General features: G+C 43.0%; 3 protein-coding genes and 1 long non-coding RNA gene across 5 annotated transcripts; 1 reads left to right on the forward strand and 3 right to left on the reverse strand.

Moving 5' to 3' along the window:
- Positions 1-9960: 9960 nt before the first annotated feature.
- On the reverse strand, positions 9961-10996 carry LOC139434617 (uncharacterized). Its single transcript, XR_011643949.1, has 3 exons — positions 10898-10996; positions 10693-10790; positions 9961-10159 (listed from the first exon to the last, which is right to left on the reverse strand). It is a non-coding gene; the product is annotated as an uncharacterized lncRNA (long non-coding RNA).
- An 8806-nt stretch (positions 10997-19802) lies between these two features.
- Positions 19803-197709, forward strand: tenm2a (teneurin transmembrane protein 2a). Its single transcript, XM_071204656.1, is given in 36 exon segments — positions 19803-20044; positions 47337-47630; positions 136072-136303; positions 146878-147116; positions 159836-159958; positions 161770-161870; positions 161872-161997; positions 162621-162816; positions 164690-164791; positions 165244-165438; positions 166851-167051; positions 168846-169031; positions 169916-169942; positions 175683-175829; positions 176758-176968; positions 177698-177817; positions 179160-179421; positions 179694-179961; positions 182279-182422; positions 183690-183939; positions 184249-184269; positions 184372-184601; positions 185770-185924; positions 186220-186321; positions 186616-186789; positions 187070-187707; positions 188304-188479; positions 190590-190825; positions 190914-191210; positions 191618-192175; positions 192315-192584; positions 193303-193713; positions 193848-193958; positions 194057-194324; positions 195122-195252; positions 195361-197709. Coding segments are annotated over 36 exon segments (8166 nt in total). The 5' UTR covers positions 19803-19818; the 3' UTR covers positions 196099-197709.
- Positions 197710-200698: 2989 nt separating this feature from the next.
- On the reverse strand, positions 200699-209919 carry LOC117454448 (cysteine-rich and transmembrane domain-containing protein 1). Of its 2 annotated transcripts, none has more exons than XM_034093685.2 (3): positions 209736-209919; positions 204194-204522; positions 200699-201156 (listed from the first exon to the last, which is right to left on the reverse strand). In XM_034093685.2, the coding sequence occupies exons 2-3, from the start codon at positions 204501-204503 to the stop codon at positions 201050-201052; spliced, it is 417 nt and encodes a 138-aa protein (XP_033949576.1). In that variant the 5' UTR covers positions 204504-204522; positions 209736-209919; the 3' UTR covers positions 200699-201049. The 2 variants fall into 2 exon arrangements, with proteins under 2 accessions (XP_033949576.1, XP_033949575.1); XM_034093684.2 differs by having other exon boundaries at positions 200700-201156; positions 204194-204510; positions 209736-209913.
- Positions 209920-219356: 9437 nt separating this feature from the next.
- Positions 219357-228868, reverse strand: eif4ebp3l (eukaryotic translation initiation factor 4E binding protein 3, like). The gene is made up of 3 exons (XM_034092123.2): positions 228459-228868; positions 226583-226756; positions 219357-220790 (listed from the first exon to the last, which is right to left on the reverse strand). Exons 1-3 carry the CDS (start codon positions 228589-228591, stop codon positions 220762-220764), a joined length of 336 nt encoding a protein of 111 aa, XP_033948014.1. The 5' UTR covers positions 228592-228868; the 3' UTR covers positions 219357-220761.
- Between the last annotated feature and the right edge of the window lie 10006 nt (positions 228869-238874).

Raw genomic sequence — 238874 nt, forward strand, 5'->3', positions numbered from 1 at the left:
GTTAAAGGGAAATATGTGCCTTTCCTGATGGTTGACCTCTGGTTAGCCTGTAGCATCTGTTTCTCTTGGTGCGGCTTAGGTTGGCAAATATTAAAGGTCCCTTATTGTAAAAGGTAAGATTTCCATTTTTGTATTATAAAGAAGGTCTAAATGCTACATAACATTGTAAAAGTATCAAAGCGCTTAAAGAGAAATGCACCCTGCACCTTTTAACGGGCTGTCAGTACTTCTGAAAATGTTAATGTCACAACTATACAAAATATATATAGATATGAATAACTGCATCTACAGTACATTACAATCATTCCCCGGCTGCAATTATGGTGTACAGACGCTGAGATGGACCAATCAGTTTTGTTCAGGACGTTTCTTAAAGAGACATGCGCTTAAACGGGATTTATACAGGTATATTTGGAGGGACTGTATGAAAAAATTAAAGCATGTAAACATGTTCTTCTAGGAACTCAAAATAAAAGTATCAAGCTGAAAATGAAGATGATATGTCTAGTTTAACACAGTTACAGTCCTAATCTCTTAGATAACTTATGAAATAACTCATCACTGCATGTAGAACCCATTTCACCACCTAGGTCTTATTTTCAATTTTACAATTTCTATCAGAAAACAAATCTGCCCATTGGATGCAAGATCAGCGGCCAGAAGACGTATTGCAACAGAGATCACGTAATATGTCTAAATATATAGTACCCCATTGGGTAGATTTGTAGTTCCCTCATTTGTAATGAATTTTGATTTATTTTGTTGTATTGTTTGAAGGACTGACTAATGAAAGCCAATTATCTTTGGATGAATAGTTTTTTAAGTCTTTCTAATTGCTTTTCATAAAATGCATGTTATTTTTGCAAAACCTAATGAGTCACTGTACTCTAAGGCACAGCCCAGAAACGTGTATAAAGCACCTCGCTGTGTTTTAATGTAACCCTGTGTGGTGAGCATTTCATTTAACTCCAACTGCTAAATTAATCAATGTTCTCTATTGGGTACCCATTATGGATATGGCTGGTTTTTTTATGAGACGTCTTTGGCTTTCTGTCCAGCTTTACTGCAAAGTGGCCCCCCAAAAAGCCTAGCTGTCATTCTCTCGTCTCCCCCTCTTACCCCTCATTTATTTCCTTCTGTGTGCATCCTCCCTAATGAAGGTAAATCTAGCATGCTAAATGAGACCAGTCAGCTATGTCATTGGTGGTCATATCGGCCCCCGAAGGGCGGAAACACCACTCCGAGACGATGCGTAAATGGCATTAGATTAATTCACAGTACAGCAGGCACAGACAGATGCAGACCAAACGGCTATCTTTTGTACCTCTGAAATATGGAAAACAACTAAAGACAGTAGCCCCCACATGTGGGCTGCAGAGAACAGATAGAGTAATAGAGTCAAAATGCATGTGTGAAAGTGCAACTGTAGCCACAGTGGAGATTGGGTACGGTACCACGGATCAAGAGTGGAGAGACGTGCTCTACAGCATACCAGCCTGTCAATTGCAGCGCTCTCAGCCTCAAAGTTCTCAGCTTCAGGATTCCGTATAGAATCTAATGGCTTTGGAGTGTGAGTGCACACAGTAACACAAGTGGAAAAGCGCCGTAATACAGGGCTCTACAGGACAATCCAAAAAGCACACGCACTTATCGAAACGCACACACACATGTGAGCACAGCACAGTGTGTCAAATCTCCTACTGAAGTCTAATATATCCCTCACAAACCCATTAAAGGTGCTTCATACAACAGCCTCTTACAGAGTACAGAGAGGGGAGTGAGATCAGCACAGACTCAGAGAGAATATGTGAGCCATGTATGTGTCGGGTGTTTAGAGTTAAAGCACATTCTGGCAGGTACATTCATATTTATTACGATATATTAGATGTTAAAACATATACACGTTTTTGCTTATTAAGCTGCAATGTACAATTTGAGCAGAGATGAAATATGATGAAGAGGTCCTTTGTGCCATTTGTAGAGGAGTATAAGTATTAACATGTTTTATCACCGCTAGGCTCATCTTATCTAACTGAAACCGAACTGGTGCCAATATCTGGCAGAGGAGCAGCCAGCTCCGCACATTTTTAGCTCAGACCTACCGGACACACATGAATCGATGTAATTGTGACTGTTGTGAATCTAAATATAACACCGGTACACTGAAAAAACTCAAACGTTGACTTGAATTAAGTGTATTATGTCAACACATTTCACACAACTGTATTCGGTTAGTTGAAAGCTACAATATTAAGTTTAAATAGGTTCAACTTAATATTATTGCTTTCAATTAGCTACTACTTACTGTTGTGTGAAATGTGTTGACATACAGTAATGCACTTAATTCAAGTCAATGTTTCAGGTTTCTTCGGTGTGACTGTGGGTCCTTGAAAAGGTTATATAATAAAACGTCTGAAATGTGAACCTAAGGGGGCTAAGTTTATCTAAAAAAAGATTGTGTTGATCTTATTATTAACCTGGGGCTATGGGGATTTGTTCATGAAACTGTGTCTCAGGACTTCTTAACATTTAACAACCTATTAATGTGTCATACCCACTTAACGGGAAGAAACTCAGCTAACTGACGATATGAACCACTAACGCACTTAGCACATAACTCACGGTAGAAATATTTGATACTTCATCGGATCTGCACAAACAAAATATCATATGAAAGATTCCAATGGTACAGGTATCATCACTGTGCAACCAGAACTCAGGGCAGCAAAGGCTGGCAAACACAACACACAACTTCACTTTACGTGGCCAAAATGCAAATACGTCTTACCTTTGCTGTTTTCTGATCAAAAGTTGTGTTCAATGGCATTAAAACGCATATAAACGCTGCTGAAGGTTAATCCAATGTCTCTGTCCCTTTGAAATGATTACTCATAATCCATCATAACGTTGATGTCAATAAGACTAGTTTTCAAATATAGCTGCTATGAGAGCTACGAGAGTGTATGAGAGCTTCCGGTTTTGGGCATGCTGGCTGCGCATCACTCTCATTCACCAATGGTAATGTGTAGATGGATTTAGGAACTTCCCCTCGATTCCATTGGCTCTAACGGTTCAAAAGTGGTGTCAATCATCAAAATCGACCGATGGGCTCCAGAGATATGGCAAATCCACCCAAATGATGTACAAGTCTTAACATTAACTCAAAATCCTGCAGAAATGTTAACCTATTAAGTGGAACACTGCTATGAAATCCACCACTGCAGATGGATTCATGTTGTGCCCACAATCTTTGCTTTTGCTTTGTTGAAAAGAAAAAAAACAGTACATTTTGTAGTTGTTCACTGCTAGTATTTTATTTACTTGTATTGTCAAAATCTTGTCAATAACTTTTATTGAAATTGTCTGATAATAGTTTATTTCCATCTCAACATTGGCATGACAACATTATCTTTTAATTGTGAGCATGTTAGCTTGCTATCGTTAGCATTAATCTCAAGCACTGCAGCCTCACAGGTTTTCTAGAGTGGCTGTGAACTATTTCTTTTAGCCATTAATGTGTGTTTCTGTCATGTCCTGTCCTTGCCTAACCTAGCCTAAAATAACTAAGACAAAACAGCACTACATCCTGGAGACATCCATTTTCTACCCGTTGCTACCCATGTTTATCCTTTTACTGCACAAATGTTAAGTGCTCAAGGCCTGCTATGTTGACTCTACACACTTAACTACTTCCACTTAGACCCATGTAGGCTTCAGGTTAAATGTCATGTTTAAGGTTGGTTTTCTTAATTTGCAAGACGTTTTTCAGTCAGCTACTTTGTCTCGGTTATGCTTACTTAAATTGCATTTTCAATCAGCTTAACGTTTTATAACGATCAATTTTAGGATTTGTTCTCGGACATAAAGGGGATAAAAACAAACCTGCACTAGTTTGACTTTGCCTCTTTTTTTGTATCTACTTGGGTTGACGTCAGACACCTGTACATGTCTGGCAATCTTTTCTCTTCCCCTAATTTGACATTTGAGAATGACTTTTCCCTGCCATTTATTCTCTGCTCCAGGGTTGCATAGCCCCATAGCAACTGTCATTTACACGTTTGAATGTGTGTGTTAGTGCTACACTTTTCTGTTAAGTTAAATAATAGCTGCCTTTCCTCTAAAGAGACAGCATATCTGTAATAATGGTCACAGTGTCCCTCAGCACTTTACCTCTGCATGAAAGTTATGGCACATGCACACACACACCCAGGCGATGCATGTTGTACAGTAAAAGCCAGCCAAAGCCCTCAGTGTGTCACCTCTGTCATAGTGTTAATTAGACAGTGTCACCGTCTGTCCCCAGTGACATTTATTGCACATTTGAATATTTTACCCAGACAGATGGTAAGAATGTCAAGGCGTGACACTGAGTTATTAAGCCCTAGCCCTCTCCCTCGGCGACAGAATGCAGGGCTTGTCAGCACTCGATTGTTTTAATAACTCGCTGGGAGTACCGCAGCAAAGTTTGCCCTGACTCTTTGAGCTACAGCTAGTTCCTAGGGCATAGGTGAAAGAGCCCACACATTCACACATGCCCATGTTAGCGCACGCACATACCAGCAGGCGCCCGATTCCTCTGAATGAGGATGAGCAGGAATTCCCTCGCTGAATAAAAGAAAAGACAGCATCGCTCCGTGACCCCTCTCCTGACATTATCCATCTGTAGAATGTCATGCTGTTCTTTATTGCACATGACCTTCACCTGCACTAACGCTCCTGTCAGATGCACAGCCCAGCATGGGTGTGCTCCACACCTTTACAATATGATGCCACGGTGGCACACTATGGTCAGATGCTGACTCTCACACACAATGACTTATTTCATTGCATTGCCAACATGCGGCCTTTTCAAACAAATAGAGGAGGTGAAATGGAACACACACGTATCCCCAGTAGCAGTGTAGCCACACGCTAGCTATCAAAGCTCAACCTGAAAGTGGGGTGCTTTCAACCTGCACTCTTTCATCCGGTGAAACAATTGTCTAGAAGTCTATGAGAAAATGACTCTACTTGCTACTTATGTAAGCCCCTGTCACACTGTCCCGAAGTTGACACCCGATGGACACACGAATATGGAATTGTGAATTTCGCACGAAGATGGCCCCGAACCACACACGAAGGCAACATTTACATTACATTTAAGACATACAACTGCAATGAAAGTACAAAAAACAATTATGTTACAGTACTATGATACTGTACTGATATCTTCAGACTTTGTTCTTTACTTTATCCGTCTTTATATGTAGAAAATATTACGTTTTCTCCGTAATGTTGTTTCCATAGCAACAACAACTTCCTGTCAACTGTCCTTCAAAATAATATATTATATCCTTTTTAGTTTCACAGAACACAAATTGGGTTATTTACATAATATATTTACATGATTTTGTTGTGCAATAAAACAACCAGATGGACACACGATAAAGGAAATGTTCAAATTCGGCTGTGATCGTAGCAACATCGGGCCATTCGTGAGGGCATCTTAAGCCATCGTATGACGCTGGCGGAGTTTCTCAGGCTCCGGCAGCAACTTCGTGAGCGGAGGCAAAATCTTTGGCATGCCAAAAAATTGCCGAAGGACCTTGCGAAGGTTCATTTTCGTGTTGAATTTGTGTGTTAATGTTGCCCTTCGTAAGGCCATCGTGAGGGCATCTTGTTATCATCGGTGCCATCGGGCATTCGCCCCGATCAGAGTGAGTGTGAATTGATAACACGAAGATGACACGATTTGACAAGATGCCCTCACGAGTGCCTTACGAAGTTGCCGCTCACGAAGTTGCTGCCGGAGCCTGAGAAACTCCACCGGCGGTCATACGATGGCTTAGATGCCCTCACGAATGGCCCGATGTTACTGCGATCACAGCCGAAGTTGAACATTTCCTTTATCGTGTGTCCATCGGGTGTCAATTTCGGGACAGTGTGACAGGGCCTTAAACAACCTCGCCAAACTATATTTTAATATGCTTATGGTCTCCGCCTGTCTCCATCAGTCTTCTTCATTATAGTTTGAGTGTTGTTCGTGCTTTTTTATTAACTTAATTAACATTAGTTGATAAAAGGTTATTTCTAATGTAGGTGCCCTCAATAAGATGTGTGTTTAGGTCGTACTTTGCTCCACCTTCTGGTCCTTTCTGGTTGCAAAAATATGGTGACAGCCAAAATATCAAGCTTGAGCTTTAAAGAACACAAAGTAACAAACCAAATTGAAATATGTGGACTCTTTAAACACTTTTTATATCCATCTATCTTCTAAACCCAAGTGTTTGGATAGCATTTTACAGTGATGCAGCGTACTACAAAGGCAATACATTTGTATTTTCATTAAAGCATATTAATTAAAGTTGACCTAAGCTATTCTACAAAATAGTTGACAACTTCAAACTGCATAAACGTAACTAAAATCTCAAAGAAAATGTAAGCTGGTTATCCCTCACAGGTACAATAACACTAACACTGGCACATCATTAAGACATCATAGGATTCATTTGGCCTAGCTGGCATTCTGCATACATAGGTTTTGCTGGCAGGTGCTGGGTTGGATTATCATCAGCTGATGATCAAACAATGGCAGACTGTGTGACAGAAGCTGTGGCACAATCCCTGTCGCTGAAGACTTCTCCTACAGCAAGAGCGTGTACTGTATACTAGTGCACTAAAAGTTTGAGGAGAACATATTAGACTACATGTCAGGCTATATGTAGATCTCATTCAGGCCACACTTTGGAAGAGCCAGTGCTTAATGTTTCCAATAATGTTATCAAACACAGACGGGAACTAAAAGGAGAATGTAAGGCTTTGCCATTAAATGACAGCCTAGTAAACCTGAAAGATATGTAAAAGTGAACGGATCCCTACTTTCTTAGTGACTTAATTTGCTAAACGAACGAGATGTTACTTACTTGTTAGCATTAACATTGAGTATATGCTCAGCGGTTAATGTGTCATTGTCCACATTAGGGAGAAACTAATGAAAATGTGATTCTAATTGTGTGACGGAGAATAACAAGGAGAGAATTAAATAAGTTCCTAGTTGGAATTTATTTGGAAAATATTCTCCTGGTGTCATAGAGTGGATATGAATACTTGACAAATATTGATTTGTTTGTGCTTTATTTTGTGTTTATACTGTAACAGGCCGGTGGCCCCCAAAGTGAAATGTTGGCATCCACCGCTTCTGCGTGAAAGAAAGTATCCTCCTCTGTTGCTTTTGCAGCCGTCTAATATAAGCCAAGTTTGTTTAGTTATTCCGGTTGGATCCTCCCCGCTGTCGCCCCGTGTCTCATTCCCACAGCTCATTCTCATCTTGTCCGTCATTTCTCCCATGAGTTTTGGAGCTATGTGTAATTACCCAGTTTGTTTGCACCTTGGCTCTAACTGGCTGTCTTGTCGCAGCCAGCTTGTGTTCACAGGAAGCATGTGTGAATGCGAGGGTTCACTCACACCGATCGGTCTTTAGCAAATAAGGGTGTGGCGGGCGAGAGCATGCAACAGTGCCGGCATGTTCCTGTGCACGTGTGTGCGTCACCCCGAGCGACACTCTGGCAGACACGGAGAGACAGAGAGGGGGACCTTGTCTCCTCTAATCCCTTTGTTTTGAGTCAGATTAGAGTTTTGCGAGGCGTTTGCGAGGCCTGCAGAATGTGGATTTAAGGATTAGTCTAATAAACAGATGCTCTGTGGCACTCTGCAGCCCAGTGTGGAGATTACAAGGAAGAGAGAGGGGTGGATTGTTTCCCCTCCCTTCATTTCCATCCTGACAAGTGACAGGATGAGAAGAGACGAAACTGGGAGGTGGGGGAGGTGTGTTCACAGTTCCTGATCAGGGCGGCGACTTGCATCCATCTCGTTCCCTGCAGGGACCAGAACTCTGAGGCACACACGCAGACCTTGGTGTGTAACTTTTATCCCGTACTCTTGAACGGCCTCAACAATAATTCATAATTAGTGCATTCGGCCTGGCTGATCACAGGGGACGTCCCCTCGTTCTCATTCCTACTCTGCAAAGGAGAACAACTCTTCAGTGAGAGGGAAACTAAGTCCATTTAAGATCTACATTGCCGCTGAATTTTTTTTAATGAATACAATATTATGTTGACTGCTAAATGTGTGTATTGGCTTCATTGTGTTTCAGTTCATATTAAAACAAACCAAATAGAGATAGGTTTAATTACAGAGGATATGTCTTGTTTTATTTCTTAAGTGACCTTATTGTTGTGAGGCGGGGAAAACACAGCCTGTTAAGTCTACCATGACTTCTGCTGTGTGTGCTTGCTAATGAGGGGCTCACACGTACGAGATATGACTGTTTTTTCACACAGACACTGCACTCAGAAGCGGTAATGTTGCGAGTAGAGCTGCAACAAAAAATCATTGACTAATCAACTTAAAATGCATTAGTATCACCAAATGGGATTTGACGGAAAATAAATCTGCAACTATTTTGATAAAAAGATAATCATTCAAGTCATTTGTATGAAATAAAAATATCAAAATGTGGCCTTCAGAGTCTTTAAATACACTCTAAAAACAAATGCCTTGGCTCAACAAAGAAAATCAACGCAACAATTTGCATCGATGTTTATTGAGTTAAGACAACTTCTAATGAAAGTTATTTGAGTTAGGGGAGAAGGCTTTTCTTCTACAGTCAGAGGTGTTTTTAATTACCACTTACTTAATAATTGGTATTATAAACACAAGTTTTGAAGTTGATTACTCAAAAGATTAAGTTGCTCCAAGTTGTTTTACCGTATGATTTATGATTTAAAAGGAATTTTAAGTTGTATGTACTTAATTACCATCATTGTGAACACACGTTTTAAAGTTGACAACCATTTATAAATTAAGTTGCTCCAAATATATTGAATTCAATAGTTTTTTTTCTTAGCTTTTTCATGTTTTTGCCTTTAAAGAAATTAATTAATTGATTCCACAACAAAAATATTAGGCAATTCACTTTTTATTTTGAACTGCCCCACAATGCATTGCAGCCGCAGCATTTGACGTCACACCACAGTCGGCCGTTCACGGAAACAAACAATTATGACCGAGAAATTATATCATGAACGTTACGGTGCTTATTAAGCATTTTAAAACATAGGTGGTAAGTTGCCAAAGTGCTTTGTTCTGAACGTTCATCAGTATTATAATCAAAAAGAGAAATATGAACGTTAGTTTTCACTGAAATTATCAAATAAAGTCAACATTTCACTGAGCTGTGTGGGGTTTGTTCAACTTTTAAAAGATGTTTGAATGGTGATATACACATTGATACATGTTAAGGACTAACGTTTTAAAGTTTCACTTTCATTTTTTATTTCAAATCCAACTTTGGTCATGAAGAATATGTTTCTCTGCTGTCCACGTTCATAAAGCAAAGCAACAGCATCAGAGCACGGTGCAGAGTCTCTAGATGAGTTCGTCGTTCTTATTGAACATCCATGTTGTAGTCCGCTGTATAGAAAACTGTGGTTTCCATAGTTTCCCCACAGCAGCAGACGCACAAAATGACGTCCGCTGGCGCATCATAAACACGTCGGATAGTGAAAGTGCATTCGGATTCTCTAAAATACCGCAGTCTCTTCTCCTAAGTCCTTTTGAATTCTCCTATCCACTATCCCTTAACCCCGTGACGTTTCACTCAGAGGTCAAGGAATAGACGATAGGGTTAGCACTTAGGAGCTGATTTTTAAACTATCCGACCGCAACCCCAGTCTTCCTGAAAGAACTTGCGCTGAGCTTCATTTAAATCTTGAAAAAAAAGATAAATAAATAAATTTAAATTGCCCCACAAATAATAAATAAACACATTACCCATATTACCATGGGACATGGGGACACAGCAAATACATGCTGCCATCACATCGAAGTTAGAGGCCTTTGCATATTTAAAACCAGTGCCAAATATGTGAAATCTGTAAAGTTTTTGTAAAACTACAGAAACAAACACAATGGCCACCAATCTGCAGATCACACACATCCATTTTACAAAAGATGTAACAAAGATGTTTGCACTGCCGACAGTCATTATTTCAAACAGAATGAACACATTTAACGCAGTATGCTTGCTCATTCATTTGTTTCCCTCGACCACGATGGTTGCCATCGTATGGTCAGATCCTGGGATGGACTGCTCACTGATGAAGGCGATATTCATGTCCTTTTGAAGCACATGAAATAATAGGTTAGCGCATTAGAGATAATGAATTAGGTAATTGCATACTTTTTAAACTCTTAGCGAATTCAGATCCATTATTACCAGCTGCTAAAGCAACGCTGGTATTGTTTTCACCTATTGAGTCTGCATGTGTGTGTCGTCATGGCAATGTGGTCCTGAAGACACACAGAGGTGCTTTTAAGTACTTTGCCTAGTGTTTGAATGCATGTGGACAGATTTGGTCAATCACAACCGTGCAAGTTTTAGTGTATCTTCTCATCTTTTTAGCAGGTTCCATACAATACTTGAACTGGTTAAGTGAAGAGCAGAAGCCACTTTTCAAATTGTCCACAATCCTTTTCCCATGCCATTGCTGTCAACACCTATCCATGCTGAACGATGCTAAGATATTATTGATTGGGGTGTGGCCAAAAGTGCAATATGCTTCAAAATGTAACTGACAGAGAGCAGTGCTTTTGTCCTGTGTCTTTACACTGTGCCCGTGGATGTTATGTTATTTCAAGATTTGTAATTACGTCGCTAAAGTCATGGAAAAGGTCCTCTTCCTTTTCTCCAAGGTTCACGACAAGGCAGCGGATGGCTATAGTTCTCTGCGTACTTCAATTGTATTGTGCTATTTTTGAAAAAGGAAAAAAAGAGAAATTACCTAAAGGAAAATATTCTGAATGGGAGACTGCCAACAACTTGCATTTAAATGACAACTCTGAATGACGATCCTACCTCAAGAAGCATGTCCTTGGTCTGCTTCACCGAGATTCCCGGGCGCCGTTCAAAATGGCAGCACACTGCTCCTAACACTAGGATGGGTCAAATGCAGAGAAATAATTTCCCCATGAGGGATTAATAAAAGTTCATCTTCTATTCATTTATAATAAAAAGCGACATCACAATAGTAACCAAAGTATATTTACTCTCACAGTAGCCTCTACTACTTTGTATCCTCTATTCACAGTTCAAAGGCTGCTCATTTTGGTCAAACAGCAATTTGCCTATACAGTGCAACTACCAGGCTATCTACTGTACACCTTAAAATGTCCTTTGTATATTTATATTTGTCGTAACTGTCGGAACTTGTCCAGGCATGTTAAGTGGGAGTGGACTTGAAATCCTTAACGCAAGGTGTAGAACAGGGGTGCCCAACCTTTTTTGAACCGAGAGCTACTTTTAAAGTTGCCAGTCTGCCGAGATCTACCAGTCCAAGTAGAGAGGCGTAGCCATTACTGACAGCCTACTACCAGGTAAATACACACTTCTACTTGTATAAAACTGACCTTTGTACGATTAATACTTCATAAAATACTGCAGATCCTTTATCTTACCTCTTTCTAATCTACACACATACAAGTATTTAACTGAAGTTACACAACAGTGTTGTTGATACAGAGTTGGAGTTTATTCACACGTCACTACAGTGGGTAATGTTTTCAAGAAACATTGAACAGTGCTGCCACATGTGACACAGGGAAAAGAAAAGACTCTGAACCCTTTCTTTGCCATTATATAAAAATAGTGTTGCAACAAAAGTATAAATGAGGCTTACTAATAAGACAACTCAGATCTGAAGCTGCACAGGAATCTGCTGCCAAAGTGCAATAAAAAAGACAAAATTAATAGAATCAAACCCTTTTTTGTTGCATTTTAATAGAGTATAAAAATAAATGCCTTTAATAGGATGCAAGCAACACTAGTTTCTTAACCTGAATTGATAATAGACTATAATCAATTTAAGTTTGCATTCTTATACCATGTTGTACAATAATTATAATGACTAAGTTCAAACAAACTAAAACTCACAGCTGATTAATAACGGTATCTAACTTGAGTTTTTATTATATCAAAAACCTGTACTGACAGTGGAGGTGTCCTGAGAGTGGAGGTCTGCACCGGAACTGTCCTGAGAGTGGAGGTCTGCAGGCAGGCTCCCATGCATTTAGCTGTCCTTTCAGGCCCCTCCCCTTTTGGGAGCGTAGGGCAGACTTAGATGGGAATTCCGTCTCGTAGCGTTTGTGCAGTGTTTTTAAATGCCGCTCCTAAATTACCCTTCTTCGATAAAGCCACGCTCGCATTGCAGATGAAACAGATGGACTTTGAATTGGAATAGATACAAATAATCATCCTCCCACTCTGAGTGAAAATGATATATTTTGGGCTCTTTTGCTTCTGCCATAATTTCGGTCTTGTATGTGTGCGGACTGTCACTCCTGTTGACACGGACAACGTCAGTGAAATACTGCCCACTGCCCACCAGCCACGCCCCGACACATGGGGTCACGCCGGCCAATCACAAAGCTTTGATGCGTTCAAGTGCATTATTCTGGCACAGGAAGATTTTTTTATAGGACATTAACGATAAAACAGAATATTGTTGTTCTATTTTTAGACACATCTCGCGATCGACTGGTTGGGCACCCCTGGTGTAGAACAATTAAGTTATCAAGCTTTGCATTACTTACTACAACTTGAATTTTGTTTTAAGTCAATCAACGCAGAAATCAGAGTTCAAATTAGTTGATGTAATTACCAACATTATTACGTCAACACAACTTATAAATTAATGTTTGCAACTTAAAATGTTTATCTGAATCAATTAACTCACATTTTTATCTTGCAACCATGCATTTAATTAAGTGGAGGTGAAAGGTCGCCTGAATTCGTTTTTAGAGTGTAGAGAGATTGCCTGATTTTGTACGTGAATATTCTTGGGATTTTGGCTTTGAGAATGTTGGAGGACAATTTTTTATGTTGCTTCTTACACTATAAATATAAGATATGACCATTCGGTGCACAAAACAACAACTGCGTTCAGAAGTAGTGTATTGTTGCGACTAGCTTCAACAAAAATGAATTAGCATCAACTAAAAATCTGAAGGATATGAAGGAAAGAAATCTGCAACTTTTTGATAGTAAAACCATTTTTCAAGTAATTTTTCAATTAAAAGATATATATGAAATATCTGAAAATGTGGACTTCAGCCTCCTTGAATATGGAAATGTCCTGATTTTATCTGTTTTAAATCATATTAAAGTGAAATGATCTGGGTTTTGGAATGAAGAGACATTTAAAGCCATCATGTTTGACGTTGAGAATCTGGGATGGAACATTTTTGCCTAATTTCTCACAATTTGTGGAGTGCACAACTAATGGGATAATCGACATAATAATATGGAGGTTTATCAAAAACAACAATATTTCTTAGTTTCTGCCTATTATCAAATCTGTTAGCACAAAAAATTACTTTTGTGCATCAATATCACCGCAAAGTCACCGACCAAGAAGGCCTACCATCTCATACTAAAATGCAAATAGTGACACAGCTACTAAATACCACGACCCATCACACCAAATGAGCGAGAGTTTTTTTCTGTTTGGCTGAAAGAGGTGTCGGAGGTAATGAGGCGAGGTGTGTGGGAGAGGGAGTGATGAAATGTTTCCTCTCCTGCACGCCCCTCAGCTGTTGGCTCACAGATCATCTTGGACCCAGAAAGGGCCGCAGTTTCCAGCTGATCTGGAGCCATGTAAGCAGCCCACAGACACCCTTTAGCCTTGTGTGTATACGCGTGTGTGTGAGTATGTTTATTTCTGTGTGCGTGTGTGCACTTTCAATGCCACCTGAGATCGAAGACATGATTAATGACTGTTCGCGGAGAGGAGCCTCACACTCAGAGCCTCACACTCAGAGCCCCGGTCCAAAGCTTCGAACAAGGCGGGGAGAATGATAGAGGTCATGGATGTGGATACATACACGAATATTTATATATGCTAATACATGTGACACACGCACATTTCCATCTCTGAACAGGAAGTAATCAGGATGCCCAGCCCTTCCCCTGACAATAAAGCTCCCATGAGCCGTCTCTCATTTTTCACACATTGGTACAGCTCATTGATATCCATTCAGCAGAATTGAAAGTATATCGTGCATAATGAGATATTTGACCAAAAAGCTATTATTGCCACACAGTCTTAAAAGTAATTACATTGTTTTAGAATGCACACTCAAAAAAGGTTTCACTGGTGAATAGAAGTAATTATTTGTCAGGGTAATAAGGATTTACACTTAAAGATATGATGTCAAGCATTAGCCGCTCTTAAGGGGAAGCTAAACATGTAATTGGATGCTTTGATGAAGTGTGTAATATGGGCGCCTCGAGTGAGATGCTGCTCCTGAAGTCAAGACAAACGCAGGTTTTAATTTTTACATGTAATTGAGTACCAGTCTTCAGCGACAAATGTGTTTGTCCCCCTTTATTTTCTCACGCGACATCTCTCTCTACGTCTGCGCTTTTGTTTCTCTCTGTCACTCCCCTCTTTGTCTTTGTGAGCAAACTGTGTAAACAACTTAATTTGAGCAGCGGCAGAAAAAACATCAGAACATTGAGAGCAAAAGACTTCAGTCACAATTTTGTGATAACGTGGTCTTGTGTTTTCAATAGCCTGTTTTTTGCTATTGGAATTCCTTTCAAATTATAGAAAAAGAAAAGGCAAGAGAGGCGAGAGAGAGAAAAAAGAGACCAAAACCTTCATCTCCCGTTCATCCACTCTTCCACAAAGAGTGTTGGAAGAGTGGATGCATTTTCTGACGGAAAGGCTTCATGCTGGGTTTTATCATGCTTTTAGCCACCAGTCTTGTTGGCTGATTGTTGCTTTTGGTTCGGTTACAATTTAATTAAATGAGCCAGATAATTACTGCTTTAAAGGCTCTTCTAATCTAACCATAAGTTAAGATGAGATAGAAAGGCAAATGCAAAACCTATTTGTGTATTCTATTTTATCAGGTCTATGAAGATATGCATATTTACATACAGGTAAAGGTTTAATTAATTAAGTGCATAGCAATTAAATAGTCAATCCATTTAGATATTGGACTATTTATTATGTATTATTCTTTTGTGTAGGGCATTTTTCAAGCAACATTTTCAAAATGTAAACTTCTCAACTGCTTCCCTTGTCTTATGTATGGTAACTTTTGGGGGGGTTAAGACTTTGACTGGAACAAAAAAGACATTTGACGATGTCACCGAATAGGATAATAGGAAATGCTCTACCCATTATCTTCTGTTGTTTAAAGGACCTTTAATAATGAATGATTTAAAACAAATCTGCAGATACATGATAATGATGCACATACTGTAGAGCTGAATACCTACAAAAAAAGCTTTAAACTGTGCCAGCTCTGTCAGAATATTTGTATATTAATAAATGTCAAAGAATAGGATAGTGTCTTATACAGAGTAAACCTGGCCTTGTTGAGCCCCGTCCTGCAATAGGAGTCATCTGGACAGGAAGCCTCCCACAGTGTGATGCCCTAAACAGCATCTACTCCGGCACTCACACACCGCCTCCCCGCTAATTTGGTTGATAAATGAGATGGCGTGATGGAATCTTTGAAGCTAATTGTCTTTGGGTTATAGCCAATGCGCATGTAACCATTGCAAATGCAGTGAAATAATATGCACAGTCGAGCCGGGTCGATTGCGATCAGCATGTTCCCAGAGCCGGCTGTCTCAGCGCTTTCTGAAGGCACATTTGAGACATGATGCAAGAAAACACATATCACCTGAGGCAATTTCAAAACCATAAATGCACTAATGCACCTACTGCTGAAACACTCCAGAGACGGTTGACACTATATCTTTTACTTTTAAGTTAGTCTATACAGAGGACAGACTGAATAAGTCACCTCAACTAGAGTTTGACTGCCTGTTTTTTCAGGGAAAAAGTACATTGCAATTGTTGCTTTTGCGACGGAATGGACCTCATGAAGCAACATTCTCTTACATGTTTGTTCCGAGAAAGAATAAGGCAAGTTAACGCAACGTTTGCCCCACAATTCATTCAAATCTGCTCCTACCAAGGTGAAAAGACCACCTGATCATAAATTGGAGGCATATGGCTGATTATTTATTATTAGCAATCATAATGACCCCTAAACACACAGTCGATGTGCCGCATGCAAAAATTGGAGAGATGCCATGAAAAGAAAAGCCATAAGAAAAGGAACTTCAGCTGTAGTGAAAACAAGATATTGATAAATAAACTTAAAAGTTAACATGTCATTTTACTTAAAGGGGACCTATCATGCAAAATGCACTTTGTGATGTCTTTTATACATAAATATGTGTCCCCGGTGCGTCGGGGAAGTCACGCAGCGTCAGAAAATAAAACCCTCTCTCTTTTCCTCCGTACCCAAATCTTTTAAAAACGGGTGTACAACGAGCGGATACAGATTTCCATCCGCTGTGACGTGTCTATCCGCTCTGACGTCGGCGGACCCACAGAAAGTTGCTATCAGAAACAATGCCTGACGTGTTTTGGATGTCTTTGTTCACATTAGCAAGCCTCGCTAACACTCAGAGCTAACCTGTACTGAAGAGCACATGTGTTTAAAAAGCAGGAAATAAAAAAGAACTCACCTTGTGGTAAACCTGCAAGAGAAAAAGCATTTGAGATCCATACTGTTTCAGAAATAATCTTTGACGTGGATTAAACAGGATGGCGTTGTATTACAGCAGAATTTAACTTTATCTCCGGTAGAATTCTGATCAGGCATTAGCTCCGCCTCCTCTTATTTATTTTTTTCAAGCTAAGGACCCAAAATCTGCATTTCTCTGACAGGGCTGCAAAAGAGGGGTATGAGCAGTGAGAGGCATGGCTACAATGGGTGATCTGTTTGGTATTTTGAAAAGAAAACTTCACAGACATGTTTTATATAGGTATGGCCCCACAATATATGTTTCAAATATAGCATGATAGGTCCACTTTAATGTAAGTACTGGTGTTAATGGAAAACAAAAAATCAACTACTGTAAAATCAGTATTTCAAGTCCAATCCAATCAATTAATCTCAAACATCAAACATCAATGAAGGGGAATTCATCTTGTTTGATGCTCGCTAATCCATTGATGTCATTAGCTTCCTATTAACTGGGTGTGATTTCTAGTTACAGTGAAATTGCATTGTGTCATTTTCCATATGTTTCTTCCCAAGCTCTTATTTGCAGTCATAAGGTCATTATCTGTACCAAACTTCACCTTTGTCATTTCTAAAAATGAATTATCCACCCTCCCTGTCGTCTTCCAATTACATTTCTCATTCAGGCTGGATTTCATGGTCACTTCACGGTCGCACACATGTGTCTATTCTCCCCTTCCTCTAACCACCCTTTGTGGACTGTCATGAAAGCTACAGGTTCATGTGGGTGCCAAGTCCTGTGTGGTGTTTTTTTTTTATGAATATGCATGTATCTGTGTTACTGACTGGTAGCATACCATGAGATCATGAGTCATAATGATATAAATCATTATACCTCTGATAAATGAGATAATCTACCACAGTGTGACGACTATGGGGGTTAGGCAGCTGCCACGGAGTAATTAACACAAAAGTTTGGCGTGTGTGTGTGTATAGTGTGCTTCTGCGACCTTGAAGACAACTCTTGCTTGGGTGGAAGGTGATTGATATGTGTTCTAGATTCCTAATTGACCCCTTGGCTTTCTTCACTTTCGACACCTATCTCTCATTCTTTTTTTTCTCCTTCTACTTACTTTAAACCTCCTACAAACTATTACTCAAGTCCTTCTACTGTCATTGCCATACAGTACACACCTGTTAACTATTTTTCACAATAAAAGGGCAATATTATAAGTATATATTTATATAGTATTATCAGCCTTGTAAGGTTGTTGGTTATGATCATTACTTTTTGTAAAAAATTATTATGTTGGAAATATCCACATTTTCCTCAGAAATATTTAAAAAATATTAATATAAATCCCAAATCTAGAGAACTTAATTGACACAATATTCACATAACATCCACCAAAAATGTACTTCGACAGCCTACGACATTTTGGAACATTTCAGAAAAGAGCCAACATCTTCTCCTGAACACAATAAAACACAACCTCTTTTGAAGGCAGTTTATCTGAAATGTTATCATAACACTCACCCCTATTCTATTTACTAAACATAAAGTGCACACACTCGCACAAACTCACAAAGCCCTACCATTAGCATCAGCATGTCCCAAAAAATGTCATCGCCATACAAGTTACAAACACATTAAGTTTGAACTCCTAATAGCCTGTGTGATGGATGCCGGTGCATAATGAGCTCTTTATGAGAGTTAATACCTACTGTTAATCAATGGACATAGCGGGGCACTTTACAATACTACCTTCTAAGCATTTTGAAATGAGCCCTCATTGAATAGATTGATTCACATTTTGTTTCCTCCTCTCTCCTATGTCTTTCCTGTCTCATTCTAACTCCGTCCCAGCATGCAATTAGTTACATCACATATTGAATCAAATGGTGCCCACTCTTTAGAAATGCCCCGCTCTGACATCAATAAACACTGTGTCGAGACTGAGAGATATTTTGATGAAAATGCAATGCTACACTGTAATGCTGTGGGTGGACCAGACTTTCCTCGGCCCGAAGCGATAGAAACATGGGTGACCTATTTATTACCATAAATATCCCATGCAGGCAGCTGCTGGAAGCATTCCTGTCAATTACTACTGGTTGTTGTATTGTTGTACTTTGATCTTTAGCTGCTAATGTAATGCGTTGCTCAAGGCCGCCGCACTAGTATCATACTGTATTAGCTTCATAATCATGTATAATCTGCATCCACAAGTATAACATTTGAATGGATTAGAATTGGGCGGGATGTGATGCAACAGCAGTGGACAGATGAGGCATATAGAAGATATATGTGTGTAGCTGTGTACAAGGAGTGTACACAAGCTGAGTCAGGACCGGGTACTGCTTTTATCTCAGCACAGGTACCTCCACCTGTAATGTACACGTGCTATTGAACGTGTTTGTTTCTGTGTTGTGTGTGTTTGGGTGTATGTGCGTCTGGCTGTGTTTGATTATCCCTTCCAGCCTCTAAGGGAGCGGGATTCATTCTCACTCTGATAATGAGGGAGAGACTAGCAATGCCCTCAAGTCATTTCTCTACTTCTTCCATCCTTCCTGTTGCATCCGGCTGCTTTTCCTTCTTAGTTTCCTGCTCTTTACCTTTCTCCAGCGTTGATAATCTGCCATCACTCATTCCATCCTTCTTTCCTCTCGGATTTCCTCCCACTTTCTCCATTCTCTGCTTTTTCTTGTCATCGTCTTTGCCCACTTGTGTGTGTCTGTAGTCATGCGTGGCTGACATCCGTTTAAGATGATTGGATGGCGTTTGTGTCGTAGATTTCAAATGTATGCTGACCATTTTTGCTCAGCCCGGTCGATGGTCGACGATCTCTGTGGACCACAGCACTGGCAGCTCTGTTTCTCCCCACTATAGCCTTACTTATCCCGCATCAATACTCCGATGTGATGTATATTTGCCTGGTTGCTCAAATGTCCACTCGCTGCGCTCCCTCTTACCTAACTTTCTCTGTAGATTCTCCGGGGAGTGCAAAGCAAGAGTGAGTCACAGCAGTGCATCCATTAATTTTGTACCAACCTCTTTGCTTTCTTTTCCACTCTCTCCCTCTCTCTTTCTCTGTTTTCCAGGTGACTGAAGTGGAGATTGACATTACGGAGGCCCGCTAGGAGGCCCCTCCATCTCCCCACCACCTCCTCCTCTTCCTTCACTTCCATCTCTTCTCCTTGCATCCCTACCCCCAACTGAACCTCGATATGGATCTGAAGGATCGGAGGAACCGCTCCCTGACCAGGGGTCGCTGCTCCAAAGACTCCCAGTACAACACCTCGTCGCTGGACACAGATGAGTGCCGTGTGCCTACCCAGAAGTCCTACAGCTCCAGCGAGACGCTCAAGGCCTTCGACCATGAGCAGAGGCTGCACTATGGCGGCTGTGTGACTGATCTTGTCCACCACGAGGCTGATGAGTACTCCAGGCAAGGTGAGTTTGAGGAGCAAAGCATTCCCTTCAAATGCTTTATTACACTGTGATTGTGGGCTTGATCCATACTGTGCTGGACTGGTGACATTAAACAGGAAATCAAGTTCATTTTATGACTAAATTCAAACATGTTGGAAAATATGCTTAGGCGTCTTGCTAAGAGTGAGATGAAAAAGGTGATTTAACTGCACGTCTGTACGCTTACTATAGCCTACAGCCAAAGTCATTAGCTGGTTAGCTTAACTTAGCCCTAACCCTAACTCTTCCACTACATGTTATATCTTGTTAGTTTAATTCATACAACATTTTAAGCTGATTTATGGGTTCTATGCAGATGTTTTTTTATTATTTATAGAAGGACCATGCATACAAAAACATTAATCTCAGCAAAGAGAAGAGATGCAATATGCCATATTATAGCTAATAGCTCATTTCCATCTGTGGTCCTCAGACAGGTTCATAACAATCAATAAACAAACAATAACATTGCATGATCTCTATCAGTCAAACCATTTTAAAACCTGATTTAAGTACAGCTCAATAAATTAATACATAGTACACTTGAAATACACTTACATGATCTCGGTCACTCAAATAATTACAAAGCCTGATTTAAATTCAGGTTACGAAATAACACTTAGTACACTTTAAATACACTTAAATAAAATATCTACGATATAGTATGACAATACAGTTCAAATAAAAAAATAAAAAAACTCAGATTACAGTGTAATTAATGTTGGCATGACTGGTTGCTTAATATCATTTGTTTTGCACCATAGGAAAACGAGTTAAAATCACATTAAAAAAGATGTTGTTTTTAAAATGTTGTATGGATTAGAAACGGGCAATATAACAGCTGATTTCTTTTTAATATACTTTTCTGTTAATGATGCCAGGCTCGGTGTTTCCCCCTTGCTTCCGGTCTGTGTGCTAAGCTAGCAGTTCTAGCTAAGCTAACAATGTGCTTTTGTTAGCACACACAAGAGGGGTATCAATATGTTAGTTTCCCTGTTATTAAGAAACCCAATAAAAAGATTTAGCCACAAATTAGGTATAGAAAAGATGTGTTTGAAGTTTTAAATATCATATTTCAGTTTCCAGGTTTATAAATAAACTTTTCGATGTGACAGATAATGAAGGCTGCCAATTGCAACTAAAAAACTAAAAACTCAAGGAAGACAATTTCCTTTACCAATTTACCAATGATCTCAGCAGCTCCAGTAGGTAAGTCTTGTTGCTGTCCAGCACGTATGATGAAGCCGAACATAGCTCAACACTTGTAGCCCTTCCAACCCTGTTCATTGATTCCTAAACATCTACATTCACACATTCACCAGCCATATTGTATATTGCACATGTAGAGCTTTTTCAGGTGTATCCTGTATACTTTTAAATTCTGTGTGCTTCGAAGCCTTGGTGTCTAACTGTTAATGTAATCATTTGTTGTAAATGCTGCACTTTGCAGCAAAGAACCAATACAGACCTTTAGCACTGGAAAGCCTGTCATAATGAACTTCTGTATCCCCTGGGGAGCAAGTTAGCCAATAGGCCGATAGGTCAACTCTAAAGGGGTGGGTCTGTTCTCATAGGCATGTCTTTAAACTGCTTGTGTGTGTGTGTGTGTGTGTGCACACGTGTATATTGCAGGGGGACATGAAACAGGCATTATTGATCCCTGGCTGGTGAAAGGAGTCCGACTCAATGGGATTGATCTGGGCTAAGCTCTGTTTTCTCTGCATGGACACAGACAAGGGAAGAGAGCTCAGGGCCATACAACACACTACTACAGAAGAGAGAGGAATAATTATAAAGTTACCCTCAAAAGAGAATAAATGTATCTCTGAGGGTCCTTGAAGAGATTTTCTAACTAGGACGTCTTCATTTACCTTGAAGCAACTGTCAAGATAAATGTCGGACTGTGCGTGGTTTGAACAAAAATGAGAGAAATGTATCAATCTGACAGACGTTTAAAGAAGAAAAGATTTAATGGCACACAGAAGAGCATATTTATTCTCTGTGGAGTCAATGGTAACGATAGAAAAATGGAGGATTGATTGGTGGAACGCACAGTAGCCTAGAAGTCAGTGGTGTGTGTTGTCCGGACACACTCCGCTGCTGCACTAAGCTGACCTCACACCAGGAGATAACTGGTCGATACCACAGTCCTCCCGGCCTATCAGCTCCCTCAGAGAGCCCAGAGCCACAGATGCATCGTGGGAAGTGTGGCCACAGGAGACCAACAGTGTTGCAGCACCATATGGACTGTGACACCACGGGAGGAGGGAGAAAGAGAAGAGTGTGAAAGACAGAGGGAGAGAAGCAGCAGACTTTTCTTCATCTTTAAACCAGATATTTGTGTAACTAGTGCGTGAGAGAGTGAGCGATGGAAACAATGTGTCATTAGTTTGAGCAGCTCGTAGTTTACAGGCAAGATGGTACACAGAAAGTTGCTTTTCTTTGACAGAAGATGCTTGTGGTTTTATCAAATATGCATCTCTTTGAAGGGGATGTTTGATATTTTAATTCACCTGCAATATTAGATATTGATGATTGGGCCACACCGTAAATTAATAATATGATTAACTGTGATTACATTATAATGATGTTGTTCTTTCGGTTAGGTGAGCATGAATCGTGTTGAGAAGTTCTGAGGTCATTCCAAAGCTTTTGTTGTTGCTTTAGTGGTTATTTCTTAACACAAATACAGGTTCTGTGTTGTGTAAATGCATATTGACTGGCCTAATGCCAGTCTTTAGAGACAAAAGGGAGTGAGTCATACAAAAGCACAACTTCTGCAAACATGTGAACTCATTCTACTGTGGCTGAGTGTCTTTTGTAGCAGCGTTGCGTCTTACCTACAGCTTAGTTCACAATCCAGTGACATTTATCTTGATGATTGTCAATGTGGCTTCATTATCCTGCGCAAGCAAAACACTGCTCAGGCACAAATGCCGGCACCGTGTACACTTTTGCGAGTACATTTCTTTGGGCTGTTTTGGTAATTCTGAAAAATGATACGGTGCAATTATAAAGAGTATTGCAGTCCTAAGGATGTGCCCCGAGCCAAATTGAGGATTTTGGGATGTAATTATTGGATAACACTCTAAGAACACAAACACTTTGCTTTAATTATCAAACTAATGTTCAGGTTTATAATAGTCATACAGCAGTATCAACATAACGGCTTTTTTCTCACTATATTTTCTAAATGTGAACATCAGTTCTGCTGCAGCTAACTCCAGTTGTAGCCTCCTCCAAAGATATCATTGCTTTTAAAATGACTTATTTACTACACATCATTATGCATGAAAATCTTTGCTGGAATTTCAGTGTTTCCTGAAGCGTAAATTCATCTTTAGGGAGCATCGTCTCCCTTTGGAATCATATTTGGAGCGTGTCTGAGTTCTTTTTGGGATGCTGTATATTTGTGTTTTGCTACTTCGTGCCTCAAGGGCATGAAATATTTTCTCCGGACTTACCTTCGAATCCATTAGGAAACCGTTTGCTCGCTTTAAAAGGAGGTGAGGAAGAGATGATGTTTATTGACCTTTATTTAAGGCCTGCCTAAAGTTATATTACTGATAATCTATTCCTCCTACATCCAACATATCTTCCTGCTCCAACAACTTTGAATTTGTGGCCAAATTGTTGCCCAATTTTCAGAAAAGGAAAATCGCATCTTTTTAGAAATGATTGTGCGATATGTTCCTAATGATATAAAGGCCTAGCATTATGCTCACTGTGCATCTGTGCAAGGGGTTTACGTACAGTGTAGTGTTAAAGTTCATAGTATTCCGGAAGTTAAAGGGGCCCTATTATGCTTTTTGGGGTTTTCCCTTTTGCATCGATTGGTCTACGTTGTTTACTTCCTCAACACAATGACATCATTATGAAACACTTGCGCTTGTATTTGCTAGCACTCCAACACATTGTACGTCACATGTGTCAAACTCAAGGCCCGGGGGCTAAATCAAGCCCTTGGTGGATTTAATTTCGGCCCGCAGGATAATTTCTAATTACTATTAGATCTGGCCCGCCGGTATATTGCACGCACACCTTCACTCCATCCTGAGGGTTTCCTCAGCTCAGAGCCTGAGCCCAAACATTGATGAACTTGCACCCAAGACGAGATGCCAAGTATCTGGCTTGAACTAGCATCACAGAGCAGCAAGCTGAGTTTCAATGTTTCCTTCTGCACTTTCTTTCTTGCGACAACAGAGCATGTTTGGTTTTTTCTTTGAGGGAAATAGTTTTTTTGAAGCTGTTGTTGGCCTGTGGAAAAATGTATTCATAAGAAATGACTCCGGAAAAGCTGCAGATAGAGCCGTAAGAAATGAATGCAACTGATTATTTAATGTTTAATGTTGTTTTATAGGCAATCCTTTAAGCTTTGTTAGTCCCAGGTTTAATATGAGCAATAAGTTCATTTCAATACGTTCTACAATAAACATTGAACCAGTCCGGCCCTCGACTAGTACCCATTTTTTTTATTTAGCGGGACATCGCTAAGCAGTTGAGCAATCACAACAGATCCAGCCAGCTAACCAATTAGAGCAGACTGGTCTCTGGTTTCAGACAGAGGGTGAAAAGAGGTGCTGCAGCACAGGCAAAAAGGGCTTTTTGAACATTGAATCATGTAATCATGTCACAGTAGAGGCACACATTACAAATATGAACCTGAAAATGATCATCATAGGGCCCCTTTAACAATTTGACTGAGTAATACATGTTCCACACTCCTGTGTCACCATCCACAACTCAAATGTATGAATTGATTTTAAAAAGTCTGTTGTATTACCCATGTACAGCTATTGGACAAATCTGAGCTCACTCAGTAGGTGGATTCTCCCCACATCGCTTGCAAGATACCTAGCCCAATCCATTAGAAATAGCTACAGTAAGTGTATGACATCAACACAGTAGATTCATGTATGAAAATAACCTTTACCACTCGACATCTCCCCTAAATACAAGACACAATGTAATCTGCTCCCATTTAAGTTCCCTGAGAGCATCCATTTTATATTACCTTTACCTACCAACCAGGGGTGGACTGGCCATCTGGCATACCGGGCATTTTCCCGGTGGGCCGACGTGCCTTTTGGGCCGACACGTCATTTTTTTTTTTTCTTCCTGAAGTCCCGGCCCATAAGACGGGTATATTGGCCCTCTGTTTAAATGTTTTTAGTAATTGACACTCAAATCTTTAATCACCTCCCCCTTTGGGCTGCTCGGTGTGCATCATTAAATCACGCCCCCAGGAGGTGAGCCGGCCGTTGAAGCCAAACTGCCTTTTTTTTCGAGAAAAAAAAAAGTTCGAGTTAGAAATGGCGAAGGCGAAGGCCAAGCGAAAAGGGAGAGCAGAACAATTGCGGGCAAGAAAAAAGCAGGCCCTTCGTGCTGATGCTGCCGCTTGTGTCAAAATAACCGACATGTTTAGTACAGGTGCAGGTCCATCTTCTTCTAACCCGTGGCCGATATTGGTGGTGAGGAAGATGATGAGAGGGAGAGAGATCAGCGCGAGTGGGGCGAGCGAGGAGAACTGGCGGTAAGCAGAAGCTAAGAAAATTAGGAAAAGATTATTATTAAGGTTATGATACTCTGTAGTTCTGGAACCCATTAATATCCCTTTGATGAAGCACTAATAAGACACATATTATAAGAGAAACATTCGTTAGCCTCCAAGCTAGTAAGCTGGCTTTTTTAGGTCTTCCCTGGCAAGTTAAAATATAGCTTAATGGGACTCTGATAGTTGTCTCATTGAAAGTTAACCAACATTCATGAACCATTACTGTCAGCTGGCAGCTTGTTTTGTTTAGTTTATTTACTTATTTGGTTATAAGGGCAACAGTGGTCTTTTGGGACCTGAAGAAAATGTTTATAGTCAGCTTGTTGTGGTAGTTTTGATTGACAATATATAGAATGAATAATATAGAAATAGATAAAAAATGGAGGCACACATGTAGTTTTGACCATTAACTGTGTGGTATTGTGTCAATGCCTATTTGTATGGACCTCTATCAGGGAATCCATTCATTCTGTATCATCGTGTTGAGCCAGGCAGCACCCCAGAGGAGGAGGGTGAGGAGAGCAAAGAGCAGGAGGACATAGATTACTTTCCCCGCCCCGAGCCATCTATGTTACAGATGTTTTTACAACATACCAGAAATCCAGTTGTGCAGACGGTATTCACCTGTAAAGATGGCACCAGCAGAAAGTGGCGTCATATTGCAAGGGACGTCATATGTTGTTTTGTTTTGTATGTCTGGCATTTGGGAAGAGGACTGACACTGGCACATTTATAACTGGAATGTCAGATTGGACGCACGCACACCAGCGTACAGAGGAGCACGAAAAGAGCATTACACATTCAACCTGTGCTGAAGCTTTTTTCTTACGGTGCTCTAAAGCAGACATCGAAAGCATGTTTGCTGGCAGTCAGATGTCTGCTCATAGGGAACAAGTCCGAAAGAGACGTCAGGTTTTGGAGCGTGTGGTGAAAGTGCAAGCAGGTAGAGAATGAGGGAGCATATATGCTAGCTGACAACACCGTGGACCACGGTAACATTTTGGAGCTCATCCTTTTATTAGGAAAGTATGATGTCTGGTTAAAAGAGCATCTGGATGATTGCGTAGAGAAGAGCAAGAAATTGCACCAATCCAGTGGAACAAAAGGTAGAGGGTCTCTCATCCCCCTACTCTCCAAAACTACTGTTAACTCCATGATAGAAACTGTTGGTAGTCTCATCAAAGAAAGTATCTCCAGTGATGTCCAGAAGGCCGGAATGTCTTCTGTTCAGCTGGACACAACACAAGACATAACTTCTCAGGATCAGTGTTCAGTAATCTTAAAATATGTCAATGAGACTGTGCAAGAGAGGCTTGTGGCTTTAGTGAAGTGCCACGCATCCCCCGGACAATACTTCAAGCATCTGAAACTGGACAAGGGCATGTGTGTATAGGTAATGCAACGGATGGAGCATCCAATATGCAAGGCCGGTACAAAGGATTTTCTGCACTGATGACCTCCCAGTCACCCACTCATGTCCATGTGTGGTGCTATGCTCATGTTCTTAATCTTGTCCTGGCTGAAACTACCCAAAATGTCATCGAATGTGGAGCACTTTTCAACCTAATCAATGACATAGCAGTGTTTATCAGGGAGTCATATCAGAGCGTCAATCTGTGGGAGAAACAAGCCCAAGAAAAGATGCCGTCGACTCATCCTGTAGACTCATCTGGTCCTATCTCTATCGTGTTGTCATAGAAAGGGGAGGCAGGGCACTATAGGCCCCCCCCCTTAAATTAACTAGAAGTCATCATTTAAGGGGTTATTTTTTAAAACTTTTCTTACAGACATTACATTACATTGCATTTAGCTGAGGCTTTTATCCAAAGCGACTTACAATAAGTGCGTTCGACCAAGAAGACACAACCTTGAGGAAAACAGAATCATATAAGTACATCAGGTTTCATAGAGCCAAGCATGTCAAGTGCTACTCAACTGGCTTTAGATAAGCCAACCCTTTATTAGTATATAAGTGCTTTGTTAATAATTCTATCGCTCGAAGTGGAGTCGAAAGAGATGAGTTTTCAGTCTGGAAGATGTGTAAGCTTTCTGCTGTCCTGATTTCAATGGGGAGCTCATTCCACCATTTTCTTGTGCCCTCATTGGTCATGTTCGTGTGTGTTGGAGGAGTGGCTCTGTGAGGAAGTCTGAAGTTGGTGCATCATGGCATGTGGCTCATTAAAAAATAAGTACAGCTATTGTCTCCCTCTTGTATAACTGGTGCCCCACCTGCAGCAGGTAATCCAGGGTTGCCAACTCTCACGCATCTGGCGTGTGACACACGCTTTCACTCTCAATCTCACGCTCTCACGCTGCCCAAACTATTCTCAAGCCAAAAACAAGATGAACCGGTGATCGTCTTTTGTTGGTTATTTACAATGTTGAGTTGATCCGCTCCCTCCCCGCCTCCACCACCATCAGACCCCCCTATTAGTGCTCGGTCACTGTTCGCTTTGTGAGAGGGTTTGAAGGTCTAATTTCTAATGATTGATAGTTACACATACTTGTTGTATGTATTAGTTTAGTTTGCCCCTGGTACGTAAAAAGGATAATAATAGCGTTTTTTTAAATTATACTGAGTTATTCTTCTTGTCAATAACCGCTACTATTTGTTTGTTTTATGGATTTGGGCCGGTCTGGGTCTAAATGCCAGGGCCGATTTGCTGTCCCAGTCCAGCCCTGCTACCAACCAATAATCAGCTTTAAATTAATAGAAATGTCAGGTTGAGTTCATGAAGTGAAAGTTATTGAAGTACTCCCATAAAATAACAATTTCAAAATCAATAACTCCTCCCATGTAACCTTGGATTATAAAATAAATATTGTGAACAATGAATCACGAACCTGAACATTCTTGATGAGTTACATGCCTCCTTTGACAACAGCACATCTTTATCACTCCTTCACAACCTGTACAATATAATTCAAGTCTCATTTTGTATGCTCACTACTTCCAAAACATTTGTATTATATCTATCTAAAAACCTTTTGAATACATGAGACTAGCACAGAATATGCTGTATGTGGAAGTCTTTTTAAATAGTAAGGTTTTAGCTTAAAGAGTATGGTTTGATATAGTTCCGCTGTTGTATAACGACCGAGTTCACTTAAATAAAACACCTTTCTCCTTTGTTTTATTTTTTCGAGGCACGTTAGAGTAACCGAGGTTACATTGATACAGGATTCCTGAGATATGAGATCTTTCTAAATGACTAATTCAATAACATACAAATGTATATGAATGGTCCTTGTGTGGTTCAGATTCCTTAAAAAGCCTTTGGAGTTGATAGGAAACTGCCGTTGTATTGTAAAAATATACTTATATAATGTTAAAGTCCCCATTCGTTCACATTTTTAATAAATTCTAATAATAACCGAACATTTCTAGTGAACCCTTTTCTCTTTGGTTTATTTTCGGTGTTTCAACATTTGAACATTAGCTGTCCCAAACGGCTCCTTGCAGATTTTGATGAAGCGGGTTTGCTTGTGTACTCCAACAGACCCCCCGCTTTGATTGGATCTAAACTGCACTGTTTCCCCATTACACAGTTATTACCTAGTCTGCTCGGATAAGCACAGCCAAAAAACACATTCTGTCCTCACCATGGCATGCCGGAGTCTAGAGAGCTCATTACAAGTGTGCACTATTTAACACCATAAAGTCTTCCAAAAACATCAGAGATCCCAAAGCAGGGATCGCCGGAGCTGTATTGGATTAACATTTAACATGCTTATTGAAGTTGTAAGTGCACTGTCTTGCGGCCTGAAGCACCATCCTTGATGGAGCATATGTGTGGGCAGGAAAGGAGTGAGCAGGGGAGAGTTGTCGATTCTTGTTCTGTTTTCTGTGACTATCTTCCTCACCCTTCTCAGACTTTCAGTTGCGCACGCTACTAAAGAGACGCGCTACCATGGAAACCAAACAATGGTGTAGCTGTATTAAAGTCCGCGTGGAAACAGTCCTGAGTAAATCTGATTTTGTCAGAAATCGGGAGAAATGCGGGAGAAATATGACCCCGGGAGGAAACCGGGAGAGGGCAATGAAATCTCCCGTGAAAATCGGGAGGGTTGGCAAGTATGGAGGTGAGGCAAGTTTATTTATATAGCACCTTTAAACACAAGGCAATTCAAAGTGCTTTGCAAAAATAAGAGCATTAAGAAATAGTGCAGTGGAAACACGTTATAAAATTACCTTTAAAACAGTCATTAAAAAGCAAAGATAATAAAATAAACATAAAACATGAATAACATAGGTATAAAATACATGAATAAACCTTTCTATTAAAGCCTCCCGAGATCTTTTTAAGATTCCCAGAAACTTCCTTTTCTTTTTTAGATTCCCTGAACCTAGGATATTTAAAAATGTCACTCCCCAAGGAGTACATTTAATGCAGTACTCCCTAAGTCTGCATCGACCTGTGACTTCACCACATACTCTAAACTCTTTTTATGCCACTTTTCGCTCCTGTTCCATACCATCTTTGTTTTTTTACCTCTCTGTTCTTTTCCACCCATACTGTGAAACTCCTTTCCTTCCTCCTGGTCCTTCTCTGCGGCTCCCATTCAGCACATCCCAGGGGTGTGTCCTCCCAGCAGGTCCACCACCAGACAGCAGGCATTATCACAGCCACTGCAGTCTCAAGAAAGCTTTGGCCTTTCCTTTTTAGAAGGGTCTCAATGAGCCCCACTCCATTCTCCTCGGCTGCCTTGCCCCCAGGGATGGAAACCACCCCGAGAATCCGGCACACACCACCTGCCTGCTTCACTGCCTGGACAACACTCCACCTCATCTACTGACCCTCCTCACTCTGAAACGTCCCATCCATCACATGTCTTATTTCCTCTTCTGCTCTACTGTCACACCTTTCTCACCTGCTTTCTCTGAATCTTTGTTTTTTTGGTATCACCCTGGCTGTTCCTGTATTGCTGCTTTAGTTCTCATATCACACATTTGATAAGCACTTTACGAGCTCCATAGGTTTGACCCCTCATCCTGACAGAGTAAATGTGCAAGTATTGGCTATTACAATCAGAATGAGCCGATTGAATCCAATAAGAGTCAATGGAAAAAATACAGTTAAAAGGCCATGCTAATGTTAATCTGCATTCCCTTCTCTCCTTCCGATTCAAAGTGACAAATTACTACCCCAGCCAATGATTGCTTTGTCCAAAAACTCTGCAAAACTCGCACGTGTATGATTGCCTCCACGACCTCTATTCAAGACCTAATTGTTAAGGAAAATGTACTACTGGGTGGTGAGGAGGAGGCATATTTATTTCCTCTTTACTCTCGTTCTTGAAGGAGAGACTACTTCCAAGTATTTGCAAGAACAGCAGCAGCCTCCCATAATGAGCTCTCTTCAGTGAGATTCAGGGACGAGTCCTCTCGAGACAGCAGCTTCATACTGTGTGTGACGTGTTTGCAAAATCTTTCATGTCGGGAGGAGAGGAACCGGCATTGCAAAGAAATAAATGGGATTTCTCGAGTTGACCACTTCAAATCACTACTCAGCAACAGTGGTCAATGCAACTACCTTTGCAGACCTAATTTAATGAATGAAGACAATTCTCGACAATGCACTGGAATATAGGATTATCTTAGTCTGGTAGAAAGAAACATCTCAAATACTCTTATAGATGTTAATTTAATTACTTGGGTCAATGTGGGTTCATTTACTTGTCTTATTTGGTCATTAAACTGTATTTGTCTTTAATTCAACAAAAGTTAGCAGTAAATAATGACTAATTTGCCAATTTAAACATAACATTTGAGTAAACTTATAATACAAAAAGGAATTTTCCTGACATAACTAATGTAATGTACCAACTGAGGTTTTATTGTGTTATAATGTTAACCCTTTTCACCTTTTCTGTAAAATGTATGGAACATTGAATTAATTAGCTTTTTCAGTTTCATTGCCTTCTATAGTCTGAGTGGTTTGTTTATCCCAATGTATATAACATTTTATTTATTTAAAAAAAAACAATTTGAGAGATTTAAAAAATGTCCTTAGGAAACAATTTTTTTTCAAAATTAAACAAAGATATTGTCACAACATATCATAGATATGAATGCACATTAGAACATATTTAATAAGATGATATCTCATTTGAACAATTGAACATTGAATCCCCAATACAAATAAACCTGATAGTTGTATTCAAATGTAAACAGCTGGAATTGTTTGCCTGTATCATAGCCAGTGAGGGGTCTGTCCTTTAGACACCGCTTAGTCAGAACTCTTGCACAATATCAATGGGTGATGGAAAGTGTGAACCACCCACATGTCACGCCTTCTTTGCTCGCAGCTAATGGTGCCACCATGCGTCACAGAAGAACCACAAGTGTGTCTGCGGCGCAGAAGAGTGCAATGCATAGGGATTTGGTCATTATATGCAAAACACCACATACATGAGATGAAAGAAAACCCGAGACGTGTTCAGCTTCTATACATTATGTGCACTTGCATTCCACTGGGTTTCAGCTGAGTCAACCGACTGCGGATGATCAAAATGAGAACAAAGCAGCTGCATGCTATTAAAAATAAATAGTGAGATTAAATGCAACCCTTCCTCTCTTCCTCGTATACCTCCTTTATCTTCTCCCTGGCATTCTGCGCCTCTGCCAGCTGCTGACACTCCCAAGCGTCCCGTAGCTGCAGAGAATATCCCTGGGCCGAATCAACTCGGCTCCTCCGATCCTCAACGCACTCCCACTCACACATCCCCATGATGCCTCCTTAATGGACAGGAAACTGCTCTTGTGGGTTTGAATGTGCTGCCCCTACGCATGCTGGGACGTCTTTCAAGGGGGACTTAACTCCAAGTGATATCTGGTTCAAAGCTTGATACTTGTGCTCACTATTTGAAGAAGGGCCAGGTTTAAATACTCACGTTATCCTTCCCCGCATCACGGATGTGTCCTTAAGAACTTGTAAATGAGCAAGAGTGATCAATAGTCGTTGTGGGACTCAGCAGAATGACTGGCACTAAGTAAAGGTCTGTCAGATTCTGATGAGCCCTTTGGATTCACTCTGTAACATTATCCAAAATAAACGCGAGTACACCTCAGCTCAGTTTGTCAAATCCTGTCTACTATGAAAGTGCGGCTATTAACTGTGACACAGGCATGCACACACGTTTGAGCACCGGGTAACAAATGAGACAAATAATAGGAAGAGGCCAGGGAAATGCATGGTGAAGGTGCCAGCTATTTAGCACCGATGCTGGCTCTCGTTTGCTCAGGAAACACATGTACGCGGCTACGCGCGCCATACACACAAATATCGGCTAGCAAACAAGACAATTAATTGACAGAGTCCAGGGAAATGCATGCTGACATCTGCAATTCTCTCAAAATAAAAATCATTTCTCAGACGGTGTTGTGCGGGTTTAGTGCGAGTTGAGTTAATCTATGTTTACAATGTAATGACCCTCTTTGACTCTGCTTTGGCAGCTTTTGATAAATGAGGCAGATTGTAAATGTCAGTGTTATCAAGTGTTTTTTTCCCCGTTCCCAGCCGAGTCACTTGCATCGTAGACTGTAATTAAACATGTTCCCCTGCCACTAATTTAAATATGTGTTTGTGTGTATGTGTCAGTGTGACACAATTCTTACACACCTATATGATTTAATGCTGGTTCTGTCCTTGTTTTAGTGACAAAAATGCAAATAAACTACTATAGCATTACCATGCAGATAAGGACACATGACGGATGAGGAAATAGATTCAGGGAAAAGTGAAATATTAGACAACAGAATGAAGAATTTCAAACATATGTAAATTATAAATATACCCTTGCCTAGTTCCGTTTGTGAACTCAGCACTCCATAATAATCTGTGATGTAGTCTCATATTGTCATAACTTCTTTAGCCTAATAATCTGCAGCCTATCCGTCTTTTGGTAACTATGATATGTTTGCCCCTTTGTGTGCTGCTCAACTTTGCCTTTCTCCCTCAATGTGCTAGCTATTAGCTAGCTAGCTCCTAGATAGCTCAAAGTAACTCCAAGTAATAAATTACCCCTGAGGTTTGATTTAGAAATGCTATGTGACGAAATATTTACACATATAAGTCCTAAGGTAGAAACCGTGGCTAGCTTATAGCGTGAACTCCTACCACTGGCCTTAAGACAACATGTGTCAAATAAATCAATTTTAAGCAGTTTTCCTGCAAAACGTGTGCTGGTGTGAAACAAAAGTTGTTGTTCCCATGCTTACCTACAGTTTGATAAACGTTGCGCATTTAGTTAAATTAGTGTTTTAAATGTTGACCAGAATACTGATGGAGCAATCCAACAACTTAGGGACACATTTTCACGTGATCATTTGATTTGTAGCACAGCATAGCTTTTCATATACAACATCAATTATTTGATCAATTGAATTTGTTGACGTGTTTATGTTCTGCTTCAGGCCCAGATAGTCTGGTGTCCTCAGGTCAGGTCGTTGGTGTAGCAGCAGGTCTAGAAACGTACAGAAATGAAGAAAAAGCATTTGTGCGCACATTGCTTGAACATAATGCTTTGCTAACCCCTTAACCTGCACACAGGGATATAGAGATACAACCCAGTCTCACGGCATTTCGTGTTCACCAACACGATTTTTAATCTATTGATTCGTGTTCACCATCACGATTTGCCCCTTTTTTTCGTGTTGCACAGCACGATTTTAAAAGCAATGTATTTCTACTGGTAACGTGTTTCGTGCCTGCAGGCTGCAGCACGTCTTTTTCTCCGGTCGGGTCGTGGAAGACCGGAAGCTGTGTGGTTCATAAAACCATGTTCTTACTCAATATCAAGCCACAGTTATTGCTTTTATTTTAAATCGTATAATTTCGGACTTTTGTTGCCGTCTGTGAGGAAAATAAATGGGGCTCAGAGCCTCAGGATACTGAAATCTGTATTTTTTAAATCTTTTTTTCCTTCTAATTTGTTATTCTTTTCAAAATAACACACTGTTATTTACTCACCAATAACACACAATTATCCTTGCTTTTATTTATTGGTTTAATTCCATAATCTCGGGCTTTTTTGGCGTCCGTCAGGAACTGAATTTCAAAATAAATATAACCGGAAACAGACGTAGGCATTTCGAGCGATTACCCAAGATCCTCAGCTATGGTTTTAAGCTCTCTGATTGGATGTGTTAGCCGCAATGCATGCTGGGAGTTGGTGTTTATATTATATGAAATCCGGAAAACATTTTAAAAGAATAAATAATACTTAATTCCGAGTGTTCTTGCTTTTCTCTTTGAAAGTCATCACATAACGGCATTGTGATACACGGTTCGGCTGCATTACATATTACAGATCTGCCGTAGTTCTTTATTTATAGAGCCCTGATGAGAAGACCTTTGGAAAAACTGGAAGAAATGCCGCCGAAACTGAATACTTGACGTGGATCATAAATATATCAACAATTAAACAACATCTTCAATTTCTCTTCACACAACACGTCTCCTTGCAGTATCAACACTAATTCGGCTGACTTTTACATTTGATCTAATTCATAGATAAGTTATATTTACACCATAACGGTGCACAGCTGATAGAAAAGGACTGTCGTTTTTAAAGATATTACTGATTTTCTTTGAATGTAAATACTGAGTCTGAAATAGTATAGCAATATGCTGTAAAATGATGTGAAAGCATGAATAAAACTATACATCTTCAGATGTTGTACATACACACAAATAATACAAAGTTGTTATGGCTGTTTTTATGTGTTATATTTGATTAAAAAAATATTAAGAGTACATACTTTCATAGGAAGAAAGTATAAATATAGAAATATAGAATATAAAAAATCAAGAAGATACTATAAGTGATCTCTACAATAAAACAGTTTAGTGCAGGATGTACAAAGATATTAATAGGAGGAGGAGGTGCAAAACAGAAAAACGGATTAACCTTTATTTAAACATTAAATATTAAGCCTGACAAAGTAATTAACGTCTAATATATTGCTTTCCTGCAATGTTAACTATGTTGAAGCACTTATTTTAACTGATATTATACATATGGATTATACTCTTATGTATGTAGATAGAATAAGAAATGTGCAGAATATGACAGTTTAATGGTGGAGGTACACACATATTGATAGATGTCTTGTAATGCACTGTTGAGGAACCTGTGACCCAAGTGTTTCATTCATTACATAACTACACCGTAGTTGTGTATATGATATGTCAATAAACCTTTGAAAATCTTGAAAGGGATGTGCAAAATAGCCATAATATCCAGTCTTTAATTAACTATTAGTAGAGAATAACGAGTAATGAATATACTTTATTACTTGTTTCCATTCATGTCAATTGCAGATACATGTTTAGTCTTCTCAAGCACCAACTATCAAATATCTCTCCTGATTGTTGGCACTTGACAATCACCTTACCTGAATTTTACTCAGGTGTAACTAAAGTCTGATTTAAGGGTTGTTTATATTTCACATAATTAATCAGAATCTGCAAAGTAACTCAAATAAATGCAGTGGAGTAAAAATACCAGGTTAACCTCTGAATTGTAGTGGAGTAGAATTACAAAGTAGCAATGAGCTGTCATGTGGGTATATATTAATGCTGCGCATTATGGACACAAGCGATTTTCACCCATTTATTAATTATATGTTTTACATTTGATAACACCAATGTGTTTAATAATGGCAACTTCTAATTGTGGGAAAAACGAAAACGTTCAGTGGAGACGTCCCATAGAACATTTTGCGAAACACAATAGCCAGCATGTGTAGTTCTGGGGGGGCGTTCGATTCCAGTTTTGGATAGTCTGGCGTGGTTTCGTTCCATAATTCACACAGCTGTTTGACGCTCTGCGTAACCTTGCGGGAACTGTAGACCTAAACGATAGCTGGGGATTATGGGTAGTGTACTGTCTTCGGCCATCCTAAACTCAGAAATGCTGACAATCGCAATGATGTTCGAAATGTCCCTTACAGGCCTACATCTGTTTCCGGTTATTTTTATTTTGAAATTCAGTTCCTGACGGACGCCAAAAAAGCCCGAGATTATGGAATTAAACCAATAAATAAAAGCAAGGATAATTGTGTGTTATTGGTGAGTAAATAACAGTGTGTTATTTTGAAAAGAATAACAAATTAGAAGGAAAGAAATATTTAAAAATACAGATTTCAGTATCCTGAGGCTCTGAGCCCCATTTATTTTCCTCACAGACGGCAACAAAAGTCCGAAATTATACGATTTAAAATAAAAGCAATAATTGTGGCTTGATATTGAGTAAGAACATGTTTTTATGAACCACACAGCTTCCGGTCTTCCACGACCTGGCCGGAGAAAAAGACGTGCTGCAGCCTGCAGGCACGAAACACATTACCAGTATAAATACATTGCTTTTAAAATCGTGCTGTGCAACACGAAAAAAAGGGGAAAATCGTGATGGTGAACACGAATCAATAGATTAAAAATCCTGTTGGTGAACACGAAATGCCGTGAGACTGGGTTGAGAGATAGTGAATCCCATAATATACCTCATTCCCCTTGATAATAAATATTATACAGGAACATGTTAGACAGACTGACAGGCTGTTCAACCTTAACCTATTATTGAACCATATTCATTGATGTATTTGTCTAAATACATAGAATGGTATAAAGTTTAAACGGTAGCTCATCACCTATTCTGCACTGCTTGGTTATTTTAGCCTTGACGTGTACAACATATGTATTTAGCATTCCTTATAAGCCTTTCATTTAAAAAGTAATTATTTCTTCAATGCTGATGGCAGCAGCTTGGTCATCTTCGGCCTCCTATTCGTGTATGAGATGTGTTTCAGTGCTTCAGTGACAAGACCTCCTCCAGAGTGCATGGTGTGTTGTGTCATGTCCTGTCCAAGCCAGACTGCTGTCCTCTGGGCAGAAGGAGAACTAGCCCAGGATTGGATGACATTTGTCACACGTATTCTGGTCTCCTCATTAGGAGGTGCAATGGCCCCCGTGGCTCAGGCGGGAGCCGAGAGAACGGATGTCATCTGGGGGTTGTGGGAAGTGTATGACCATGATGCTCCTATTTGGGAATATCTGTTAGGTCGTTACTGCGCCGCTAATGGCGTTTCAGTGGGACATGAATGTGTGTATGCACGTGATGGAGATGGATTTCTGATCATCAACACCTAGCATTGAATGTCAGCTTGCTCTGTCATCTTGCCCTGTCATCCTGCCATGACATGTCGGCAGTGTTGGGTGTAACGCGTTACAAAAGTAATATATTACTTTTTGCTGTAACGAAGTAATGTAATGCATTACTAATGAAATGTGGGTAATATATTACCCGTTACAATCCTTCCTTCCTTCCTTATATTTATTATAGCGCTTTATCAAAGACTCTCAAAGCGCTTTACAAATTCACATTACACATACAAATCATACATGTAATGGTCATCTACTGTGGACAATACCCACAGGAGCAAATTCGGGTGAAGTGTCTTGCCCAAGGACACAACGGCCTGACGCAATGGGGCGGGAGCGGGTTTCGAACTGGAGTTCCCCAACGCCCCCTTGATCTGATGATCAAATGCACAGACCACTGCGCCACCCGTCACAATGCTCAGTAACGCAGTTACAACACATTTTAACCCGAAATTAAATGGTGTTTTGTTTTTTGACACCATACAAATTGTGCGGGTAGATTAGTAAACCTGGTGTTTACTCTTCAGGCTTCGCGCCGGGATCTTCGGGGCAGTTGAATGTTATTCACCCTCTATTCAAAAAAGAGAACGGAGCGAAAAATACTAACAACAAATTGTGTCAGGTGCGCGTGACCGCTACACGTGCATCATTTCCAAAGTGCTTCCACAGCAGTGACACACATCTGTGGATAATCATTTATACGAAAATGGTTAAAGCAACCATCACTAAACGCCAGCAACACTGCATCTACTGCAGACCGTAGCAACAGGTCGGATGGGGACATCACGTTACCCTCCGTTGTGGACACTAGCTTACTCCCGCCTGACTCGCCGCCCTCAACCCCGGAGCAGCAGTCTTCATCGCCCGAAACACCGCCGCCCCTCTGCGGCCCGCAGGTGCCAGCCAGGATACCACGGCAAAACAGAGCCAGCCCAGGTATATCTAAACAAGTACCCGCCTGTACAGTGGGGTTAGGTGGTCATTTTGCAGCTCGTGGTATACAAATAGACAAGGGCTAGAATATGTGAAAATAGTGCCATATTCTGCCATGCCTGTAGAAATGTTGGGTCAAAAATAATGCATACAATAGCACAGATGCCTTCACCACGAATGGCTACAAAAATATCTCATATCCCAAGCTTATCAACGAGCTAATGTTGCAGCTGAAATGTTCTCCAGGTCACAAAGTCAACCTCACATGATGATGTGATACCAGTTCTCAAGCACAGTAAATATTCTCTTCCCAGAGTATATGATGGGACCAAAGTGATGATGTAGTAAGCTACATGGTTTTAATAATACTTTTGCTTTTCAATGTTTGCCATTTCAAACCATGAGCTGGTTCAAATAATATTTGCCTTGATTTACAAAATGTTCTCATTTGTTTTATAAGTACAGCTTTGAAGCTTTTGTGCTTTTCTTTGCCACAGTCCACTTTGGACTGTATGAGATATTTCAGGATTGCACTTTTAACTCACTTGAAATGTTCTCACTTGCTTGGTTTCAAAACATAACAAATGCCATAATCTGTTCATTGGAACCATCAATGCTATTTCTCATTGCTGTTGCCGGCCACTACTGCTCATGTAAACCTGCTACTGCTGCGCCCCCTGTAACCTCAGAGGCACCCTGTGATCTCAGATTCACCCTGAGTCATTTAGCTGACCCTTTTATCCAAAGCGACTTACAATAAGTACATTCGACCAGGAAGACACAACCTTGAAGAAAACAGAATCATAAAGTACATCAGGTTTCATAGAGCCAAACATTTCAAGTGCTACTCAACTGGCTTTAGATAAGCCAGTCCTTTATTAGTATATAAGTGCTTTGTTAGCTGTTCTCACTGTGCTGTGTACTGCAAAGGAGAACTGTGTGGGAAAACAAGAGTTAAAACAAAAGTCATAACAGCATTGTTTAATGAAACGCTAAATAAATGAACATCCACATTGAAATTAGACCACACAATTCTTGACATGCCCATTAAGATGAACGAGTGTGTCAGTGTTTGAAGCGCTTTGTTTACGTATTAGAGCAAAACGCACTTGTTTACTTTCCAGATGTCAAGATAAAATCTTGACAGCGTCGTCTGCTGGAAAGCACTTTGTGTTAATCCTCGTAAATAAAAGGCGGCGAATAATCTCCTTTTTGAGGGATGAGGAAGTGTATCTGATGGCCATAAGAGTGATGACTGAGATAAGATGAATTAAAGACGTCTACAGTTCTATTGTAAAACGCTTTAATTTAAGTGGCAACAGGTTGAATAGAGAGCAAATTGTAGGGGTTGGAAGAAAAATGCTGATATATAATGTCATCACTATTGATATTGGGATTGTTGTTGTTGTTTGGAATAGCCTAGAGTCAATCTATGTTGTTTTCTTGGAGACAGGGGCAGGTACTATAAGATGATCTTCCTTTCCCTGCTCCTTTTCGGGTATGCTGTGTTTTCAAAGAGCTGATTTGTAAATAATTGTAATACATTTAGTTTTTTGGAACGGAACAAAAACAAAAAAGAAATCTGTTTTTGACCATACGTATTAAAGGCATTGCATAGGAGGCGTGTGGCGCAGTGGATAGAGCCTTGGTGTTGGGATCAGGGGAGCACAGGTTCAAACCCCACTGCAGTCAGCATGTCGTTGTGTCCCTGAGACACTTCACCCCAAACTGCTCCTGTGGGGATTGCCCACAGTACTGAGTATGTAAGTCGCTTTGGATATGTTTCTGTCTGCAGTTTAGTGTCAGGTGGAGAGTGTAAAGAAAGTTAATTCTAGCTTTTCTTTCCTGAAAACACCTTTTGGTTGCGTCTAGAAATGAAGTTGATAAAAGTGGTGAAAATGGACCAAAACATATCATTTTGCGAAACAATACAATTCATTCAAACCAGATGTGCTCTATGCATATCCTGCACGTAAACCATGTGCTGCAGAACCGTCTGATACAAACATAGGAACATGAACACACTGATATGTCTACGTCTAATTAAGAGTTCCACTTATAGTTGAGACTAAAGCATTTGTGTGTTAAACCAACTGTCACAGCAAAGATGTCGATCTCATTATCAACATTTGTAGAGGTTTTTGCTCATTAACAACCTCACTTCTGATGTGTGCACGAGCTTCATTTCCTACACCACATCACCTCACCATGGTAACCCCTAAGTTGTGAAGATGTTTATTGGTATTCTCCGCCGCCGCCAAACAGTGTGTTTGTGTATGTGTGAAAGTAATAAGAGAGTGTGTAATTACAGCTGCACAACAATCACGTAAACTCCATTCTCACTCTCACAGCTGGCAGTGACCTTGGATCTTGACCTCTGTACAGACTGTATTAAAGTCAAGGTCAAAGGACTCAGAGCTTTTATAAGATCCTGTATGATGGCTGATCATTTATAGGTACAAGCCCGACTCCTGTTTCTGTCTGCGCTTTTTTGTCAGACTTTCTCTCTCCATTTCTCCAATCAAAAGAAATGTTTATCATGAACCAGGATTTGATCATTCTTTAAAAGGTCCCCTATTATACGGTTTGTCATCAATATAGTATAAGCCTCAGATACAAAACATGTCTCTGAAGTGTTTTCCTCCAAACACCAAACAGATCATTGCAGCATTACCCATAATCCCCTCTGTTTCAGCCCTGTTTCAAAAGTGCTGATTCTCTGTCTGTTACTTTAGATGAAAATAAGGAGCCCCTCCCCACGCCCCTCTGAGAGAGATTTGGTTAAAAAGAACACAATGGTGCTCTAGGAGGAGATTCAGGTGATAAGGTGGGGGGGGGGGGTTACCTTGGTTGGTGATTGGCTAATGGCTACACAAGCAAAAAAATCCTTATGACATCTTAAAGTGGCCAAAATCTGATCAGCTCATTTTCAGACAGGTTTTTATATAAATGGATCAGGACTTTAATACCATTTTATAATCTCCCTTTTGTTGTTGTCGTCGGCCTGCCTCACTCCCTATTTTACACACCCTATTTTACACACCCTATTTTACACACCCTATTTTTCCCCCTTTTATCAACTTCAGAGGAATTACATTTCCCTCTTATTACACATCGTGGCAGCCTGTGCGAACTAAACGTTGGATGGTTCTCTGTTGCTTCCATTCCAAACCCATTCAAGGACCACTGTCATCCAAAATGCATGGGTTCACTCACTATTGTCCCCGCACTGTATCTGCAGGCTATTCTGAATGTGTTTATTTAAATGTATCTCCTTCTGATTTCTTTACTATCTTTCTAAAAAGAAAAAACACCTTGGAAGAGATGATTTACATAAACATGGGCAGAGGTAGACAAGTGCTTTATAGAGCATGAATAGTGGCCGTGGGATGAGAGGAAAGTGTGTGTGTGTGTGTGTGTGTGTGTGTGTGTGTGTGTGTGTGTGTGTGTGTGTGTGTGTGTGTGTGTGTGTGTGTGTGTGTGTGTGTGTGTGTGTGTGTGTGTGTGTGTGTGTGTGTGTGTGTGTGTGTGTGTGTGTGTGTGTGTGTGCGTGCGTGCGTGCGTGCGTGCGTGCGTGCGTGCGTGCGTGCGTGCGTGCGTGTGTGTGTGTGTGTGTGTGTGTGTGTGTGAGATGACTGAGAGGAGGGCCATCTGTACTCAGATGTCTGTCTGTTATTTGACTAAGTATATATTTGCAGTACATGTCCTTTAAACGACGTATGTAATTTAATTGTTGTATTTCAGCAAGATACGATGAGGCATATAACACGTAATCGTTCCCAACTGGGAAATCTACATGTGGTAACGAGTTGTGGAAACACCTAGAAAGCAATTTGAGTCCAATACATTACCTAAATTAAATAAACAGTGGTACAAATTGAAATATGTAGGTAGATTTCGATTTTGAGAATCAGTTCCACTATGCCTGTGTGTGAAGACAGCTAGGAAATAGTTTTGCAATAGTTAGGTCAATAAATGAGTGGAGCTAATTAAACAGTTGTATTCCCTGGAGTCTTCACTTTAACAACCCCGCTCTTGTTCTCTGTCCTATATGTTTAGTAGCCCACTGAGCAACTCAATGATGACTTCTTAAAATGCATGTTGTCTTGTGCTTAGCTTCTAGGTTGAGAGACAGTGACAGATTATGGACAGTCAAGACATGCTTCAGGTGGGATTTGAGAGCAGGAACATTTCACGCACTTAAAATTGGGTTTATAGGAAAATAACCGGAGTAGACATTTCCATTTGTATCAGCAAACAAGTGTTGAATAGGACTGTAGTAGAAATGATGCTCTGTGGTGAAGTTTTGCAGCAAGGACCAAACAAGTAGTGGAGAATGTCAGAAAAACAGACATATCAGATTATTGAGTGTGACACACATCATGGCACTGATATTTGCTGTCAACATTGAAACTAAAAAACAATCACCATTTTTCTTTTGAACTAGTAAAATGACCCTCACGAACATCTCAGTGTCTGTTCATCATTTATTTCAATAGATCATCAAAAACGACCATATTGTCTCTACTCTGTCATGTCAATCATTTGCCACCTGTCTCTCTCTTCCTCCTACATCTGTTGAAACACATCTTTACTTAGGCTCTCCGTTATTAGGAAAGAATATGTATGTGTATTTTATTGCCATGGTAATTCACAGAAAAGAAAACACAAAAGAGAAATGATTTTTTTCTTCGGGATACTAAAGTGCAGTGCAGATGAGTTCTGAATTGGATGCAAATGAAAATGGAAAATGTTAAGAAATTACTTCTTTTTTTTACTACTATTAGCCAACCTTTTTAGCATGTTTTTCGCTGTGGCAAAGAAAACAAGGCTTTTTGCTATTATTAACAGTAATTTCAGCCTTTTCCTGGGATTGTTAGCCTGCCGTGCACAGTTGCGTTTCCTTCCTGATTGTGATGCATCCTCCACCCAGGAGCAAATCAGTTCACTAGTTCAGCACTTCAGGGCCAATCAGAAATTGTTCGGTACTGCCGCTCGCTCAAAATATCAAAATGGCATGTCCGAGGGTGGCCTGCGTGTAAACTATTGGATATGGAAAAAGCCACGTAATTGCTGCCGTTGAAGCCCACACGTTCCGCCTGTTTTATGTCCCATACAGAATTACTCAGTGGGGTGAGGGAAAGTCAACCAGCATAATGCAGAGTCCTGCTGCCTATACTTTGCCTGTCAAACCGCTAACAAGCACAAATGATTTTTTAATGATAGGCCCCTCTATCCCACAAAGCTGTCTACTCACAAACACTAGAGCTCGTACACACACAACCGGCAACGTTGTACACAATCTCTCCCACACACATCCGTAATGAGTTTTATCAAGGGAAGTACATGTGGTTTAATGGATCACTGCAAATGCCAATCCCACCCGCACTATTGTGTCGGAGTTCCAACAAGATGCTTCCTTTTCCCCCGTGTCACTTCTCAGAGAAACAACGTGCATCGCATGAAAACTCCAAATGATGATGCATAGCAGGGGCAGGAAGCTAGAGTCGCGTTGTTTGGGCCACATGGTTTCTATTGTTTTATGCTCATTGGAGAAAAACACTATCGCAGCAATGTGTACGTCAAAGTGGCAAAGCAGGAAGTCAGGTGAAGCTGGTGAAAAGTCAGCAAAATGACCATATCTTTAAAAACCATTGGCCCGTAAGACCATTTAAGAAAGTATCCAAGATGCTGAAAAATAAGACAGATTTGTATCTGGTTTGCAAAACGTTGGACTTCAACACAGGAAACCCGTTCCTACTTAACCGAAGGTAACGACGGTCCGTGTTAAAAACCCAGTGTTTTATTTTTGTATCCATGACAAAGAATCTAGCCTAAACTTAGCAAAGTGCTGTAGTAATGGTAATCTGTAGTACTGTAGTAAAACCTAAACTATGATGTGTGTGGCTTAAGCGAACAAAACCTAACCATAGCGTTGTATTATCCTAGCATGTCATTCTTTCAAGCACAGTTAAAGAGGGTACAGACAATTCTTTTGTTCCTATTTGTCAATCTCGAGGGCACAGAAGAAAGTTTGATGTTGTTGTTTCATTTGGAGGGCTTGTGAGTCATTTGCTAGTTCTGTTTCTGTTCAGGTATTTCATTTCCTTGGTAGTCATTCAAATGTTATTAAGGATACACTGATTGAGTTCTATATGGTTCATCTGATATATTCTGTTTCCATGCAGGCTGGAAAATAGCCTTGCATTCTATCCTGTAGTTACTTACAGCAAACATACCCTTCCCTCTCTTTCCCTCACATACTCGCCTTTCATGCGTTTTGTCTGCCTTTGCTGCCATTCACTCCGGTTCAAGGAAGCATCCCTATCATGCTGCTACTGTATGTCTCCATAGAAGTCTAACGCAGATACACACATCTTCCTATCTCCTAAATCCATGCCCCATTTCAATTGAATTAGATTAATCACAAACAGCACTGATTGAGGCCTACATCTTGTATTTGATTCCATGTACCCTGAAACGCCTTATCGCATCTGTTTTGTTCCTCTCCATCTTAAACATGACGTCTTCTCTATTAGTACATGTCAAACGTACATGTCAGAATGTACACAATGAACAGACGCAGATGCGCTCAGCTGGAAGAAGCTGTGGAAGATGCTCATGGCTCGACACACACAGTAATGCACAGTGTAAGCTTAAGAATGGCAGCGGTGGTGTATCAACAGAAAGGCATTGATCTGATTAGAATGAAGCCCCATATTTTGCCCCCACATCTGTCATACTATCATATAACAAATATGCAATTGGTTTTCTATGTGTGGAATAACTGAGATAGATGTGTCTGTCTTCTTCAACCCAACACCCTAATCCATCTTTCTTGAGTAGATTGCTCCGGCATAAGGCTGTGTCTGTACTGCTCAGGGTGATAAGGAGTGATTGGATTTTGCATATGGAATCACTGGTTATGGCAGGTTAATTGTACAGAGTGGTCGCCTTTGGGACGTAACATTAGACATCTGTGGCAAGCACACACACACACACACACACACACACACACACACACACACACACACACACACACACACACACACATTCACTAACGCACACTTTGATGTTGCTTCCATGTAGTGTTTGTTTAGATTAGAAGACGTGTTTGTGTTCCCGTTATTGTCGCTCTAGTTGAATGGGATGATTTGCATAAAACATCATTTGTGGAGTAGACTCTTTCCTAGCGAGCAGTTCTTTTTACAGCTTGATTGCCTCGCTGATGTTAAAGAAGCCATGTGCTCTGCTCTCTCAGGCCTCCTGGAGTTCTCTCCCGTCCTCCTACGATACTTCATCTCAGGTATGGGTTCATCACTAGCGTTAGATCCTGTCCATATAGTGCTGTGCTGTACATTTCTAACTCGTTGTCAAATTCCCCTGACTGTAAAGTAAAGAAACGTCCTTTTGTGATCTTTTATGATAAGTGGGAGGAAAAGACAAAGAAGCACAGAAGAAGAGGATGGGTAATATTCCCTCATGTCTCACGGCGAGCTGTAGCCCGTAGAAGCTGAATCCACCTGTGGAGTTATTGGCTTTCTAGTCTATCTGTTTGTCTGAGTAGAAGTATAGAGCCTGTCAACACTCCCCCGTTTCCTTTTAGGCCCTCTCTCTCTCTCTCTCTCTCTCTCTCTCTCTCTCTCTCTCTCCTCATTACTTTCAGCAACTCTGGAGTTTTCCAAAAGAGGCCGTGAAGAGGAGCAGTGAAGATCCAGCAGACGATTTTCATCTGTTTAATTCCTCTCAGTCTGATTGCGTCCGTACGCCTGATGAGTCACAGTTAACCCAGTCACACAGCTGTGTGATTCCCAGCGCAGTGTGCAGTCACAATGCCATCCTCTCCTCACTCGCCTCTTCCTTTCCCCTCCCTCGCAAACCGCTAATGAAGTGAATCACAACTGTTTTCCCCCCCGATCCCTTTAGCCCAACAGCTGATGGTGAGCGATTGCATCCACAATACTCTTTTAATTAGTATAGAGAATAAATTGGTTGAGCATGCCTTTTTTCTTAATTGCTTTTTCCTCAGCTTGGATTTAATTGGGCTGCAGCACTGTTTATTGATCTCCTTTGATGTGCTTTAATTTGGATAATTTTATATATTTATTTTGGAAGTGACGAGTGGGTTTGTCTTGAGGGGGAGAGTGTTAGGCAGCGGGGCCGGTATTGCAGCAGACTGCAGTATATCCAGAGCCCAGGGTCCGGCGTGTGATGGCAGCTAGGTGGGGAGATGATCAAACCCAGTCTGAGAGGCCTCAAGTGAACAGCTCTTTGATCTCACATCAACACCTCATGAATGCCAATGCGGAGCAGTACAGTGAGGCAGGCCGGTCCTCTAAGCAGCTTTAACAGGCCTGCAGGCCGCTACATAATCCTTCCAGAAGCTAGTTTGTAGTTTGTGCCTGATTCACGCTGCGTCATCTCTCCCCCTCCTGCCTGGCACAACAAAGACCAATTTCAGCCTCCGCCTACGTAGTTTCATAATTAGTTTGCTTCTCTGCGTGTGATTGTGGGTGTGTTTGCTCGAGACACGCTTATGAGTGTTTGTTTGTCTCCATTTACTCCCTTTGACTTATATCAATCCCCACACCCGCCCAATGTAACTCCGCTTTTTCCCTCGCAGGGGGGAACTTCACCCTGGCTGAGCTTGGGGTCTGCGAGCCGACTCCCCCTCCGCACACCAACGCCGTTCCCTACTGTCCTGACCTGGCCCTCCTCCAGAGGGGGTACTCGCTGAGCAATGGCTCTGATGCTGACTCGGACCCCGAGGGGCCGCTGTCTCCAGAGCGAGCCATCCAGCTGTGGGCCGGACAAGGACGGGTTAAGTCCCGTCGCAGCTCGGGAGTGTCCAGTCGCGAGAACTCTGCGCTCACCCTCACAGACTCTGAGAATGACAACAAGTCTGACGACGAGTCAGGTAGGACTCTTGAAAGATGTGTTAAATGACAAGCCCATTGGTTTGAGGAAAAGGGAGGGTGTTGGACTCAACAGACTGACAACACATCAGGGAAAGGATGGACTGATTGAGAATGATTGTCAATTTCTAAAGAGATCCTAAAGGTTTGTCGATATTGTGGAAATCTTCAGACCACCTCTAAAACAGACAGCCTTTATTTAAATTGTGAGTGAGTTGGATTTATTGATTGAGTCTGTTTCTGATCTGAAGAACAGTTGTTGGACCCCCCCCCTCTCCAGAGACCCATCCTTATGTTCATCAATAGCACTTAGACAACGCCCTTTAACTCTACCATCTTCTCCCACATATCTCCCAAGACAACTGATCTTTCAATTCAAATCTTTTAGATTCTTTTGGATTCTTTTGTGATCCAACACAAGATAAGAGAAGATGTCTTTGCATTTCAAAATGAGTGTGAGATCGGATGTCCCCAGGGGGAAACTTCTTCCTCTGGCAACTTTGTTTACTGACAGCTTTCCCCATTTCCGTGTTGATCCCAACGCAGTGTTAAACCTGCGCAGGTCTTCGCCGAGGTGTCAATGGAGGTGAATGGGTTAATGTGTTAGGGTTAGATGGAAGGAAAAGAAACAATCTAATTAATTGAATTCTCGACAGAAACACATATCAGCCGTAGATCAACCTCCATTGGACTGAGGGCCTCGGAATCAGAAACAACTTCTGTGGACTGATCAAACGACTCAACACCTATTAAACACATCAAGGAACACCTTCCCGAGACGCGCCTCTCATCCCACCATCCCATAATTGCTTTGTGGTTAATTACCAAGCTAATCTGGAAACCGCAGATATCAGCCTACGACACCGCTCTCGCTCTCTCTGTCTCAGGGCCAGCAGAACGCCATTGAGCGCTCCTTTGCCAGCAATTCCAGACCTTACGAAATTAGCTTCTTAATCCTGTGCTATATTGCGATTATCGTTTGCCTGCAGTATGTCACCGAGGGTTGATTGTTGGGAAGATCAAACGTTTTCCCCAAAAAGGACACTTTTTCAATGATATTTCATCATGTATTCGCCTGTGCTCCGACATGATCTAAACATCTACTTGTGTGATGATTCATATTGCAGAACGTGTCAAATCAAAGTCAATTCAATGGAATGCAACACTTCAAAAGTTTGCCTTCTTTATCGAAGCCTTCAGAGGGAACCACCGGCACTTTTGGTCTCATAGTTTCACAGACCGGAGATTTAGATCAGGCGTCTCTGTATCGCTGTCTCTGCCAGCGTGAAGAGATCTGAGGCAGCACGTCAGCCGGATAAAAGCACCAGGTGTGTGTGTGTGTGTCTGATCAAGTCAATTTGTCAGTTATTTAGTTGCTCTGAATGAGGAAATGTCGCCCTTCGCTCCGGCGAAAAAGAACATCTGATACTGCAGGCACGTCATACCTCAAAGCACCCGGAAGCCAGGAAGATTTCACTCCCACCAGACCTAACCAGCCGAGTGCCCCGAGCAGTGCGGCGGCTGCATTTGCAAAGGCGCGTATATGTTTGTTACAGAGTCTATCATTGTCTTTCTATATGCTACTCTGTCTCTCCACGGGTGTGAGAGTGAGCCTAAACCCTGCACGTGTGTACAGGGAAGTGTGAAATAGGAGCAAAGGGAGTGTCAAAACAGCAGGAAGAGGATCTGAGAGTCTATTAATAGAGATTGACAGAGGCACAAAGAGAAACAACATCATAAACACATGCTAACAAATCAAAAAGACTGTGACGTGCTAAAACACCAAATAGCAGCACTCTCATCTCACCGCGTCTCCAACAAGCTTCTGAAGTCTCACCTTGTTTCTCCTCCTCCTCCACCTCCTCTTCTTCATCTCCCTCCTCTCCCGCCTTTTCGTCTTCATCTTTCAAGCTCCTTCTTCTGTCTTCTCTTGGATCAGGCTGCGCCTCTCAACGTCTCTCGTTATGCTTCTGTCAGTGCATCTCGCCGGCGTGACTGACAGGTGTCAGTTTGAGGGTCTAGGGTTCCCCTTCGGGGCAGGAGCATACACGAGAATAAAGGTGCACGTGTGCCCTATTGCAGATTGCATTACCAAAATAGAAAGCCCTGAGACACGGTGACAGCTATCCAAACCCTCAGGGAAAGTATTATTTGAGAGCTTGTTTCTATGTCAACAGGGCAACTGGCGTACTTGCTCGGTACATTTCCTCATTCCTTTCCTTACATTTAATTAAAATAGTTAATGAACTACAAATGAAGTTGAAGTTGAGCTACAAATTAGAAAGATTTTATTTCTCATATTTCAGGTTGCCTACACGTTCTATTTTAAAGTGTTAGTTTTTGCAGTACTTGAAAAGCCTAAAAAAACGTACAACCTGAGTCGATAACCAATTAAAGAGTGTTAACCTTTGGATAGATAGCAGTCGTCAGTTACAGAGTCTGGTGCCTTCTCTAGTCTCAACACAATTAGCACTATACGCACCTAATGTAATGTAGACAAATCACAAGAGAACTTTGAATATTGCTGTGTTTTAAGTTATTGTTCTTCATTGACAGTACATACAGGACCAGGCTAGTATGTACGTTTGTGAGCTTGCAATGGACAGAGGGAGATAATTATAGTTTCAACCTGCTTTTTCCTAAATTAGGAAAGGCACGTTTTGTAAATGAATGCTAATGAAAAACTAATTACAGTATTATTCCAGTGATTAAAAATGAAAGGCGCATAGACATGCCTGCAAAAACACATCATGACTTTTAAAACACTTAGAACAGCAGACATACGTTGGCACCTGACTAAAATGTGAAGTTACTTATCTAGCAATGTGTTTCAAATATGTAGCTGTGTTCCCGGGAAGCCCTCTGGCACCTGTTAAATCAGTTTCTAAACTAAAACTCTGTAATTATTTTTCATTTGTTTTTTCATTTACTGCTGAATTCCAATTACCTACAAGTATGTAAAACCCGTTAAATGAGTTTCCTAAATGCAACTCAGGGATTTTTTTCCCTACATCCAGCTTTATTGTCAAGTATTGAATAAAGACACTTTCCTTTTATTGCCCCTTCCAGACACTATTAAAATAAAGAGTGTAGAACGTTGACTTGGCACAGCCAATCCGAGTTTCGCCTGCGCAAGCAGCACAGTGAGGCAAACAAACATGGGCATAGAGAGCGGCATTGAGAGATTTCATTTTGGCAAAGTGGAGGAAGAGATTTACTGTCACACTGTGCACCGCCTCGTAAAAAGTCCGTCTGGAAACACGGGCGGGAGAATAGGAGCGCTTGTAAATTCTCACAGCAGTGCGTGATGACTGCATCCAAACTGCATTGATCAGGACTGAGGGAGAATGATTAAAACATGCATTAGATGAAATAAGATCAGGCTTTGACATTGATTTAAACCTGAAGCCCGGGGCAGGCTTTATGGCCACAATCCATAGTCCAGTGCTTTACACAAGCGTATGTGTGTGTGGCACCATATGCCTCTGTGTTTCATAAAGAGAGCTGTCTGTTAAGGAAACAGGCAGAATCTAATTCAACCTCAGAATTGTTTCCCCGTCAATAAATCTCCTTCATACGGCCGACTTTATGAACGCGGACACTGGCCCTCTCCCTCCACAGCCCAGGCCCCGCCCAGTCACACATGCATTCTGATTAGCTGCGATATCCCTCTCCGTCTTTCTCCTCCCGCTCAATCTCTCCATCTGGTCGACTGGATAATAAATCATAGGCTCGTATTGTGCCCCGTGTGACAGGATGTATTAATCTCCTAATTAGAGGATGAAAAGGTGGCGCTAAATTTAGTCTGGCCTTTCTGCCTAACCCTGCCACCAGTCCAGGCATGCTCAATTGCCTGGTTTCCATCACTTCTTTATTGGAGGGTTTTCCGAAACCGTTAGAAGCTGGCTTATGTTGGTTAAACTTTATGTTAATTAGATTTTTTTTTAACAAAGCTGAAAAACGTTTAAACGCCACTTAAAACATCTGCAGTCACAATTTTTGTGTTTTTTTTTTCGGTAGCTGGAGATGTAATTATGCTTTATAAAAGCCGCATTGGGCAAAGTTATTCCTGATTAACTAATCAAATCTGCTAGCACAGGTGGCAGAGTGCCTGCACCCGCGCTGTCCTCTTTATTCTATTTTAATGTACCAAACCAATCCCACCATAAATCAAAAGCGAATCAACCAAGTCAGCCGAGGTGTTGCTACTTTAGGGAGTTTTTCGAGCGCGCAGAGGACTATCTTGCAATCAAGGTAAATTAAGATAATGTTTAATCATGATGATTTTGAATTGTGAATAAAAAGCTCAATACTTTTGTGAATACTATAATTATATGTCAGGCAGTGATTGTAAGAGCTTTCTTTTCTGCCACTCTCAGTGCTGGTAACTCGGCCAATGCCGCTCCTGTCGATCAAATTCAAGCAACACTTATAGAGTTGGACTGGTGGGGTCCCCCAAGACCACCGCTGTCCCCTCAGGGTCTCTGAGAGTGTGTGTGTGAGTAAGAAACTGAGAGTGAGAGCTTGTGTGCACGTGTGTGTTAGGGTTGGGGGCATTAGCCTCTGATTGAGTTTTCAGAGAGCAACGTGGGGTGCGAAAGGCTCGACAATGGTCTAACAGAATTAGTAGCTTGTGATGAATGGTGTGTGAGAGCAGCACTGACAGCTCGCTTTCACAAACACACGCCACTGTGAGTGCGAGTAAATGTGTGTGTGCGAGGCTGCATGCTTCACCCACTGGTTCAAGGACTTTTTGTCCATGCAGTGAAAGCTATGCACTCAGGATGGAGCAAAATTGCAACACACTTACACACACATCTTTAAGTGTCCGTCTTTGGGTTAGGCCCATTGTTTGAAAAACGCCCACAGACAAGATCAATAAATATGAGTGTTTCAACATACATGTTCACACACTTGCCAATGAAACAAAACATGAACCCCTCATTGCGGACTAAATAAGGACATTGTTGGACCAAATGGACACACAAACAGACAGACACACACAGGAAGATGTCTGCACACACACACACACACACACACACACACACACACACACACACACACACACACACACACACACACACACACGCAGAGATGCATAAGAGCAGTGTTTAATAAAAGCCTGGGATATTGATCACAGTAGATGGATGCTAACTCACATTGAAGGGAGGGAGCCTGGAGTGATGGAGAGAAGAAGAAGAAGAAGAAGAAGAAGAAGAAGAAGAAGAAGAAGAAGAAGAAGAAGAAGAAGAAGAAAGAAGAAGAAGAAGAAGAAGAAGAAGAAGAAGAAGAGATGAAGGGGGAGATTTTCACATAAAAATGACAACGAGGGCTTTGGAAACAATATGTTTGTGTGCGTTCTCAGTGTACGAAGGCAGCCGTTGCGTCCGCAGTGAAGGCCCTCCTGTACTAACGGTGTTATTATCAGGTAGATGAGAGGAGCCGGAGAGTTTGGAATATCATTGGCGTCGGATTTGTAACTTGCTGACGACCATTCTGCCGCCCTAATAGGGAATTTAGTTAGCCGTAATGGCCTCTCATGCTGTCTTCAGACCTGCCAGAGAGAGAGAGGCGAGAGGGAGGGAGGGAGGGAGAGAAGGAGCACTGAGAGCAAATTGAGAATTCTCCAGCCAATTATGAGTGATCATATTTTACTCTGCATGCAGCTGTAATGGTCAGCGCTTTGCTTCCTAATGAAGGCCGGGGTATCAGATTGAGGGAAAGAATGAGGTAAAAAGGTGCATGATGGGAAATCAGGAGGCCGGATTCACTTTATTTCTGTGTGTCTTTACCCATACATCACATGTACTTTGTATTTGTTTTACGTTTGATTGTGCTTTTCTTTCTCTCTTGATTTTGTATTTATGTTTGTTTTTCTCCTGCTTTTTTCTTTCTTTTCTCTCAATCTCCCCTCCTTCAGCTTACGTAGATGATGAGGAGGATGAGGATCCATTTGGGGACTATGTAATCAGTAAGTCACGTCTGACTCTAGCCTCTCTTAGATTACTCGGCCCCACCTTAGGCTTTTGCGTGATTGTGTTTGATGTGCTTTTGTGCCCTTTGCTCCATTTGTCTGTGCGTGATTTACGGTGTTGTCTATAAGTTGATGTTTTTCTTTTATGAAAGAGGCTGTTGCACACAGTGTACTAGCTTCTAACAGTGTCCAGCTGAGAGTACAAAATGTTCCCTGAGTGGACTCAAAGGCTTGCTCTTTTGTCCAAAAATTGCGCATATTACCGTAATGTTGTAATGAAACCTTACATGTTCTGCTGCTCATTGTTAAAACTCCGGATTTTGACGTTAGGTTGAGAAAAAAGGACGGTAAAATGATTGCTTTCTGTACATTTCGCTTGTGTTTCCATCTGGTACAAGCCAACCATTGTTCATATGCCTCATCTGCATTTACGAGCTCCTTTCATTAGGATCTCCTGTTCATTAGCACTAGTCCAACTGGTTCATCTCTTTGCACTTGATCAGAGAACATTTCCCAGAGGGCGCGTTCTTTCTTTCCCTCAGACAGTCCTCCACTACCGGAAGCTCCGCCGTATTTACTCGTGTCTCGGAGATTGTTTGTCTCTATGAGCGGGAATTAGTGTTAATGTGTGCGTTATTGGGCTGTGGAGTTTTCATCTGTTTTCAATAGTGGAATGAGAAGAGCAAGTGAGATAATTGTGTGTGTGTGTGTGTGTGTGTGTGTGTGTGTGTGTGTGTGTGCGTGCGTGCGTGCGTGCGTGCGTGCGTGCGTGCGTGCGTGCGTGTGTGTGTGTGTGTGTGTGTGTGTGTGTGTGTGTGTGTGTGTGTGTGTGTGTGTGTGTGTGTGTGAGCAGGTGAAGGTTATTTGGAATGCCTCTGTGTGTGATAGAGTTGGTTGCACACATTATGAACACCTTAGGTGTCAGGTCAAGCCCCTGAAGTGAATATAAAAGAAGTAAGAAACCGATGTGCGGAGCAGTAAAGAGCTGAGGAGATAAGGTGGTAGGATCCTTTAAAGGTTAATCTTATATTTAACACTTTTGAATACAAAGAAAGAGGTTGCTTCAGGTTATGAGCAGTTACAGGGAGACGTGTACAGTTAATGAACTCACACATACATATATATTAGGGCTGGGAAAGTTAACACCTTGTTGTCTCGCATTTTATTTTTATTATTAATATTATTATTTTTGAAAGTCTGTTGCTCACTGTCTTTGAATACACATACAGACAAGCCATGGGTCACATGAGGGGTGGGATGTTGATCAGTATTGGCTTAGGATGGGCGTCATCACGCGCCTCAACCAATGAGAGAATTTGGGGCGGGCCTAAGACTGCTGCAGGGCTCACATGAACCGAAACAGCAAAGAACTGGCGGGACAGAAACATGGAGAAAGGTACGGAACTCTTACATGGACATTTTAAATTTCCTCCAGACGAGTTTATAGAACCAGAGTTATTTGTAACCACTCCAAAGTTAAATGTTCTTATCACTGGACTCTGAGGGTAACTTGTTTTTCTCTAACAAACTAGATGAAAAGTGAATGCCCTGGACCTATTGCATTTTGCGCATAACAATGCAATTAATCGGAGAAAATCATGCGATTAAAATGTGTAAGTGTTGCCCATCACTCATATAAATATAAATATAGAAGCCGTATTTTTTCGGACCTACACATAACCAGTAGCCTATAATTAACTTAATTCCACTTTTGAGAGAAATTGATGGTAATATAAATTCGGACATTGCTCTCCTGGTTAAATTAAATTACTTGTATGAGGCAAGGTTATGTCAGCTGATATTTACTGATGTTAATTCCCCTATGCTTTATATTATTACTTTCTGTCTGTGGTTACACGTCAAAAATATTCTATTTGCTGTGCTCCGTCTCCTTGGTTTCTGGTGAGTAAATATTCACGGCTTACTTTTGAAATGAAAGTCTTGAAATATATTGAATTTGCCTTACGGCATATATACAGTATACAATAACATTCTAAGCGCTACAATATTCTGATGCATTTCCTTCAATATACAGTGAAGTCATTTAGTGAAAGCTTTTGGATAAAAGGTGCCGTTCAATTTAGAAATGTAATTCACCTAAGATGTGTCGTAGATGATAAAGCACCCAGTTCTTCACTGATACTGATAAGATACAGAACTATCAATAGCCAAAGCCTGACAACTAGACTAATAAAAAGCTCGTATTCTTCTACCAGTACCACTTCTGCAATTATTAAAGCTGTATTTCATTTTCTGGTACAATTGAACTTTCTAGCTTTTCAGCAGCATTCAATTTCTTACAAAAGTTTTCCTGGCTGACACCACAGGCTTTCTAAATGTATTTCTAAGTTTATATTCCCAAATTGAAATAAGGAACATTGAGTTATTTCAGGAAAGTGACTCAGTGAGGTGTGGCATTCAAGATGAAATATTGTTGTCATTTGTATTTCTTGTTTAAATGCGCTAGTCAAAAGAAGTGTGAGTGCTACATAAGGATGTCACTATGTTAGGGAAGTAAAGAAAGGAGTCCAATGGAGGTGTGGGGGGGGGGGGGGGAGAAAGAGAGAGACTCCCTTTGGAGGGAACTTTGGGATTTTAGCCTTTGCAGACCATTAACATGCACAAAAACCTTTATAACACAATACAGGAAAAGGAAAACCTCAAAAAGCATAACAGATTCCCTTAAGATATTAAGCACACATACACATCTGTATCTAAAATAACCAGCTAACCTTTATCAAATGTCTCTCCAAATGACAGCGTTTGCCAAAGTGCCGCATTTGATGCAACAATTACTGAGCTATCAAACAGGTCAAACATTCAAACGGAAATCAAAGTCACATGTCGCCTTTACAAAGAATGATTTACAACCCACTAGTGACTGTAGAGGACATCAGGCTACACCATCATTAATCTTCTGAACCGGCAGACAGGCAGTAGTGCTGGTGCTTGGTACACATTAGTGCAAAGAACAGCCATTACTGGTACATCAACTGACCATTATATATTCATATATTGGTTCGGCCATCAAATGTTTTGACTAATTGAATACTACCCCACTCTTGTATGTTTGCTTAATGTGTACTGTTTGATTGTGAGACCTTTTAAGGGATAAGTAACGGATGGTGATACAGCTTTCTTCATGTGATTGATTTTAGCATTAATATTATAGTAACCTTTATTAAGACCATCTAAGGATGGCAATATTGATTTGTTGGTTGGTCCACAACTTTGTTCAGACCAGAAAATATCTCAAGAACTTTAGTTGGTGTGATTTGCCATGAGAATTGGGACATATATCCATACTGCTCAGATAGTGGATCCCAATGACTTTGTTGACTATTCTTTTAGTGCCAAGAGGTCGAGGTTTATATGTGAAAAGTCTGTTGTATAGACCAGGTGGTAACCTATAAGTCATACATGAGTCAAATGATATAGAGGTCTATGAGAAAATTAACCATCTTTCACTGAATGAATTACCTCTGGATTTTCTTTTGCAATGAGATAATGGTCTCAAACGCTAGTGTAACGGCTTTTTTGACACATCACAATGTAAATAGATTAACATATAGTCCCATCTAAAGTAAAATAGACATAAAGCAGGATATGTTTTAGGGTGGGTCTACCTTGTGATTGACAGATATTTCCGTCTTAGAACTTCAAACCTCTCACAGTGCATGTTCCGTTCATGAAAGTTCATTGTACATCTAGGTTGACTTTAAATGTCTTGTTAACTATTTGGTTGTAAAATACCGCAACCTCTCTTCTGGTTGCAACAAATTCAAATGTCAATCACCAAACACTAATTTGTTGATATAGGCAAAACACCAAATTGAGGCTTCAAAACCATAGTCCACTAACCAATGGGGGACAAAATTGTGACTTTGTCCCATTCTGTTATACAGTCTATGGGAAAGGCTCAAGGTCTTATTTAAAAATAAGGTAGTACAAGTGACAATACAAAATGTATTCAAAAAGGTATTCTGACACTTTGGAGTCTTAAGTTTGAATTATACCTCAAAGCTGGCAGGTTGTAAAACATGAAGTGAAATCAAATGATCTTAAAGCAATACATTATGTATTCAAAAAAGCTTTATAGTGTGTTTCTAGTGCTTTTACTCTGCTCTGAATAGAGAACATCGTGAGAAATCTGAGACGGGAACCAAGCCTCATCAATGCAGAGTAGATCAAACTGATGAATGCCACCAGGTTGAAATGATTTCAGGTATGTTAACGCTATGAAGTGAACTAATTAAATATTATGGGTGGAAAAAGGCAGTGCGTGGGTAGGTTTAATAACCAATTCAGGAATCGGAAATCCCTTGAATATCATGATGATTAGAAATATAGATTTAAGTTTTATGTTGCCATTCTTCCGTTTGTGGTATCAAGGTTGTATCAACTGTTTAAAAATGCGTAAAACCCAGTAAAGGAGCCGAGAAATGTACTGTAAGTGTAAGTCTATCAATCAGATATTTATAAATGAATCACTGAGTGTTAACTGCTTCGCCCCTGCAGTTTTGTTGGCATGTCCCTTATTACTAACTCAAACTGTCCAGCACAAAATGTCTCCAATTAATGCAATGAGGCGTCCATAAATAGTGGCATTTTGGATTTAAACATGTTCCTTAATGTGTGTGATTTAGCCAGAATGAACATATGGGACAAGCAGATACCAATTATAATCGGATGGTATCAAACAGTGCAGAAAAAAACGAGTTATCTGACTCAAAAAGCTATTAAAGGGTAATAGGGAAAATCTACAGTTCAAGTTGTTAATGCAAGTCTGAATGCATCACTGCAAACATTTCGGCTGGAGATTTATTGGATCTGCCAGATCGCCCGCGGTGGAAAGATGCTGAGGTATGTGAAGACATAAAGTTTGCAATCTATGGTTTGCATGACAACAAAGCACAAGTACGACAGGGGTAACAGTCTGGAGACTGCTGACAGATCACAAACTGAATTTATTGTTTGGAAGTTAGCAGCCATACTGTTCGGAAAAGAAAAATCCTGCGGGACAAGTAGTAAAAAAGGTCCCAACGGTAGAGGGCAATTTTTACGAGACCAAATGAGAGTGAATAGTGAAGGGAAGCTGTGGGAGACCAGATATCATTCAGAGGTTGTTACTGTATGTGCATTTTTTTTAAGGAACTCTTCCAGCAGCTGTCACTTTATTGTTCCAGCGCACAAATAAAAAAGAAATGAGAATCAGTATCATGATTAACAGAATGGAATCAACTGTGTAGTTAATAAACCTTCATGGTCGCTTTTTTCACACTTTCTTAAAATAGAACCAATCCAGCACATGTTCATCAAAAAAACTGAGCTACCCTTGTCTGCTTCTCCACTGTCTCTACATCAACATGTAGCAGCTGTGCTTGGCGTTCGGCGCTTCCTCCTCCAGCAGAGTGATTATGACAGGCTGATTGGTGTTTTGTTTTCTTGGGAATGAGAAGATCAATGTGGGGCTGATAGCGAGGCCCGGGCCTGGAGCGAAGAGGAAGGATAAGAGAATAGGGATGAGGCCTTGTCTCTTTCCAGTAGGATCAACAGATTTTAGAGGGGGAGGAGAGGATCGGGTTAAAAGCACATGATTGAACATGGGATGGAGCTGGGAATTTGGGGGTGGGATTTTAGCGGATTTTAAAGGAGGATGGAAAGTGATGGACAAAGAAAGAGTTGAGCTCAGGAGGAGGAGCGATTGAGAGGAAGATCCAGGTTTAACATTACAGTAGAAAAGATGGTTGGGGATTAACATTCTGTGACTGTCTGCGAGCACTGGGATAATCTGTGGGGTCCCGCTGAGCGCTGCAGGGGGGGCCCACCACTGCCACGGGGGTGGAGGCCTACCGCTAGGCCTGTCATTGCACACTGTATGTGTGTGTGCTCATGTGTGTGTGACAATCAGTCTAGGTGTGGCAGGTGAAATGAGGAGCTGATTCCAGACCGCCCGCCATGCGGCTTGATGGGTGACGAGAGGCGGGCGTGGCCCCGGTTATTTTCTCCGGGTGTGACGGTGGCCCTTTATCCAGGGTCAGTTTGTCTCCACTCTTTGCTTTTCCACTATGAATCACAAGGGGGGAAATCTGAAATCCAGCATATTAAGTGCATACTTTTTGTCTTCCGTACACAATGAGGAGGAATCAGTGGATATAGCTTCGTGCAGAGTGTTAATCCATATTGATTCTTGCTTCATGCTGGCTCATCGAATGGAGCAAAGCACCGCGGGGCACCACACAGCATGGCTAGACATTGCGTGGCATTACCTTGCAAGTCTCTGCTGGCCAGTGTTTGTTTATGTGTGAAGAAATCAAAACAACTGCGATTGGTCATCGCCTTCTGCATGCTATACTTTTAAAGTTGGGGGTTCCAAAGGAAAATAAAACACTGGGTCCTTCACTTGCACTTGTGCAATTTAGTGGCATATTTAGGTAACTCCTTCGTACTTGACTCTGTATATGCCCATGCCTATCAAGGTCACCAAGCTCAAGTCAGGACATAATCATGTTTTTTCACCACAAAATCTTCCTGCCAGAGCCCCATCATTATAAAACTCTTTCCAAAGGCATCCAAAAACTCCTTATGCCAGGTAAACTGATCTTAATTGGTCAAATTTCTGACATTCTTATGAAAAAAGTTCCCACTGGTGTTTATAGCCTCCTATGATGTCATTAGCCTGAGAGCCTGAGACCCCCTCATGTTGTGCATTTATTGCATTGCTATCAATCAATCAATCAATCAATCAATCAATCAATCAATCAATCAATCAATCAATGTTTATTTATATAGCCCAATATCACAAATGTTACATTTGTCTCAGTGGTCTTCACAGTGTGTACAGAATATCAGTATGACAATACGACACCCTCTGTCCTTAGACCCTCACATCGTACAAGGAAAAACTTCCGGAGAAAACCCACAGTTTAAAGGGAAAAATGGGAGAAACCTCAGGGAGAGCAACAGAGGAGGGATCCCTCTCCCAGGACGGACAGACGTGCAATAGATGCCGTGTGTAAATTGAAAAGATAATACATTTGCAACATAGGTAGTCCAAATGTTTGTAAATGCATGTGTGTATAATAGGAAGATGAATCCACGAGGATATCCATCCAGGACCTATGATCCAGGACCACAGCCACGACTCGCGATCCAGGACACAGGACCGCAGGATCATCCATGACTCCGGATCCCGGCGTATATAGACACCAAAAAGAAAGACATTTGGGGAAGCTGGGTTAATCGGAACATGAGAGTACACAGGTATAGACAGAGAGAAGGAAGAAGTAAGATGTCCCCCAACAAACTAAGCCTATATCAGCAAAACTAGGGGCTGAATCTAATCAGCCATAACTATAAGCTTTATCAAAAAGGAAGGTCTTAAGCGCACTCTTAAAAACGGATATGGTGTCTGCCGCCCGAACACAAACTGGAAGCTGATTCCACAAATGTGGAGCTTGATAAGAAAAGGCTCTGGCTCCCATTGTACTTTTAGAGACTCTAGGAACAACCAACAACCCTGCATTCTTGGAACGCAATGCCCTAGTAGGACAGTAGGGTATAATGAGTTCTTTAAGGTAAGATGGCGCCTGCCCATTAAGGGCTTTGTAGGCGAGAAGAAGAATTTTAAATTCTATCCTGTGTTCTATAGGGAGCCAGTGTAAGGCAGCCAGAACAGGAGTAATGTGGTCCCTTTTCCTAACTCTGGTTAGTACACGAGCTGCAGCATTTTGAATCAGCTGAAGCGACTTGACTGACTTCTTGGTACACCCTGATAATAAGGAGTTACAATAATCCAGTCTTGAAGTAACAAATGCATGGACTAGTTTCTCTGCATCGTTTTGAGGCAAGATATGCCTGATTTTTGCAATGTTACGTAGATGGAAGTAGGCGGTCCTTGAAATTGATTTTATGTGGGCGTTAAAGGATAAATCCTGATCAAATATAACACCAAGATTCCTTACAGTCTCACTGGAGGCCAAATTAATGCCATCCATAGTTAGTATATCTTTAGATAATTTGTTTCGTAGATTCTTCGGGCCAAGTACAATAACTTCAGTTTTGGTCGTGTTTAACATCAAAAAGTTTAAGGTCATCCACATTTTTAAGTCCTTAAGGCAGTCTTGAATTTTATTTAGATGATTAATTTCATCAGGCTTGATTGATAAATATAGTTGAGTATCATCCGCATAACAATAAAAGTTTACAGAATGATTCCTTATAATATTGCCTAATGGAAGCATATATAATGTGAACAAAATAGGTCCGAGCACTGAACCCTGTGGCACTCCATGGCTAACTTTGGTTTGCGTGGAAGATTCATCGTTAGTCTTTGCAATAGGATATCATGGTCGATAGTATCACATGCAGCACTGAGATCGAGCAAAACAAGAATAGAGACAAGTCCCTTGTCTGAGGCTATTAGAATGTCATTTGTGACTTTAACTAGAGCTGTCTCTGTGCTATGATGTGTTCTAAAGCCAGACTGAAAATCTTCAGATAAATCATTGTTTTTTAAGTAATCACACAGCTGTTTTGCGACCGCTTTCTCAAGAATTCTTGAGAGGAACGGAAGATTAGAAATAGGTCTATAGTTGGCTAAAACCTCTGGAACGAGGTTGTGCTTTTTAAGAAGCGGTTTTATCACTGCTACTTTGAATGATCGTGGAACATTGCCTGATAATAAAGACATATTCATAATATTTAATAAAGAAGTGCTAATTTATGGAAAAACTTCCTTCAACAGCATAGTTGGAATTGGGTCTATCATTTGCATTCAGGGAGCTAACCCCTTTGTTCAGCCACTTCCAAGCCAAGAAACAGGCCTTGTTTAGCAGAGGAGGGGAGGGAACGCTAGCACTGATGTCAATATCTCTGTTAAAACCCTTTCTTCTCCACTCAATACTTGCTTTAATAGGTTGGCTTTGTTTTGCGAGGAGTCAAATGGGAGGAAAGAGAATAGATGAGTAAATCTATATTAGAGTCTCTAACCTCTGATTGTGCAACTCCTCTTGTTTTGCCACGTAATGCTCGAAGCTGGCTAATCATCAGACAAGTATCCGACTTTATCTTCCATCTCCATAAGCGGGCATGGGGACAGCCTGGCATCTCAGCTGGTCCCAAATATCCCTTTCTGAACCCTTTCCACGGCTAAGCCAAGTATCAGTTGTACAGACAGTGGGGCTCAAGCCCAGGGAACAAAGGAGTACGACTTCTTGGATCTTGATCAGCTGTTTTGGTTCTGCCATGTTCCTACTGTGTTGACTGAGAATAGCCACATGAGAAGTTTATATTGGTCATCATTCGTCTCTCCATCCAGATTATAACACTAAAAGCTTTGTCGACTTCATGCAAATGTGTACTTGTCCAACCAGTTCCAATCAATAGTACACCCAGGTCACCTTTACTCTGAATCAATGGGTCAGACTAGACCACCCCAGCCTCTGTTCAAAGTGATCCCTTTGCAAAGTCATAACTATCTATTTTGAGGCAGGCAGCAGCGAGTCACTAAAATCAATAACAATACAAACAATGCATAAGCTGATTCCTGAGATCAGTTACATTACAAAGCAATTCTAATAGATTTGTATCAACTAAAGACAATGGCCATTCCATTCAGGCCTCCAGGCAAAATGCACCATCGGCTTTGTTGATACATCCCTAAGTGGTATACCGAAATGCTCGGAATTGAATGTCAGTGAACTATGGCTTGACACATTCACATAATAAGCAATCAATTTCAAGTAAAAGTTACCAAAAGGCAATCGGAGGTGATTCAAAATACAGAAAAATGCTTATTTTGCTCTTGCCTGCTATTTCAGCAACATTTTTGCAGGATAAGAGCACCACTATATTGTTGACTGCTGCAATCCTGTTCAAACCTCCACTCATATTATATTAATACTTAAGTAAAAAATGTAGGCAGATATTTAGGCTAACGGTATGAAGAAAAAATATTATAGTATAATATAGGAATGTAACGATATATCGAATATCGCGATATCGTGGTAAATAAATGTCTCAATACCGTCCGGAGTCTGACAAAATATACCGCGATTTTTTTTTTTAATAATCTTTTTTTTAATTTTTTTTAAAACTTTATTCAACCAGATGGTCCCATTGAGATCATCAATATCTTTTTCAAGGGAGACCTGTCCAACATGGCAGCAAGGTTACAACATGAACATAAAACAACAGATAACAATAAAGGACATCGTATTTACAGGGCTACATGTACAGTACATACCTAGAGACATTGACAAGTACCAACAGTATATGTATATCTCGCCCTGTCAATAAGCCTCACCTTCTTTGCAAAAACTGTATTGTTTTTGAAGTGGTGGAGAGACAATGCACAGTTTTACCCACTGCTGTTACCCATGGCCAAAGCATATCTCTCTGTCCCAGCAACATCAGTACCAAGCAATAGAGTTTTTTCCACAGCAGGGGATATTGTAAACGCCCAAACATCCCAGCTTCTACCTCGAAATGTGGACATGCTCATATTCCTAAAAGATAACCTTGATGATGCTGAGTGAGTTAGAGTTGAGTTACCTGAAAAACTAAAGTGAAACTTGATTTATTCTATTGCAGGATCTGATTATTATATTGTTGACACTTTAAAATACTACTATCCTACTAAAATGCTGTACAAATCAGATTTATTATTTAATAAAGATACAAAATTCAAGTAAAACAAATTAAAATTAAAAAATGTTTCTTTATTTTTCAATATCACGATAAATATCGTACCGTGGACTTTTTATCGCGATATTATCGTACCGTGAGTTTTTGGTATCGTTACATCCCTAGTATAATATTTAAGAATGAACGTGAATAGAGTCAACATCTCGGCCAGGTTCAGGACTGCGCATTTGACTTATGAAATGGACACTAGAAGGACACTAGAAGGACACCTCAAGGGCGTAGACTACCGCCAAGGCTTTTCCATAAGTGAAAAGCGATGGTTCTATCAGCCGGTGATTTGGGCTAGCTCGAAAATGTAATGGATTCTTCTTTGGACCATGCTACACCCTTTCACCCAAGTGCATTGACATCAAGGGCAAAATATTCCAAAAGACAAATAGGATACAAATCAGAAACATAGAAATCAAACAGAAATCATAACCTCCTCAAAGGAGAACAGCTGGACCTTGAGCATCTCTCTCAGTTGTGATGATATTGACACTGGGTCCTTCTGTCACTGGGTCCTAACTTTTCACTGGACACCCAAGCAATGGACTATATCAAAACCATCCAGCCAGATCAATATTAATATGCTCTAGTCACCTCTAGGTGTAATTAATGCCACCTGGCCCTCCGAACCTATTAAAAATGAATTCACCAATCACGGATCTGTAAGGGAAATGTGTTAGTATAACACTGAGGAAAAGAACAGTGGGACATTTCCAAGACAAGAAAACTTCTCACAGCATGTCTTTATTTATTCAGTGTACTCCAATCTTCAGTCTCAAGTCCTTTTGTATCTTGTCACAAGTCTACATATTGATTCAGTACTTTTGATTCTAAGCCCCATCTCTTTCTTCTTCAAACTCTCAAGCCTTTCGGGGGTGTGCAGCATTGTTAATTTCCCCATCAATCTAGCCAACCTGAGGTGTTCGGATCACTTCAGTAGAAGCACTTATTTGTCTGCTGCCACAGGACATTTCCAGCGCCTGGCTACTGTTTGCTTTTTAACCGTTTTATATTTTCTCTCTAAAATAACTACCTCCCATTCGATCTTCAACTCATCATTTTTCGCAGACTGTGTGTTTGTTTGGTGAAGAAGCAGAAAAGCTATATCTGGCCCTATCAGAAATAAAATGTCAGGAAGCGTTCAAAAGGAAGATCTGTGTGTCTTTGCTCTGTAGATTCACCTGATCTTTCAGCCTTTTGCTCTGCCAATATATCAGTAGGTTTTCTCATGTGTGTGTGCGCTCATGCTTCCTCAATCACAGTTTTGGTTTTGTTTGTTCATGCCTTAGTTTGCGTAGGCCTGCGTGTCTGCCAGTGTGAGTCAAAGACAAGAGTTTGACTTTTTTAACAGATTTCATTCCTGGCTTTCTTCTCCATTCTCTCTTTCAATGCTTTTGTTCCCTCGTCTTTTAGTTCTTCATACAACTGCTGGGTCTCTTCAGTTAGCTTCCCACCTAACTAAAGCAACAGAGCATCCCATGGCCTTCTTAGGCCTAATATTAGAAGGAAATGTATCTTTTATCTTTCCCTCACATATATATTCTATGCCTCTTTTTGTTGGACAAGGTGGCAGGTATATATAGAAAGACGATCAGGGTGAGTGAGTCTGTACCACACAACACACACAGGCATGTTCACATACATGCACACAGAACCACACATGCATCCATTAACAATTAGCCATAAGTGTGCTTGACTCTGTGTGTTAAGGGCCCATCCAAAGATTGGTGGTGTGGGATGAGAGCTAGTAAAAGTGAGAGATTACTCACCCTTTCCAATACACCTACGCGTACACATACACACACACACACACACACACACACACACACACACACACATCCGTACTCACTTCTTTTCCTCGTACCTCGCCCTGTCTCTGTCATGTGATTAAAAATAAAATCCTATGTTGCGTTCTCAGGCCCACACATTTACACTGTGACACATTCAGGTGCATGTTATGAGTCTAACTAGCTCTGTAGCTGTGTCACATAGCCAAGTCCCTGCTTAATCAGGCCACTTACACACACACACACACACACACACACACACACACACACACACACACACACACACACACTCAAACACACATGCACACACTTTGCAGAGGCCATGTGTTGGGATGGTGATAGAGGGTTGGCAGTTGGCAGACAGACAGCAGACGCTGTTCTTCGACATCAAACGTCTCTGAGCAGAATCTCACTTTCATGCCTACTCTCTCCCTGTCACACACACACACACACACACACACACACACACACTGTCACGCACACACAAACACAACAACACACGGTTCCTCTGATCTTGCTGCCAAAACTCAAAGTCTTGGAAGGACCAACACACATACACGAGCAGGCACATACACACCGACATATACCGGAGCAGTAAAAATGTAATTAAATTTCGTCAGCCATTGTTTAAAACAACTCTTTAAGATGTACTTACAAGTTTATGTGTGGTTTGAAAATGATTCAAACTAGCTTTTTTTACCAATTAGACAGAATCCAGACATTCATCATGATCCTATCTCTGGCAGACAGACAGATCCATACACATCAAAGCACAAACAGACACATAGCCATTAGCATACAGCCATAGACAGTAAATTACAAGTAGCTAGGCCACTGTGACGTCAACTATTGCTTTGTTGACTATTGTTTTGAGCATTTTAGTTGTTTATTAAAAAAAAAAAGTGACCATATTTGGTAGCATGGGTGTAACTGGATTGCAATAAGGCACGGCGTGGCAGGTACCCTAAGCCTAGCAAAGTGCATCCGCTTTAAACATTAACTTGGATATTAATCGGGATACTCATTTTGGCTAGCAGAAGAATTGTTTAAAACAAAATGTACTTACCAGCAACAAGTAACAGACAAATTATTAGGGCATCTTCTACTACAACCAATGCTAAACAGCGCATTGTTTGCTACACTGTGATAGCAACCACATGTTAGCAACATGTTAAACGCACGCTAGCCATGCCTTAAAGCAAAAGCTGTTCTGTGGGTTTTACGAAACCAAACCCCTCGCTAATGTTTTTTTATCTCAAAAGGTTGATTTTGGCACTGTAATGGGACTCTAATAGGTGAATGTAGTGTCAAAGCAAGCAGACTAAGGAGTGGATTGTGTGACTTTGGAATAAATCCCCAAAGCTAAACTATCATTTAATTAATTAGTTGATCATGGGAACTACAAAGAAATCAATTTGTATAAGCAATCTATATAATGATCCCCTTGAAGTATTACAGAACAACTGCTTTCGGTCCTGTCTCTAAGTATTCATCATTACTCACAGCATGAGGCCTAGTTGCAGTCTTCACTAATAATGTTTGTAATCAGTTATTTGGCACTAAAGACCATATAAAAAGTAAGTGCAGCACATCTCTTTGACCGCACTGTAATGATGTCATCCATTAGAACTGTGAAAGTGACCCAGGACACTTTGTTGTTTTTTTCTCACATTTCTCCATGGCCTTTCTAAAGTTATTTCACAAAAAACATTATAGTTTAAATGTATATGTTTCTTGCATAATCAAATTAGACTTTGGTATCGACCCCATTAGAGAGAAATCAGCAGGAAAGAATTGAGAGTGATGTAAATGTCGTGATTAAACATTGACTTAGCTCCGCTGAATAATGAAAGTCTCTCATCTGTGATGGATGAATGGTAACAGACAGTGATAGAGAGTGGACTCAGACAACAGACATGATGGAGAGATATCACGTAGATATGATTGATAAGATGAAAAGTGATTCATCGACTCTTCTTGACCCAGCGAGAGCTGCAAATTGAGCCATGGGTGTCGAGCCAGCGAAGGTGAAATTGACTCCTTGTTTCTTGAGAAAGTTTAGAGAAGGACTCCTGAAATAAATCTGAGCCAGAGGAAGTGAGCAAACCTGCCCACAATGCACTTCTGTTTATTGAGCTTCACGGCATCTGTGTCATCACATGGGAGCCAGCATTAGCCACTTGTACACACACACACACACACACACACACACACACACAAACACACACACCCACACACACACTTTGTGTGCATGGTGTGTGCACAACCACCATCAGATCCACTGTGCTCACAGAAACTGCTTCACCTTGACAGTAGGCCGACTTAAGATGCAGTATTGATTCAAAGAGCAGCTGCACTTTGTGTGATGTATGTGTGGGTCGAGGATTGGGCCATATTTATTCAATGCTGTTTGAATGCATGTGCAGTGTTTGTAACCGGCCTCTCCTCTGGAGAAAGTTGGTCGGCCCCTCTGCCCTTCAAAGTCATTTGGAATTCATCTGCAAGTCTGACCCAGACAGCTGTTTGTTTTTTCCTCTCTGGAGAGAGGAAAAGGAATAGAGGGATGGCGAAGAGGGGGGGGGGGTGTGGTTAATGAGTAAGAAAGTGATATATATCGGAGAGGGCGGAAGAAGAATGGAAGTGAGACTTGGCCGAAAACTTGGTCTGGAAAACGGTGGAGGACTGTTTCTATCCCCGCGTTGTAGTCTCAGTGCTGTTTGGCTTGTTGAGCATTTAGGACACACAAGACAATAAGTGGTGCTCTGAGCGCCTTCCATTAGTATCCCTCATTGGGCACCCGCTTGAATGTGTTGAATCTGTGCAACAGCATGAATGCAAAACGAGGCGAGACAGCCAAAAATAAAAAGGACCCTGTGAGCAAAATCCCTCTGGGTAAATATAGGTTTTTGATCAAACAAGAGCAAAGTTGACTGAAACAGCATTTCATCTGGGATCAGAGCAGTAACACATTTGAAAGCCTCTACAGCTAAGTGCGATGAAGAGGAACACCTAGTGGGATGAAGAGGTTTTGTCTTTCCTCTGCATTGGGTGTAGGTTTAAGGGGGTGAGTAAATGGGCACAGAGGAGGAAGGATGCTGGGAGATGATGTCTGGAGAAAGAGGTGCAGGGCAAGTCGTAGGTGAAGGGATAGTGGGCAAGGCCGGATTAGTACCTCCAGGGGCCCCTGGGCACTGAGCGCTCATGGGCCCCCCCCCCAACCCACGTACCAACAAGCAACACCACGCCTACCCAATCATACCAACATGACCATTATTTTTGAATTTTCAGTCAATCTGGCATGTCAAATCACACACCCATTTGTCAAAAGCAGGGACGCAGCCACATAGTTCAACCAAAGTAGGTCTAGCCTTTTGCCCTTTTAGATAAGATAAGACAAAGATACAATGGATAAGATCTCAAGACAGTGTATGGCTCAGGAATACCTAGGTAATATCACTCAAAACCTCAGAGTAGCACCCCACTTAATGCCAAAATATGACTGGCTGGCTGTACAAGTACACAAGGAGTTTTATTAGGAAAAATATATATATATATATTTTTTTTTTTTCTCTTGTCACTGAGGGCCCTCTTTGCTCAAGGGCCCCTTGGCACTTGCCCAGGTTGCCCATATGGTTAATCCGGCCTTGATAGTGGGAAGGGGGGAGTAGGGGCCCCAGGATTGGATAAATCGTCCGAGAGGAGAGGAGTCAGGGGAGAGGTGGTATCCTATTTTTACCCCTACTCTCTCGATGTAGCCATCATATTGACAGTAACCTCCAAACTCTCTCTATCCATATAATATCCTCTTCTTCTCAATGTCTTCTCTATTTCTTAAATAATTCCAAGGGTGTAAATGAATTAACAGACTGGACGTTCAGCAAGCCTCTCACATTGAAATTGCTTATTGACTAACAATGACTGTTTTAAGCATGGACCATTCAGCCAGACAATGAGCTCATGCGCTCCCAACATTTACAGCGCTTCCCCATCCAGCCGATTCCTCCTCCTCCTCTTCCTCCTCCTCCCAAGTTCTGCTGTCTTCCTCTACGTTGTCACAAGCAATTAATTTGGCCATAGCTTGTGTCTATCGATCTGTGTGGCATTGGCATTGTAATGTATTCAGTCTGGTAAAGAGGCAGCACTCATGCCCAGAAGAGAACCAACAAAGGACACACACTTTTACAGCATTGTTCCCTTGGAAGAATGCATTCTGTCCCACGGTATCTTAGCTTGTTACTGTGTGTGCATCCTTAAAAATAATGCACATCCTTCAACTATATTGTTTGTTGACATCCTCGTGGATTCATCTTCTTATTACAGACACATGCATTTCCTAACATTCGGTCTATATGCTGTAAAATGTATTATCTCTTCGATTTACACACGGCATCTATTGCACGTCTGTCCGTCCTGGGAGAGGGATCCCTCCTCTGCTGCTCTCCCTGAGGTTTCTCCCATGTTCCCTTTAAACTGTGGGGTTTTCTCTGGAAGTGTTTCCTCGTACGATGTGAGGGTCTAAGGACAGAGGGTCTAAGGATAGAGGGTCTAAGGACAGAGGGTGTCGTTTTTCTCATACTGATATTCTGAACAATCTGTGCTGTTGTATTTGCTGTAAAGTGTCTCTACTGCAGGCTATTTGTATTATATGTACAGCACTTTGGCTCGACCAAAAATTGTTTATAGTGCTATATAAATAAAACTTGATTTGATTTGATGGATGGACACAAAATCTTTGATTTGAGCCCAACATTTGAGAATGTGTGCTTTGGAGTCACACAGGGATACACAAAAGCTCTGTACTTAGTTTGTACTGTTCTGGTTACTTGACAGGTTTGTTGCAGCCCTGCTTATGTGTGTGCTCTTTGTTGGAGTCTGATTAAATTCCCCATAGAGGGATTCATCATCTTTAGCAGGCAGAATAGAGAAAATTACAAGCCCATCAATCCTTGTGTTTGATCTCGCTCTCCTTTTCTCTCTCAGTGTCTTTTTTGCCTTCTCTATTCTATGTATCCGAGCTTGTATTCTCCCCCAGCCCACTGTGTCTGATGTTGGGAGGTCATTTGTCTCTATATGAGAGCTGTCCTGTCCCCTGCTCCTGCTATCTGGCTCCTAATCATCATCCAGATATGTGAGATTTGGCAGGCTGTTGTCTCTTATTTGTGTGTTTTTCATTAAGGGTATTTACCTTTATGTACGCCTCTATTGAACCCTTCTTTCTACACCCATCTTTTATGGTTATCCTGTGCATGCTGAGCCCATGAGTAAAGTGTTACACCCAACCTCTGCCATTTATCATAAACGCTTTTAAACAATAATTCAAGCTACAAAATGTATGTTAATTAATGTAATCACCCACACCTGCTTGTCTGTGGTCAGGAGTTGAAGGCACTTTGTTAGTGAACCATTCAACAGCTATTCCCAAGTTGTAGGACCCACTCAAAATGAAAGAGGCAGTATTTATTTTAATTTGTATCCAATCCCCGTCAATCTTAAACACATACTTGTTGGAGTTAATCATCTGTTACCTGACTGCATGTTAATTAATTCTGACGTGATTTGGAGTGTGTTTGTTGATCCCCCGGGCGGTTTATAGTGTTAGTACTGCGAGTTATGAAAAGGAATGCTGAATATACGGCGGTTAGATGTTAACTTATATGTGTTGTGAATTTCCTCTACTTATTTCCTTTACTTCTACATTGTTTGGGATCACACACTTTTGCTGGCTTCCTCCCAGTTTAACACTATTAGCTCTGTCAACACAAATATCGTTGTTGATGTTATTAGCATAGTTAGCGTTGTTAGCTGCTCTCGTTCTGCTTAGCCGGTGAGAACCAATTGGAAGCAATCACTCTGCTCAAAACTCCAGGTGACAACCTTTCCCACTGATGCCCCTTTCACACCAGCGCCTTTTCAGCTCCGGCTCGGAGCTAGAGCCTGAAAAGCGCCGGGTTTTCCAGTTCACACCGGAGCTGCGCCGGCTCTTAGCTCCGGAATCCGCTTCATTTCCAGCTCCAAAAAATTGTCGGTCCAGAGGCAAGAGCTTTGGAGCTAAGAGGCGACGTCGCTTACGTCTCTCTTACGTCGAGGCGTGCAGGAAACTAAACCCACCTCCCATGGCTCGACTGTTATGCCTGCCTACAAGCAGTAGTGCCTATAAACACACTTTATAAAGTCAGGCAACACTAACCAGGCTTCGTGTGATTCTGTTTGTGCCTTACTTTGACCATCCGTTCACTGTTATCGATCATTGTGGAGAGAGGCAGACGTGTTGTTTTGTATTATTGCAGCTATCGGATGCAAGTAGTCAGTTTAGCTTCGGTTGCTATGCCAACATCACCCGTTTTATACCAGAGAAACTTTCATAACAGCGTTGTGATACCAAACAGTGTCAATTCAGACTGACACACATTCACTTAGGCTAAGGGGAACTGGGGATATGCATCAGCTGCTTGTGTGAGTCGGACAGTGAATACTTTAGAGCGGCCGCTGCAGTGTGAGCTAACCGGGAGCTAACGGGAGAATAAACTCCCGTGGAAGAGCAGCACTGCAGCGGTCGGTAAATGCTGCAGAAACACATTAATAAACAATGAACCACGGCACTCTGGAGAAAAGTATACGGTTGGAGAAGTCGTTATTCAATTTATTCTGGCTTCGTGTGATTAAAAGCAACACGATCATCGACCCGACGCAGTTGTTGTTGTTGTGAGCTGCCGTTGGGGAGCAAATCAGCGATGTAAACGGTGACGTCATGACGCAGCAGGGGCAGCTCTGGGGCGCCAGTGGGCGGTGTGCACAGAGCGGGAGCTGAAAAGGGAAACCGGAGCTGAACCAGAAAAGCTCCCGCTCGGAGCTAGAAACTGAAAAGCGCTGGTGTGAAAGCCGCATGAGAGCACCCCCTGAGTTTTAAACGGTCAGCTCTGTCAACACTATTTTGTTTTTCTACGCTATCAGCAATGTTAGCATCGTTAGCTGCTAGTCTTCTGCTCAGTCGTAGCCATGGTGAGAACCATTTGTAAGCAATCCGTCTGATTAAAACGTCCTTTTTAGAACCTTTCAGCATTGTTAATGCACCAAGTTAGAAAATATTGCATGTTTTGTTTTACGGTTTCCAAAAAAGTAAATCCCAACAGAGAACAAAGCGGTATTAAACTTTGAAGAGGTCTTTGAAACCTGCTATGTGAAAAGCACTATCTATGGAGGTTTAACAGAATCCATCGTGTGTAACCTTGTTGTATAGCTGGAGTCCAAACAGAACTTCTCACAATTCTGTTTATAAATAATTCTCACAAAATATGGAAAATTCATGAAGTTTTCAAGCCAATAAAATTATATTTTGTAATTGTATTGACCTGTAAGAAAGGGCCAACATAGAAATCAAATACATATATTTGTATTATTTTTAATTATTTCTTTCTTGAAGACATCCTCAACATATTACTGTTTTTATCCTAGTTAAGTCAAAACAGCCATATTCAATTAATTTGTTTGTTTGTTTGTTGTAGTATTAGATCAAATGTATTCCGAAGGTTGTTTTTCTTATGTTTATTTATGGCTCCAGTGACCAAAAAGCCATGATACCTGGGTCAATAAAACTGTCAATCAATCGAACATTGTGTGCACTTCCGTGTGCGTCGCCTTTCCCTGCTCTCGGAAATGTGCTGTTGTTAAAAAAAGGACATGTGAGTAATCTCGGAGATGTAAAGGTCAAGACGTGAGGCTCCCCGCTGAGAAGGCTCTCCACACTCACACACTGCGAGGCGAAAACCGTCTCTCACTTGTCTCGTACCCAATCGCTTCTTTTGGCATCTCATGAAACACAACCCATCTGCGTGTGTCTGATGTCTGCTACTGATACATGAGAGTGGAGATGAATACAGTCTGATGAATACATGTGCTTGTGAATGTGTCCGTGGTTCAGGGTTTATTTGAATTTGCAAGTTCCACAAAATACTGAAAAACGCCTCAAACTCCCTATATCCCAAAAACCCGCCTTAACCCCCATTTTTGCTTTTTGAATTAGATCACACTGACACCCTTCACTGCTTTGAGCATATAGGAATATGAAGTTTGCTCATGACGAGCTTTAAATCGGCACAAATCCTTTCTTTTAAAGTATTGTTTTTGCCATACGGAGCAAAGGATTTCTATCTCTTGTCACATCAGCTTCAATTGAATGCATGTGTGCCTAGCTTTGTTTTCCGTTGTAGTTAAATTCAACAGTGTGAAAAGCCTCCAAAGTCACTTTTGGGAAACAAAAACATCTGCTAAATGGCCACATCTCACTCAGAGCCATGGCTGCAGCGAGCTTTACCTGGTGTGCGGCTCGGCAAGTGCTCGCGTGCCTGCGTCTGTGTGTGTGTGTGTGTGTGTGTGTGTGTGTGTGTGTGTGTGTGTGTGTGTGTGTGTGTGTGTGTGTGTGTGTGTGTGTGTGTGTGTGTGTGTGTGTGTGTGTGTGTGTGTGTGTGTGTGTGTGTGTGTGTGTGTGTGTGTGTGTGTGTGTGTGTGTGTGTGTGTGTGTGTGTGTTTGGCAGTGCAGAAACCCGGGCCAACCCCCTCTGTGCTTCCCAATGTCCTGTCTCTGAAGAGCTATGACCATTAAGCAGCTGTTCACTTCTAAAGCCACAGAAAAAATGAGAGAGTTGCGAGAATGCAAATGAGACTCGGTATGCGCCAAAACCTTTCCGGAGGGACGCACTGTTAGGTCAGAGCAGCACATACAGTACACTACATGCTCTGGCACACGCACACACGCTCTCACAGTTACACACATGCACCCACGTGCCGCTGGGGAAGACTCTATTATGTAGTGCAAGGATTCCTCTGAGTATCAAATGATCTGGCTGTAAGTACATTTCTCGTGGAGTTGAAACGCACAGGCTTTACATCTGATTAAACAGACTCCAGGTACTGCCATTTTGCACTGTTACCAATACTTTCAAATTTGATATAGAGCCTCTATTTTCCCTGTAATCGTTTGGGACACAGTCTAGAAGGTGAGGGTTGTTGCAAAGAAGGAGAGTATCACACGTTGCACCGAAACAAGGCATTGTTGGAGGGCACTTCACATTTCTTCATAATGACGCTCCCTTTGTGCAGCTGTCCGTGGCGCTGGACACAGTCTTGAAGGTGAAGGGAGGATAGAGAGTTGGTGGGGAGGGGGTGTTTTTTTTGTCACGAACAGCAAGCGAAGCACACTCGCTGCTGATATCCACGGGCTGGAGTGAGTCATCTCGTGAATGACTGTAAAGACTTCGACAAACGACTGAGAGTTTCCACGCAACAAATAAACAAAATCTGGTCGTAGGTTTTGATAAAAAGCATATTTCTAAATCAGTTGCGGTTCCTCTTTCCCTGAGATGTGATTAGTGTATGGCGCAGTCTGCCTCTGGGTAATGAGAATGTATAGTGAAAGGTATGAAGTATTATTTTTCTCCGTGCCCTCGTTCCAGCAGGCCGACACTCGTCATCCTCTGCCTCGTGGATGGAAGAAATGTTCTTTATTCGCGTTTCTTTGCATGAACTTCCACTTTTGTGTCGTCAGGTGTGTGTGCTGCGTACTTCTAGTGCTCCCCCCCTTAATAGGAGCTTAACCTTATTAATCACATTAGCGGGCTGAGGGTGGCTCCGGCGACACTGGAGGCATGCTCACACAGACACACAGACACACACTGAGACATGCGCAGCACACGGGCAGAGGCATGTCAATCTGTCATTAGTTAATAGCTCATTAGCACAAGGTGATTAATTACTCTGGCAGGGTGTAGGCATGACAAGGGGGGGGGGGGGGGAAGAACAAGGACCAGGGAGACAACAAGGCTTTTGACGCTGAGGGAGAGTTGAGAAGAAGGGAGGAGGGGGTGGTGAAAAGAAAATGGTAACCTCCTGCCTCTTTCTCATAGAGCGGTTTCACCACTATCAATTCTGAAGCCTATACTGCAAGGTGTGTGTGTGTGTGTGTGTGTGTGTGTGTGTGTGTGTGTGTGTGTGTGTGTGTGTGTGTGTGTGTGTGTGTGTGTGTGTGTGTGTGTGTGTGTGTGTGGTGTGTGTGTGTGTGTGTGTGTGTGTGTGTGTGTGTGTGTGTGTGTGTGTGTGTGTGTGTGTGTGTGTGTGTGTGTGTGTGTGTCCTGGAGGTGTTTTGCTGGCCTGTGTGTGTTGCCTGTGTCTCGCGGGGATCAGCTGTAAAGGTTAACTAGTCTTTTCTTAAGCTTTCAGCCTCATGACAAATGACCACGTTGAACCCATGGGGGCACATTAAAGCACACGTTCTCTCTCCATCTATTCGCCTCCCACCTTTTTTTTTCTGGCGCTCTCCCCCACTTCCCCTGCTCTCCCTTGGTGTTTCACTTCAAGAGACAGGTTGGAGGAGGAGGAGGAGAAACAAGAAGGGGGTAGGTGGATGGCAAGTGTAAGGAATGGAAAAGAACAAAAACGGTCACTGAGGGAAGGGGGGGTACTTGGAAAGTGTAAGAACTATTGTACGTATGACAGCTTGCAATCCTTATCTTAGTTTCAGAATCACAAAATATAGAGTCAATCTGTATGTTAGGCCGAACAACAAGAGATGTAACTTTGTCTCACTCCGCCACGCCTTCATTGTTCACCTTGGTCCTTGTGACCTTTTCATATTCTTCCTTTCTTGTTCCTTCATCACCTTGTTCCTCTTCATACAGCTTCACAACCTTCATACCAAAGCATCGGCTCAATAGACTCTCTTTTGAATGGAAGCTTCTCTGTATCCCACATACACGTAATATATACAGTTATACAGATATGCCAGGTATAATAATCCTGAATGGCAGTGATAAATAACCCGTAAGAGAAAATGTATCACTTTACGTTCACATGTGGGTGTGTGTAGACGAGAGGGGTTCATGTGAGTGGAGTGTGTGTACGTGTGCATGATGGAGTTTTACAAGGTGTTGTCAAGAAAGCAATTTGTTTCTGTCTCAGATGGGTTTTTTTTTTATCATGACAAATCGACGGAACCTCATCTAGAAAAATCCAGCGTCTCCTCAATGCGCTCCTGCTGATTCTACCTGCGCGCGCTTTCAACTTTAATATGATGAAGTCATAGCAGAAAACCCCCTTGCCTCCCCCCTGCCTCCCCTTTGGTCCCTCCCTCTGCGGTAAATGGAACCTGAACACCTGTGTACGCAAGTGTGTGTATCGTGCCTTTATTCTGTGGTTACCTATGTGGTGGGTTGGGTCAGGATTATTTTTTATTTGTAGGCCGTTACTGGATGAACATTTTCTATCAAATGTTGTAACATAATCTATTGGGTGGCAAAGGAAAACGTGATCTCATGCAAATACTTCTGGATTACTTCCAAATCCTATTTAGAAAATGTTGCGCCTTTTGTGAAAAAAGGTGGTATTTGAAGCTGTGTGTGTACATGTGTACACGTGTATTCAATGTTCTTGTTTCCTTTATCAAAGTCCCAAAGGCCACTCAAATTAATCTCGAGATAAAAATAATCGAAGAATCCACTATCTATTCATCATCATAAACAAATAGAGGTACATACTGGCAGGCCCTGGCTCAAGGACGGACTAAACAAGGAGATCACAGATGATTCATTTCCAATTCAAGTATGTTTAGTTAAAAAAAACTAATTAAATTGTGTGTGTGTGTGTGTGTGTGTGTGTGTGTGTGTGTGTGTGTGTGTGTGTGTGTGTGTGTGTGTGTGTGTGTGTGTGTGTGTGTGTGTGTGTGTGTGTGTGTGTGTGTGTGTGTGTGTGTGTGTGTGTGTGTGTGTGTGTGTGTGTGTGTGTGAACATGCATCAGTATATACTGTAAAGCAAAGACAAACATACTTGTAGCTGAGCAGTCAACCAAAGTCAGGTGTGGGACATCTTTCCTGATGGGGGGAGTGGCTACCCAGGGAGGGTCCGAGGCCTAGGGGCTGTCACGATACATTTGAGTTTCTCATAAAAAAATGCTCAATTCAAAAGCTTTTTAACTAATCCTTCATGAATATATTCTTGATCTAATCGCATATGTTAGTCAATTGTCCCAGGGTTCATTATAATATGTAATCCGATTGTGTAATCAAACGACCCTACTGTGCATGTTGAGCGTACACACACCTGCACACAGCGACCCTCGTTGAGGATGATAGATGGCGTGAGAGAATGTCACATGAAGAGGTAGGAAATGAGGCAGACAGCCATCCTCTGGAGTGGTGGCTCAGGGGCTGGCCTTTACCACCCCTCTCCTCCCCCTCTCCTCCACCACTCCACCCCTGCTTTGTGTTAGCTATGCTTTCACTAAGCTGCTCTTCAGTGTCGGCTACATTGTTCTCCTTCACTCTCAGATCACTGCCGGCTTTTATTTCAGTTCCATCATCCTTCAAGTAAGACCAAGATGGTTTTAAATCAAAAATACCACGGCATGTGATCTAGAACAATCTTAATTTCATCTCAACTTCAAATATTGTCCCTTTAGATTGAAACATCTCTAAGTGATGAACAGCTTTAGTGATGCAGGCTGTCTACATGTCTAATGAGCGATGGAACAGATGTGTTGATCAATGTGTTCAGTAATGAAGGATTATGTTAATACTCCAATATGTTGATGAGCTGGTGATGACATCAGCCCTCCTTTGGTTGACATGTGACAGGATGTGTGCCCTCTGCTGGCCACTGCGAGGACCTCCCCTCACCTGGTGACATGACACCTGAGCTGGTGATTGGGTAGGGGACAAAGGGAGAATGAAGCACACCTTCAGTGGCTAGTTTGACAGCTCTGGCGTCGCCTTGATTTGATGTGGGGATACATGATGTTATGGTATGTGATGTTTGGTTTCAGGTCAGGGTTTTGTCAAGGATGCTTCTTTTGTGGCTGTGCTGTTTGACATTGTTATTTTCCCATTTAAGGACATTATGTGAACGTGAGCGCGCCCATGTGAGATCTGACATAGTCCTGGCTTCATCGCCGCAGTGTCCTCTGCCCTTCCTCCCTTCCTCCCTCCCCCCTTGTGCCTCTCTGCTTCACTGCCTTGTCTTCTCTCCTTTTACCCCCAACCCTGTCGTCCCTCTCCTTCCACCTTGTCCTGTTCCTCTCCTCTCTCCTCTAGCCACCCACTCCTTTCGCGCCTCCTAATGTATATCCCATTTGATCCTCTCCCTCTCCCTTTTCCCCTTTCCGATGTGATGTGCATGCTTTGTCCCATTCCCATGATTCTGTCACTCTTTCACTCTCCGTTGCTCGTGGGCTTCCGGCGCGTTCTCCCAACCCCGTTGCAACCTCCTCCTCCTTCTGTCTACCGTTACGTTCTCCCCTCTTTCGCTGTCTCACCCCTGCCCCTTTTTCCTCTCTCCCTTTGGCTCATTCGTTAGCTCCCGCCGTCAACCTTCCTCCCCCTCCATCTCGGTGGTGCGGCGCTGCTAGGAGAGAGAGAGAGAGAGAAGTGGAGAGAGAGAGAGAGAGAGAGAGAGTGTTGAGTCTGCTCTCAGTCTCAGCTGTGGGCAGATGGAGGATGGAGCCACAGTCGCATCTCTCCTTCTCTTCTGCTCTGCCTGCGACAGGCTGAAAGGCACTCTCTTTTCCACTCTCCTCATCCATCCTTTCACCCTTTGCCCGAGCTGGCCTTGATGTGTGACGGATTGCACCAAAAAAAGAGAGACACAAAGACCTGCAGTCTTGATGAAAAACAGAGGGGAAAGCAGTGCAGGGCTCATCTTTTGTCCCTAAGTGTGCGGCGTTCCTCTCCTCAGCGACACGTGCGTCGATCCACGCTGAGACAGTGTGTGTGCGTCTCCTGCTTCCCTCTCTCGCCGCTTCCCTCCTCCGGCACGGGGCTCCGGATTGTGTGAAGAAAAAGGGCAACAAGAGTGAAGAAGAACAACGGCGACAGGCAGCAAGGACTTTGTAAACCAGAGGGTGGAAACGGGGCGCTAAAAGATTGAGAATCAAGAAAAGAGGACTCTTAAGGGAGCGGAGAGGAGTGGAGTGTGGAGGAGAGGAGATAAGGACAGAGGGTTAATCAGAAGCAGAGACAAGTACGGAGCGATGCATCACTCAGGCAACACCGGGAGAGCCAAGACCCTCTCTCACGAGACAGGTAAGACCCCCTCGGATACTTCTGTGCCACATTGTGCCGTACCCTCTTCAGGGAGGGACAATAGAGCGTCGCGGTAACTTGACTGTCTCCGTGTTCCCTCTCCTGTGGAAGGACACCCGCTCATCTGAAAAACCTTGAACTATTTCTCAGTTTCTCCAGCCTTCACATCCTGGATTTGAATGCCTCGCTGTTATGTAGGTTATCCACGCATATGGCGCCGTGTGAGAATGTACGGTGGAGGCGGTGGTGATCAAACGGCATACATCTGTATAGAACTTGGCTTTGATGTGCGCTTGAAGTTATGATTGGCATCCGGGAATGTCAGTTCGTGCTGTTTTGAATTGCAATCCTGCAACCCCGCGCGTGTGTGTGTGTGTGTTTTTTTCCAGGTGCCCTTGTGTGTCCTCAGATTTCTGGTGAGCACGTTCCCGTTGATGGTAATTGCAGTGATTGACAGGTAGCTGATGGCAAGAAATGGACGGGACACGGGATGTCCCTGTTCCACTGCAATCCATAATGAATGTGTGCGGTCCTCAATATTTACAAGGTTATTTCGAGGTATTTGCCTTTGTAATTCAATCGCTGATTATTTGATTGAATATTTAGATGTGATTTGATTTAAAAATCAGATATGTTGTGAGCTCGTGCAGGTAGTTTGGAGCAGCAGGGGCGGTGTTGTGTTGAGCGTGTTGGTGTTTGACCTCGGGGAAAAGGTGAAGTGCGTCTCCGTGTTTGCATCCATGTGTGTATTTGTGACTTTCTGTCATATAATGGTTGTGTGAGGGGATTGCTAGCGCTCGTCAAGCTAATCAAACCGTTTCCCACAGACAATCACAACACGGCACACACCCCTCACAGCAGCCCTGACACATCTGCCTCCTGTCTGAACACACATTATGAAATTACAAGCTAGACAGGCGTAATACGGGCTTTTTTTTATTCTCGCTCAAATATAAAGGCAACATTGTCAAAGGCCTTTCACATGCTCAAACTCACTGAACCGCCCACACGCATAAACACACACACACACACACACACCCATGAACACACACTGTTACACGGATCCAGCCCAGCGGTGGATAAATGTGCCTTTCTGATTGCTGCCACAGACAGGACGTGATTGGCATGGCAGACCAGGGAATTAGCTATGGTTTCCATGGTGACTAATTAGGAGGGTCCTGACTGGTGTGTTTATGAAGACAGATGACAGATCGCTGGTTCACTTCCTGCTTTACAGAGCGGGTGGTCCCATTGGTTAGCGGGACCCCCTGCCACCTGAGACAGACAGAACCTCTGCAGGCCACCTCACACGTGCTCATCTGTCGCCATGTATGCAAATATGATATGAAATTAATCCTAAACCAGCAGAGATTTGGAATTTTAGGATTCATTTTCATGCCGTAAAACACTGCGGTGTGTTTTAGGGAAAGTGCAACACAATCAACCAAACACACTTACTGACTTATATTGATCGAAGGCCAGTGTGTACTCTTTGTAGTGAGCTCGGTTCTACTTAGTAAACACCCCATGTGCTCGGCTATAAACACCCAGACGTACGCATATTAAGATACTTATTCCCAACACACCCCTTTTATGTGACAATAAACAAGTCAGACGTGCACCCACACTCACGCTGGTAATGTGGCTACGGGGCATGTGAGAGAGAAATAGGTGTGATTGGGTCCATCTGTGGCAGAGAAAAGTAGAGCGCTCCATCTGTGGACACCTGCCCTTCCTCCGGGCTACCGTCCCTTTTTTCTCTGAACTGCCAACGAGATCTGCGGTTGTCGTTTTTTTTCTTCACGAATTCCGGGGATAGTCTGGTGGGGGTTTTTTGTCGCGGGAAATCTTGTTGCGGATCATTCCTCTGTGATATTTGGTTGTAACATTAGGCTGAGATCTCTCATTACACCTTTTAGTAAGTTATTTCCACCGCAGAATGTTTGTATGCCACAGCAGAACAGGCACAGGTGCAATTAATAACATTAACGATGGCTGCATTCCAGACTGGGGACTTTGATGCTGTGCATGGTTGTTTATTTGGACGTCGTTAAGGTTATTAGCCACACCTGTGCTTTTCCCTGCCATGACTAATTAAAATGTACGGCATGAAAAAGGGTCCGTCACAGTGTCATGGTGCACAGATAGCATTTTGTTCTTCTTCTGTTATGTTTGTTTCAACCAATAAAATACTACTACTACTACCTCCTCCAAGCGTACCATACATAATGGATGCTCCTGTACACAAGCAATCCAGCCCACAACACACTGTCGGACACCTTGAAAACACACTGCCAGAAAAAATTGGTGATAACAGGTAGAAGGGAGTGAGCCTTCCCTTGCATTTCACCCTGCCATTCGTCCTGCCTCTCGTCCTCTCAGTCAGTCACCAGCTCCACCTAATGGCCTCTGCAGGTACTGAGGCACACACACAGTGACACAGGCTGACACACACACACACACACACACACACACACACACACACACACACACACACACACACACACACAACATGCTTTGATTAAAGTAGCTGGAGCACAATTCCATTTCACCACGGCGAGCGAGGGTAGTTAGAAAGCCACTGATGATGGCCGTGTTTTGTTTTTTTCTTTTGGTTATTTTGTCCAACGCTGATAATTGGAACACAACCCTCTTGTGCGTGGGGGTGCGAGGCAGAGGGGATGGGAGGACACGCACAAGGAAGAGGTGATTGGAAGAGGCGCAGAGCGGGAGAGAGAGAAAATGGCAAAGCGATTGAAGAAGACGTGCGTGTCACGGCTAAACAAATAAGCATGTGTGGGAACAGATGGTAATAAAGTTCTCTGTTACAAGACTAGTGGCTCGTACGCACACACACACACACACACACGCCAACACACACAGACCCACACATGCACAGCTTGATTATGCAGAGGATTGCGCCGTGAGTCATTAAGACTTTGCCTCAGTGAAGCTGACTCGAAAGTGAGCAACGACAGTCATGTACAAAAGCCGGTCACTTGCAGTCATCTCTCGTTCTCCCTTCCCTCTCTTTACTCCCTCCATCTGTCTCTGTCTGCTTCACTCTCTCTTTGTTTCCACCTATTCTGGCCTTTTTCACTGACTCTTCTATTCTCCGCACCCACGGATTTTCTCCTTCCTTGCGTCACTTTTCTCTCTGCGTTTCCCTCCCGCTTTAGGTAGATGAGTTTTCCCTCTGCCTTCAGTTTTACACAGAGTGTTCTCTAAGCCACGATGTGTGTGCATATATGCACGTGTGTCGATGTTTGAGGGCGATGTGTCCTCAATCATAGTGAAAGCATTTGTTTCCCTCTGCCAGTGGAGATAGATTATGTATTTCACTGCTTTTCCATCGCATTGGGGTTTTCTTCTTTCTCCCTCCATCGCACGTTTTGTCCTCCCCACTCAAGGTCAGTTGGAAGATTGCTTTCAGCCCCCCGTGTCCTCCCCGACGCACCATGCTTTATTGTGTGTATGGCCATCAGCGCCCGTGCGTTTTGTGTCCAATTCATGCGCTTTGAGGGCTTTGTGTGCATGTTTTGAAATCATGGAAAAGGGAATGTTGTATTTCAGTAATCTGTCTCGTCTCTCATCAGGTGAGCACCTGCGTGTGTTTGTGTGCATGGAAAAGCCCCCGCAGTCAATCTCAGAGTGTTTTAAAAAGAAAATCATTTAGATTTACACGCCTGATATTAAAATGTTAGCTTTTTTATTGATTCGACTTTAAAAGGAAAATGCTTCCGAAAGGTTTCCAAATTTTATGAATGCATTTCCCTATTAATATTTAATGCATTTATTGATTTTCCAGCGCGAGTGTGTCTGTGTGTGTGTGTGTCTGTGTGTGTGTCTTCCACGGAGGGTCCTGCTGGTTTTTTGTATGGATGGTTGGAGATATTCATTTTCACAGTGGTGATTTGGGTGAGTTAAGGGCTGGCAAGCTAACGGGTGTTCTCGGCATGCTTTTTCGAGCGCGTGCGTGTGTGTGTGTGTGTGTGTGTGTGTGTGTGTGTGTGTGCGTGCGTGTGTGTGTGTGTGTGTGTGTGTGTGTGTGTGTGTGTGTGTGTGTGTGTGTGTGTGTGTGTGTGTGTGTCAGTGAGCTGGCTGGTTTTATGCTTCACTACCCTGGCTGCTCATGTGAACCATCTGCATGTGGCGCTGCCATGTGTGTCACCTATACCCCAACACATCCCACTCCTCTCATATCTCGAAGCAGCCCTCCATCCACACCGTCATTTTCCTCGCTTTTTTTTCTTCACGCTAATTTATAAAAAGAAAACAAAAGCTGCCATCCCAGCTCATTTAAATCCCTTCACTTCCTTCACGCTACATATTAATAAAGAAGACGAATATTCGTTACACTGTTATTCATCATGCTCATTCACCTTTTAATTTCCCTCTAAGCAAGAAAGCATTGTATCGTCAATCAAAGCGAGATGCTGTGTTATCCCATTTGTTAGCTATGCAACGTTAACACTCTAAGTGATCGATCCGTGCCAGAGCTAACTATGTGACAGATGAAAGTGTCACAATTACAGTCATGCCGAAGTGACAAATTGATCCCCCGTTTCTGCGGGAAAGGGTTTTTTGTCTTAGAGGTGCCATTGTTCATCCACACAGCCTCATTATAGCTTCTGGGGTAGTCGCAACAGCGGTGACTCAATGACTCATCACGCTGTTGTTTGTAAACTCCAAACCAGACTAAGCGCTCTCTATAACATTATTCATCTTATCTAATGTCCTCCATTTCTTTGCTATCTCGGCCTCTCTGCTGCTTCCGCCGCCCGTCCACGTTTCATTCTCACCTCCCTTCATATTTAATATCCTTCTCCCCAAAGCACTGACTCCAGCTTCCTGAACTCTTCACCTCCTCCTTTGTTCTGTCTCCTGAATCTCTTCCTCCAGAACACTCTCCTCAGGTCTGTGTTATTAACATAAAAAAGGAGGAGAGACTTCCCTTTTCCTCCAGCCCAGACTGTGAGTCACTCCGCCCCGCCGGCCGCTTGCTGCCTTCCTGGGTGTCATGTTGCGACAGATAGCAATTCTAAGGGACGGGGTGAGGACGGTGGCTTCACGCGTTAGAAGGGAGTCGCATCCGACAATTTCAAAGAGCGCCGCTTCTGCTGGAGACGTGCAGGTAGTTTGCTGCGCTGCGTCTGAAGCAGAAATAGGTCAAATACAGGATTGTTTCCCAAGCACAGAGAGGGAAGATGTTCTTGCTGTGCATTAGTAGAAACCAGGTTACGTGTTGTAAGTGGAGGAGCTGCACTCATGCAATTCTGCCTATATTTTGTCAGGAATTACCTTTGCCTATAGCAGAGGGTACTTGGCCCCAGGGTTTACTGCAGTTGCCAGGTGATACGTGAAAAGAACGTGGAATAGCAATGTATCTGAAGATATGTATGTATTCAATAGAATATATATTTATAAGAACGAAATATCCATGCTATTGAGTGAGCTGGTTTTGCGATGTAATGCTTTTAAGAAGGCTTAAAAACATGTAAGTAGGCATTTAGAAAGGCCTGTACAAAAAGCATAATAATACATTGTTAAAATAGTTACCTCGGACATTAATAAGTGATGAAAAAGCAGGACCGCCACCTTTCAAGCCTTGAACGGGAGACCAATCCCATCAAATAGCCAATAATGGTGCATGAGGTACTGTATAGGTGAAAGGAGCCTCCAACAACGACAAAGAAAGAGTTGAATTTCAGGATACATTTCTCACCAAATGTCAGAAAAGGTGTCTTAATATCATAAAAACAGCTTCCATATTAGGATTAATGCTCAAAAATATCCTGGACTATGAGCATATACAATATGAAACAGCTTCCCTACAATCTACTGAACTCTACAAGGATAAAAAATATCTGTTACACATTTGAAATAAAATATATATATAACATTTTTTAATTTAAGTAAATGTTTTAATTTCAAAGGTTGGCTCCTATTTGTAATATAATGAGATGACCCTGAGTTTAAATGATCATTTTAATATATTTTAATTCACTATTTTGCAAAAATTAAAGGGAAAGTAAGGTCGAATTACATCATCACATTAACAGAGCCTTCATGTTTGGACTGTCTAAAAAAAGACTAACTATGATTGACCATGTAAACAGCTAATGTAATGTTCCCTTCCCATGGTAAAGTAGCTCAAACAATTGATAAACAGTTGAAGTACACTAATGGAAAAATGGTTGTAATAGATACAGATACTCGATTGACTTCAAGTTTATAACCACTGCCTTGCAGTAAATAATTATTCCCTGCTGTCATATTCACTTTTAAGAAAGATATTATCGATTACATGCGTCCCTTAAATCACTGCAAGCACTACAAGCCTTGTCTTTCCCGGAGACATTTTCACATTATAGACTTACTTTTATTACTTTTGAATCACTTTGATGAACACAGTGAAATTGCTTTTCCTGCAAAAAAAGTGCATTAGGCGTCTATCAATTTTGCGAGGTGGGTGACACACTCGCCTGAGCTTTCTCTCAATTAACTCGACTTAATGTGTTTGCTTTCGCAAAAAGATGATTGGTGCAGGGATTTTGTATTTTTTCTGGCATATTTACAGCTCAGGAGGGATTTGCGCAGTATATTCAGTACAGTATATTCATTACAGTATATTCAGTACAGTATATTCAATTTGAACTGTCGACTCTGAAAATACTTGTAAAGGTCACTTTAGTTGAGCTACACGAACAAGCCGTTAAACGACTTTGTAACTCAATATTTAAGGCCTTTTTCTGTACATTACGAGGGATCTCTCCCTCCTCGTACACACGCACGCACACACACACACGCGCACACGCACACACACACACACACACACACACACACAGGCACACAGCTGCCAGACCAAACAGGAAAGTGTTTTGAGGCGACAGGGCTCTGTGACCTTGCCTTAGGGATGATGACAGAGTGAAACTCAGCCTGCATGTGTGTCACTATGTGTTCCTAATGACCACTGCTTAAGGGGGAGATGAGGGGAGATGGGCCGTGCAGCGGGGCCGGGGGGCCAGTGGAATGATTCCATCGATCATCCCTGATCACCTAAACAATGTCACGCCGCACACCCATCTCCCTCTATGCATGTCCCCCCTCTCTCTGTCTCCTTCTCTGTCTTTGTCTCTCATACTGACACACATTGTGACTCTCACCTCTTGTCTCTTACACCTTTTTCTCTATGTGTGTGTGTGTGTGTGTGTGTGTGTGTGTGTGTGTGTGTGTGTGTGTGTGTGTGTGTGTGTGTGTGTGTGTGTGTGTGTGTGTGTGCGTGCGTGCGTGCGTGCGTGCGTGCGTGTGTGTGTGCTTTCAGACTGATGCTGCAGTCACACTGGCCAAATGCCAGCTCCTCCAGAGTTCCATTAGCTTTGTGTAGGCTGGCCGTAGATTGCTATTGATTGACTATGGCCTCTATTCATAGGCTGTTCAGCCATGAGCACACACACACACACACGCACGCACACACACGCACACACACACACACACACACACACACACACAACACACACACACACACACACGACAATGAGTATTTGAAACCAGGCACACACTTAAGTGTTTGAGGAGTTCAGATTCATGTCGGGCTCCACAGAAGAAATTAGACAGATCTAATTTGGACTTTGATTTTCTTTTTAAATATTACCGTGTTAAGTACAGGTGTCATAATATGACTCACTGGCTTGAGTGCGTTTCGGGGGTTTAAAAATACGTTATTGGTCATTGACTCGCACTCTCTCCGTGCGCACTTGTTGGCTTTGACGGAGACTAGAGGATGCCAAGCTTGTCGATGGCTGAGCTTTGGATTTTAAACAAATCAATGGCGAGTGACTGGACCCCGCAGCCACTTCTTAATGAGAACCACTGCTCGGAGACACACACACTCCTCCGTCTGCGCTCATCCCTCGCTGTCTGTTACTCACTGCTGCTGTGCCTCCATATCTCACACTGTTTTTATTTTTCTCTTTCAACTTTCGCCCTTTTCACCGACACGCACATATATACCTCGAACTCAATTTCTAGATATTCCTTTTTTTCTTTGGTCCTTAAGATATTCCAAGACAGCCCCGATGTCAGACCCCTGTAGTGACAGTCCACTATGTGAGAGGCGTCAGATTGCCTTTCACAGGCGGAAACACTGTGGCTCGGATTCTACGGTGTGAAAAGTCCCTTCATAATTTACTATTTGCGGATAAATGTGCTGTTCCTGCGGCTATGTGTGCACTCCTTTCAACACCTCCATCTATTGTTTAGCATTCTGTGTGAGCGCAGGAAGAGCGTGTGTGTGTGTGTGTGTGTGTGTGTGTGTGTGTGTGTGTGTGTGTGTGTGTGTGTGTGTGTGTGTGTGTGTGTGTGTGTGTGTGTGTGTGTGTGTGTGTGTGTGTGTGTGTGTGTGTGTGTGTGTGTGTGTGAGAGAGAGCGTTGAGGGGATTAAGGATGTAATGCAGGATTATCCAGCAGTTAGACTTCCCACTTCTTCTTCTGCTGAGGAGGAGAGGAGGATGTGATGGAGAGTGAAGGAAAAGGAGGAAAAGAAAAGTATTCAAATAGCATTTTTGTATGAATACTTGAAGGATTTGACTCACACAAAGTGTTTAAAGAGAATTAAAACTGAGTAATTAAAGGCAAATATTAACATTAAAGAGATTAGAACTGTATGTAAAGAGCCCACGTCAGATACGTACAGTGGGGCAAAAAAGTATTTAGACAGCCACCAATTGTGCAAGTTCTCCCACTTAAAAAGATGAGAGATGCCTGTAATTTTCATCCTAGGTACACTTCAACTATGAGAGACAGAATGGGGGAAAGAATCCAGGAAATCACATTGTAGGATTTGTAATGAATTAATTGTTAAATTCCTCGGTAAAATAAGTATTTGGTCACCTACAAACAAACAAGATTTCTGGCTCTCACAGACCTGTAACTTCTTCTTTAAGAGCCTCCTCTGTCCTCCACTCGTTAACTGTATTAATGGCACCTGTTTGAACTCGTTATCAGTATAAAAGACACCTGTCCACAACCTCAAACAGTCATACTCCAAACTCCACTATGGCCAAGACCAAAGAGCTGTCAAAGGACACCAGAAACAAAATGGTAGACCTGCACCAGGCTGGGAAGACTGAATCTGCAATAGGTAAGCAGCTTGGTGTGAAGAAATCAACTGTGGGAGCAATTATTAGAAAATGGAAGACATACAAGACCATGATAATCTCCCTCGATCTGGGGCTCCACGCAAGATCTCACCCCGTGGGGTCAAAATGATCACAAGAACGGTGAGCAAAACCCCCAGAACCACGCGGGGGGACCGAGTCAATGACCTGCAGAGAGCTGGGACCAAAGTAACAAAGGCTACCATCAGTAACACACTACGCCGCCAGGGACTCAAATCCTGCAGTGCCAGACGTGTCCCCTTGCTTAAGCCAGTACATGTCCAGGCCCGTCTGAAGTTTGCAAGAGAGCATTTAGATGATCCAGAAGAGGATTGGGAGAATGTCATATGGTCAGATGAAACCAAGATAGAACTTTTTGGTAAAAACTCGACTAGACGTGTTTGGAGGAGAAAGAATGCTGAGTTGCATCAAAAGAACACCTACTGTGAAACATGGGGGTGGAAACATAATGCTTTGGGGCTGTTTTTCTGCAAAGGGACCAGGACGACTGGTCCGTGTAAAGGAAAGAATGAATGGGGCCATGTATCGTGAGATTTTGAGTGACAACCTCCTTCCATCAGCAAGGGCATTGAAGATGAAACGTGGCTGGGACTTTCAGCATGACAATGATCCCAAACACACCACCCGGGCAACAAAGGAGTGGCTTCGTAAGAAGCATTTCAAGGTCCTGGAGTGGCCTAGCCAGTCTCCAGATCTCAACCCCATAATCTTTGGAGGGAGTTGAAAGTCCGTGTTGCCCAGCAACAGCCCCAAAACATCACTGCTCTAGAGGAGATCTGCATGGAGGAATGGGCCAAAATACCAGCAACAGTGTGTGAAAACCTTGTGAAGACTTACAGAAAACGTTTGACCTCTGTCATTGCCAACAAAGGGTATATAACAAAGTATTGAAATGAACTTGTGTTATTGGCCAAATACTTGTTTTCCACCATAATTTGCAAATAAATTCTTTAAAAATCAGACAATGTGATTTTCTGGATTTTTTTCTCATTCTGTCTCTCTTAGTTGAGGTATACCTAGGATGAAAATTACAGGCCTCTCTCATCTTTTTAAGTGGGAGAACTTGCACAATTGGTGGCTGACTAAATACTTTTTTGCCCCACTGTATATGCATGCAAAGAAATGTGCAACTCAGATCCTCTGGTAATTTGCATCGTAGCTATGAAGATCCACTAATCTCTGTTCTTACTCTGGGAACGGCAAACACACCTGCTGAGCTACGTGCTCTCGCCGTTTCATATCGTACAAGCAAGTCAGCTTATGTATCTTGAGGCGAAGCCGTTTAATGATTTATAGACGAGATGTAAGAGTTATTTGTTCCACACAGCGACACACACAGTCTGAAAAGACCTGCTGTAGAAGTGTGAGAGAAGGAGAAGAAGAGTACAAATATGCAAATGTAACATGTTGAGAAGTGGCACAAATGTTGCTCCAGAGAGTCTGAAGGAAAGACAGGGATTGTGAGGTAAGGAACAAAATAATAAGAAAGGTTCTTAGAGTGGGAGAGGCAATGGTGGAGGATAATGGTGCTGTATTTTTCCCGGTGAAGCACAAAACTCTCAGATCCAGTAATATGTGTAAATCATCCCCCTTCACCTTTCTCCGTCATTTGTTGCTCTCTCTTGACATGTTTTAACCGCATACGGTACAGTTTGAGCGTAACGACACATACACAAACATAATGAGAGTGGAGCGGTTGCCATTGCACCGTTCAAAGTGGTTTTTATTTTAGCGCTGCGTACCGCTCCAAGGTCCCCGCTGCCTCTGCTCGCCAACAATTGCCAAGTATTAAATAAAACATAAGAAGCGAGAGCAATGTGAGCAAAGGAGCCCGTGTTCCCAGTTTAAAGCCCACATGAGGCGACAGAGGCCATCTCACACACGCATGCACACTTTACAACGCCATCCAGGGGAGTACGGGCTCTATCTGTGGCATTTTGTAATTGTTTTGGGCTAATCCCGGTTTTAATATGTCTCTCACAGCGGGGAAGCCTTCACGCTTAATAGACACCATGGATTTGTTTAATTACGTCTGTCTGCGATGTGTGTGTTTCGGAGTGAGTGTGTTTAGGGAAAAAAAAAAGGGGTGAAAGTGAAGTGGCACTTTTATGGAAGTTTGTTTTTGAAACTGTGCATAATTAAAAAAATATATAGATTAGTGAGTGAAAAAGGGCATCTGTGCGTATAGACACAAAGCTGACACACACACATATCCAGCTAGTGAACCCTTGGCAGTACTTCTCCAGTCTGTTTGAAGTAGTGTCTCACGGGAGGCTATAGGACTGTGGCAGTGTTTCACCCACTCAAACACACACACTGGCTCGCAGGGAGAGAAGGATAGCAGAGAGAGAGGAAAAAAGGGAGGAAGACAGACAGGGGGAGACAGTCGGAGGAGTGCTTCTCCTCAAACACACTCCACCTCGACTCATCCCCTATCGCTCGGTATCTTGAGGTTGTTTATAACCATACTTTTTTTCCCCTTTCCTCCTGATGCTCATGCCCTCATATCTTGCTCTATCATACTCGACCGGGTGAGATTGAAACAGCGCTCCGGGGACACGGCGAGGATATTACCCCAGACTGCATCGGCATCAGAAAGGCGGGCTTTTGTTGCGGTCTCGATTAGAATATAACCACTTGGACCGTCGGAGCTGCACACTGACACCACAGCTTCTGATATAAAAGCCAAAGGATATTTTCCAAACACCGCTAGGGTTCTGCGTCCGCCACTTTTCGTCTCTTCTGCTAGCCGCGTGACCGTGGTCAAGGCCACCCAAATTGAAAAAGGGCCACTTACCAATATCACACCCTGTAAAAACTCATCTTTGAGAATAAACGGGCAGCCGAATAAATAGAGAGAGTCGGGAAAAACGTGAGATTGACGGCCGGGTGAAATGTATCAACGGTGTTTTTTGTTTTTAGGATGGCTTTAAAAGCAGCTCATTTGAATGTTTCTTTTTATCCATCTCACACATGCCTCATGTTTTAGGCTACCATTTCTCACCACACACATGCACAAAGAATTACAGATACACAAAACAATCCCACTTAAACACAGTGCGGCGACGCTGCCAAGCTGCAAATTGGGCAAGTGTTGGCTGTGTGTTTGGTTCCTGTTTCCCATACAATCCCACCTAAAACCCTCTCGTTTTCTCCAGCGCATCATTTACGAGTGACGGCATGTGGACAAGGGGACTACATACAGCCACGTCCATTATTCTCTGTCGTCCTTCTCTCTTACCTCCAGACCCCCCTGTACTCCACACAGTGTACCGCTACAGAAGCAGCTAATGGAGAACGAATGTACCTACACACAGGCACAGATGGAGAGCAAGAGACAGAGGGTGAGGGACGTACTGTAGAGCATGCAGAAAGAGAGAGAGAGAGAGGAAGGAGGGGAGGCACCATGTCGTGTCGTGGAGCGGAGACGGAGTAAAAAGCTCTCAGTCATGTTGCCAATGTAACACCCGTACTCTGAGTTGTAAAGTACTTCACAGCTCAGTGTAAGTCTGTGGGCACTAGTAGTACCGTACATATGCGTAGGTGTATGTGCATGTACAAGAAAGGGCTAAAACGCACAACCATTGTCATTATGAATTACCGGTTTTCTATCTATGAATTAGGGTTAGGGTTGGGAAAATGTCTATAAAATATTAAAAAAGTGAAAAGTAGCCAAGCAGCAGTCATAACCCACGAATATATTCAATTTACAATTATTTTGGAAACGATGGACACATATTTTATTGATTAAAGCATGATGCCAAATGCAGTATGGCTGCAAATAATGATTATTATCATAGTTGATTCATAATATACATTTTAATAATATATTTTATTTGGAGGCGCCTTTCAAAACACCCGAGGACACCTTACAATTAATACAATAAATACTCCACAGCAAAACATTAAATACAACCAGGTCGGACCTTTTTCAACAATGAGTTATTTGGTTTATATTGTTCAAAAAGAAAATAGTTCCAAATGTCGATAATTTCTTTCCCCAGCCGAATATGACATCCTTTAATGTCTGCAACAGTTGACAATCAAACACATATTATTGTAATATTTGCAGCTCTAATATGCACCTGTTGAGGTGGAGGTTGGAGTAGAAATACACAATTAATTGCCAATTAATTTTCTAATTGAGCAATGAATCATTTCAGCTAACTTCTAATGCAGAGTAAACTTCTGGTTGTTCCGAGAATTATTCCAATTGACAATTTTCCCATTCCCTGCCTGGGTATTACTCACATTGACATGCCATAGCCGTTTTATAGAACATTCACATCAGAGTATGTAGATTATTGTTCCGTCTCTTCTATCCCTCAACATGCCTTTCTCAAAGCATTGCCACTTAAAGTCATGTATAGATAATAACTGTTGCCATGGATAAGTTATGATTCCACGATGAAGGCTTCAAAGGTAGTAGGAAGACTTCTCTGCTACTTTGCTTTCTGTCATTTGATTTTGTTTCCATCTTTTCCTTGCCCTTCACCCTCTGCTCTTTCTCCTTCATCCTCTCACTCTCCGGCTGTTTTTTTTCGTCTCCTCCACTTAGCTTTTAGTGCTCTTCTGCGCCTCACTCAAGGGGAATCCACCTCTTTCCAGACACAGCCTTATTTTAGCAACACAAGCTGGTCCTTCGAGACCACTGTCAGACCTCATACACTGCACCGTCTGCCCCTCTGTGTGTGTGTGTGTGTGTGTGTGTGTGTGTGTGTGTGTGTGTGTGTGTGTGTGTGTGTGTGTGTGTGTGTGTGTGTGTGTGTGTGTGTGTGTGTGTGTGTGTGTGTGTGTGTGTGTGTGTGTGTGTGTGTGTGTGTGTGTGTGTGTGTGTGTGTGTGTTTTCTACACTCGCATGTATGTGCACATTTTACAACGTCTCAGGACTGACAGGGCATGCAGTGTCATCAAGAAAACATCCGCACAAGCTGTTTGGAAATTCAAATGTCTTTCTTTCTTTGGAGTGGTCACAGCCACAGGTGAATTATTAACCAGATGGGGAATTGTCCTTCTACCTTAGCTCCCCGACACGGAAGAGGTGAAGAAGAGCAAGAAAACAAAGTCTCTGAAAGAATGCAAGCATGAAATACCGAGCATTTCCCTCTGCATTTCAGCAGCCATCAGGGGATGTGTTTTCCTTTGTTTCTGCTTGTGTGTGGAGAAGCTCGTTCCCATTTAAATATTCTTCATTTTTCTCACTTCTTCACTCCCCGGGCAAAAAAACAAGTCTGCCAGCCTCCCTCCATTCATCCTCCCTCCCTTTTTTCCTCCCCTTTCTGAGTCCTCACATCAGCAGGTAAAGCAGCAAGCAGTGCAATGGTGCAGTGGAAATGAGCGTAGAAGAAAGAGCGTCTTCAGAAGCGTCACTGCGGGCCAAATGCCTTATTATGTCAGATTTACAAATTCCCCACTCCAGAGTCGGAGGGAGAAAAGTGACCTACATAACTACAGACCAGAAGAAGAAAAGACACCAATGGCCCAATTCTCCTCCTCTCCTCCACTCCCTGTTTCTCTCTATCTCTGCCGCCCCCTCTCTAGCTGCTCTCTTTCTCTCTCATTTCGTCACCCCTCGTTTATCTCCATCCTTTCCCCGACAGCGGCTGGGTGAGTTATCGCCCCTCATTCAGATGAGAGGCGTGTCTGCGGTTGTTGGTTTTCCTTTTTTCACCACCATGTGCAAATCCCGCGTGAGTTGTAGTTATACCCATCGCTAAAATGGTATGGTCGGCGAAGAGGGGGGGCAGTAAGGTGATCCAACCAACCTGCTACTAGGTAAACACCATCTGTTCACACAACATCTCCCCCCCCCCCCTTCTGACACCATGACTAGAATAGAGTGATCCAATCGCACCTCTCCTCACACACTTCCACCATGCCAGGTTCACACCAAGGTGTGTGTGTGGCAGTGATGATAATAGACAATGACAGAATCGTTGGCTCGCAACTCACATCTTCAGGTGTTGCTCTTTTAGATGTTACTGTATGAAAAACACACACAGGAAAACATATTTGTCTCCTCCTGACTTTGCCTCAACCTCTCATCCCTCGTTCCGTCAGTCCATCTGTCTTCCCTCTCCCGCTCTCTGCCTCGCTCTCGGCCTGCGGTAGAATCGAGTCAAATCAATCAATTCGGGTTTCTTGGGCAGACCAGTGGCGTGGCAAGAAATTGACCTTTTCGTTTTCAGCGTGTGTGTGTGCGTGAGTGTGTGTTGGTACAGCGAGCAGAGGGAAGCAGTTAGAGCTAAGTCGCTATCTGCCTCTGAGCTGATTGTGCCCTCCAGTGTGGCGCGGCCCCCAGCTAGCAGCTAAGGGGCGCGCACACGCACAAATGCACACACAAACAACACGCAGCCTTAGCCGATATGACAAGTGCACGGACTGTGGACACAGCATTAGCGAGGCTCTGTTTCTTTTTACAGCTTTTTATGCTAAGCGGCATGCCTTTGCAGGGCTTTCCATTTTTGCCCGACTGAGTATTGAGTGTATTGAGTGAGTGAGTTAGCCTGGGTTAAGTGGCTGTGCTTAAGGGCACAACAGCAACCGCTGCGTTCACGGGCTGCTCCCGCGCAGCTTTACGAGTGAGCCCTGCGAAACGAGATAAAGGGCTCATGAGAACACACACCGCTGACGAGTGGACAAGCGTGCGAGCTGGGATCAGATTTTTGATTTTCTGTCATCCTTTTGTTTTTGCGAGATAATCCATTTGTATTTCCCTCATTTCCTTCCCTTTTCTCCCACACTCTCATGTATAGATTTCAAACCCCCTCACACACACACACACACAGACACACACACACACACACACACACACAGACACACACACACACACACACACACACACACACACACACACACACACTCTACCCTACCTACACACTCATAAAGTGCCAGATGTGGGTTGACACTCCCCATCTATCCAGAAGGTGGAAATAGAGATTTATAATGATTATCAAGTGGGAATGGATCATCGCTGCTTTGAAGAACCTAGAGGGCATGGATTGGTGGAGGCAGAGGAGGAGAGTTGAGAAAACGATGAGGAAGGCATGTGTGCGCGTGCGTGCGTGTGCTGCAGGCTAGGTCCCACAAACAAAGCCAAAAGATCTGAGGGGCCAAAGCAGCTGGGACTATAACCTGAGGGCAGTGAAATCCAGCGCGTTTGTATGTGGGATCTTGTTTTGTGTTCTTCTCTAAGACTGCTTGGCTTGCTCCATGTAGCCTCCATAGCATCGTGAGAATGCACTGTGACTCCTCCGCTCCCAGGCCTCGCGCGGCTCTCCAGAGGTGTGTCCGTGGAGAACTTCAAGGCCGACACGAGCCTTGCGCTCCTCCGCTGTTTTCTGTTGGCCCGCATCCCGCTTTTCCCGCTCTAAAACAGCTCGTAATTATTGTCTTAGCATCCTTCATGTTTAATGTATCAGCCATTTTAAAAGCTGAGGTGCATGCAATTAAATCTAGAAGGAGCTTCTCTCTTTCCAAATCTCCCCTTCCTCTTTTTCGTAATTTCTCTTTTCTTACCCCCTGCTTTCCCCTCTTCCTCACACGCACAGGGTCTTTCAGTCTCGTCCCGTTACTCTGCGTTACGCCGCGCCGTTGTGCACCCCGCTCCTTCCTGTCTCTGCCACTCAGGTTTTGAGTTCATTCCCTTTCCTGCTCCCTCTCCTTAATATCTAAATATGTGTTGGAAATTGTATAAATCATGCTGCATCCATTTTCTTTTCATCCTTCACTCTTTTTGCCTCCTTATTCCCTCCCCTCCCGGAGAGAAAGGAGAGGCGCAGAGTAATTGGATTCCCCCTAATAGCGAGGGTAATGTTGACAGTACATAAATCCTGCCACTGAAATAGCGCCTCGTTTATCTTCTGATTTTGCCTCATTGTTTTTCGGCGCCTGTTTCCCACCCTCATCTTCCTCCCCCCCTTTGCCACTCCTGTTCTTCCCCTCTATCCTTCCTTCCTCCTCGCTACATCTCCCCAAGGGTCTCATCAGGTAGCCTTGATTGTCTAGATGGGCTCCGTGTGGGACAATGCGCCTCCGCATAAATTGGAAGACACTGGTTGGTCGCAGATATCGGAAGGCGGAGAGGAACATAAAGTCGAGAAGCAGATAAAAGGGAACACGCATCGGATGTGTGTCGCAACATAAGGCTTTCAGGGAACAATGAAGGATGCACTTAACTGTGCTCTGTGCAAATACAATCTGTTCCTTCTATCACCCGACATACTTCGCCTCCGCGCCTTCATCTGGCTCCTGTACCTCAGGAGGTCTTTGAATCCGATGCAGGGACAGATCTGTGGATTCCTGTGAAGCAAGCTCTCACTCTATAGCACGTACAAATCAGCCCAGAATATTCATGCACATTCTGAGTAATTATAGAAATACTAAAGCGAAGATGCTGGATCCTATTAGCCTTCCTGTCTAGTTAATGATTACATCTTTCAAACTCTACGTCAAAGGCTCTGTTATTAATGTGTCGTCTCCAAACTGAAATAACCCATATGTCACTGACATCACCAAGGTTATTCTTTATACTTTGAAAAGCTTAGACCGAGACACTTACCATTGGAGGAATAAGTACATTTCTATTTACATATAACTTTACATTTGGGAAACATGTCGTATATTGACGATAAAAAAGAGGAAATCTTGAAATTGTAGAGGCTCAAAACAGCTGCATGACGAATATCTTGCATTCTTTAACAAATATTAAAAAAGCAATTTTTCTGTCAATCAACGAATTGATCAGTGGCTCTAAAAGGGGATACACATGTACAGTATATGTATATAATATGCATCACAATTGTTTAAAAACACACCATTTATACCCAAAACTCATCTGAAATTGTGTTCAACATTAGTGTAGAAACTGAGAAAAGGGCATCTCCTCTTAAATCACCCATAGGTTAAATAAGTTGCGCTAGTGGGCTGGGAAGGGACAGAGAAAGAAACATGACGATAATACCTCCTGACGAACATTCCACCTCTCCTTTCTCTCCTCGTCTCTAAATATCAAACAACCTCATCAATAATTGACCGAGAGTCTGGCAGTTGATCAGCTATGAACGGCCCTTTATAGCCGCATTAGAAACCACACACACACACACACACACACACACACACACAAGCATCCTCCCTTTGATGCTCTTTCATGATCCATCTCATTGACGCATGAGTCCAGGTCAGGTCAGCTAATCAATCACCCGCGTGGCATTTGAAGTGTTTGGTCTGTCTAGGCTTCCTGTGTACTTACTCCTCTGATCTCCTCTCCGCACAAACACAGGAACTCTGAGGAGATGGGCCTTGAGAGGGAGCCTGTTACAGAGCGGCTCGGTGGAATATTCCACCGTCCGCAGGCTTGGCGGTTTCTTATCGACGATGCTAAGAGTCAAGGTCAAGTCGCGCATCCTGTCTTGCTTGCGGGGTCCACTGCTTTCACAAGTGATAGCCTTGAGGATCGGAGATGGAGAGCATGATATAAGCTGTGTATACGTGTGTGCTGGGGTGTAATGCTTTGTCCCACTGTTGACCGTTTCTAAATGTAGGCGGAATGTGTTGTTTCCCTGTGTGGTCCGCTCTCGAAATGCCATACATGCGTTTGATTGGACTGTCAATCCGGACAAAGCCCACTTCCCTTTTTTGTTTTTTTTGTTTCACGCTCTCACGTGATAAAACGCGCAGCCCTGGGGAGCCGTTACCTTAACCACAAGGTGATGTGTCAGCATTCAGCAAGTGGAGGAATCTGACTAAAGGAAAAGGGCGAAGTCAGGAGAGGAAGGAAGCCATTTTGTTCTCTGGGTGTTCGTCCTGAGCTCTGGCATGTTTCTACAGCCAATCAATAGGTCACATTTCTTATTACACTCTGCCACTCACCTCCACTGGCCCTGCACATGCAACACAAACACACAGTTGCTTTTCCACCTTTGTTTCTTTCACTGTGTGTCTGCCATCGCTCTGCCTTTGATGCTACACTGTCCTCACCTCTTCTCTGCAACACAGCCACATTGTTTCCCTTGTTTTATTCAGCCTTCTCAAATCCTCTCGTCCACTTTGCCCTCCTTACATGCTGCTCCTCTTTCACACATCCTCCTCCTCCTCCTCCTCCTCCTCCTCGTTGCTCCTTTCCTCTCATTTTCCACTTTGCTGCTCTTCCCCTCGTCAGTCAGCCAGCCTGCGGTGTGACAGAGATGCGGGGTTCAGATGAAGGATGCCAGGCTGTCAGTACATATCTATTCTCCGAACATACACACTTGCATACACTTTACATGCAGCAAAGAGCAGCGGAAAAATGGCATCGACACGACCGTCTTGCTGAGTTCCATTTACATCTCCGTGCATTGATTTCGTCTTAATATGTCGAGCAGGCCCGCCGTCAAAAAGGAAAATGGTTTGTTGATTCGCAGACGCGATTCTCCTGACATTATAATTGGGGAGGTGTGTGGGGAGATAAACCAACTTTAAAGCTATTGTTTGCATTCGCAGCTCTGATAGATGTTGTTTAGCAGTTCCTCTAGTGGTGGGCTGTGTTTCCAAAGGCCATCGGTATAGCAGTTATTACCAGTAAACAGGCTACGGCTGCTAGGATGCTCGCCATAAAATCCACCGCACTGCGTTTTCAATTCTCACGTTGTTTGGATAAAATCTAAAAATCTCATCTTTCAATGATCTCTCTTCACTGTGACTATGTTCCCTGCCGCCTCCTCCTCCTCCTCCTCCTCCTATATTTGACCAATGTGATTTAGGAAACGAGTGTGTGGTACATATTTGTGGAGCCGGCGCTTAGCTCCTCGGAGGTGTTGGAACAGGGAGCTTTGATGGGGACTTTTGCCTTCACACAGTAGTATCAAAGAAAACATAATTCCCCTTCCCTTTAAATGAGTTTGATTCAGTCTCCTCTCTTGTAGCGCAGAGTAAACACACGCAGCAGGCCTTTGGTACTGATGTCCGGTGGGAGATGGTCTATGAGCAAAGATGAAAATATGCACAGTTTGATTCCGAGGAAACATGTCCTCCACCCTGCCACTTTTTCCCTCCAGGGCTACGTTTTCCTCTCAGAACTCTGTTTTCATCCCCTGTTCGCCCGTGTCTCCAGGGTTTTGCAAGGAGCGCGTGGGTGATCAGTACGAGGAACCTTAGGCGCGCGTGCTGCTGATATGTGCATGCTGGAAGCTGAGATAATGTGATGGCAAAGGCAAAGGATGTGTGCAGTATTTACAATGACATCTGGTCGTTCACCAGCAGGGGAATAGGGTGCTCAGCCAAATGTGGTCCCACAGGCTTTCCAAGTGCAGCTGGAACTACAAGTGGGTTCCTTTTGTTTGAGAGAATTGGGAGATGGAAATGGGATGTAGGAAATGAAGAACAGACAGTGCTGGCCTTATAGGAGTCAATCTGTCCCCTCTCTCTATTGTTGGTAATAGAAAATCCCCCCACGAAAAAGAGGGCTCTGCTTCCGCCTCTTCTCTCCAGCTCCCACTTTCTGTTTGGGATGTAACAGTTAATCCACGTCCACAAGTGCCATCAAGCCCCTTCTGCCGCTTTTTCTAACACTCTTTTATACATAAATGCTCCATCCACCCTTTTTGCTATTTTACTCTACACTCCAATCCACTCGTTAAACCCTCCTCTCTTTGTTGCCGTCATATGCTTGAGTTCCTCTGTCAATCTGGCAGTAAAAGGAACTCAGCACAAAACAGATAGCATGTGTCAAACAGAGAGACGTGGAAATGCACCCAGACTTGTTCTGTGCCACGCTCTTGACAAACACATTCAAAACTCCACATTTCAGCCCAAAGAAAGTTTGGAGAAAGCATTTGTTAAATGGATCATCAGCAAATGAGGCGCTGCCTGTTAAATGAAGAATCGAATAATGTGCAGTTAACGATAAACAGAACCTCATCATCAGCCCGGTCTAATGATAGTCTAATTGAATTTTTTCATGAAAAAAGTATTAGAATGATCATTTTGACAGTCTGAGCCACAGGCTGGGATGCATCTCTATACAGGGGGTACAAATAGCCAGCCATTTGAATGCCGGTGTTGTTGTTGTTGTTCTAAGATCCACTGTAAGCTTCACTTCTGCGTCAGACCTAACAGTTTAGCATTTTCTATTTTCCGCTCCACTAAAGAACTGATTAAATTGTTATAGTCTCTAACAAATTTTAAAGTCGGAGACAGATTACATTTTGCAGCGAATGTATATGAAGCTCTTTGATGAAAAGCATTTCCCCCGTTTTCTGAGCGTTATCATCGCCATACTGTTCTCCAGAGCCTGGCACAGAGAGCGCCTCCAGATGTGGCGGAACGTGCCGGATGGGGGGGGGGGGGGATGTGGAGCGGTTAGATAGATAGAAGCCGGAGGGCCTGCGGGCAAAGAGGAGCCCTGTGACATTGAGGGGCACACGTGGCCGCAGAGCTGACAAGATAATAAGTGATATGCCCTCACCATTGCTGTCAGTCACGCCCCCTCATTAGAGACAGAGACCACGAAAGAGGATGGCGAGAGAGGGATTCTATTTTTTTATGGTTTAGAGAAACATGTTTTAAGAAGGATTCCCAGCTGTGAAGCAACCAGTGGGGGAAAGGATCTGAGCACATTTACTCAAGTACAGTATAATCACAAAAAACATACAGAACAATATGAGGTTCCTGAACTTATTTGCACATGCTACTTTATACTTTTACTCCACTGCATTTATTTTAAAGCCTTATTTAGTAGCTTCTTTGCGGATCTGGATTCTTAATACAAAGTATAAATCAACAAATAAATCATGATGTATTATCATTAGGGATGTAACGATACCAAAAACTCACGGTACGATAATATCGCGATAACAAGTCCACGGTAAGGTATTTATCGCGATATTGAAAAATAAAGAAAGACTTTATTTTTTTTATTTTTTTTTTATAAATGTATTTGGACATTTTTAAATATTTTATTTGAGAAAAATGTCTTTATTAAATAATAAATCTGATTTGTACAGCATTTTAGTAGGATAGTAGTATTTTAAAGTGTCAAAAACAAAGTAACAGTATCAAACTGGAACAAGAACAACCAGTATTTTTTTACCTACTCGTACTACCAAACAAAGTAGGCCTTTTCTTTGTGCCACTGCATCTCACAAATACTCAAGGAAATTGAATAATAAAATAAATCAAGTTTCCCTTTAGTTTTTCAAGTAACTCAACTCAAACTCACTCACTCAGCATCATCAGACAGGGTTTTTTTTAGGAATATGAGCATGTCCACATTTCCAGGAAGAAGCTGGGATGTTTGGGCATTTACAATATCCCCTGCTGTGGAAAACACTCTCGCTTGGTACTGATGTTGCTGGGACAGCAGTGGTCGCGTTTACCGAATATCTTTTTTAACAATGACGGAAAAATCTCAAAGCAGATGAGAACAAACTCGGAACAGCGCCAAAGTTTCCCCGCAGCGAGGCTCTGGTGTTTGCCGTGTTATGCATGCCCTCAAATGATATGGTTTCCAAACCGTACTTTGCCGTACAGATCATTGAAATGTCTGGGAGTTGTTGCTTTACGCTGTGCGCGCTCCCGCGAGGTGCATGCATGTCTCGGTGGGCATGCATAACACGGCATAACACACCGTGCTCTCCTCTCTCTTTTATGTTCATGTTGTAACCTACTTGCTGCCATGTTGGATAGGCCTCTCTTGAAAAAGAGATCGATGATCTCAATGGGACCACGTGGTTGAGTAAAGGTTTTTTTTAAAAAATGTATTAACCATGTAATATCGCGGTAGATTTTGTCAGTCTCACAACGGTATTGAGACGTTTATTTATCGCGATACCGCGATATTCGGTATATCGTTACATCCCTAATTATCATTGTTATTATTATAGTCACCCAACAGCTTTTAGGTCACTCAAATAAACACCTTTACCATATTCATTTATAAATAATTATAATACAATCATTTATCATATTTGACCGCAAAATGTGTGGGCCGCTCGAGCTATACCACTTTAAATATATTTTAATGCTAATACTTTTGCACTTTACTTAAGTCCAATTTTGAATTCATAAGGTTTACTTTTACTGGCTGAATATCTTTACTCTGTAGATTTGCTTTTGACTTAAGTAAACATGTGAGTACTTCCCTTTCTGCAAGGAACCTAGTTCAAAGTTCATTCCGCACACCTTGTCTTTGGCGCAGCAGCATCACATTACCGGGATGCTGCTGAGGCTTCTTGCAGGGATTTTATGCAATGGCTGGAAGTGGAGGAGGAGGGTGGGAGCGTTGGAGGATAACGTGAAGGCATGAAATATTAACCCCTGGCTAAACAACCAAGCTTAGCCGTCTGTGAAATCCCACCGTGGACAATGCTAATACATTCACTGGGGACATGATAGGGCCTTGTTGCACCGCCAGATGGGAAGTGTGCATTAAGAAGCTCTCTCATGTATTCATACACCCATAATAGGATCTATAAGACGAAAATCCCAACAGTCATTTCAGTAACGCAGACGGAACAATACTGCAGATTTCAGACACATACACACAACCTCTCTCTCACACATACACTCGCAGACACACAACCTCCTTTGCTTCTGAAGCTAAATAGTTGATTGATGGCCTAAGCTGTGAAGAAATGCTCTCCTTTATGTCTCTAAAGGTTTGTAATTGCTGCAGTGAAAGGATGCTCACTCGCCTGGAATATTGATCCTAATGGGATTACTACCCTCCACCAGAGAGAGGGTGATGGAGGGAAAGAGATGGAGGATGAGAGAGGGAGAGATGACGAGGGGGTCCGGACAGAGAGAGAGAGGTGAGCAGATAGCCAAGCGGAGAAATTTAGTTTGTCCTTGCCGTATTTCATCGAACTTTACACCGCGTCTTCCGTACGGGAACGATTAAGCATCGCTCTGGAAACCAGAGATGGAGAAAATACTGGGAATATAAAAGAAGGCGGGGGGAGTTAGACTGATTCCTGAAGGAGAGATTGTGGGGGGGTGATGCAGCTCTTCTACTTTCCTCTGGGTGTTATTGGTGGTTGTTGTTGTTGTTGTTGTTGTTGTTGTTGTTGTCACTGGTTGCTGCAAATAAAAGTGGGATTCAAGCAGAATGTGGGAGAGTTTAGGCAGATCTTGTACTTAAGTACTACCTAAGGGTAGGAATACTCTGTAACAAGTAAAAGTCCTGCATTCAAAATGTTGCTCAAGTTAAAGTACAAAGGAATTTAGCATCAAAAACGAAGTACTCATTATGCAGATTGGCTCATTCCAAATTAATATGTTTTGTTTTGATTTTGATTAATTATTGATGAATTCATGTGTATATCAAAGCTGGTAAAGGTGCACCTAGTTTTAAATACTTTGTATACTGCAGGGTAGCTTGTGAATTTACACCAGGTGTAACTAAAGTCCTTTTTAAGTAGGGCGACTGTGGCTGCGAGGGAGTGCGGTCGTCTTTCAACCAGAAGGTTGTGGGTTCGATCCCAGCCCGTGCAGCCAACATGTCGATGTATCCTTGGGTGAGATACTTAACCCTGAGTTAACGGTGTGTGAATGTTAGGTCCTCGAGCAAGTGGTACTGCTCTGTGTGAATGTGTGTGTATGACATGTAGTATGTAAAGCGCGTTGACGGGTCGTAAAGACTGGATAAAGCGCTATATAAGTACAGTCCATTTACCATTTTTAAGTGTTGTTTACAGATAACATTATAAATCCAAATGTATTAAATAAACGTAGTGAAGTAAAAGTACAAGATTGAACTCTGAATTTTAGTGGAGTACAACGTAGCAACACAATAAAAATACTCAAGTTTAAGTCTCTCAAAATTGTACTTAAAGTATATGTACATAGTTACTTTACACCACTGAGCTTAGGTGAAGGGTTCCTTTCAACGAGAGCCGTGAGAATGATATAACTGCCGGAGGTGTTGTGCTGACAGAAACTCAACAACCATATGCTCTCGGACCATATTGTTATTCTGGGAAAAGTATAGCTCAGTGCCTCCGCTGATTATTCCCATCACTGTGTTCTAATTTCACCCCGCCCTCGTCATCTCGCAGAAATTAATCAGCGTGGAGGGCTATCAGCCTGTCCGTCATTCTGTCCCGCCATCCGCACGCCGTTTGACTGCAGTAACCCCAGATGGGAGGCATGGCCATCAGTGTGTGGCCAGCCTGTCCTCTGCAGCTAATTGAAACATTTCAATGAGGCAAAGTCATGGAATCTACATATGTGCGCGCCTCAGCTGACCCCATGTGTGTGTGTGTGTGTGTGTGTGTGTGTGTGTGTGTGTGTGTGTGTGTGTGTGTGTGTGTGTGTGTGTGTGTGTGTGTGTGTGTGTGTGTGTGTGTGTGTGTGTGTGTGTGTGTGTGTGTGTGTGTGTGTGTGTGTGTGTGTGTGTGTGTGTGTGTCAATCTGTTTCAGCCAGACCATAATGTTGGTCATCTGCCTGTGTTGTGACTAACTCCAGGCTCCTTCGGGCTAACTGGGCTCGAGCACTTAGTGGCGCTCGCACAAAAGTCACCTTTGTGAATACTTATCAGAAAGCCATTATGTCCGTTCTGTGCCTCTTGATGTTTCTCAGCGGGAGTGCGTCTTTTCAGAGAGGAATGTGTGTACGTGTGACTCATTGTTTGGCTGGCTTTGAAAGTTTGCTTTTCCCCAGCGGGGGGGTCTCTGGGAAAAACGACTTTGCTCTGTGTTTCGCAGGGAAGACAGAGGTAAGGATTATCCATTTGAAGACGAGGTGGGTTTGCAGGGATGGGGAACGACAACAAGCCCAGCAACAAACTGCAGCCAAGACAATAATAATCAAACTGCAAAACGGACTTAAAGAACAGAGAATACTGCCGGAGAACAGTCTAACGCACGCTCACACAGATGTCTCTCTACCTGCCTGTGGGGTGATTGTAAAAATGAGTTTCCAATAGCTTCAAAGGCTTGTAATGCAGTCAGCAATTGCATTTTGACAGACACACTTCTAAAGGGGCAAGGATTTTTTTTTCTGCAGCAAAAAGAAAACTCAGTGTGTGTGTGTGTGTGTGTGTGGACTCAGTAGTGATCAGACTCCCAAAGTGCCGTCTCAGCCGTTAAGAACTGCAGGAGACTTGTAGAGGACAAAAACAGCATGAAAGGAGAGAGAAAAAAAGGAGGAGGGACAGGAAGGGCCAGGTTCACTTTCCTACCGCGTGTTTGCATTACTTTGAGATACTTTGTCTGTGCGGGGTGATTATCAGAGCGCTGACACACATCCTGCTGACTTAAAACCACGTTTCAATATGATAAGCAAACAGAATCTGAATTACTAATAGACGCACAATGCTGTTTACACAAATCAGCATCAATCAAATTCAGCCGTCAGACAAACGCTTTATTAACTACATGTGTCAACTGGCGCTCCTGTTTAGAGAACACTTAAGTCACTGCTGACATGGGCAGATGTCCTTTTAGTCCACACAAACATACGTAGATGTTGATGCTGTACGATCAGACGTGCGTGTGTGGGCAAATGGCAAAGTAACGGCGTCGAGTGCAGATGGTTCCTTATATATACACAAATGCAAAAATATGTACACATGCCATTAGCGTGGCACCACCGCTAGTGTTCCTGCAGGTTGGTTGATCCTGATGGCAGCCCGTATGTCAGGCCTGATGATGATCGTTTATGACATGGCCAGGCCACAAGGAGCCCCAGGGGCTTTTCAAAGGACCAGACAGTCCCATTTTGGCATGACATCACTAGCTTCGACCTCGGAGGCGGGGCAACGCCAAAGGCAGGAAGTGTCTTGTTTGATTGAGCAGAGCGAGGGTTCCGAGAGACGGAGATTAAGATGTACTACCGAATAGTGTTTGCTGTATTTGTGCTGTTGTGGAACTCAACAGATTGTGTTGAACAAACAGACGGGGCAAGCATGTTTTGTTCTTTTTAAGTAGTCCAGCTCTGAAGTAGACTCGTTCATTGCCGTTCATCAAACCAAAGCCCTGAATGCAGAACTGGTCACATTCTCATAGTAAAAAAAAGATGCCGTTCTGAATATTTTCATATGCAAACGTATTTTAAATCAAAGAGTTTTCTTGAGAGGTTTTTGTGAAATGTGAAAATGTACAGCTCATCTGTTTCCTGTTGTCAACGTTTATGTTGAACCATTTCCAAAATCTTTCCCTCAAAGAACGCCCATACGATTAATTATGGTTAATAATGGGTTATTCTAATAAAAAGTGCAGACAAACAACCTACTGTACTTACTGTAAGGGTATAAACATAAAAGAAAGTCAAATCCTCCATATCCATAGTCCTGTGCCCCATCATAACCATCCTATATTGAGGGTGTAAGAATTCCCTTCCAAGCTTTCCCCAAAGTGACCCCGACTGGAAGGCTTTCAATCCAATGGGGACATCTGAAGACAGATGATCGATGATATCTGGAGCACAGGGTAGATTACTCCTCTCCAGATGTATGGTGTATGAAGAGGAGCCCAATTTCTACCTTGGTGATGATGGCCTGAGGGCTGAGCAGGTTGTTCACACGCGTGTTTGTGTGCGCACTTTTTTCGGGACACGGCCCCCCGAGACTGATGTGCCTTGTGTGTAATAAAGAAGCGGTATAATGAGATGCCTAACTTTCCCTCTTTGAATGATATTTTACATTAAAAATGTAAATTAAAAAGTCCCTCCTCACCACATCCTAGAACCCCCTCTCCTCATCACCATGTCCAAAACAATTTTCTGCATGGCTCCCTTGCGGTAGTGGAATGTTTGCTGTGCACATGCGTGTGTGTGTGTGTGTGTGTGTGTGTGTGTGTGTGTGTGTGTGTGTGTGTGTGTGTGTGTGTGTGTGTGTGTGTGTGTGTGTGTGTGTGTGTGTGTGTGTGTGTGTGTGTGTGTGTGTGTGTGTGTGTGTGTGTGTGTGTGTGTGTGTGTTTCGGTCCTCGTCTGGACCCTAACTGATTGTGATTGCATTTCCATCGGATTTTCTCCCAGCGAGGACGAGAGCAGGGCCCAGACGGAGAAATGGGATCAGAGAGGGAAACTCATCTCCCCTTCCCAGACACAGTCCCTTCCAGAGTGTGTGGTCACCCATACACACACACACACACACACACACACACACACACACACACACACACACACACACACATACACTGTGAATGGTGTCCTCTATTACTTGTGGTATTAGCATCCCTAATGAGGTGTGAGAGAGGGACATTGACGGAGCAAGTGCAAGACCAAAAGGAGGTGGATCCAAAAAGATGAAGGGAGGGAGGAAGAGGAGTAACGATCAATCTCATTGCAGGGTAATCGGTTAGAGCCAAAGAGGAAGGACGTTGAAGAGTATTGAGGGAGAAGGAAAGACATTTTCTCATATCATCTCCAGACAATCTTCCACGACTCAGATCTGGACACTGTCTGAGGTTTTCCTTACACACATGGAAACAGTAGATCATAAACCAAGTGTTGCTGTTCCTTACATGTGTCTGCTTTAAGTACAGAAGACCCTGAATCATGTTGCCTCCAGTGAGACATTTTTGTCAGCGTCTTTGTGTCAATGACCTCCTTATGTTACCCGTTTGATGTGTGCGTCTTACGGTTTCACACCAGCCGCAATAGAAAAACCATCAGCAGGTCCGCTTGCTTGCTTGCTTGCTTGCTGTAAATGCTCCGAACAATGAGCGGCCCTTTTCACAGACCGGCTCTATCAGACAGGAACAGACTTTCTTGGAGAGCATTTGGCCGGTTATGTATAATATTTGGTTGGGGCATTTTCAATCTCAAGCACAGCTTCTCTGGGTAAGAGTATTGAGCAAAAGGGGCTCAAATGGGAGGAGCAAGACGAAGCAGACGTGACATTTCCAATTGAATTCCATTAGGTGTGGAGTGTGTGACTGCGTCTGTGTGTGATCCATGTGTATTATCACACACGTGAATGATCACATGTATGTAAAATGCTTCTTATCATATCGGGTAATCCAGGAGGCTTTCAGGAGTCATTGAGAGAGATGAAAGGATATCCAGCCTCGCTAACAGTGGCTTTAAGTGATGCTATTACCCTCCCTACTTATACACTGTGTGTGCAGGACTGGACGGCCATTTCAGCGCTGGTGTGCCCACTGGACACCTGTTCTGATATCTGAACAATCGACAGTCTCATTGTTCCAAGTGCTGCCTACACTATGATTCCACATACAGTCTGTAACGCACAACTCATGACACATCCTACAGGCTGTGTGTGTTTTTCACCCCAGATAACATCTTCGCTTTAGATAAACCTCTTGTTCTCGCCTCCAACCCCCATTATATAGACTGTTTCAAGACTTCGGTTCAAACCCCAGTGAATCTTCAGCCTGTATCCACCCCCTTTCTTCATTTCTCCTCTCCATCTGGCGCTCGTGTAACTTTTTTTTCTGTTCTCCCAGCTCCTCATTTATGCAATTTGTACTCTCTTCTTTTTCATTCTTCCTCCTCTTCCTGCTCTCTTTCTTTCCTCCATCATAGCTGGATATGGCTGCTACAGTGTGTAGCTGGGAGCCTTCTCGCTGAGATAGATGCCTGCCTATGAAAGACATTTATTTCCTTTACTGTCACTGTGCAATAATCAGCCACTCTAACCTAATCAACATATTGCCCTTGCGGTGAATACAGCTGAGCAAGTGGGTCCGCGCACATTTGTGTGCGCATGCCAGCTTGTGTGTGTAGACGGGAGGGTGTGTTCTTGTGTGTACCTGCAAGTGTGCGGATGTGCACGTGTGTCTATGCGTTTTCTTCTATTTGCCCGTGGATGGAAATGCAGTTCCTCGTGCGTGCGTGTGCCATGTGACAGAGAAAGATGATTCTTGGTGAAAAAGCAGTTTGTTAGCGAATTAGAGTTAATTAGCCAACTTTCAGTTCCCAATGCTGTAATTGGGCCCATTTCTCTCTGTTTCCTCCAGCTGGCGTCTCTCATCCACTGCGGAGAAAGGGGGAGAGAAAGAGAGGGAGAGGAGGAGGAGGAGTAGTTGGCGGGGGGAGAGGGGGGTGCGTTACATGTCTGTAGGGGTCTGTGGAGTGCTGGTGTACCTACCCCCTGGGGGTAAGAAGCACTTGCGCTGTGGATTGAGACAGTGAGAAGTATTAACTGAGAGATAATGACGAAAGGAAGGCTGATGGGAAGGAAAATGCAAAAGAACGCGGAGAGGAAGTGGAGAGGGGTGAAGCAGTGGGTGGGGGGGCAAAGTGACAGAAATGGTGAAGGATGAGAGGGGAAGGCGTTATAATCATAAGCCATTACAAATCGAGGGCGCGGGGTACACCGTGGAGCGTGGGCAAGTACAGAAGGGAGGGCGCCTGTGTTCAAGTCCAGCAAGTGCAAAACTTGCTGGACCCCCCCCCCCCCCCCCGGCTCTTTCCAATCCTTTCTTTCCTCTCTGCACCGGGCCTAATAACCCCAGAAGCGCCGTGAAGATAACATTTAAAGGGAAACGACTCAGCAGGGTCTGGTTGAGGGAAAACGTGAGCTAGAAAAAAAACCGGGTGAGGGTTGGCAGAATAGGAGAGAGGCAAGGGAGTAGTGAAGCGAAGAAGAAGTGATGAAAGAGGAACGGGGCCTCTCCTGGTGCTGCAGCGCGCCGATCAGTAGAGTCTAATGAAGGTGCAGATGCCCATAGGAGTCCTGCGCTCTCTTGGCGACCACTGGGAATGGCAATTAATGCGTGGTGTGCTGAAGGAAGATGCACACACACACACACACACACACAAACAAACCTGCTGAGCGCACACACTCAGACAAATGTACTAAAAGGCAGAATTGCCTAAATTCAAACAGTATATGGTGCATTCAGCCATGCTGCACTTACCCTCAGATTATACAACGCACATGTCTACCAGGGAGCAGCATTATGCCCCATTATTCCATACCAGCAGCAGCCAGAGTAGCACACAGCTCAAGTGATTGCCTCTATTGTGCATGTAACCACCCAGAACTCTCAACAATTCTTTCTTTGGGATTCACCGCACAAAGAGCCTTTTTTCCCTCCGCTGCGTTGCCCTATATTTCACATATAAGCCCTATGTGTGTATCAGCGCAGCTAACTCCCCTCGCACCGCTCATTACCTTATTGATATTTGTACTCCAGTTGGTGGGTGAGATATGATACGATGTTGTATTGGGATACGAGGCTCAGGTGGATGGGTCCCTGCACTGCGGATTAGCCGTGTTGCGCGCCTATCCTGTGAAACAACTCGTTTTTAGAGCAGGTCACTGAGGGACAGCACTGTTATGTAAAGATGAAAGGATAAACTGCTGAGAGTGGAGAGAAAAGGACTGAGTAAGAGATAAGGGAGAGTGTGTGTGCATGGTGTATCTTTACTCAGGCATCTGTGCGTGAGAGAGTTTGCGAGTGTCTGCTTAGCAAATGTTACAAGACAAATACGGCTGGTCCGCCCTCTACTGAGATAAAATAGTCTGCATCTGTTTCACTAAGACATCGGCGCAATGGCACCACAACACCTAAATTGACACGAGGTTGAAAGAGAGGGTGGCGTTACAGAGGCACTTGGTAGACTATGTTAAAATGGACTCCTTGTAGTCAAATAGAGAAACAGTCAACAGCTTTTGTTCTGTTTGTCCTCTACTTTATCCAAACAAATTACCTTGACCTTTGCATGTCAACGGAAATGGTTCTCTCCTTATCCTCCTCTTTTATTCCACTCCGCCTACCTACTTGCTGCCCATTGAAATTGTGTTTTTTGTGTCCACTTAAAAGTCCAGATGAAAAGCTCGAAGCTGTATAATCCTTCAGCAGTAAAAAAGAAATTCACTCGTTATTTACTTTTACCAAAACTGTGCAGTTTATTACAAAGGATGGAAAAAGGCATCTTTGGAATTATGTCTTGACAGCTCACACACACATTGGAGTTTAGTCAGACAGCAGAGGTGCTATCAGTTGTAGTTAAGGAGGAGGGGTCTTAGTTACCTCTAGGTTAATGATCCTCATTAATATGCGCTAATATACCCCAGGTCATACAGTAATTAAAAATCTCATTCGACGCTCAGCTTAAACTGACTTGGCTTCGTCCTACAAAGATTAGCATTTATTATTTGTCTCTGAGGTCTGTGTTTCATAGTGAGGGGGTGAGACTAATAGCCTAATGTTGAACATTTGACTGGGCTGTCTCTCATCTCCTGTGCCTAGTAAAGTATTTTGCCTCTGCTTGGCTGGGCACAACTGTTTATGAGCCGGATGGCTTTTGCCGGTGGTGCCTTGGAGAGTTGCATCACGTTTGCAAGAGAGTGTTTGTGCCAAATGTGCTCACAAACAAGCGCTCGGAAATACACACTCAGGCATACACCTAGATGCACAACTGCATGTGAAGTCCATCATCATGGGGACTTCCTAATTCCTCTGAGTCCGCTGATGCAAGCTGTGCTAATTGTTAGGCTTTATGGTGATTGCATGTTCTTGCAGGAAAAGTGAAAGAGAGACAGAGTGTAATAAATTGTTCACACATGAAGTTCCTAATTCAAAACCAAACCAATGCATGGATGAAACATTGTTAACATTTTCCAACTGGTTCAACACTTGTTAACAAAAGTAATGTGGTGGAAATGTTCAATTATTAGTCATGCAGTTGGCTTTTTGTGAAACACAACAGTTGCCTTGACATTTGTAATGTGCTTTGCTGTGACAAGTTTGTTTAAATGAGGCAACGTTTTAGCGGCTAACCCGTAAGCAAGCTAGCTCGCTATTTCCACCATGCTTTCAGGCTGCACTGGTTTGAGAAGAAATGAGCCAAACAGCAGGCTAATGGCTGCTGGGTCTAAATGCTCCATATGTTTCTCCTAACCTTGATTAAACGGCGCTTCAGACCACTATGCTGCAGGCAAATTAGCCCCATAGCGCGAGGAGGTCTGGCAAAGGAACCACGGTATACGCTAGCTAGCTACTAGCTAAAGACTGTCTTCTTTGTATTACAAGTCACAGCAAATGTGCTACAGGTTTACCAGTCACCAAAACAGGAAAATACTTTTCTTTTTGGATGGAATGACACATAAATGGAACACTTCCTGTGACTGGTTTAGAATGTGGTTCGAAACAAAAACGAAGTACTCCAGAGTTCACTCTAAAGCATCCTTTTGAGGCAGACCAGAGAACTTTGGTTGGTTCGCACCAGAGTTCAAGTCCTGCGGTCGCCCAATCCAAACAAACAAACAAACAGTGCCAAGGGGGGGTGTAACCTCCGGGATTCAGTTTAGAATTAGAGACGCTGGTGTCAATGCGCAATTACAATATATGCGGACGCGGGGGTTTTGTGTGTATTTTCTGTCAAAACTGAATCAGACACCTATTCTTCTCAGTGGACCGCAGACGTTTGTGACTCATCCTATCCCTGCCACACACACACGCATAAACACACACACATCCACTCAGCCTCCCATGACCAATGCAGCAGCTACTTCAAAGAGCCTAGACATTCATGGTAATCTGCAATCGCTTCTCTTCTCTCTCTGCACACTCACAAACACACCCTCAGAGGGAGGGAGTGCTGGGAGATAGTTGGCCAGATTTAAGTTACATCCATGAGAGTGCGCTGCGGAAGTTCACGCCGCACCTTTCATTCTGTTTGATCTCGCAATCTGCAAGTAATTAACATCTGATTTACTGACGCAGCAGCTAATAATGCAATCAGTGATTGTGACTGCCTCATACGCGTTCAGTTCAACAGCGGGATTTGTCTGAAATCCAAAAACTAGAATTTTGTAATATCCAAAATGTCAATTTCATTAACTAAGCCCACAATTAAACTCTAACTGGGAAAATAAATTGGGCGTCTGTTATGATAAAACTGTGATAATGACCTATTTATAAAAAAGGTTTCTTGAAGTAAGTCGGGTGGAGGTAATTAATCCAGCTTCTGAGGAGAAAATGTGTATTAAGAAGTTGCATAAAAGATGTCTTCATAATTTATCTTTAATGATCAAACTATACTCGATGTTTGGAATTATAATATATATATAAGATATTGGGCTCATGACTCATTTGTTAGCCCTAAACAAACGTATTGCATTTGCCCTTCACACTCAAGTCACTTGTCAATGAAACTTCAATATAACACATGTCGATTAACGCTCCTTTCCTTTACCACAACAACATATTTTGTTTAAAGGCGAGAATAATCCCTGCAACAATGTCCCGATTTACAAGATCCGGTAAAATCACACAAAGTTATTGCAGCTCCTGTTATATTCATTATTTGTGCGATGCCTTTTTCAAAGGACAACACAAAAGCGAGAGGTACACGAGTAGAGACAGGGAATCTGAAGCTTCACGCCGCTGTGTCTCTTTGATAAAGAACACACACATCTCTGAGGCGCAGAGTGTGTTCAAACCGAGGCGTAGAAGGCTCAGTAAATTTGGCTCAGAGTGTGGAGAGACCGGCCTGTTCACCTTGAGAAAGACAGCGAGATGCTCAACAGTAAGCTAGTTAGAGGGAATACAATGTGGCTGTTTTTCTTTTTACTCAATCCTTTTTTTCTGCCGTTTCCATATATAGCATCTGCTGAACATCAAAGAGAGAAGAGCTTTCTCTCTGCAACAGGCCGCAGCAGAATCATTATCCCCCGCCTCTAAATACACCACGTGTGTTTGCACACATGTTTGATAATCGTCAAAGGAGACACTGCTGACTCAGCCTCACAAGCTCACACTCGCACACATACTTCACATAATGTAACATCACTCACAATAACAAGACTCCATTGAAATCAAGTGTATTCATGAGATTACAATACACCATGCTATCTCTGACTGCACAAGGTCGCTAACTGGCAGATCGGCGCAGCAAACAAATCCGGATCACTCCTCTCCTCTCCCGGGGCTCTTCCTCTCTCCTTTCTCTCTTTGAAATGTTTTCCTCTTTGTTTTTTCAGATGTTTTCTGTTCTTTTTGTGCTTTTTACGGAACCGGATTGTCATAGCAACCGCAGCAATTACCGGTTGTTTCAGTGGAGCCCTGCTATGTTGAATAGGTATTTTGTGTACAAGCACCTGTTCATGTGCAAAAAGTGTGTGCTACGCGCTACGTTGATAGATGTGTGTTTCTGTATTCTGCCGCACGTGTTTTTCATTCCTCGCTATTTCGTATGCATTGGATTCATGATGACTGCCGTTCTTTGAGCTGTCGGGTGATTGTAGGTAATGCAGTTTTGTTTTTAGCGAGGCTCTCGTCTCCTAAAATTGTCATGAAATGAGCCCTATCTTAAAATGCAAATACTTTTTTCTTCTTTGCAAGTGAAATAAAGGCATTCACCCTAAAACGCTGGTGTGCAGGAGACGTGATATAACTACAAAAGGGTGCCATCAGAGTGGAAAATCATGAAGAGGTGTGAAAATTTCATTTAAGCTTCGATGACTCACGCTTACTGTAAGTGATAATTGGTGTAATTTTCTTCATAAAAGTTTTTGTATTCATCAAAGCTTCTATCTTTCTCAAACCTTACCTTGATCTTTAGGTTGGGCCAGTGGCGGTTCTAGACCAATTTGACTGGGGGGGCCACTGGGGGGCCAGTTATTTTGCACAATAAATGCAGGACGAAAAAGAGAACTAGACAGTATGAAGTAATTGCGCATAAGAAAACAATGCAATACAGTTATAGGTATTTGTTTCAGTACACTTATTTATTTCAGATAGATCTTATAGTTATAATAATTCCTTACATTTATTATAGCGCTTTTTCAATGACTCAAAGCGCTTTACATATACACACATTACACATATATCATACATGCAATGGTAAGATACTGTGGACAATAACCACAGGAGCAAGTTCAGGTGAAGTGTCTTGCCCAAGGACACACCGGCTTTACAGACGCAGCAGCGGCAGGTTTCATTGCACAGCGCACTGCGCCACATCGTCCATCTTCACGCCTCGAAGTCATCGAGGCGCTTTTACAAGTACACATTAGTATCATACATGTACTGTGGACAATACCCACAGGAGCAAGTCCGGGTGAAGTGTCTTGCCCAAGGACACAACGGCCTGACGCAGTGGCGGCAGGAGTGGGTTTCGAACTGGAGTTCCCCAGCACTCCCCCTTGATCTGATGATCGGATGCACAGACCACTGCACCACCCGTTCTCTACCCCACCCATTATTACGGTTAGCTTCAGCTTAAGTTATAGTGCAATGTTTGCACTAACACCATATTTATATAAAAATAAAGGCAATGAACAGTTACATCTCTACTTTACATAAGGGTGTCTGCACAATCTCACATTACAGCAACAAAATCCTGCGTTTTTTGGCAAACAGAGCACCAGAAAGTATACATTTGAAAAAAAAAACAAAAAAAAAACTTTTCAGTGTTAGGGGGGCACTGGCTCTAAAAATGACTTCATTTGTGTAGTTGGTGTGAGTCCATTATTATATTCTATACCTACTATATGTGATTATTTTGCCACTGATTCATTATATATTGTGTTGTCTGCCCTCAAGTTAAAAACATTTTATTTTTCGGCCGGCCATCAAATTAATTCACAAATAGACATCAAGCAGTTTTCCGCACACAGTAGCAGCTAAAGAAATACTTATTTACTGTTACAGATTCTGCAATACGCGCGCGCACACACACACGCTAACTCTTTCTATCTCTCTGCACCTGATGTTAAAAATGTGTCCATGTCTGTGTGTGTTGTTTCATGTGCACCTGCAGTGTGTGCAGTTATGAGTGTTTTCTCACTGATCTGAAGCCAATGCGCGATAGTCATACTTAAAGGAATGGCAGATACTCACTTACCGAGCACCTCGGGAGGAGAATCTGACGCCTGTCTGCTGGTGGATCTGTCAGGAATACAGCAAGGCGGAGATAGTGTGTGGGAGTGTGTGTGTAGGTGAGTGTGTTTCCTCCCCTTTTGACCTTATTCACCGGACACGAGAATGCAGACATCTGTGTGTGAGATAGACAAAAGAAAGAGGAGGATAAAATACATGTTTGTGTGTGTGTGTGTGTGTGTGTGTGTGTGTGTGTGTGTGTGTGTGTGTGTGTGTGTGTGCGTGCGTGCGTGCGTGCGAGTGTGTGTGTGTGTGCATTTATGTGGGAGAGGAGGCTATTCATTTTTGATTGTTTTCAATGAGGGTCCAATGCAAAGAATCCATAACAATGCTATCAATCCACAGCAGCGGCAACAACATGGATGTAATTTATATGGTAATGCAGCCTCTGTGGTTGCCCCAAGTTACGCAGTGGACATCTCTGACAATGGACAGCATGGGTGTGCTGCAGCATCCTAATAGTATGTATAGCCACGGATACACTCACAAACACACTTGCACTTCACAGCAACAGGAGGGCATGTTTCAATTAGCCGATGCAGATAGGCGCTGGGTCTGTGAGTTTCGGGTCGAGTGTGTCACTCGGTGTCATGTTGTGTCTGTCCTCCTCTCCAAATAAAGAAAGGCAACCACTTCAGTGAGGAGCGACCTTCTGAACCAAATGTCAGGAAGACTCAGAGATGATCTGTTTGCAGGTGGCAATGAAAGAAAGACGTACTTCCTTGGCAGTGTTCGGCCTTCACTCTTTTTTCCTCTCCACTTCGCAATATGTATTTATTTTCTTTATTATAACTTTCCTTTTTTTGTCCACACTCTTAGGTTGCTGCAATTTTCCGAGTTTGATGAGTCACATATCTGAGGGGTAAAATATTCAAAGGCTTGGTTTGAAGAAAAGTAGTATCAATACACACTTAATATTGTGTATTTATTATAATGTATAAAAGCACATGTAACAAAAATGGTTAAGCAAGCATTTGCAGTTTATAGGGCTGTTCTATTTGACAAAATAGGGAACTACAAGTGTCGAGGAATGGGAATTATTAATATCTTGTCAATTCCTTTTTCAATTTCTGATGAATTATTGGATGGAATATGAGTTTATTTCTTGGTCTCTAACATTCAGCACCACACACTTTACGTAACCTTCAAAAAGCTGCAGCCTTAGTCTGACTATCATCATCTAAAATAGATGAAACGAGTAAATATTTAATAAGTGAAAGCATTTGCTTTTCATTTAGGGTTTTTGAGTCAAGAATCAAATCATTATTTTAATGACTTTTGGGAGTCGGACCGGTGGACTCGCTACAGGTGCTGCTGGGTTGTGAGTTTATTCCTTATTCAAAAACACACATTTGTGCACTTTAATGACACACTGTGTTAACAAATGCTTCAGCCTATTGGAAGCACTCCCCTCTTTGATGAAATTGACATTTTTGAAATGGTAAAACCTTTTTTTCGTCAAGTTTTAGAACAATGTTACTCTACGCCATGGTTACAATACTTGACGAACAGAAACATGATTCAGGAGGCTAGTTGCGCCACTTCATTGCGCAACTGTTGGAAAGCATTGAGAAGATGATCTGATAGTCAGGGAGGCAACAAGGAACCAGTTCTCATTTGAGAACTTATTCATGGTTTCCATCCCTAATACTGTAAACTACTGAACCGGGACTTCTTGAATCAGAAACCTTTTAGTTCATGGGAAAAGAACATTTAGGTTAAACTCATTTTTAACAGCTCTGACAAAACCTGGAAGGGATACAAAAGCTAAAAAAGCTGTAATGCGAAACAAAGTAATGTGACGCTGAGAGTGTGGATGGCACCTTCTTCGCAGCTGGAAGGCGTCTTCATCATCAGCTGCTGCGGGCTGTTTGTGCATGACTGTGGGTTTTTTGGAGGATCTGCCTGTTTTAGAAAGAGGGAAAAAGGGCCCGCATAAATGTGGAGTGATGGAGTGATGCAGGCGTGATGAAAGAGAGGAACGGAGCCCGAGCTGTAGGCCACAGAAGAACCCAGACACTGTGTTACACATCAAAGAAAGAGCCAGTGATACAATCATCTGCTTAGGCTGTGAAAGCTCAACTCAACTAATTAAAACACGTCTTTTGAATCATCCTCTTATCTCTCCCGTTCCTTCTCCACTCATTTTATCGCTCTTTTTCTGCAGTGGCTCTGATTGTAAAAGGGAATACATGAGAACGTTGTGGGAGAACGCATTCAAGGTATCAAGCGGATAAACTCGGCCATCCCTGGATAGGCTGTGACATCAATTTGTTGCTCATACTTTACAGACGCTAACAGGTGTGCATCAGGCTGAATGAAATATCAGAAAAGGCATGAATATGAGGAAAAAGCAGACGAGAATTGGAGGAAAAAGAAAGGGGGGGTAACAGGAAGAGATGAGATGGAGGAGACAGACTGCACTGTATAGATAAATAGAGAAAAGGGCCCATTGTGTCAGCAGCTGTCATCACTAAATAGCCCTCAGATCACTGTCAGACACTACCACACATACTCATATAGGCTCACACACACACACACACACACACTGACTGACAGCTCCCCCTCAGTCCAACATCTGTGCTGACAGCAGCCACGGTAATGAGTCTCTGCATGTGCCAGCATGGGTGTGTCGTCTCTTTTTCCTCGCTCTTTCCCAACACGCGCGCCGATCATTCAATCATTCCACGTCTCCCTTATCTTGTTGTTCCCCCTCCTCTTCTTCTTCTTCTTCTCTTCGTCATGTTCTTAATAGAGGAGCGTGCTGATTGAGCCGCACGAGTAACTGAGAACAACAACAAGTCGTAGTCGGGAGATTTGTGTTTTTTCCCCCATCCAGGTGCGCTGTATTTCACTTGGAGGTGTGTCGGAAGAGAGTTGAGAGAGATGATGAATGGCTCTCGTTAGAGGGGTAATTTGTCTCTTCTTGTCTGACTGGGCTCCAGCTGTCGCTCCATCCCCTCGCTCCACTCCAGTCTCCTTGGCCTACAACTCCTCACCTCAGCCAGATGGGTGGACGGATGGACGGCGCGAGGCAGGAGGGAGAATGCGAAGAGAGGGAGGGATACAAGGACGAGAAAGGGAAGGGAACACAAGTCATTGACGGTCAACAATGAGAATGATGTCTGTTTGTTGCCATTGTATGATTGGCTTTGAGGGGATTAAAGGAAGTTCATAGATGAGATCATTCAATACACGAACACTTACATGACTCATACAAGCAAGTCAATGCACGGATGAAACCAATGATGAAAGACAGTTGCTTCTTACATTGTAATGAAATCATCAAAGGACTACGCTAATCCCACCGTCCTTAGATGGCCAGTTTTCCCCCCGTGATACACGTCTTTTTCACACTAATCAACACTTGCGAGAGAAGTGTAGATGCTGCGTTTGGATGGCGAGGCGGACGTTGAGATGTGTACAGATGGCCGGGGAGGCGGATGAAGGACGGACCACGGAAACAAATCGTCAAGAGGAATGCTCATTGCTAAGTCTTTGTTCTAATAACACAAAGCAATTTCCACTGACCTTTCCAGATATGTAGCGGGCAGAAATGACTGAGTTAAGGATGCCCCACAGCATAATTGCTAAGGAGATTAAAGTTCCCTTAATTGCTTTTGGCCAACTAGTGCAATTTTTCCTTTTTTGTAATTAAAATGGTTTAAAATATTAATAACCACGCTGGCGTAACAAGTAACCTTGCGCGTACAATAAAACAACATGCACTGAAGCAATCTCAAAGGTGTGCACCTACACTCACACACACAAACACACACTTGTGTAAATGTTCTATTGGCTGCTGTCACCAATAGCCTCATTATGGGTTTAGTGAAACATGCAAATAGCAAGGTCCCTGCTTGCCGTCAATTGAAGTGAATGGTCGATACATTTAGATCAATCGTTGTCTTTCTATCCTTCCGTGGCCCATTCCCTCTTTCCCTCTTCATTACTTTTCTCCATGTCCTCCATCTTCCTCTTCTCTGTCCCCTCTCATTCCCTCCTCCCTTCCTAATTACCCTCCATTGCTTTTTATCCCATTTTTTTTTGTTAATTGCCGATACGTTTTGTCAGCTTCTGGACTGTCCCATTTTTTCTCCGTCCTCCTCCTCTCCCTCTATTTTTTTTTCTCCCACTCTCCACTCCCCTCTGTGACCTCGTTGTCTCTCCCCCCTTTCTCTCCATCCGTCTCCCACTGTCCCTCCCCTCCTGTTGGCCACAGTGTTTGCTTTGCCATTGTTTATCCATTTTTCTCTGTTTGCGCCGATGAGATTGACTGGACACACAGCCACACACACACACATACCTAAACAGAAGACAAGGCTGGCTTCTCTCTGGGGTGTAGTTAACGGGGGGGGGAGGGGGGGCTGTGTATCGATCCTAGCTCTGGTTTCCATGGCGCAAAGCTCACTCTGCCTCCATTTCCATCAAATATATCTCTATGGCACCTGGACTCAAACGTGTATTTTCCCATGATTAATGCACTTCATTTTAAAGCAGCAAAGATGGGCAAGCTAGCCAAAGATTATGTCCAATCACTTTGTTTCTTAAACGATGTCTTCATTTATCTACACCACTCCCTCCCTTGCCTTGATACAGTTTCCCTTATGCCAGCAATATTGCACCGTTACCCAAAAAGAGCTCCCAATCTATCATGGCCTTTACACATTTTGAATTCCATCAATACTCCGTGATGGGAAGGTGAATGCTGTCAAATTACAATCACACCACATCTGTATTCTTGTGAAATGTCAGTAAGAAAAGGAGAAAGAAGAAATAGAAATGTTCTTGCCTTTTCTTCAAGAACTCACATGTTTCTCCTCGTCTGTTCTTACATCTTTGTGTCCGAAAGAAAAGAGAAAATAGAAGTCTGATAAAAGAAGATGTGAAAGGCCGTTTATTGTACTTGCTCTATTTTCTGGTAAAGGTTTCATTGACCAAAGAAAGAATGGAAAAGTTTGTGAAACTAGGGCTTATTTTTCTTCCTTGGACCCCTACAATTTAACTTTGGTAGAAGGTCACAAAAAGAAAATACACAGTTTTTGATTGTAGAAACACATCTCTGGCACCCAAAGCCATCATGTTGAAAGTGGAATCAGAAGAAAATAAGTGATATTGAGTGAATCAAAGTGTCTTTGGTCGACTATAATTAGCAGTTGTAATAACCCAGGTTCTTCGGTGGATTGGCTGGACTCCTTGGCCTCATTCTCACTGTATTGTTGATTGATTGAGCTGCAAATATGGCAGACATAATTATTCTATATTTTGAGCCGTCTGCAAATAGAATTTATTAGATCTGTCTTTGTCCTTGATTCCAAACCTTTAGAGAGTAGAGAAAATGTTCTCCATCCCTCTTTTTGCTCTCTGGTGTATGGGACAGCCTGATTGTGTCCACGCGTCCCCACGGCTCCCACTATTTAAAGATTGGGTTGTTAACTTTCTTTTGTCCCCACCATGTAGAGGACAATCTTACAATGGATGTACTGTAGGCCATGGGTCGGCAACAGGCGGGCCGCGGGCCAACAATTGCAATAATATTTGGCCCGTAATTTTGAGAATAAAACAAATAAAAGATTGAGTTTTTTTTTTTTTTACAACATCGGACCGACAGTCGCACATATAGACTATAATGTCCGAATAGAGCACCTGAAGAATGCTTACTGTACTTTTATCGATGTTGAGAGTGAAAGACACACAGCACAGGCACAATCAGGCAGCGGGGTGCACTGACGCTGATAGTGGATCAATAGGTGGACAGCGCGTGGAGCTGAAATAGCCAACATTCGGTGTGTGGTTTGAAAAAAATAACACCAGCTCACTAAATCATTCAAACATAATAACAACAAAAATTAACAAAGTTCAGTCAAAACATTGACAACACAATTGGAGAAGCCGCTTGATCATGGAGGGCGAGGGGTGGTGGTGCATATCTTGAAACGACAGAGCAAACACGCTACATTAGGGATAATAATTACAATGAGCCATTCATTCAAAAATATAAAAAATATAATTAGGCTATTAAATACAATTACGATTGGTACTCACTTAATGTGAAAACTGACATCTCCCATCGGTCGCTATTTTTTGGATATCTGGTGATATGGACGTCACTTTAATCCGCAGGCAGTTCTCAAGGTTTTTATGCGTCAATCGATTCCTCTCGTGCGTCTTTATCGCATTCATTGAAGAAAAGGACGACAAGCATGTATAGCAGTGACCACCAACTGGCGGCCCGCGGGCCACATCCGGCCCGCACGACGGGGGTGACTGTGGCGTTAGCTGAGTGGTTACTGCGTTCGCCTCCCACCCATTATTTTTTTTGTACAATGTCGTGAGTAAGGTGCAGTACCGGAGTCCAACAGAGAGGCAGCAGCTGCGGGACAGTAGACTGCGTACTGCGAAACCTTCCCTGCCTTCAAGAAGAAGTGACACTTCGTTGTGAAGAGTCTGCTTTGTGCACTCCGCGCAGCAGTAGCCCCGCTGCGACGGAGTCCAACAGAGAGGCAGGAGCTGCGGGACAGTAGCCTAGAAGCAGGGTTGGGTTGTAACCTAGACTGGTTGTAACGGAATACATGTAACAGCGTTACGCAAATGTAGTTGGTGATCCCTGATGTATAGGTTCAAGGGAACATTGTGAGCACATAAAATGTGAGTCTCTTGATCGTGCTATACTCCTCTGAGCTTCCCACATTTATAATGCAGCCTCGTCTAAGGAGGGGATCATTTGTTTCGCCTGGGAGGTGAAGTCTCCACTTGGTCGGACTGTGAGAGGATCGCGTACAAAGGCAATGATGTCTTTTGGGATGGAGTAGTCCTCAAACCTTGACGTGAAGTTGGCCCGTAGCTGCTTGATGAAGTCCACCATCAGCTCTGTCACTTGTCCCAGTGCCTGTGATTTTAGTGTACTGAAATGGAGGCGCCTGCCAGTGGATATGTCTGACTCGAACAACTCCTTCCTCGTGAAGGATTCAAGCTTTTCAACCATGTCCACTATGGTTTTGCCTCTCCCCTGTAGCTGCAGGTTAAACTGGTTTAGCTGGCCAAATATATCCGCTAAAAATGCTCCATGAACTTTTCGCCTCCCAGAAGGGCAAGGTGGTCAGCTGCTGCCCTAATCTTGCTCAATCTAAGAAACGCCTTGACCTCATCCAGTAGCGCACAGACGCGGTCCAACGCTTTCCCTTTGCTCAACCAGCGCACGTCATTGTGAAGCAGCAGGTCATCGTGGGTGGCCTCTTCTGACTCAGCCACAAGTTGTCGGAAAAGCCAATGCTGGGTGCTTGATGTACCCCTGACAAAATGAATGACACGCATCACTTTGTCCATAACTTCCTTTAGCTCACCACTGAGTGTGGCGCAAAGGACACTCTGGTGGATGAGACAGGGCAGTCCATGCATTTGGGGGGCGTGCTCCTTCAACCCGCTTCCCAGACCTCTGTGCTTTCCCACCAGAGCAGGAGCCCCGTCTGTCACGATTAGGTTAACCCTCTCAAATGACAATGAATGCAGCCTAAACAACTCTTCCAGTTTCGTACATATAACGTCCGCAGTGGTGTGCCCTTCTAATGGAATAAGAGACAGCAGCTCTTCCCTGAACTCCTTTCCATCAAAATATCTAACATAGATAGTCTTAACATATATATCGTTTTTTGTAAACATATGACAAATGTGCGAGGGTGATGACGTCAGAGCATCGTCCTATGTGCCGGGCTTAGCCCCGGACAGCCCCAGCCCAATTTAACCCCTGGGTATTTGTGAGGGAGCTCCTATATGGCATTACTGCTGAAGCTCACCGAAGTTTAATATATTTCATAGTTCAACGTTTTGTCAATTGTTTTGTTTATTGGTCAAGTACTGGTTGCTAATGGTTTCTGAGGAGTTTCACTGGAATGAAAGAGCACAGAGTACAGAAGCAACAAAGCAGCATACTGCATTAAGCCTGACCTTCACAGAGAGGTTGCAGTTCATGTGGAGAGGAGGCTCCAGTAGTCTGTCTGCACTCTGTTTAGTTGTGCTATCTTACAATCAATATAGTAAATGTGAGGTAAATTGTGTCGCCAATGTAACCGGTTAGAACTCGAAGTTGCGATGAGGTCTTAAAATGTATGGAAAGGGCCTTAAAAGGTATTACATTTGACTTGAGGATTCCTGCATATACCCTGCACTATATCTTAGCATAATTTTGTCATTTGTACTACAGTAGCCACTGTTTAAGTTATATACAGTAGGCATGCTTTAAAGGATAGTGCTGCAAATAATTTATTCTTGGAGGTTGTATGGATGAAAATCAATTAGGGTTAAAGGCGTTAGCACGGAAAATGTGTTTAAACTAAGCTAAATTGAGCATGAGTGTGTAATCATGGGTTGAGGGTCTGCGGTGCATTTCATATCTCTTTGTCACTCAGTAATGTATCGAGGAGATCTGCTGGCTATCTACTCAGCAAGCTTCTGCGTTTGTATCCGAGCTGCTTTACATTGCTATGACCAGGGGTTTGGATATCATTGTAACTCAATCTTGAAAATGACTCGGTTAATAATTTCGCAACGATGCCATCACTATCACTGACATGAGCCATCATGAACGAACTTATGCTAATCATAAATCTATCGATCATAAATCTATCGTTTAGATTTATGATTTGAAAATAATAAAAGTAGGGTAGACATGTGGATATTATCCGGCTGAACAAAACGTGCATTTATCTAACAGGTTCGTTTTCCACAGACCTTATTTCGAGCTATTTTCCAAAATCCTATGGAGAAATCCCATTGCTTTGGGTTTTAGGATGCGTCACTGCACCACTTTAAACACATGCATAAACTTCACAGCGGGCGGAACTTGTCATAAAGTCCACACATTTAGAGGGAAGATATGATTGGTCAATTGTACTGTCATTTGACATTACTCTCTCTCATTGAGTTACTAGAGCGGGCTGTGAATTTACAGCTGGACCACCAATCAGCTCCTATCTTCACAGTAACTCGAAGAGACGAGCTTCTTTCATTTAACCCTTCACATTCCAATAGAAACTGAACAGGCAGATTCGAAGGATTTATTTCTTTGGAAATGTTATTTTAAATACAATTAAATCAAGTTATTTTGGTAAAACTAATGAAAAATATAACTTAAAAAATATATTTTTTAACATTATTTAAAAAAAAATGTTGGTCTAATATATTCGGGTTTTGAGTCAGAGCACTATGACTCAAACCAGTGTGGCAGTATTTCCTACTTTTCAGAACAAGCTGTCAACAGTTTTTACAAATACCTTAAAAATAGTTCCACTGAAAACTGCGTTAAAGTCCGGTTTTCATTCAAAGTGTTCGTAGAGAGACAAAATAAAACCCAAACGATATTCACGGCTACAGAAACTAAACTTTCTTTTGGTTATCGGACCCTTTAAAGGTGGGGTAGGTAAGTTTCAGAAACCGGCTCGAGATACACTTTTTGTTGTATTCCATGGAATGCTCTTAACATCCCGATAGCAATGAATATCTTAAGTGCTTTGACAAAAAATCCATAAAAAAATGTCATCTGTAGAAGCCGTAGTACTGTAAAAAGTACAACCATGGCCTACCTGCCTGTCAGTCTTCCATCGGGGCACAAACTTATCTCGTGCCCTCATTGGTCGTGTGCGCGTTCGTGTGTGTTGGAGGAGGGGCTCTGTAAGGAAGTGGCAGATTTTCTCCGGTTGTGTATTTTCAAATTCTAGCGATCTCGAGCCGGTTTCTCAAACGTACCTACCCCACCTTTAAGGCATTCTGGGCTCATCCAATAAAAACGATCCAGATAAGTTAGTAAACCCGCCTCGGAACAGGCCCCTGTCTCGCTGTCAACCATTGCCATTTTTTTTGTCTAACGCGCCCCTCCCCCCCCTCTCTCTCTGCCCCTCCATCCTCCAGGTCGCCCACTCCCTCCAACCTCTTCCTCCTCCCTGCTCCCTCCGTCCCTCCCGTCCTCCTCGTCCGCCCCCCACCACCACCCCTCCCCCGGCCCGTCTCCACCCTTCAGGGAATGCCAGGTGCCCCTGCTGGAGAAAAACTCCCCCCACTCCCACCTGGAGCCTCACCCCGAGGACTCATACTTGCTCCGGTCCCAGGCCTCGTCCGCGGGTAAGAAAAGAGAGTTCGCCATTCACCCACCCCCCCCCCCCTTTTACCCTTCCATTAATTTTATTTATACATCAACATGTCATCCATCACCTGCATTACCTCATCAAGTGTCCATTTCCTGATCTGATTTAGTCGCTGCTCAGGAAAATGCCAAGCAATCCTCTCGCTTTAATTCAATGTCACATCTTGTTCTTTTAGCCATTTTGTCTCTGCTCTTCGTTTTTTTTTCCATTCCTCAGTCGTCAGCATTTGTTTGCAGGGCTGGGAATAAAACCAGAAGAACTAAAGCATTTATTGTTTGCATTGTAACGGATCATAACATATGCAGTAAGAGATTTAAGACAGACATTGATTGTTTCCATGGTTAATTGTGGATATTAGGGATTTATGAGAGATGAGATAAATCCTATTATTCAATTTAAAATATTTTTATTTTATATGACCACCCGGCATATGTAGACGGCTGCAAGAGCTGCACATGATAATGACAAATTGTAATTAATGATTAAGTCGTGACAGAAAGTCGAAACAAACGAAAACACTCTGTTCCTAAACCTGTTGTCACGTAATAAATAAAAGCTAATTTTGAGCTCAAAATTGGTCATCTCTTAATGGATCTCATTTAAAATATAACCCTCCCACCTTAGTTAACTATCGCCAGAAAACTATGATGCAAGTAAAAGCAACCTCTTCACTCACTGTTTGCCAGTGAGTAGGTGTGTGTGTACTTACTTTCCATGTGACATTAATAATCCGCCGGAAAGTGAAAGGTACAGTAGGGGAAAGATGAATTTTAAGTACCGGCAGGAGATCAGTGCAGCAAAAGACAAACTAGTGACTTTTTCCTGGCTGTATGCTTCCTCTTTCATCATTGGACTCTCTCTTGTTGGCTGTTACAGGCCCTGTGTGCTTATATCAGCCCCTCACAACCATTTCTCTCCCCATACACACACACACACATCTGCTATGATGAGTTTGTTCATCATCATACACATTTATTCCCAACAATTAGCTAACCGTGGGCCAACTCCGTCTAACTCTATGCCGCTCTCTTTCCCGCTCCTTTCTCCATTCCTCTGTGCATCTGCACTTGTAATCAGCAGATATATTTAGCAGCGGCCCGACGGGAGGGAGGGGGGGGGTGGGAAGAGAAATCCTAATGTGATTTTTGGTGGAATACAATCTATTGTTAATGGCATTAGGCTCTCCTTTGATCCAGTATAAATCTTCATTAGGGAAGGCCCGGGTCCCAGGTTCAAGAGCAACGTGATTAGGAGGCTTTTAAAATGACGTTACATCAGCCTTCTAATTGGTTTACTGTTTGCTGGGGCAACATCAATCATTAGCCCAGGAACCGCACAGCAAATAAATTCACTCTGCCACTGACACCCTAATGGCAGACGCTGGCAAAGAGGGAGAGTGAGGCTCGCAGGCACACTCTATCTTTCTCTTTCTCTCATTCTTGTTCACATACACCCACACTTTCTGTTCCGGGGCTTCTTTTCCGTCTCTGCTGAGCCTGTACACACAGAGACGGCGAGCGAGGGAGACAAAGACAAAACAAGAATGACAGAGAAAAAAGAGGCGCAAAGAGGCAAATGGGAACAAAAATACAGAAAGCCAAACTTTGACTTTTGAAGTTGTTTAATGAGACATTGTGCATGGAAAAAAAAGAATGCAAAAGCAGAGTGAGAGAAAAGAAACATCTAAAGAGATTAAAAATAGATGGGGACTGTAAGGGAGACGGAAACCGAGAGACACAGGGAGTCAAAGAGACAAAGAACATGAAAAGGGGGAAATGTGAATACAACGGGGTTCGCTGATGAGAGCTTAGAGGGTGAAAAGAGAGACATTTGGATGGAAGGAGAACAACATTGAGATGAAGATTGCAAATTACCACGATTCCCAGCCAGGACTGCTGATCTAATGTGTGCAGAGAGAGTCCTTGGCTTTGGGCGTCCATTAAAATCGACCTAAATGAGTTTAGAGTGGCAGTCTGGCAACTGCATAAACAAACCCTGGCATGTAGGAAGTCACAGGAACGGCTGTGAGGAAATAAAACACCTATAACCGGCGTCTGTTTATGCATGTGCTTGTGTGAGTGTCTGTTTGTGTGATTTGTGTGGTCCTGCAGAGAGTGGACGCTGGGCAGGAAATGAGGCTTACCAAGCCAGGCAGAAACTGACCACAGCGAGATAATCCTCAGGAAGCAGCATGCTGAGTGTGTGTGTATGTGTGTGTTTGTGTCTGCGTGCGTGTGTTGTTCCTGTAAAGTAGTCCACCATTACCTAAGCTAACAGGTGGATAGACATGACTTGTATTCCCACTGAAGCATGACAAGTGAACGGGAACGGAGCGGTGTTGCCGGGGATTGGCTGGGAATTGGGTCTGCGAATGTTTATGTGGGAATACTGTTTGGCTCGGAGCACCTGTCTGGGAACGCCGGCAGAGCTGAGACGGCCAACCGGAGCGTGGCAGATCGCTCCTGGAAAGAGCTAGCGTTAGCGCTGTCTCTGGCCATTCGTTATGCATGGGGAATGCTAGGCTATTTTTAGCCCGAGCCCTCCTCTAAAGTGGCTAGCTATCTCATGCCAGGGAAGCCACCCCAAGTCACTGCCGAAGCAATGAATGTTTAATGGCTTTGTTGAAACAAATCTACAGAAACAAAAGGCACAGCGAAGACACGTTGCCTCCTTCTGCTCTAATGTTATTCTTCATAATGGTGCTTATGTAAGGGTGACATTTGCGTAACAGTGGGATGATTCGCGCCTGGTGTGTGTGTGTGCAGTTATATGCATCTGTGTGTGCGTGGGGATAATATGCACACATGCATTTTTCTGCTCATGGAGACTGTTTGTTTTTGGCTGAATGTGATGACTCTTCTCTAGCGGATTATTGCCTCCTAATTAGACAGAGATGACTAGCCAAGGCAGAGGCTGTGTGTGTGTGTGTGTGTGTGTGTGTGTGTGTGTGTGTGTGTGTGTGTGTGTGTGTGTGTGTGTGTGTGTGTGTGTGTGTGTGTGTGTGTGTGTGTGTGTGTGTGTGTGTGTGTGTGTGTGTGTGTGTGTGTGTGTGTGTGTGTGTGTGTGTGTGTGTGTGTGTGTGTGTGTGTGTGTGTGTGTGTGTGTGTGTGTGTGTGTGTGTGTGTGTGTGTGTGTGTGTGTGTTTGTTTGTTTGTGTGTGTGCATTTAACTATATCTTTTTTTTGGTGCCTGTATGTGTTTGTGTGTATACTAAAGCCGATGTGAGAAATTAAGCTCCTTTTGTCAGCATGTGTGTGTTTCACCTCAAGCTCTCCTTCCATTGTGCTCAGCCTCTGAGCTCTGAGAAGAATGACAAATGAGGAGCATGTGACATTCTCAGACAGAGGGCATATGAAGCTGCAGCACATGGGAAGATACCACCTTAAAACACAGGGAGAATAGCAATTAGCACAGGGAGAAGGTGCATGAAAAACAATGGGGGGTGGCACTGTTTTGTTTTTTTAAAGAAATGTAGGAGCAGTGGAGATATGGGGCGTGAAATAAAAGAAATATCGAGACAGAAGGAGTGGGAAGGACGGAGGGAGGGCACGGAGCTGAGCCCTGCAACGATCCCTTTTTAACTGCTGAATGGGCATTTATATTCTGCACACACACACATATCCAGGTGCATGTGCACATATGGGCACATCTGTTAACCACAGAACAATGTCAATAAACAGTTTGCCTATCCATGGCAACAAAACAAACCGCATTGGTTTCTGCCAGCTGGTCACACACTCATATAGACACACACACACTCCCACTGTGAGATCAATATGGTGTGGCGAGCCCCTGCCTCTCACTTGTGTGCTTTACAGAGGATGCAGGTTAGCAGCTAATGCTCCTCCGCTGAATGAGGCTCCTTTTGAATTGCAGAGCATAATGAACTTCCAGGGATTAGCCTGAGCCAAACCACCAGCTTACAGCTATATGGTGTGTGTGTGTGTGTGTGTGTGTGTGTGTGTGTGTGTGTGTGTGTGTGTGTGTGTGTGTGTGTGTGTGTGTGTGTGTGTGTGTGTGTGTGTGTGTGTGTGTGTGTGTGTGTGTGTGTGTGTGTGTGTGTGTGTGTGTGTGTGTGTCTCCTCCTCTAGGCGCAGGGGGACATTGGACAGAATAAAGTGGGTCAGGCTTCAACAGCAGTCAGAAGGGCTCGAGCTTGTCCACAGAAAGTGGCAGCGAAAACAAAACCGAGAGCTGTTAAGAGAATCTTTTCACAATCGCTGTTTACTCACACGGGCAAGTCAAAGAAAGGAGGGAAAGATAAAGTGGAATAAAATGTGAAATGCTTGGCTGCTCCCTAATTGCTCTATTTCCTCACCGCATGTTTTGCCTTTTATCAGACTGAGTTCCCGGTTAAAACAGTTGTTCCTATCAGCCTACCTGCGGGTTGTACTTGAACAAACCGGACAATTCATCTGACTAAGTCCTCTATCTTAATTTATTGGATCCATTTGCCCGCAGCCTACTTGTTACTGCGCGCTGCCTCTGTTCCAATGCTTGGTCAGATTTGTGTTTCTGTGGCTAAAGCAATCTGCGGTTCTCTTCAGAAGTTGTCTGAGCATATGAAAGAAAAAAAACGGCCTTATACTTCAGCCTTGTTTCTCGGGCAGAACCCACTTCTCCTTGTGTTTGTGTTTTCTCTGAAGAACTTTTAAGGATTTGTTTTAATGGATTGTGAGTCTACATGGAAATACATTTCTTTGACATCACTTTGTTCTGTAGCTGAGAAAAAAGGAAAGCAATTTGTCTCCGGTCGCAACTGTTTTGTAGCACACTAAAGTCGATGTGGAAGAGAAAGGCTGCATGTGCCAAAACAACAGTAAACATTAGCATTGAATCATTCATGCACTTTATTTAACAAATATTGATTCAATGCAGAATAAAAGAAACAATCTCATTCTATCATGTAACAATTCACTTCAGCTAACCTGACAGTACGCGGCCCCAGGAGGTGAGAAAACGCATAGAATTACAATAAGTACTTTTCTCAGCATTTTTCTGACTTTATCTGGAGACTCATAATACAATTCACAGCTGTCTGATAGATAATAGCATTTCTGTGTCTTTTTTCAAGCGGAATGTTAAAATCTTTATTGCAAAATGTGGCAGATGTGAGTTTCTGCAACACTACAGGATGTATTACTCAGTCCCTGTGTAACAATATAGTGACTGGACTGTTAAGCAGTACACACACACACACACACACACACACACACACACACACACACACACACACACACACACATACATTTCCACACAATTGATGCTTGTACACACACTCAGCAGTACATAGAAAACTAAGGCTATAAAACCATGTATTCCTCTTCCATACAACGTGTGCCATGTATTATTCATCCCATTTTGAATAAAAAACTGTTCAGTATTTATAGCAGGAAAGTGAACAAAGACAAAAACAAACCTGTGCATGTTTTCTGTGCGCAGATTGAAACATGGTGCCTACTTTTATTTTCATATCGCACAGACTGTGTGCCCATGTGTGCGTGCAAGCTTATTTTTCCCAGTGTATTTCCCATGCTCTGTGTTGTGTGCATTGTTGCTCTGCTTAGATAAAATGTATTTATGTAGATAGGGTGTAGTTGGAGCTCTCTCACATTTATGTATGCATTGCAGAGAGGGGAAGTCGGTTCAAATGTATTTATGAAGTGCTCTTAAGAAACAAGATTTATCCCAAAGTGCTTTACATCTCAGCAAAAGACACAAACGAAATGCAAATAAAAGCACCATAAAAGGAGAGGGGAACAATCCTTGAAGAAAGAATTCGGCTGTATGGAAAGGAGGAGGAGAAATATACTCTTTGCATGCTTTAATATCAATTTACACTCTGCATGTATGATGCAAGAGTTGGACTTCTCCTGTGTAACTGCATGTCTGTTTGCATATGCCAATACATGCACGCCGGTTCTCCCAGGAGCATCTTAGCATGTGCAAACAAACAGATGTTTTGCGTCTCTCCCGTGTAGCAGAGGTCAGGCCCCTTCGTCTTTCTCTCGTCTCCTCGCCCTCTTCGGCTCTTCTCTCCTTTCACTAGCATCTGTTCTTCGGGGCCATGTGGGTGACACCTGCGTCCCAGTGGCAGCCCGGTGGAATCAGGTCACCTTACAAACTGGTCGCCATTACAGCTGCAGATGCAAAGGAGTGCCATGCCCCCTATATGATCTAAACACCCGCCTAGAGAAAGGAAATTAGGAAGAGGGAATGATTTAATTCCATAGATGGATTATTATGGGCCCAACGTTTCATTAGCTCAATGTTTGACAAATGTGACCCAAAGAGTCATGCACCAACCAGGTTAAGACTCAAAACAACTGAAAAGAAAGACACCTCAAAGAGACTCACAACAATTGTGCATGCTTAACAACCACAAATAGAGGCAAAGCAACTACAAAGATACACAGACAACTGCAGAAAGAAACAAATGAACTACAAAGACACTAAAATTGAACAAAAAAAAAACATTAAATATATGCAAACAAGCACAAAATGATTACAAAAAAATAATAATGTAAAAGTCATAACAGAAAAAAAAGACAACAATTAAAACGTGATAAAAACAACTACAAAGAGAATACGATAAAAAAAAGATGAAAAATCAACAGAGATGCATAACAACGACTAAAAAAGGCTCAATTGTCTTAAAGTGACTTGGCACTATGTAGGATAAGTGGGGGGGCCTTTTGCATGCAGGTGCCCAGGGACTCATTCTGACAATATCCACCCCTGCTTAATGCTACAAATATAAATATGTTTAAAACATAGATTTATTCGAGGTGGTTTCTGTGAGCTTTCTGTGTGTTGTTTCAGTGTAGGAGTCGTCATCATGGATGCCGCTCATGACTCTCTTGATGGACAAATATCAAAGCTGAAAGGGGGGCAGGAGCGTTTGCCACATCCACTCGTCTCTCTTCCTAGGGATGCATATCGTTGACTTTTTTACGATACCGATACTCAACCGATACATATCGTGATACTTTGAAAATGTATCATCCCATAATTACTCCCATGAAGCGCTTTACGATATAGTTAACATGTCAAATGAATATTAAATTCAATTATGGGACTTCTTGGACCTTTTAGTACTGAACAAACAATGAAAGATACATACAAAATATGAAGAAAACCGATTATGGAATATCTTTTATAACACCCGCCATCAGGTGTGCCGCGTGAATAGCACATCTTGTCAATGCAAACAGACCGTTATAGCACCGTTATAATTAATGTTAAACCTGAGATTCGACTAGAGAACAAATACATAATAGAATAATGGTCATGAGATCTCGGCATTGCACAAACAAACAAATCTCATCTTTAAAATCAACATTTACCTTCACTGGTGAGAGAAAACAAATCCCATCACAGTCCTTTTTATGAGACTTTTACTTTTCCAGTATTGAACAAACAATGAAAAATACATAAAATATGTAGAAAAACGATTATGCAATCTAATTTATAACACCCGCCACGGACTCACTTTTAAAATAAAATTAAAAAAAAATATTATTATTTTTTAGAATTTTTAAAAGTATCGAAACCGGATCTGATTTCGGTACGGTATACCGTAGCCACCAGTAACCGGTATTTCGGTAATACCGGATACCGGTATGCATCCCTATCTCTTGCTCTCACACGCTGTTTCTTTTCTCATCTAATTCAAGAGGAGATGACAAATGCTCGGGGTACAAGTGTGATCGCGCAGCTTGACAAAGCAGTTGTTGCTGTTGTTTTCACCCCGCACGTATACGTGTACATATGTGCACTTACTGCTCGTCCTTTGATCAGTGCCAGGAAGGCTATGTGCAAACAAACACAATCAACTTAATGTATTCCACGCTTAGATGTGTAGTATAATAAAGGAAATGCAGCGTGTCGTTTTGATGTGAGAAAAAGCCAATAGTCTTGTTAAGCAATAATTCAAAGTTAAGTCAATGACCCTGTGTGTTTTGCAATAACTCCAACATTCCTGTTCAGATTAAAATAAAGGTTTGGACAGTTTGTTGTGATACACGAAGTGATTGTATGCCCTCTTTTTGATCAGTGTCGCTTTGAGCACATTTACCTGTCAATTTGTGAACAAAGGTGTGCTAAGTGATGTAACCCTGACAACTCTCCTGTACTGTATAGAATGTGGTTTATTGATTTTACTGTACGAACCCACACACACGCTATAGACAGTCTCAAATCCCCCACCGAGAGAGAGTGTCGGAGATAGAAAGGTGATGTGTGATGGGTCTGAGTCATCCGGGTTTGTTTTTCAGCTCTCTCACTCGACAGTCCATTAGCTCAGAGTGGAAGGGCTGGTATTGGATTCTAGCTGACATGTTCCCCCAAGTCTGAGAGCGAGAGATGAGGGCACACGCTGTGCCGAGTGCTCTAATACCACTCACACACATGTACACACTTTCTCTCAGTTGTAAAAAGGCAAACAACATCAAACGGAAGACTTGGCTAAAAATAAGACGGGATAAATCATAGAGAAAAAGTGAAAGCAAAATGTGAAAACATGATTATCAAATAACATGTATCTATTTAGGTGGAGATTCCTGCTAAAATAAGTTATCGACCGTTTGGAAAATTCGACACCTACTCTGACAAAATGATTGCGCGTAATGGACTGCTAATTATGCTATTCTGTGAGCTGAAAAGGTTTACTTTTATTGGTTTGCTGTGAAATAAACAATATAAAATAACGTGTTTGTCTCACGTTTGTAGCAGCTTGAAATAAAACCCTTCCCTCCTTTGTATCTGAAGCTCTGTTTGATTTCTGTCACAAAGACGTGTGATGCTAAAATTCCTCTCTGTTTGGTCTCCTTCCAGGGGCTGCCAACCACCACAGCCAATCCACACTACGGCCTCCACTGCCCCCTCCGCACAACCACCACACCTTATCCCACCAGTCTGCAAATAGCCTGAACAGAAACACTCTGAGAGGGGGACGCAACCCCATCCACGCCCCGGTTCCGGGTCCTGGAGACGGGCCCACCACCCCCGAGTCTGTTCAGCTGCAAGACAGCTGGGTGCTCAACAGTAACGTCCCGCTGGAGACCAGGTAAGAAATGTTTCCTCTTTTTTCTAGATATCTAGAGCCACCTACTGAAAGCACAGCGGCGGTGTAAGCCTTGAGTAATCAATAGTGAGGGACGGAAGGTCAGAGCCATGCTGCTTCCACAACATTCCTGTGAGAAAAGAACCATGGTGATGGAGAGAAATGCTAGATAGCAAGAGCCAAGGAGGATGACATTTTGTTTTACTTTCTCTAGCAATTGCAACGTTTTTTATGGTTAGGGTCTATACAACATCTCCAAAAGGTTTTCAATCTTCTTAATGTCCTTGGCAAACATCACTGTCAGGCCAGTGTAAACCAGCATGACCTGTGTACACCTGGTATTAACATGTGTCTTTAAGGTGCCTATCACAAGTGGACAGCTTTAAATTAGTGCTGTCAGTCGATTCAAATATTTAATCGCGATTAATCGCATGATGTCCATAGTTAATCGCGATTAATCGCAAATTAATCGCACATTTTTTATCTGTTCTAAATGTACCTTAGAGGAATATTTTTTAAGTTTTTAATACTCTTATCAACATATGAGTGGACAAATATGCTTTATGCTAATGTTTGTTTATTATCATTGGAACAATGACAAATATTCTCCTGAATATTCTCAACACAACAACCTGGAACCTCTCTCTCTCTTCACTCTCTCCCAACCCTGTGTACTTCTCTGCACTGAGCCAGTTGCTCAGACAGACAAGCCTGCGGAATGCCGCTCCTCTGTCTTCATCTTCAGTCAAAGCTTGAGACGGAAGTTCCCACTGTGGATCAAAATAATGCGCTGTGATGTGCAGTCGACACGTTGGATGCGATCCGAATAACGCAGCCCCTCGTCCTCCACAATGTTAAGTGTAGCCACCCATTTAGCTATCGCTGTTGTTGTCCAGGCGTCTCCCCGGCCAACGTTCAAGCGTGGTCTGCCGCAAGCGAGCGGCAGGAGCGGGGCTGTCAGCATCAGCTGTGTGCTTGGCTTGCTGTTTAAAACACCTTTTTTGTATCCATATCTCTCGCTAGAATCTCCCACCATCCAACTAACAACAACAATAACAACAACAAGCCTTTGGGCTCTGAAACTACGGGGCGGGCCGAGGACAAATACACATGCGTTAATCGCACGTTAAAATAATTAGTGGCGTTAAAAGACAATGACAGCCCTACTTTAGATACATTAGTTCACACATGCTTTTTGAATACATGCATCTCAAGTGACCACTGATGAACATCCAGCTCAAATAATGAAAAAATATTAAGCAAGAAAACGTTTTAATGGACTAAAACCACAAAGTGGAGTGTAAAACAATTTACCATAATATAACTCTAAAATCTAAAAACAGAATTACTCTGGAGCAAATCCTTGTTTCATGGAGATTATTTTTGAAACGACCAGAGTTTGAATTTAGAAATGTTACTCTCATAAAAAGGTGTGACGGATATCTTAACTACGGTTGCAGACAGGGGCTAACGCACTTCATCTGCCCACAAAACCTACGTTAGACGACATAAAGAAAAGTGAAAATTAAAACACACAAATGTGCCACAACATATGCAGAGTAGAAACATCTTCAACATATTATAATCCCAGAACCTTCTTTCTACTGTCCCCGTTTCCGCATTTTTCATCAAGTTGGTGAAGATGTTTCTTCTTTAGCATCTGTTTTGGCATTTGTTTTTTAAATATGCTTGGTTTTATAAAGTGCAGCCCATTGCTTCTAATGTAAGTGTTTTGTGTCGATGTAGTGCGTTTGCGGGCCACCGTACTCAACAGCCTCTTAACAAATGTCTTTACCACACTGAGTTGTATTTTCATCCTTCTGCACCAAATTCAACAAATGCCAGAGAGCTACAGTGCAATATTCTGACATCCTCTCATAGGGTAGTCATTCAGAGTAGTATTACGTAACGTAAAGGTCAGGAATGAGGGCAAAGGTAGAAGACATTGCCTTTAAGCAGTTCACCTGATTATTGAGCAGCCTTTACGAGGCTCATAGTATAATTTGTTTTTCATTCGTCTCATGGACAAAAGCCACAGGTTTTTCTTCACTGATCAAACAGAAAACGACAGAATATCATGTGCTGTTAGTCACAACTCCCCTCCACCAATCTACACCAATATATGAACCACCTAAAGAAAATGAAACAGTGCTCTGATTCAGAAAGGTGTGCTACTCAAATAAATGTTCTACCTTATCTCCTGGAGCAGCACATACAGAAAGCCACCATGTGTCAAAGCTATTATGCATGCACCCTAAATTGAGGGAGCAGGAAACACAAACCATTTCACACACTTTACACACACGCTTTTGCCAGTACACAAAGAACACTTACCAGGCAAACAGAGCATTCATGCAGGGTATTACTATTCATGAGGCATACAGTGAGAAGGACGCTGGCTACATGCTTGCTAGCATGCGCACGCTCGCTCCGTGAGCATTTACTCTGCGAGCTGTAGTTGTGTTTCTCCTGCTGGGCGCTGGGACTTCCAGCTCTTATGGTCCCGCATAAGTTCCCCTGAGTGCCGGCCCTGTGCAGTATTTATGAGGCCCGGCCATGTTTAATTCAGCCCCACTGGTCGCAGGTTTGTGCTCAACCTGTGCTGATGCATCACGTCAGTATGCATGATGGATAAGAAGAAGGTATTGAACAAGAATACCTCGGCCTACGGCTTGAAATAGAAGCAATTTCCAGTGCCGATTGTTTACCTTACCTGCGTTTCCAGGGCGATGCAAGTGCCATAATGTCATTTTAGTATAGAGGATGTTTTATTTTATTGCAAATTATCTTTAGTGACGTTTGGGTAGCGAAAATAAAAGTAATAAATCCTCTTTTCACAGAAGCTATGTTGTTATTGCCATCTTTACAGATTCAAACACACACACTCACACACACTGTTGAGCTCTCCGCGGTGCCAGTATTTGGTCATGTTCAGGTGGTGGGGTTGGGCATGGCTCAGAGCCTGTCGCAGTGGATGGAGCCCAGAGCGGACGGGTTTCCAGCTCCACCCTCCAGCCCAGATTGAGCCTTCCTCTCTGGGTCTGGTGATGGCGGAGGCTGGGTGGGCTGGCTGGAGCTGCTGGAGCCCGTGTCTGAGAAAGAGCCAGCCGGGGCCGAGCCAGAGAGTCACACCATCCCCGCTTTGGCAGAGCCCGGCCTCCATCTTGTTACAACCGGCAGCCATGAGAAGATGAACGCGCGTGTACTTTTGAGGGAGGGAAGGCTAGATTGTGTGTGTTCGCATCCTTCGCATGTGTGTTCCACTTCCTCTGCTCCCCACTGTAATCATATGTAAATGTTGGCATTTTGTTGTCCACTCGTTATAGCGGATGTGTGTGCGCACGTGTGTTTTGGCATGACCCGACAGTGTGACAGCGCTGAGAGGATGAAGATTGATCACCTAAGAACACCCCAGGGCTTGAATGACTGGCAGAGAAAGAGAGAGATAGGAACAGACGAGAAGGAGGAGGCGGAGGAGGATTGTGGGGGGATATCGCTAAGAAATATAAGTCCAGAGAGTTAGAGAGGGGGGGGGAAATGGAAAGGAATGGTTTACGTTCGTGGAGGGAGAGATAAAGCGGGAGAGAGAGGGAGGGAAATGGAGAGAGGTGGTGATTGAAGGAGATTGTTTTTGGGGGAGTGTGTGTGAGCAAAGATAGAAAGGCAGAGGAAAGAGATTGGGGCCCGACGAACATGGATACATTTACCGGTGAGAGATAAATGACTATAGATGGCTGTGTGTGTGAGAAACAGACAGAAAGAATGCCTTTTTTCTGTGTGCATGCGAGCGCACACGTGTGTAAATGTGTTGCAGCATTGCCAGAAAGCACCTGATTTCAAATCGGTCCCTTGGAGCCTCTTGGCTATCTACTAGTGCCAGTTTCGATCTCTCTCTGCGATCTCAGGACATTCCCCTGCACCCCCCGCACCCCCCGCTCCCTCCGCTCGGGGCCACAGCTCTAGGGGAGGAATAAGATCACTGAGAGGGTTGCAGCATCTCAATGTATGTGGAAGGAGCAGCAGAGTGTGGGGGGGGGGGGGGGCTATAGGTTACTTTCAAATGCATTACTGCGGGGAATGATGCGGAGATGCTACCTGTGGGAACAACAGGGGGGGTGGAGGAGGAAAGATGAATGCCCCTACCCCGTAACCACGACGCTAATATGCATAATACCATGCAGGGTTTATTACAGTAACGATATGATCTTGTATTCATACAGTATACACTATAAACGTAACATCATTATGCAGAGCCACTACCCTTACAAACTAGGTTGTTTTTATTAACTCCACTTCATACATTATCTCCGCCAAGGAGGCTCTGATTTACCTACCATTTGTTTGTGTGTTTGTGTTTCAAAAACGACTCACCCGATTTGTATGAAACATGATGGAAGGGTGTAGTATGGGCCAGGGAAGAACCAAATACACTTAGAGTCTATGTTGGATTCATATAAAGCACAAATGCAGCTACTAAATTGACCTTGTTGCTCAACTAAATGTCATTTTGTGGGGCTTAAAAAGTCATTTCTGTTGCAAGCCTGACGATGATCCTTAAGGTTAGTCCATCCCAAGTGGGCGGAGCTAGTATATCACATAATTACACCCTATGACACCGTCCACATAGCCTTGGTTGATTGTCAAGTATATACAGCTGTACAAAATCCCTGAAACACCCCAAAGAAACACGGGATGATGACAGGAAGTAATAGCTTAAATCCAGCTGGAAACAAATGAACTTAAAACGACCTTCAACTCAAATCAGACGCTGTTGTGAGTATCCAACTGTTATCAAACTAACTTGAGCCAACCTAACATGCTGGTCTTTGATCAATGGTTCGATCAAAAGCTGGGTTCTATCAAACTGATTATGACGCCTTTCATCTATACTTGATGATGAACAATCACCTAACCCTTTACCAAATCTAATATTCACCAAATCCTAATAATCATAATGTGTAGTTTTAGAAAAGAATGCAATACAGCCCTTTGACAATAGCAGAGGTTATTGTTTATTTCAGGTGATGTGGGGCACCTTTCCTAAAAAAGAAAAAAAAATAGGGTGTCATTTGAATTACTTTAATGTAGAGAAATTCCTCATAGAATTTCTGGATGGTTGAATACTCAATGATCCTTTGTATAATTTGGCTTTTTACACATAGCCTCAGAAGTGTTCCCTGTCCTCCTTCAAAGCAACACTCAGCGAATGAATGCCCATTATACTGCGTCCATCTGCCGATTGTTGTTTCCTACTATTGTAGCGGGGAACAATTCTCCTGACGCCATCGTTGAGCATCCTCCACTCCCCGAGCCTTTTGTTTCATTCTTAGATCTGATCAGTTTTTCCAGTCGACCCCATACCGAGCCGACCTCCGCTAATTGTTCTCTACCTCTGACAATTATTCTCAGAGTGCTATCCTCAGCCACCACATGTTTGTGAAAGCTGACAAAAAAAATCACGAGTGTGTGCGCATCGCCCGCGAGAGCGCGTGTTGTCGCACGCTCAAGGGGGAATGCGAGCTTTGACTTCCTGCTAATTACCCAGCATGCTCTCTGTTCTGTGGTTAATTGTCCAGGTCCTCTTTTCCTCTCAATGGGGAACAGGGTTGGAATGGAGAGAAAACACATCCTCCCTTCCTTCTCACAGTGTGTATTCTAATCTATAGCCTCCCCCCTCCCCTTCTCCATCCTTCTCTTATGTCAATTTTGTTTCCGCGAGGATGCAAATTAAACGTTTAGTAACACGTACAGGGCGATGAAAGGAAAACCCACATGAATTTGTATTGTTTGTGCGTGGGTGGGCGCCTATGTCTGAGCCTGTGCAAATGTGTGTCGGTGTGTGAGTTAGTGTTACCTGTGTGTGTGTGTGTGTGTGTGTGTGTGTGTGTGTGTGTGTGTGTGTGTGTGTGTGTGTGTGTGTGTGTGTGTGTGTGTGTGTGTGTGTGTGTGTGTGTGTGTGTGTGTGTGTGTGTGTGTGTGTGTGTGTGTGTGTGTGTGTGTGTGTGTGACAGGATGCATGACAGCGATGTAGCAGTGGTTAGACTTGAGGGAGGGTTGGGGGGTGCTGCTGGCAGCTCAAGAAAATAAGGAGGAGTAGAAGGGGGGGGGCGTTCTGTCAGCTCTCTAATTATGTGTGACGTTTCCATGCTGGACCACTGTCAAAAACCCACAATATTCACACACAAACACACACACACATGCATACAAGCAAACACACACCTCAGCCTAATGATACAGAATTGTGATTGCCGGCTGCCTGCTATGATAGAACCCCTCCATAGTCCTCGGCAACATAAATCAATGTCAATTACCTCCCCAGAGCACATTAGACACTTTCCATTCCTACTCGTAATTAGTATGGCCCATAGACATATTCCCATCCCACACCAAGCTCACAGTAAAGCGTGCACACAAACAACAAAGAAAGGCAATGAAATGAATTCGGCGCCCTCGTTCAAATGCATACCGGCACATTAAATCGCATACATTGTGTCGCAAGTAATTGACCATCTCGCCCCCGTACTTGCGCTCACACACACATTGGGGTATCGCAATTAATTACTGCTGGCCTTGCCATCACAGAGTGCCGGTGAAAATTAGTTGAAGCGAAGACGCATGCTGGTTGACCTTGGAGTGTGTGTGTGTGTGTGTGTGTGTGTGTGTGTGTGTGTGTGTGTGTGTGTGTGTGTGTGTGTGTGTGTGTGTGTGTGTGTGTGTGTGTGTGTGTGTGTGTGTGTGTGTGTGTGTGTGTGTGTGTGTGTGTGTGTGTGTGTGTGTGTGTGTGTGTGTGTGTGTGTGTGTGTGTGTGTGTGTGTCTATGTGCGTGTGTCTATGTGCGTGCATGTTTGGGCGTGACCACATGAATGCCTAGCCTCTATTGTATGTATCTAGCCTCTATCCCTCTATGTTTTCCTTGGTGGCATGCAGCGTACCTTACAGGTAAAACAGGGGAGGGAGGGAGGGAGGGAGGAGGAGAGAAAAGAAGAGAGTCAAGCAGGGTGCCATTCCAACAATCTGGCATGAGATGAGGAGGGAGAAACAGAGAGAGAGAGAGAGAGAGAGAGAGAGAGAGAGGGAGAGAGAGAAAGAGAGGAGAGAGAGAGAGAGAGAGAGAGAGAGAGAGAGAGAGAGGAGGGGGGGGGGGGGGGGGGGGGGGACTGGCTGAATAATTGATAGAGAGTGCAGCGGTGCTCCCAAACCAAATCGTTATGCTCTGAGCACATCAACTGTTTTCCCTCACTATCTTTAAGAAGGGAACACTCTTGTACACACAAGCTGTTATGAAACAGCAGTTTTAAAAACGTCAAAAGGAAGACCACACAGCAAAGTGCAGCTAAGCCTTATTCTAAATACGGTCTGGTCGTACAAGCTGATACAAAGAGACAGTGAGCTACTAGAGAACAGAGCACATTTGAAAAGAACACTACAGTGTTTCACTTTACTTCTGAGAACTCCTCATGTGATCACATGTCTCTAACTCGAGGCAGTCTTGTGTCAGACGTTAGACTCCACTTGACAAAGAAAAGACTTGACTTTGACTTTTAGACTGATGCCTTGTGATTAACTTCAAATCAAATCAAGTTTTATTTATAGAGCACATTTATAAACGATTTTTGGTCGAGCCAAAGTGCTGTACATATAATAAAATTAGCCTACAGTAGAGACACTTTACAGCAAATACAACAGCACAGATTGTTCAGAATATCAGTATGAGAAAAACGACACCCTCTGTCCTTAGACCCTCTGTCCTTAGACCCTCACATCGTACGAGGAAAAACTTCCAGAGAAAACCCACAGTTTAAAGGGAACATGGGAGAAACCTCAGGGAGAGCAACAGAGGAGGGATCCCTCTCCCAGGACGGACAGACGTGCAATAGATGCCGTGTGTAAATCGAAGAGATAATACATTTGACAGCATATAGACCGAATGTTAGGAAATGCATGTGTCTGTAATAAGAAGATGAATCCACGAGGATGTCGGCTACAATCCTGAGGAAGCCATCAGGGAAGCAGCATGGCGAGACCCAAGGCAGGACCGCAGAGACAGGTTCAGCCACGACCCGAACGTCCACGACTTAATCCAGAACTCAGGATAGAGGATCCAAGACACAGGACTACAGCAAGAGGATCAGCCTCGACTCCGGATCCCGGCGTAGATATAGATACAAAACAAGAAGAAAGATTTGTCTGGGTTAATCGGAACAAGAGAAAACACAGACACAGACAGAGAGGGGAAAGGTCATTGGATAAAAGCTATTCTTGATAACCCTCTAAGATCTCATGAACTTCCCCACTCAATCTATCAAGACCCGAGCAGTTCTATTAGAAGTCCAAGGTAAAGGCACAGGCCGGCGCATACCGCTCATGGAATCCCTCACCATATGAACTCTGACCCCTCAAGTGTACAAGTGAAGAGACAGCATATGTCAGCTCCTTTTTAGAATAGTATTTCTTCTCTTCTCTGAGAACAGCCAGAAACAGAGGAAGAGAGGCACAACGTGACTACGTAAATGCACTCTCCTAAATATGAAACGAGTAAGAGGTGAAGAAACACAAAGCCAGACATTGAAATGAAAAGGCACCGTCATGCTTCCCCTTAGAATAGGGTGGAAATGATGAAGACCAAAATTATGAAGAGGGGACATGGGATACGGGTGAAGAGGGACAACAGTGAAAAGGCCCAACGTATCCAACGTACTAGCACTCATAGCAACTTGGACTTTAGCCTTTTCAATTGTAATGACTTGACAAAGCCCAAAGATAGAAAATAGCACAAAACACTTTATTTTCTGTTTTTTTTATTTTGTTTATTGGATTTTCAACCTAACCAGTATTTCAGACAATCATTTTAACCAGTAAAGTCACAGAGGAAAAGAAAGAAAAACATTTTCTGTGAAAGAAAGGAGTTGTCAAATGTTTGCATACAGGACTTTGCAGCCTAAATTATGCATTTTGAAGTCATTAAAGAAATTGGCAAAGTCTAACGTCAGTGTTTAGCCATCTATAATTGATGGCGAGCAACATAGCCTTACGACTTAATTTACAGTATTTTTTGTGTGCTCACTTTTGGTTTTGCCTCCATTAAAAATGATTCAATCAAAGTGTATTCATATTGCCCAATATCACACATTTTACATTTGTCTCAGTGGACTTTACAGTTTTACAGAATATGAATACGACACCCTCTGTCCTTGGACCCTCACATCGGACAAGGAGAAACTCCCATAGAAGCCCCCCAGTTAATTGGGAAATATGGAAGAGCCCTCAGCGAGAGCAACAGAGGAGGGATCCCTCTCCCGGGACAGACAGATGTGCAATAGATGTTGTGTGTAAATCAAAAAGATAATACATTTACAACATACGTAGTCCAAATGCTTGAAAATGCATGTAAATAAGAAGACGATGAATCCAGATGGATGTCAACAATCCTTTAGGAGCCATCAAAGAAGTAGATTATTACTGTAAGATTATCTAGCTAAATGTGTGGCGTGTCCCAACATCTCAGCAATTACTTTGTTGGAAAATCTTATCATATCCAGGAAAGTACGGATAAAACTACGGCAATTAGACCCAAGATAAGATGAATGGTGTTTTACCATCAGAACATACCTGTAACATCAAGACTGCTCTGAAACAGCCTTTCAAGAAGTGAACAACAAACATCCTCAGACATTTCTCCCAGCACATCAATTCCACCAAGACAAAAACTCCCTCTCCTCAGTCATGTTTGAGCCAGAATGGCCTCTGATCTGTCACACTCACCTGAGGGCTTCTTCTGTTCTACCAGCTGGAGTCTGTGAAGGAGCACCTCCTCACTCCCTGTGTGCGCTACAAGTTTATTTCTGAGAAGTTTGCCCTTGAAAAGTTTTCCCAGGTTGAGTCTTTTGAATTATTTATCATGGCACATCGTCCCCTTCAAAGTCAGATCAGAAAATAAGTCTTAAGAGGCAGATATGAGAATAGGAAAGGAGACGCTGAGGAACAGTAAGAAGGATAGGAGTGCAAGTAGGCTGAGAAAAAACGATAGCATTGTGAAATGGGAAGGGAGGGTGGGTACGAAAGGAGACACGTCGGGTGAGCAGGTGCAGAGATATCAGAGGATAATGGGTAATACGAGCAACGGGATGATGGTTCAAATCCTCCCTCAGAGCTCTGACCTTCCATGGGCAATGAGGGCAGGAGAGGAGCACGGCAAAGATGCTCTCAAGCCATTTCCAGCAGAAATGAGGCAAGTGGGGTGAATGGAAGCGATTTGAGGGTAGTGGAGAAGGGGGAAAACGAGTAGAGCAGCTGGAGGTTAAAAAAAGACTTTGGACTGGAACGGGATGAATTGGAGACATAATCAGTTGAAGGATGTTCCAACCTACATGGCAGGAAGGGTTCATCAGAAAGAGAAATTGGAAGGATGCTTTCCCATATGTGACCCTGTAATCTCCACTCTGATTCAGTAGTTGGCCGGTGTGTCTGCACCCTGTTTACCTCGCTATAGAAGTGTTCTTTTACTGCTTATATCCGCACTAAAATTTAAAAAATAACCTGTGGATTGACCATTTTCCTTTATGTGTTCTCCTCTCCAGGCACTTCTTGTTCAAGACGTCGTCAGGGACCACGCCCCTCTTCAGTAGCTCCTCCCCTGGTTACCCTCTGACCTCGGGAACCGTGTATTCTCCGCCCCCTCGCCTGCTACCCAGAAACACCTTCTCCCGCTCAGCCTTCAAGCTAAAGAAGCCGTCCAAGTACTGCAGCTGGAAATGTGCCGCGGTGTCAGCCATCGCAGCTGCTGCCTTGCTGGCCATCCTACTGTCTTACTTCATCGGTAAGTGATCCCGCACCAAGCATTATTCATGAGGATGACATATTATGTATTCTAATTATAGAGGGTCTTATGTTTCGCACATGCTTAGTCACACATCTCTTTATAACAGCCAGAGATGAAAAAAGTACACACATCCTTTACTCAAATAGAACTACAGATACTCGTGTTTAAAGATACTCTGTTAAAAGTAGAAGTACTGACTAAACTAAGAAGTATGGGCTTCGAAATGTACTTAAGTAAAAAGTACCCATAACTACCAGCTGTTTTAAAGAGTACCTGACCTCCCTTTATATTAATAGAACAATAATGTCATTGTGTTTCCATGCTGAACGACGGCAACATGACAACGTTTCCATTGGTCCCTCTTCTTTAGAGAAGACCAGGAAATGATGGATACACGGATCGTTTTAAAATCGATAGGCACGCAATGATTCGAAATAATAATGATCGCGCCACCAAATGCGGTTTGAAAATGTAAGAAGTAGAAAGTACAGGTATTTGTGTTCAAAATGTAAGAAGTAAAAGTAAAAAGTCGTCAGAAAAATAAGTAGTGGAGTAAATTACTGATACCAGAAAAATGTACTTAGGTACAGTAACAAAGTATTTGTACTCCACTACTTCCCACCTCGGGTCACACATCTCTTTATAACAGCCCTGTTTTGTTTCGCCCTGATGAACTCTGCTTTTATTGGTATTCATCGCGACAAAAGTGTCAAGCTAAACACAAAGCAGATGTTTCCAGGTGTGAGCTTTGTCACTGCAGCTCCGTGCTACACTGTCAAAATCAGACTCGGCAGGAAACCCTGGCCTCCAACCGGCAACAGTCAACAGTATATATACAGACAGGAATATGCGAACGCCGCGTGGCACACTGGGGCTGTTTCCGTGAGCAGGTATCAGTAAAGATAGCAAGCCCTAACAGACCCAGCAGGGAAGAGATGTTTTCTCACTGATCTGAAGCCAATGCGCGATAGTCATACTTAAAGGAATGGCAGATACTCACTTACCGAGCACCTCGGGAGGAGAATCTGACGCCTGTCTGCTGGTGGATCTGTCAGGAATACAGCAAGGCGGAGATAGTGTGTGGGAGTGTGTGTGTAGGTGAGTGTGTTTCCTCCCCTTTTGACCTTATTCACCGGACACGAGAATGCAGACATCTGTGTGTGAGATAGACAAAAGAAAGAGGAGGATAAAATACATGTTTGTGTGTGTGTGTGTGTGTGTGTGTGTGTGTGTGTGTGTGTGTGTGTGTGTGTGTGTGTGTGTGTGTGTGTGTGTGTGTGTGTGTGTGTGTGTGTGTGTGTGTGTGTGTGTGTGTGTGTGTGTGTGTGTGTGTGTGTGTGTGTGTGTGTGTGTGTGTGTGTGTGTGTGTGTTTGCATGAGGGGGCAGATGTGTCGCTGAGCCCTTGATTGGCCTCTCACCCCAGAGACCAAAGTCAACAGATGGGGGATCTTAGGAAACAGTGGCATCAGCAGAAAAAACAACAACCCCCCCCACCCTCCATCACTTCTGCATACATTATTAATATCACTTTTAATTATTTAGAAATATATATATTTATATACACATCACCATCCATCTACCCATCCATTCTGACTGTGAAAATGTAGGCTTTGCTCATCCTGGATGTGTCTCAAAATTGCACTCAAGTCCAAGTCGTGTGTGTGTGTGTGTGTGTGTGTGTGTGTGTGTGTGTGTGTGTGTGTGTGTGTGTGTGTGTGTGTGTGTGTGTGTGTGTGTGTGTGTGTGTGTGTGTGTGTGTGTGTGTGTGTGTGTGTGTGTGTGTGTGTGTGTGTGTGTGTGTGTGTGTGTGTGTGTGTGTGTGAGGGGGCGTTGCGTACCCCCTCTGTGCCCTTGAGAGCCGTGTGTGTGTCCTCCAGAGCAGATCAAGGCCCCTCGCCTGGGGCCCACAGACAGATCCATCCTCTCCTGAGCCTTACGCGGTCACACTGCGCTGGACAGCCACACATATGGAGCCAGGGAGCAGAAGGGGGGGGAAGAAAGACCTCCTTGAGGGCAGGGATGTGGCGGAGCATACAACCTCCATCTTGTTTTATGAGGGCTCACTAGGGGCCGCAATGACACAAATATTTGTTTTCATCTGAGAAGATGTAATCGTAAGTTGATAAGGAACTAATGAGGATAATCATTAGAAAAAATCTGTCTTTTTCAGAGAACATAATTGCTTGCCTTATTCACTTGTTTTCCTTCGACAACATTGTTAGGGCACCATCTGTGTACTTGCCAGATACATACAACTTGTTAACAGTATTGCCATGTCTTAATAATTGTCGCATGAGCTTGTTATAATTTCAAAGTAAAGAGTCAATTCCCAGTGTCTGCCCTTTTCAATGTAAGGTAGGTTCATCCAAAGAAATAAACAACATGTATAAATAAATATATAACACATTTCCATAAGCATATGCAGCCCCACGGAGAAACCATGCCTGTTAAAGCTATTGTTTGTGAGCAAAACATTTTGAAATCTGACGACCAGTGACCAAAAAATGACCAATATTTTTGGAACATATATCAAGAGCATAACTTTGCAAAATACCAATTATTTAACACTGCAAGGAATTGAACTACAGCAAAGCTACTTTAGGGTGAATCCTTTGGTTTACTGAAGCACCGTTTTAGAAAAGTATAGCTTGAACATTTGTCAGAACAATGACCTATCTTTTGCTTTTTCTATTCCCAAATGGTTTCATTGTTTAACAACAATCGCCCCAAAACTAAAATGGCTATACAAATGAACAACATGAGGCTACTGTAAAATGAACTTATTCAACGATTTTACTGTGGGCATTTGTAGCTTTAAAAGACTTGTAAGCATGCTCTCTAAATGTGAATAGAGCAGATTGTTTTTTGAATGGAGTTCAGTAAGTGAGGAGCAAGAGTTGCTATTCAGGTTCCCTCTAAGCTCCACTCTCTGTGTATTTACTGTTTTATTATATGCCAGACATCAGTGCTTTACCACCTAACTTAATTGTGCAAGTGGCTATAATTCGGTTAGACGAGCGCCGCAAATGATACTTTATTGTTATTACGTTTTTACTTTTGCTAACTGTGTGGCCCCCTTTTTCAGCTGCTGTAAGGAGATGTTTTGCTCTGGTTGTGTCTGTGCTGAACAGAGCTGTAAGAGTGCTGCCAAGCCTGACACCCTAGTGTTTACCTAGCTCTTTGTAGCGTTAATCGTGCAGCGAGTTTCGGTCGGAAGAGTTCACTGCTCATAAGGGGGATTTTGTACTACATTGTTTGTGTGTGAGTGTGTGTGAGAGAACCCGGCAATCACTGGGGGGATTGCGCAGAGCACCCAGAGCTATGCAGCGTGAAGAGGACCCCTCCGAGAAGTCCGCCCAAGAGCCCGCTCATAAATTACACCAGGACACATGTGCCTGAGCAGCATTTTTCTTCTTTGTGTGCGTGTGTGTACGAATACTCCTTCTCTCAGGGCTACCTACAGGATGTGTGCGACAATGTGTGCCTCTGATTGCAAAGCTGTGAGGGTGTGCTGGCCTTCAAACAAATTCCTTTTCTCTTTCTTCTCAATACCATAAATAAAGCTTTTCAACAATTGCTCGACATTCTACGGAAACACGTATGCATGCACACTGAGTTGCTTTTACAAAGGCTGGACTCAGCGTGCTTCAGAAACACGGTAGATAATATCTCTTTGAAACTTATTCAGATGACATACGCACAAGATGGAATAACCGTGTGCATTTGAGTACATCAATGTGAGTTAGAGACTTTATGTGTGTGGAGGACAGAGAGTTAAAGCTCCCTATGCCAGCGGAGGCGTCTTTACGTGTGAAGGAATGACTGAAATGGATGGAGGGAGGAGGATAAATGAGAGTGCTTGTTCTTCATTCCCCCGGCGTCTTGTTTGCTTGCTCCGTATGGAGCACCGAAGCCAAAGGAGAGGTGGTTGCTAGGATACAGGTGAACAGTTGGCATACAGGAGGGAAGAGGTCCGACATTGTGAACGGAAACCTGGAGAGAGTGAGATAGAGGAAGGCGAAAAAAAAGAGAGGAGGTGGAATCGAGTTGGAGCCGAGAGGGCAGAGGGGAAGGAGGGAGATGCGTCACTGTCAGCATGAAGCCACGACAAAGTGGAGAGGAAGAGGAGGATAGATGGCTTGAGAGACGGAGGAGACCTGGTATGTCACTGTTGGCGCCGAAGGAGATTAGAGAAGGGGAGTATAAGGGAGGGGGGAAATAGAGAAGGGAGGTCTGGGGTTTTAACTGCAGGGAGAAAAAGACGGGGAAGGTGGAGCAGGAGTGACAAGGAGGAGAAAGTGAGAGGAGGCAGAAGGATAGGATGAAGGAGAGCGCGGCCTTCCGAGGTTCTGTCACCTGGAATAATGTCTCCTAATTGATCACAGCGGGCGGAGAGCAGAGGGAGGCTGACAGAGAGAGGACAGAGAGAGGACAGGGGGATGTCTGCAGGAGGAACGGAGGGAAAGAGAAGAGTCGGAGGACAGATGTACAGAAAGAGAAAAAAACGGACAGAAAAAGAGATACAGCGCGGTTTGCAAGGGAAGGAACAAGGCTGGTTTGATGCATAGATGAAGGATCGAGTCCAGGTGGACTGTATTCACACACACACACACACACACACACACACACACACAGGTGTGTCCTTGAATGCAATGAGTAAAGTTGCTCGCGGGCGCCAGTGTCACCTTTTCACGGGTGTTTGGTGCGAATGTGTGTGTGTGTGTGTGATGGCTGAATTTGGCATACTCCACGTGGTATTGACACCACTGATGAATGAGAGCACACATGCACTTGCACACACACACACACACACATTGTATTTTTAGTCTGACTCCAGCTCCCCTGTGTATTGATTAAACAGATCCACACACACACACACACACACACACACACACACATACTGTCATCGAGTGTGACCTTCATGCCTCTAAGCCGGCCACTTTCCATCCATCATGGCTGTCTCTCTGTGCCCAGACTGATCACAATCGCTTACTGGCCATACTTCCCGCGTACCAGAGTCTCACTTGAGTGCGTTCACATCACTGCTGCCTTACATAATAACATGTTAATGACCGTGCAAAGACACATAGCTCGGCCAGCATATACAGGCATTACTCCAACAGAAGGGGGTTGCATTTTGGGTAATGATTTGCATATTTCTGTCATCAATCAGGAAGTAGGGTGGCTGCACTGCCAAAGTAACCATTTACAAGCTGGCTTAAAGATGGTGGAATTTCAGGAGAGATTTTGTTTTCTTTTTATATAACACATTTCTTAACGCCATTTCCGTTATGTTATGTACACAGGTGCATGAAATATGTAAATAATGATAATACAATGTTGAATTGCCGCTAATTTTCAACACTGGCTTCATCACAGACTCAACATGGAGTGTTGCCAGGTATCAAAAGTGGAACAACACATATTCATATGAAAAGCCCTGGGCCAATCAAAAAGGGGAGCCATTTTGAAAATACCTGAGACACTGATCATATCGACCAAGCTATTTCCCAACAGATTTGATGTCGCCATGCCTCCAAATTAAATCGTTTTTTGACACAGAAAGACACTGATTATCACATTGTACAGCAAATAGTGTCTTCTTGCTGCATTGACTGCTTAATGAATGGGTGCCACCTCATTTTGACCCTTTGAAGCAGATCAGTGCTTCCTGTTAACAATTTGGATGTCAACAGCTTTTAGTGAGAAAATTCATGTTACAAGGAAGAATATATATAGGCAGAGACAAGTCATGGGATTTTGAGGCAGAAATATAATTTTTAGTCCTAATCCTTATTTTATTAATCAACCAATAACCATCATAATGCAACTTCTTATGGGACCCAGCATGCGTTATGGAGCCACTGTCCAGATGTAGGCTTTGAGTTAAAGAACATAAAGAGACAAAGTGGGAGAGGCACTTAGCACTTCGGGATTTGAACTCAAATATGAAGTGCGTTATAAATGAAACCCATTATTATCATTATTATTGTTAGAATATGCAAATGAGTTGCCAGAGTTTCAAAATTGTAATCATTTTTGAATATCCTTTTGGTGTAATGATGTCTAGCAACTTGATCAGAGGCTATTTATCCAAGACGTTCATACCTTTTGAGCAAAAGTGTAATGTTCCCTTTATTTGAATAGTCTCTAAAGTTGAAACTGTTCTTTATTTCACATTAATAAAGTAGCTCAGCTCAGGAAATCGTACTCTTTTTGAGGCAGAAATGTCTACCTTTTTAATCATCTCACAACCTGTCAGATTACTTGTGACACCATGGGGAGTCTGAACCCACTGCCTTCGTACATGCCTCTGGAAAAAGAAAAGAAATACGTTAAACACAGCTGAAGTGTCAAAGTTTCATCATTTGTATTTTGTTTACTTTTGAAACTAATTTAGAAATGTTTGGCCCTTTAAAGCCAACAGGAACACTGCTCACATGTTAAATATGTGATATTCCTGAGAGGTGAAATGTTCTGACGCAAATCTAGGATTCATATGTTTTTAAGATAAATGTGACCTTTTTATCTTCTCTCTTACATATTGAATCATCTCACAACTTGTCAGATTTATCTTGGCGACCCCATGGGGTCCCTCTGCCTGAGTACATGCTTCCTGAAAAAGAACATGAAGAGAATCATCGAAAGAAAATCTTAACACTTTGCTAATTATGTGTCAAAAGTTTTTTAACATTATTCTTTTAATGAATTTTTAACAGATTTTCTAATTACATTTGATGAGCGATGTTCCTTTTTGGATTGTTTCACTTTAGTATTTCTAAAGAACCGAAACCCATTCTTATTGCTTCACTTTTATTAAAGATGAAACCATAAAATTACAAAAGTCATATACTTTAAAGCAGAAATATGTATTTTCCAATTTTAATAATCCTCAATGGACTCAGATTAATCTTGCTATCCTTGGTTCATGCTTCAGTTTATAGATAATTGGGGGGGGGGGAAATCCCGTTTTCAAGTTTCTTTTGTTAAAAAAATATATTTCCTATTTTTGTTATCGCATCTTTTGAAATAACAACAAACCCTTGACTATGTGAAGGTCTCACAAAGTGGCTACTAGCTCCTTGACCCCTGAGTCCCCTCTCCCTCTGCATGTGGCTTTCCGTCTGCTGATCCAAAGGTGGAACAGCTAGAGGTCAGGATGTGTCGCTCATGCCAGTGTGGGGGGGTTGATGAGGTGAGGGGCATATGGTGAATGCAGGGACCTGGGCACGAGGATCAGACGGGGAGCGTGTGTATGTAGCAGCAGGGCCTGTCGGACCCTCAGAGGTGAGGATCTTACCGCATGCTGCAGGGCCGGGGAAAGGGCAGGGAACCAGGCACAAGGTGCTAAACCATCTGCACCGAAGGGATAAATGGCTCATTCTCCCCGGCTAGGTGATGCAGGGTGTACACTTGTTCAGACGGGACATCAGTGTTCACCCTTTGACTTTCTGTTGGTGTCGCTGGAGTTTATGCATGTGCTTTAGAGGACTTATGTGAATGGATCCAGATTTAGCAGCCTCACTGATGTTGATGCTGGTGGAATGCAACAAAGTATTATTTTGATATATTTGGCCATTTTAATTGTATAATACATCTACTCAATATTCAAATAGCTGGAAGCAAAAACGCTATTAAAGTCAAAACATGTGTTAAAGTATCATTTTGTATGAAATGTTATTGATCTATCCCGGCCTATACATAATATTTTGCTAACTGAATAAAACATATTTGGTTGGTACAAATTCATTTACAGCAAAGTAAATGAATAAAAGAATCTTCAATCCCTCCAATATCGTGGATCATGCTGCAATTGCAATATCGGTCAAGATAATCTTCGATATCGTGCAGTCCTGATGAAAATGTATTTACAGGTGATACAAACAGAACTATAATAAATGAACAGTAGAATACCGTGAAAAGAGACATTTTACAAACTGAGTTATTTTACTTTGTCAAAATTACACCTCAGTACACTTTGCCGATATTAGTTCTCTAGTTCCTCTTAAGTAGCATTTTTTAAATCGACTTTCACTTGTAATTGAGTATTTTAAAACAATAGTATTTCTACTTTTCCTTAAGTAAAAGATCTGAGTACTTCCAGCTGCGGTTGTTTATGATTGTTTCGTATCGCATGCATTAGCCTGCACGGGCTCATTTCATTCATTTATTTCCTCATTCATTTATTCATTAGCGCGGGTCTTATCTGGGCCCAATCGTTAGTCCAATTAGGCCCATGGTGCTCCGCTGGTCCTGTGTTGGAAACAGGAGATGGATGGATGCAAAGAGAAAGAAAATCGCGGCCCTGTTTCTCTGTCTCCCATTTTCTTTCAGTCCCTCTCCTTCCGTCTTTCTCCCTCACTCATTCCCTCTCACTCTGTGATCTGCGATAAGATAGCATAGTTCCTCATATCCTGTTTCTAATACTGATCGATGAGAGGGAAAGGACCGAGGTATAGGGAGGGATGAGACGCCGCAGAGTGGGTTGATGTGGAGAAGAGGAGGCGCGGGGAGGGGTCAGGGTTGAGATATCTGAAGAGGAAATGAGGATTCAGAAAAAGGAGGACATCACTCAGATTCACATCTCTTTTCATTTAGCCCATCACACGCACACACACGCGCACGCACAGCTACATCTGCGCCGAGCCGTCTCAATATTTCAGTGCCAATAAGGAAGCCATTTCTGCCGTGTGATTGAGTGAGCTGCCGTCTCTCTCCGGTAGACACTGTTTTGCAGGTAAAAAACTCACATAACCTTTTGTGTTGCAGTCAATTACAGTTCAGTTGCATCAGCTGGGTGAGGAGGCCCCTCGGGGGTTGCAGCAGCGTGTGTGTGTGTGTGTGTGTGTGTGTGTGTGTGTGTGTGTGTGTGTGTGTGTGTGTGTGTGTGTGTGTGTGTGTGTGTGTGTGTGTGTGTGTGTGTGTGTGTGTGTGTGTGTGTGTGTGTGTGTGTGTGTGTGTGTGTGTGTGTGTGTGTGTGTGTGTGTGTGTGTGTGTGTGTGCGTGCGTGCGTGTGTGCGTGCGTGCGTGTGCACTTGTTGTTAATACCAAGCTATAAGCATGCATACCCAGATACACTCAGTAGCAGACAAATTGTCTCTCTCAGTCTCTATGACTCCCGAGGGCAGCAGCCAACCGCCACCCCCGTCCCTCCGTCGGAGACTCTAAATGATCTCAGCGAGCGCCTTCAAAACTTAGCTGAGAGAGAAAGCTGCTTTATTCATGGACTACATATGTGGCTATTTTGTGGGAAAGTCTAAGAAGTATCCGAAATGGCTGCTGGATATCGAGAAACCAGAGGCTGCTTTTTTTCTTCCTCTCCATCCGTATTAGCACTGCACCCCTTTGCCGCAGAGATAAAGAGCGAGGCGGTTAAAAAAGAAAAAGTGACGGTGCGTTTTTTTCTAATGTGGCTTCTTTTTGTGTTTGTTCTGGATCAAATGAGGGGCCTTGGAATTGGGGAGGTGTTTAGAAAAAGCAGGGGGGAAAAGGGCTTCCTAAACCAATTAGCAGCCAGGGCCGAGGATGGGGGGCTGGCCTCAGCTACAATTACCGCCCTAATTGAGGTCAGAGTTGTTAATTTAGTGGCAAATTAGAACAGGTAATATGCATTTACCAGGACGGCCAGGGGAGATGGCAAAGAGACGTGTGTTGCCTGCAGTCTCTGTGTGTGTGTGTAATCGTAGTCACATTGCAAGAAATACATGCAAGAGGGCCACTTTGGCTTCGGTGCAATTAGGAGTAGTGCAATTGCTTGAAAGGGAGATGCTGCCTTTTAAATAGGCAATGATATGGTTGAGATGAGACAGGGACGGGAGGGACGGGAGGGACATGAGAACGCACAGAGAGAGCAAAGGAGTTTGAAACATGTTCCAGGGAACAGAATGATGATGATACAATATCTTCCAGTCTGGGGACACTATGTCTACAAAGTCACCTTTTCTCCATCTCTGCCACTCTCATGCAGAAATCCATTTGCACCTTTTAACTCTGAGGCATATAAATATTTCCCCAAACACACGTAGCCTACACATTGTATTTCTGTCTGATTGCCCCACACTGAGAAGCACTTACTGTCAGAGGATGAATCACGGCCATCTTTTCTTACCAGTCAACGAATACAGGGCCACTCATCCCTTACATCTTTCCTCTCCACTTGCCATCTTCTTCTCGTCTTCCCCCCTTTTTCCCATCCGTAGGGGCCTTTATTCATCTCCTCCTCTCCTCTCTGCAGCATCATCTGGAGTTTTTCCTGCTCTTTTTTTTTTTTTTTTTTTTTCAGGGGATTTTTTATGTTCTTTCATATTCCCTCAGTTCTCGCTGTCCTCCAGTATTCTCTCTGTTCCTGGCTCCTCCTCTCTGTCGAGATTTTTTCCTAAAGTCCTCCTGAACCCCGTCTCTGAGCCTGGCCACCACCACCACCACCACCTCGTCCTTCTTATTGTCTCTTGTCCCCAGCCCCCCTCCCCCCCCTATCCATCATTTTGTTTTTGTCACAGGATCACGTGTGCTGCTGTTTCACATGCTGTCTTTTGCAGATGATACTGGCAAGCACTTTGCCTCTCTGAATTATGCATCGAGATTACATAAAAAGCTCTCGGAGCAACAGCTCTATTTTTTATCCGACTCGTTTGCTTGTTAAACCTGTTTCCCTGTGATCTCTCCGTGTTGAGTGTACATGTGTGTTTACTCGTGACGAATATGAGAGATCAAAGAGGAGCTTCTCTTGGTGTCAGTCAGTCGAATTCAATTCAGATAGGCATTATCGGCATGGCATTTAATAAAGCCTTCCAATGCAGCTCCAAAACAGCAATTACGGCAATTATGACCTGAAAAGAAAATGCTTAAAATGATGGCAACACAAAGCCAAATGCATCAATTTCAGCATTTGGGTTTCGGCTAAAATTACACCCTAAGTAAGTCAGAAGTGCTGTTAATAAGAGGGATGGAGCTTGTAAATGAAAACAAGAGTCTGTCCCTGTCTTCTTTCTCTTTCTGTCTCTCCTGCTCTTTGTGCTGCTGCAAAGAAAACCTGTTGACAAAGCTTTTGAGCTCCTGTCGCCGAGGAGTAAGAGTGCCATCTGTTGGTCGACTTTCCACAACCACCCACAGAAGAAAAGAACTCGGAGAACCACAGATGTGCAGCGACCCCTCACACACACAGTGGGCACACACACACAATACGCTTTCTATAGGGCTGTCGGGTGTCTTCTTGGGGATGACCTAGATTGAGAGCGCCGTCACAATAGACTCACTATTGCTCACTGTCTCCTGCCGATTCAACAGGTAATCTTTCCATCGACTCCTTCCCGCGATACCATCTCTCCGTGTGCCTGAATGTGTGCGCGGATGCATGTCTGCATTATCTACAAGGAAGGACAGGCGAAGATAAGAGGAGAAGAAGAAGAAAAAAAGGGGGGGATTAATAGGAAAAGAGGGAGAGGAATGAAGGTCAGCGTGATGAGAGAGGCGAGGGCAAGAGGTGGATGGAAGAGAGAAGAGACAGGGAAGGCGGGTGTGGGGGGGAGGACAGTGTAGTTGCTCTTCTTCTCTCGCCTCCGTCTCTCTTGTTCTGCACTCCAGCCCCCCCATGAAAAATAAAAAAGAGCTGACAGTGGAGGCCGAGCAGCAGCCGAGGTGTCAGCTCTTTCTTTTGACCGGGAGCGAGGGATAGGGAAAGAGAGGAAACATTAAAAAAAGAAACAGAGAGAGGAAGAGAGATGGGACACCGGGGCGAGAATGAGTCTGCCCCGGCAGCAGTTCCTAAAGCCGCGTCTCTCTTTCTTTCTCTCGCAACTTGTATACGCTCGTCCCTGTGTGTGCAGAAACTGGGCATGTGGAGATGGAATTTGACAAGAGGGAAATTGATTCTCAGGCTTCAGTGCAGGTGTTATAGGGCTCACGGGCCAGCGCTGAGAGGAACGCAATAACACCTACATAATACATCGCACATGATCACAAATCCACGCCGTGTGCATCCTCAAAGCTCACATCACAGTATTCATGTGGATATGCAACGCTGCCGGTGCCTGTTCTATAACATATTTCAAGTATTCACATATGAGAACATCTGATGGATTAAACCAATCCTTGACAACCCTTAGAAACATATGTCTACACCAAACAAAAACTTTTGTGTACAGTAAGAGACTTTTTTGTTGTTTTATGCTTGTTTTTCGGGGGAGGGCACGCTTGACAGCAGACTTAGGAACGAGAGAGCTGACAAAGGGAGGATTGAACACACTGGAGTAGTGTTATACCACCAGTACCACACAATTACAGAACAGAGGACAAAAGAAAGAGGAGAAGGGAAAAGGAGAGTCAGAGAGCCATCTCTTCAGAGAGCAATCTGTCACTTGCTCTCTGCGAGGCGGCATACATAAAAGCAAGGAGAGGCTGTCAGGTTGAAAGAAGATTTGTGAGTGGTTGAGCTAAAGGAAATCCCTATGGTTTTTAATTGTGAGTTTTGTAAGACTCCATTTGTGTGCTGTAGGTTACCTGCCAAAGTGTCATTTAATTGATTCGCATTAACAGAGAATCAAAGTGGCGTTCTGTAAAAGCTGCCATTTAAATGACTTAATGGTTCACCCTCTTGTATTTATTTGGCTTGATGAGCCTTCAAGTGAGGCTTTTTATTGTGCCAGGCTCGTAGACAATCCATCGTTAAGTCGTATGTCCTCACAGTCTCCTCTTCTCTCCATGCCTTTGTGTGCAGCCATCAACGTGCTGGGTCTGACATGGCAGCTGAAGCCCTCCGACGGCCCTGTGTTAAACAACGGACTGGGAGCTGGCCTGCCTGTCAACAGCGATGTGGCCACGCTGCCCTCTGGAGGCAGAGGTATGAACTGCAGCACACACACAGACACACCCCACACAAGAATCAACACGCTGTCGAGTTGGCAAAACTCTGGACGACATTACTGCCTCGATTGGAAATAGGTGGTGATATGTTTTCAAAAAACCTTAAAGGTCCCCTATTATACTGTTTTTCATCAATATATTATATGTCTCACAAAACATGTCTCTGAAGTGTTTGGTCCAAACACCAAACAGGTCATTGTAGCATCCCATAGTTGCCTCTGTTTCAGCCCTGTTTCAAAAGTGCTGATTCTCTGTCTGTTACTTTAGATGAAAATAAAGAGCCCCTCCCCACGCCCCTCTGAGAGATATTTGGTTAAAAAGAACACAATGGTGCTCTAGGAGGAGATTCGGGTGATAGAATACATGAAAAGTGGATTTTGCATAATAGGTGACCTTTAAGGAAAGACCAAAACGGAGGGATGAACTACTTAAAAATGATAAAGCTTTTTATTGTGTGCCATAAATAAAAAAAAACTATGAAAACACACTCTTTTATTACAATAAACATTTAGTGTTTGACTCCATTGCACATACAGAATTCTACTGATGTTAATACTCACTTATTACACAGCTTAGTTGTATACTATTCTGATTGGTCAATTCAGAACATGTGACATGTTGTTAATACCGTAGTACAGGCCGCTGTCAAGGACTATAATGACCGTTGCTAAGGAAGATCAAGAAAGAGATGGGAAAAGAGGTTAAAAGACGGAGCGCGTTGGACGTCAGATAAATGAACAGAAGAAGGCAGACAGGAAGTAATTCCAAATGTGTATTAATCCACCACTGAAAATAGTCCCCAAGAAATGCAGTAAATACTCACTAACATACCAAATGCGTATTAACCCGCCAACGAAAATCGTCCCCAAGAAATGCAGTACACACTCTTCTTTGTATTTTTGTTCAATTTTTAAAGATTCATGCCCTCACAAATTGGCTCAGGGCTGAGGGCCGCAGACACTGTAGTAGAAAGAACTGAAAGACAGACTCACATATTCTTTTTAAAGCAAAAGAAAAAATAGAAATCAGCGCTCACCAACTAAAGGATTTTCATAATTCAAGACGCGGTACTATCTGTGCTATCAGTGTGTTTCTGGTTAACCAGAGTTGCATTGAGCTATAGGTTTATCGTCTCTGTCAGAAGCGAGGTAAAACACCAACTGCACACCCCCCCGCCCTTCTCTCTTTAAAGCCCCCATGCGGTTTTCCATCTATTCTTCTTTCACTAGCTCGATCTCGCTCTGTAACACACATACACACAGACAGAGTGTGTACTATGTATGTGTGGGCTGGTGCTCTGTGTCTGTATTCTGTATTAATGAGAGGACTGTTGTGTTGTGTTCCCCAGCCGTCTCGGCCAGACTGCTGCTGTTGTTCTTCTCGTTGTTACTTTTATTTCCTCGCTATTCCGCACACACACACTCACACTCACACATACACTGTCTGGGCCTCAGCGCTCTGCTCTTAGACGACTGACCTGATTGCTGGATTGCTGTGTGTTTCTCTCCGCGGATGCTTGGAAAGCTATGCCCTGCAGTTCAATCGGCCCGCTCTCATTTTAGCCCAGAAAAACAAACGTTTGACACAAAGGCGGCGTTTTGCATCCGCGCCGCCACACATCACAACGCTCAGTTTACATAAACTTTGGGCGCACAGTTTTCAAAAGCTAATGGGGCTCGTCTTCTACCATTCGATGGCCATGCATTTTTATAACAGCTCATTTTCAGTTAAATGTGATGATTAACAATTGACTCTGACAATCGATGCCTATAATCACAGATCATGCAGTTTCTTTCCCCCTCGCTCCAGGTTCGTGGGCCGGCCGGAACAGCAGTATAGACATGGGCACCATCGAGGTCGGGAGGCGAGTGACCCAGGAAGTCCCACCAGGGCGTGTTTTGGAGGTCTCTGCTCCACCTCAGCCAACCCCAATTCCTCAAGTTCAACATCTCCCTCGGAAAGGATGCCCTCTTCGGAGTGTACATCCGCAAGGGCCTGCCTCCCTCACACGCACAGGTAAAAAAACGTCCACCAAAGCTTCGACACCTTCAGGGTTATCTAAAGCAATCAAAGAATTATAATTCTACTCATTAGGGAGCACATTATCCTCGTATTGATCACCCAAAACGGAGAATGCATTAGAAAAAAATACTTGCCTGTGTCTCATGGGACATGTTAAATTAATTTGTGATTCATTATAATAGTCATTTGAAAGAACTCATTTAGTTTAAGATTTACACTTAATTAGATTTTGCAGTAATGTAACTTTTACTGCCTCGTATTAATTAGAGACTACTCAATTAACACTAGATTTGATTTGTAGCTTGGGATAATTGCATCTGAATAAGCGTGTCACTGTCTGACCTGACTTAAACTGGGGAAGGCTGTGAAGTTGTGGCAGCAGTTTAAAAAAAAAATACTTTCAGTGAGAAAGACAGTCTCTCTGTGGCCTTCTTCATGCGTCCTGGGGACATTTCTAACCACATTTACTGCCCCCATCTTTTAATCTCCCTGCACATATAACAATTGGCCATTTTTCAAAGTCTGAAAAGTGCCACGGCAGCACTTCGTAGTTGAATCACAGGGTTCACAATGGTATTCTCACCTCCTCACGTTCTCTGTCTTTCTCTCTGCTGCAGTATGACTATATGGAGCGCCTGGACGGGAAGGAGAAGTGGAGCGTGGTGGAGTCTCCGCGGGAGAGGAGGAGCATCCAGACGGTGGTCCTCAACGAGGCGGTGTTTGTCCAGTACCTGGACACCGGCGCCTGGCACCTGGCCTTCTACAACGACGGCCGGGAGAGAGAGACGGTTTCCTTCAGCACAAACATCATGGGTGAGTTTGAAGTAGTGGGCGGAGGGAGAATAAGTGGGGAAGGAGGGTGAGGCAGGTTGGGAGCTGAAATGAGATTAAGCTGCAACATTTGGGAGATGGAAAGCGTAGAGAGAGATGAAGCTATTTGTTACAGTGACACTGATTTAAAAGCAGTCCAGCAGTTTAGCATTGCACTCCTGCAGTTACATTTCTTTGACTCACAATGCGCCATATCTTTTTAAGAGAAACCTGCTGCAGTATTGGCGTTGTGTTTGTTTTATTCCACACATTTTTGTCATCAAAACATAGTTGCTACAGTACCCACAATTGAACTCAACTGCTGCTAGTTTGATCATAGGCTATATATAATAATAATAACATTATATTTATAGTAGGTAAAATGTCAAATTGAGTATCCGATGCGTTTCAACAACAAAAGTATGTGGATGTTGTGTACTTGAGAAATGACCGGATATTTAGGTTAGCAAGAATTTTTTTTAATGAGAAACTTTCTGGAGGGTTGTGTTCGCAATTTGTATAACTTTGTGAAAACCAACAACCAATACTAATCCATACCTTTCAATTTGTAACCATCTTAACATGACCCTTAAAATACTCAAATTGAGAAAACCACCCTCAAAACCAAATCAACCCACATTTGATCTGGAACAATGGTTCCCCTTTAACAGGGATATGTACTTTGCACCTTCACAGGGGGCAAAAACACTCACAACAGCATGTGCACAGTGTTGCTACTAGCAACACAACTATAGCAACATTGTAAAGCAGGCAGGACCACTTAGTGAGTCTAAAGATTTGTTTTTGCCAAAATGTAGTAGCGCAAATTGACGGTATGCATTGAAAAACAAATGCTAATATAGCAGAGAGTGTAGAATGTGTTGTGGTGTTGTGCTTGTGTGAAACGGATAAGGATGTATCCAAATAAACCTGTAAATGGGATGTTTTTTAAGAGCTTGAAACATTGCCCCAAATAATTTCAATTGTGCTGGAGGCATGAGTGTGATACCGAGGGGGGGGGGGGGTGGATAGGAAGAGTCAAGCCCGAGTGAAAGAATCCTTCACTGTCAATATCTGGCGGTAGTGCTTTCAGCGGAAGAGGAGACAGGGAGAGGCGGCAAGGGCAGAATTAGAGTGAGTAGGGAGAGGGGGGAGCTGGAGGAGAGACATAATGGTGGGGGCAAAACCAGATAGGAGTGGAGTGGAGTGAAGGAGGAGCTGAAGAGGAGAGTGAGAGAGAGGGTGGCATTAGGGAAAGAGGGAGACGTGGGGATTTTTGGGGGAGGGGGGGGAAGGCTGAGTACAGAGAAAGAAGGAGGAAGTGTTGGAGAGGAAGGCAGTGCGGATAGGCTGAGTCATGCTTTGTGTAAGAGAAGCGGAACTAGAGCGAAGGAGGAAGGGATGAAAGTCCAAAATGCCTCCTTATCATTAGCATCGACCCTGTTTCTCCCTTCCAAACTGCTCTCTTCTGGGAAGTGAGTTGGGAGCCACTAAAGGTAGAAAGAGCACTGAAGTCATGTATGCACAGAGCCAGAAACACACTCAAATCTGCCGAACAACCACATCTGGATAAAGTATTAATGACCTTGGTGGGCCCGGAGAGTAAACAAACAAAAAGTGGCAGGGGTGAAGAAGAGTCTGTGTATTTTCTGATTCAGCATGGAGAGAAATAACGGATGGGTAATGACGTGTCTGATTCAAAATGCATACTCCTCACACTATGAAGGAATGCAAGGAATCTGTGTGACTCCATTTGCAGTGTCTTAAAGAATGAATGGTGCCAATGATCAAATCAAATGCTTTGATACTTGCCATCAGACTCCTCTCTTACCCTTTCCCTCTTTTCCCTCTCCATCTCATTTTGTCTCCTTCACAGATTCAGTGCAAGAGTGCCCGCGCAATTGCCATGGTAACGGAGAGTGTAATTCTGGCGTGTGCCACTGCTTCCCAGGATTCCACGGGATGGACTGCTCCAAAGGTATTAGCTTCTCGCAAATGTGTTTCTTCCGTCATAAAAAAAGGATATACAGTATGCTGTTTTCCTCACCGTCTAATTAGACAAACAGGCACATGTAGGCTCTACGCAGCCAGCAGAGAGGATTAGGAGCGGTAAGATTGCGCGTGGCCTTTGGTGGAGCCCAGACAAGATGACTGATGATGAATGGCAGCTCCCCCCCCTTAGCTAACGTCTCACTGGCTCGTCGCTCACCTGGGATAGACAGCTTTGATGAATAGTTTAGTTACCTCTGCCTGTAATTACTCTTCATGTCATCGCCACTGTGAGGCCCTTTAACCACTCTATTCACCCTCCTGCACTGGGAAATGTTGGTGGGGTTATACGGGGATGGGTGTGTGTAAGACATTCTCTTAAAAGTCTTCTAATTTTTTATTTTTCTGTCTCTCCCACTTCCACATTCTCCGTTTCTCCAGCGGCGTGCCCGGTACTATGCAGCGGCAACGGTCAATACGACAAGGGCTCCTGTGTGTGTTACAGCGGCTGGAAGGGCCCCGAGTGTGACGTCCCCTTCACGCAGTGCATCGATCCCCTCTGCAGCAGCCACGGCTCCTGCACCGACGGCAACTGTGTGTGTTCCATCGGCTACAAAGGACAGAGCTGTTCCCAGGGTGAGAGTTAATAGATTTGGTGTTCCTCAGGGATGTATGTTTGTACCTCAGTTTTTTCATGAAACATGGATGTTGGGAGCATCACAACAAACACACTTCACACATCCTTCTTACTCCAGTTAGACAGCTCATCATAGCATAATCTCTAATCTGACTGAGTGTGCTTTCTCTCCATATACAGTATACAGATGAAGTATGACAACAGCCAAACACATCAGAGATATTATTTAGGGATGAAATTGCTTCTATTGATCCTAGTTAAGAAGGATCAGGCCGCCACATTCTGGGTCGTAAGAAAGATAGAAAGCGTGAGAGAGTAAAGGAGAGGGGTGAGAGACGGAAGGGGAGTCGGGGCAGCAGTGAGAGGTGAATATGTATGAAGAAAGAGAGAGAATTGGAAAGGAGGGAGAATATAGAGCACAGTGTGCCGAGGGTGAGGATCAGGAGAGGGAAATAAAAGACAAAGGGAAGAAAGTGACAAATAGAAAAAAGTCCAGACGCAGGGGCCGGAGAACAAGGTCAGCATTTTCTCCTGCGTTTCTTTTTTTTCTCTCCCTCTCCCTCCCATCAAATCTTTTCTCCCCTGGTCTCAAATCTGATATTCATCACAGCCGAGTCCCTCAAACAATTTACCTGGAGTGCCAGCGACATGAAAATCGATAACTGTGATCTGCCGTTTCTGCCAGGCAAACAGAAACAGAGGGCCGAGGTTATGTGTGAGCGCGTGATGTTATGCGTGTGTGTGTGCATAGGGCTTAATCATGCCTGAGGAGGAGGAGGAGGAGGGGTGAGAGAGGTGTCAGACAAAGAGGATGAGGAGAGAGAAAGAGGGAGAGAAAAGTGGGAGCGACCGGGACGGAGAGGGATGGGTGGGCTCTTTGCCGGGAGGAGGTAATTTGTCAAATTGGTTTTCACTCACTGCTCGGACTCAGAGCTACCTGGCAGACTGACGGTGTCAGATTCTCCCCTATGTATTAGCGCATTCACGCATACACACTAATGCACACGCACGCTCATACACGCATACACACTAATGCACACGCACGCTCATACACGCATACACACTAATGCACACGCACGCTCATACACGCATGCGAGCGCTCACACCGAATAATGTGTCGGCGAGCCTCGCTGCACTTTCAGAGTGGAACACATTTGCTGACATGCCCCAATTATAGCCTCAGCTATTCATTATTGGTCACTTTAATTGGCTTAGCAATATATCTGATAGCGTTCTCTTTTGTTTTACTATCATTTTGTGTGCACAAAGACTGAAAGTATGTCCTTTGTCAAAAGTTAAAACATATTAAATGTCTGTCTCTGATGTGACTTGTCTAGACTGCGTTGCTTTTTGTTTATTTTGTTTTCCCCTGTTTGTTTTTTCACATGGGTGCATGTGTGGCGTGATGCAGTGGATTGCCTGGATCCCACATGTTCCAACAATGGCATCTGTGTGAATGGGGAGTGCCACTGTAAGCCGGGCTGGGGGGGGCTTCACTGCGAACTGCCCAGGGCCCAATGCCCAGACCAGTGCCACGGACACGGGGCCTTCATACCGGACACCGGGCTCTGCAGCTGTGACCCTAACTGGATGGGCCCCGACTGCTCTATGGGTAAGTAGGACTGCAGTAGAGCAGAGTAAACAAAGAAGAGTCTGGGCGTCACAGTTAAGCGAAAACTGATTCTGACTTCCCATTTTGCCAACATGTTGTGTGGTCCCCTAGGATACATGGCTAATTAGTTTAGCTTTTTACTCGAGGCCGATATGGTTTTTGTCTGGATGAAACGTACAAAACCACAAACAATACAACTTGCTCTGAAATGGGTTGGAGCAACTGTTGCATTATCTTAGCCAAATTGCTAACAGGAACAAAATGTGACTAGTGGAACTTTAGTGTCAATGCTAAGTGCAATCATCATCGTCGGGGCCAGTATGGTTATGACAGCTTTTTATGATTATCAGGGTAGCATTCAGAATGCATGATGGGCAATTCAAGCTACATAAAGCACATTCCATTGCAATGGGCGTCACATGAAAGTCACAACATTGTATAAAAGAATGTGAGTGCAAGAAAAAAAACTAGAACAAAGGGGGAAAAAACTAAAGAATAACCACCCACATACAACACCAACACACCCCCGCACCAAGCCGCCCCCCCCCCACCCCCCCACACACACACACACACACACACACACACACACAGAGCAGCTAATACAAATCCACAATGTTAATTGTACTTTAAACAACACAGCAGGTCATCAGGCTATACATTAGCTGGAGGTCTGATTGGACTGTAGTACAATATGCTCTCTGGAGCCAAACTATTATGAGATTTATAAATTATTATTTTTTATTATAACTTTGACATTGACTTTGAATTGCCCTGGGAGCAAATGAAGTGATGTTAGACTAATGGAGGTCATTTGAAAAAATCTCTGCACACCTGACTGTGACAATGAGAAGAACTCCCGCACACTGTCTTGCTTCCTGCTAAACTATTTGTTTGATTGCAATCGCTCTTCGACCTTCATCGAGTATACAAACAGTTCCATATTTTCTTTTTATATATAAATTGAGTTAATAAAGTCTGTGTCGGGGACAGGAGGAAGATGGAGCTCATCTGCAGTCACTTCCTGTGCATGAGGCTCATAATTCCCTAGAAAAACTAAAAAGACATTGCTTATAAAATGCCTTTTATAATGAAATATTCAACTTTTACGATTCTTTTTCTCAATAAAATAAAGCTGTTGAGCTGCTGTAAGACAGACAGCATCCCCCACCATGTCTTTGTCAGGATAACAAACACAGATGGAGTATTTTTTTACGAGAGAAATAAATGCTTAGCTTTAATAAAGACAACATTGTTCCTCGCAGCAGGATCTCTCAGCAAGTGTGCATCAAAACATCTGTACGTACTACATTTCCCCGCACATCGGGGGTCCTGAGCACATGGGCGGGGTTGTCTCACATCTATAAACATGCACCGTCGCTCCCTGCAACATCTACATCCCTCAAACTGTGACTGTAATGGAAAGAAACTAAATAAATGCGGTGTTCACAAAAATATTATCACTGATTTAAATTGAAGGTCTAGCATTGTATTTTTGTGGAGTGTACGTAGGTTTGATTGTTGTGGCTTGTTTTGCTGCTTTGGGCGCTTTTATGCACATATATTACCATCAATTAGCTATATATATATATAATCATAGAGTAATCTATACATTTCAACATACAATAACAACATGCAGAATGGTTTGAATGCATGGTGTTACTGCAGTGCTAAATAAGCTAACACGAAAAGTATTTATGTATTCATTTACATGAACTGGGCTCCTCTTCCCCAATCTCCTAATATCTAGACTCCCGGAACAATGTGTGTGACCCAGATCTTCCTCTCTTCCTTCAGAGGTGTGCTCAGTGGACTGTGGCACTCACGGAGTGTGTATGGGCGGAGCTTGTCGCTGTGAGGAGGGCTGGACGGGTGCGAGCTGCGACCAGCGTGTGTGCAACCCGGTCTGCATCAAACACGGAACCTGCAAGGACGGCAAGTGCCAGTGTCACCAGGGCTGGAACGGAGAGCACTGCACCATAGGTAAGCGTCCACATGTGTGTGTCAACTGGAGGTGTGTGTGTGGGCACAGAAAAGCCAGTCAGAACAAACTGGCAGCTCCTTTACACTTTGTTAAAAGAAATCTGGAAAAGTACAGGCAAAAGGGGACATTTTAAGAAAATGAGCGACATAGGAGGCGGGCGAACAGAGAGGAGAGGCGCACACACCATAAAAGTGGGGGTGGTAGGTTTACAAAATAGCAAGATGTAGGCGCTTATGGGTTGCCTCTCAACTGCACAACCCAGGAATGTCAGTTTATTTGGCATTTGTAACACCAAAGTAACTTGGATGAAAGATAAAACTCTTCACCTCACTGTGATCCAAAAATATCTCCAATGCATTTCGTGTGGGCGTGTGTGCGAGCGCACAGTGGTGCCAGTATGTGCGGGTGTCTTTAATGTCAGTCAATCACCTCGTCTCATTCTGACATCACTGTCACTTCGGATGGATGAGTGCCAGATTCCTTTGATTCTCCCACATTGCTTTGAGAGACAAAGTCTCCCTGTCACCACAAACACCGAGTGCAATGTGATACACACACAAACAAACACCGCACTGCAGCACATGTAAACGTGCACGCACGCCTCGCCAACACATATATACGCACAGGGGAATAGCAGCTTATGATCTCCCCGTTCCCCCATCAGAAAGTAGGGCAGCTTTGACTGCAGCATCAGCCCAAGATGAAAGAGTTGTCAGGCTCCAGCTTGGCGCAAAGTACACTTCACTTGCACCAGGCACTGTCGGTGTTAGCTTATCTCAGCTTGCCTGTTGTTCATTTCAGCTCTGCATGATGTTGCTTGCATTTATTGAAAAAGAAATACTCTCCCCATCTCTTACCTTGTGCATGTTTTCTCCCACTGCAGACCATGGGAGCATGGTAGACAAAGCAGGTACCGTATCTGACTCTGGTGTTTTGTTTCTTAGCCTGTGGTGGTAGAAGCTAGCTGCTGCATTTGTGGGTTTCGGCCTGGCTTGGCTCTGTAGACTCTGTGGTGATAACTGTCTGTAGATGAGGGGGCCAGCCTCAATGACGACTCCCCGCTGCAGCGCACCCCCCCTTACGGCAGTGCGCTGCAGCGGGGGCCAGCTGTCATCGAGCCTAGATGTGTTGTGGGGTACCGTAGAGCCTAGTGTGGTATCAGCAATATTGTGTGTGTGTGTGTGTGTGTGTGTGTGTGTGTGTGTGTGTGTGTGTGTGTGTGTGTGTGTGTGTGTGTGTGTGTGTGTGTGTGTGTGTGTGTGTGTGTGTGTGTGTGTGTGTGTGTGTGTGTGTGTGTGTGTGTGTGTGTGCGTGTGTGCGTGTGTGCGTGCGTGTGCGTGCGTGTGTGTGTGTGTGTGTGAGCTCTATATTTTCCAATGGTGAAACACAAACACATAACTCTGCTCGGGTATTCTAGTCACGTGTCGCGTAAAGACAGCTGCTTCACATGAGGGGGAAACGGTAAACGGCGTAAAGAACTTTTGAGGTAATTGGCAAATTTCATAGGCCACTGATGCAAGGCCTTAAAGTGCCAGTGAAGTGCATTTTTTTGCGCCAAAATGAAATGGCAGTTTCATTCCTTACATATCATTGTGCCTGTTCATGGCTAAAATAATTTTAATTATTGATTAATTCATTATGAAAAATTAAAAAAATATTTTTTAATAATAACGGCCGTCTGAGCCTACCGGAAGTTGCAGACGATAGCGGCGGTGACGTCACAAGATGGGCCCAGTTGTGATTGTAAACATGGCGGAGACTTTGGAAAGTGATACAAGTGTGAGAGAAATGATTGATTTTGACAGTTTTTCTCGATTTAATTCCATTTCCTGCCTTTCTACAAATATATTAGGGACTATAGTGTTAACAAATCCAAGAAAAATGTGTAATGTACATAATGAGTGTGCACACTTATCTAGTATCCTATCCATGTGAACCTGTTTTATTTGTGATGACCTCACACCCTCACCCGGGAAGATGTTTTTCTTTAAATTGAAGTTAAAGGCATCAATCTGGTGCACTTTGAGGGCAACATTAAGAGATTTATGGATACAGCTCTCAACACTCATATCAAACATATATTTCAATAATCAAAAAACATTGGAAGGATTTCTTAACCTATTTTATACAACTAACATAGATGGAAATATTTGTTTACATAGATGACCAAACCAACTGAGATAACTTAGGCTACAGTTTACAATCTAATCACTCAGAGTCCTTTACCTCCCTGAGCTGACGTTATCTCTCTCAGTCCAACAGGAGAGGACTCTCCCTCTTGAAACAGCTAATCTCCGTTAGCTCCGAGCTAGCACTAGATGCTAACAACAACCCTGTAACTCTCTCAGTCTCTCTTTCTCTCTCTCTCGAATCGACCAGTGGCCTTTATTTGTCATGAACAATCAACGAATCTACGAAACAATGACACCAGCCAGACTCACCTTCATCTTTTGGGAACAGAAACATCGCCACTTCGGCAGACTTGACATTACTACAGCCAGCGGCAATGCATCGCTTCCCGTGTGTTTTTCCTCCCTTTTTCTTCACTGTCGCCTCCATTGTCAGGTTTTCTCGATTGGCAATCACTTCCAGTCGACTCCGACACACTTTCCAGTAAAATACTCGCTCAAAAACTTTGATAAATTCGACTTTGAAACAGAGAAACAATACACTGTGATGAATGTAAACACTTCGGAGGCGACCATCTTGTGACGTCACGCAGTAGCTCGCAAGCCACGCCCACGAAGGCGGAGGTCAACTGCGGATTTCACGGCAGCAAATTCAAAACTCATCAAATTAGTTGCTATTCCAACATCTTTTGATATGGGTTTCAATGGACAATTTTGGTCATTACTATATGTATTAGCATAACAGATCATGCACAGGCGCACACTTCACGGGGTCTTTAATATGGTGTCAAAAAAGTGTGTGTTTACATCTGGGTATCTGTGGCAACATTCCCAGCAATGGTGGAGCGGTTTATACATTTATGTTCGGTGAGTATGTATGTGTTGTTTGATTGTGTGAGTGTGGCTCAGCGCGCTATTCTAGATTCTCTATCTTTTCGTTAAACTCATACCCTCCAATGTAAGGCCAGATATAGAAAACAGTTAAGTAAGATCGCATAAAGCTACACAGAATCATGGGTAAGGTTAAACATGAACCCAAACAGAGAAAGGTGCATGTCCAGGCTAAGTTGTCCCAAATGCACGGCAGGAATGCTTAATAGATAGCCTCGCCGGTGAACTTCTGTGGGGTTACACAGAGCGGCACAGATTGCCTGACAGTACAGGTCCCCCGAGCACCGTTGAGAGTGTCCTCTCACCCTCTACACTTAATGGAATAGCGCTCATTGTTTTATGAAGAGCCAGCCCAGAGAAAAGGTAAATCGCAGGGTTAAAGAGGGAGGGAGAGTAAAGAAGAACGCATGGAGCCAAAGGGAAGCAGAGGGGTACCGTAATCAATATCATTTCCAAGGTAGCTCATTAGGAACCGGAGGAGTGGATGAGTGGAGGTTTATCCCAGGAAGTGCGGCGTTATCTGGTCCATCTTTAGGCACCTGGATTTATGGCAGTGACCTTTACTTTATGACCTTTCGAGGAGACAGAGCTGGAAACATTGGAAAACATGTTGAAACTTTTAGCTCAAAGTCTTCTTTAATGCTATAAGTTCTCATTCTATCTCACTCCTCCCTCGCAGCGGTATCTTTCTTTATCCAGTCATACACCCTGACACACACCGCACCAGAGTGTGTGTGTGCTGACCCATAACCCAAGGCAATTTCGTCTCCTCTTTAAGGGGATTTTATCAGTCCAACTACATTAGTGAGGAGGGTGGAGTTAATAGTTTCTGAAATCCCACTTTATTCTAGTTAGCATGAGCGGGTATCGACTGGGCCCTGGCATTAAAGAGAGAGGAGTCTTGTGTCAGGCCTGCCCAGGCAAGCCGATCAATGGCCGCTATAGATTGTCCTGTCCGGGTGCTTCATAAGTATTTGGTTGCTTTAAATGGCAACTCCATTTAACAGGCAATCACTGCTAACTGCCTTTGTTCTCCGCGCTCAATACTTGGGGACAATCTATTCCAGCCTGACTGTTAATACAGCATTGTGAGCAGTCCTCTGATGCAGAAAATGGTCATAATTAAAGATAAAAAACCTTTGATTTGATTCGTCTTGTTGAGCTGAAAAACGTGGTTAAGCTTCTCTGCCCCCCCCCCCCTCCTCCCTTTTTCTTAGGAGTTCAAACAAGATGGCGTCTTTCTCAAAGTCCTCTGTTGATTTTCCCTCATCGCCTGGTGCTTGAGACGTATGATAAAATGCCAATCGGGGTGAAATGCCTGTTAATTTAGCCGCTGCCACGGTTTAGATTGCACTATTTGTATTCATAATGCATGGCTTTATTGATGCAGCGATTTGTTAGAGGGCAAAATCCTACAGAGCAACTTGAGTGAAAATATGTTCATTAATCTATTGAGCGGGACTCAATGAAAAGCATTTCATATTCATAATCTGGCTGGGCTATTTTGTCCTTCCTCACTCTGTGTCAGCACACTACTACTGAGTGGGAAATGTCAGGTAATATCTCTAGGGTGCGTCGTGCTGGGTGTGTGTGTGTCTGTGAGTGTGTGTGTTTGTGTTTTTTAGTAAGTGCCTTTGCGTGCATGCACGTATTGTTTTATCAGTCAACCCTGCCTTTGCCTCCATATCCCGTGGGTAGACTTAAGAGTGTCGCATCCTGCTCCTTCATTTATTGAGGAGGAAATCACTGTGACAAGTTTGTTAGAGGCTCTTTGTGCTGCTGGAGAAAACATTGTCATTGTGTGTCATTTTGCCTTTTTTCCGCCGACTCTCCCTGATTATAATGTGGCAAACACACAGACTTGGTGAATGCTAAAAGTTTTGAATTGAAAGCAAAATGGGAAAATTGTAAGGCCAGGGTTAAAGTTTTTTTTTAAAAAGACATCGATGTGCAACAGTGTCTCAGCGTGAATGCAAATTATAAAAAATAAAAATGTCAGTGAGCTTTTATAAACAAAAGTTCTTATCTCTTGGTATTTAGAGGATAAAAGGACCCAATTTCGTAGAATGATGGTCCTTCAGAAAAGTGCCTGTCTCTCTGTCTTTACATGTCTGAATGGACTCTAATAAGCTACAGAAGTCTGTACCCAGCATGCCTTTCAGCGGTTTAACGGTATAGGATGTCCTTCTCTATACGCTACACAGTGACTACTAATAAATGAGCTCGCACTACACTTCCTTAAGGCGTAAACAAAACACCCGCCAAGTGTGATGAACACCGTGAAAATTTAGATCAAGATTAGATATAGGAGTTGTCTTAAAGAAATATACACTCCCTACATAGAGTTACCTCAGAAGGTTAATACTACTGTCATATCTGTAAATTCAGTATTTAGCTGGATCCAGTAGCCAGTTAGCTTAGCTTAAAGACTGGAAACAAGTGTAAACAGCTAGCTTGGCCCTGTCTTAACTGTACAAAGGAGAACATGTGAACAGTAAGTTAGTGTTTGGGACATAGTCTTGACCGGGCACAAAAAGCTCTTAAAATCTCTGCTGGTTGCATTTGACAAATATAACAAGGTCACTGCTCCTAGCTAGGATGTAGTCCCTCACATTCTTACTCCCAGTAAAACCATACTTTGGTGTGTTTGTTAACACCTTTTTAGACAGCTAAGCAAAAGAAGATCTACACACTTCATTGGTGCTGTGGGGTGAATTGTGTGCCCTTTAGACAGAGCAAAGCTAGCTGCTTCTAGCCTTTATTCTAAGCTAAACTCACGTTACACTTTGCAAAAACGAATTAGCATATTCCTCAAAATGTCAAGCTATTCTTTGAAAAAGAAAAAATCACCATTTCAACCAACCAGGAGCTACCAGATAGTAATTTCTCAAGATGGCACTGTCTTCTATAATTGCACATTTCCCTATCCAGATGCCCTTAAAATGCCTGATCTTCCTCGCCTTAAAGTCGCTCTGGAGTTGTGGGTGGCCTTGCTATGCTAGTTACAGAACTTTCTTGGCTCCAGGGCCTCAGATTCTGGTAGAGCTTTTTGCATAATCTAATGTGAAGGTTTATTAGTTCATAGACTGCCACGGCACAGACACACACGCACACACACACACACACACACTATCAAACATAATCCCATTCTCTCATGAGAAAGCATTACTCTCAAGCCATCAGAATCCCATTACCTACACTGCATCATAAGTAAGAGAGAGAGTGTGACGATAGTGTGGGGCTCCATCAAGTAAGTGAATCAAGAGTTCTTTCCACACACACACACACACACACACACACACACACACACATTAGCTGCCATCCCAAAGGGCGCAGAGACATGCGGATGGGATGTGCATGAAAATCGAACGTGCTGAATTGAATAGACTTTTTGAACAATCGATATTTACAATATGCTACCACGTGCTTATTGAATTGAGTGAGACTCATTGGTCTATCATAACCACATGAGAGCGCCTGTGTGTGTACGAACGTGTGCTCGCCTGTGCATCATCAGTGATAAAACAAACAAGCATCACCCTGCTTCTTACCCACCACCCCTCCCTCCCTCCCCCCTTCTCCTCCCTTCTTACCTCCCTCCCCCTCTATCCGCCTGTCCTCTCCTCGCAGACGGCTGTCCTAACTTGTGTAACGGGAACGGCCAGTGCACCATGGGACAGCAGAGTTGGCACTGTGAATGCCAGACAGGCTGGAGGGGCCCAGGATGCAGTGTTGCCATGGAGACCTCCTGCGCCGACAACAAGGACAACGAAGGAGGTGAATATGGGGGGAGCAGGAGAACATTTATCAATGTAGATGTCTTTAGTGTGAGTTGCCAACTGTTGGCAATATCAGCCTTGAGATGGCTGCCTTCCCTCAAATATAATGCAACTAGATTAAAAGGGCCAAATAAATAACTTCAAGAACAGCTATGTCTTTTTCCAGAAATTCTGACCGTGTTGCTCCACATAATCCAGATGTTGTGAGCGGTTTCATGTAGGAACTATTGTATGCCTCTAGCGTCCACACCACCAACTCAATATCTGAGGAAAGCCTTGAGAAAATGTCTTCAAACATGCCACAAACGTACAATTAAACTGATGGATGACCTGATACGACTTTGTTTTTCAAAGGTCACTGTGACCTCACAAAACACATTTTTGTCCATAACTCAGTAATTAATATGTTTTTTATTCCAATTTCTCTCAAATGTCTTATAGGATCAATTGAAAAGGATGATGTTTTGCCCAGACTCGGCAGTAACTCATATCATTGTGTACAAGGCAGCATAAATATACTCATGGACTTGTGCTTACTCGTATGCAGGTGTACTTTAGGAGAAAGAAAATAGTTCCTACATAAAACCGCTTAGAACAAGCTTTTATCTAGAGTAACACATGTATCTTTCCGAACTTGGAGCACAACAAGCGAAACGCCATGTTGTTTTAAGGTAGCTACAGTACAGGTGGGAGGAACTGCCCTTTATCTCTTGCTAGTGAAAGAAATAAACAAGTTAGACAAGAAAAGTAAATTAAGATAGAGAGCTAATGAGAAGAGCTCTCACTATGAATGCCAATAACAATCTTTCCTTTACGAAAGAATCAAAGATTATCAAAATATTAAATCAGGAATGTAAAAAGTTGGCTGTAGCTTTTTTTGCATTCCTTGCTATTCACACACCACAACCTCGTTACTGCTCTCCCAGATGGACTCACAGACTGCATGGACCCAGACTGCTGCATCCAGAGTCCCTGCCAGAACAGCCCGCTGTGCCGCGGCTCCCGGGACCCCCTCCTGGTCATCCAGCAGAACCCCCTGTCCCAGCCACGCGTCCGCTCCTTCTACGACCGCGTCAAGATGCTCGTGGGACGGGACAGCACCCATATCCTCCCTGGGGAAAACCCTTTCAACTCGAGGTATGGCAAGAAAACCACATTAGGATTCATGGTGCTATATTTAGAATAGAACGGTGGACATATGTGTGATGTACGCACTAGGAAAATGTATGTATGTCATGCTCATGCTGGCCAATCATGTTAAAGGGGTCTATGCCTGTGAGATTGCATGTTTGAGAATATTGTTTGATGCTCTGCGAAGGTCTGACATTTATACGAGTAAATGCATGCGGTGAAAAATAGCACAACTTTAGATCCAATGACGTAAATATCAAATAGACTTTAGAATGGTTCACAGAGCCCGCCAAGGTCCTATCAAATCCCAGAGCCAAAGCAGGGCCGAGGCAAGATCTCCCCGCAAGATTTAGCAGAGCTGTGAAGCGCTGTCCATGGGGCTGATTCTTGTCTGCACACATTTGCACACGCCTACATCAGATGTTTCAAAGGAAAGCTCATCAAAGTGAAGTTATATGTTATTCTATATGTGGCAGTTCTCCAAGGCACACAGTCACATGCAAACATACACACACATCCCACATTGCCATGTTTTGTATACATGATTGACAAGAGCTAATCTAGATGGCGGAGTTTGCTGATTGTTTCTAATTAATGAGGGGTGGAAGACCGGAGCAATGAATGGGCAAATTGGATGATTGAAAGATGGTGGGATTAATCAAACCAGATGATGGATGGTTAGGAAGATTGGGCTGACTATCGCTCTCTCACTCTGTCTCTTCTGTCTCCTTCCAGTTTGGCATCTCTGATCCGGGGTCAGGTGTTGACTACAGATGGAACCCCTCTGGTGGGGGTGAACGTGTCTTTTGTCAACTATCCCCACTACGGATACACGCTGACACGGCAGGATGGAATGTATGTACAACAGCTACCCAGCGCTCCTTGCTGAATCTACCTCACCACATAGGTGTTATTATTAGATTAGATTTGATTAGATTAGAAAACAATAATAAGCCCTTGAGGAATCTTGGCTGTTACAGCAATAGATAATTAGATACAGCAAAGAAAGGGGATTTTGAGTAAGAGAAGAGGAAATGTATTTACAAGAACAACACAACTGGGAGTCAAAACTCAATATCCTAAGTGAAAATATATTAATAAGAATCATAACGGAAAGGAAAATTGAATGAAAACAATGGGTAAAATGTTCAAGAAATATAAAAAACACTATAAATAATAATACAATAATTGCTGGAAAAAAAACGTTATTATTTATAATTAATAAGGCATTATCATGTTTTATAATAGCAGAAGTTTCACTTGAAATAAACATGTTTTAATATGTGAAAGTGAATGACAGGCCGTCAAAGAAACTTTTAAAGCAAAACTGAAAAGCAACCTTGAAATTGGATTTTTAAGTTCTGCAGCTCTTTGCTTTAATATCCACCTTCTGACCACATTTGGGTATCTCACCTGACATGTTTCTCCCTTTCTCCTGCAGGAGCTCCAGTTTTATGCTGCTTCAATTTAACTTTTCTGTCCAATATTCCCCTACAAGTTTTATTGAATTTAAAGTCTGGCTGGCACCCGTAACACGTTATTAGAAAATGTGTTTCTTTGGTGCTTTAAGCTGACCCCTATTCATTAAATGTACAATTTCTGTGTTTCCTGTCTCAGGTCTCCTCCTCTTACCTACGCTTTCCTTGCAGCATTTTCTTCCACTTAGGCCGAGCTGCCGCTGAAACATCTGAACTTTTGTAACATTTAATTACATTTGCATTTCAGGGGCAGTTACTAACCAGTTTCAGAGACTTATGACTTGAATGCACATGTTCTCATGTCCCTGTCTGACCTTGTCTAGTTCTGATGAGTGTTATTTCCTTGCAGTGGTTGGAGGCAGCAGCGAGTCCACACACTTAAAAAGCTCTGGCCATTTACAACCTTTTTGTTCCTATTCTAACCATTACCCTGCAGCTGTTAATCATCATTCGGAGACAACAAGTTAAAGAGCATCTAATACAATCTGTTACAATGAGACCAGTGTTCTTGAGTGCTATTTACATTTCAGACCTTTAACTGTTGTCTAGACTGTCTTTCTATATGTGTAGCTAAAGGTTTTTGTACAATTCTTTCGTTTTATTGTTAAATTAAAGCAGTGGAGTTTAGCCATTACTAGAAACACTGACAGTCCAATGTTCGTCCACCACAACACGTCCCCATCTGTACCTCATTCCCATCCTCTTTTAAACCTCTCCAGGTTTGACCTGATAGCTAACGGTGGTGCGTCACTGACTCTGCGGTTCGAGCGCGCCCCCTTCCTGAGCCAGGAGCGCACCGTGTGGCTGCCCTGGAGCCAGTTTTATGCTATGGACACTCTGGTGCTTAAGACAGAAGAGAACACGATCCCGGGCTGTGACCTGAGCGGCTTCGTCAGGCCTGACCCTCTTGTGATTGCATCCCCTCTCTCCTCCTTCTTCAGCTCCAAGCCAGGGGAGAAACCCATCATACCGGAGACACAGGTGCAGTACCACTGACCTCTGGCAGCCGGCTAATCTCCCTTCTGGTTCCCTCACCCTCTTCCCACTCTCCTTTCTATCTCCTCTCTTTCACTCCCATAGCTTCCCCCCCCCCCCCCATTTATTCCCCTATTTCTCTTTTTCTTTATTTCTTCCATTGTTTTTTCCCCTTTTTTGTCCTTCAGCCGTCAGTGGAAGCGTGACCCCCATTACTCCCTCTCTCTCTAATCCCGCCTAATCCCCCTCCCCTGTCATCTTCTCTCTTTGTCTTCCAGGTGCTGCATGAGCTGATCGAGGTGCCCGGCTCGAGTCTAAAGCTGTGCTACCTAAGCTCCAGGACTCAGGGTTACCGCTCCCTGCTCAAGGTGACCATGACCCCAGCGGTGGTGTCCATGGGCCTGCTGAAGGTTCACCTCATGGTAGCAGTGGAGGGCCATCTTTTCCAGAAGTGGTTCCATGCCTCGCCCAATTTGGCCTACACCTACATTTGGGATAAGACCGACGCATATGGGCAGAGGGTCTACGGGCTATCTCAAGCTGTTGGTGAGTGGAAGTAACAAATGGGCTCTGTCAACAGATATACAAAAGGTCCCACCACCCACTTTAAAGCTGTTTAGACACTTTGTTTCTCTTCGTACATGTTACAAATAACTTTTGTGTCCTTATGGTCAGTTTTGTTTCATTTTGTAGTTTCTTTAAGCCCCTTTGTTTATGTTTTAGCTTTGTAATCAACTTTTGTCCCTATGAAAATTGTTTGGATCTCATTTTACTTTATCTGTGTTAATTTTTTATTCAAATTTAATTATTTTCTTTGTCTTTTTGTAGTTTTTTGTCTGTAGTTGTTATACCCCTTTTTGTTAAGTCTCTTTGTGGTCATTTTGTGTCTCTTTGTAGTTGCTTTGGTTTCTTTGTAGTTGCTTTAAGTCTTTGAAACCCTTTTGTGTCTCTGAGATAATTGTAATGTTACTATTAGGTCATTTTGGTTCTATTGCTAGTTGATATGTATCTTTTTTTAAAGGGTTGGGCCTGACACTTTTTTTGCCTGTACATGATGCCGAGATCTGTTCAGTAATCCATCCGTGAGTTTTAAGGGGTGGACAGAAGAGAAGCAGTTATAAGGGTTTCCTTTTTTTTCTCCAGTTGACTAGAAACTTTACCAGTAAGCCAGCACTGGCTATGACAAAGGGAGAGAGAGGGCTAATTGGGGGGCCTGTAGGAGAGTTAATACGCCAGAAACCCAGCCTCCATCCATTAGGAAGTAGTCACAGTTAAGTGCCTTTTGTTTTTTCTCATACGTCTATTTTTCATTGAAGCCGCGATTGGTTCATTCAGCCAGCCGTAACTGTGGTGAAGGGTTATTAGCCATCAGGGTGAGTTAGCAGTTAGCTGCTGGAACATCTAGCATGGGTCCAGGGGAGCCTCAGTGCTATTACATTCTGCTGTCACAGTCGCTCACAGATGCTGTCAGCCAAACACCGCTGTCAGGCCACAGATGCAGTGGACATCTGGGACCTCAGTGTGGAGTCAAATCAACAGGGACACACTGTTTGTGAAATTACATTCACTCAAAGATCCCATACTTCTCTAGAGTAGCTGTACATTTGACGTTTCTCAAAGCTCTCGAATCAAATACAATGTCTACGATTAAGTTATGTCTTGCTAAGCTTGGATTCAGATGCAGGTATAATACATTATTGTTTGCAGTAAAGCTGAAAATGTGCTGGCAAGATAATTTCTCACTGTAACTCAGGTGGGAGTTGATGTGTTAACACACATTTCGTTTTAACAAGTTTAAACATAACAACGAACACATGCATGAACACATACAGTACAATACACGTACGTATGCGCAAAAAACTTGTCTTAACTTGTCATCATAACAAATGTTCCTTTTTTTGTACACTTAGCCAAATCAGCTGGGCTCGGTCATGTGCATCAGGGTTCACTTCTTGGCAAACATTTAAAGGCCCGCACGGCTAATCTGCCCAATTAACAAGGTTTTTAATTGAATTAGCAGCTTGTGAGAGTGTTAGTTAGGTGCGAGTGCAGGTTTCGGTACAGGTGCTAACTAGCTTCTCTGTGTATCACACGTCAACTCACAACTTAAGTTACCTTAGGAGGATATGCTCTGATCAAGTTTTGCACATCCTCGCTTCCCGTTTCATTTCAACACAGTCTCACGGCATTTCGTGTTATAGTCACAAAATTAAACTATTGATTCATGTTCACCAACACGATTTCGCCATTTTAAAAGCAATGTAAATAATAACAAATTAGAAGGAAAAACAGATTTAAAAAAAATACAGATTTCAGTATTCTGACACAGAACAATTTTATTGATTTGTGTTCACCAACACGATTTTCGCATTTTTTTCACACAGGACGATTTTAAAGCGATGTATTTCTATTGGTATATAAGTTTCGTGCCTGCACCAAATAATAACTAATTAGAAGGAAAAAAAGATGACAAAAAATACAGATTTCAGTATTCTGAGGCTCTGAGCCCCATTTATTTTCCTCGCGGACGGCAACAAAACTCAGACATTATACAATTTAAAATAAAAGGGATGGTTAGGCTTAGGGTAAGATATTGAGTAAGAACATGTTTTTATGAACCACACAGCTTCTGGTATTCCAAGACCCGACCGGACAAAAAGACGTGGTGCAGGCACGAAACATACTACCAATATAAATACATTGCTTTAAAATCGTCCTGTGAACACGAATCAATAGATTAAATTAATTAATTTTGAGTATAACACGAAATGGCGTGAGACTGGGTTGTTCATTTGTATGTATTCTCTGATACTCACCTCTTTTTTCATCTATTCCTCTCACCTGTATCCTTTCCTACATGTAGTGTCTGTGGGCTATGAATACGAGTCCTGTGCCAATCTCATCCTCTGGGAGAAGAGGACAGCCCTTCTGCAAGGCTACGAACTGGATCCCACCAGTCTGGGCGGCTGGTCACTCGACAAGCATCATATACTCAACACACGCAGTGGTACGTTCACACACACCCTATGTGTATATTCCCTCACTGATAAGCAAAGGACATATTTTTCCATGCTTTACTTCAAATGTATTTTTAGTCATTCCCCCGTGTAGAACATGTTTACAGTACTGTATATCTCACTAAACGTGCTATTGTCTTGGGGAGGAGGTAAGTCAGTTTGCTTCCTGTGGTTCACATGCAATTGCCAAGAGCCTCTTTTTACCTGTCGGTGTGGATTTTCACAGGAAATGCTTGAGTTGTCTCACCTAGTTTGAAACCCTCATCCAAGCCAGCCCAACTTAGTAAACATGAGCCCCGTCACCAACCAATTAGCAAAAGCTACTGAAACAAAGGCAGGGAGTAGGGAAGTGGAAGAGGGTGGGGGAGCAGAGATAATGTACGTTTTCCAGAAACTGATTTCTAGGCGAGGGGGAGTCATTCTTGTTGCATCATCTAACATACACTCTGCACAGTAATACTAAAAAGCAGGCCAATATCTATGGGCTGATGCACCAATGTTCACCTGCTGTGACAATCCATTCACTAATGGAATGGACACAACTGGAGAACCATTGGTGGTATTTTTAGAAGTGGGGGAAATTAAGCCAAGCCTTCCTCTTTACCTTATGCTAGCCAGCTCTACAGTAAAAGTATGTTTTTCCTGAAAAAGATGAATTGTACACCGTTTTACTTTGGAAAGGGCTAATGTTAAACCAAAAATATACAATATCAGCTGCTTGTGAGCCTCAAGAAAAAATATATATTTAGCTATAAAGAGCCTACAGCCACGCTAGCAACTATTCAAGCTGACATCATGCTAACATGCTAACATGCCAACAATAACAATGCATACTGGCTGATATTTGAAAAGTTTAATGTTTACCATCGTAGTTTAGCTTGCACTTGAGGAAAAGAATACAGAACATGGTAGGAATTTTATTAGTTTGGTATTTGACGAATACAAAGTTAGACCTAATGATAGCACTAGATGAAAAACTGAAGTTATTAAAGTGGTACATAAAGTCTGCACCAAATTTAATAGGAATCCATCCAATAGTTTTTGAGACATTTTATCTGCTCACACAAATGTCAACCTAAAGGCAATTTGAGATTAAAGTTCAGGGGACCATCCCCTGAAGTTATTGGCACCCCCTCTAAATGTTGAGATATGAGATACAGCTTCTATTGCCCTAACTGAGTGTTACCACAGATCATCTAATTGAAGTGATGATCCTGAATCTAGTCTTATTTCTCTCCACCCTCTGACCCTGTCCAGGCGTCCTTCACAAGGGAAGTGGTGAGAACATCTTCGTGACCGAGCAGCCCCCGGTGGTCCTCAGCATCATGGGAAACGGACGGAGGCGCAGTATCTCCTGCCCCAGCTGTAACGGCCTGGCAGACGGCAACAAGCTACTGGCACCGGTCGCCTTGGCAATGGGCACCGATGGTAGCATATATGTCGGGGATCTCAACTTTGTGCGAAGGGTCTACCCATCTATGAACACAACTGGCATCCTGGAATTAAGGTATAATCATTAGAAGGCTTACACGTTTTTAGATGGATGGGCTGGTTAGATTAAAGTAAGATGACAGGTGACGCAGAGGGAGAAAATAGATATTTTCGGTACATTGAACATGTAGGATTGCATCCTCTATAAAAAAAAAGTAAAGTGAGACACTGGGGATGGAAATGTACTAGATTTTCTCCAGGGTGTTTTACCCATGGCTAAATGCTGTTGTTCACACCACAGCCAGCTTTGTATTGCTCTCTGTAGGTTGCTCTCCGCAGACTGTGTGAATTAAAATGTGCTTTTGTCTTGCTTCCTTCCTCAAAGGAACAAAGATTTCAGACACAGGTAAGATCCTTACAACTATAAAAGAAAAGTTAACAATGAAAAAGTGCTTCATATAAAATCAAGCTTTTCACTGATCACGTATTCTTTTCATGTCGCCTTCAGTAACAACCCGACCCATAAGTACTTCCTGGCAGTGGATCCAGTATCTGGGGCTTTGTTCATCTCGGACACTAACTCGCGCAGAATTTACCGCGTGCGCTCATTAACGGGAGGCCGCCTGCTGTCGGACAATGCAGAGGTGGTTGCTGGGACCGGGGAGCAGTGCCTGCCTTTTGATGAGCGCTGCGGGGATGGAGGCAAAGCCACTGAAGCTACACTTATGAGCCCCAAAGGTGAGCCACTGGCAAAAACTCTAAGGAAAGAATTAGGTTAATGATTTATTTTTGCTTTTTTAAAATGTGTTTTTTGGACCTAAGACATTTAAGTTGGTAACCCTGTGGAGGAAAGTTGTGACATTTAATTGACTTTTATTGAATTTATGAGGAAACTAGTCCTTAGTTGCAGCTCTAGGTAGGGAGCCAACGTATATATCTGGTTATGATTACAGATCCATGATTAAGGGATCATAAATTGTTGCATTCAGGTGAATTCTTAAAATGCCATGTTAAAAAATGCCATGTTAAAATGTGCCCGTCTTGTGACTCAACTAAAGCAGGGCAGACACAGAGGAGGTTATAAACCAGGTTAACGTTGAACTTATTAATGGAATTATTTTTATGGATCACAGAACATTGTGACACCAAACTGTCAAGGATGTCACTCTCATATTTCCTGCCTCTGACACCAGTGTGTGTATGTAGGACTTCAGATGATAGTACGTACGTGTATATATATATATATATATATATATATATATATATATATATACACACACACACACACACACACATAGGAAAAGTCAGAAAGCACGCATCAGCTTGCCCTCTCTCTGCCTTATCCATCCTTCTCTCATTTACACTCTGCCCTTCCCTGTATCCTCCATCTGTTGTTGTGTATCTCGTTGCGTCTAGGAGTTATTTCGGGGCACAGTTGCCTCGAACAAACACACCTGTCTTGAATGCCTGCTGCCTGTTAGGCCGAGGAGGCTGACACAGCACCACTGGTAAACGAGAAGAGACAAGGTAGAAAAGGTGGGGGGGCAAGAACAAAAAAAGAAAGCAGGAAGGAGAAACCGAGGAAGGAAATAGAGTGCAACAGATCACTTGCTTTTTCTAAAGAACCTGCTTGCAGTCTACCTTCGCCCTCTGGGGGGAGCATGAGCTCGGCTCCGCATCCCGATGACTCATCCCAAAACTAACACTTCTCCAACAGTTCAGTGCCCCTCACATCACTTGTTTCAATGTCATCCAATGAAGCATTGAACAATCGGGCTGTCAGGGCTGCCATCCGTTTCCAGCCGTTGGAAAGAGTGCGGTTTAATTGACTTAAAATGTCTTTGGGTTGCCCCGCAGCGTTTGAGTTATGAATCGTCACTCACGGTGTTCATCTCTGCGTTGACAGGTATTGCTGTGGATAAAAACGGGCTGATGTACTTCGTGGATGCCACCATGATCCGGAAGGTGGATCAGAACGGCATCATCTCCACTTTGCTGGGGGCCAACGATCTGACTGCCGTGCGGCCGCTGAGCTGTGACTCCAGCATGGACGTCAGCCAGGTACGCCGGTCATAAGAGGGAAGTGCAGGAGACACTCGGGGTGATGGAGTGATGGATGATGATCTAACGGCCCAGTGAGTGCTGAGCTTGTGTGGACACGCGCCAGGAGGTCAGAGAGGGACTGATTTAGGGAGGGATTAAAGAGACTGTGGATAAATGAATGGATCAGAAGAGAGTAAAGACCGCAGTCACTTAAAAAAAATAAGAGAGACTTGTGCGAACCTTGGCGTCCTTTCAAAACGCCTCCTTCAGCATATATATTATCTCACGGTTAACTTTTCTTTCTACAAATTAGGTGCGTCTCGAGTGGCCCACGGACCTTGCAGTGAACCCCATGGACAACTCTCTCTATATCCTGGAAAACAATGTCGTCCTACGCATCACTGAGAACCACCAGGTCTGTACCACAAGGCTCCATTGGCCCGGCAAGACCCTTAGGGTGGCTGTGACAGGATTTAGTGCCAATTAGGCTTTTCTCAAGCCAATTTAGAAGTAAAAGTTAAAACATGGTTTTCAAAGTTTCACACTGGCGGCAACGTTACTGATTAATTAGCTCTTGGAATATTATACTTTCTCCAATTCATTATGGGAAGTTTAACCGCAGGTCTTTTAGAGAGAAAAGGCTGCGCACTTTTTTATATTTGGGGTATTATTATCAGTTTGATCATCGATTTTCTGTCCTTGCCCACAGGTGAGCATCATCGCAGGTCGGCCCATGCATTGCCAAGTGCCGGGTATCGACTACAGCCTCAGTAAGCTGGCCATACACGCGGCCCTGGAGAGCGCCACCGCCATCGCCCTGTCCCACACCGGCATCCTGTACATCGCCGAGACGGATGAGAAAAAGATCAACAGAGTTAGACAGGTATGAGATGGAGAAAAGCTGTACACAGCCCCGTTGTTGTTTTAGAATGAATGTGTTGGGCGTATTTTATTGGCAAGCAAAAACTGACAGCACAGCTGGTCGGGCTGCGTGGGTGTTTCTATTTTTTTAAGGCATTCTGAGATTGTTTCAGATCTACAGACACTACATCCCTCTGGTTTGATAACACAAAATGAGTTGCGCTTGTGGTGAGACATTTTCTTTCATTGCTTGTTGACTTTTGTTTTTTTGTAATTGCATTTTTCTGTCATTTTTTCCCTAGGTGAGCACCAATGGAGAAATCTCTCTCCTGGCTGGCGTCGCCTCCGACTGCGACTGCAAGAATGATGTCAACTGCAACTGTTTCTACGGCGATGACGGCTACGCCCCAGATGCCGGCTTGAACTCGCCTACATCCTTGACCGTGTCCCCTGATGGGACCCTTTTCATCGCAGACCTCAACAACATTCGCATCAGGGCCGTGCGAGCCAACAGGCCGGGCCCCGCCGTCTCCAGCGTTGGATTCGGAGGAGCTGCGCAGTATGAGGTCGCATCGCCAAGGGAACAGGAGCTGTATGTCTTCAACGGGGAGGGGCTTCACATCCAGACAATCAGCTTAGTGACTGGTGAGCCACTTTACAACTTCACCTATGGCCCTGACGGAGAGCTGGCCACACTGGTGGATAACTGCAACAACACAGTGAAGGTGAGGAGGGACGGCCAGGGCCAGGGAGGGGGGGCCGGCCTGCTCAGACTGGTGCTGCTCCCAGAGAATCAGGTGGTGATGCTGGGACTGGACCCCACCGGAGGGCTGCGGAGCGTGTCAGCCATGGGCCAGGAAGTGGCTCTGATGGGCTACAGTGGCAACACGGGCCTCCTGGCTACCAAAGCTGATGAGACTGGATGGACCACATTTTACCAGTGAGTGTTTGGGAGAGCGTCCACCACTTTTCCTACGAGCCTGAAATACAAAATTAATGAGTTCACAGGTTTTATGTTCGCCATGTTCGACTGCATTCCCAATTATTCCTCTGACAACTCACACAGCGTGCTGCTGCCCCCCGGAGTTAGCTTTTACAACTGCAGCCAGTTCCTCTCAGGATGACTTGAAAAGGTTTTAGAGCTGCAACGATTAGTTAAATAACCAAATGATACATTTAGATAAAGATTATATTTGCTCTTTTGATCAGGAGTTTTCATTGGCTTAATGCAAAAATTAAAAGACATCACATTGATTCAATAGATCAATTCCTTAATTAATCTATAAAATATGAATGAATCGATGAAAAAAAATAATAGTTTCAGAACACAATTTTACTTTTTGAGTTTGTGAGTGTGTCCAAAACATGTGAAGGACAAATATTTACAACATCAGGTGGTATGAAAATGAAAGATACAAAGCCTTGTCATGGAGTTTTTGAATTTCTAAATTAAGTGTGTTTTCTGTGGCAGTATCCTTCAGTTTTGCCCTCCGATACATGTCGCCCTCCCCTCACCGCTCTGCTCCCGTCCCCCAGGTACGACAGCGAGGGCCGCCTGACCAACGTCACGTACCCCACGGGCATGGTGACGAGCCTCCACCGTGAGATCGAGCGCTCCATCAACATCGACATCGAGAGCTCCAGCAGAGACGACGATGTCACCGTCATCACCAACCTGTCCTCCGTCGAAGCCTCGTACACCGTGGTCCAAGGTAGGGAGACTCGCTCAGCCGCACAAACAGGACGTGCAGGGGGAAAACGAGCCGCTCATGAATTTTTAAACACTTGCAGAGGATGTGGCACGAAGGTGGACAAATGCTTGCCTCTAGTCATCAACACAGGGCAATATAAATCAATCAATATTTATGATATTAATTAATTATAGAGCAGCCAATAAAGTGGGTCTGTTTTTATGTAGTCTGAGCTTTGGCAGACTTTAAAGCTACTTCATCTCAGTATTCAAAACATACCCGCCCTCAGTGATGGTGAATATGCGCCGGCCTGCCGACTGTAATTGAAAGTCTTGTAATTTTCACTCCGCTGTGAGCCGGCTCCAGGAAATGATTTTCCATTCCTTTCCACATCCAACCCTCTTCTCCCTACCCGTCATGGAGTGAAATTACCAATATATAGCTGCTAATCCCAGCTGGGATCATCCTGCTTTTGAATATCATCACAGAAAAAAATATTCATTAACTCACACGGGGTGAATCCTCCTCATCCCTCAAGCTTCCTCCTCTCACGCACATCCGTAGAACTTAAAAACACAGCCCTCTACTTCCCCCCCCCCCCCCATGATCCCTGAGCTTATTTGGTTCTTTAAAGAGGAAGGACAAGAAGGAGAATAATGTTTCCTTGACCAGTGGCGTGACAGAAGTGTGAGTAGACTGTGAAGGCCTCGGAGAGAATAAGTTGTAGATGTATTCAGCTAAGTCCACCTGCGCTGCGGAAGGAAAGGGGGGAGAGTTGTTCGCAGAGCTGCAAGTCATTTAAGGCTTCCACCGCACTGTGTGGGTTTCAGCACACTCTCTGCTGACATACTCACTTAACCATCTCCCTCTCTTCCTCGCTCTCTTCATTAACTCATGGACAGTGAATTCTCGCCGGCCCTCCAGCTCTCGTTTCTCTCCCCCCCCTCTCCCTTGCTTCTGTTTTATTACGAGGTCGTTCAGACAGAGAGAGCAAAGAAGATTTATCTAAAGGCCGTTGCTGCCAAGTCAATGGAAAAAGCTTCACTTGTCTGTTTGAGGCATTGTTAAAAATGTGCCTGGAGCTTTATTACAAATTGGCCTTATGGATTACTGTCATTTATAGAGGGGCTTCAAATGCAGACACTATCTGATCCCTTAACCTTTTGTAAATGAAATTATAAGGGGGGAAAAGCCTTCTTTCCGCATCTACCAGATATTTCTGAGCGTAAAAAATATTGTATCTCGTTTCAATCGCATCGTGTGATCGGGATGCTTGTTTTCAGACATCTGAGGGAACACTGTGCCTCAGCGTTAGGCATGGGCTTATCTGTTTCCATTCTTGTGTTTGCGAGTGAGTCATTAAACTGTAAAGATGGGCAGATTATAGATAGAGTCAGTTCAGCCTGACTATTTTCCTTCAGATTACTTTGGAGTTTGTGCAAAGAAGAATCAGGGCCATAAATATTTTATAGACATCAGTTGGGTCTTACTGACACAAGCTTCTCGGCTTAAGATTGTACTTTTCCTTCTCTAGCTAACTTGATTGATTTTTCCAGCAGAAGGCAAATACAAATTTTTAAAAAAATGTGTATGAGATACTGTGGAGGCAGGAGTAATGGCACGGAAGCTTACCAATGTATTGCTATGGACGACTGCAGGGGATAGTTTGTGTAATTGTGAGACTTTGATTATTTCCCAATCATCAAATTCACACAATAACAAAAATAAACTCTTAACAGCAGTAGACCAGCGACTTTGATTCTTCAAGGTAGAATGGCTGTTTATTTCTATAGATGTAGGTGGCTTTAGCTAGAACATAGATGGATGTAATGGCTTCAGTTCCCTGATGGAAAGAGCTTTGAGGAGGCAAGGTAAAGTGGTGAAAAATATAAAATATATATATATATTAGCTTCCGTGCCTTAACTCCTCTCAGACTTTTTACTGGGAGCATGCTGACTGCCATCTACTATACTGACATAAGTACCTCATGTAACCCCACCTCAAACATCCAAACTATCCTATTAAATTGTATTAATAACTTAATTTTTACAACATGTAGACCAAGATCATCTGGTCTTCCTAGTGGCTTCTGTCCTTGCCTCCCTTATACCTGTTTCTCTCCCCCTACAGACCAGGTGAGGAACAGCTACCAGCTGTGCAACAATGGGACCCTGAGAGTGATGTACGCCAATGGTATGGGCATCAGCTTTCACACCGAGCCCCACCTCCTGGCAGGCTCCGTCAGCCCTACGATTGGCCGCAGGAACATCACCCTGCCCACTGACAACGGCCTCAACTCCATTGAATGGCGTCTGCGCAAGGAGCAGACCAAGGGCAGGGTCACCGTGTTCGGGAGGAAGCTCAGAGTGAGTTGTCTTGGTCACCGCACCCCTGTTAGATATAATAATGACATTGAAGATGAAATAAACCTCTCCTTTCCCCCCTTTTCTTTAGGCTCATGGTCGCAATCTTCTATCTATTGACTTTGACCGCAACACGCGCACAGAGAAGATTTACGATGACCACCGGAAGTTCACGCTGCGCATCATGTATGACGCTCAGGGCCGGCCAGCCATGTGGTTGCCCAGCAGCAGCCTGGCGGTGGTCAATGTGTCCTATTCTACCACTGGACAGCTGGTCGGGCTGCAGAGGGGGAGCATGAGCGAGAAGACCGAGTTTGACCCCCAGGGACGCATCCTGTCTCGCTCTTTCGTAGATGGGAAGGTGTGGAGCTACAGCTACCTTGACAAAGTAAGTCACATTGTCATCTCGGTATTAAATCAAGGCAAGCAGGAATAGGTGTGTGGCGCAGTGGAATTGTGCGTTGGTGTTTGGATCAGCGGAGCACAGGTTCAAACCCCACGGCAGTCTGCATGTCGTTGTGTCCCTGGGCAAGACACTTCACCCCAAATTGCCCCTGTGGGGATTGTCCACAGTATTGAGTATGTAAGACGCTTTGGATAAAAGCGTCTAACAAGTAACACGTCATGAATAGCAATTTGAATTGCAGAATTTAGTGGAGTAATACATCATTTTCATGGTTATGAAAATGTGTCAGTTGAAAGCAATTTACTGCCGGTGCTATTTCACAGCAGGCAAGTCATCCATTGATAATGCTATTATATTAATCCGGATTTTCCCTCCCTCTCTGCTCCCAGTCCATGGTGCTGCTGCTGCAGAGCCAGAGACAGTACGTCTTTGAGTTTGACGCCTCGGGTCGTGTCACAGCGGTCACCATGCCCAGCGTGGCGCGCCACACCATGTTCACACACGTGTCAGTGGGCTACATCCGCAACACCTACAACCCTCCAGAGAGCAACGCCTCCATCATCCACGACTTCAGTGAGGACGGCCGACCTCAGGCCACGCACTTCATGGGCACCGGCCGCCGCGTCCTCTACAAGTACGGCAAGCTGGCCAAGCTGTCCGAGATCGTGTACGACAGCACTGCCGTCACTTTCGGCTACGACGAGACGGCCGGCGTGCTGAAGATGGTCAACCTGCAAAGCGGGGGCTTCTCTTGCACCATCCGTTATCGCAAAATGGGCCCGCTCATCGACAAGCAGATCTACCGCTTCAGCGAGGAGGGAATGGTCAACGCCAGGTTCGACTACACCTACCACGACAACAGCTTCCGCATCGCCAGCATGAAGCCAGTCATCAGTGAGACGCCACTTCCTGTTGACCTATACCGATACGACGAGATCTCTGGAAAGGTGCCAAAATGTTCCTCTAGTCTACTTTTCATTAGTTTTGAGCAATGATGTACAAAAAATATATATTTCAAAAACACATTTGTCTGTGGATGTACATTTTTTGGCAGCCACTGACTCATCTTTTCTCTAAACCTTTCAGGTGGAGCACTTTGGAAAGTTTGGGGTCATTTACTACGACATTAATCAAATCATCACCACTGCTGTTATGACGCTGAGCAAGCATTTCGACACCCACGGTCGCATCAAGGAGGTCCAGTACGAGATCTTCCGCTCGCTGATGTACTGGATGACGGTGCAGTATGATAGCATGGGACGGGTGGTGAAGAGAGAACTCAAAATCGGGCCCTACGCCAACACCACTCAGTACCGCTATGATTATGATGGAGACGGACAGCTCAGTGGCGTCAAGGTGAATATTTTGTTTGGAGAGAGTTTGTACTCTTTGATATAGATTTTTTTAAGCACTGTCTTATCTTTAGCATCTTCACCCTGCCTGCACTTTATTAAAGTGTTCTGAGGATAAAAAGTTCTGAGTCAAAAATGAAACGACACAAAACTAGTCTGTAATATTCCACTTTCATATTTTAAACAACCTCCTTCCTAATAACTACAGAATTTTTTATTATCAGAATTAGACATTGAAATGCCATTTTGTTTACCTGCTTTTTGTGAGAAAAAGATCCTTTAAATTGTAAATATGTTCTGTACTCTAAATGCTAAGAAGTACATGTGTTTATTTAATTTCAAAATCTGAGAGATTGAGAGATTTTTGCAAATACATGAACTTTGAAGAATTATTATATTCAACTGTCAAATTTAAAAACAGCACCCCCCCCTTCTAAAAAGGCTATACAAATGGTGTATATATATATATATACCACTGAGTTACATGTTTTTATCAACCAACTCCTAATCTTAAATAACAAAATATTTAGTAGTTATTATAAATCCCATAAATACCAGGTTGGTTAAATAAGTTTTATTTTAAAAAACCAAAGACTGGGAGAGTTTCTCTGAAATGTCTGTTGGTTGGCTACACAGTTTATCGACTTATTAAAGTATCTGATGTTGAATCTTGATTCCCTAGTGAAGCACCAACATTGTGCACCATCCCTTGTTTTCTCCAGGTGAATGACTGGTCCACCTGGCGCTACAGCTACGACCTGAACGGTAACCTCCATCTGCTGAACCCCGGGAACAGCGCCCGCATCCTGCCGCTCCGCTACGACCTCCGAGACCGCATCACGCGCCTGGGAGACGTCCAGTACCGCGTGGATGAAGACGGCTACCTCAGCCAGCGCGGCTCAGACGTCTTTGACTACAACTCCAAAGGTCAGCTGCTGAGGGCCTACAATCGGGGCCCCGGAGGCTGGAGCGTGGTGTATCACTACGATGGGCTGGGTCGCAGGGTGTCCACCAGGAACAGCCTGGGGCAGCACCTGCAGTTCTTCTATGCTAACCTGAACCACCCCACCAGGGTCACACACATCTTCAACCACTCCAGCTCGGAGATCTCATCACTCTACTATGACCTGCAGGTACATATCCCTTCTTTATATTCCGACTAATCTGCATATATTGATAATCTTTCCTCGGGAAACCTGAATACTTATAGGTTTCACTTTATAGTAAAAACATTGTACCCTCAATTTTATGACTTTCTCGTGATCAGGGACATTTGTTTGCCATGGAGGTGAGCAGTGGAGAGGAATACTACATAGCTTCTGACAACACTGGCACACCGCTGGCAGTCTTCAGCAGCAATGGGCAAATGATCAAACAGGTAATTTACAAAATCTCACATTCTTTTATGGCTTCAAAAATTAAATGAGGTGTTAAAACTAATCTGCATTGCAAATGTTCTCCACTTGTGTCACCCAGGTGCAGTACACAGCCTACGGAGAAGTGTACCTGGATTCGAACCCGGAGTTCCAGCTGGTGGTGGGTTTCCACGGCGGTCTCTACGACCCTCTGACTAAGCTGGTCCACTTCACCCAGCGGGACTACGACGTGTTGGCCGGGCGCTGGACCTCGCCCGATTACAGCATCTGGCCCAAGATAGGGAAGGATCCCGCTCCGTTCAATTTGTACATGTTCAAGAACAACAACCCCCTCAGTGACATGCTGGATGTCAAAAATTATGTCACAGGTAAAGGATTCATATGTTTTTAATGTGCAAATGTCGAATTATGTTGTATGAATTTCCCCATGGGATCTAGAAACTGATTTCTGAAATAGTGATCCATTAGACATTCTTTTCTCTCCTGTGCTTATGACATAATAATAGGGGGAGGACAAAATAAAAACTTTTTTTTCAGAATGATATTTATCACAAGTTACATGATGATGAAAATAGATTTGCTGCCAAAATAAATACAAGACAATAATGTGATATGACATACTACGAACACATAATACATGTTCCTTTTGTTTGGAACATAAACTCTGCTTTGAGTCTCATTTACAACCTGAGGTACTGTTGCACTCCTGTGGCCAAAATGGGTATTACAAAAAAATATATTTTTTAAAAGAATAGGAAATAAGAAAGATTATTCCACCTGTTCATATGTCATAAACTCTAAATAAAAGATAACATTTGAGATCAGACCTTGAATATTCATTACCATAATTAAACGTGCCCCTCAGGGCTTTGAGTATACAGCAGAATACTCAGCAGATCCGTAATTCAATCACATCTCCAGAACAAGCTCAACTTAGCTTGTTACGGTATGTCCTGACATTGTCTCTGATATCTCTAGAGTGCAGGAGAATCAGATTATTGCTGAAACAATATGCAAGTAGAATGTATTGCAGATAGTAAAGTAGCTGATAGCTCTGCATAACACCAGATGAGTCACGCAAGCAAACACACTTTCACTTTTTTATGAGGAAAAAAATATTCATTTGTGTGTTTCACTTAATTAATCCCCCTCCTGTCTGCCTTAGATGTGAAGAGCTGGCTGGTGATGTTTGGCTTCCAGCTCAGCAACATAATCCCAGGGTTCCCCCGACACTCACTCTACTTTGTGGAGCCGCCCTACGAGCTGCAGGCCACCCAGCACTGTGAGAACGGACAGGTAGGGAGCGCATCGACAGAATCAAAGCCAATATTAACCCTGTGATAGTGGCTCAGATGTTTATGTCAACACAGATAGTTAAAAACACTCTTCCTGGTTCTCTTGTAGCTCATCACGGGTGTGCAGCAGGCAGCAGAGCGTCACAACCAGGCTTTCATGGCCCTGGAGGGTCGTCTCCTCAACAAGGAACGGAGAAGACGCAAGGACAAGCCGGGTCACTGGTTCGGCACCAGCACCCCAATAATAGGCCGAGGGGTGATGCTGGCTCTGAAGGAAGGCCGGGTGGTGGCCGGCGTGTCCTCTCTGGCCAGTGACGACAGCCGTAAAGTGGCTCTGGTGCTCAATGGCGCTCAGTACCTGGAAGGCACCCACTACACCCTGGACGCCAAGGACTGCCACTACTTTGTGAAGGTCGGCTCTGCGGACAGTGACCTGTTAGCTTTGGGGCTAACTAACGGGCGGAAGTCACTGGAGAGTGGCATCAATGTGACAGTGAGCGGCCGGTCGAGGAGAGGCGTGACTGTGGAGTTTGCCGTTCCCTCGTTAGTACTGAGCGTTCGGTATGGGCTTGCTGCGGACGTGGTGGACGAAGAGAAGGTAAGACTGTTGGAGCTGGCCAGGCAGAGAGCCCTGGCTGGGGCCTGGGCCAAGGAGCAGCAGAGGTCCAGGGACGGGAAGGGGGGCAGTCGCCTCTGGACGGAGGGGGAGAGGCAGCAGCTCCTAACAACGGGCAGAGTACAGGGCTACGATGGATACTATGTACTGCCTGTGGAGCAGTACCCAGAACTGGCTGACAGCAGCAACAACATCCAGTTCCTCAGACAGAACGAGATGGGCAAGAGGTAACAGCCCATCAGACTCTCCCTCTCTCTCCCACCTTTCACTTCTCTAGATCCTGCTCCTTTTTCCTACCCAGCCTCCTCGGACCCCTCTCCTCTCGAAACCCACGGAGAATTAACCAACAAAAGGGGTTACTATGGAACGCTGCAGGGACTTTTGAAAAGAATGAAAGATATTATTGTTGATTTCACTGCCACAGGCAAAACATTTAAAGTTTAGTCAAATGTTTTTTTGTTGTTTTTTTGGAAAAAAACTTTGAACAACTGAAAAAGCACTGAAGAACTTTGAGAACCGTTGCTTAATGAATAAGAAGATTCCCCTTTTTAAAAAAGATAGTGATATTTTCGCCCATATTTTCTGGGTCACACTGAGAGCGGCGGCCATGACAGCTACTGAGCACGCGGTGGAGTTGTACTGCGCTGGATTCTGCGGCGAACGCTTTTCTGTCTCTAATAGACACTGAACGCAAAGGGACCAAAGTGGAGACAAGGCCACTCCAGAGTTCAGCCATTACAACTACACATCAAAGGAAGACGTCATAAACCGCGACACACAAAGGAAATGTTAAAGGTCGTCCAATACTATGAGTCGTCTCCCTGTCTCAGGCCTCCCATCGTCCACCACGGACCAGTCCTCTGCTGCTGAGTCAGCGCACATCCAACCAAGCAACACACAAGCTAACGGCATCCTTCAACAAAACCAAGCTGTTAATGGACTCGTAAACACTTTTTAAAAAAACAAAGTAAAAAAAAGTGATGGCTATATTTGTGGACAGTGTATCACACAGCATTGTTTATTTTAAATTGGGGTGAAGAATCATATTACTACATATGTGTCCGACTTCACTAAATTTCAGGATGTTGCGTATATCGTAGATGCCGTAGTTTTGTACGTTTCAGTCGCGGTAGAATTGTGAGACTTTCACCAAGGCACTTCTGTACAGAATGATCAAACACACCACTCACAGAGTCCGGAAAAAACATGCTAAGTTAGTATTTATTTTATTCTTTTTTATTTATTTATTCTTAGTACTATATGACAATCATGAATGAGTCACCAGTTCTATTCCAAATGAACATTAATGGATGAGTTTATTTTCTTTTGTAAAATATGTAAGAAATTTTGTTTTTGTATTAATTTCAGTTTGCTGCCGGGGGCAAATAATAGTCACTCTCAAAAAGAATAATTTATGTAATAAAGTGTTTAAAAAAAAAGAAGCGGTTTATACTTTAAATAAAGTCTTTAAAACTGTGAAATCTGTTTTTTCGAGCTATATTTCGATGTACAGTGTATAGACCTACCTTTATGCAGCACAGTAGAATATTGTCCAGAATATCAAGTTTTATATTTCTAAGAGGAAGTGGCTTGTAATGTGCAAAATCTTTAGCTGGTCTTACTACTCTAGAGTTTTGTGGCACTCTAATATTCCATATCTACAATATCGACCCAAAGTTTGTTGTTTTTGACTGTTTTTTGGTTTGGAAAGCAGAGGTTAATCTGTCCTAGATCCCAACAGCAGTAGCAGTAATGGATCCCTCTCACTGTGAAGAGACTCGTGCTGGATGTCATAATGTACCAAATCAGTATTATCAAAGGATGATTCTTATACATTCACTGAACGAGACTCTTCTGAGAACCTTATCAATAAAACATAATTGTTTACTTCAACTGAGCAGCGTGTAGTTCACTTTCATCTCGTTTTTTGTTTTGTGTTTGAAGATGATTGATGTTCTTTTCCACAGCCGTAATTCCACCAGACTTCCAACAGCTCACATTAACATAGGTGCACTGGTGTAATGGGAAAGCTCCTTTAATGAAAACAAGCAGATTGTGCCTCAACATCACTCAACAGGTATGTGTTTGCTCCATATATTCTTGTTTCAAATAAATAATAAATACACTCATTAGTAGATGAAAGGCCTGCCCACGCTCAACTACCGCTTTCCTTTCTTCAGACATACTGCTTACATTTCCAAACACACATGTTAGGGGCCGATATTCTTCTTTACACTGACTGTTCTTCGATTAGGATGTGCCATTTATGAAGCCATTTCAATTACGCCTGTTAAGTGCTTACGGATTAATGTTTTTCCCTGGGATAATTTTCCTCCACTCTATTGAATTTTAAATGCCTCATTCTCCCTCGACTGTGTTAAAAACAGGTTAAATTGTCTGTAATAATCAATATATTATCACGAAAATTGAATACATGACTACAGCGCCTTTAGAATGTATGTATATCCCCCTTTTTTACATTTTGTAATGTTATACTACTACGCTAAATATTAAATAAAATAATCAATCTACACTCAACTACCCCAAATGACAAACAGAATATTTAGATAATTTTTGAGCTTGGGTAATTAAAAGAAAATACCAAATTAACATAAAATGACAGACCTTTTTGCAATGGCACTTGAATTATAGCCTCCCGTTTCTCTCTTCGCTAATCTTTGAGACGGTTGATTGGAGTACACCTGTGGTAAATAATACTGATAGGACGTGATTTTGGAAGGCACACACCTGTGTATAAAAAGGTCTCACAGCTGACAATGCATAACGAGCTCAGAGACACTCACAGGAGACATGGCTTGTCACAGTAAGGAAAGCCCAGGTGTTACGAATAACACTAACGACAGCTCCTATTCAAGTGCCCCAGTGATAGGGAGCCAGCATGCGCGATACCAGGAAGCTGAAATCAAACTCGGCCATAATCAGTCATTATTTACACCTGTGCTTTTCCTACTGTGGCGAGTCAAAATGTCCTCCATGGAACATGCACAGGTCTGGGGAAGGCACCAAAAAACAAGTCTACAGCATTGCTTACATTTCAAATGGCTTCAATATTTGTGGAAGGATTTGCTTGTAGGCATAGAATTATCAAAAACGGCAATATTATGGCTGTGAGTGTAGCCTACGACCTTTTGTTGTTTTACAGCTCATAATTTGATTTTGAGTGTTGGTTCACTCACAGTTTTTATATTCTAGCTTTGTATCAGCAAAGAAAATGTCTTAAAGTATGCATTATTCAGAATGACCCCTCCCGTCAGATAGCCTACATGTAAAAAGTAGCGTTAAATGTTTTCTTAAGTAAATTCTAAACTACTTTTTTTCCACAACTGCCTTTGGGTTGTGTATCAGGAAGCCATGACACATCCTATAGATTCCCTGCTCAGTTGTGTGTGAAGCTGCCCCTACAGTTCCTATTTTTTTAATGTGAGAAACATACTGCTAATGTGTCAGGCAGGCAACCATGTGCCCTCAACATCCTGCACCAGCAGCTGGGTTATAAATAGTCGAATGGATCCGGCCTGGCCCCGTCGGCTACAGTATACAGATCTATGCTCCCTGCTCTCATGTAACCTCCCCCACACACATCGCAATCCATCACATATACAAAACAACAAAACCAGCTATTTCATGGGAACAAATTATTTTAATGCAAGTCATCCAAAGCAAAAAGGCATCCGACAGATCATTTGGTTTCTTGTAAGAAATCACATTTTATTCTTTTTTTATTTTCATTTTCCAGTTTTATCTCCAAGGTATGTAATAAAAATAACATTGGAATCATTTTTCATATCAAGATCACAATGAGAAAAAAAAACATTGCGGCCATCGACTGCCGACAGTAATCAAACATAAATCACTGTCATCTTTTTAAAAAATGCATTCCATTTATCGTCATATGATTCCACCTGAAGACATACGTCGTCGAAAACAGCTTCTGTGCAAATGAAAGGGATACATCTCAAGCATCAGCTTCTTAAGAGCGCCCTGTGGCTCATTAACAGCCGGGGTGTTGGTGGTGGCCTTTGGGTGGGGGTGGGGGAGGGGGGGGCAGTGTAAGGAGTTGCCCTTGGCGTTGGGAACTAGCAGAAGGGGAGTTAAGGGATGGTTGACAGGGCAGGCAGGAGTATCTTACAGAGGTAATCATCATAAAGTGCCAAAGAGCCTCACACTAGATTAGCCTGAGATTTAAGTATACTGTAATGCTGTGTCTCAATATGCATACTTCTGTACTTACACTCGCAGTTTTTAGTGTGTAAGTGGGTTCCTTTGCAAAGTACGAAACATGCAGTGCATTATGAATACCAGGATGGTGTAATCATAACAGTCAAGAAGTTGTGTGGAACACTGGACACTTCTTATCCTCATCGACCGCCATCTTGGCCCCCGTAATGGAAGGGAGTGACCATTTGGGATTGCTCCAGTAAACACAGCACTATACAAATAAACGTACCACTATACCATTGTCTAAAAGAAGCCACCATTCATTTTATTGGGCTAATTGAGCAGTTTGTAGTGATTGCCACCACTTACGTTTATGTCGGCTAGCTAGCTAACTAGCTAACCAGTGGCTATCTTCAACTTTCCGTGAGGCCACAGCAGCCCTGTGCGTTTTAGGAGAACATTACCCAGTCTATTGTTCACAGTGTATGACATGCAGTGTATTCAAATAAGTATTCAAATTGAGACACAGCTTGTGTGTGTGTGTGTGTGTGTGTGTGTGTGTGTGTGTGTGTGTGTGTGTGTGTGTGTGTGTGTGTGTGTGTGTGTGTGTGTGTGTGTGTGTGTGTGTGTGTGTGTGTGTGTGTGTGTGTGTGTGTGTGTGTGTGTGTGTGTGTGTGTGTGTGTGTGTGTGTGTGTGTGTGTGTGTGTGTGTGTTAGATTACAGTGAAGAGCCTGCCTCTCAGGTTAGCCCCTGCACAGGGTCAGTGAGTTATTCAGTGCTGAGGGATTCACACCGAGTAAGCGGCTCCGGACAGAGACTTCCATATTGAAATCGAGGCTTTTATTTATAGACGAGGATAAAAGACTTGTCGAGGAAACGGAGGGTTGGTTTTGAGAGAGTGCGAGGTATAAGGCAGATAAAGAGGGGGGGGATTGGGGAAGGGTGATGGGGTTCGAGGCACAGAAATGGGGGGCGAGGGGGTGAACAGGAATTGGAGAGTAGTTATGTCAGCATGTCGAAGAGACAGCAGCAACACAGAGCTGTCCAGCAGGCCGTCAGGCACGAGTCCGAGCCGGAGTTGTCTCTTCTCCTGTCCTCCACCACGTACACTGGAGAAAGAAAGAGAGATAGGGAGAGAAGCAGGGTGGGAATATAAAAAAGGGGATGGAGGGAGAGACAATTCAAAGAAAGCAATTAGTGATTACAATCGTAGAGAAACACTGAGACAAATTCACCGTCAAGTCTTCAGCGGTGAGCTCGAGTGTAACCATGGCTATGATTCTCCACTAACTACGTTCATCACAGGAGGCACATCGTCATGGTAATGCCATAGCAGCCATGATCAGACGCCGTGACGGTTGAGTAACTTCAGCAGTGCTTTGAGGTATCATTAGACTAATGAAATGAGAGCTTCCTGAACTCCACGCCTCTACCCTGCCAACGACGCATTTCCCATTAATCCACATTGGTTTTAGATCTCCTTCAGTCAATACAGCTAAATAAGTCACGAGGCTGTGTTACTCTTATGTGAAGTTTACCATCTGCTCCACCTACACACAAATAGTCAACCAACAGGGACAGAAACACCCCCCCCCCCCCCCTTCCTGGTTTGTGTGATTAACATTCATGTGGAGGGTAAGACTCATCCAGCCTTTAACAGCCAGGTGCACTGACTCATGACATAGGTTACCAAGGCGACCGACTACCAGAGATTAAGTAAGGCTAGCTGACCACTTATCACACTGAACCCGGATAATGATATGACTGGTTAATGATTGGCCAATATTTAATAATGAATGTCAATCCAGGCAACGCAAAGCCAGAATCTGGATAGCAGCGCGCAGTCCTTTGATCAGAAAGAAGAGGTTTATCTGGAGCAGTAACACCTCGCTGCTCGTGTTTAATAGATAACAGTGTTAACCGTGTTCTCCCGCTGTGCATATTCATTTGGAATATTTTACCATGACGTGTGTGCCTTTTTGTTTCTGGATGCTCAGTTGTGAGGCGTTGATGCCTACACACACCTTTTATGTTAAGCCTTCACACTTTTAAAATCCTTAGTTGCTCTTACTCTACATAGTGACAGGTTTTTCAGTCCCAGTCAATTAAACATTAATTTGTATTAATCAGTCAAAAAGGCAGAAAATAAATGGTCTATTATTTTGATAATTCAGACAGTATGAAGATGACTTTTGATTGTGTTCTGGTTTTATGTTTCTGTAAGTATTTGTAAGCAACTGTGATTGACAGAACATTGCTTTTGATTTTACATTTGTATTGTTATTTTATTTTTTAAAGTAGGGGCAGGTAACATATGATGTTCTTCTCCCTGCTCCTTTCCACCATGGGCTACACAAACAGTGTACATGTTTGGTTTTAAAATAACTGCCATGTGTGGAATAAATAAATAATAAAATACATAATAATTACGTTTTGTTTTAAGCAGAACAGTCGAACATTTGTTGGTTTGGAGCCTCTGAGTTTTGAACATGTTCTGCTTATAATTGTTTTACATTTTAGTGACGCACATATATTTTTCTGCATTTGCAATTTCAAGACATATTGGGCTGTACAAAATAGTGACCGGCAGACAGCCACCAGACTCCTTTGACAAAAACAGTCATTTCAGTTGCTGGGCACCGCTGCCTTGATGGCTTAGTTTTTTTCTTGTGTGACTTTTGTGTTTTTAAGGGTTAGTTTCGATTCACTGAAGTCACAAAATAGCGCAAACAAACCGATCGAGGTAAAATGAAAGTTTTGTCAAAAGAGTCTTTGATAAGAGCACAGATGGATACATAGCGGCTTTAGTTTATTTTCTAAAATGGCTTTCAGACGACAAGGTGAAGTAAGATAATCAAAATAAAGTGCACACTCAAAAATATATTTTCTGGGTGACTAGAAATATGTTTTGCTGCTGCCCCCCCTCCACAGCACTACATTGTTTAGCTTGTGTTGGTACTCCTGTCTGTTTCCTCAATCTGGGGGAGTGCAGACTGCAATCTACTGACGGTAAATATACTGACTTTCAAAACCTCACAACCCCACCTTAAAAAAAACTAAAAACACTATCCAACCTTTTCATGTAATGGTTTTGAGAGATTGTAATTAGAACAATTCCAAAATGGTCAAATGTTGTGGTCAATTTCCAATATTTGAATAAAAGTATTTTTATCACAGGAATTTCCCCATAGATTCTTTACAATGCGAGTCTCTTGCTCGGTAAAAGACTCCCACCACTTAACTTAAAGGGGACCCATCATGCAAAATGCACTTTTGTACGTCTTTTATACATGAATATGTGTCCCTGGTGTGTCAGGGAACTCACCACCAAGTGTCAGAAAACACAACCCTCTCTCTTTTCCTCCATACCCACATCTCTAAAAACGGGGCTGCAACGGATCTGATACAGACGGATACAGATTTGAAATATCTCTGACGTCAGAAACAAGGAGCTCCGCCTATATGGGCAACTCTCCACCTATCAGGGGAATGAGAGGTTGCGTGTCATGGTAACAGCATGGTAACAGCATGGTAACAGCATGGTAACAGCATGGTAACATGACGCTCGTGCCTCGCCCCCCTCCTTTGCAGGGGGCGTGGTCAGCTGCAGCTCATTTGCCACAGAATCAGCCCTTGTGAAGACCGGGCTGGAATAGAGCAAATAGAGCAAAATGAGGCATGGCTAAAATGCATGATCTGTTTAGTATTTTGAAAAAAAAAAACTTCACAGACATGTTTTATATAGGTATGGCCCTACAATATATTATTCAAATATAGCATGATAGGTCCACTTTAATGAAGAGGGTTTGGCTCAAATCTACTGTGGTAAAAGACAGTACACGTAATTTCAGTACTCAATACTAAAAAAGTGCGTGGGTGCTAGTGGAGCACGCTGGTGAACTGTTAGCACCGGAGCCTCGCAGCGGGGAAACTGTGGAGCGCATTATTTGCGCATAAGATGAGGCCCTTTCCGCAAGATGAGGCCCCACGCAGTCTGCGTGATCTGTGTGTAGGGAGGGCCGGCCCTGCATGAACTACAGGAAAGCACTTCTCCTCAGTGGCACTCCACCCACACTGCTCTGACACCATTATTGATATATATTATTAATACATATGCATTCATCTTCTTTGTGTGTTACCACTCACCTGTGTTTTTGGGAGCCTCCCCATACATTGGTCCAGGGGGTCCCCCCTGCCAGCCAAACTGTGGTTGCGGTTGTCCAGCGTACCCATAAGGAGGCTGTCCGGGGTCTTGATAAGGGCCTCCGGGGCCTCCAGGGCCCATTGGTCCCGCAGGGTAGTTGGGGTAAGCTGGATTGGGCTGCTCCATGTTCACTGGGTATCCCTGTGGAGGGTAACCCTGGTTAGGGTAGCCATGTGGAGGCGGGCCCTGGACCGGGTAGCCTGGAGCAGAGGGGCCATTGCCTGGGTACGGAGGGGGCTGCTCAAAATTCATCCTTTAGCTGAACGATCACCTCAATGACAAGCAAATAGAAGAGAGATGGTGAAAACAATGTAAAAAGGAGGTGTGTACTCAGTATTCACAAATGGGAAGAATACAAGTAATACAATACTAAGAATAAAAAAAGACATATATAAGAATTTGGATCTACATTTTTTTTAAAGCATATATATTAGGGGTGTAACGGTATCCGTATTCGTCCCGTACCGTCACGGTTCGGACGTCACGGTTTTTCGCCTGCCGTCTGTCTGCAGACTTGTCAAAGCATTAATTCATGGTTTTTACTAACCGGTATCAGTATGTTGGTACGTCGGAATCATTTAGAAACGTGTATTACAATTTAATCACGGTAAAATATGTTCATGTTGTTGTAGCTCCCGAGCCAGCGCGTCTTGTTTGAATGATGCGAGTAAACACAGCTGACAGCTGCGGTGAAACTCGAGCGACTGGAGCGATGCGATAGGAGCGTTTAGAGCGAAGCGAATATTCGCATCGCGTCCGGTCTGAACGCAGCATTAAAGCGAGCTCCACGCTGCACTGGAAACGCGCCATTACATCACCAGAAGTCCTAATTTAAGGGGTCATTTGTCCCAAAAAAAATTGTTTTACTCACTCTATCAATAGCCCCACCAAAAATATTTTCCACCAGCCGCCACTGGCGCCAGGGTATGGCTGGGGTAGGCTACACCCATACCAAGAAATGGCTTAGCACCACCATGAAAAATGATGTTAAAGTAAGCAAAATAAAGTCTGCCAACTCGCGGAGTAAATTGCACAGACAGCAGTTAGTAAGATTGATTTCAGTAGCCACGGTTTTGAAAACTTTTGTCACGTAGTGATCGTCTTCTCAATAGAACATCTTTGATAATGTCTTCTGGCCAATCAGAATCAAGATAACGGCGTTGTGTTGTTGCAGGAAGTCCCGACGGAGAATACTTTTGCTGTAGTACAGGGGTGCACATAACTGGTACGCAGGTTATGTGCGTAATCTGAAATGCGTACCGTCACTTGTGTCACAAAGCGCATTTGCGTACCGACGTACTTGTGAAGCTTTTCCAGAAGGCGGTTCGATCACCGGACGACAGAGTCGGTCTCCGTGTGCACAGACAGGGCTGCTGTTAACGTCGGTCTGTACAACGGACTTGTGCCAAAACTACGCCAACCGGCTGCGGAGGGAGACTTTCCCCCCCCCCCTTCACTGGAGAACTGTGCTAAAACAGCTGATCACAACGTTCACACTCTGTGGTCACGAAGTACTCCACTAGCCGACCCCCCCCCCTCCTCTGTCGACTTTCCTGAAGTACTCCCCCATTGATAGAAATCAACACGTAATGAATTAAGACCCCACGGTTTGATGATTGATAGGTGTGTGGGTTGTCTCTCATTTTGACACGCAGAAAAATGTTATAATAAACATAGATACTGTATGTTAAATGGATATATCCGCCTTCTTTCATTTATCTTTCCATTCCCACAACAATATACATAAATAAATGGCATATTTTGGACATAGTTCGAATGGTGATTAATCATGATTAATTAATTTTTAAACTGTGATTAATCTGATTAAAAACTGTAATCCTTTGACAGCCCTAATATATATATATATATAATATATATATAATATATATAGTGCAAAAACAACACACTGTGGTTATTGAGGTGGTACAAAAAAAAGGAACAGGGGACAAATACTGAAAAACAAGTCGCTGTACAGTACATAACCTGTACAAATAGGCATAATAGTAATTGTCTAATAGCAATTGCTTAAATAAAAAAAAATATATATATATATGGAAAATGATAAAAATAATTAGTGTATAACAAAGCTGGAAATACATATTTTCATGTATAGTTTAATTATACTGCATACCTGTATACTGAATTCCCACACTACAAAATAAAAGCATGCATATGTTGTGGTTATTGCGGTGAAGCTCAATCACCAATCTATCAACATAGTTTGCAATTATTGTTCAATTTATGAGAATGCGCCTTAATTAAATGAAACTATCAGAATAATGTGTGGTTTTGTATGGACCGCAGAGAAATGTGTGTGTGTGCGTACGTGCGTGCGTGCGTGCGTGTGTGTGTAGTCAGCCTCCTGAGTCACATTAGACAATGAACTCCTGGTTTCAGAGAACAACACACAACTGATGCGACTGTTTGCCAGAACAGGAAAGTACATTGCACAGATTTTTCCCTAATTCCCTTAAAAATATCTCCTTCTGTGCCGTCTCACACAAACAAACAACTATGCTGTCCACAGCCATGGAGGAAATTCAAGCACAACAGATGTGTTGTTGCTAGTTGAGGGAGTCAATAGTCAATTACAACCAGCGTCCACCCTACTACAGAGTAGCACCATTTTCTTACTGGTCACACACACACACTTTACAAATGGAGGAGTCAGCTTCACTGTGTGAGGCAGGGTGAGGCAAATGAACAATGGGAAAAAGGAAAGATACCGTAGCGACCAATCGCCTTGATCGTCACTCTTTACTCAGAAAAACAAATATGTACTGTGACAAATAATCAACATTAGTCATTTCCGTGTTACAGGAACATCACAATGGAGATTAAATATTGCAATGGCGCTGCTTAATATCCAGGAAGTGTTTTAATCGCACGGCTGTTTGGAAACTACAATACATGTTTGTCATCAGCATTAAAGGTTAATGCTCCACTCTAAACCTCAAGAGGAGGTTAGCATTTTCCAACCTGCCATTAATGGCTTCCGATAAAGCAGATCCTGGTCCGCCCCCACCCTCATGCTAGCCTTCACCGCTGGGTTTGCTCATGTAGAACAGCCACAACAAGGAGAGAAAAAAGGCCAGATGGAAAACTGCATCGCTGGTAACCTTCCAGGATTGGCTTGTCATGTTGTGTGTACACTATAAACATCTAAATAGCACTGCAAATCCCTCCTGCTAAGCTTCTCCATCATCATTCAATTCTTTGCTTACAACAAAGCCACCCTGTGTCAAAAAACATTACATACACATTACTGTTAAAAAGCCTTTATCGTCAAAAACAATATTCTATGTATAAGGCTTAAATTAAAGCTATTGTTTCGTCTCATTTTTAATTACCTAATGTAGAAAAATAGTAAGGTGTATAATATAATAAGGTTTGAGGATGGTTCTTGGGTACCTAATGAAAGGTTACATTGCTCTTTAGCACAGGTGGAGTGAGATGAAATATAACAAAGGGGAGACAAAGGAAATACAACTGTTACTGTTGTACTCCGTCACAATTATCCTGATGGAACCTCGGCAATAAGAATCTCTTCGCAGTGCTTTTCAAAGATAGACGACTACTCGTGACCTGAATGTTCTTAGAGCTGCTGACAGATGGAAAGGCCACTGTTACTATGGTTACCATGCTCCCAGAGGAACAGAGTGATCCCTGATGGTTTGTTTTTGTTGTACCTTAAGGCAGTGAGGAGGCAGTAAAATAACACAATTATCAGATCTCTGTGTCTCTGGTAATCTTTGATCCACCTTGTGGATTGTGTGTGACTCGAGAGTGTTGCATTACTGAGAAAGGGCCTTGGTGCCTGTAATCTGACACCAATAAGGATGTTGGCAGTGTCAAAGTTCACCTTGTAGTACTCCATTGTACCTGTATAAAACTGCTTCACTCTTAGGCATCAGATTAAAGTCTACATGAGAAGTGACAGGAGAAGTCGCTCCTAGAAAGATTTGCACATTGTGTTAAGTGTGTGTTCCTTTGCATGTTACTGATTTGTTTTACCCTGTTTGACTTTAAAATAGGTGAGTGAGCTCAGGGTATGCTTCCTCAGCAGTATCATGATGATTATATCACGTTCAGAGAGACACACACAGACAGTGCACCTGAGACGTCTCTGAATCCATTAAATCCCTCAGACAATGGCATTGTTTTTATTGATAAATGAGTAAATAGTCGTAGTCGGCTCACTAACATCTGTGTGTGGCAGGATTGAACAATTTACAGTTTAAAATTATTTACGTGCAAACTAGAGTTAATTCATCTTAATCAAATGAATACAAAACAAGTTGTCTGATCAAATTAACATCTAATTCCTGTTTAGGACTACTGGGAACAGCTATTTCCATCTTAACCAGCCAACCTGATCGGCTAGAGGGTCCAAAACCCCCTTAAACCAGCCTTGACAGGTTTCTTTAGGGAAACTGATATTAGCTACAGTACATATAAATAATCAAAAGAGGATCCTGGGAGATCTTGCATGTATTAACTAGTTCCCTTTTTTCATGTAAAAGTTTGAACAGGAAATGTGTTGTAACATGAAAATGACCCTGTCAACCATCAATTATTCTCCATATACAACACGGGGTTGCATATAAAATGCAGTTGTATTTCCTTTATGTTAAACATAGCAAAAACGGTTTGGAATTTCACACACACAAGTGGAATCTCTACGGTAAAATGGCATCTTACAGTAATATATCCAGTACAAGGGCTTAGTTTACACATTAAATGAATGTTATTCCTAGAAATATGGTTTAGAAAGTCTATTTTGGCCTAGTTCTCTACAAAAATAGCTTTATTTAATTGAGACTGCTCACACAGGCCATGCTACAGCCCTGGAGCCTGGCAGCCTGTGTTTACTTTCTCCACATCCAGACATCACAAGACCAAGAGGCTGAATGTGAGCATGAAGACAGTCCCACTGGACCCAATTAGGACCACAACCACAAATATCTCACACAAACAACAACGCAGGCAAACATATGGCCTGAGCCAAGTCACAACAAACCTGAAAAATATATCATTTGGTAACCAAAGATGTGTTGCATGCTAAATAGACATGCTACTGTCTTACACCATTTTGAGATTCGCTATTACGCTAGTTTGTAATTAGCTTAATATTACCATGGTAGCCGTTGTTTGTTTTTTTAAATATGGTGCCTATTTACACCATTTTGAGATTCGCTATTACGCTAGTTTGTAATTAGCTTAATATTACCATGGTAGCCGTTGTTTGTTTTTTTAAATATGGTGCCTATTTACATCAATATTATAGTCGTTTTTGTATATTTCACCCCGAAATTAAACTGGGATATCATTATAATGTCTAAGAAACATTATAGAATGCTAACAAAGGCCGAATAGAAGTGGAACCTGCAGGCCACAACCCACTTTACACAGCCCCCTAAGTTGATGATGACTAGACTCATAAACCAACCGAAATAACGTAAAGGAGAAGTGTGCACCACCTACCTTTGAATGAATAGTATCCCTGTTTGGTGTAAAAAGCAGCAGTCTCTTTGTAGAAATAACCCTTCTTCTGTCACCAGAGTTTACTACTACAATTTTTTTTTTACCGCAATGAGCAACCCGCTCTTCTCTTGTCTCCAAACTCAATGCGTATCGCGTTTGCTGGACGTGACGTCATTTGAAGGGTACGGCACGGAGGAGTGATCGTGGGCAATTAAAGGAGGGGATTGGTCAGGGTCGCTGTTTGTCACACAGCAGCACAGTCGCTGCTCGTATTGACCAATCAGAAGAGAAAGCGATGACTCCTGATCGTGTGACTTGATAAAAGATTAAATCAGGCCTCCATCACCCAGACAATGACGAAATAACGAAGGTTAGTCAAGAAGGGTGACTTATAAACGTTAATCATTCATTAGTTATCAACAGGCTTACGTCCTTGGAATTTGATTTCTGATTTGAATGAGCTTATGGAGAATTGGAATCTACATGCCACCTTCATGCTACATAAATATATTATAATACAATATAAATATTAACAAGTGTTGTGGAGTTTTTTTATCCAACCACCTTATAGTGTTTTATTCATCACATGCACCTGTTTCTCTAAGATGCAGCAGTACTATTTTTCCCCAGCAGATGTCAGACTAGTCTCAGTCTATTCTCTGAAGTTGCTGTTGCATTATGTTGTTAAAATGGGGTGTTGTTAAAGGTAGGGTAGGGGAGAAGGGGGTAAATTGAGCCAGTGGGTAAGTTGAACCACCCCCTGTAACCAGGCAACGCCTTATAGTTGTAATCACGTGACCAGAAATGATGCAAGGTCCTCCCATTTCTCATTGCCAGTGAAAGAGAGATGCTCATTGTGGTCTGGTAAGTAAACATTTTTACAAAAAAACGTTTTTTGCTTGTCAAGGTACATTTTCCAGAAGTCATGACAAAAAATATATATCCAGGTTTAAACACATATATTGTATATGTTGGCAGCGTATTAAACCATGTGAATCATTAAGCTAAAGTCGACTGAATTTTAATGCTAGGCTATTTTTTCTAAAATGGTGGCTATGGGGTAAAGTGAACCATGGGCCTAGGGGTAAGTTGAGCCAGTTTTTCAATGGAGAAATGAATGAAAGTAGGCCAAGTTGATAATAAGAGCTCATTGTAGGCTACATTTAAAGTTGAATTTACAATGTGGTTAATTGGTAAGATGTATGAAATTGTATCAATCAATCAATTCAATCGAAATTTATATTACAAATATTTGAAAAACTAAACTTGTATTTGGTTTGTTATTTATTGTTTAAAGTTACCTTTAAGATGTGTTGTAGGTATGCCCAGGTTTGAACAGTGGTTCAATTTACCCCCTGACCTGGATCAACTTACCCCTAACCCGGGGCAAGTTGAGCCACAAGACCACTTTTTTTTTAGAAGTAATATTTCACTGCCCTTGATCAAATATGAATTCTTATCATTGCCATTGATAGGAGACATCCTGAATTATAGGTGTGTGCTTTCATTTTACTATGTGTCCTTTCTCCTTGCTTAGTGGACAGCATAACTACAAAATGGCTCAACTTACCCCACTCTCCCCTAATTCACTTCAGAAACACTTTTTGTTATATTTCATGGAATGCTCTTAACATCCCGATAGCAATGTAAATGCTATGTAAATGCAGTAAATGCTTTGACAATAAATACATTAAAAAATGTCATCTGTGGAAGCTGTAAAAAGCACGAAGCCCGGCTAAAATAACTGGATGGCCTACCTGCCTGTCAGCCTTCCATCTGTGCACAAACTTATCTCGTGCCCTCATTGGTCATGTGCACGTTCCTGTGTGTTGGAGGAGGGGCTCTGTAAGGAAGTCTGAAGGAAGGGGCAGATTTTTTTCGGCTTCGTACTTTCAAATTCTAGCGCACTCTAGGTTTCTCCATTCTTACCTACCCTACCTTTAATGTAGGCTAATATATGCCAATATCTATTTAGTTTTTTTGTAGGAAAAATAATTATAAGCATGCCACTCAGATGAAGGCTATCCAATACAATGCAGCACTGGAATGTATTAAAATAACAATGGCACAACAACATGGCGTAACACTTTAATTTAAAGGAAAGCTGGCAACATGGGGATGTGATGCTTTTAAACTAATGAAGTGTTTGACCATTATCTAGGTCACAGGGTCCAAATAGCATGTATGTGTAATTATAATTAGCGTAGGGAGTCAATATGAATTAGTTTGCTCTGTTTCTTTTATGAGGCTCTGGGGTCTCTCTGGACATGTGTGTCTCTGCATTTTTAAAGGTCCTTACCAGTGGCGTAACTATCGACAGGGCCCAGAGCCGGCAAGGGGCCCATCCAAAAAAAAACATATATATATATTAGGGCTGTCAAGTTAACATGTTAATAACGCCACTAATTATTTTAACGCGATTAACGCATGTGTATTTTTTGTCCTCGGCTGCCCCGTAGTTTCAGAGCGCATCGAATTTAAAATACCATCTACAAGCTGATGCTGACAGCCCCGCTCCTGCCGCCCGCTTGCGACAGACCACACTTCCACGCTTACCGGCAGGCACCGACTGGCCATCGGGAGGACCGGTGTATGTGTGGCGCGAGCGAGAGAGAGAGAGAGAGAGAACGGGCACACCTTACGTGTATTGGTATAGGTATTACTATGTATTACGATAGGTCACCACCATCATTGCCATCTAGCTCCACAAGTGAAGCTGTATCCATGGCCGTGGCTGAGCAACCTTCTTCTCCAGCCAGCCAGGAGGAGAGGCTGGATTTGGCTGTGCCCGGCGGTGGTCCAACAGTTCCCCCAAGGGCCTCAACCGATAGGGGACTCTATGGCGCTATTGAGACCCCCGACCCCAAGATTAAAAGCTATATTATAGCAACCGGTCTATGTAGGCCTACCGGCCCATTCCCCAGAGACACACATCAAGGAAACAGGTTTAATCCTCTTCTTAGTTCGCTGTGCCGTTGTCAGGCTGTGGTGGTCTGAGGCCAGGGCAGGCTGTTGTTGATAGCCTATACATGTGGCGCTTCTGAGTGGTTGTGTATGTCTGTGCGTGTGTGAGCGCATCAGTGTGCTCTTATGTATCGGGCGGAGGGGGCCCAAAACAATATTTGCACCGGGGCCAATCACAACCTTGTTACGCCACTGGTCCTTACACACCAAACTGACACCAAAGAACACCAAAGAACACCAAAGAACACGTCCCGATGGAACGTCGCCTCACATCGCCTCACGTCTCCTGCGTCTTGGCCATGTTTCGCACTGGAACACACCGCAAAGACTTCATCCAACGGCCAAGTTGCACGTACGAACTGCGCATGCGTGAGTGGCAATAACTCTCCTTACCAGCAGGCGGCGGTAGTGTGTATTCGTCATTCAAAAGAGGCAACCGGAAGACAGACTGCGTGATACACCGAGAGAAGAAGAACAGACTGCGTGATATAAACAAACAACAAATAGCGTGTGCGTTCCATTTGCACTCTACAACGAGAAGCTCATGGGGCTTTCCCGAACCTGTGTCGAGAGCTGGAGTTAAATGAAATCTCAGATTTGCCTTCTTAATAGTTTGTTTGGGTCCCTCACTTCCGTTTCGCTTCTCGTGCACTGATTCGGTGGCTGAACAGCCAATCAGAGGGATTTCTTTGGCCAACGGCCTTTAGCCGACAGCCTCCCGATTCGACATGTCGAATCGGTAAGTTTTCGGCCAAAAAGGTGTCGGCACGGCCGAAAAGACACGACGGTGCGGGACACACCAATCTGAGACGGTGCGGGACACACCAATCTGAGGGCAGAAGGACGCTCATCGTCGGCCTGACATCCATCTACGGCCAAAATCGGCTTGGTGTGTCTGGGGCTTAAAGGCCGCTACACACCAACCTGAGACCAAAGAACGCTTACCGAAGGCGTCCCGACTTTTACGTCCGCTACATCGCCTGCGTCGGCTACGCCGCCTGCCTACGCCGCCCGCCTACGCCGCCCGCCTACGCTGCCCGCCTACGAACACACCATAAAGACTTCAGTCGACGAGTGGCAATAACTGTCCACACCAACCTGAATAGGGCACCGCGAATGCCCGACTGCCTCTGACGGCCTCTGACTCCCAAAATCGGGTAGGTGTGTCAGGGCCTTTAGGGACTTTAGGTGGGCAGCAACAAGAAAGCTCACAGCAAAGAATGAAGGACACTTGCAAATACACACATATGTATTTATTGTCAGTGTAAAAAATGTATTCAAGGCTTTATTGTCATATGCATAGTAGCTACAATGGCAATGGAAAACTTAAGTCCCATGTTCCTCCAACAATGCAACATGAATATATACAGGACATAAAACTGTTAAACCAATACAAAATAGAGCAATAAATAACAGAATAGAAATAATAAAATGGTGCAAGAGAATGTTGCAAGATGTATAAAACCAGTGTAAGGTATGCACATTTACCGTTTGGTAGTTAATCTATAGCGAAGTATTGTTTGTTTTCTGTTAATATATATATATTAATAATCTGTAAAGTAACTTTAACCATGGCTGCTGATAAACACACCCATGCATTCCCCTATGAGGGGGGTTAGGGTTGTGAAACATCATCTCAGTTCCTCCATCAGACATGACACTACATGAGTACTGTATGAAAATAAAAGCATGCCGGCAACCAGCCAGCCTGACAGCTGCCACTGACAGTGAGACCTAAAAGTAAACGCTCCCTGTCCGCAACGTGATACCACAGTGTAGCAACATGTGATAGGAGCTTGCACAATGAAGTGTGTACAACATGGTGGCCTATAACCACAGACAGAGTTGGAGATTAGTGATGCTCCCAGAGAATACAAGGACCTGACCTTTGACATATGCAGGCTAAGCTATATTTACAGCCAGTACAAAGTCATGCATGGAAAAGATGTTGGTGGAAAGAGACATGTTAAGCAATAGTCTGGCAGCAGCTGTCCAAAGACTGAGATTGTTTGGAAGGCATACTTGTGGAAATTAATTAAGTACATTTACTCAAGTACTGTTCTTAAGTAACATTTTGACAAACTTGTACATATTGGTATTTCCATGATAGGTCATTTATACTTAACTACGACTCAGAGGCAAATATTGTACTTTTTACTTCACTACATTCATTTGACAATTTAAGTTATTGGTTAATTTTAAGTAAAAAAGGTAAATGATTAAATATGTTGCAGTACTACCCAACTAAACTACCCAGTGGTAGCCTTTGTTAAGTATTTAAAAGTAGCTCATTGTTGACAAACTACAACCCCTGAAAGTATAATAATAACATTGTGAAAGGAGAATAAATACCTTTACCATTGATACTTGTAAAGAAAATATTTCTGTACTTTAACTTAAGTAACAGTTGGAATAAAGGACTTTTACACACCATCTAGTATTTTTAGACTTGTTCTTCTTTTTTTCTTTTACTTAATTAAAGATCTGAATACTTATTCCATCCACATGTGATTCTTTGATAAATAGCAGAGGAATCATGAGCTTTGTGTGAGCCATACAGTATGCATGGCAAATGCTTGTCAATAGAAATGATGTATAGAAAGCAAGGTTTGCTTTCCCTGTAGACTTAGCTGTAAGCTATGAGGAAAATAGTTTGTTGTCTTTATCTTCACTTTGAAAAATGTAAATAGTCCCTTAGTGCAAATCTTAAAGGTGGGGTAGGTAATTGTGGAGAAACCAGCTCGAGTGCGCTACAATTTGGAAATACACAGCCGGAAAAAATCTGCAACTTCCTTACAGAGCCCCTCCTCCAACACACACGAACGTGCACATGACCAATGAGGGCACGAGATAAGTTTGTCGCACAGATGGAAGGCTGACAGGCAGGTAGGCCATCCAGTTATTTTAGCCGGGCTGGCTAAAATGATTGGTCGTGCTTTTTACAGTACTACAGCTTCCACAGAAGACATTTTTTCATGGATTTTTTGTCAAAGCACTTCAGATATTCATTGCTATCGGGATGTTAAGAGCATTCCATGGAATATAACAAAAAGTGTATCTCGAGCCGGTTTCTCAAACTTACCTACCCCACCTTTAATAGAGGAATTAAACAGATTAAACCAGTGATGAAATATAGCCTACTTGTCAATGAACCCAGTGTAATCCAACAAAGTGAAAATTAATCTGAGACACAAGCAGTTAATAAAGTGAAACAACTTTAGGAAATAAATACAATTTAGTCAAAAAAAGCAACTGTGGGCCTTTAATATAAATGTTTAAGTAGATGTTGGTTTGTATGTGTGTTCCAAACCTAGGTCCCTGTTCTGTCATGTTATAGATTTGGCGTGTGTCCCCGAGTGTCTGTTTTCATGGTTGCCCCGACGATACAGCCCGAGCCTTTACCAAGGGCTCCAGCAGAAGCAGCTGACAGAAATAGAGCCGGACTCTACCCAACCCTCTTTCGGGGCAAGGGGGAGGAGGGGGAGAGGGTACATAGTTTGGGAAAGGGCAATGGAGCAAGATCACCAGAGCTCATTGAAACTCAGAGGGAAAGTGGAGGAGGGTTGTTTACATTGCTACAAGGTTGATGTGAAGGAAAAACAACTGAATGAATGGCAAACAAACATTAAACATGTTCTCTACAAGCCAGGATGAAGCATTTGAAATCAGAAAAAATAAAGACATTGTGACACATTTACACCCTTTTTGTCACAATTTGGATTAAATGCGATGTGTGATGCAATTACATAATTGTTTTTTATTATGACTTTATTTACTACTGAAATATATGACATTATGTTGTCATGTAGAGTTGATCGCATTTCTAAACAGCAGAATAAGTCTTGTCACTCACATTTGTACACACTCTTTTGCCCTTGCTCGGTGATGGATACCTTGTGCACTGACTTACTGACAGGTTTATGTGTCACTGTCACATGTCCAGTGATAAACATGCCAGTGAGTTTCTCCCATTGAGCAACAGATTACAGCAGTGGAAAAGGTTTCTTGATGTAATCCCAGTTATCAGTTTGTAATTATTAACAAATAACCTGGGGGCCAGCTACTGCATGCCATGAGATCATAGTTGGCATGAGGTTTACTTCATATTTAAGTGGCCATGTTTTCACCATGATATCGTTCCAACCTGAGTTGGGCGCCGCGAATGCCCGACTGCCTCTGACGGCCTCTGACTCCCAAAATCGGATAGGTGTGTCAGGGCCTTTAAAGGTCACTGCCTTCCCCAGAGCTCTTTTTTTGGACACATCTGCTGTTTTGGTTGTGCTGCACATTTCCACACACCCATACATGACTGATTACTGACCTCCATGCTTGTTTCTCAGTTTCTTGTTATGATGTACATAACTCTGCAGGGCTGTAACAAAGTGGACCCCAGGCATCAGCTGCTTAACACACAGAGCTGGAATTACCCTAAGCACTAAATCAAAGTAGTATCCAAAGGTTCCGCTAAAACAAAGGCTCACTTCAAGGAATAGTTAGGGCTGCTTAAGGGTGGAGGTAACAAACCCAAATCTGATGCTTAAAGAATTGAATCACTGTCCCACTAACACACTTTCTGCCAGAGTGAAATAGTCCATACAGGGTCAAAACATCACGGCAGTCGTTCTATCTAACCGTTTGACCAGAAAACTAAACTAAGCTCCACCCTGGTCTTCAGATGCTACTTATAACAGGTATGTATGTGATGTAGCTGCAAGCATGATAAAGCCACCAACATTTGGCTGTGCTCCCAAAACTGACAAACCAAATGCACATTGGTGCCCATCGCAGGATAGTAGGCCACATGGCATAATAACATATAGTTGTACTGGTTTGTGTGCATGTGGAACAAAAGACTCATACCCTCTTCTCTCTTAGTGCCAACCAAAACACTGGATTATCATTTCCAATATAAAATAACCCCCTATGCCCGAAAGGAAATATGCACATTTTAGAAAGGCAGCCAAGTGATAACATATAACCCTGACTTGGTGCAAAAGGTCAACTGGTCTGTCTGGGTCCAGAATTTGATTTAGGGCACAGTAACATTTGGAAGACAGCCAGTTTACATTGCGAGATCTTATTTGATGAAATGTGGTTAGTCAAATACTGAGCACATGTTTGACCCTGCTCCGAGATAATTAGTGAAATCATGTAATTCTGAGCTTCCCGCCCTAAAGTCGGTAGTTAACGTTGATGGAATGCAAGGTTGTTGCCAGACGAGTGCAAGGCCGTGGGATCCGACCAGCTGCACAGACTGACCTACATATGACGCATAGAGACCTGCTTATTTGTATTTACCTTGACATCAGCAATAACTTTCCAAGTTTTGGGGTCACCAGTGTTGAAACAAATATTGATGCCATTTATTTTACTCAAGTTAACACGTACTAATTCAAGATTAAATATCAGAGATAACTGCCTTGTTGAAAACCAGCAGGTGTGTGTGTGTGTGTGTGTGTGTGTGTGTGTGTCCCTCCTCACATTGCAGAGTGGTTTCAATATGCCTGGCCTTTGGAGCTGCAGCTGACCTCATTCCTAAAGGCCATCTCCTACAGTCAGATGGCCTAATCTACAAATCAGCGTCTGAAAACAAACAGACGCACCGAGCCCTGATCCTGGTCAAGAGGATGAATACATAACAGTTCAGGGGTCTGTAGATAGCCTTCAGCCTCTCAGCACTGTATGCTATTGGTGCACTTTGATTCTAATACTGTACAAAGGTATCATGACTATATAAGTTTTACATTTGTTTCCAGGGTGACTGAAACATCTGTCAAGGAACTACATATGAAAAGTGTGCTCTTGGCTCACCTCAGCGCATCTACAGCCATTTAGAATGTGGATTGTTGAATATCAGATGTTCACTACATGATTATTGTTGCCAAAATAATTAAGAATAATGTGTTTGATCCAGAAAATGGCATGAATGTTATCAGTACATTTATTTCTTTTTGTTTATTGTGCATTTGGTCTAGTTTGGAAAATTAATGACACTCAACATATGGCTGCAGTACTCAGAGTTGTATATAGTAGCTAAAACTCAATAAATATTCAAGGAATCATAGGTAGGTGGAGTATGTAAACATAACTACTAAATCACAAAATATAATAATTTGACATCTAGGCATCAGTATGAACTGATGAACAAAAGAAAATCACATGGTCAGTATAATCATATTAGTATTCTTTAAATATCAATATTTATTTCAGTTATAGTTGATACTGGCATATTGCATCATCCCGTATAAGAATCATTTGTGGTTAATTAGTCATTTCAGACTGTGGCATCTCAAGCAACAAAGATTATGCTTATGTTTGACTTAAATGCTAATAACTTCGCCTGAAGCTTAACTACTTAACCAATCCATGACAGAGGGGCCAAGTCTGTCTGTGAGGGGAGTTGACTCCAGTGCACAAAAACACACCATTCTATATGCGAGGCCTTATGCAACTGGTTAACTCTGAACAGGTTTCTGGGGCGACATGGTTTTCCATTACACAAGACGTTATAGACAAGCTCTTATTGAAATATAGGCAGACCTTAACAGACCACAGATTGACTCAGTGTGCTGTTATAAAATAAAAGCATTGAGCTTCAAGGGCCAGTTCGGGAAAAAACATTTAAATAAAGTAAAAAATGTGTGAAAAAAACGGAGGGTCGTTGCATAATAAAAACATTTTATTCAGTTTACATAATAGATTCACAGGACAATATATGTTTAATAAAAATAACCCACACAAGCAGTTTGACAGGTCTGAATAGCCTTTATTTGAAATTATTCACATTTTAGCTTTTCCTCTGTACAATACAGAGTAGAGCTGATTTTCAGTAGGCCCTGACCCCCCGATATTAGGAGACACTTGCTTGCCCATCACAAAGAAAGTAAGCCATCCGTTTGGGAGAAATACAACAAAACAACTGATGCCTGCAGTGAAAAACTCTACATCTCTTAATGTAATCATCTCATATTCCCCCAACTTAAAAAATAGGCTACAATGTTATTTACAAAAGATTTTTTAAAAAAGTGAAATCAAAATGAATTTTATTCAATCCTGCTGCAGCTCTGAAGTGAGTGAGCAACCAATCATCCCTTTAAAAATAGCATTTCTTTGCTTTTTTTAGGGTTTAAAACACCCTATAGTTCAGTGGTTCCCAACCTTTTTTCCCAAGAGCCCCCCCAAATGACTCCTGGTGGAGTCACACACACTCAGGGGGGGGGGGGGCTGTAGTTGTAGCATCAAAAATGCTACAACTACTGTCACAAACTGGATGAATGTGAAGTGTTTTGTTAAAGGAGGATGAAAGCGTAATTAAGGAGCACTATTGGAGTGACTTTGATGGTTATTGGACTCCGGATGAATTCATTTGGATTCCCACAGTATGAAGAAATTAAAGGACGGCGCAAGTGGAAACAATTCACAAAGGGATTAAACTGTTTAAAACACATGCTCAAAGTAAGCCGGATTTTGCCGATGTGTTTATGTGGATTCAAAAGTCGTAAATAATTTACAAAATGGAGGAGACCGATCTGATCGGAGCAACTGTGACAAATTATCCAACTGAAACCGGCATGGACAATGGCTATGTTTTAAAAATGCGCTTATCCAGAAAAGCCTGGTTTGGACACTTTACGGGCAGAAGAAACATTTCTATCAAAGAAAAAATTATACATTTTTGTATTTTTATGCCTTTAATAGCTACTAACTTGAATTTATATTCAAATGAATTAATCAATTATTTTTTATATTGTATTGTAATGAAGAGACAAGGCTTTTAGTGACAATCATGAATTGAGTTACAATTATATGTAAAAAAAAAAAAAAAACATCTTTTAAAAAAAAGTCTAAATATGATATTTGGCCTCAAATCATCTGAGGCCTGGCGCCCCCCCTGCGATCTTCCCCCCAGGTTGGGAACCACTGCTATAGTTTCTTTTTGGTTCCTCACAAAAGCGCTTAAAAAAAAAGGTGAAAAAAAGCTTTATATGTAATGCATGACAGTCATTTAATGACCTTGGAGGCGTTTTAACAAATAACTCTCCACAGGAGGTAATAATGGAGCTCAGATGTCCATCTCAAACTGGTTGTCATCTGTGGAGGAGAAGGAAGAGGAGAAACGGTTAAGGAGGTATTTGACAATCAGCTGATAGTTAACATGTGTTCACAGACAAAGCACAGCCACGCCTTAACGGACCGGAGAGAAGACGACAAAGTACAGACCTTATCGATGCTTTCATAACTGGTGAGATAAACAAAACAAAAACAGTGGACTGAATGGGTGCAGCTGGAAATCTAGACTATGTGTCCTGTTTGTTTACCAACCAAGAGAGGGAACACAAGAGGCAAGGGTCAAATCTCTGTGGACTCTGGTTGACACGGGGAATGGAGGGTGACAGTTTGATGTATTTTCCTCAAATATAAATATCCGTCTCAACTTGCTCATGAACCCGAACCTTTGGTAAACACTGCCGAAATGAGGTGTCCTCTCACAGAATCAGAAAAAAAAAACATTTACTAAATATACAATAATATCGTCACCCCTCACCAACAAATTAACAACTGACAGTAGGACCCTAAAATGTAGAGAAACGTTCTTAAGGCGAGACACAGCAGGCAAAAACATCGTTTTTCATGCACTGGTACATTTTGAGACTTTGTGCTATTTTGATTCCATAAGGCAAGGCAAGTTTATTTATTTATATAGCAAGGCAATTCAAAGTGCTTTACAAAAAATGAAAGACATTAAGCATTAAAAAAGAAAAGCTAATAAAATAAACATTAAAAGGAAAAATACAAGGATAAAAGTTACAGTGCAGTCTAAAATATGAATAGTTCAATTAAACATTAAAAGAAAAAGTACATGGATAAAAGTTACAGTGCAGTTTAAGATATGAATAGTTCAATTAAAAGCAGCGACAAAAAGAAAAGTCTTCAGCCTGGATTTAAAAGTAGTAAGAGTTGCAGCGGACCTGCAGGTTTCTGGGAGTTTGTTCCAGATATTTGGAGCACATGTTTTCTTTCAGGCTTTTGGAAGGAAAACGTACAAAATACACATTTAAAGGGAGGCAATGCTCATGACACGCATTTTTAAATAATTATCATCCGATAAAACAGACTAGTCTCTGCCAGTCTTTTTTTTTTTTTTAATCCGATGAGGTTATCAGTGATTTTAAGCTGATTACTGAAATAACATCAACCCTGTGGGCGGCGCCATTTTGACGAGTCACATGACTTATTTTACCGGAAGTGACGTGAACTATGCGTTTGGTGTCGAGGACAAATTGACGTATGTGCTTGGTTCATGTTGTTTACTCTAGTTACTCTCACAATTCTATTGAAATATGCCTCATTGTATCGCGAAACATTGCCACAATTCGGATAGGAACAATGCTCGGTTCCATCTATTGTCGTAGGAAGTACGTTCGGAGGCAGTGGCTAGCGAAATGTGCTCGGCACGAACCGAAAGATCCACAGGCGCATGTATGCAGTAGTGCTGGGGGGAAACGATTATTTCGAAAACGATTAATCGGGCGATTATTTGATCGATTAGTCGACTAATCTAACGATTATTTGTCTGTTGTTCAATTCATAAAAAACGTAATGTAAAAAAAACGTAATGTAAACTTTTTTTTTTTCACAATACTGTGTCTCAGGGGATCTTAATATTTAACAAACTATTAATGTGTTATACCAGATTAACGGTAATAATCTCAGCTAACTGCCGATACAAACCATGTTTACCAAAACAAAACACAAGTCTCATAAGAAGCATCTAAATGACCCATGAGCGAAAAATGCTAACGGACATTGGCACAGAACTCAAGATAAAAGTACCCTTATTACTTATCGTAGCTGCACATACAAGATATCCGATTAAAGCTGAGACTCCACAGATTATGTAGGTATATAGTATCATCACTGAGTGATCCGGACTCGCGACAGGGGAAGCAAATACAGTCATCACAACACGTACCTTTACAGAGCTTCTAGGGAGATCGTCTCACCACCGTAGCTGTCAATTTGATCAAAAGACGTGTTCAATGGCATTAAAATGAGAAAAACCGCGGCTGAATCGGTTAATCCATAGGTTTTTAACGTCTATGTATAAAAAAATGATTGAATTTATAATCCATAATTCCATTTTTATGTAAAAATCGGAGAGCAAATGCTAGCTGCTAATGGTAGCCACCACAGCTAGCTGCCGCTTTAAATGTTCCAACATAGCCGTTGTGCTTGTGTGATATGCCAACTCCATTTGGCAAAGACTGCAAATGACAATATCTTTGCGTTTTGGACTAACTTTAAAATATTCCCATGCTTTTGAAGACCTAGGGCGAGATGTTTTCGTTTGAGGGCTTCGTGCGCAATCCTGTGAGGAGGTGGTAGCCGTTTCAGTCTCCATTGTGTTTGAAGTGCGATTGCGAACTGCTTGTTGCTTTGTTTACACACCCACGTGTGTGTAGCGACGCGTCGACGCGGAAATATGTCGTCGACGATATTTTGATGTCGACGCGTCGCTCCAGCACTAGTATGCAGCGAACATTTCAAGTTTCCGGACGACTACTCTGAGAGTATGATGAAACATAAAATAGGATTTATTGATCAACCATTATTTAATGGGGATGCAGTGCACTGCCAATGCCAGCCAGCGTAAGCACATTACGCAGCAGACTTTACTTATTGTTTACTACGTAAGGAAGCAGGAATTGCAGGACCCAGAGCGCACGGAGCACAGAGCGGACAGCAGATAACGGAATTGCAGTTTTATTGCTTATAGATTATCAGAACATTTCAAAGGGCACACAGTCACATTGGATATTAACCTATGGATTAACTACATCATCGTTTTTACGTTGTAATACCATTGAAGACCAGTTTAGACCAGGCAAAGACGAAGGTAAGCCATGTTAGCCTAGCGCATGTTAGTACCTAGCGCCACTTGTTTTGATGTACGTTTTTGTTGATAACGTCGCGAGTTTGTATCTTTCAGTGTTGAGGTGAGCACCGTTAGATTCTGTGTCTTTACGATCATAAACGATGTGTTGGATGTGCAGCTAGGATAATTAATAAGGGAGCTAGGAGTGATTTTCGGTGCAGTAATAGGTTAGCATTTTTTGCTCGGGGCTAAATCAGAGGCTCACTGTTAGCATTGTGTGTTTTTTTTAAAGAAAAAAATGAAAAAGATTAAATTAGTTTTTTTCCCTTTATATGTATATAAAATATTCATAGCTTATTAAATATTAAGGTTCCTTAGACGTTGTTTCCTGCAAATGACGCGATTTCGGCCCCGGAACCGGGTCCGTGGGGCCTAAGAGGATAACAGAGTATGTTTTTATTTTTTTTACAGTTGTATTTGGATGGAATGAATACCTATAGTGATAATTCAAAGTAAGTCCGCCTGGACTTTATTTTTCTAAACTTCTTCCTCGGCTGACGAGTCCGAACTCAAATACTCCGCCATGTTTTCGTCGAATGAGCTGTTCGTGTGTTTACAAAGTGAACACATAGATGACGTCACGACCTAGTTTTTCGGATCATGTGACTACTGAAAATGGCCAAAATGGCAGCTGCCTGACGGAATATACAGGTTTTGATAAAAAAGAGCTATAAAATCATTATTTACCGGGGAATATCGCTGATTTCGTCAGGGTATGGTTTAAACATAATGTTTCACTAAATACTGAAGTTTTTATTAACTATCTAATGACTGGAGCCTTCCTTTAAGTGTTTATTTTACTATAGTTTGTCTATTTGCATCTGTAGATTTCTCCTAAATTCACCAAAAGTTAGCATTCTAACGTAACAAAGCACCGCGGCCGCTGTTTGCACTAGGGCTGCTCGATTATGGCAAAAATCATAATCTCGATTATTTGGGTCAATAATTGATATCACGATTATTAAAAAGGATTATCCATTTACTTTCAAAACATCAATTTATTGGAGAAATGTGAACAGTATGTTTTTAACAGTTGATTACCCTGAACTTTAAAGTATAATTCAATTGAAAGAAAAAAAAAAAGTAATAATAATAAAAAAATTATTGTTTTATTTCGATTAAGTTGTTTTCGTAATCGTTGCAAGCCATAATCGTAATTGCGATTAAAATACGATTAATTGAGCAACCCTAGTTTGCACCATGTCATCAGAGGTATCGTTGGAAAGCTCCGTCTCTCCTGCACAATCTCATCTGATCCAAATATGGTCATTTCCTTTGTATCAGCAACCAATCGTGAAAGTACAAAGGGGTCTTAAACCAAGAAACAAAATCTCATTGGCTGGTGTCAATTTCTGACAACGTGATTAGTTCAGATGCGTCACGAGGTGTGCTAAAACACTTCCTGATTAGCTTTCCGCTAGAAATTTAAATCTCAAAATGGCAAAAGAACGGCGAAAAAAACGTTCACAGAGAAGACGACAACAATTGTCACTTGCACAAAGCAAGGTTATACAAAAAACAAATGACCCCGAACATGAAATACCTTCACGGAGTGCGTCGATGCGCAAGCTGTCATCCAAAGAACATGAGGGTTTAGCTAGCGCCTCACTGCAATCTTTAAAGGTCGTTTTCTCAAAATGAGTTTCTTCTCCTACTCCGAGTTCGAAATGTCCACTTCAGTATCACGTACATACACCAAACCTTGCAGTTATATTCCTATCAATATTATGAAGGCTTTTACAGAAGGGTTTGTTCATATATCATCATAGCCTGAATTATATAACACGAAATTGATATTTTAGGGCTGTTGACAGTATTTTCTGATTTATGGAGTGATAAAAAGAGATATCCAAAATCCCTTCTGTAAAAGCCTTAGATACTAATATGACTACAAAATTAAACAAGAATGTTGAACCTGGCTTTATCCAGAGTCCAGATTTCGGTTCCTGAAATATGCGCATATTTCATGCGTTAATGTTTCTTTTGCATATTCAAACATGCTTTTTCAGAAAACTTGTAATACAAAAAACAATTGCCTTATTGTAAGTAATTAACTGGAGACATTTCTAGCTGATATCTTTAAGTTAATGTGGCATTGGGATATATATTTGTTGAATCCTCTGGAGCAGAGAGAGGAGCTGTGGATTATTGTTATTGATTAATGCATCTGTGTTTCTTATTGTCAAAAACACTGAACTCACAACTTAAAATGAAAGTGTTCAGTTTATTTAATAAAAGAGCACATGTTCAATGTGAGAAGTGACAGTAGATATAGATTAGTTGCAATTTCTATATATATATAAAAAAGAAAAGAAAATTATAAAAAAAAAAAAAATGTAAACACCTTGAATTTCAGGGGGTCGCGGGGGCTCCGTTGGCGGGGCGCAGCTGCCCTCCAAGACAATGATAGAGGAAATACTGGGATATCTGATGGTGATAGCTGCGTTTTGTGATTATTGCGTAATAAGTCACTAGCCTAGTTTCCAAAGCATGGTAATACCGATGGAGTTGAAAGACTGAACTAACACATGGCGATAATGACTGAGCACTCCTGTCCCGACCCTCAACACAGTTGTGCTGCAAAAAAATGCAGCCATGATATTGCTGGGACACATGCTGCACCTGACTGCAGTACATGTGTGATACTCATGACAACATAACATTCAGTTTGTATCTAAAAGAAAAAACTGGAAAACAGGGCTGCACAGTTCATTGCTTTTAAATCGTAATAACCGCAATTATTTATTTTTGCCCCAATTCCTGCAGCCCAACACATCTGTAAAATCATTCTATGCATCGGGAAATTGATGTGTTGTTCACCTCTTTCAAATGAATTATTTTGATTTCATAAAACCACAAATGAATTAATGATATATGGACATGGACTGAACTGTGTATTTACTCGTTAAATCCACTCGTAAAAAGAAAGCGATAAATAGTTGCATACCTGCAATGTCTTTCTCTTCCTCTTCCTCCTCTTTGAGATCCTGCAGTTTCCCCATGGGGTGTGAAGCAGGTACTGTTACCCCGGGGATCTGGGGCAGACAGCATGGGGGGGTCCGGGCGATAGGAGAGTTTCGACAATCCATTAAGAACTTCCTGTCGTAGATGATGCGTGTACCTGTGTTTATGAGAGAATAAAAGAAAGAAAATATTGTATTTGTCCTGGGGTAAACAAATATAAAACATACCAACTGCTGGAGTATCTAATTTATGATTATGATTAAGTGCATCATGGCATGGTGCACATCTGGGGAGTGTTGTATCAGTATCCTCTACAGGAGGGGGTTTCAGTAGGATTCTGTTTGCGGTGCAGAGGGGAGGGCTGCTATGAATTCTAGGAAATCAGAGTACAAAACCTTCTCTCTTTCAAGGGAGAGGCCTTGAGATTAAAACCACATGTTTGTCCTTTAACTGGGGAAACTCGATTGGCAGATGCTACATGTTTAGGTCTGCATCCAGGAACTGCTTTTCAAGTTTTTCCTCACAGCTGTGTATTAATCTCCACACAAACACTGCTGCAACTCTCATGTGGTGAACTCCCAAACGGAAAAAAACAGCCTCATAAATGGTGTGTTGTGATAACTTGACCAGGATGTGACTCGAGTCAAGGAGGGGACTGCTGCTTCTTTATTAGAGTTTGAACTAGCTCAACCTCGACCCGAGGAAAAACAAGTTATGTAATAGCTGTGGTGAGCAGCTCTTCCAGGACAAAGGGAAGCGGAGGGAGAACTGGGGCGAGGAAAGAGGGCTGGAATGCAAGCTATAGGCTAGCAATGCATTTAAAGCTTTAGAGTGGGTTATGTAAAAGAGGGGCCGGGCTAGCAACACATGGCAGGACCCCACTATAGGGACATGTGTTGCACATAAAGAGGAACAAGTCAAAACTGAGTTGCAAGTTGTTGTGCAATGTTTACCATAGCGATCAATGTTGGGTACACATTAAAACGGTGTTTATTTACACTTGTCATAGTCCCCATGCATTAGACATTTCCTTTGCCCCCCCCCCTCTTAACTTGTACAGAATGTTCTCAAGAGTTCCTGAAATGCAAAGCAGACAGCAGAGGGGATAGGAGGGCCTCCACCTCCTCCACCATGGCAGGGGCCAATCACTGAACACAAATACACCCTCTTTAAATCACAAGTCATGGGTTAGACAGCTATGTTGTCTTTAGACTTACGTGTGTGTTTTTGATACAGCAACAAGTGACTGTTCAGCCCTCAATGCGTGTTTGTTTTTGTTATGTCAAGGTTCAAGCTGCCATTAGAAAAACATACTAGACATATCTGTTATTGTGTAGTATATTACATTGTATTTACTTGCTTGTAAAGCGCTTTGACCACCAGGAAAATCGCTATATAAATGTAATGTATTATTATTATTATTATTATTGTAGTTTACAACGTTATTATATATAAAAAACTCTTTAGCTCAATACTAAGTGTATGTGCATGTAATCTATGAAAAAGTACTTTGTTTCCATCCAAAAGCATTACAAAAAGCATTGCAAAAAGTCCTAAAATGACAGTTAGCTTGTTGACAACATGAGAGCTGCAGCCAACTGTCACCGTGCAGAATGTGAGCTACGCGACATTTGTCATTGGTAAATTATAGTTAGACAACCACTTTGACATGCGTTTCAACTACTCTTGTACTGTTTGCAGCTTCTTGTCGTTGGGTTGTGTCCATTTGCACGAATTCACACGCTTTTTTTTTAGCTAACTTGTTCTGGAAAGTTCCGTGGTGAAAACTCATTTCCGAAAACAACAGTAGCCTGGGTGAACCCTGGAGAGAAAGCCTTGCACCGGGCCGCGAGTCTTACCTCCAGGCGTGGTGGAGAACAGGGTGCCCCCGGGTGTCTGGCTGTAAATGTCGGGTAGCTGGGACCAGTCCTTCAGGGTGAGCACCCTGGTGGGGATGGGGCAGCTTTTAACTTCATTTGAGCCGGTCGACATGATAGCTTCTGCGTGGCTGCTGCAGGCGGAGTGGGACAAGTTACAACTGTTTGTCAAAGTCCTCAAACTCGCTATATAACGCTCGCGTACAGCCTTGACCGCTGACTTAAAAGTTGTAATTGTTTTACAACTTGCAGAAATGAAAGTAAAGTTGTGCTTTAACTTGTAAACAAAGAATTCCAAAAAGTTCAGAGTATGGGGCCCGGTGATGTCCGTCGCTATAAGCAGCTACCAAAAATACCATGTGCAGTATTTGTAACACACACAGCTGAAGCAGCCACTCGTGATGTTTTGTGCAACAGCCATGAGACACGTGTTGGTGCAACGGCTTTGGGTGCGAGCGTTTATAAAGAGACAGTCCGTGAGGGCGGTGGTAACATTGAAGTGAACATTGTTAACACTGTTAAGAATGTAAACACTATCACTCATTTGCCGCATACACTTCAAAATACTTATGTTCAGCCCTTTAATTTGGGGGCATATTATATTGTGAATATTGAAATTGCATAATTTTCACAGCGGGTTCAACTAAAGGGCGTCTCTGGTTCGCAAAACAAGCGCACCTCCACCTCACCCGTCTCCTCGACAACACTGCCTCCTACAGGTCCACTGCAAACGTTTACAAATGTTTTTTCAAAAAATATGTTTGACACAAAATTAAGACAACACAATTACGTAACGTAACACACAACTTGTAATAACGGTAATAACTCCACATAAGGCTCATAGTATATAGGAAATTAGGGAGACAGTTTGTTATTTTTAAAATCCCGCTTCTTTTAGTTGTTAATGTTTAGTTGGGACAATTCTGTTGCGCTATAAAATAAAAACTACTTTGCAATTTACATTTTCAATTTGTTTCAGGTTCCCCACGAATAAGTTATTCTCATTTTTCACCGCTTGAGGGCGACATCGAGATGAAGCTGGTTTTATGCATGCATATTGCACTATACTGGGCCCCTATGTGTTGTTGTACAATACAAAGAGGCTAAAAACAACAGTTCTATTTCGTCCCTACTGACCGCCAGAGGCGGTGCTTTAGCACTGGATATGTCCATCGCGCGCATGCGCAGCTCGAGTACCAATAACAACAAAGTCACCTGTGACCCACGTGACACCGGCTATATCAGCCGGTGTTCCGGTTTAACTGGTTCCCCGATCAACTGGTTGACAGATGTGGAGGCGTGGCCTTCGACTGAAATACACATTTCGATCGCTTCTTCTGTCGTTTACATACATCTTTTGGTATATTTGGCTGGATAGGAACACTTTGATGCACATTCAGTACCAGTGTGTGAGGTTGTGGTTACGATGGCGATATCCGGACGCGAACAGCGAGGACTACAAAAAGAAAAACGAGTTGACATGGGCATGTCTGTTCAAAACATTGCGAGCTCCAATAAATCATTTAAACCAGCTATTGTTGTCAGACTTATTACTGAATATCGTTCTTAATGTGATACCAAGTCCATCTGAGACCTGTGTACACCTTCAGACAGCCTCCAAGTGAAGCACACGTTGTTTACTCACAGTTTGAAAGCAGCGTGGAGAAGTCTTCCGCTGTGTTAAACTGTGACCCTCTCAGGTAAACTGTGATTCGCCCATGGACAGGGGTGGACTGGCCATCTGGCATACCGGGCATTTTCCCGGTGGGCCGACGTGCCTTTTGGGCCGACACGTCATTTTTTTTTTTTCTTCCTGAAGTCCCGGCCCATAAGACGGGTATATTGGCCCTCTGTTTAAATGTTTTTAGTAATTGACACTCAAATCTTTAATCACCTCCCCCTTTGGGCTGCTCGGTGTGCATCATTAAATCACGCCCCCAGGAGGTGAGCCGGCCGTTGAAGCCAAACTGCCTTTTTTTTCGAGAAAAAAAAAAGTTCGAGTTAGAAATGGCGAAGGCGAAGGCCAAGCGAAAAGGGAGAGCAGAACAATTGCGGGCAAGAAAAAAGCAGGCCCTTCGTGCTGATGCTGCCGCTTGTGTCAAAATAACCGACATGTTTAGTACAGGTGCAGGTCCATCTTCTTCTAACCCGTGGCCGATATTGGTGGTGAGGAAGATGATGAGAGGGAGAGAGATCAGCGCGAGTGGGGCGAGCGAGGAGAACTGGCGGAAGCAGAAGCTAAGAAAATTAGGAAAATATTATTATTAAGGTTATGATACTCTGTAGTTCTGGAACCCATTAATATCCCTTTGATGAAGCACTAATAAGACACATATTATAAGAGAAACATTCGTTAGCCTCCAAGCTAGTAAGCTGGCTTTTTTAGGTCTTCCCTGGCAAGTTAAAATATAGCTTAATGGGACTCTGATAGTTGTCTCATTGAAAGTTAACCAACATTCATGAACCATTACTGTCAGCTGGCAGCTTGTTTTGTTTAGTTTATTTACTTATTTGGTTATAAGGGCAACAGTGGTCTTTTGGGACCTGAAGAAAATGTTTATAGTCAGCTTGTTGTGGTAGTTTTGATTGACAATATATAGAATGAATAATATAGAAATAGATAAAAAATGGAGGCACACATGTAGTTTGACCATTAACTGTGTGGTATTGTGTCAATGCCTATTTGTATGGACCTCTATCAGGGAATCCATTCATTCTGTATCATCGTGTTGAGCCAGGCAGCATCCCCAGAGGAGGAGAGTGAGGAGAGCAAAGAGCAGGAGGACATAGATTACTTTCCCCGCCCCGAGCCATCTATGTTACAGATGTTTTTACAACATACCAGAAATCCAGTTGTGCAGACGGTATTCACCTGTAAAGATGGCACCAGCAGAAAGTGGCGTCATATTGCAAGGGACGTCATATGTTGTTTTGTTTTGTATGTCTGGCATTTGGGAAGAGGACTGACACTGGCACATTTATAACTGGAATGTCAGATTGGACGCACGCACACCAGCGTACAGAGGAGCACGAAAAGAGCATTACACATTCAACCTGTGCTGAAGCTTTTTTCTTACGGTGCTCTAAAGCAGACATCGAAAGCATGTTTGCTGGCAGTCAGATGTCTGCTCATAGGGAACAAGTCCGAAAGAGACGTCAGGTTTTGGAGCGTGTGGTGAAAGTGCAAGCAGGTAGAGAATGAGGGAGCATATATGCTAGCTGACAACACCGTGGACCACGGTAACATTTTGGAGCTCATCCTTTTATTAGGAAAGTATGATGTCTGGTTAAAAGAGCATCTGGATGATTGCGTAGAGAAGAGCAAGAAATTGCACCAATCCAGTGGAACAAAAGGTAGAGGGTCTCTCATCACCCTACTCTCCAAAACTACTGTTAACTCCATGATAGAAACTGTTGGTAGTCTCATCAAAGAAAGTATCTCCAGTGATGTCCAGAAGGCCGGAATGTCTTCTGTTCAGCTGGACACAACACAAGACATAACTTCTCAGGATCAGTGTTCAGTAATCTTAAAATATGTCAATGAGACTGTGCAAGAGAGGCTTGTGGCTTTAGTGAAGTGCCACGCATCCCCCGGACAATACTTCAAGCATCTGAAACTGGACAAGGGCATGTGTGTATAGGTAATGCAACGGATGGAGCATCCAATATGCAAGGCCGGTACAAAGGATTTTCTGCACTGATGACCTCCCAGTCACCCACTCATGTCCATGTGTGGTGCTATGCTCATGTTCTTAATCTTGTCCTGGCTGAAACTACCCAAAATGTCATCGAATGTGGAACACTTTTCAACCTAATCAATGACATAGCAGTGTTTATCAGGGAGTCATATCAGAGCGTCAATCTGTGGGAGAAACAAGCCCAAGAAAAGATGCCGTCGACTCATCCTGTAGACTCATCTGGTCCTATCTCTATCGTGTTGTCATAGAAAGGGGAGGCAGGGCACTATAGGCCCCCCCCCTTAAATTAACTAGAAGTCATCATTTAAGGGGTTATTTTTTAAAACTTTTCTTACAGACATTACATTACATTGCATTTAGCTGAGGCTTTTATCCAAAGCGACTTACAATAAGTGCGTTCGACCAAGAAGACACAACCTTGAGGAAAACAGAATCATATAAGTACATCAGGTTTCATAGAGCCAAGCATGTCAAGTGCTACTCAACTGGCTTTAGATAAGCCAACCCTTTATTAGTATATAAGTGCTTTGTTAATAATTCTATTGCTCGAAGTGGAGTCGAAAGAGATGAGTTTTCAGTCTGGAAGATGTGTAAGCTTTCTGCTGTCCTGATTTCAATGGGGAGCTCATTCCACCATTTTCTTGTGCCCTCATTGGTCATGTTCGTGTGTGTTGGAGGAGTGGCTCTGTGAGGAAGTCTGAAGTTGGTGCATCATGGCATGTGGCTCATTAAAAAATAAGTACAGCTATTGTCTCCCTCTTGTATAACTGGTGCCCCACCTGCAGTAGGTAATCCAGGGTTGCCAACTCTCACGCATCTGGCGTGTGACACACGCTTTCACTCTCAATCTCACGCTCTCACGCTGCCCAAACTATTCTCAAGCCAAAAACAAGATGAACCGGTGATCGTCTTTTGTTGGTTATTTACAATGTTGAGTTGATCCGCTCCCTCCCCGCCTCCACCACCATCAGACCCCCCTATTAGTGCTCGGTCACTGTTCGCTTTGTGAGAGGGTTTGAAGGTCTAATTTCTAATGATTGATAGTTACACATACTTGTTGTATGTATTAGTTTAGTTTGCCCCTGGTACGTAAAAAGGATAATAATAGCGTTTTTTTAAATTATACTGAGTTATTCTTCTTGTCAATAACCGCTACTATTTGTTTGTTTTATGGATTTGGGCCGGTCTGGGTCTAAATGCCAGGGCCGATTTGCTGTCCCAGTCCAGCCCTGCCCATGGAAAATGGGATCCGCCCAGATTAAACTGTGTTACATCTTCTGTGGCTATCTACCAGCGATCATGTTTAATATGAAAGACACACACATACATCCCTTATAAAAACGGCATTCTGCAGCACTCATCCAGATAACATGTGACTGTTAACTCGTTTTGCAAAGATAGCAGCAGAAATATTTAGACTTGAAAATGCTGATGGGTCGGCAAACAATATTAGGAATCTTCTATTCCAACTACATAATATTCGGTGTCCATCGACATGAAAATAACAAAAAAGTTCATGCTGGACTCAAACCCGAGTCCCAACAGCGAAAGTCACTCCAGCCCTGCACGTTATGAGTGCGCCGCGGATCAACACGACATATCGAACCACCACACTACAACATTTTAGATTAACCTTGTTAAAAAGTTCCAGAAAAATGCAACCCGACCATCATTTATAATGTGAGCGAATGTATGTACACTTTAAGCCATAATATACATATTATAATATAGTATACTGACTGAGGTCTGTATCAAGCCTCATTAAGACCCACCGAGATCAGATATCCTTGTTTATACGGGTATCAAATCGACTCGACATCATATTAATAACGATATATGATACAAATGTAAGACTGACAACAAGAATAGTTTGTAAAGGATTTATTGACGTTAGAATTATTAACAAAGCACTTATATACTAATAACGGAATGGCTTATCTAAAGCCAGTTGAGTAGCACTTTAAATGTTTTGGCTCTATGAAACCTGATGTACTTTATGATTATGTTTTCTTCAAGTTTGTATCTTCTTGGTCTTATGCACTTATTGTAAGTCGCTTTAGATAAACGTGTCAGGTAAATGCAATGTCATGTAATGTAATTGACGTGAGTGTTTTGAACACTGTTATTTTATTTTTGATTCTCTGGGAAGTATCGTGTTGATCCGTGGCGCACTCATAACGTGCAGGGCTGGAGTGACTTTCGCTGTTGGGACTCGGGTTTGAGTCCAGCATGAACCTTTTTGTTATTTTCATGTCGATGGACACTGAATATTATGTAGTTGGAATAGAAGATTCCTAATATTGTTTGCCGAGACCAAGATTAATGACCCATCAGCATTTTCAAGTCTAAATATCCCTGCACACGCAGCAATGACATTTCTGCTGCTATCTTTGCAAAACGAGTTAACAGTCACATGTGATCTGGATGAGTGCTGCAGAATGCCGTTTTTATAAGGGATGTATGTGTGTGTCTTTCATATTAAACATGATCGCTGGTAGATAGCCACAGAAGATGTACACAGTTTAATCTGGGCGGATCCCATTTTCCCATGGGCGAATCACAGTTTACCTGAGAGGATCACAGTTTAACACAGCTGAAGACTTCTCCACGCTGCTTTCAAACTCTGAGTAAACAACGTACGCTTCACTGGGAGGCTGTCTGAAGGTGTACACGGGTCTCAGATGGACTTGGTATCACATTAGGAATGATATTCAGTGATAATTCGGGCAACAATAGCTGGTTTTAAGGATTTATTCGAGCGGATCACAGCTTAACACAGCGGAAGACTTCTCCACGCTGCTTTCAAACTGTGAGTAAACAACGTGTGCTTCACTTGGAGGCTGTCTGAAGGTGTACACAGGTCTCAGATGGACTTGGTATCACATTAAGAACGATATTCAGTAATAAGTCTGACAACAATAGCTGGTTTAAATGATTTATTGGAGCTCGCAATGTTTTGAACAGACATGCCCATGTCAACTCGTTTTTCTTTTTGTAGTCCTCGCTGTTCGCGTCCGGATATCGCCATCGTAACCACAACCTCACACACTGGTACTGAATGTGCATCAAAGTGTTCCTATCCAGCCAAATATACCAAAAGATGTATGTAAACGACAGAAGAAGCGATCGAAATGTGTATTTCAGTCGAAGGCCACGCCTCCACATCTGTCAACCAGTTGATCGGGGAACCAGTTAAACCGGAACACCGGCTGTGCAGAGCCGCGACAGACAGGTTTGTGTCAGCTTGTTGCTAGTGATGGCTGTGTTTCCACACCCGCTCCCAGCCAAGTTGTCCTGATTACCGTCTTATTGTTTGTGGCTTAGACTTTCTGGTGACGACAGTGTTCCGCTTCCTCTCCATAAAGTTGCCCTTATGCTCTTTTGAAAGTTCTGGTTGTGGCGTTGTGCCCGAGCTATCATTAGCATTTGAGTCCCAGCTTTGGCTGCGTCCCTCATTCGATTTAGTATGGAAAGCCAAGAGTGTCATACTTTAAACCCGTTTTTCGTTTAGATGCAGAAAGTAAGGTAAGTACTTTCTATTTTCTAGAAGCTATTATCTGGTCTTAACATTTGTGTTCTGACTTGGTCGCTTGTTTGTTAGCAGCAGCCGCTTGGCTAACACCTTGCTGTTGAGCTTAACTATTAACTCAGGGCAGTGCTCCCGCTCCCTGTAGCATAGGGTTTGATTGCAGTAGCGCTAGTTCGTTGTATTACTGCTCCTAGTACTAGACTCCTAGCACTAGGATGATCTGCAGAGAACATCTTCACGGCGGGTGCTGTGTGCTCGGCATGTGCGGTTACTACTGTAACCAGACACGGTTCTATGTGGGCTGTTCTCTTTCTTAGAAGCTAATTATCTGGTCTTAACATTGTATTCTGACTTGGTTGCTTGATTGTTAGCAGCAGCCGCTTGGCTAACACCTTGCATGTACGGTTAAGCTTCATTATTTAACTCAGCCGGTGAGGGCAGTGCTCTCGCTGCTGCTCCCGGTAAACGCATGGTATGGTTGCAGTAGCGCTATATCGTGGTATTTACTGCTCCTAGTACTAGACTCCTAGCACTAGGACGATATGCAGAGAACAATCTTCACTGTGTGTGCGTGTGCTCTGCATGTATGGCCATTAAGGAGGATTTCATCCTCCCAATATTATATTGTCTAGTGGGCAGCCGTTGGCTGACACTTTTAGGCACCGGCCACAATTACTATTGTAACTAAGGTTCTAAGCCGTAAGTACTGGCCATAATTACTACTGTAACTACGGTTCCAAGCTGTGTAAGTACTGGCCATAGTTAATACTGTAACTACGGGGTTAAGCCGTAAGTACTGGCCATAGTTACTACTGTAACTACGGTTCCAAGCCGTGCACGTACTGGCCATAGGCAATACCGTAACTACGGCTCTATGCCGTGTAATGGCCATAGTTACTACTGTAACTACAGTTCTAAACCATGTAAGTACTGGCCATAGTTACTACGGTTCCAAGCCGTGCAAGTACTGGCCAGAGTTACTACTGTAACTACGGCTCTATGCTGTGTAAGTATCCAAGCCGTGCAAGTACTGGCCAGAGTTACGACTGTAACGACGGTGCTAAGCCGTGTAAGTACTGGCCATAGTTACTACTGTAACTACGGTTAGATGCCGTGTGAGCCCTGGCCATGGTTACTGCTGTAACTACGGCTCTGTGCTATTCTATTCTTTAGAAGCTAGTTATCTGGTCTTAAACATGTGTGTTATTTGACTTGATCTCGCTTGATCGTTAGCAGCAGCCGCTCGGCTAACGTCTTGCGTATACTGTTAGCTTCTTTATTTTACCCAGCTAGGTGAAGGCAGTGCTCTCGCTCCCGCTCCCTCTACCGGTAATGCGGATGTAGCTACATCCCTTTTTCTGTTCGGCGAGTAGTAGCACCGCTCTACTCTTCCCGTTCAGCAGGTAGCCGGTGAAGGCTGTGTTCCCGCTCCCGGTTACACTGCATCTGGCGTTCGACTCTAACTTAACCAGTAAAGGTAGTTCTCGCCCCCACTCCTGGTAGACGCCAAACGGCCTCGTTTTTCCGTTAAGCAGGTAGCCGGTGAAGGCTGTGTTCCCGCACCCGCTCCCGGTTACACTGCATCTGGCATTCGTCTCTAACTCAACCAGTGAAGGCAGTTCTCGCCCCCGCTCCTGGTAGACGCCAAACCGCCTTGTTCTTTCTGTTAAGCAGGTAGCTGGTGAAGGCTGTGTTCCCGCACCCGCTCCCGGTTACGCTGCATCTGGCATTCGTCTCTAACTCGACCAGTGAAGGCAGTGTTCTCGCCCCCGCTCCTGGTGGACGCGGAACTGCCTTGTTTCTCCGTTAAGCAGGTAGCCGGTGAAGGCTGTGTTCCCGCTCCCGGTTACACTGCATCTGGCATTCGTCTCTAACTCAACCAGTGAAGGCAGTTCTCGCCCCCGCTCCTGGTAGACGCCAAACTGCCTTGTTTTTCTGTTAAGCAGGTAGCTGGTGAAGGCTGTGTTCCCGCACCCGCTCCCGGTTACACTGCATCTGGCATTCGTCTCTAACTCAACCAGTGAAGGCAGTTCTTGCCCCCGCTCCTGGTAGACGCCAAACTGCCTTGTTTTTCTGTTAAGCAGGTAGCTGGTGAAGGCTGTGTTCCCGCACCCGCTCCCGGTTACGCTGCATCTGGCATTCGTCTCTAACTCAACCAGTGAAGGCAGTGTTCTCGCCCCCGCTCCTGGTAGACGCTAAACTGCCTGGTTCCGTTAAGCAGGTAGCTGGTGAAGGCTGTGTTCCCGCTCCCGGTTACGCTGCATCTGGCACTCGCCTCTAGCTCAGCCAGTGAAGGCAGTGTTTTCGCCCCCGCTCTTGGTAAACTGCCTTATTTACTAATCCAGCTAGGTGAAGGCAGTGATCTCGCTCCCGCTCCCTCTGCCGTAACGTGGGTGTAATTACATCCCTCTTTCTGTTCGGCGAGTAGCAGCAACGCTCTACTCTTTCCATTAAGCAGGTAGCTGGTGAAGGCTGTGTTCCCGCACCCGCTCCTGGCTACGCTGCATCTGGCTACCTACAGAATGGTTCATTCATGTAGCGCCTGTAGGGTTTCTCTTGAGCCCGAGGACGGCCACGACCGCTGCCCCTCCTGCCTCGGCCGCTTCTGGCGGTCAGTGGGGACGAAATTCGAGCATCTGAGGGAGGTTCTCACGGTAAACGCCTGCATGAGCTGTAGCTGCATGCCTCGGGTGCTCAGAGTGGCTCGAATCACTGAGGTGGAACGTCTGGCAGCAGCCAACAGACACCTCTCCTTGTCACGTACTCCTCCAGATCAATTCGGCCGTTCCCGGCGACTTGAGGGAGCGATGGCTTTGTGTGCTCCCCCCAATAGAAGGACTAGAAATAGGCTGTCCTCTAAAGTGGATCGGCTAGCTGCCGATAGGGGCATGATGAAGTCGCCTCTTGGCCCTTCAGCCTGGGCCCGGTGTAGGGGCTGCTAACCCCCCCCTTCGGTTGGCGCCCCTCCTTCGGTTGGCGCCCCTCCTTCGGCTGACGCACCTCCTCCGGTTGACGGAGAGTCCTCCGGTTGACGGAGAGTCCTCCGGTTGACGGAGAGTCCTCCGTCGCGTACCAGTCGAGCCAGGGGAGCTGTTTAGATCAGCTGCCCTCGGAGGCACTGGAGTGTGCCGCCCAAGCTAGGCAGACCAGGCAGCAGCACTCGGGTCCTCG

This window comes from Pseudochaenichthys georgianus, chromosome 10 (genome assembly GCF_902827115.2).
Source record: "Pseudochaenichthys georgianus chromosome 10, fPseGeo1.2, whole genome shotgun sequence".
NCBI classification, from domain to species: Eukaryota; Metazoa; Chordata; class Actinopteri; order Perciformes; family Channichthyidae; genus Pseudochaenichthys; species Pseudochaenichthys georgianus.

Coding starts and splice junctions, on each gene's coding strand:
- eif4ebp3l (XM_034092123.2), bottom strand. CDS start 228,591: ATGTCGACCGGCTCAAATGAAGTTAAAAGCTGCCCCATCCCCACCAGG. Junction 226,757..228,458: donor GTTCTCCACCACGCCTGGAG/GTAAGACTCGCG, acceptor TCATAAACACAG/GTACACGCATCATCTACGAC. Junction 220,791..226,582: donor GGAAGAGAAAGACATTGCAG/GTATGCAACTAT, acceptor TCTCCTCCACAG/ATGACAACCAGTTTGAGATG.
- LOC117454448 (XM_034093685.2), bottom strand. CDS start 204,503: ATGAATTTTGAGCAGCCCCCTCCGTACCCAGGCAATGGCCCCTCTGCT. Junction 201,157..204,193: donor GGAGGCTCCCAAAAACACAG/GTGAGTGGTAAC, acceptor TTCTTTCTCCAG/TGTACGTGGTGGAGGACAGG.